Here is a 243,793-nt window from a genome sequence, read left to right on the forward strand (position 1 = left end):
CAATATCCCCCCGTTTACTATCCTTGCAAAAAATGTTCAAATGTGTGTGAAATCTTATGGGACTTAACTGCTAAGGTCATCAGTCTCTAAGCTTACCTAACCTAAATTAGCCTAAGGAGAAACACACACACCCATGCCCAAGGGAAGACTCGAACCTTCGCCAGGACCAGCTGCACAGTCCATGACTGCAGCGCCTCAGACCGCTCGGCTAATCCCGACCGGCTACTTCCCTTTCCAACTGCGCGGTGAAATTGCGCGACAGCATCACACATTCATACATCGACTTCCGAAGTTTACGATCTTGCATTTTCCGTCAATATCTGTACGAAAATCAGTTTGTGACCAATTTGTATAAGTCCTTCATGGTGCGTTCTTTTGTTTTTATTTTTTTTTTTTTTTGTCTTAGAGTGTATTTCCCTCAAATAGGCAGAAACTGCACTACATTTGTTGCCCAATTACTCTGAGAATTTACAGCATTGTGGATGCAATAAATACTGTCTGAACCATCAGATGCTCGTCATTTAATAGCACGAGGTGCATTCAAGTTCTAAGGCCTCCGATTTTTTTTCTCCAAACTGCGCATTGTTTTAAAATGAGGCCACGTTCATTGTCAGTACGTCCCAGAGATGGCAGCACCGTACGGCAGATGGGATTTTACCGCCAGCGGCGAGAATGAGAACTATTTTAAATACTTAAAATGGCGACGTTTTCCTTACTTGAGCAGCGTGCAATCATTCGTTTTCTGAATTTGCGTGGTGTGAAACCAATTGAAATTCATCGACAGTTGAAGGAGACATGTGGTGATGGAGTTATGGATGTGTCGAAAGTGCGTTCGTGGCTGCGACAGTTTAATGAAGGCAGAACACCATGTGACAACAAACCGAAACAACCTCGGGCTCGCACAAGCCGGTCTGACGACATGATCGAGAAAGTGGAGAGAATTGTTTTGGAGGATCGCCGAATGACTGTTGAACAGATCGCCTCCAGTGTTGGCATTTCTGTGGGTTCTGTGCACACAGTCCTGCATGACGACCTGAAAATCCGAAAAGTGTCATCCAGGTGGATGCCACGAATGCTGACGGACGACCACATGGCTGCCCGTGTGGCATGTTGCCAAGCAATGTTGACACGCAACAGCAGCATGAATGGGACTTTCTTTTCGTCGGTTGTGACAATGGATGAGACGTGGATGCCATTTTTCAATTCAGAAACAAAGCGTCAGTCAGCTCAATGGAAGCACACAGATTCACCGACACCAAAAAAATTTCGGGTAACCGCCAGTGCTGAAAAAATGGTGGTGTCCATGTTCTGGGACAGCGAGGGCGTAATCCTTACCCATTGCGTTCCAAAGGGCACTACGGTAACAGGTGCATCCTACGAAAATGTTTTGAAGAACAAATTCCTTCCTGCACCGCAACAAAAACGTCCAGGAAGGGCTGCGCGTGTGCTGTTTCACCGAGACAACGCACCCGCACATCGAGCTAACGTTACGCAACAGTTTCTTCGTGATAACAACTTTGAAGTGATTCCTCATGCTCCCTACTCACCTGACCTGGCTCCTAGTGACTTTTGGCTTTTTCCAACAATGAAAGACACTCTCTGTGGCCGCACATTCACCAGCTGTGCTGCTATTGCCTCAGCGATTTTCCAGTGGTCAAAACAGACTCCTAAAGAAGCCTTCGCCGCTGCCATGGAATCATGGCGTCAGCATTGTGAAAAAGTGTACGTCTGCAGGGCGATTACGTCGAGAAGTAACGCCAGTTTCATCGAGTTCGGGTGAGTAGTTAATTAGAAAAAAAATCGGAGGCCTTACAACTTGAATGCACCTCGTATTACCATAAATACTTGTACAGAGTGCACATTAGATTCTATCAGATCTTTCTCTATATTATAGCCATTAGCATACATTAAACGTGAGCATCATTCATTACACCCAGAGGGAGCTTTGTCTTCAGTTCCCCGCAGTTCCTTACAGTTGGTGAAAAACTCTCGGATTTCCATGCGTGTGCCAGTGTTAGAATACTGACAAAGAACCCCTTGAATGCAAGGTCGCAAGTTCAGTCTTTAGTAAGGCTCATCTGAAAGTGTTGTGTCAACAATTATGACAGGAAAAACATTAGCTGCTAATGATTCTCCCTGTGCATCAGGGGTGCGATAGAAAATGTATGTCCTGGAGGTGCAGAGATCAACGTTTTATGGGATGTGTGTATTACACCCCTCAAAATTTACGTCGACATTCAAGAAATGTTCAAAACAAACCATTAGCTAGCATCATGAAAACCGAATGATAATGCCGCACCGCAGTGATTACAAAGGTTCGCACCATCAAGATCGAAGGCGGACTCTTTGGGAGCTACAAACCGCGCAGGACGTTTAGCTAGGTGCTCATTCTTAAAGAGTGCATAGAGAAACACGTTAGTGTGTAATATGATGAAATGAAAAGCAATGGGAAACAGTATGTCGTGAAACTGGCTATCCTTCAAGGCTTACCTGCAGACAGAGTGAAAATATGTTTTACAGGCACGGAAAAAGCAAACATTCAGATGCTGGATTTGTCCAGTGGTTCCAGATGGTACGAACTGGGATGTCACACTCTTTTCAGGAAGAATAATTTTTTTCTAAATGAGTATGATTTTCATAAGCAGATCAGGAATCAAGCAAAGAAAGTTACTGCGACCATTTATTGGCCAACAGAAATGCTCACACCATAGTTGCAGTGCAGTGCTTGTTGTGACGTAAACATTCCCTACTGCCCTTGCAATATCACGTACACGAGAAACAGTTGTAGGGGGGTGGAGCACCTCCAGCTTCTCGCAGTACAGCCAATTTAGCATCCAAATTAAGAATCAGATTAATTGTAAACGATTGCGTTAAGGCATTGATGTTACTTGATCTTGATACAACTCTCTTTCATACCTATAATTTGCAGGGTTCCTTTCATACGCATTTCATCTTCAAACACCGGCTGGACGGTGTTGAAAACAAATTCCTTACTGAACGATGGGAGAAGTTTATTTATCGCATTTACAAATTTTCGGATCGATTCCGCAGTTTGCTGTGCACTGTCAAATTGAAGCTTTCTTTGAAATTTCGTTATCTTACGTCTTCCAATTCTGTAGCACTGTTCGAAGTTATTCAGTCATCACTGCTTTACTTGAAACCACAGTAATCTAGGTCACACGCATTACGTAGTAGGTCACAATCATGCACATCCAGTAAACTGTGTCGAGCATTTTTGAAAAGTACAAAAATCAGTTTTTGCAATAAGTGTGCCTTGTCCTCCCTTGAATATGCATTACACGGTCGAATTACTGAGGATTTTTCGAAATTTGTACACAGTTTTTCCTTCTTTATCTTTTAGTATGCTGCGAATGATCTAAGTACGTAATTATGTCTAGTACCTGCTCCCTGGGCGACGACTGTCCTTTACTACGTTTCATTGGAGACGGGATTTGTGGCTCCCTGTCCGACAAGCATGATAAACTACATGGCTCTACAACCATTTCAGTATTACTCTCACTTGTTAAGCACGTATTGTCATCGTTGAACTCCTTGTGTACATTGTCCTCACATTCGAACTTATACGACATCACATTGACTCATCTTGCAGAAAGGCTAATATTGCATCTGCCACTGCTTTCTGCGGAATTCCTTGGGTTTCATTCTGGCGAAATGTCAACTTCGGCAACTGTTGTTATAGATATAACGCAATATTTCTTTTGTTTATCATTGTCATTCCTCTGATTTATAGCAACATCACTAGCAATGTAGCACTATTGAGAGTTACTACGCTCGGTAACCTCATGCTGTGCTCACCATTGAATGCTTCCAGTCCCACACCCTGTTCCCATTAGCATCCAATATTGTGGCTGGGTGGCAGACAATAAGTGGGGTGTCGAATACAGTAAACATCGTGGGCCTTTTACGACATCGCACTCAAGGGGTCCCTTGCGACATGTTCCTACGAATAATCAGCTTCTGGCGAAGTATCGAGGTATGTGGATGCTGTAATGTTTAGGGTAACGTTGTGGGCCCCCTCCACCTGGCTATGGGCCGTCGGACACTGTCCTGTGAAGAAGTGAGGCTTCAGTGTTGGGGGTAGCGGGTGCGCCGATCGTATCTCTGTGGGGGCAGTCCGGCCGCGTCTTGCGAGTTGGACGGTGCTGGTCGTGCTAATGTCGTATTACTGCTTACACGGGATTCCATGTCGCACTTCGCTGGTATACTTCGTCTCTGTTGACCAGACTATCGTGAACCCATATTTCAGTGCACTACTTTATAATGCTGTCCCAGTAGCAGGTTACTCGGCAAATCACCTTGGCGTTCTGAAAGTCAAAGATGGGGTCTTCCTTGATGCTATGCTCTGCTATCGTTGGTTTTTCTCTGTGTACCGGTCACAAGTGCCTGATGTGTTCCTCACAGCATTTCGAAATACAGCGCTGCGTTTCCCCAATGTTCTGCTGAACACATACGCAATAGGGATGGAAAAAACCGACAGGTTAAAACCCAATACGGTATTTTAGTTCTGAATGACCGGTGTTTTTCAGTATTTGGTTGGTCTCGGCTATAACAGGCATTTATTGGTGAAATATGTATTATTTTCAAATGCTACGTTATTATACTCTTAAAAATGGATAAAGCAATCAGTGCTAGTGTAACAATAATGCCGACAGAGAGGAGCAACAAACACATGGCAGTAGAACTGGTATAACATTGTTGAGGCAGTAATGACCCTGTCATCATGTGGCGTTGCCTATTACATGGGACACGTGTGCATGCAATGTTCAAGACTTGCCCCATATGTTCCATATGGTCACACGTCAGATGTATTACAGAATGACACCATACCCAGTCTGTAAGTATTTTAACGAAGTGCGGTATCAGTGAAGTACAATGCTCCATTTGCTTTTAAGGGGACCACATACTGCCTATCTAACCCATGTTAATTTAGGCAAGTATTTGACCCATTTCTGAAAAAACTATTTAATGCAGGACGTCAAATTTTTCTGTATGTTACATGATGCTAATAGAGTCAACTATACTAAAATCTACTTTATCCATGTAATAGTTTTTAAGAAAAACTTTTTTAATCTTATTAACAAAAAATATTAAGTTTTTCTGCAGAAAATATTTTCACGAACTTCTTAATGGGGGAATATTAATGAATGTAGTACCAGAGGTGGCTTTTTATGTTGTGCAGAGTCTCTGAAAATTTCATTCATTTATCTATGATAGTTTCTGATATAATGGGGCATATGTACTGAAAATTTTAGTTTGTGGGAAATTGACTTTAAAGAAAAAACTTTTGAAATTTGTTACTTACACTTAATTAAAACTGTTCTGCTGCATATGATGGCCCTTCTTTGGCTTCTAGCAGGTCTTCCAGCTTCTTTTTCACCTTCCTGGATATTTGTCTTGCTTCCTTGGCCATATTAGATGCAGACCCATCTGCATCGGGTATACTTATTTTATCGCAATGTTGCAGTCCAGTGATCATATTTTCACCAGTATTGATTCCCAGCTTTTTCAGTACCCAACACTTTTCAATATTACCACCATTGAATGTAATAACAGCATCATGAACTCCTAGTTTCATTGTATGCATGCCTACAAATACAGTTTTAGAAAGGCGGTTCCAAAGTATGCTGTTGAAACATTCATTTGGGTGCTGTGTCTGCCCATGCAGACATTTCCTTAGAAGGTCAGGATGAGCCAAGTCTCTGAAAATAGGTTTAATTGCTGCAATAACAGCAGCAGGAAGAGAATGCTGGTGAGAATAAGATTATCCAGTTGCCTGAGCCCTATTGTATTTGCACCACGAATTTTCTCCTGAAGGACACAATCCATCACATGGCTTATCATCAGTAGAGGAATTATGGAAGAATATGGTCCATATCTCTCTTCATTGCCTCCAGATTTTCCTTATATCTCCTAATTGCCTACCCATAGTATACCTGCAAGTTCTCTGTTTCAGTTTTAGTTAACTGACCCTGTCCGGTCAACAATTTTCCATCTTCTAATTTTTTTCCTCTCATATCAATAGTTAGTTTTCTCAGCCGTGTTCTCAAACGTTTTTGAACAGGACCTACACATTCTATTTTGCTAATAATGGCATCTCCATATGGCTTAGAGTTCACCATATTGTTGTATGCCTTACTGTCACCATCGTCCAAATACTTGGTGTACCGAACGCCTCGTATTTGTATGGAGCAATGACATATCTGTTGTACTCCAAGAACTTCCATACCACCACTTGTTCCTCTAAAATTAGCCACACAGTTGTGTTCTTTATCTTCACTGACTTTACAACATTTGCAATATTTAGACATTATCTCCACATCTAACACTTTACCAGTGACTACACTCATGGCAGTCACTACTCCATTCAGAGAAGTATGTCCTCTTTTCTGCCAACTTCCACCAAGTGCAACTGCAATATCCGAACATCCATCATTTTCTCCCACTGCTTCTCTAACAGCCAGTTTTATGCTTTCCTCACTCGCCTCACATACAGCTTTCTCTAATATTGCAGTCAGTTTTGCAAATTTATTTGGTGGTTGATGTAAGTTCATCACTGAACAAAATGTTCTCCCTGCAGCCATGCCCTTGCCAATGGATCACAAGGCATAAGCCAATCTAGTATTGATTTCATAAGGGCCACTTGCATCTAGTTTTGAAGAACTCATAAATGATCACAGCTGAGAATTTAAAGCAAATTAAAACCAAATCAATTGCTAGACCTTTTCTCCCACTAGCATTCTCACAAATTTTCACACTCTGTAACTCACCACACTGTCTACATTGTAAAAATTTAGAAATTACATCTGATAATATTCTCAGACTTATAATAATGTTACTGCACCCCTTGTCACTTACAGTAAATTCGTTGTAACTCTCTCGAAATGGTGAGAGCTTCTTTGATGATGCACTTGTTGAAGAATTACAATTAGAAACATCGTTGCCAGGTGACATAACTTATTGTAAAGAAAGCTTTCTAAACTTGTTTCCTCTAAATTGTCGTTTCTTGAAAATGCCTTTACGTTTCGTCATCTTCAATAAACGCAACAAAACACACGTAAAAAGCACTACAAACGTAAGTATAACATCTACTCGCAATCACACTTCAGCAAAACTAACAGCGTGTTGGAAAGTGTGTTGTTTACAAACAGCAGAAACAAAAGAATACCGACCGTTGCATTCCAAGGACAGCCAACACACACGGGAGTAAAAAAAAATCCCTAACGTGCAATGTAGGGGATATAAACATCTAAAATATATGCAGAAAAGTGGGTGACAAGAAAGTGGATGTGGCACATAAACACACGTCTTAGGAAAATGCTCTTTAAATGCTCGAAAAAACAGGAAAAGCCACAACAAACTTGTCATATAATAAAAAGCAGAAAACTTAAAAGTTAACAGTTCATTAGTAGTTACAATAAAAATAGGTAGCTGTTGATTTCCTGCCTGTCTGCGTAACATGACTTTTTTCTGCTTGTAGTTCTTGATAACGTACAAATAGAATTATCCATCCTCAGTTTTCACCCTTTGACACTGACTATTCCTCATGTATGATTCCCAATTACGACAAGACTTTTGAGCGGAGTGCCAAAAAATTAGAATCTATAGGAGAATACTGGTGATATTTTTGTAGTAGCCAACCTTTTATGACTTTTCGAGAAAAACATCGAATGGTAGACAGATTAAGTTATCGTTTATTTGCCTGTTTAATTTAATTTTTTGATTCCATGTATCTTGAAACTGACTGAGCTAATATATTTCAGTCTTCGTTCGATTTCTAAAACATGAAAATAACTTGAAAATCGGTTATTTCAGAAACCGGTTATTCTGAGTAGTTTTAACAGCGTGGTTAAACTGGTGTTGAAAAAACAGGTATAACCGAAAAAAGGCTGTTTCAGCGATAACCGCCATCCCCAATTTGCAGGCGATGCTGTATATTCCAGATACGTCAATTTTTAGTTAACCTTACGAAGAGCCAATTCACTCTTTTGTTTTCGGCGGTGGTCGGATGACGGTTTTTATGTTGGATTTTTTCAGCGAGTCTCTTATCTTCTTCTCTTCCCAGTTGAAACGTCCCCTTTGAACAATTGTACAAGACTGTGCTTATATGAAACTTCCTGGCAGATTAAAACTGTGTGCCCGACCGAGACTCGAACTCGGGACCTTTGCCTTTCGCGGGCAAGCTGTGAGTACCGGACGTGAGTCGTGCTTCGGTAGCTCAGTTGGTAGAGCACTTGCCCGCGAAAGGCAAAGGTTCCGAGTTCGAGTCTCGGTCGGGCACACAGTTTTAATCTGCCAGGAAGTTTCATATCAGCGCACACTCCGCTGCAGAGTGAAAATCTCATTCTGGAAGACTGTGCTTAACCTGACAGACTGTGCTTCACCTGACACACAATATTATTTAGCGCAACGCAATCTGACTTTCAAAAAATACCTACAAAAGAATGGCCCTGACTAACATTAGCCTATACCTTTCACAAATCACTTACCTCACAAAAATCTTCATTACTCGAACTACTGCAATACAGCGAGCGCCACTACTGCCAGCTAAATAAAAGATTCAAACTACTGAAGGCACTAACTACTGATAGGGATAGTTAGCAAATGAAAGATTTTAATAGAGAATAAACAATGTATTTACCTTAATATTCATAATTGACATCCAGTATTACAAATTATCAAAACTCCGCCATCTTTCTCCCCACATCCACCACTGCTGGCGGCTCACCTCCAACTGCGCAACGCTACGCGCTGTTCACATCCAGCTGCCCCTCTACAATGGCAGACAACAATGCAAACTAGCCACAGACTGCACAGCACAGCCAGTGATTTCATTTTCATACAGAGACCGCTACGTGGCGGCGGCGTTACCAATATAAAAATCTAAACAGCCTACTTACACGGTTTCCAGCACCTTGTCTCCTCTTGCACGGCCTACAAATATGGCTTCACTGTACCCATTTTGGCGGAGTACTTCCTTCAGGTGTTGGAGTTCTTCTGACAGGCCTCCCCTGTGGCAGATGATGCGCTCCCTATTTACCGGCGTGGTCAGCAGTGTCTGCCGTTGAGCTGGATGAGGGCAGCTCGTTGCATGCAGATGCAGTTGTATGCATATATCTTCTTCCTATACATAGTGAATCACCTAAAACTTGCACCGCAAATATTGTGTAAATCGGAAGTGCAGTTAATGTGTGGTTTTCGCAGAGTGGACTGGCAGTCAGACGCCCATACTTTTAGCCAATACACAGATGGTAATAACACTTAAAAAGTGAATTTCTTGCGTAAAATACATTTTTTTAAATATAACAATGCCTATTGACATTAACAAGCTGAAAGTAGCGTAAATTACAATGTCAGCGGTGTTTGTTGCAGGAGTCTAGTGCGAGTCGTTTACGAGATATCATATTGTACAAGGTTTCCACGCTGACACTTATTTAGAGGTATACTATTCAACATGCGTAGTTGCTAGGTACGATGTTGTTCTGTTTGCTTACAGTGTGCTTGTGAGTTCCTTGAGTGCACTGCGACTTTCTGGTCAGTGAATGACAGTCCAAGCTGTAGGTCGTGGGTGGACGATGCGGAAAAAGTCAACATACTCATCGTGTGTGGAGAGTATAGGAAGAATGAAGTTCGTTCTTCTACGGTGTGTGCAGCAAGACATCCCAATAGACGTCTACCATAGCGGCAGTTAATTACCAACCTCTTCAACCAGTTACGTGAAAGTGGTAGTATAATACACTACGTGATCAAAAGTATCTGGACAGCCCCAACAACATACGTTTTTCATATTAGGTGCATTGTGCTGCCACCTACTGCCAGGTACTCCATATGAGCGACCTCTGTAGTCACTATACATCGTGAGAGAGCAGAATAGGGCGCTCCGCGAAACTCGATCGTGGTCAGTTGATTGGGTGTCACTTGTGTCATACGTCAGTACGCGAGATTTCCACACTCCTAAACATCCATAGGTGCACTGTTTCCGACGTGATAGTGAAGTGGGAACGTAAAGGGACACATACAGCGCAAAAGCTTACAGGCCGGAACTCGTCTGTTGACTGACAGAGACCGCCGACAGTTGAAGAGGGTCATAATGTGTAAAAGGCAGACATCTATACAGACGATCACACAGGTCAGGAATTTTCAAACTGCATCAGGATCCATTGCAGGTACTATGACAGTTAGGAGCGAGGTGAGAAAACGTGGATCTCATTGTCGAGCAGCTGCTCATAAGCCACACATCACGCCGGTAACTGCCAAACGACGCCTCTCTTGCTGAAGGAGCCTAAACATTGAACGATTGTACAGTGGAAAAATGTGTGGAGTGACGAATCACGGTGCGCAATGTGGCGGTCCGATGGCAGCCAAATGCCTGGTGAAGGTCATCTGCCAGAGTGTATAGTGCCAACAGTAAAATTCGGAGGCAGTGGTATTGTGGTGTGGTCGTGTTTTTCGTGGAAGGGGCTTGCACCCATTGTTGTTTTGCGTGGCACTATCACGGCACAGGCCTACACGGATGTTTCCAGCACCTTCTTGTTTCCCACTGTTGATGAGGAATTCTGGGATGGCGATTGCATCTTTCCATACGATCGGGAACTTGTTCATAATGCACGGCCTGTGGCGGAGTGGTTACACGACAATAACATCCCTGTAATGGACTGGCCTGCGCAGAGTCCTGATCTGAATCCTACAGAACACCTCTGGAATGTTTTGGAGCGCCGACTTCGTGCCAGACCTCACCGACCGACATCGATACCTCTCCTCAGGGCAGCACTCTGAAGAATGGGCTGCCATTCCCCAAGAAACCTTCCAGCACCTGACTGAACATTTTCCTGCGAAAGTGGAAGCTGCCATCAAGACTAAGGGTGGGCCAACACCATACTGAATTCCAGCATTACTGATGGAAGGCGCCACGAACTTGTAAGTAATTTTCAGCCAAGTGTCCAGATACTTTTGATCACACAGTGTACCTAGAAAACGTAACCAAGTGACGACAGAAGAGAGAGAAATTAATATTCTTGCTGCTGTTGCAGTTGATGTGCACATTAGTCACACAATGAATTGGCATGTGTCAGGCAAGTGTCCTCCACATTATCCATTGACATTGGTTCAATTCCTATCACATCTCTGTTTATCAAGAGCTGGATGGTAACGATTATGAGAACTGGGTCAAGTTGTGTACATGGGCATAATGACAGGATACTCCTTATGTATCATGTATCTTGTTCAGTGATGATGCCACATTTATCAGTCGTGGCCAGGTAAACCACCGAAACATGCGCTATTGGCCTGTTGGCAATCACAGTTGGCTTCGACAAGTAGAGCGCCCATTGTGTGTGGACGCGTAGTGTGGGACACTGAACCTTTGGTTCAGAGGCCACTTTTTGATAGGAGCACTGAACGCACACAATTAACAAACCATCTTCCATGGTAGAAGATATTCTTCTGCAGTCTAAGAGGAACCAGTGGTACGAACATGATGGCTGTACAGCCCATAGTGCACGAAGTACTACAGCATGTTTTAACGAATTGTTTCCAAACAATTGAATTTGATGAAGAGAACCTGTACCTTGGCCGGCCCGTACCCAGATTTGACGCCTGTAGACTTCTTGTATGGGGAAAGCTGAAGGACACTGTGTACAAAGACGTACCAACTACACCCGATGATATGCAACGATGCAGTACTGTGGCTTCCTTGAACTTCTCTGAAATGCTAGCATATGTGTAGCAATCGTTCCATACCAGACTGGAAATGTGTACTGAAGCTGCCAGTGGTTATTTTGAAACAACATTTGATGATCAACAGGGAATTGGGCCGTTTCCTGGAAATCGTATTAAACGGTTAGTTCTGTCATTTTAACTTGTACCATGCCTTTTTTGTCTCTTTAATTCGGAATTCTTTTGTTGTGGATGGGTGCCAGGAGGTGCCGTATTAAAACTCGGCGAGAACTTTCCAAATGATTTATTTGTTTCCACTACAGTGCTCCATTCACCTTGGTCCAACTCACAGGGTTCCGAAATGCTGAGGCCACCGCCCCAGCGACCCACTGCAATGCACTGTGTCGAGCCGGCCTTGTACGCCAGCTGCAGAGTTCCGATTACCTCAGAATGGCTGTGCCAGCAGGTGACTCAGCAGCCACCATCCCCGTTTTCCCGCACTGCTCTGCTGAGAGCTGTAGGCCAGCCCCACTGTTGCTTCTTCCTCACTGGCACAGCTGAGAACATGGCGGCAACGAGCGCCTGTGATCCGACGTCCGAATCTGCGGTCCTCGCCTCAGAAGACTTCATCATGCGTTTGGAGCCGAGACGACTGCCAACAGTAGCGAGCTGAAGAGTGGCCCGCTGCTGGATGGTCGCGGACCCCACGTCGACCACGTCGAACCAACGACCTGCCATGGACTGGGATGCTGGCGCCCTACCTGTTGTTGTGTGTGTAGCTGGTGGTGTGACACGCCCCACCGTCCAGGGGAGCTGCCATGCTTGAATGAATGTTGTGAGAAAATGGCACGTATTTATACTCGGCTGTGAGTCTCTGTTTTGCCAAGTGCAGTGCTTCGTGTCACGTATGCATAACACTTAGGTTGGCGAATGGCCCTCTTTTGCCTCTGACTTGCGCCATGGAAACTGCTGTGTGTGCCCTCTCCAGCAGTTCTACGCCCCTGTGGCCTGTATTTGCCTTCGCAACTGCTGGTATGCGTAACTGGCTGCAATCTGGCCCGCACCTGGCTGTGACCTGCACTCTGAATATCGCACAAAACTAACTTTTCATATCCTAAACAGAGGTGCTGCTACACTTTTATAGAAAAGGAAATGAAATGAAAATAATTTGAAAGCTCACCAAAACGTTCCATTTGACTTACGTGACACCAGTATTGGGGCAAGGGTGTTTCTGCTCCAAAGTACTGTTTTGCAAGATGGCGGCGATGACGTCATGCAAGATGCCGGCAATGACATCATCCAAGATGGCAACTGTGGCATCATTGAAGATGGCGGATTATGGCAGGAAGTTTTAATTTTGGCAGGAAGATGGGACAATTGGGCAACCTCCACTAACCTAATCCCTTCTCCCCTCCCCTCCCCTCCTCCAGAAAATTCAAATTCCAACAGGATAATACATCACACCTCTACTAACCTAAGAAAATCGCAGGAAGATAAGTCACTTGGGCTACCTTCACTAACCTAAGTCACCTGACTGCCACCTCTTCCTAGGAACTAGCACCAAATTTGAATTTTGGCACTAAACAAAGGTCAATTCGCATATCTCTACTAAGCTAAGAAAATGGAGAAAAAGAAAGGACACTTGGACTACCCCCAATAACCTAAGTCACCCGACTGCCACCTCCTCCTAGGGAAGTCCACATGCTAAAACCTTTTTATTGGTCTTTTTCATTGACGCACATGTAGATTACCATGAGGGGTGAGGTACACGTACACACGTGGTTTCCGTTTTCATTTACGGAGTGGAATAGAGTGTGTCCTGACATGTCAGGCCAATAGATGTTCAATGTGGTGGCCATCATTTGCTGCACACAATTGCAATACCTGGCGTAATGAATGTCGTACACGCCACAGTACATATGGTGTAATGTCGCCGCAGGCTGCCACAATACGTTGTTTCATATCCTCTGGGGTTGTAGGAACATCACGGTACACATTCTCCTTTAACGTACCACACAGAAAGAAGTCCAGAGGTGTAAGATCAGGAGAACGGGCTGGCCAATTTATGCGTCCTCCACGTCCTATGAAACGCCCGTCGAACGTGTACCTCACCCCTCGTGGTAATGTACATGTGCGTCAGTGAAAAAGACCAATAAAAAGGTGTTAGCATGTGTACGTAATGTGCCAATCCAGACTCTTCTGTACCTAAGGTCCATCACCGTTCCCTTTGGATCCCTACGTAATTCGGTGCTCTCCGATACACATGATCCAACAGCGGAGGAGTGGTACTCAAGCGTCAAATTTAGGCTACAATATCTCCGGATGTAATTAACATTTTACAATGCAACAAACGGCACTGATTACGTATTTGTTTATATGTTCAGATGTGCTAATAAAACTAACGGGGTTCCATTTAAAAAACGTAGGTTTGTGTTAAAAAACATACTTCCGTGCATTTTTTGATGGTTTGTATTAACCAATTACACTAGCCCCTCTCCTCACGTTCGGCCTGTGGAATCGATTCGCCAGTATTTGATGTGGTTTACCAAATATATCCAGCGGTAATGTTAGGTGACTCACCCTGTATATACACTCCTGGAAATTGAAATAAGAACACCGTGAATTCATTGTCCCAGGAAGGGCAAACTTTATTGACACATTCCTGGGGTCAGATACATCACATGATCACACTGACAGAACCACAGGCACATAGACACAGGCAACAGAGCATGCACAATGTCGGCACTAGTACAGTGTATATCCACCTTTCGCAGCAATGCAGGCTGCTATTCTCCCATGGAGACGATCGTAGAGATGCTGGATGTAGTCCTGTGGAACGGCTTGCCATGCCATTTCCACCTGGCGCCTCAGTTGGACCAGCGTTCGTGCTGGACGTGCAGACCGCGTGAGACGACGCTTCATCCAGTCCCAAACATGCTCAATGGGGGACAGATCCGGAGATCTTGCTGGCCAGGGTAGTTGACTTACACCTTCTAGAGCACGTTGGGTGGCACGGGATACATGCGGACGTGCATTGTCCTGTTGGAACAGCAAGTTCCCTTGCCGGTCTAGGAATGGTAGAACGATGGGTTCGATGACGGTTTGGATGTACCGTGCACTATTCAGTGTCCCCTCGACGATCACCAGTGGTGTACGGCCAGTGTAGGAGATCGCTCCCCACACCATGATGCCGGGTGTTGGCCCTGTGTGCCTCGGTCGTATGCAGTCCTGATTGTGGCGCTCACCTGCACGGCGCCAAACACGCATACGACCATCATTGGCACCAAGGCAGAAGCGACTCTCATCGCTGAAGACGACACGTCTCCATTCGTCCCTCCATTCACGCCTGTCGCGACACCACTGGAGGCGGGCTGCACGATGTTGGGGCGTGAGCGGAACCGTAGCCCAGCTTCATGGAGACGGTTGCGAATGGTCCTCGCCGATACCCCAGGAGCAACAGTGTCCCTAATTTGCTGGGAAGTGGCAGTGCGGTCCCCTACGGCACTGCGTAGGATCCTACGGTCTTGGCGTGCATCCGTGCGTCGCTGCGGTCCGGTCCCAGGTCGACGGGCACGTGCACCTTCCGCCGACCACTGGCGAAAACATCGATGTACTGTGGAGACCTCACGCCCCACGTGTTGAGCAATTTGGCGGTACGTCCACCCGGCCTCCCCCATGCCCACTATACGCCCTCGCTCAAAGTCCGTCAACTGCACATACGGTTCAGTCCATGCTGTCGCGGCATGCTACCAGTGTTAAAGACTGCGATGGAGCTCCGTATGCCACGGCAAACTGGCTGACACTGACGGCGGCGGTGCACAAATGCTGCGCAGCTAGCGCCATTCAACGGCCAACACCGCAGTTCCTGGTGTGTCCGCTGTGCTGTGCGTGTGATCATTGCTTGTACAGCCCTCTCGCAGTGTCCGGAGCAAGTATGGTGGGTCTGACACACCGGTGTCAATGTGTTCTTTTTTCCATTTCCAGGCGTATATATATATATATATATATATATATATATATATATATATATATATATACAAATCAGTTGGTTTTACTGAGAAATTCATCAATGTAGTATAAGGAGTTGGCCCCCAATAAATCCTTTAGGCTTCTCTTGAACTGAATTTCATTGGTTGATAAGTTTTTATGGGTGCTAGCAAGCTATTGAAAATGTGTGTTCCTGAATAATGCACACCTTTTTGTACAAGCCTAAGTGACTTTAAATCCTTGTGAAGATTATTCTAGTATTGATTCTGTGAATTGAGCTGTCAGTTTGAAAAAGTGATATATGTTTAATGACAAATTTCATTAAGGAACAAATATATTGGGAAGCAGTAGTTAGTATCCCTAGGTCCCTAAACAGGATTCTGCAGGATGTTCTTGAGTTCACACCACATATAACTCTTACTGCTCGTTTTTGCACCCGGAAAACTTTAGCTTGGCTTGATGAATTACCCCAAAAATAATCCCATATGACATTATGGAATGAAAGTAGGCATAGTATGCCAACTTTTTCATTTTTACATCCCCTATGTGTGACACTATTTGCATTGCAAATAGAGATCTGTTAAGTCGCTTCACCAGTTCTGTGGTGTACTCCTCCCAGTTGAATTTATTATCAAGCTGTAATCCCAAGAATGTAACACTGTCCACTTCTTCTATCTGCTTGTCATTGTATGTTAGGCATATACTGTGGGACACCCCTTACAAGTTCTGAACTGCATGTAGTGTGTTTTTTCAAAGTTTAGTGAAAAAGAATTGGCTAGGAACCAGTGATTAATGTCCATAAATATTTTATTACCTGATCTTTCTAAGACTACACTTGATTTGATATTTATTGCAATGTTTGTATCATCGGCAAACGAAACGAACTTGGCATCTGGTGATGTAACTGATGAAAGGTCATTGATATAAACAAGAAAAAGTAAGAGCCCTAAAATGGAACCTTGTGAGACCCCGCACGTAATTAGTTCCCAGTTGGATGATGCCTGATAGCTTCATATATGTCTCTTTTCTAATAACACCCATTGTTTCCTGCCAGAGATAAAAGATTTGAACCATTTTGCAGCATTTCCAGTTACACTACAATATTGTAATTTATTTAAAAGGATATCGTGATTTACACAGTCAAATGCCTTTGACAGATCATTTTTTGTCTAATGAATGAAGCACAGTTTCACTGTAAGTGTAGATAGCCTTCTCAATATCAGAACCCTTTAGAAATCCAAACTGTGACTTTGACAGTATGTTATTTGAGATAAGCTGGTTATAAAGCCAATTGTACATTACTTTTTCTAAAATTTTTGAGAATGCTGGCAACAGTGAAATTGGACGGAAATTTGATGCTATTTCTTTATCTCCCTTCTTAAACAGTCGCTTAACTTCAGCATATTTCAACCATTCAGGAAATATTCCACTGATAAACGACTGGTTGCAAAGATACCTTAATATCTTACTTAGCTCAGAATCACATTCTTTAATTAACTTTGTTGATATTTCATCATAACAACTAGATGTTTTTGATTTTAAAGATTTTATGATGGACATTATTTCTGCTGGGGTAGTGAGGGTCAAATTCATATTAAGAAAGTGACTTGAAATGTCTGGTCTCAGGTATTCCATAGCAGCAGCTACCAAACTTGACAACCCCATCTTTTCAGTAACAGTTATAAAATGTTTGTTAAAAAGTTCTGCAACACTATACACATCTGCCACCAAAGTATCATTTACTCTTAATGCTGTTTGTTCTATTAATGTCTGGTTCTACAGGTCTCCTCCTTCACTATATCCCACATTGTCTTTATTTTGTTATCTGTTAATACTGTCTTTTTCTTGTAATATAATTGCTTTGATGTCCGTATTACAGTCTTTAATATTTTGCTATATTTCTTGTAATGTGCTATAGCATCAACATTGGAACTGTTTCGGATTGACCGATACAGTTTCCTTTTTGTTTTACAAGATACTCCTACTCCTTGAGTAATCCATGGCTTCTTTGTAGACTTTGCTCTAACCTTGGTACATGTTGGGGGAAAACAGTGTTCGAATAAGGTAAGCACTTTATTAGCAAATGTGTTATATTTTCCATTCATGCCATGAGCACTGTAAACATCAGTCCACTGAATGTCTCTGAGGAGTGTCCTAAAATAATCTATTTTTGGCTTATTGATTACCCTCTTGAGCTCACATTTAACTGATTTTATATCCTGTTCAGTATTAACATTTAACAGAAGAAACTGCATGTCATGGTCTGAGAGGCCATTGACTATTGGTTTTGTAATATAATTTTGTTCATTGGACTTTTCTATAAAGATATTATCAATGGCTGTTTGTGAGCAATTGGCTACCCTAGTGGGGAACTTTACAGTGGGAATTAAGTTGAATGATAGTGTTACTAACTCAAATAAGTTCTTATTGGGGAAGTCTTTAAGGAAATCTACATTGAAATCACCAGCAACCACTATTTCTTTGTTTCTGGTTGTTAAATAGGCCAGTACAGATTCAAGGTGGTTTACGAACAGATTCAAGCTACCTGCAAGTGCTCAGTATACACTTAGTATTATTAAGGATTTTTTGTGAAATTCTACTTCTGTTGTACATGCTTCCATATGCTGTTCTAGGCAAAATTTATGAATGTCTATGTTCTTAAATTTATGACAGTTCCTGATGAATGTGGCAAATCCTCCTTTCTCCATTCCTGATCTACAAAAGTGAGATGCTAACCTAAACCCTGTAACACTTAAAAGTTCTATGCCAGTGGTCACATGATGTTCAGAGAGCCAGATTATGTCAGCTGGGTTTGAAGACTCTAATTCATTTATGCAGATAGTTAATTCATTAATTTTATTTCTCAGTCCTCGAATATTTTTATGAAATAAAGATATCTGACATTACACATTGACTGAGCTAAAATTGGGTAGAGTTAAAATATCTGCTGACTGTTGAAAATTCTTAACCAATAACTGTTTATGCTGATGTAATAAGCTAGAATGATGTTTTTTGGTTTCTTTCTCAAACTGAAGGATTGTCTCAGTTCTAACCTCTCTTAAAATTTGGTTTCTTTATCTCCTCCCTACCCTAAAAAAGGCTATTTTCTGAACCTATAACCACTGGTATTTTACCACTCATGACAGTGCCTCCCCCCTTTAACTGTCCTGCTATTTTCCCAGCCAATTTACCCTACCCGTTCCTATTGACGTGAAGGCCATGCCTAGTATAATCCCACCACCAGAGATCGCTGTCATTCATTCAGTGACGTAATCCAAGATGGTGGGGGAAATGACGTGAAAACGACTCTGTTTGTGTTGGACATACGTTTTTAGATTCCAGGCAATGTCTCCACCAGGAGGTATAGACTCCAATGGACCTAGTACACAAGGGTGCAGTCATTCCTCCTGTGATGTAATCCCAGATGGTGGTCTGGAGGGGGAACATGGTGCGAAAATGACTCAGACTTCACTGAGCTTTTGGATAGAGTAAGGAAGGAGTGTACTTTATTTATTTTGGAGCAATTTATTTAGGGATGAAGTATATTTATCACACTGGTACAAAACACATGCTGGGGTCACGCCACACAGCCCATAGACCTGTACACCACTCCTAAACAACGCCCTGCAGACATGCAAATACCTCCTAATTTACCAAAATAATTTCAGTACAGGCCTGAAAATTGTTCCTAAATAATGGAGTACACTGATGTGCAGGCAAGAAATCGTGAGCCGTCCAAATAAGGCATAGCACAGCCCGCAGATCTGATTGCAAAATAATGCAACAGACACGCAATCAACAAGTGCAAGCACAGTCCACCACACCTAGTTCACTGGACCGCACAGGAGGTAAGCAGCAGCCCCCGTGGAGTGACACATCTGTCAGCTGTCAAACCACGCACAGATGCCCCCATGAATGAGACTGTGATATCTGTTTCATAATTGATACCTGAGAAATTCCTCTCGAAATACGTATTCACCCGGTCACCGCTGCTGACGTGACTGGGTGGGGGCGCAGACGCTAATGCGATGCGCGCGCCGTCACAACTGCGAGCCACCACTGGACGCAGGTGCAAGTTGCCTTGGTGTTCAGGTATACAGTCAGTGTTGTACTGACGTCACAGAACACCAAGGCGCATTCACACTGCTCCATATGTGAGACACCTCCAAGCAACACGAGTCTTTACCATTGATGACTAGCATAGGGCACATTGTTCCTAGCGCGACGTGAGAGATCATCTAACGGTGCTTAACTGCAAAAAGTGCAGAATAACATCGTAAGCACTCTTCCCAGTGGTCATAAAGTGGTACTCCAGTCCATAACGTGTTACCCATCCCCGCTTTCAAGACACACAAACGTTCCCACCGCTATGTAGGGAATTCGATATCCCAGCACAAGGGATTTGAATCAGTTCCTACACTCCAACAGGTCTCTCCATTCTGACAGTTCCTACTGTTAAAGGGAAACCTTAATCACCCCCGCACAGGTCACAGGGGCTGAAGGCCATGCACGCAAGGTATAACCAATCATCCTAAGAAATTGGTCACATATTTATTTCATCCCTGTACTTACAACTAAATATTACGATCGCGGTCTCAGTTGAACGACATTCGACAATGAGCGAAGTATCCGAAATACACTCTATTGACGACTGCGACTCTGGAAATAGAAATATTAGTACCACTGTTATGACTTGACATACTCTTCCCTTGCTATCACAGTACGCCAAGTCAAATCCATGTCTTCTGTATTCCTCTGCACAAACACATACTTTGTAAGCCTGATGCACCCCCTACTACTAAGTATAATACTTTATCAATAACTGATCTCTCGGTATACGAAATAATACTGAGAGAAATTCGACCATGGGTGGTGAGTGCTATCACTTTGTCCTAGAAAGGGAGACATAACCAACCAGATGTTAAAAAAATTTGATCCCAACAACTACTGCATGTTACTGTCATGGTTCTACAGGTGCACACAAGTATCCATATTAAAAGCTACACTGGCTTTATAAATCAAGGTACCACATTCCCTCTGAATGGGGTGTTTTTTTCTGTCCGGACAAATATCGAGACGGAGATCGCTGGAGTGTAGATCATCAGACCAGCAGCACGCTTACACGCAGCCCACGATGCAACCTCGTGATAAAATCACTGAATTTTGAAAGTTATTCGGCTGAGGAACGTAGTATAAAACTGGTGTTTGCGACGTCCTCATACCGCTATATACACTCCTGGAAATGGAAAAAAGAACACATTGACACCGGTGTGTCAGACCCACCATACTTGCTCCGGACACTGCGAGAGGGCTGTACAAGCAATGATCACACGCACGGCACAGCGGACACACCAGGAACCGCGGTGTTGGCCGTCGAATGGCGCTAGCTGCGCAGCATTTGTGCACCGCCGCCGTCAGTGTCAGCCAGTTTGCCGTGGCATACGGAGCTCCATCGCAGTCTTTAACACTGGTAGCGTGCCGCGACAGCGTGGACGTGAACCGTATGTGCAGTTGACGGACTTTGAGCGAGGGCGTATAGTGGGCATGTGGGAGGCCGGGTGGACGTACCGCCGAATTGCTCAACACGTGGGGCGTGAGGTCTCCACAGTACATCGATGTTGTCGCCAGTGGTCGGCGGAAGGTGCACGTGCCCGTCGACCTGGGACTGGACCGCAGCGACGCACGGATGCACGCCAAGACCGTAGGATCCTACGCAGTGCCGTAGGGGACCGCACCGCCACTTCCCAGCAAATTAGGGACACTGTTGCTCCTGGGGTATCGGCGAGGACCATTCGAAACCGTCTCCATGAAGCTGGGCTACGGTCCCGCACACCGTTAGGCCGTCTTCCGCTCACGCCCCAACATCGTGCAGCCCGCCTCCAGTGGTGTCGCGACAGGCGTGAATGGAGGGACGAATGGAGACGTGTCGTCTTCAGCGATGAGAGTCGCTTCTGCCTTGGTGCCAATGATGGTCGTATGCGTGTTTGGCGCCGTGCAGGTGAGCGCCACAATCAGGACTGCATACGACCGAGGCACACAGGGCCAACACCCGGCATCATGGTGTGGGGAGCGATCTCCTACACTGGCCGTACACCACTGGTGATCGTCGAGGGGACACTGAATAGTGCACGGTACATCCAAACCGTCATCGAACCCATCGTTCTGCCATTCCTAGACCGGCAAGGGAACTTGCTGTTCCAACAGGACAATGCACGTCCGCATGTATCCCGTGCCACCCAACGTGCTCTAGAAGGTGTAAGTCAACTACCCTGGCCAGCAAGATCTCCGGATCTGTCCCCCATTGAGCATGTTTGGGACTGGATGAAGCGTCGTCTCACGCGGTCTGCACGTCCAGCACGAACGCTGGTCCAACTGAGGCGCCAGGTGGAAATGGCATGGCAAGCCGTTCCACAGGACTACATCCAGCATCTCTACGATCGTCTCCATGGGAGAATAGCAGCCTGCATTGCTGCGAAAGGTGGATACACACTGTACTAGTGCCGACATTGTGCATGCTCTGTTGTCTGTGTCTATGTGCCTGTGGTTCTGTCAGTGTGATCATGTGATGTATCTGACCCCAGGAATGTGTCAATCAAGTTTCCCCTTCCTGGAACAATGAATTCACGGTGTTCTTATTTCAATTTCCAGGAGTGTATTTATCCAGTATGTGTAACGTAATCTGTCTCAATACCATATCAGAGGTTCTGCAATATATCCACTGAGATATAGGCGGAACCTGATTGAGAAGGAACACAAACAGTAGTAGTAGATGATGTGCTGATTGAGGTCATAAGAAAATGTACCCTAGCTTTTCAGCTCTCTAGTGTTACACTATCCGCTAGAAATGCTGTTTGCGACTTTGAATCAAGTCCTCCCATTCAACCACATACCTGTGCTGGATCACAGCCACAAGTGAATCATATTTCTGGCACTCTCATATCTTGCAACGAGTCACCTTCTGCGAACCTGTCTCCTACAGTAAAATTACAACCTTGTTTTAGTCAGTCCCTAAGCATCTTGCAACTGCACCCATTTTTACAGCTTTGTGTATGTGATAGTTCCATTTTAAGTCGGATTGGAGCAGAAGTCGGAGAAAACCATAACCACCACATTCTGCAACCAGTATAGAAACAGTGCGACCCGAGTTACTGCGAGAGGAGCATGTTTTGACCATTTAGTGGAAATTCGCGCGTTGTGGTGCATCCCCAAACTACATACAAGTACTACAGATCCGCGTCCATTCAAATCTACTAGCCCAACATGCTATTATCGTCATTCTCTACCCCTAAACAGAGAAAAATTAAGAAATACAGAAGCTCCAGTAATTTCAACCAGTATAGAAGTCACCTACGCACCAGTGCTCGTGCTATAACGCAAAACTGTGGTGGGGCTCCAACACGGAGATGGAGATTTCCCAAGGCTCCCCAGAATAGCACAGCGCAGCGCGCAGCCCTCACGGAACTCACACCTAAACTGCTGCTGCTACTGCTGCCTGTGTGGCACTGCAGAGGCCACTTTAAAGATGATCAACCTCACTCTGGGCGAATTATCGCATCCCACAGACTATACTAAGTCACAATAGATGCTCGCTCTGATCCTGTTTAGTTGTTTTAAACGCTGTTTTCTAACGCGCTTTTGCACAATGCCAAACATTTCGTTTTTCTGACACTACTTCGAGGCCTGTGCCAGTTTCTAAACTGACAATAAGAAGTTCTGGTCCACAGTCTTTCGCAGAAAACTAGACATTGCACAGTGTAAATTATGTTCTAATGGCAGATACCACAACACCCCACACATCGGCTGATTATAAAGAAAATACAAGTACAACATCAGGGAAGAGTTTGCTCGCATTGTGTAGAGTTTCCAAACTACAGTCCGAAGGTGATTCACGAACTCTACATTTAGACTCGTTTCTCACACTGATGGAATAGCTGATAGCTCTACGTTCCATTTCCACTGATTCCTCATATTGCAGTCACGTACGCATTCACATCAGTGGACCATTATGGAGTAAGGGGAGTAGCTTACAATTGGTTCGCCTCTTACTTTAAGAACAGAAAGCAGAGGGTAATTCTCCGCAATATTGAGAGTGGTAGTGATGTTCAGTCCCAATGGGGCACTGTTAAGTGGGGCGTTCCCCAAGGGTCGGTGCTGGGGCCACTGCTGTTTCTTATTTATATAAATGATATGCCTTCTAGTATTACAGGTGATTCAAAAATATTTATGTTTGCTGATGACACCAGCTTGATAGTGAAGGATCTTGTGTGTAATATTGAAACAGTAACAAATAATGTAGTTCATGAAATAAGTTTGTGGCTTGTGGAAAATAATTTGATGCTAAATCACAGTAAGACTCAGTTTTTACAGTTTCTAACTCACAATTCAACAAGAACCGATTTTTTGATGAGACAGAATGGGCATATTATAAGCGAGACGGAACAGTTCAAATTCCTAGGCGTTCGGATAGATAGTAAGCTGTTGTGGAAAGCCCATGTCCAGGATCTTGTTCAGAAGCTAAATGCTGCTTTATTTACCATTAGAACAGTATCTGAAATAAGTGACAGTTCAACACGAAAAGTAGTCTACTTCGCATAATTTCATACGCTTATGTCGTATGGTATTATTTTTTGGGGTAATTCTTCTGATTCAAAAAGGGTATTTTTGGCTCAAAACTGGGCTGTTCGAGCTTTATGTGGTGTAAGTTCGAGAACCTCTTGTCGACCCCTATTCAAAAATCTGGGAATTCTGACATTGCCCTCACAGTATATATTTTCTTTAATGTCGTTTGTTGTTAGCAATATTAGGCTATTCCCAAGAGTTAGCAGCTTTCACTCAGTTAATACTAGGCTGAAATCAAATCTGCATGTAGAATGCACTTCCTTGACTCTTGTGCAGAAAGGATTGCAGTATTCTGCTGCATCCATTTTCAATAAGCTACCACAAGAACTCAAAAATCTTAGCAGTAGCCCAAACTCTTTTAAGTCGAAACTGAAGAGTTTCCTCATGGCTCACTCCTTCTATTCTGTCGAGGAGCTCCTGGAAGAGCTAAAAAATTAAGCAAATTCCAGTGTTACATTGTTGATTGTCTTCATTTAAACTTACGACTTGTCACCTGAATATGTTTTTTTTTTTTATATTTCATTTTATCTGTTTCTAATATCGTGTTATAATTTCATGTATTGACTCGTTCCATGACCATGGAGACTTCTCCTTAATTTGGTCCCACGGAACAATAAATAAATAAATAAATAAATCACAGTTTTGTTGCTATCCACCCCAGAAGGTATAGCGCAGAAGCCAAAACTCTCTCTCCATCTCAAACAAGCGATGTCAGTCAATCATTATGTGGTAACCAATCGATGTAAACATCGATGTACTCTAATAATAAACATCACAGTTGATAGTGCGAACAATTTTGGCAATTTTACACTAATTTTAACACCGACCAATGATGTGACACACATATTTCACAGTTTCAGTATCATAGCTAAAGGACCCCTTCTCCACTTTACGAGTATCATTGCTAATGTAGATATATGATTGTGCAGTACGTCCATTCAATGTTAATTGTCGAGCACAAACATCATCAAAGTATATCAGACTACGCTTACATATTTCTAACATCCCGAGCATAGTTCATAATTTATCCTGATGAGAGTCACAGAGCATTCTCGCTCTCTTAGGGTAAAGTTAGATGGTGAAAGACCCTCTCGCACTGCCATTGACCACTCATCCTGCAGCACCGCTACCAATTTAGTCTGCATCCGGCCAGAAATAGGCCGCTGCATTCCACCTCTCGTGAATGAGTGGAGCTCACCGAGTCCTCACCCATCCAAGTGCACAAGACTTCTCGAGGTGGGCCCTAGTCGAGGAGCTTAGCACTCCTTATCGATGTACAGTAAAAAATTCAGAGTGTCGTGATGTAATAGCAGACGGTTAAGAAGAACAAGAAATGAATGATTTTATGCGTGATGGAGCTCCAGATGAATGGAGTTCGACGCATTTTTACGTAAATCAACCAAACTATTAACTCTAAAGCATTGTTCTAGAGTCTAGCAACGGTACCTGGAAAGTATTGGTAAGAGAGAAAATAAAGGCAAATACTCCTAAGACTACAACGTTCTGCACTTAAAAAGGTTTTGTCCTCTAGACTACCGAGTAGCGAAATAATACTTAGTGTGTGTTGGATAGCTTTCGTGATCGCATGGAAATTTGAAAATAAATATGGAGTTGCATTTGCGCTGGACCATTATTCCCTCCAATGTAAATTGTTTGGTTGACTGCTTCTGCACATTTCGCGCCTTTATTTAGTTGAGAGAAGATCGATTGTGGGGTGTGCATCTAGCATGTGGAAGACACATTGCCTGGTTCTCTAGACATGAGAAACACCTTAGTTGACCTTGTAAATTATAGGGGTAATTTCTAATCTGTTGCAACACCGAGATCGCTATTCGGAGATGGAAATATCGCATTTCGTCTGTTTGTTTCTAGTTACTCAGTGGTCTGTAGCATGCCCCACCTAGCTTAAGTTTCGGGTTTGTACAGAAATAATTCACAGTCTATATCTTCAGAATTACGTTGCGTGAGCAATCGGTAGGATACTGCTGTGTGCGAACCATGCAAAATTAGGTATGTTGCCGGCGGGTGTGGATGAGCGGTTCTAGGCTCTACAGTCTGGAACCGCACGACTGCTACGGTCGCAGGTTCCAATCCTGCCTTGGGCATGGATGTGTGTGATATCCTTAGGTTAGTTAGGTTTAAGTAGTTCTAAGTTCTAGGGGAATGATGACCTCAGCAGTTAAGTCCCATAGTGCTCAGAGCCATTTGAACCATTTTTAGGTATGTTCTTGTAATCCCAGAGTCTGGGGATGGGTGTAAAAATCCGAGTAAGCTGGAGGTCCGGACCGGAAACAGTAACACGTTTTAATTGAGGAGGAGAAACGAGCCAGTATTTGCACAACTGTTCTGAGAGTGACTTCGATCCACTGACGGTTATCGGATGTAAAAGAGATGATTTTGTATTGTGTAGGATACGAATTGCATGTTTACTACATCAATACAGTACGCGGTGATATATTGCTGTTCTGGAGATCGGTTTCTCACTCTAAAATTCAAGCTCGTGTCCTTAGTGAGAGAGCAGTGTAATTGAGTAAGAGTCTTTCTGTATTTGGCGATATGTATGGCACTTTGCGAGGTTAAGTTGTCGCTACAATATGGCGATTAGTGTAAAATAGTACTTCTGCCAGTGAATGTCACGTCTGTAGAAAGAAAGAAAAGAAGGAAAGTGCTTCCCTCGGACTGAGGAACATCATAACATATAGCTGGTGTGAGTGTAGGCATACCATAATTTTTCCGGGTGCTGTAAAGATATAAAAGGTAACTGCACTGTTTGTGTAAATCATGTATATATTGCATTGTTTATGTTGTGTAAAATGTGTATATATTACATTGTAAAGCTACTAGCGAGGATGATTGTGTGTCCTATTGTGAGGGACGTATAGATTCAGCACATTGATAACTGCGAGCCTGTGAGTGAGATTTTTTACTTGGAAAATTATGTGCGTTATATATACAGAGAATCGTTCCAGAAGCACAGCTGTCAAGAGGAGACTTTAGCTGTACGTCAGTGTTGGACAGTAGCAGCATTTGTAATATTTAATTTTAGTTACAGTGGTAAATATGTTCCTGGCTTCCAATATTCTTGTTAGTCCGGTATGTATTTGATGATCTGTAGACAACTTTGTGGGTTTAACTATCAATGCACTTTAGCGATCTGTGCAAAATCGCTGAGAAGAGTGCATTCAATGCTATTCTGCGCTATTTGCAGTTAAGCACTGTTAGACGTGTCTGTCATGTCGCGCTAGGAAGAATGTTCCCTGTGCCACTCTGTCATCAATGGTAAAGACACATGCTGCCTGGAGGTGTCTCGCATATGGGAGCAGCGTGAGTGCGCCTTGGAGTCCTGTGACGTCAGTATAACACTGACTGTGTACCCAAATACAGAGGTGACTTTCACCTGCACTGGCGGCAGCTTCTGGCTGTGACGGCGCGCGCCTCTCTGGAGCGCCTGCGCCCCCGCCTGGTCGTGTCAGCAGCAGCGCCCGGGTGAACGCGTACTTCGACAGGAACTTCCTCAGGCGATGCCGCCGCTTAATGCATATGGGCATCTGTGCGTGGTTTGACAGCTAACAAACACGTCACTTTGCGGGGGTGGCGCTAACCTCCTGTGCGGTCCAGCGGACAGGGTGTGGTGGGCTGTGCTTGCGCGTGTTGATTGCATGTCTGTTGCATTATTTTGCAAGCAGATCTGCAGGCTGTGCTATGTGTTATTTGGACAGCTTACGATTTCGAGCCTACACATCAGTATACTGCATTATTTAGGAGCAGTTTGCAGGTCTGTACTGAAATTATTTTGGTAAATTAGGAGGTGTTTACGTGTCTGCAGAGCGTTATTTAGGAGTAGTGTACAGGTCTGTGGGCTGTGTGGCGTGACCCCAGCATGTATTTTGTACCAGTGTGATAAATATACTCCACCCCTAAATAAATTGCTCCAAAATGAATAAAGTACACTCCTTCCTTACTATATCCAAAAGCTCAGTGCAGTTTGAGTCACATTCGCGCCATTTTCCCCCTCCAGACCACCATCTGGGATTACATCACAGGAGAGATGACTGTACCCTCTGGTGGCAGTATTGTCAGTATTGTGTACTAGGTCCATTGGAGTCTACACCTCCTGGTGGAGGCATTGCCTGCAATATACAATCCTGGAAATGGAAAAAAGAACACATTGACACCGGTGTGTCAGACCCACCATACTTGCTCCGGACACTGCGAGAGGGCTGTACAAGCAATGATCACACGCACGGCACAGCGGACACAGCAGGAACCGCGGTGTTGGCCGTCGAATGGCGCTAGCTGCGCAGCATTTGTGAACCGCTGCCATCAGTGTCAGCCAGTTGCCGTGGCATACGGAGCTCCATCGCAGTCTTTAACACTGGTAGCATGCCGCAACAGCATGGACATGAACCGTATGTGCAGATGACGGACTTTGAGCGAGAGCGTATAGTGGGCATGTGGGAGGCCGGGTGGACGTACCGCCGAATTGCTCAACACGTGGGGCGTGAGGTCTCCACAGTACATCGATGTTGTCGCCAGTGGTCGGCGGAAGGTGCACGTGCCCATCGACCTGGGACCGGACTGCAGCGACGCACGGATGCACGCCAAGACCGTAGGATCCTACGCAGTGCCGTAGGGGACCGCACCGCCACTTCCCAGCAAATTAGGGACACTGTTGCTCCTGGGGTATCGGCGAGGACCATTCGAAACCGTCTCCATGAAGCTGGGCTACGGTCCCGCACACCGTTAGGCCGTCTTCCGCTCACGCCCCAACATCGTGCAGCCCTCCTCCAGTGGTGTCGCGACAGGCGTGAATGGAGGGACGAATGGAGACGTGTCGTCTTCAGCGATGAGAGTCGCTTCTGCCTGGGTGCCAATGATGGTCGTATGCGTGTTTGGCGCCGTGCAGGTGAGCGCCACAATCAGGACTGCATACGACCGAGGCACACAGGGCCAACACCCGGCATCATGGTGTGGGGAGCGATCTCCTACATTGGCCGTACACCACTGGTGATCATCGAGGGGACACTGAATAGTGCACGGTACATCCAAACCGTCATCGAACCCATCGTTCTACCATTCCTAGACCGGCAAGGGAACTTGCTGTTCCAACAGGACAATGCACGTCCGCATGTATCCCGTGCCACCCAACGTGCTCTAGAAGTTGTAAGTCAACTACCCTGGCCAACAAGATCTCCGGATCTGTCCCCCATTGAGCATGTTTGTGACTGGATGAAGCGTCGTCTCACGCGGTCTGCACGTCCAGCACGAACGCTGGTCCAACTGAGGTGCCAGGTGGAAATGGCATGGCAAGCCGTTCCACAGAACTACATCCAGCATCTCTATGATCGTCTCCATGGGAGAATAGCAGCCTGCATTGCTGCGAAAGGTGGATATACACTGTACTAGCGCCGACATTGTGCATGCTCTGTTGCCTGTGTCTATGTGTTTGTGGTTCTGTCAGTGTGATCATGTGATGTATCTGACCCCAGGGATGTGTCAATAAAGTTTCCCCTTCCTGGGACAATGAATTCACGGTGTTCTTATTTCAATTTCCAGGAGTGTAAAAACATATGTCCAGCACAGACAGTCGTTTTCGAGGCATTTCCCCCACCATCTTGGATTATGTCACTGAATGGACGACAGCGCTCTCTGGTGGTGTTACTGTGTACTAGGTCTAGACTTCGTGGTGCACACACTGTTTGCCGCCATCTTCGACAACGGTACATGCGGCATCAGCTGACATCATGGCTGCCATCTTGGATTATGTCACGGAACGGACGACAGCGCCTTTTGATGGTAGTACTGTGTGCTAGGTTATTGGGGAGCGGACCTCCTGGCGAACACACTGGAAGCTGGTGGTGTCTTTTATTTTATTTTATTTATTTATTGTTCTGTGGAACCAAATTAAGGAGACATCTCCATGGTCATGGAAAGAGCCAATACATGAAATTATAACACGAGAGCAGAGACAGATAAAATGAAATATAAGAAACGTATTCAGGCGACAAGTCGTAAGTTTAAATAAAGAAAATCAACAATGTAACACTGCATTTTGTTTAATTTTTCAGCTCTTCCAGGAGCTCCTCGACAGAATAGAAGGAGTGAGCCATGAGGAAAATCTTTAATTTAGACTTAAAAGTGTTTGGGCTACTGCTAAGGTTTTTGACTTCTTGTGGTAGCCTATTGAAAATGGATGCAGCAGAATACTGCACTCCTTTCTGCACAAGAGCCAAGCAAGTTAATTCCACATGCAGTTTTGATTTCTGCCTAGTATTAATTGAGTGAAAGCTGCTAACTCGCGGGAATAAGCTAATATTGCTAACAACAAACGACATTAAAGAAAATATATACTGTGAGGGCAATGTCAGAATTCCCAGACTATTGAATAGCTGTCAACAAGAGGTTCTCGAACTTACACCACATATAGCTCAAACTGCCCGTTTTTGAGCCAAAAATACCCTTTTTGAATCAGAAGAATTACCCCAAAAAATAATACCTTACGACATAAGCCTATGGAACTATGCGAAGTAGACTACTTTTCATGTTAAACTGTCACATAGTTCAGATACTGTTCTAATGGTAAATAAAGCAGCATTTAGTTTCTGAACAAGATCCTGAACATGGGCTTTCCACAACAGCTTACTATCTATCCCAACGCCTAGGAACTTGAACTGTTCCATCTCGCTTATAATATGCCCATTCTGTCCAATCAAAATATCGGTTCTTGTAGAATTGTGAGTTAGAAACTCTAAAAACTGAGTCTTACTGTGATTTAGCGTCAAATTATTTTCCACAAGCCACGAACTTATTTCATGGACTACATTATTTGATACTGTTTCAATATTACACATAAGATCCTTCATTACCAAGCTGGTGTCATCAGCAAACAGAAATATTTTTGAATCACCTGTAATACTAGAAGGCACATCATTTAGATAAATAAGAAACAGCAGTGGCCCCAGCACCGACTCTTGGGGAACGCCCCACTTAAGAGTGCCCCATTGGGACTGAACATCACTACCACTCTCAATATTACGGAGAATTACCTTCTGCTTTCTGTTATTAAAGCAAGAAGCGAACCAATTGTAAGCTACTCCCCTTACTCCAAAGTGGTCCAACTTATGCAATAATATTTTGTGGTCAACACAGTCAAAAGCCTTCGTTAAATCAAAGAAAACACCTAGCGGTCGCAACCTTTTATTTAATCCGTCCAGAACCTCACAGAGAAAAGAGAATATAGCATTTTCAGTTGTTAAATCATTTCTAAAAGCAAACTGTACATTTGACAGCAAATTATGTGAATTTAAATGCTCCAGTGACCTTATATATACAACCCTCTCGATAACTTTAGCAAACACCGATGGCATAGAAATAGGTCTAAAATTGTCAACATTATCCCTGTCTCCCTTTTTATAAAGTGGCTTCACTACCGAGTAGTTTAACCGGTCAGGAAACCGACCACTTCTAAAGGAAAAGTTACAGATATGGCTAAGTACTGGGCTAACATACATAGAACAATACTTCAGTATTCTGCTAGATACCCCGTCATATCCATGAGAATTCTTGGTCTTTAGTGATTTAATTATTAACTCAATCTCCCTCTTGTCAGTATCATGGAGGAGCATTTCAGGTAACAGTCTCGGAACACTTTTTTCTAAGAGCGCTATATGATTCCCTGTTGGGACTAGATTTCTATTGAGTTCACCTGCTATATTCAGAAATTGATTATTAAATACTGTACATATATGTCACTTATTAGTAACACGGACATTCCCACTACGCACTGATTCTTCCTGTCTCTGCAGACCAGCCACTTCCTTTATGACCGACCATATGGTTTTAATTTTATTCTGAGACTTAGCTATTCTATCTGCATACCACATACTTTCTGCCTTCCTAATAATATTTTGAAGCACCTTACAATACTGATTGTAATGGGCTGCTGCATTTAGATTTTGACTGTTTCTAACGTTTTGATATAACTGCCACTTTGTTCTACAAGATATTCTTATCCCTCTAGTCAGTCACCCAGGCTAGTACCCTGTTTTGAACGTTCTAACGGAAAGCAACTTTCAAAGAGCACGAGAAAAGTCTTGAGGAAAGCATTATATTTATCGTCTACTGTATCAGCACTATAAACATCTTGCCACTCTTGTTCCTTGATAAGGTTTACAAAGGTCTCTAAAGCAACTGGATTTAACATGTGTTGCAGCACAAAAATCTTTTAGAGTTAAAATTTGAGCCTCATGATCTGAAAGGCCATTCACCTTTTTGTTAACAGAATGCCCTTCTAGTAATGAGAGGAATGAACAAAAATGTCGTCTATGGATGTTCTACTGTTCCCTTGCACTTTCGTTGGAAAGAATACGGTTTGCATAAGATTATATGAATTAAGGAGGTCTACCAGCATCCTTTTCCTTGCACAATTACTTATACAATTAATATTGATGTCACCACATATAACTAACTTTTTGTATTTCCTATAAAGTGAACCAAGTATCTACTCTAGCTTTTCCAAAAATGTTGTGAAATCGGAGTCTGGGGATCTATAAATAACAACAGTTAGAAGTTTAGCTCCAATAAATTTAACCACACCTGCACAACATTCAAACACCTTTTCATTGCAGTACTTTGAAACATCAATTGACTCAAATGGGATGCCGTTTTTCTCATACGTGGCTACTCCCCCACACCGCAAAGAGCTCCTGGAAAGGCTGCCAGCCAACCCGTGTTCTGGTAAAGGAAGCCTCTGAATTATCTCCTTATTTAAGAAGTGTTCAGATATACCAATAATTTCAGAGTCAACATCTACAAGCAGTTCACTAACTTCATCTCTAGTATCTTGTATATTTTGATGAAATATACTAGTTCCCTCATTACTCGAATACCTAAGCTTTGTCGAAAGTGGTTCCTTTGTTAGAGAGACTTCCCTTAAGCAGGAATACCTATCAGCTGACTTCAGTCTAAAAAAGATGCAGCTCTAACACCCACTACTTCAGGAATTTTCCCATGAGTGATCCCACCACCCCCACCTATGCTGTCTCCTATAAGCTTTGCCAACCTCCCCTTCCCATTGCTGTTGAGGTGCAGACCATGTCTAGTGAAACCCGTCCTGGTGATAGATTCCACCGACACCACTGATATGTGATCCATGCCTTCCGTCATCAGTGCACCCTCAAGTCTCATGTTATTACACCTGTTGAGGCCGATCGTGATGCTGAAACAGTTCCCCAAAATGCACATTCGTGTTGCCAGTCTGAGTGGCTATCTTTTACAGGTCACCATCTATGTCATACTCCCCATCCCTATCAATACTATTACCAGACCCACCCACAATCACTACCTGATCCTCTTTAGTAAAATCCCTACATAACCCCCCTATGTTAACAGTCACCCGAGGCAATCCTGCATTAGGCTTCACAATGCTGGTGACCAGGTACTCAGTCCCAAACACTTCCTGCAACTGCTGGCCTACACCTCTGCCATGAGAACTACCTAACAGCAGAACCTTATTCTTTCCCTTCGACTTTGCAACTGTCCTAGCCACCGTAACTGCTGAGGTCCGCTGCATACTTCCTATATCTACAGCTCTAATTGTTTAATAAACTCTGTTGCAATGGTTTTGACAGTTGACAATTAGCAAGCATGTTTGCAGAGTATTTGAGATGGATTATTATTTTGACAATTTTCGAGTTGCGTGGGTTTCTGGAAGTAAATGTAATGCATTATTTACGAGTGATTTGCATGTCTGTAGGCTGTACAATGCATTATTTTGACAGTTTACAATTAATATTCACGTGTGTAGAGCATTATTCATGAGTTATTTAGGAGTAGTTTCCAGGTCCGTATGCTGTGTGGCACGTCAGTGCGTGTGTTCTGTATCATTGTAATAGATATACTCCATCCCTAAGTAAATTGTCACAAAATAAATAAAGTACACTCCTTCCTGTCTCCAGCAGCCCAGTGCAGGCTGAGTCCTTTTCCCACGAATCCCTAGGAGGAGGTGGCGGTTAGGTGACTTAGGTTAGTGGAAGTAGCCCAAGTGACTTATCTTCCTGCGATTTTCTTAGGTTAGCAGAGGTGTGATGCATTATCCTGTTGGAATTTGAATTTCCCACCAAGTTTCTGGGAGAGTGGGGGGAGGGGTTCGGTTGTTGGAGGTTGCTCAATTGCTCTATATTCTGGCCAAAATTCAAACTTCCCGGCAAAATCTGTCATCTTGAATGACGTCACGGTCGCCATCTTGGATGTCTTCATCGCCGCCTACTTGGATGACGTCATCGCCGCCATCTTGGATAACAGTATTTCGGGGCAGAATCCCCCTTGTCCCAATACTGACGCCTATGGCGTCACTAGCTAGCTTGTGGCTCCCATTGTCATAAAGTTGATTCACAGTGATGTCTTGTTCTGGAATTTGCGTGCCGGAAAGTGGGTTGCATACTTTACAAATACGTCTGTAAAAAATTCCTGAAAAATTGCTTATGAGTGTTCCAAAGAATGAGAAAATGCATAGAATGTGGTTGCACTGTACCAGTAAAATGCCACCACGTCGACGCACAAGTTCCCTAATTTAATTACAAATGTCTTGCATTCTAAGTTAAGATTGCTTTACCTCTGAGGTGTACTTTCCCAGTGTTACAAGGAGGTATTGCGTCATTGAACGAAATTACACTCTTGGTGAAAATTGTCGTTTTACCCAATTCAAGTTGGTTGGTTTGTGGGTGTTGAAGGGACCAAACTACCCAATTCAAGTACACTGTTCGGAAGCTTGGTTGTCTGAGCGACATACCATCGAATTGTGGATTATATCCATCCATCGCTGGTTCGAATCGACCCCAAAACAATTTTTAACTTATTTGTGAATCGACTCGACAGCCGTCTCATATGAAAACCAAATCCCAATTACAAAACTTCACCACCCCGATCAGAAACAGAATACGATTTTGTTTACCTTGCCGTTCAGATGTGCTTCCATAGCTGTTCACACACGTCACGTTAAAAAAAGATATTTTTTAGTTAATGTAACAACGCACGTTTTACTTTGTTAGGAACAATGTTTTTTTTCGTACAGTCTAGCTAGGATCCTTATTGCTTAAACTTTTGAATTTCCATCACCTTAAGTGAAGAGAGGAGGTAAGTCTGCTTCAGACACTGGCTTTAATTTACACTTACAAACATCACAGTCCTTACGTTTCTGTTTCTTGCATGTTGTACATGCTTTATGTCTCTCTGTACACCAAACATCAGCATCCAACACCTAACTGTACGGTGGGGGTATGGTGATATCTTCACCCGTAGCAATGTTTTCGAAAAAAATGAATTGTTTGTACGCAAAGTAAATACATTTATCCTCAGCTATCCACTGGCCGGACTAAGATTAATTTGAATCTATATTTAATACATCTCACCATTTAAACAACTGCCAGAATGAGTTCTTGGTAATGCTGCTTTCGTATTTTGTGTAAAACATAAAAATGTGTGACCCTACCAGCATTTCAACCTCTGTCCACTTGATGTGTAGTGTAACGCACTTCACATTGCTCCACAGAAAGCCTGCTGGGGGGTTTTCTTCTTGCCGAATATCTTACACAGGGAAAATTAGAACTAAGATTTGCCAAGGATAATTTTATTGTGCGTTGGGTCGTAGTTCATGACTGACAGTCGACAATATAGTTATAAGACAGGGATCGGTATGCGAAAGGTGAACAATTCCTTAGTTTTGAGGGAGTCTATTAATGTTGCAGGGAGCAGAGAAAAGAATGTCCGTCGTTGCATATATCACCGCTCAAAATGGGTAGAGCATAAACGGATTAACTTTCGGAAGGTTTCCACCATCAGCGTTCACAAAATTCCTTTTTATCGTTACTTAAAAGTTTTAATTGCGTTTACTGTCGCTAAATAGCTAATCTGGTTGCAGAAAAACTACGTAAAAACCTAAGAACTTCAGCTAACACTCCTGCAACACACGTATAGCTTCGTCTTATTCCTATCTGTGACATCACTAGAGCTTCAGCCAATAACAGAGCGTTTTCGATCACGTGACCAAATATTGATATTTAATGAGATTTGAGTCTTAATTAAATAAAAATAAAGATATTTTGTGAGAATATTGACCGTAAATAATACTTGAATGTTATGATCAATCAGAATATTAACAATGCGAAACATATTTTTAACATTGTAAAATAGCCGATTGTCTCGTTACTGGCCAGAATCTACGTAACTAGTGTACGCGGTTGTGCTATTCTTTAGAGTGTGCTACCGCAGGTATTGCAGAAGTGTCACTGTGAGAACTTTTGTAAATATAAGATACCTCGTAAACGATTTGCGCTAAAATCCTCCAACAAACACCACTGACATTCTAATTTCTCCTGCCTTTAGCTTGTAAATGTCTACAGGTATTGTCCCATTTAAAGAAGTGTACGTTTGCACTAATTTCACTTTCTAAGTATTATTAAAATCCGTTTACTGGCTAAAATTACGAATCCCTGACTACCAATTCATTCTCTGGAAACTGCACATGAGTAGCACTGTCCGTTATATTTGCGGTGCAAGTGTTAGATGATTCAACCTGTGCACCGAATGAATAGTGTACAATGTGCCTCCTTCGTTATTAGTATGTCCAGTCGCTGCACGGTTGTCCAACGATGACGCTTTCTTTTACGCAGCAGCATCGTCACCGAACATTCTGATACTTATGCTTATCCCGTTTGGTAAATCGTTTGGTTCTTTCAGTCTACACCATAAGATTTTTCAGTCATAGGTTTTTCTGCTCAGGATTCCATTCCGTTGTCAAAATGACAATCGCTCTCACGTCTATAACGATGGTACACGAGGACTGTTAGTCTAACGAACGGTAGCACATCCCCAGTTCGACCACACACATCACACATCCATAGACAGAAGACGTCCTCATCAGCCGTTCGCTCTTCGACACAAAGCGTAGCTGGTCGCTCTGACGTGCAGGCCTTGAGGTTTTCCCATGGCATACTCACACCTCGATGGGCATCATCGATCTGCTACCTCAAAATAACATAGCTGCAGCCTGCTGTGATGCTTCTGAATGGGCATATGGCGCTGCCTTACATTTTCGATGGTAAACCTGCGACACTTGTCATCGTTCATCTACTATGCCGCAATGCAAAACTTCCGCCAACGAAAAGGATTTTCTCTAACGCGACCACAACCATCTGCAGCACTCGTAGGCACAAGGCTTACATGCTACTTTTGTCAAGCAACAAACTGCGGCCTTAGAAATGCGGCTTGGTGGTCCCATTCAGCGACTGCTTTAGGTAGGATATAGAGCGATCCAAATCGCTGGAAACATTTGTCCTGAACCGAGTGACCGAAATCATGAACACCACATCTCCATCTGAATGGTTCCACTGTCCTAACGAAGACAATCCTGCATACCTAGTATTACGAAGTCTATTCGTAAAGTGGTTATGCTGATCTCCCTTAGAGTGACCCAGAGCTTCTTGGCTTATAGGTCCTCCTGATGTTCGACCTCAGAAGACAGTACTGTTCTCCAAACATTCAGAAACTCGAAAGTTTCATCACCAAGTACTTTTTGCAAGCACTAAGTACAGCCTTTGTATGGAAATAATATGCACCACAAGAAGGATCCTACGTCAACTGGCGAATTCGGTTCGTTGCAGTACGATCAGCGATGACATTACTGCAACATTCTTGTCTTTTCTGCAACTGCCAGTTTCAACGCAGACCATTGATACTCTTGAAATGTGCACTCTGGCCTTGACTGCATGTTAATCAGCCACACTTCCATATTATTTAACTACCTCGAAAAGCATATGACTATGGAACAAAGTAATGTTTACCCATAAGCGTCCTGTAGATTTTAAATATCATCACCTCGCTAGTTCAGGCAGCAAGTATCATAGATTTTGTTCCTGCTATTCGTAGGAAATATTTCGCTAAAGATGTAATAACTACTACATATGTTGCTCAAGTCTGATGAGATAGTCCGCAGCTCGTGGTCGTGCGGTAGGGTACTCGCTTCCCGCGCCCGAGTTCCCGGGTTCGATTGCCGATAGGGTCAGGGATTTTCTCTGCCTCGTGATGACTGGGAGTTGTGTGGTGTCCTTAGGTTAGTTAGGTTTAAGTAGTTCTAAGTTCTAGGGGACTGATGACCATAGATGTTAAGCCCCATAGTGCTCAGAGCCATTTGATGAGATAGTAAAGTTACCATAGTGATGCATTAACATGACTGTAGATGTAAAAACTATTGTCTGCTAATTCACTCCTTTTTTGCTAAGAATTTTCAGTGTAAATTTTTTTAAAACCATTATATCACCTCAAGCAGCGGTGTGTATGTCATATAACTTAGTCTATATCTCCCTGAATGATACACTGTGAGACAAATAACGCCCCCACAATGATATATTCTAAGACAAACAGTGTAAAGCACTGGAATGACGTAGTCTAAGTTCCCAGAATGATACTTGGGAAAGTAACAAATCACACAGTTGATGAATATAAGGCTGAAACCTTGCTTCCCACAAGGTACTGCATTAAGATATTTGATATCTCAGTGGTTGCAAATATGAACAGGAAGATCTATCACAAATTTGAAGGCAAATAAACCTAATAATGAGGATATGATTTTAAAACAAAAAGGGTTTGCTGTTCTACCTTTAAAACCCTAGTATTGTGTTCCACTATTAAATCCCTATCACGAAGACCTAAACCCAGTCGACCTGATTTGGAACGTAACTCTAAGATATTATCAAGGTCTACAATATTCTGTCGAAAATTTTAAGTGACTGATAGAAAGGTGTAACTATAGATGACAGAGTGAAAGTTGGGCGCAAGTTAAGACATTTAAAAGGAACATTGGCAAGGTAATTCTTTATTGAACAGGAACTTGCACGGGTGCTAATGGATTTGTACATAAGAGTAGTGATCGCTGATGGAAATTAAGTTCTACCGATATTGTAACAAACTCTGATACAGTCGATGAAATAAATACGGGACTTAAGATGTAGTACACACTGCTCTACATACTGGTAAGTGATATGTATGTTTTTATTACTTAAGAGTACGAAATATATGCACTAATACTTCCCCAGTGTCTACAGTACTTCGGAACTGAGTTATCTGCAGCCGCCTCCCTCCCACAAAGGCTGTGCTACGAACACCAGCGCCTTCACTTCCTCACAGTAAAGTAATGATATGAGAAATATCCTTATTTTATTTTCATCTCTTGTACTATATCCACCAAATGAAAAGCCATGGTACACAACTGTGAGCATGAATGTAACGCTGTATTACAGCTCCTTATTTTTATGTGTAACTTCATTGCTATTTGACCAGTGTTGTTCGAATGGATTACTGTACTGTCTTATGATATGTGTAATTATTTTTAATGAAAATGTCAGTTCATTTATGTTGTGTCAAAATTTGGTGGCACACTTCATTCATTTTATTTTCTTAGAACTGTTTCAATAGAGCAATACCAGTAATGCCAATGTAATAATCGAACAGCCACCATGATCAGGAATGAATTTTTTATTTGTGCATTGTTTTATGAGATATCGAAAAGATCTTCTTTCCACTTTCACTATATCCGACCAGCACAGAGGCTATTTTTCACGCTGCAGTTCAATAGAAAATGAGTTACAGATAATGATAATAACAATACTGAATATAGTTATGGTAATGAGTGTCTCAGTTCTCTTGACATGTCTGACAATATACCATTCCTGTGAAATAAGAATAATTATAAGTACTAAGGGAGAGGCATCACACCAATGCATAGAGAGAAACACTGCAAAACATGCTGATTACAGTTAGATACAGAGATAAATAACAGGGAAAAGTTCGTGAACGAGATGCAAAACTAAAGCTGTTCGCAGTACAAATACTTTTATCGCCACATTGCTTTACTACACACAGTTCTATTGGAGGCAGTATGCCATCGATTTACCTTCGAAATGATTTACATAGCCAGTTAGTGGGAGACCATCAGTGTAATGGAGCCTCTAAACTACGGTACCGCTTAGCGTTCTTCACACGTAAAAATCATTGCTGCAGGTGATGGAAGTGATAGTAAATTAGTAAATAGGAAAGGGAAGCTATACCGATGATAACCTTGTGCGTGAATCTTGTGTGTGTGTGTGTGTGTGTGTGTGTGTGTGTGTGTGTGGGTTCAACGGCGAGAGTATCAGCGATCCAGAAGTGAAAGCGAATGGGATAAAAATGTGAAAAATGTTAAAAGGAGAAAAAAGACAATCTTCTCCCAACTGCTCTCATGGTCACACACTATTAAGCATCCTTTAACGTGCTGAAAATTTAGTCAAATATTTTATAATGTTCTGTTAAGACAAGTATAATACAAAATACGCTAAAATAACTGTAAAGAGTTACTGGCTGCCTGATCACTTACAAAAAACGTAGATGAGCCAGCCACCATGATGATAACACACTGAAAACTGTCCCCTAATATTTTATGCAGCAAGCCAGATACTACACAGAATCTAAAAAATCGTGCCACATTCGTCTCATTGTCATCTAAAATAGTGCACAAATCGGCTGGTATATCCTGTGCAGTATGAAACACAGTCAACTAAAATGTGTTGTACCACACATTTGAGAGTTCTCTCGCTGGAGCCAATAGTCATGTGTCGCAGAGGAGTCTCTTACGCAAAGACGCGTATAGTTAAAAATCTGTATTGTCCTAATTATAAAAGAGCAGGAAATTCAAAATCCTAGGCCATGGACATAGCCCACGTGTCTTACTGAACTCAGTGCCACAGCATACATGTTTTCCAGGTGACCTGTGCTAAGTTTAGAACCCAAGTTGGCCATATGTCAAATCCGAGGTGGCCACTTGTCATAGGTTAAAATGACGGTAAATTGAAAACTCATTGGTTTTCCTCAATCTTATAACGGCACAGCAGAAGTAGGCCACTTGTGATAAGTACAGAATAAAAGACAAAGGATCCAGCCCACTTGCTCCAAGTTCAAAATGGAGGGATATTCAAAAGTCCTCTCGTCCTTAGTTTAAAATGTTGGAAAACTCAATAATCCATTTGTCTTGAATTTTCAATGACGAGAAATTCCGAAACTGCACTGTCATTGTATTTTTTCAATACGGAAAAGCAAATAGATACACTCCTGGAAATGGAAAAAAGAACACATTGACACCGGTGTGGCAGACCCACCATACTTGCTCCGGACACTGCGAGAGGGCTGTACAAGCAATGATCACACGCACGGCACAGCGGACACACCAGGAACCGCGGTGTTGGCCGTCGAATGGCGCTAGCTGCGCAGCATTTGTGCACCGCCGCCGTCAGTGTCAGCCAGTTTGCCGTGGCATACGGAGCTCCATCGCAGTCTTTAACACTGGTAGCATGCCGCGACAGCGTGGACGTGAACAGTATGTGCAGTTGACGGACTTTGAGCGAGGGCGTATAGTGGGCATGCGGGAGGCCGGGTGGACGTACCGCCGAATTGCTCAACACGTGGGGCGTGAGGTCTCCACAGTACATCGATGTTGTCGCCAGTGGTCGGCGGAAGGTGCACGTGCCCGTCGACCTGGGACCGGACCGCAGCGACGCACGGATGCACGCCAAGACCGTAGGATCCTACACAGTGCCGTAGGGGACCGCACCGCCACTTCCCAGCAAATTAGGGACACTGTTGCTCCTGGGGTATCGGCGAGGACCATTCGCAACCGTCTCCATGAAGCTGGGCTACGGTCCCGCACACCGTTAGGCCGTCTTCCGCTCACGCCCCAACATCGTGCAGCCCGCCTCCAGTGGTGTCGCGACAGGCGTGAATGGAGGGACGAATGGAGACTTGTCGTCTTCAGCGATGAGAGTCGCTTCTGCCTTGGTGCCAATGATGGTCGTATGCGTGTTTGGCGCCGTGCAGGTGAGCGCCACAATCAGGACTGCATACGACCGAGGCACACAGGGCCAACACCCGGCATCATGGTGTGGGGAGCGATCTCCTACACTGGCCGTACACCACTGGTGATCGTCGAGGGGACACTGAATAGTGCACGGTACATCCAAACCGTCATCGAACCCATCGTTCTACCATTCCTAGACCGGCAAGGGAACTTGCTGTTCCAACAGGACAATGCACGTCCGCATGTATCCCGTGCCACCCAACGTGCTCTAGAAGGTGTAAGTCAACTACCCTGGCCAGCAAGATCTCCGGATCTGTCCCCCATTGAGCATGTTTGGGACTGGATGAAGCGTCGTCTCACGCGGTCTGCACGTCCAGCACGAACGCTGGTCCAACTGAGGCGCCAGGTGGAAATGGCATGGCAAGCCGTTCCACAGCACTACATCCAGCATCTCTACGATCGTCTCCATGGGAGAATAGCAGCCTGCATTGCTGCGAAAGGTGGATATACACTGTACTAGTTCCGACATTGTGCATGCTCTGTTGCCTGTGTCTATGTGCCTGTGGTTCTGTCAGTGTGATCATGTGATGTATCTGACCCCAGGAATGTGTCAATAAAGTTTCCCCTTCCTGGGACAATGAATTCACGGTGTTCTTATTTCAATTTCCAGGAGTGTACTTTGAAAATACGAAGCACGAATTGTTACCAATATTGCATCGGCCACAGCTCCATTCGGTTCAGTGAGCGGACGCATGGGTATCTGTATTGTCCTAATTGTAAAAGAGCAGGAAATTCAAAATCCCTGGCGATGGACATAGCCCACGTGTCTTACTGAACTCAGTGCCACAGCATACATGTTTTCCAGGTGACCTGTGTTAAGTTTAGAACCCAAGTTGGCCATATGTCAAATCCAAGGTGGCCACTTGTCACAGGTTAAAATGACGGTAAATTAAAAACTCATTGGTTTTCCTCAATCTTATAACGGCACAGCAGAAGTAGGCCACTTGTGATAAGTACAGAATAAAAGACAAAGGAGTTTCGGAGCGTTTTTCTCGTGAGTGGCTGGCCATCCGGCCGTGTGGCTGGGGCATTGCAACACTATGGGGTAGTGCTGCGAACACGCGCCGTCCCACTCCGAACTTCATTTCCCAACCCTGGCACTCCCCTTGTAAGAGCTACCTGCTCTGCTACCAACGAACTAGGCAGATTCGTTTAGCTAACATTGATTTTTGTAGTTGGTAGCTTTTTCGTGGAACTGAAATAAAGAACAGTTACTTAGTGGTTCGATAAAAAATCTGCATACTCGAATAATCCTAAATGCTTAATAGTGTGCTTCTGTGTGTGACCAAGAGAGCGGCTGGGAGAATATTGTCTTTTACTTCATTTTAATATTTTAGACATTTTTATCCCATTCCCGGAAGGCGTTCGATACAGTTCCGCACTGTCACCTGATAAACAAAGACCCTACGGAATATCATACCAGCTGTGTGGCTGGATTGAAGAGTTTTTAGCAAACAGAACACAGCAAGTTGTTCTCAGTGGAGAGACGTCTACAGACGTTAAAGTAACCTCTGGCGTGCCACAGGGGAGTGTTATGGGACCATTGCTTTTCACAATATATATGAATGACCTAGTAGATAGTGTCGGAAGTTCCATGCGGCTTTTTGCGGATGATGCTGCAGTATACAGAGAAGTTGCAGCATTAGAAAATTAGAGCGAAATGGAGGAAGATATGCAGCGGATAGCCACTTGGTGCAGAAAGTGCAACTGTCCCTTAATATAGACAAATTTAATGTATTGCGAATACATAGAAAGAAGGATCCTTTATTGTATGATTATATGATAGCGGAACAAACACTGGTAGCAGTTACTTCTGTAAAATATCTGGGACTATGCGTGCGGAACGATTTGAAGTAGAATGATCATATAAAACTAAATGTTGGTAAGGCGGGTGCCAGGTTGAGATTCATTTGGAGAGTCCTTAGAAGATGCAGTCCATCAACAAAGGAGGTGGCTTACAAAATACTCGTTCGACCTATACTTGAGTATTGCTCATCAGAGTGGGATCCGTACCAGGTCGGGTTGACAGATGAGACAGAAAAGGTCCAAAGAAGAGCGGCGCGTTTCGTCACAGGGTTATTTGGTAATCATGATAGCGTTACGGAGCAAACTCAAGTGGCAGACTTTGCAAGAGAGGCGCTCTGCATCGCGGTGTAGCTTGCTGTCCAGGTTTCGAGAGGGTGCGTTTTTGGATGAGGTATCGAATATATTGCTTCCCCCTACTTATACCTCCCGAGGAGATCACGAATGTAAAATTAGAGAGATTCGTGCGCGCACGGAAGCTTTCCGGCAGTCGTTCTTCCCGTGAAGCATACGCGACTGGAACAGGAAAGGGAGGTAATAACAGTGGCACGTAAAGTGCCCTCCGCCACACGCCGTTGGGTGGCTTGCGGACTATAAATGTAGATGTAGATGTAGACTTATTTTAGTAAGGGCGCTGATACTCTCGTCGTTGAACGTCTAAAGACCACACCCACAAGTACACACACACACGCGCACACACACTCGCACACACACACACACACACACACACACACACACACACACACACACATCATCGGCATTGCTTCCCTTTCCTACCTACTATCACTTCCATCACCTGCGGCAATGGTGTTTAGGTGTGAAGTTCAAAATGGTTCAAACGGCTCTGAGCACTATGGGACTTAACATCTGAGGTCATCAGTCCCCTAGAACTTAGAACTACTTACACCTAACTAACCTAAGGACATCACACACATCCATGCCCGAGCAGGATTCGAACCTGCGACTGTAGCGGTCGCGCAGATCCAGACTGAAGCGCCTAGAACCGCTCGGCCACACCGGCCGGCCTATGTGTGAAGAATCCTAAGCAGTACCACTGTTTAGAGTCTCCATTACACTGATGGTCCCCCACTAACTGGCTATGTAAATCATTTCAGAGGTAAATCGAGGGCACACTGCCTCCAATAGAACTGTGTGTAGTAAAGCAATGTAGCGATAAAAATGTCATCACTTCTGCATCTAACTAAGCTGGTCGTAGATTGAGTTCCAAAAATGAACAGGATAGAGTAAGAAGTGTTGACACATTCTGCAGGACCTGACCATCATTTTGCAGGACAATACTCAAGCATATACAGTGCAAGCTGTTACTGATTTGTTTGACTGATAGGGCTGCTAAGTGCTATACCACCTATTGCACTCACCTGACTTAAGCCCTCGTGTGTTCAAATCGATTTCTAAACTGAAGGAAACACTTCAAGGCATTCGCTTCAGAATTGCTGCAAATTCGTCGGGCAATAGACCGCGCCGCTCGAACTGTCAACTCAACTGGCACTGCTAGGATTATCCTACGACTTCCACATCTCTGGCAATGGGTTATACACAATGCTGGTGACTACTTTGAAGGTCATTAAAACTTCGAAACACCCATCTATGTTGTATGAGCTGTAAATAAATAGTTGCCACTATTAGAGTCCCAACTCTCGTATCTACAAATCCATTAGAACCCTCGGAAATTCTTTGTTCAATAAAGGATTACCTGTCAATGTTCCTTTTAAATGTCCTGACATGTGCCCACACTTTCAAATGGTTCAAATGGCTCTGAGCACTATGGGACTTAACATCTATGGTCATCAGTCCCCTAGAACTTAGAACTACCTAAACCTAACTAACCTAAGGACATCACACAACACCCAGTCCAACACTTTCACTATATCATCTATAGTTATATCTTTTGTACACCTTTGTATCAGTAACTTAAAATTTTCGACAGAATACTCTAGACCTTATTAATATCTTAGAGTTATGTTCCAAATCAGGTTGACTGGGCTTAGATCTTCTTGATAGGGATTTAATAGTAGAACAGAAAACCCTTTTTGTTTTAAAATCATGTCCTCATTGTCAGGTTTATTGGCCTTAAAATTTGTGAAAGATCTCCCTGGTCATGTGTGCAACCACTGAGATATCAAACATCTTAATGCAGTTCCTTTGCGGGAAGCAAGGTTTCAGGCTTATATTCATCAACTATGTGATTTGATACTTTCCCAAGAATCAGTCTGGGAGACTTAGACTACGTCATTTCAGTACTTTATACTGTTTGTCTCACAATGTATCATTGTCGACATATAGTTTGTCTCACAATGTATCATTCAGGGAGATATACGATAAGTTAATCCAGTACTTCATGCTGTTTGTCTCACAACATATCATGCTTGGATATTTAGACCATGTCGTACCAGTACATCATACTGTTTGTCTCGTAATGTACAGGCTGTTTGAAAAAGAACTCCCTTGTTTAAAAAAAATTACAGCAATGAGTACACATCATGAAAGAGAAATCCTTGAAGTTTTGTTTGATGACAGTAGACTGCAAAGTGGGATCCATTAGCTGCCCTGCACACGTCGAGACGATATTCCACTTCTCACCACGTATTCACCAACATTTCAGGTGTAACTGACCGATCCGCCGCAACGATTCTTTCCTATAAATATTGACGTCTCTGATCTTTTCAATGCACACACCGGCACTTATGTGGTCCCGAAAGAAAAAGTCCAGTGGGGTTAAGTCTGGGCTTCGTGGTGGCCAAGGTATTGGTCCCCTAGCTGGAAAGTGATTGGCAAGAGCCGCACGCACATGGTTACTGTAATGAGGTGGGGCGCTATCTTTTTGGAAAAACACAAACCCCATTTTCGCCTCAGTATCGTACTCTGTTAACACGTCACAGTAAATGTCCCCATTTATTGTTTTTTCTACAAAACTGGAAGGACCAATCACACGATTTTCCATCAAACTGCACTGGACAATAACTTTGGGAGAGTCATGGTTCAAATGGTTCAAATGGCTCTGAGCACTATGGGACTCAACTGCTGAGGTCATCAGTCCCCTAGAACTTAGAACTACTTAAACCTAACTAACCTAAGGACATCACACACATACATGCCCTAGGCAAGATTCGAACCTGCGACCGTAGCGGTCGTGCGGTTCCAGACTGTAGCGCCTAGAAACGCTCGGCCACCCCGGCCGGCTGGGAGAGTCATGTTGGCGCTGAATAACTTCATGTGGATGGTCTGTCACTGCACCCAAATTCTGCGTTTATGACGATTAAGTGTTTCACTGACATGAAATGTAGCCTCATCATTGAAAAGAGAATCATTTTTTTAAAAATTGACATCGTCATCAATTCTGTGTAAAGGTCAACAGAAAAGTCGTACCTTTAGATTTTATCAGCAGGTTTTATTTCGTGTAACAATTGCAGTTTGTAGGCATGTAAGTTAAGTTTTTTACACACAACATCATACACAGTAGCTTTAGGCACCCCTAATTGTAGACTATGTCTGGCCAATGACTTCTTCGGTCTCCGAACACACGAAACACAGATTTGTTCAACAATATCTTCAGAAGCTCTTGGTCTACCAGGTGATTTTGCTTTTAAAACCCTACAGGTTTCCTTTAGCCAATGACGGATAGTATGGTTCACCACCACACCGATGTATAAAATTACACTCCACCGTACTCCACAGTACTTCATACTGTTTATCTCACAGTGTATCATTCTGAGAGATTTATACTGAGTCGTCCCAGTATTTTGTACTGTTTGTCTCACAAGCTTCTGGTAGTGGACTGCTGATGTATATTTCTTTCTATTCTGTACAGAATATGTGGACATTGTATATGAGTCTTCTACTCCAGTATCGTGGCACTTATTGTGATTTCTCTGGACTTGTCTTCATTCTACTTGTCTAAATACAGTAATTTTAGAGGACCTTCAAAATACATAGGCAAACTCCTTTCAACTCAGGGACAGGAAGGATCTATTGCTCGAGCAAAGGGATGTGGTTGCCCCATACACTTGCCCCTGACAAATTCACACGATAAGATCCAATGTTACCCAGCAGTGGTTAGCACACTAGACCCGCATTTGGCAGGACGACAGTTCAAACCTACGTCCAGTAATCCTGATTTAGACATTCCATGATTTCCCGAAATCGCTTAAGGCAAATGCCTTCAAAGGGCATGGCCGCTTCCCTTCCCCAGCCTTCCCTAATACGAGCTTGTGCTTCATCTTGAAACGTCCCCTTTGAACATTTATACAGGACTGAGCTTAAACTGACACACAATATTTTTAGCGCAACGCAATCTGACTTTCAGAAATCCATACAAAGGAATGGCCCTGACTAACATTAACCTGTACCTTTCACAAATCACTTACCTCACCAAAAATCTTCGTTACTCGAAATACTGCAATACAGCGAGCGCCACTACTGCCAGCTAAATAAAAGATTCAAACTACTGAAGGCACTAACTACTGATAGGCATAGTTAGCAAATGAAAGATTTTAATAGAGAACAAACAATGTATTTACCTTAATAATCATAATATATATGCCATCCAGTCTTACAAATTTCAAGTCTCCGCCATTTCTCTCCCCACATCCACCACTGCTGGCGGCTCACCTCCAACTGCGCAACGCTACGCGCTGTTCACGTCCAGCTGCCCAACACTACAATGGCAGACAACAATGCAAACTAGCCACAGACTGCACACAGCACAGCCAGTGATTTTCATATAGAGAGCGCTACGTGGCGGTGGCGTTACTAATATAAGAACCTAAACAGCCTACATATAAGAACCTAACCAGCCTACTTACAATCTCTAATGACCTCGTTGCCGACGTGTCGTTAAACTCTACTCTTCTCCTCCTCCTACAGGTCCAATATTTGCTGCCGGTAAAGATACGTAAAAAAGGTAAGGTTGTACATGATTGTTAGTCACAGCAGTGCAATGTTGCTGAATTATTAGTTAAATTGAAGTACGTAGCAGGCAAGTCGTCATCATTTAAAAAAAATCTATTAAGAAGAATAACAATAAAACCAGTGGCAATTTTTGGAGGGATGTAGTGAACTTATTGTTTGTTATACACTCCTGGAAATTGAAATAAGAACACCGTGAATTCATTGTCCCAGGAAGGGGAAACTTTATTGACACATTCCTGGGGTCAGATACATCACATGATCACACTGACAGAACCACAGGCACATAGACACAGGCAACAGAGCATGCACAATGTCGTCACTAGTACAGTGTATATCCACCTTTCGCAGCAATGCAGGCTGCTATTCTCCCATGGAGACGATCATAGAGATGCTGGATGTAGTCCTGTGGAACGGCTTGCCATGCCATTTCCACCTGGCGCCTCAGTTGGACCAGCGTTCGTGCTGGACGTGCAGACCGCGTGAGACGACGCTTCATCCAGTCCAAAACATGCTCAATGGGGGACAGATCCGGAGATCTTGCTGGCCAGGGTAGTTGACTTACACCTTCTAGAGCACGTTGGGTGGCACGGGATACATGCGGACGTGCATTGTCCTGTTGGAACAGCAAGTTCCCTTGCCGGTCTAGGAATGGTAGAACTATGGGTTCGATGACGGTTTGGATGTACCGTGCACTATTCAGTGTCCCCTCGACGATCACCAGTGGTGTACGGCCAGTGTAGGAGATCGCTCCCCACGCCATGATGCCGGGTGTTGGCCCTGTGTGCCTCGGTCGTATGCAGTCCTGATTGTGGCGCTCACCTGCACGGCGCCAAACACGCATACGACCATCATTGGCACCAAGGCAGAAGCGACTCTCATCGCTGAAGACGACACGTCTCCATTCGTCCCTCCATTCACGCCTGTCGCGACACCACTGGAGGTGGGCTGGACGATGTTGGGGCGTGAGCGGAAGACGGCCTAACGGTGTGCGGGACCGTAGCCCAGCTTCATGGAGACGGTTGCGAATGGTCCTCGCCGATACCCCAGGAGCAACAGTGTCCCTAATTTGCTGGGAAGTGGCGGTGCGGTTCCCTACGGCACTGCGTAGGATCCTACGGTCTTGGCGTGCATCCGTGCGTCGCTGCGGTCGGGTCCCAGGTCGACGGGCACGTGCACCTTCCGCCGACCACTGGCGACAACATCGATGTACTGTGGAGACCTCACGCCCCACGTGTTGAGCAATTCGGCGGTACGTCCACCCGGCCTCCCGCATGCCCACTATACGCCCTCGCTCAAAGTCCGTCAACTGCACATACGGTTCACGTCCACGCTGTCGCGGCATGCTACCAGTGTTAAAGACTGCGATGGAGCTCCGTATGCCACGGCAAACTGGCTGACACTGACGGCGGCGGTGCACAAATGTTGCGAAGCTAGCGCCATTCGACGGCCAACACCGCGGTTCCTGGTGTGTCCGCTGTGCCGTGCGTGTGATCATTGCTTGTACAGCCCTCTCGCAGTGTCCGGAGCAAGTATGGTGGGTCTGACACACCGGTGTCAATGTGTTCTTTTTTCCATTTCCAGGAGTGTATTTGTTACAAAAGCTATAGTTTCAACATACTACTAAAAATTCCAATTCCAGCGTTAATCAAACTAAACTCCATCCAAACAGGCCTTGGAAGGCCCAGTGGTAACTACCGGCCACCGTGTCATCCTGAGCCCACAGGCGTCACTGGATGCGGATATGAAGGGCATGTGGTCAGCATACCGCTCTACAGGGCGTATGTCAGTTTACGAGACCGGAGCCGCTACTTCTCAATCATGTAGCTCCTCAGTTTGCCTCACAAGCGCTGAGTGCACCCCGCTTGTCAACAGCGCTCAACAGACCGGATGGTCACTCAGCCAAGCGCCAGCCCAGTCCAGTCTGGCGGGAACCGGTGTTACCACTGCGCCAAGGCCGTTGGCGCCAGCGATAGTTACGACTGGCAAATGAATGTGAGATAATAACATGACGAACTCAATGAATCACTCCTCTTCACTCATATAGGCCTGTATCTCTACAATAAAGTGAGTCCCAGCTGTGTTCTCCTTGCTTAATGCTTTTAAGTGGCCAAACAGTGATGCAGTGATTTCGTCTAGTGTCGTTGTAGAGGAGTGAGGAGTCACTGATTCCCTTCATCAGGTTGTTAATCGATTCAATTTCAGCATGGACACACCATGTAACTGCCAACCAGTGAACATACCTCCATTTAAAGTTCTATGTGACCACCGTTCCACCTTGATACAGAATGCAGCTGTCTTCCAAAAGCAGCGGGTACAGAAGGTGACCCCTGCTTCATTTGGCAAGAGAACCCTGACGTCTAGAAGAGCAGCTGCTACCATTCGATTGTGAAATGCAAAAGGAATCTGTCATACAAGAAAGGTATACATTGGTATGTTAATGCTCTAGCTGCCCCTTTACACACAGTCACTATCACACACATACACTAAAATAACTTCTCTCCCCTCACAAAAAACTGTAAAGTCCACAAATGTAACGTATGAAAGAATGAGTGGCTACTCATCCAATAATGTGAAACGCAAAAATTAGAGTAAGTTTTGAAAAGTGTAAATACTGTAATGTCTTGAAAGAAATGACTTGTTGTTCTAAACCAATAAGGTAAACAAACTTCGCAACTTAACACGCTCTGTAACAGGCAGGCATTCGAACAGCCAATCCGAACGCTGTGTCATTAGACTTGTTTGTAACTTTACTGTAAGCGATTTTAGTGTTTTAAGTGAAGCTATGAACTTTAGTTTCTGACAGTGAGAATCTCGCCATGTTGCATAGCATCCATAATCACGCGGTGACTCGGTTACGGGGAAATTCCCGTTACAACTTCCAGGATTAGTTGAGTACATAATATTCTGAAGAGGAACCCATGTCTGGAAACGTACCGTTTCCATTCTACAACTGTCTCAATTCATATGTGTAACACGTCAAAGTCTCCTGAGGGAAAGAGAAAAGTCTCAGAGTTGCTTGTTGTGCAATGCAATAGTGTAGACAGGATGACGTGTAGTCAGACGGTCACCTGATGTCACTTAACGAACGCCTTGCTGCGAGACGTTTTCAGTGCCAGTACGTTTCTGCCACAGTAAACATGATTCGGTATACGTTTTCGGAATACACAGACATACTTCTTGTGCATGGCGAAGCTCGAAGCAACGGAAGAACTGCCAGTCGGCTGTATCTTGAACGTTTCACGAAACTTAGCACGCCATCGCGCAAACTTCTTGGCCAGGGGCGGGCAAACGTTGCACGTGTGCTGCTCGCGTGCGATCGTCGACCGGGGCAGTGGCGACAGCCGGCAGGTTGCGGCAGCGTAGTACCAGGCTAAGCTGCGGACGTTGATGCGTAGCGACCACTACGTAGTCAACGTTGTATTTCAAGAACCAGAAAATGCAGAGTGAAACAAGGAAACGGAGAAGTGGAGATTTGCTATCTTTTAAAAAGTAATGGGAGAATCATTTTTTCTTTGTGCAAAAACGTGAAAATTCAAAATGTTTAATATGTGGCAGTATTCTCGCTGGTCAGCAGAAGTTTAGTATTGAAGGCCATTATAACAAATTTCACAAGGACGTGTACAATTTATTGTCGGATTCTGAGCGGATGGGGAAATTGACTGAGCTTAAGAAGAGCGATCTGACGATACTAGATGAATCTCTCGTAGTTGCTGTGGTCACGAGAGATCTGCGACTTCCTTTCGTCATGTCTCTCACGTAACTGATTTAACATTTTATGGAGCACCGTTTTCAGTTTTTCAGGACGACAACAATAATAGCCCAGCGGTACGAGCTTAATATACCGAGAGCTGGAAAACCATTTGCTGAATTAGTAAGTGTCGGTTAAGAGCAAACTTCAGTGATGAAAATTTAAGTAACTGCTTGCGTTTGTCTGTATGTAGAAATTTTGTTCCACTCCACCTGTGATAATTAAATGAAACGTATCGTAGGTAATAGGTACTCTTTCAAACCACGATATATTTCAAGCACTACTACTACTAATCTTATTCCTACATTCAATAAAGCAAGCTAGGAAACAAAACGCATTGCAGAGAAAGGAACGGACAGAGGGTATGGTGGGGAGGGGAGATAGGCGGGTGGCCAGCTTGCCCCTGTGTGCACGCAGAACACCTGTTAACTGCACGCGTGCAAATGCACCGCACACGTGCAGGATTCCTGCCCGCCCCTGTTCTTGGCCAAGTTACGCAGCCGCTCCGAACAGGCACCTTCAGCATGAGGAGGCAGGGCTGCGGTGCTCCACGGCAGCGCCGCACGCCCGAATTTAAACGTGCACTACATCGCGCTGTAGAGGACCCGTCAACGAGTACACGAAGAGTTGCGCGTGCAATAGGTGTTGGTCACAGTATCGTCTAGGACGTTCTGCGGGAGCAACAGCTGCATACGTACCGCGTAACTAAGGGCAAACGCTGTGGGGCCGCGCGGGATTAGCCGAGCGGTCTGGGGCGCTGCAGTCATGGACTGTGCGGCTGGTCCCGGCGGAGGTTCGAGTCCTCCCTCGGGCATGGGTGTGTGTGTTTGTCCTAAGGATAATTTAGGTTAAGTCGTGTGTAAGCTTAGGGACTGATGACCTTAGCAGTCAAGTCCCACAAGATTTCACACACTTTTGAACATTTTGAAACGCTGTGGGTCCAGCCGATTTTCCGCAACGCTTTGCCTACTGCACGTGGCTCTTGTACGGCAGCATCGACACTCCCCTGTTTCCACATCGAGTTATGCTCGCTGATGAATGTAAGTCCACTAAAGACTCTGTTCTGAATTCGCGAAACAGCGATGTTTGGGCATATAAAAACCCTGGTGCCGCCCATGTTCAGGGATTTCAGCATCGGTTTGGTATTAACGCTTGTGCAGGTATTCGGAATGGTCACGTGAGTTGCCCATACGTCCTGCTACTGGGTGGACTGGTCCTGCGTACTACGCAACGTATTGGACCCGTGCTTGCAAACTGTACCACTAAATGTTCGTCAGGGAAAGTGGTTTAAGCATGGTGCACAACCTCACATCTCACGTGCGATTCGGAGACATTTCAGCAGGCAACGTGGAAAAGATGGATAGGCGGAGGTGGTCCAACCGTCGAGCCACCGCGATCGTCGGATTAAACTCCTATGGACTACTTCTACTGGGGTAGCATGCAAAGTTTAATTTACGACACTCCTGTAGAGTCAGAAGGAGATCTACCGGCATGAGTTCTGGCCGCTGCACTAGAAACTGAAGAGACACCAGATGGGATACAGAGAGTGTACCAGAACATGCTTCCTAGGTACAACGTTTATGATGACGTTGGTGGTCGCCACATCGAGCCGCTGTTGTAATGCATCGGTGCTGTTCTGTGCGTACAATATGCTGGGTTCTTTTTTCTTTTGGAATAGCGTAAACACGTAATGTTTAAGTGCTAATAGAAACAAATGTGTTTAAGTGAAAATGGATGTTTCAAAAATGGTTCAAATGGCCCCGAGCACTATGGGACTTAACATCTATGGTCATCAGTCGCCTAGAACTTAGAACTACTTAAACCTAACTAACCTAAGGACATCACACAACACCCAGTCATCACGAAAATGGATGTTTCGCAATGTCTCCTTTCGAATGGTTACCTAATAACTGTACTATGTCATGCCTAATTTAGTTCCTCAAACTGAAGTGGAAGAGGTAAACATTTGAACTGAAACTGTCATAGAACCGAAACGTAACGTTTTTGGACATGGGTTCCAATTCATTGTTATTATGTACTCACTCCCCTCTACAAGACCTAGTACTTTCAAACGGGAATTTTCGAAAACCCTGAATAGCCTCACTTCCCTTCCGGAAATCCGGTGGCTTCCGCTTAGTGGCTCACTAGAGACATTCCCACCTCCTCGCTCGCTTCACTGTGGCCCCTTTGGACCACTGGACAGCTCCACCCTAACTACCGGCCACTGCACCGCGACAGCCAAATCTTCCATTCTTTGAAAAGGTAATGTATAATACCCACTGATTGTAACGTCACCACTCCTCCACTATGTGTCATAGTAACTGCTACATGTTCAAAAATGGTTCAAATGGCTCTGAGCACTATGGGACTAAACATCTGTGGTCATCAGTCCCCTAGAACTTAGAACTACTTAAACCTAACTAACCTAAGGACAGCACACACATCCATGCCCGAGGCAGGATTCGAACCTGCGACCGTAGCGGTCGCGCGGTTCCGGACTGAGCGCCTAGAACCGCTAGACCACCGCGGCCGGCGATTGCTACATGTCACTCAGCCAATAAGTACATGTCGTTTCTTTAAGATGCCCTATCTCTCTCTCTCTCTCTCTCTCTCTTTTTTTTTTTTTTTTTTTACTGTGCCGATACATCTGTAGTAATTATGATAGTGGATTAGGTAGGATGCTTATTACTTACAAAAATCACCCCGCTACCCAGAACTCCTGAACACAGATGTTGACTGTGGATATTGCATCACAGACACAGCATCTTTAACTGTTCAGAGCTGTCACTAAACCCGCCCAAAGATGTAAACAACCATGCACAACCAGCACCTATTAGGTTGGGGGTGGGGGGGGGGGGGGCGTCCGACAGCCGATCAGTTCAAGTCATTCCACCAGAAAAGAGGTACAAGGCTCGTGTTGTCTTTACTTCAACCATGCCTACATGGTCAATACAGCGGTTCGATCGCGTCCGCATTGTTACTTTGTGCCAGGAAGGATTCTCAACCAGGGAAGTGTCCAGGTGTCTCAGAGTGATCCAAATCGATGTTGTTCGGACATGGAGGAGATACAGAGAGACAGGAACTGTAGACGACATGCTTTGCTCAAGCTGCCCAAGGGCACTACTGCAATGGATGACCGCTACCTTCCAATTATGGCTGGGAGGAACGCTGACAGCAACGCCACCATGTTCAATAAAGCTTTTCGCCCAGCCGTGTTACGACTCAAACTGAGTGCAGTAGGCTGCATGATGCGCAACTTCTCTCCCGGCGTCCATCTTTGCAACCACAACACCAAGCAGCGCAGTACAGATGGGCCCTACAACATGCCGAATGGACCGCTCAGGATTGGCATCACGTCCTTTACACCGGTGGGTGTCATGTATGCCTTCAACCAGACAATCGTCGGAGACGTGGTTGGAGGCAACCCGGTCAGGATGAACGCCTTAGACACACTGTCCAGAGAGTGTAGCAAGGTGGAGGTTACCAGCTGTTTTTGGGTGGGATTATTTGGGGCCGACGTACGCCGCTGGTGGTCATTGAAGGTGCTTTTACCGGCTGTACGATACGTAAATTCCATCCTCCGACCGATAGCGCAACCATATCGGCAGCATTTTGGCGAGGCATTCCTCTTCATTGACGACAATTCGCGCCTCCGTCGTGCGCATCTTGTGAATGTCTTCCTTCAGGATAACGACATTGTTCGACTAGAGTGGCCAGCATGTTCTCCAGACATGAACCCTATCGAACACGCCTGGGATAGACTGAAAATGGCTGTGACCCACCAACCACTCTGAGGGATCTACGCCGAATCGCCGTTGAGGAGTGGGACAATCTGGACCAACAGTGCCTTGATGAACTTGTGGATAGTATGCTACGACGAATGGAGGCATGCATCAATGCAAGAGGACGTGCTAGTAGGTAATAGAGGTATCGGTGTGTACAGCAATCTGGATAACCACCTCTGAAGGTCGCGCTGTATGGTGATACAACATGTGTGGTTTTCATGAGCAATAAAAAGAGCGGAGATGATGTTTATATTGATTTCTATTCCAGTTTTCTGTACGGGTTCCGGAACTCTCGGAACCGAGGTGATGCAAAACGTTTTCTGATGTGTATATGTTACTTTCTTCGAGTAGAGACAGCCATGTACTTGCCCAGTTGTACAGCAGTCACTGTTCCAACTATACAGGATGAATAACCTAAAATTTACTTCGCAAATACTGAGGAAATAGAAAGTGCTGTTGACGTAGTTTCACAGAGTGGACTGGTAGTCAGGAGCTCCTATTGTCAGCCAATCTACAGATTGTAACAGTATTTAGAATGTGTATTTTTTGTGCAAAATACATACCTTTAAATGGAACAGTGACCTTTGACATTAAAAAACTAAAAGTAGGTTAAATTAGAATGTCACAGGTGTTTATTGCAGGACTCTAGTGCGAGCCATTTACGAGATATCGTACTTTCAAAAGTTGGCACACTGACACTTTTACAATACCTGTGTTGGCACACTCAAAAGAACAACAGAAGTGAATACATTAGTTAAATTGATTCTGTCCAGTAATGAGACAACTGACCGTCATAATTATGTCCAAGATGGCCATTGGTGGCTTCAGTACTCACTTCCAGTCTGGTATGGAACGACTGCTGCACGCATACTAGCATTTTAGAGAAGATGTCCGAGCAGGCTGCGGTAATACATCGATGCGTGTCATCGGGTATAGTTGGTACGTCCTTGTACACAGCGTCTTTCAGCTTGCCCCATACAAAAGTCTACAGGTGTCAAATCCTAGTATGGGGCCAGCCAAGGTGCAGGTCCTCTGGGTCCTATCCAACTATTTGGAGACAATTCGTGAAGACATGCTGTAGTATTTGGTGCACTATAAATTGGAGAGCCCTCAGTTGGTACCATAGGTTCCTCCTAGTCTGCAGAGGAACTTTGTCTAGGATCTGTGGAAGATGGTCTGTTAGGAGGCTGCAATACTTGCGCACATTCAATGTTACATCTATGAAAAATTAGCCTATGAGCTGATGGTTCATTATCCCACACCACACGTTTACACTCCATGGACGCCACGGTCCACATGACGAAACCAACGTGGATTTTCAGCAGTCCAGTAGTGCCTGTTTCGGCGGTTTACCTGTCCGTGGTTGGTAAATGTCTCTTCATCACTAAACAAGATACACGCTACATCTGGAGTATCCTGTCGTAATGCCCATGTACAGAACCTGACCCAATTCTCGCAATCGTTTCCGTCCAACTTTTGTTGGAGATAGAAGTGATAGGGATGGAACCATTGTCGATGAAAAATGTGTAGGACACTTGCCTGAGTCATTCCACTTCCTTGTGCGATTGCACGGTAGCTAAAGTGCGCATCAACTGAAATAGCAGCAAGAACAATAATTACCCTTTCTTCTGCTGCCAGTTTTTTCCTTCTGTCACGCTGCTATATATTACCGCTTTCATGTAACTGGTTGAAGAGGTCGATAAACAACTGTCGATATTACAGACTTCTATTGGGTATCTTGCCTGCCGGCCAGGGTGGCCGAGCGGTTTTAGGAGCTACAGTCTGGAACCGCGTGACGGCTATGGTCGCAGGTTCGAATCCTGCCTCGGGCATGGATGTTAGTGATGTCCTTAGGTTAGTTAGGTTTAAGTAGTTCTACTTTCTAGGGGACTGATGACCTAAGAAGCTGAGTCCCATAGTGCTCAGAGCCATTTGAACCATTTTTGATATCTTGCCGCATATACTGGACAAGAACGAATTGAATTCTTCCTGCACTCTCCATACACCATGAGCTGGTCGGCTTTTTCCATGTTTGTAAATCCCACACCCACTCACGACCCACTGCTTGAACTGTCACGTGCTAACTGCCAAGCAAGCTGCAGTGCCCTTAAGAAACACACAAGCACACTTTAAATGAACATAACAACGTGAAATCAGCAACTACACATTTTGAATGGCAGAAACAGTTATTGAGGTGGAAACTTTTCAAAACATGATATCTCTTAAATGACTCCCACTAGAGTTCTGCAACATACACCACCAATATTCTAATTTACCCTACTTCTAATCTCTTAATATCAACAGGCACTTTTCCATTTAAACAAGTGTATGTTTGCGCAAAAATACACTTTATAAGTGCTATTACAATCTGTTTATTAATTAAGAATACAGGGGTTCTGTGAAAACCGCATATCAATTGCGCTTTCCATTTCGGCAAAATATATGGTAGAAATTTTATGTGATTCACCCTGCATATGTATAGACTGCTAGCAGTGCAGAGCATCTATCGCCACCCAAACCATTTGATAAAATACATTAAATTTTGTAAATAAATCAATTGCTAGATAAGCAGATTTATGATTCCCAGTAATCAGGCCATATGAACCCTTCCTTAAATACTGACATGTTCACTATTCATTGTTTTCAATTGCTGCTAATTAAGACTACAAGTATAAATGCACACATGCAAGGCCACTACTCTATCAAACATATTTATATCCACAATTAAGCTTTTATTTATGAATGTAATGTTCAGTATACAATCAGCTTCTCAATTTATTCTTTACTAAACACAATTCATATTAGAAACCTCACTAACAATGGCACTTAAAAGTGTCAGACTGAGCTGCAGGTCCCACAGATACATTTACCAAAATAAATAAGCCAGTGAGCTAATTTCTACCCACAAAAACAATTTTAATCAAGCTAGACATACACGTTTTCACCCACTTCTGTTTTTAACTCCTTCAAAAACTCGCTTGCATGACAGTATGCACACACCCAGATTTACAAAGCGTCATTCAACTTGCCTCTGCCTCCACTTTCATTCAGATAACTTGAGAGTTTACTCTCATTCCAGCTATGTACGTTGTATTACACAAACAGCATATTAGATCAGGTTTACATAATAAGGAACTGCAAAATTTTTGAACTACCAAATGTGAGAAATACATAAACAGTCTACAGTTATGCCCAAGAGTTTTCATACTGCAAAATTTCTTAGCTCAAGTGGTTTGTAGATACAGGATATACTTACCTACACACGTTTGGATGGACATTAGTACTGGGACAACCTATATTCTGGCACACTCTGCATTGTTTCCAAATGTATCCAAGATGGCGGCCATGACGTCATCCAAGATGGCGGCGTGTAGACTTGGCAACAGCAGCTGACGTCACCAAGAGGGCATCAATAGCGGATTTTGACAGGAAGTTTGAATTTTGGTGGGAAGATGGGGTAATTGGGCTACCTCCACTAACCTAACGCCCTCTCCCCAGAAAAACGGCGGGAAGTTCAAATTCCATCTGGATAATGCATCACACCACGGTTATCTCTAATAACCTAAGAAAATCGCGGGAAGATAGGTCACTTGGGCTACCTCCACTTACCTAAGTCATCCGACTGCCACTTCTTCTTAGGAAATGGTGCCAAGTTTGAATTTTGGTGGTAAAGAAAGGTCATTTCGCGTATCTCTACTAAGCTAAGAAAACAGTGGGAAAGAAAGGTTGCCTCCATTAACCTAAGTCACCCAACTGCCACCTCTTCCTAAGGATTCATGGGAAAATGACTCCACCAGTGCTGGACATAAGCCTCTATTATTTCGCAATCACCAGTCTTTATTTAAACAATCAGAGGTACTACCACCACCCAGTGTGGTCGAAAAAGGTTCTGGAATCCAACTGACCTAGTACACAGTACCACCAGAGGGCGCTTTCATCTGTGACGTAATCTAAGATGGCGGGAAAAATGATGACAGACAGTGTCTCCACCAAAAGATCTAGAGTCCAACTGACCTAGTACACAGTACTGCTACCAGAGGGCGCTGTAGTCTGTTCTGTGATGTAACCCAAGATTGTGGTCTGAGGTGGGGGAAAATGGCAGGAAAAGGAATCTGCTGTGCTTCACATGAGTCTTTATTTTGCAAGCAGTCTCTCCACCATGAGATCTAGAGTCCAACTGATCTAGTACACAGTACTGCCATCAGAAGGCGCTGTCATCCTCCTGTGACATAATCCAAGATGGTGGCCTGGAGGGGGAAAATGGCGCGAAAATGACTCAGCCTGCGCTGGGCTGCTAGGGAGAGTGAGGAAGGAATGTACTCTATTTATTTTGAAACATTTTATTTAGGGATGGACTATATTTATCACACTGATATAAATACATGCTAGGGGTCAAAAAACATAGTCTGCAGACCTGTAAACTACCTCTAAACAAAGCTCTCCAGACACGTAAACAACTCTTAATTTACCGAAATAATTGAAGTACAGTCATGCAGACTCCTCCTACATAATGCAGTACACTGATGTTTAAACACAAAATCGCAAACTGTCCAAGTAACACATAGCGTAGACTACACAGGAGGCTACAGGCAGCCCCAGCGAACTGATGTGGCCATCAGCTGTCAAACCATGCACAGATCCCTGCATGCATCAGGCGGCGACATCCCTTTCATACTTGATACCTGAGAAATTCCGCTCGAAATACGTGTTCACCACCGTTGCAGACACTTCAGGGGTGCACGCCCTCACAGCCGCTAGCTGCCACCAGACATAGGTGAAACTTGCCTCTATATTAGGATATACAGTCAGTGTTATACTGACGTCACAGAATTCCAAGATACGCTCAGGTCGGTCTCACATGTGAGACACTTGCAAGGAGACCATGTCTTTATCATTGATGATAGAGTAGCGATTCTAATGGACCGTGCATGATGCGTGGCTGACGCATCGTCACGCATAGCTACGAGGGTATCTCACAATATTCTCAATGTTATACTAAAGCCACATGGCTATCTAAAATAAGAACCAAGTAGAACTCTAGTAAATTGCTTAGTATCCCAGAAATACTTAACATGCCCCTTTCGTGATGTCTCAGCTTGCATACATGAAAATTCTTGCCCTAACGGAACCTGTTTACAAAAATCGCATATAATAACCCCGTCCATCACATGTTACCCTTCCTGCTCTCAACATATGCAAACGTCCTCACCGCTATGTAGAGACTCCTCTATTGCAGAAAAAAGAATGTGAATGAATCGAGTATTATGATTGGCTCTTATCGAATCTACCCGCCGAATTACTGATGCCGTTGAAGCATTATGCACCTTTTCTTTCTTTCTGCAGACGAGACTTTCAGTGGTAAAATTATTTTGCACAGATCGCTAAATTGCAGTGATAGTTAAACCCACAAAGTTGTCTACAGATCATCGAATACATATGAGACTCACAATGAGAATATTGGAAGCCAGGAACAAATTTACCAGTGTAACTAGAATTAAATATTACGATTGCTGCTACAGTCTGACACCAATCGATGTACAGGTAATGTCTCCTCGTGACGGCCGTGCTTCTGGAACGAATCTGAGCATATGTAGCGCACATAATTTTCCATGTAAAAAATCTCCCTCACACCCTAGTGGTTATCGGTGTGCTCAATCTGTATGTCCCTCACTGTAGGACACACAGTCATCTTCTCTAGTCACGACACAACATAAACCTAAGTAATGTTACAATGATAATATATACACATTTTACACAGCATAAGCCACACTAACTGTACAACGCAATATATACACATTTTACACGAACAGTGCAGTTATCTTTTATATCTGCACAGCACCCGAAAAAATTATGGTATGCCACATTCACACCAGCTATATTTCACGATTCTCCTCAGTCCTAGGGAAACACTGTCTGCCTTTTATTTCTTTCTACAGACATTACTTTCAGTGGCAAAAAAACTATTTTACAATGATCACCATATTCTACTGACAACTAAATCTCGCAAAGTACCGTACATATCGTCAAATACGGAACGACTGTTACTCAATTACACTGCTCTCCCACTGAGGACACGAGCTTGAATATTGGAGCGTGAAGCCGATCTCCAACACAGCAATAAATCACCATGTACCATGTGGATGTAGTTAACATACAATTCATATCATCCGCTATACACAATCATCCCTTCTGAATCAGAAAGCGGTCAGTGGATCACTGTTATGCAAAGACTGGCTCATTTCCCCACTCGGTACAAGCATGTTACTGTTTCTGGTCCATACCTGCCTCCAGACTCTGGCATTAGAAAAACATATCTAACACACAGCAATATCCTAGTGATGGCTCAGGCAACATAATTCTGAAGATATAGTCTGGGAATTATTTCTATACAAACCCGAAACTTTAGCTAGGTGGGGATTGCAGTAAACCACTGACTAACTAAAAACCTGTCACGAATGCAAAGAAATTTTCTCGGTAACTCGAAACAAATAGAGGAAACTGATATTTCCACTCTTGAATACCAGTGTCGGTGATGTAAAATATTCTAAATCATTCCTATAATATACAAGGTGAACCAAAGTGTTTCTCATGTCTAGAGAACCGGCAAACGTGTCTTCCACATACTAGATGCACACACCACAATCGATATTCCCTCAGCTAAATAAAGGTGCGAAATGTGCAGATGCAGTCAACCAAACAATTTACATGGGAGGGAATAACAATCCAGCACAAACGCACCTCCATATTCAATATTCTCGGATTTCAACGCAATCACGAAAGCTATCCAACACATAGGGCTACTAAGTATTAGTTCGCTATTTGGTCGTCTAGAGGACAACACGGTTAATTCATCTACATTCCTACACTCCAACAGGCATCTCCAGTCTAACAGCTCCTACTGTTAATGGGAAACGTGAATCACACATGCACAGGTCAACAGCTCTGCACGCCGCGCATGCACAGGTAGAATGTTTATCCTAAGAAATCGGTCACACACACACACACATATATATATATATATATATATATATATATATATATATATATATATTATCTCTCTACTTACAACTAATTGTTACGATCGCGGTCTCAGTTGAACGACATTCGTCAATGAGCAAAGTATCGAAAATACACTCTGTTGACAGCTGTGGATCTGGAAATAGAAATATCAGTACCATTCTTATTACTTGACATACTCTTCCCATGCTATCACGGTACTCCAAGTCAAATGCATACCTTCCTTACTACTGGACATAGCCATTTCCTTTGCACAAGTTGGAACACAAACACATACTTTATAAGCGTGATGCTCAAGGCGAACCTATCACGCAGCCCCTACTACTAAGCATAATACTTCGTCAGTAACTGAGAGCTGGCGATACGAAATAATACTGAGAGAAAATCAACCATGGGTGGTGAGTGCTACCGCCGTGTCCTAGAAAGAGAAACATAATAGGCCAGATGTTAAAAAGACCCGATCCCAACAACTACTGTATGTTACTGCCACAAGCAGTCATGGCTCTACAGGTGCACACAAGTATCCATGTTAAAAGCTATACTCGATTGATAAATCGAGGTACGACATTACCTCTGAATGAGGTGGTTTTTCTGTCCAGTCTAATACCTTGACGGTGATCGCTGGAGTGTATGTTATCAGACCAGAACTCCAGTTGCACGTAGCCCACGATGCAATCTCGTTCTAAAATCGCTGAAATTTGAAAGTGATTCTGCTAAGGGACGTGGTATGTAAGAAGTATTTGCAACTCCCTCACAACACCCCATCTAGATATTTCTATAGTACTAGTAACGTATTCTGTCTCGATACAATATCAGAGGTTGTAATATTATTGGATTTCAGCTTCTTTGCCAGCCGGAGCGGCCGTGGCGGTTCTAGGCGCTACAGTCTGCAACCGAGTGACCGCTACGGTCGCATGTTCATATCCTGCCTCGGGCATGGATGTGTGTGATGTCCTTAGGTTAGTTAGGTTTAATTAGTTGTAAGTTCTAGGCGACTGATGACCTCAGCAGTTAAGTCCCATAGTGCTCAGAGCCATTTGAACCATTTTTTCAGCTACTTTGCATGTGACATATTTGTCACTAAAGAAAAGGACAGACAACGAGCTGGAAGTTGAACACATTAGTGGTCTCTCAGATACAATCGAGACACCGCAGTAAAGAGCGAACCTGTAACAAAGCTCATATACAATTTGAACATCATTTTTGGTTAGTGAAAGAAAAGAATAAGAAGAAAATTACTGCATCATACAATATAAATGTATTTTGAACAAATTGGCTTTAAATTACTAGACATTGACAAATACACAATAAATGCCTGACTTACATCTTTCTTTTGTGAATGGCGCAGTCGAATAATCGCTGCTCGTCGTTTCACATAGTTTTTACACAAAATAAAAATACAATTTGTAGCAGTGCTATGCAGTAGGTCTTAACATGTCGGCGATGTTCCCAATATTCACAAGATGGTTCACCAACTATTAAGAAATTGTTCCATTTGTCAAAAGGCAAAACCTTTCAACCTATCAAATGCCTTACCTTTAAACCCGATACGTACAGAAAGACCAAACCAAATCATCAGTTTGGATTAGGCAGGTCCACTTCCTCAGGGAAGAGGGGGTGTGATATATCTGGTTGTATTGTTAGATCTTTTTACCAAACATGTAAGACTCTATGCAATGATAATATACTTCCACTCATCAGGCGAATTGAGAAGGACTATTTTCCTCGCTTTGGCAAACCTGAAGCCATATTATCTGATAACGCATAAACTTTTGTAGGGAAACGGTGGATAAATTTTCTTGCAACCAACAACATAAGACAAATTTTGATATCCCAGTACCGACCACAGAATAATCCCACAGGATGAGTATTCAAAGAGTTCAATCGTTTTATACGAACTTATATTCCAAACCAGCACACACCGTGGATTGATTTCGTCACACCCTTTGAAGAGATTGTTAATAATTTACCTCACGCATCAACTGGTTTCACACCATCAGAACTAGTTTCTAAACGACTAGAAAGAAATGAATGGGTAGATCCCATTCCGAAATTACTGCAGCCTGAAGTAACCTTAGACGACAAGTTAAGACAAGCTCTCATGTCTTAAACCACTCATTCCAACCTAAGAAAAAAGGCGCATGACAAAGACATTAGCAAAGTCTTATCGTATCGTATAAATCAACGAGTGCTATTAAAGACCCACTTCAAACCGTCTTTGATTCATCACAAGAATCGCAAGTGGCAGCACTTGCATGAAGGACCATTTATTATACTAATAAAACCGTACATTGGTTGCTACCTATTAGCTGACCCTGTATCTGGACGAATAACAGGATTGTTTCATCACGCAGACTTAAAGAAATACCGAGTTAACCAGTGAATATATCTGCTAAGTTGAGCTCATATATATATATATATATATATGTTGTCATACTATGTGTGAAGTATAAGCGTACATAAGATTAATGCACAGGACTAACAAGATTAATGCACAGGACTAACACCCTGTCGACCTGCCTCCACAAGAGAAGTAATTTATGTGAGCACCTGAGATAAAATACATTTATTGTAGGAGAGCAAGGTTTGCTTTAGATTTAAGTTAATTGAGGCATGAATGGCCACAGCCAAAGAGCTGACAAATAAATAATATAGTAGGGACGTGTTACGTGCCACCTGCTACTCCTAGTTTTAAGTATAGCAAAACTCTCTCCTCTTGAATGAAATAAATTAAAATGATCATTCGGACCAGAATGAGTGCTCGTAAATAAAAGATGATTAAGGTCGCTTACTCTTACGAGGTAAATGTTACGTATAAGGAGTGTTTGACAACAATTTTCATGAGACCACCTGTGAAAAGCAGCAGACAAAGGCAGCAGCTTAGCATATAAGAATCAAGCAAACCAATAACGAGACAGTTTGCAGGAAAGAAGTGCGCAGCTCAATTATTATTATTGCAGTACGGAGAAAACCGTATGTGTTCATAAGCATTTTACGGTACAGTGCAGCTGAAATACAAAGATCATTTATAAGTAAACTAATTTAGTACCAGAAGCATCTATTTCAGGTCCTCGAGACACGACGACTGTTTCCCTTTTTTTTTTTCAGAACAGAACATAGCTATCAGACTGTGTTCACTGCTAACGCATGGTGTAAGCAATTTTAGATATGTATAGAGAAATGTTGGAGAGCTGGATCAGACGATACTGAGGCTACTATATCGACTTAAGTACGCTAACTACTTATCATGAAAAACTAGGGTGATAATGCGCAATTTATGTAAGGCTCATCATTTAATACGGCATTAACATTGTATTTCATATCTCTTCACTCCAAAAAAGTCTATTGTGTTTTCCTCTAATCCGTATCCTTACCTCCCTACCCTACCCACTAGAGGACTGAAATTTACGGACTGATTGCATGCTTGATACGTACAGACTGTACCTGTGGATGGTCGTGACACGTTGATTGTTGATAGGCTATACTTATTTTTCGCGAACTGCGAATTCAATTACGGTATGTTATGTGCAATTGCGCGACAGAGAACACCAAGCTTCCCATTTTCCCTAATGGAAACTTGAACACGAAATTTTCATCACGTAAAAGAAGCCACATTGACTATCTCTTCAAATTAACGACGTAACTAACAGAGAGAAAATAAAAGGGATGAACTTGAGAAAAGAGTGTTTATTGCAAAAGAAAAGAATAACAGGATTTCGAACAAGATGCAAACCTAAAGTGCCTTGGAAGCACGAAATATGAATAAGAGACACCAGAATGAGATTTTCACTCTGCAGCGGAGTGTGCGCTGATATAAAACTTCCTGGTAGATGAAAACTGTGTGCCTGACCGAGACTCGCTCAGGACCTTTGCCTTTCGCGGGCAAGTGCTCTACCATCTGAGCTACCGAAGCACGACTCACGCCCGGTACTCACAGCTTTACTTCTGCCAGTAACTCGTCTCCTACCTTCCAAATTCTGCAGAAGTTCTCCTGCGAACCTTGCAGAATTAGAACTCCTGAAAAAAAGGATATTGCGGAGACATGGCTCAGCCACAGCCTGGGGGAGGTTTCCAGAATGAGATTTTCACTCTGCAGCGGAGTGTGCGCTGATATGAAACTTCCCGGCAGATTAAAACTGAGTGCCCGACCGAGTCTCGAACTCGGGACCTTTGCCTTTCGCGGGCAAGTGCTCTACCATTTTCTTATTACGCTCCATGCATCTTTTTTTTTTTAGTCCGAAGCCTTATCCATTTTTTTTCTTTTTTTTCCGAGCAAGTGCTCTACCATCTTTTTTTATTTTATTTCATTTTATTTTTTAACCTGACCTCTTCCACTTCAGGCGTTGGCTCCTATACACCTTATCACCCCCAAAATCCTATCTAACATAAAAAAAAACAATCTGTTGCCACCGCCACTTTCACCCTAACTTAACCTACTCTCTTTTATTTTTTATTTTTTATTGTTTTTGTAATTGTTTTTAAATAATATATAAAGAAACTGAATAAATCGTCTTTCCGTGACAAACTGTCCAGTACCCGTAAAACAGAAGAACACGAAATCAAGCAAGCAGTTCTGATTTCGTTTATGTTACTGCTTCTGGCAAAATTAGTTTTCCTGAGACACTTTGATTGCCATACTACAAAAATAAATAAATAAATAAATGCCAACTTAATTATAATGAAGCAAAATTAGTATCGACTCGCTGTGGTGTTGTGCATCAACCAATATTGCCGCTTCATTATGGCAAAGTATGAAGTAAGAAATTTTGAAACAAAACTTTGTATTTTCGACTCGTTTTAAGGTTGTGGTGCTCGTCCATTATATACTGTATGTACTCCTCTATACTCATATGCGTATTCGTAACAGCAAAATATGCAAACTGACCGATGATCCAAGTGTAGCTATTGTGCTTTGTTGCAGGAAAGAAATGCCATTCTGGTTGAAGTACATCTTTAAGTGTTATAGTAGAGGCTGTAGTTCTAGTAATTATTGCGAGTTTTTTCCTAGTCCAGTTCCATATGTGGTATTGGTCTCGGCAAATGAGAATGTGTGCCAAGGTATCTACAGTATGGCAATGATCGCAGTACGGACTGTGCTTCATTTTGATATTGTGCAGCTTTTCACCTGTGGGGACCTTCTCGTTTACTATGTCATACCATGTGGACACTACTTTGGAGTGGAGGATGGGATTGTTAATGTTTTTCCAGACGTTACTCCAGTTGGCCGCTGGATATTTCTCTTCCATTGGGTTTTGCCTATGGTGTCTCGTGAGGTGGTAATAGGTCCTTCTGGTGTTAAGCAGCTGTGAAGTATCTTGAATATAGCTCATTTCCAGGTAGTAAGTCCGGACGTGATCGAGTTGAGCGCTGATGCGACCAACATCGACTGGGGCCTGTTTGCTCGTTGGGGCTAACCTGTTGAATAACGTTTTCGTAATTGTCGGGTGGGGTGTCTGCAGTATTTTGCGGATTCGGTCCATATATATGGCAATGCATTGTTTCTTGATGTCTTTGACGCCCAAACCACCAGCGGCGCGGGTTAACACAATGGTTGGCATGGTGACTTTAAAGATGTTTCCGCTCCATATGAACCAATACGCTGCAGCTAAAAGCTTTTGCGCTGTATCCTGGGGTACTGGTAACACTGCTGCGATGTGATATATTTTGCTTAGCGCATAGCTGTTAATCAAGAGAGCTCTCTGTATCCGATTGAGCGTTCTGGTTTTGTGTTCACGGAGAGTAGCCCTGAATATATTTAGTTTATGGTCCCAGTTGGCTACTGTCATCTCTCTTGGGTTTGCCATTAGAATCATACCTAAGTGGTTCGTCTTCTCTGTCCTTTGTAGCCATGTTCTTTGAATTGTCTCCATATGGGGTCCGATAGGTAAAATTTTCGATTTGTGTTCATTGAGTTTGGCTCCGGAAGAAGTGGTGTAAGCGTGGATTATTTGTTGAACGACTTCCATTTCTGAGTGCGTGTTAACTACTACACTGATGTCATCAGCATAAGCGTGACACACGGTTTTTGTACCCAACACCTGTAGACCTTGTAACCTGTGATGCAGGGTTAACAGTAACGGTTCTACGGCGATTGCGTATAGTGCCATAGAAAGGGGGCAGCCTTGTCTCACTGATTGCTTGATCGGGACTGGTGAACTTAGCTGACCATTAATTTTGATTCGAGAGGAAGTTCCGACTATATATTTGCGTATGATCTGAATAAAATGAGCACTGAATCCCATCCGTTGCATTACAGTTAGTAGAAAGTGGTGGCTGATGCGGTCAAAAGCCTTATCGAAGTCTAAAAACATGAGACCAACATTGCACTTACATAGCCACGACAAATATATTATGTCCCTATACTCACATAACGCATTCGACATTGATCGCCCTGGGACAGCACTCATTTGATAAGGGCCAAGTACTTTCGGCAGTACCGTCTTCAGTCTACAATTGATGAGTCGGGTGAAGATTTTATAGTCGGAATTGAGCAGTGTTAGTGGTCGAAAATCCTTCAGCGTAGTGCTACGTGGTTTCTTGGGAATCAGGACAATCAGTCCTTCGGTAAACTGAGATGGCATCTGCACGTCTCCCAATAATTCATTGCATATTTTGGTGAATTCCGGTCCTATGATGTGCCAAAAACAAGCATAAAATTCTATGGGTAGGCCATCTGGACCAGCAGATTTCTTTGTGGGCGAATCTTTGATTACGGCACATACTTCTTCCTCTGTGATGTGGGCTACAAGGTCGGCGTTGTCAGTCGGATGGACCGTGGATTGAATGTTGGATAAAAGCGGCTCACTTGCGGTCGCATCAGTCGCCGACGCGGCGCAAAAATCTGTATAATGTTGCACCACGTAGTTTTTCACTGTGACTTGTTGATCGTATTCGTTCCCCTGTTCATCACTGAGAGTGTGGATTACGTCGCTTGGCTTCCCGTATCATGTGATATACGGACGTATTCTCCTGCGTCAGTTCAATCGGAGGACGTGATCGAACTTTTTTCCCCTCCAGTGATTGTCGTACCAACGCCGTTATTGTTGCTTTAGTGCGTTTTATTCGAGAGCTGTTTGCTACTAATCCCATGGGATCATCATACAGTTCACGGACGCAAAGAAAGTGATACTCCAAGGTGCGTTTTCGCCAGTACGCTTTCATGCGACCATATCGTGCGATGCATTTTTTTATCTGTGGTTTCGCAGACTGTAGCCACCACATGATGCGTGTTGGATATCTGGATTGCGTCCGTAGACAACGCTGCCATGTATCATGGATCTCCTGTTTCAGTACTGCATCCTCCAAAAGTGACACGTTTAGCTGCCATACGCCCCTTCCCAGGAATGTTTTTTGTTTAATGTGCTGCGCGGTTATATGAAATGCGCAGTGATCCGAGAAGTTAAGAGGCCAAATTTCGCAGTCAGTTACATTATGGATAAAACCTTTCGTTGCATACAGCCTGTCTAGTCTGCTTGCCGAAGTACTGGATACGTACGTGTATCCTCGGGTGTGCGGGCGAAGATGGCACCAAGCATCTATCATGTCTAGTCCGTTAGTTAACATCAGCAGCTCCTCACAAAAGTTGAAGTTCGGGACTTGATCTTCTGGAGGCAATACGCAGTTAAAATCTCCACCCAAAATTATGTGCAGTCGAGGATACGTTATTAATGGGACTATTTCGTCCCGGAACAGGTTGCCCCTTGCTCATTTTCCGCTGGATCCAGAGGGAGCATATATATTAACAAGAAGCAGATCATATATTTGTGCAGTGATGCCTCGTCCAGATTCAAGAATTGCTTTTGCTGTACATGGTATGCCGTGTTTGAACAATATTCCCGTTCCACATTCATTGCCTATGTTTAAGATCGCCTCATATCCGTACACATCCGCTATTTTGGTCGTAACTACCTCTTGTAACATCGCTATGTCAATGTCGGCGGCATATAAGTAGTCCTTCACAGATTGTAACTTTACTTCCGAAACTATTCTGTGTACATTGAGCGTAGCGATTTTATACGCCTGCGCCATTCGGTAGTCCAACTAAGCGCATTCAGTGTTGTCAGATCATGCTGTCCCCGTATCAGGTCCACAGCGGTCAACTGTGTCCATTGGTTCTTCAATTGGAGGGGCGATGTTCATCTGTACGTCCTCATTCGGGTTGGAGATGTCTGGTTTTCCGATGTCTGCCACGCCTTGCTTTCCGCTTCGATCTGTTTTAAGAATTTTTTTTTGTACGGGAGAGTTTTTTTTCCAGTTCTTGAATCTCTTCAGGGCTCTGTTTGCGTGTTTGCCGTTTGGGTTTCACCGGCTGCTGTCTGATGTTGTCTTCCTCAGCATGCTTCACATCTTCTAAGCGTGTGGTGTTTCGAACCAAATTGTCGACCGTGCTCTTGGTGGATGATGGTGTCAATAGAGAAACCGGTTCACTATGAGATTGCTCATTCCGGGATGGTTTATGCATGTCATTCTCAACGGCGGAGGATTCGGAGAATTTGCTGTGGCTCCCAATATCTTTCGGTGTCTGTTGTGTTGAAACCGTTACAGCTGTCACGATTTCCGTAGGTTCGGGTGGTCTAGCTTCTGCTGTTTCAGTAGTGGCAGTCGGGGCTTCTTCTCGGGTTGGATGGTTCTCCGTGTTCACATCAGGGCTTGGGGTCAGGACTTGGCCGCGGGCAGCGCAGCCATAGCCGGCGGTCGCGGCGCCTCGCCAGCCGGCAGCTGCGCCACTCGCCGCTGTAAACACTCAGCGCGGACGCGGCCGGGAGAGTTGCACGCCGCGCACGTCCTCGGCTGGCCGTCGTATATAACGATACCACGGTATCCACATACGCTGATGTATGACGGTACATGCTTGTGCAAATCGACCTTTAATTGTCTCACTCCTTTGAGAACTTGGAATTTGCGTGCGTTGGACCACCGTTCGGCAACAGTGCTGAGAACTTTACCGTACGGCGCTATCGCTGCGTCTATTTGTTCCGCCGGTACTTCGAATGGTAGTTCGAATATCCTGATAGTTCGTATTCCAAACCCTGCATGTGTTACGGTGACTTCGCCTACGTTCCCATCGCAATGATTAAACTTCATAATTCCTCCGCAAGACTCAACTATTTTGTCACATAAGTTAGCATTCCTCAATTTCACAAATACAACGCTGCTCACTATCGAAAGATGCATTCCAATGTCATCCTCTGAATCAACTTTCACTTCGTATTCCAACCAATCTTCGATTTCGTGTAGTTTAGGTCGGGCGTAATTACGATCAAACGTGAATTTCAACGTATCTTGTCTGTTCAAGTGGGCCATCACGAATTCATATTTCAAATTTCAATATGCGTAGACTTTCTCCAACGATGCAAGAACACTGCGACTTACCACGCCGAAGCACAGCAGACCGCGGCGCACGAAACTCAGCACACGTCCGCACAGCGCGGCTGACGCGGCGAGACTGCGTGAGCTACCGATGCACGACTCAGGCAGGTACTCACAGCTTTACTTCTGCCAGTATCTCGTCTCCTACCTTCCAAACTTTACAGAAGCTCTCCTGCGAACCTTGCAGAACTAGCACTCCTGAAAGAATGGATATTGAGAAGACATGGATTAGCCACAGCTTGGGGGAGGTTTCCGGAATGATATTTTCACTCTGCAGCGGAGTGTGCGCTGATATGAAACTTCCTGGCAGATAAAAACTCTGTGCCCGACCGAGACTCGAACTCGGGACCTTTGCCTTTCGCGGGCAAGTGTTCTAACATCTGAGCTACCGAAGCACGACTCACGCCCGGTACTCACAGCTTCACTTCTGCCAGTATCTCGTCTCCTACCTTCCAAACTTTACAGAAGCTCTCCTGCGAACCTTGCAGAACTATCACTCCTGAAAGAAAGGATATTGAGGAGACATGGCTTAGCCACAGCCTGGGGGAGGTTTCCAGAATGAGATTTTCACTCTGCAGCAGAGTGTGCGCTGATATGAAACTTCCTGGCAGATTAAAACTGTGTGCCCGACCCAGGCTCGAACTCGGGACTTCTGCCTTTCGCGGGCAAGTGCTCTACCATCTTTCTTTTTTTTTTGTTTTTTTTTTTAATTTTTTTTACCATTATTTTGATGAGGATGAAATGATGATGAGGGCAACGGAACGCCCAGTCCACGAGTGGAGAAAAATCTCCAACCCGGCGGGGAATCGAACCCGGGCCCGCTTGCTTGGGAGGCGTGCACGTTACCACCCAGCATTTTTTTTTCCGACCCAGCCGGGATTCGAACCCGGGCCTTTTTTTTTTTTTTAATTACCTCTTCCACTTCAGGCGTTGGCCCCTATCACCCATACTACCCCCAAAAACCTATCTAGCCTTAAAACAAAAACAAAGCTAGTGCCACCGCCACTTTCATCCTAAAGCTAACTAGGACGGCCGTTCGCCACCACTTCAGGTTCCGCCAACGAACAAAAATTAAATATGCCTCTGAACTTCGTATAAAAAAATAAAATAAAAGGAAAAGGTAAGGGTATAATACTTTATTATATTTTATTTGTTGTTCATTTTGTTCTTATTTTGTTCTTGTGTATTTATTTGGATACGAACGCCGGTCTCCTGTCCACTTTGTTTAATCTTTTTTTTATTTATATAGATATCAATGTGCGAACAGTCATAGTTAATGAAGCCTGGAAAACTAAAACAGAATGAAGACGCCATCGAAGATATGAAACATAAATAACATATAACATGAAAAGAAAGCTACCACGTCGTAGTGAGGCTTCCCAGCGACTGCGCCCACTGATAAGGATTGTTCAATATATGCTCGTTTGCGGTTCGTTCTGACCTCATCTGCCACTGCCTGGAACATTCCAGCTGCACGGCGGGCTGTGAAAGGCACTCCATAGGTAGTTCGCGAAGCACTGTCGATATCTGGTATGCCCGGAAATAGCATGATGTCTCTCTTGCAAATAGAGCCAGAAGTGTCCGTCACGACAGAGGTAATGGACTGCATGTCCACGTATCCAGGTGACAGAGTTGGTTCGAGTCTTGGGGTAAAATGTCTCATCCGGAAACAATAACGTGCGTGCAGATATATGCTCCGGCCGAACTCGCAAGAGATAAGCCAGCATCTGCTGCACTAGGTGCCAAACCGCTTCCGCCTCTCTACAGCTGAGGCGGTGCTCGTCAGAATCTACTGTATTACAACCCACACAATTGGGAGATTCTGCCATGTGGATATTGTAGAGACGTTCTTGCGTCACCAGCTTCCCATTAACGACTACGTACCATTGGGAAACAACGTCGGAATCAAGCATGGCGTCGTGGACAGTCTTCCACACCACGCGCCATCGTACGTCAGGATATTTTAGTTCGACCACATTAAGGGGGCGGCGTTGCAGCATGTCATAATAGAGGCGTCGAGTCGTGGCCATTTGTGGTGTCGTGAGCGCGACACTGCAATAACTTTGTTCTAAATAGAAACGTCCTATATAAAAGAGGGGCGCTGGGATATCCTGCAGTGGCACCGGCGCTCTTAGTGAAGCAGGTCGTAGCGCCGTCAGAAGCAGACTCGTGAGGCTCGTAGGACAACAGCGCAGCAAACATAAATGTGAGCTAACATAGAGGGCAACGGCCCTGTCATGGACGGTAACTAGGCCGAGACCACCTTTTTCCTTGGGGAGGGTAAGAGATACGTATCTGATTTTCAGTAACATACCAGCGGTGACGAAGTATCCCAGCGCTGCCATAATGCTACGAGCCAAGGGCTTCGGAATGGGTAGCGTTTGGGCGACATGCGGTATGCGGGACGCAAGGTATACATTGGCATAATACGCCCGCTGAACGATGTTGAGGGATCGCAAGCGCTGATTTGCAATTCCGGCCCTAATTTGGTTAAGAAGGCGTCGATAATTGAGCGTCGTCACGCGTCGCATGTCGTTCATGAAATCTAAGCCCAAGCAGCGTACAGTATCACTGAAGCGTAAGGGGGCAAGGTGTTCCTGCGGTAGCCCAATTCCGATGCTCAAGGCGACGGACTTGTCAACGTTGATTTGGCTACCAGAAGCTGTACCGTAGGTTGCAATCCAGTCCAATGCCGCGGCCATGTCGTCAGCTCCACGTATGACGATCATCAAATCATCCGCATATGCGGTGCAACGATAGATGGAGCCGCCGAACTGTATCCCAGTGAGTCTGTCTCGGAGACCACACAACAAAGGTTCTAAGGCCAAAGCAAATAACAATGTTGATAATGGACATCCCTGTCGTACTGATCGGCGGATCGGCATGGGTGCCGTCAGTCTTCTATTGACAAGAACTCGAGAAGTTGCACCATGTAGTAGGCGTGTCAACACAGTGATAAAGGGGTCGGGGTATTCCATGCGCCGTAGAACGGCCGTGAGGAAAGCGTGGCCTACACGGTCAAAAGCCTGGCTAAAGTCGATAGACGCGAGGGCTGCCGGCAAACGTCTCACCCGTGCAAGGGAGATGAGATCTATGTAACGACATAACGCAGTTCTGATGTTGTTGGGTCCCCCCAAGGACGTCTGATCGCCGGACAGGATGTGCAATAGTGTGCCGCGAATACGTTCTGATAGCAGCCTCGAAAAGATCTTGAAGTCGCTGTTCAATAACGTTAAGGGACGATAATCACGGACATGATTCCGTCCCTTCGGCTTATGGATGGGGACAATCAGACCTTCCAAGAATGGTGCAGGCAATGTTATACCCGGGGACATCAATTCCTGGCAAATTTCAATCAAACACGGTAGCAACAGTTGTTTAAAGGTTCGATAGAACTCTAATGGTAATCCATCGATTCCTGGTGATTTATGGGGATCACCTTTACCAATGGCGTCGAGCACTTCCTCTTCTGTCACTTCTCCCAGTAAAGTCGGTACCATGTCTGGTGGAACTGTACCGTGGACATGTGTTGAAACGGTGTCTACCGTTGCCATATCAGGGAGCACTGCTGAATAAAGTTGAGCGTAATGCCCATAGAAGGCTTCTGCTATATCTGCTTGTTCCACCACGTGTCGACCGTCGTCGGTTATCATGTCGGTTACCAGTGCCCTACGGCGCCTCCTGCGTTCTAGGAGCACGTGGTGCATAGATGGCCTTTCTGATTGTATCATGTCTGGAGCACGCGACCGTATAACAGCGCCTTGTAAATGACGGCGTGCTAAGGAGACGAGCTGCGCTTTCGCGCGATTGACTATGATCTGCCTGTCAGGTGAGGGCTCCATAGCAAGACTTTCCCGTAGGACGGTGTAATAAAAGTTTTCCGTGCTCCTCCTCCATGCCGCTGCTTCCCGGCCGTAAGCCATGGAGGTGCGCCTAAGAGCAGGCTTCGCACATTCAATCCACCAACTGAGGGTCGATCGGTAACGACCACGACGCTGTAAGGACGCGTTCCACGACTCTTCGACAGCACCTTTACATGCCGGCTCGTCCAGATGGCTGACGTTCAGTTTCCAGGGGGGCCTACTGCGCCACACACGTGCAGGTTGGAGGGCAATGGTGCAAATATAGGCTGTGTGGTCGGTGAATGCAGTGGGCCAGAGCTCTGCTCCTCTCGTCGCCGTCGAAAGGGTGCTTGTGACGTAAATCCTGTCCAACCGACTTGATGAATGGCTTGTATAATGGGTGTAACCAGGAGCTGGGCCATGGATGTGGCGCCACGTGTCAATCAGGTGGAGGTCACGCACTAGCATTTCCAATTCCGCACACGGGACGTGATGTGGCTGCTGATCAGACGGAGATAATGTACAGTTAAAATCTCCTCCGATCACCATATCGTCAATGCGACCCATAAATAGACGCGTAATATCTTCCGAAAAAAAGCAGGCCCGATCTCTCCGTCTCCCTGATCCTGAAGGGGCATATATATTGATGAGTCGTACACCGTTGACAGTTATTGCCATGACTCTTGCACTCGGTAAGTACAGTACGTCCGTAGCCGCCAAACCGTCCCGTAGCAGAACAGCCACACCACAATCGGTAGAAGAGGCGTGGGAGATGTGGGCGGTATATCCGTAGAAGTCAGGGAAACTAGCGACACATACTTCCTGTAAGAGGGCCACGTCGATGCCCGCCGCATCAAGCATGCGTTGTAGCATTGTTAGTTTGTGTGGTGCCCTTATCGCGTTGATATTGATTGTGGCAAGGCGAAAGGTGTGCTGCCTAGCCTCTTCACCTAGGGTAGACGCCATGGCAATCAAAGCTAACCGCAAGAGATGCCGGACCCACCAAACCCGTCACAAATTATGAGTCTTTCAAGCTAGGAGTGGCATCCTCAATGCCGCCCCCTCCCCTGTCACCCGTGCCCTCTTCAGGAAGTTCCTCAACATCGTCCGACCACAGTGGGTGCAACACGACGCTGTGTAGCTGATCGGCACCTAAATCTCTCTCACGTACGTCGTCTTTGGTAGAGGTAGCCTGAGCGCCATCCATCGACGCGACCTGCCGCGTTTGTGGTGCAAGAAGTAACTGGGCACTCGTAGTATGGTCAAGTGAACCGTCTACACCACTTAGATCCTCAGCAGGCGCAGCATCCATGCCGTCTGATGAGATGTCACCTTCTTGACCGGCCGTGTGTAGGAGGCAATCGTCAGAAGGGGTTCGCCGACGTCGCTTGCGTCGTCGAGGCGAACGTTGCTTTCGAACGCTGACATCCGTATCCGAATGTGGGAGGCAATCCAGCGTCGTATCACCTTCCGCTAGGAAAGCCGCGGTCGGGGCAATGTTCGCGTCCACGTCCATCTCGTTCTGATTGTTATGTTGCGTCTGGATTCCGTGGGACTGTTGCTGCTGTTGTTGCTGCAGATGAGGCGACATATGGGTTGGCACCAAGGGTCCTTCCTCTTCCTCCCTTGGTACTTCTGGCGTCGATGGATGTGTCTGCTCGCCCGTTTCGTCCTCAACTACGGTGCGCATCGTCGTCTGTGCGTACGTGAGGGGCAGGATTGTCGTCCCCGTCGGGGAAACGGATTCTCCCACTGGTATCTGCGTAATTCTACGTTCTAAGCAGCTCGATCGAACATGGCCTTCCTGCCCACATCCGGAACAGGTACGCGGTTGACCGTCGTACATGATGATTGCACGGCAGCCACCGATGTTCAAATAGGACGGCACATGTTTCTTGAGCTCAAGTTTAATTTGGCGCACACCATTGTAGACCTTATACGTCGAGAAAGTTTGCCACTTTTCTGCAACGTGGCTGATAACATTGCCATATGGTCGGAAGGCGTCCTTGACAACTTCCTCTGGGACCTCGAAGGGGAGCTCAAAAACCATTACAGTCCTTCGGCCCATGCCTGCATGATCCACCGTCAATGCACCGATATGCCCATCAGAATGTTTGAATCTGAGACAGTTCGAGTATTTAGAAACCACTGTCGCGCAGACCTCTGCACTGGTCATTTTAACATAAACCACGCTCGCCGTTATAGAAAAATGTATTCCGGCGACAGTCGCCGGATCTAAACGTAGATCGTCGCGTATGAACTGTTCTATTTCATAGGCTCGAGGACGCGCGTGATCTGGTTGGAAAGTAATTTTGATCGTATCGTGGCGCCATGGGTGTGCCATAGTCGCACTGAAATTGGAACAAATACAACTCGCGCCGCGGGAAGGTAAACACAAGCAAGCGCTCACGGTCGCGCACGGCGGGGCGCAGCGGACGTCCTCACCCCACCGCAGCCGAAAGCAGACTGACCAACTGAGCTACCGAAGCACGACTCACGCCTGGTACTCACAGCTTTACTTCTGCCAGTATCTCATCTCTTACATTCCAAACTTTACAAAAGCTCTCCTGCGAACCTTGCAGAACTAGCACACCTGAGAGAAAGGGTATTGCGGAGACATGGCTTAGCCACAGCCTGGGGGAGGTTTCCAGAATGAGATTTTCACTCTGCAGCGGAGTGTGCGCTGATATAAAACTTCCTGACAGATTAAAACTGTGTGCCCGACCCAGACTCGAACTCGGGACCTTTGCCTTTCGCGGGCAAGTGCTCTACCATTTGAGCTACCGAAACACGACTCACGCCCGGTACTCACAGCTTTACTTCTGCCAGTATCTCGTCTCCTACCTTCCAAACTTTACAGAAGCTCTCCTGCGAACCTTGCAGAACTAGCACTCCTGAAAGAAAGGATATTGCGGAGACATGGCTTAGCCACAGCCTGGGGGATGTTTCCAGAATGAGATTTTCACTCTGCAGCGGAGTGTGCGCTGACATGAAACTGCCTGACAGATTAAAACTGTGTGCCCGACGGAGACTCGAAATCGGGATCTTTGCCTTTCGCGGGCAAGTGCTCTACCATCTGAGCTACCGATGCACGACTCACGCCCGGTACTCACAGCTTTACTTCTGCCAGCATCTCATCTCTTACCTTCCAAACTTTACAAAAGCTGTCCTGCGAACCTTGCAGAACTAGCACTCGTGAGAGAAAGGGTATTGCGGAGACATGGGTTAGCCACAGCCTGGGGGAGGTTTCCAGATTGAGATTTTCACTCTGCAGCGGAGTGTGCGCTGATATGAAACTTCCTGGCAGATTAAAACTGTGTGACCGACCGAGACTCGAACTCGGGACCTTTGCCTTTCGCGGGCAAGTGCTCTACCATCTGAGCTACCGAAACACGACTCACGCCCGGTACTCACAGCTTTACTTCTGCCAGTATCTCGTCTCCTACCTTCCAAACTTTAAAGAAGCTGTCCTGCGAACCTTGCAGAACTAGCACTCCTGAAAGGAAGGATATTGCGGAGACATGGCTTAGCCACAGCCTGGGTGAGGTTTCCAGAATGCGATTTTCACTCTGCAGTGGAGTGTGCGCTGATATGAAACTTCCTGGCAGACTAAAACTGTGTACTGGACCGAGACTCGAACTCGGGACCTTTGCCATTCGCGGGCAAGTGATCTACCATCTGAGCTACCGAAGCACGATTCACGCCCGGTACTCACAGCTTTACTTCTGCCAGTATCTCGTCTCCTACCTTCCTAAATTTACACAAGCTCTCCTGCGAACCTTGCAGAACTAGCACTCCTGAAAGAAAGTATATTGAGGAGACATGGCTTAGCCACAGCCTGGGGGAGGTTTCCAGAGTGAGATTTTCACTCTGCAGCAGAGTGTGCGCTGATATCAAACTTCCTGGCAGATTTAAACTGTGTGCCCGACCGAGACTCGAAATCGGGACCTTTGCCTTTCGCGGGCAAGTGCTCTACCATCTGAGCTACCGATGGACGACTCACGCCCGGTACTCACAGCTTTACTTCTGCCAGCATCTCCTCTCTTACCTTCCAAACTTTACAAAAGCTGTCCTGCGAACCTTGCAGAACTAGCACTCGTGAGAGAAAGGGTATTGCGGAGACATGGGTTAGCCACAGCCTGGGGGAGGTTTCCAGAATGAGATTTTCACTCTGCAGCGGAGTGTCCGCTGATATAAAACTCCTGACAGATTAAAACTGTGTGCCCGACCGAGACTCGAACTCGGGACCTTTGCCTTTCGCGGGCAAGTGCTCTACCATCTGAGCTACCGAAATACGACTCACGCCCGGTACTCAGAGCTTTACTTCTGTCAGTATCTCGTCTCCTACCTTCCAAACTTTACAGTCGGTGCCTCGATTGTCTTTGGGAGACCAATAATGTGTTCAACTTCCGATCTGTTAAACTTTCTCTTACAAAATTCCACTAATTAGCTTTCATTTCTATTTTTATATTCAAATAGGTCCCTTAGCTATTTTCATCGAAAATTCTGATTGCGTGAAGGCAATCCGGGTCTAAAGGCCAATTATTCGCATAATCAATCCGTACGACACCTGAACTCAATCAAGAAGCGACGCATCGGTGATCAATTGATACTCTCTCTCTCTCTTTTAAAGTCGTACTAAAAAACGGCCACACAGCATAGCCGTAAGTACGCACTCTAGCGTTAGGTTGTATTTTGTCAGTAAATATTACCAACCAACGCTTACAGCATCACTATTATTATTTACTACTACTTCCTATACAGAATAAGCAAGTTCCTAACGCCAGAAGGTGCTGTGTTATATCCAATGAGTTATAGGTGATGCCTGATTGAGAAGAAACACAAATAATACTAGTAGATGATGTGCTGATTGAGGTTGTAAGAAAATGTACACTAGCTTTGCAAATCTCTAGTGTTATGCTGTCCACTAGAAATGCTGTCTGCGATTTGGAATCAAGTCCTCCCATTCAACCACATACCTGCGCTGGATCAGAGCCAAAAGTGAATCAAGTACAAGTACTATAGAGATATCTAGATGTGGCAGTGTGAGGGAGTTGCAAATACTGCTTACATACCACGTCCCTTAACCGAATCACTTTCAAATTTCAGCGATTTTAGAACGAGATTGCATCGTGGGCTACGTGTACTGGAGTGCTGGTCTGATAATATACACTCCAGCAATCGCTGTCAGGTATTAGTTGGGACACAAAAACCACCTCATTCAGAGGTATTGTCTTACCTTCCATTTCTGAATTGTGCAGTTGGGAACTATCCCTGCAATACATCCTACATTCTGTAACCCTCCTGGATTCATCCTTTGTCAGTTGCTGTCCTCACCCATCCAGTCCCTTCCCTGCTCCCATTCCAGCACTACACAGCCATCATTTCAACACCACACCCAGTCTTTCTTTTTTTCCCCCTCCCCTACTACTCCACTCCCCCCTCCCCATCTCACCCCTGCCTGCCATTGGCCGAAAGCTGTAAGTGTGAAAATCTTTTTGTTGTGCCTATCTGTGACTCGACATCTCTGCTATATGGTGAGAAGCAACTTTCCTTCTCATAGTATTGTCAATTAACAAAATCAAATTTTTAAAAATTGCTTAAACGCGCATCTCATAAAGAAATGTATTTACATATGAGTACTTAAAATGAAACTACATGTTATGTGTTACATTGCAACAGGAAATATATAATAAGATTTTATGTGCCTGTAAAGTGTAATTTTGCTTACTTTTATTGTATACAGAGTGCTTCACAATGCACTTCCTAGTGGTTGCAGAGGGACCTCAGTAGATCCAGTCCAGTAGGAACCCACGTCCAGAAACATCACCCAACAACAAGTATCAGAGTTATAGGTGCCAGTGCCTATAATTGTACATGTAAATGCAGGGTGATTCTGAGATGATGTTACAAATGTTCTAGCATGATGGAGAAGGATAAGGTTCATTGTGCTGGAAACAAACATGTCAGAAATTATAAGAAATGTTCAAATGTGTGTGAAATCTTATGGGACTTAACTGCTAAGGTCATCAGTCCCTAAGCTTACACACTACTTAACCTAAATTATCCTAAGGACAAACACACACACCCATGCCTGAGGGAGGACTTGAACCTCCGCCGGGACCAGCCACAAAGTTATAAGAGAAAACCATTGTGATACCTGTGACAGTGAAATATGTACATGTACTGGTACTGTTGTTGCTAAGATTTGAAGGGTAGGTAACATTAAAAGAGATAGTATGGAACAAAACAAGGCAAAAATATGCAGTAAACTTGGGCTCTAAAGTGCATGCCATAGGAGCTATGAATGGTTGTTCATCTTCACTGCTTTGAAACATGTCTTCTGTATTGAACAAGTGCTCATAGCTCCTCAGGTATGCATTTTAGAGCCCATATTTACAGGACATTTTGCCTTGTTTTGATCTGTGCTTCCACCTCTGAAAGTTGCCTACCACACAGTCCTAGCAACAACAGTGCTAGCACATGTATTCCACTGTCAGAGCTATCAGATCGGTTTTCATTTATAATTTTTTGAACTTAGTTGTTACTGGTACAGGGACCCTTACCTCAAATTGATATGTTTATCCATCTCCATCATCCTTGAAATTTGTAGCGTCAACAAGGGACACACTGTATATATAAATGCATTGACAGGCACCAGGGCCTATAACTTCGACGCTTGTTGAATGATGTTACCTGACTAGGGTTCCTAAGTAAAACTTGGTCTACCAAGTCCTCTCTACAGCCTCTAGAAGTGTGTAACATGGATTGTTAAACACACTGTATATGCTGTAATGTAGTGTAACAAACATGGTAACTGCAGCCAGAAGACAGATTTTACATCTCTCTTACTCTGTCTGCATAGAAAAATTGTGAAACACACCCGTTACTCCCAGCTGAAAATCGTCAGCTTGAGACCACAGGCAAAGACTAAATAAATAAATAGATGTTACTTTTACTGAAACGAGTTTGTCACATATTTTCCCCTCGCACAGTAATTTTTCACAATTACTCTGGCTGCTTGATAATTGAGCTGGAAGAGATAATTAGACTTCATGCAACTTTATTTTGTTCACCCAATAGCAAGTAATTAATTCTTTCATTACCAATATCTGCAAACCTATTTTTTACAGTAAGTGTTCTATTTTAGGATCTACAAATATTTATGGACACTGCGACAGATGGTGTCATATACTTCAGCATGGGGAGCAATATCAAAAGCACAGACATGAGGAATATGTTATTTCTCCAAGTTGAAACAAAAAGTTCTGTGGAAACTTGAGACAGAATCTCTGCCAAATCAACCTGCTAATGTGAAGATTAGCAAATGGTTGCCACAGAGTGACATTCTCGGTAAGTAGCCCGCAGACAAAGCCTATTCACTTTTGTCTGGCTTCCTGCCTGCCTGCATTAATTCACTGACCCAAAGTCTTCAGCTACTGACAATGAATTCTTATGTTATCTGGTGGATTTTATTCCCCTTTGGTTATACGTTTGTATGAAATGGTGTGAGGCCTGCAAACCATTTAGAGTTTGAGTTGGTCCATGGCATGTACTCTAGTAACAGCACTGGTAGTGCATGGCCCACAAATGGGCTGATATGTAGGTTTAATACCTGCTCACAAACTCAGTTTTAATTGCATTAACTGACTGTCCCATTGGTTCTATGTAGAATATTTTATACATTAGGGATGAAAAAATGTGCAGCACTGGGGTGATATTCTTCAGTATTTATCATTTTACAAACTGGTTTTCAGCTGTTACATCATCGTGAGGTACAAAGATTTCTCAGCCAGATACATTTGTCTTTGTTCCTGGCAATAGTGTAACAGCTGAGAAGTGGTTTGGGGAAAAATAAATATCATAGAATATTACACCAATGTTGGGTGTTTTTTCATGCTTATCAGTTTTAATTCTTTTGCATTTAAGAGGATCCAGTTGTGAGCAAATATCCTATGGTTGACCATGCTAATGGTGGTACACTTTCCTGAAAAATTATTGGTTCTAATCAAACCAAATTTGTTACATTCGTAAGTTGTCATATTTTCTTTGAAGTGTATAACTTATATGACAATAGTTTTGTTATCACAGTGCAAATGCTACTAAAGGTAGTGACCTAAAAAATTGGCATTTAAAAAATAACATCTAAATATTTGTCAAACCTTTTATTTGATTGCCATACTTCTAGTACATTTAAATGAAAGTGATGTAATTAATTTCTGTACCAAGTTTCATTGACATACCTGTATTAGTTTCAGAGAAAATTATGTCTAAAGCTAAAAAGGTCATACTTTTGGGAAAATCCATTTCAAATTTTTGATACACTCTTTTCAAACTATATTCAACGTTAAATCTCACGGGGTCTGTAGATATCATTGCTGTAGGTTTCTATATCCTCCAGCTTATGTTTGGAAGTCCTCTTTTGAATTCTGGTCTCTTTCATTATTTGTAGGGCACTTTTCATAGCCTCACACATTCTCAGCATGTCAACTGGACAATAGGGCTTTCTTCATGTGCACCTCAGGTTCTGTGGCCATATCTATGAAAAGTTTCAGCCTGCTGGCTGATCCATGATTGAAACAGGACACTGCATCCAGACACCAGTTTTTAGAAGGTTTGAGGACCACAAATACTCTTTTAGGCAATCATTCCCACACACACAGTTATTGAAACTTTCTTTGGGATTTTGGGTTTTCCCATGAATGCATTTAGCAAGCACGTTTTTGCTAGTTAAGTCTCTATAGATAGGTCTTACAACATCTGCTATTGACACTGGTAGGGATTGGTTATGTCTATATTCATCACCAGTTACACTTGCTGTCTGACACTTACACCAGACTCAGGGCTCACTGGACAGAGAGAATGATAGGGGTCCTCTCTTACCTTCAAACTTATTCCTACTGTTAAATTTCCTTATTCTGTCCATATTCATGATCTGCACAGATAAAATGTAACTATAAATATTACATGATTAGTTCCTAAAATCGAGTACTACTTCAAATCACTATGATGAGTAAAACAAAAACAGCGTGTTGCTTGATGTTCAGCTGTTACACTGTCCTAGCATGAGGTTGACCAACAAGTGAAGCAGTGGTCAAAGAATTTTAGAGTAAAGAGAAAGGGAGTCTGCTGCAGCCAGAATAAACACAGCTCGAGCAGACAGAAGGGGACATGTCATTGCTTAGAAAATGCTCTTTCTTTCTTATTACTATGCACCAAACATACAAAAACCATACTCATATTCTGGTTCATGAAGAAGTAGTGTAATGTAACACAATAAAAAATAGTGGTTTTTGCTGCCTGGTTCCCTTAAAAGTTTCTTGATATGTTAGAACTGGGTACCAGGCACCCAGTCCTCTGCCTCCTGCAGATGACGCTCATACCTGCTCAGCTACTCAGACATGCCTCCTGACCCATCTGACACAGGTTCAGTCTGTAAGAAGCCCCCTCCAACTTTGGGAATCCCACATAAGGTCCTGTGCAAACTTTGCTACAGTAGCATCCTTAATAGAAATGTTTTGGCATAAAAGTGACTGCCTGTGGATTGTTTCCAGTGTGAATCTTCCAGCCTGCTACAAAGTGTGCCCTGCCAGTAGTGTGCTGGTGGGTAGGGATTGTGTGCCACGCGGGGACTCAAATCGAGGCCCTTGCCTTCCACAGAAAGTGATGCAGTGACCACACATAGATTGTGACTAAGCCATTCCTCTGCCATACCCTTTCTCCCAAGAATGCTAATCCTGCAAGACATTTAGGAGACCTTATGTAGCATATGGAAAGTAGGGAAGTGGCACAGAGAGGATGAAGCTGTGACATGGCTGGTGAGGAATGCCTGTAAATTGTGGGGCTTTAAATTAGAGTCCTGGTCTGAAGCTCAGTTTTAGTCCATCACACAATTCATAACAGTAGCTACTCCACTGCAGAGTGTGAGATTCATTCCCGTTGCATACAATCATTAACTGGTCTTGGTTACAATTACTTAAAGGAAGCTTTTTCACTGATTTATTTTGTGTGGCTTTTAATAAATTTATAGCCATAAAAATAGAAGGGTTAAATTTTTGTTTATAAAATTATGAGAGAGGTCTGCTAGCCAGTACTTAACATCAAGAGGTGAAATATTTAGTGCTGCCAATAGCCGTACAAGTTAAAGTGATGACACTATCCTACCTTTCAGAACTATTAGTTCCTTCCTCCATGAGAGAGGAGGGTCAGTTTGGGGATGCAGAAGGAAGAGCTGGATACTTAAAGTGGATCACCCAGAAGGGGGAGGCTGGGAGGGTGTGATGCTATTTCAGTGTTTACAATATAAGAGTCAAATTGACAGAGAAAGTTGCAGTATGCGCTCACTTATCAGTATGATGTTGCCTGGATGCATGCTCTTATTTGATTGGGGAGCATGTCATAAGGACATTGTATCCTATCCTGATGGAAGCTGGCCAACAACCGTTGTAACTAAGCCCACGATACCCTGGATGCTGATACTGGGACAGAGTTTACATCCGAGCTGGCACCACACATGTTCAGCTAGGGATAGGCCTGGGAATCCTGCTGGTCACAGAAGGAACTCAATGTCACACAAACAGTTCACAGAGACATGTCACATGAAAGGTAGCCTAAAACATGAGGACATAAGATATCCATGACATACCACTGCGCTGCCAGAGTTCCCTCAGTCACTAGCAGCCATGATCTTAATCGTACCATATGGTCCCTCCAACCGAGATACCAGAATTAACTCTGCCATGCCTCTCAAAAATATTCGAAGAATGAGGCTTCAAATCTGCCTCAGCTACTGATTTTTACCCAGGTTTCAACTACAGTAATCTAGCCTTCTTCAAAGGCATAAAATAGAATACTATAGAATAGAATATTTTTATTAGCCTTTCAGTATTTTTCATACAATTGGCTTCGTCAAAGTTTACAGAGGGTTTTAGTTTCAGTATGATATTCAAATAGTTACAGAAAGGGGAGAAAAGGAACTACAGACCTTTTGTTCAGCATTATGTAAAACAATGTTTTAAACAGTAACTAAATACACACATAAAAAAAAGAATCACAGTAAATAACTAGCTTATATAATATCAAAGCATTTTCTTCATAACTTAGGTAAAACATATATTTTGATGATTAGTTTCTAGGAATTCTTCAGTCGTATAGAATTCGTTGTTTTTTAGCCAGGTTTGCAATGTATTCTTATATTTATTTAGTGGTACTGTATGAACTGAGCATGGTAACTTATTGAAAAATTTTATGCTTAAGTACTTATAGTTATTATGGACTACAGCAAGTCTTGTGGTAGGTAAGTCCAGCAAGTGACTGTTTCTTGTACTGTGTGCATACACATCACATCTCATGTTCAATTTTTTGAGATTTTCTGTGGCATATATTAGACAGTTATATATGTACATGCTTGGCACTGTCATTGCGCCAAGAGATTTAAAATAATTTCTGCAGGACTCTCTGGGTGCTAACCATTCCATGCACCTGATTGCTTTCTTCTGCCATCTGAAAATACATTCAGCCCCTGGGGAGTTACCCCAAAGCAATATTCCATATTGCAGTTGGGAATGAAAAAAAGCATAGTATGAGTGGAGTAGCAATTGCTTGCTCACACTGTTTCTTAATTTATACAATAAGAAAAGTACTCGTGCTAGTTTACTACATACACTCCTGGAAATTGAAATAAGAACACCATGAATTCATTGTCCCAGGAAGGGGAAACTTTATTGACACATTCCTGGGGTCAGATACATCACATGATCACACTGACAGAACCACAGGCACATAGACACAGTCAACAGAGCATGCACAATGTTGGCACTAGTACAGTGTATATCCACCTTTCGCAGCAATGCAGGCTGCTATTCTCCCATGGAGACGATCGTAGAGATGCTGGATGTAGTCCTGTGGAACGGCTTGCCATGCCATTTCCACCTGGCGCCTCAGTTGGACCAGCGTTCGTGCTGGACGTGCAGACCGCGTGAGACGACGCTTCATCCAGTCCCAAACATGCTCAATGGGGGACAGATCCGGAGATCTTGCTGGTCAGGGTAGTTGACTTACACCTTCTAGAGCACGTTGGGTGGCACGGGATACATGCGGACGTGCATTGTCCTGTTGGAACAGCAAGTTCCCTTGCCGGTCTAGGAATGGTAGAACGATGAGTTTGATGACGGTTTGGATGTACCGTGCACTATTCAGTGTCCCCTCGACGATCACCAGTGGTGTACGGCCAGTGTAGGAGATCGCTCCCCACACCATGATGCCGGGTGTTGGCCCTGTGTGCCTCGGTCGTATGCAGTCCTGATTGTGGCGCTCACCTGCACGGCGCCAAACACGCATACGACCACCATTGGCACCAAGGCAGAAGCGACTCTCATCGCTGAAGACGACACGTCTCCATTCGTCCCTCCATTCACGCCTGTCGCGACACCACTGGAGGCGGGCTGCACGATGTTGGGGCGTGAGCGGAAGACGGCCTAACGGTGTGCGGGACCGTAGCCCAGCTTCATGGAGACGGTTGCGAATGGTCCTCGCCGATACCCCAGGAGCAACAGTGTCCCTAATTTGCTGGGAAGTGGCGGTGCGGTCCCCTACGGCACTGCGTAGGATCCTACAGTCTTGGCGTGCATCCGTGCGTCGCTGCGGTCCGGTCCCAGGTCGACGTGCACCTTCCGCCGACCACTGGCGACAACATCGATGTACTGCGGAGACCTCACACCCCACGTGTTGAGCAATTCGGCGGTATGTCCACCCGGCCTCCCGCATGCCCACTATACGCCCTCGCTCAAAGTCTGTCAACTGCACATACGGTTCACGTCCACGCTGTCGCAGCATGCTACCAGTGTAAAAGACTGCGATGGAGCTCCGTATGCCACTGCAAACTGGCTGACACTGACGGCGGCGGTGCACAAATGCTGCGCAGCTAGCGCCATTCGACGGCCAACACCGCGGTTCCTGGTGTGTCCGCTGTGCCGTGCGTGTGATCATTGCTTGTATAGCCCTCTCGCAGTGTCCGGAGCAAGTATGGTGGGTCTGACACACCGGTGTCAATGTGTTCTTTTTTCCGTTTCCAGGAGTGTAGATAATTGATGTGTCCTTCCCATGAGAGCTTTTGGTCTATAATTATTCCAAGTAATTTCACTGTTTTGTTTTCATTTTTAGTTACTTTGAGATTAAATATTATTTCTTCTGTTTTTGTTTGATTTATGCACAGTTGGTTAGCCTGACACCAGTAATTAGCCATTTGCATCATTTCTCTATTTTTGTCCAGTACACTATATAAGTTCCCTCTTTTACTTATTAATGTCATATTGTCAGCATATAGAATGTTCTTACACGGTATGTAATTCGAGAAGTCATTAACATAGACAATGAACAGAAAAGGTCCAAGAACAGAGCCTTGGGGTATTCCTCTTTCTATAGGGAGTATTTCTGACCTATGCTTATTTGCATATGCAAGTTGTAACCTATTTCTTAGATAAGATCTGAATAGTCAGAGTGTGTCATCTTCAATGCCATAGTATTTTAACTTTTTGATGAGTATGTCATGTGACACCGAGTCAAAAGCTTTACTTAGGTCAATAAGTGTTCCAGACATTGATACCCTTTTTTCATACCCTTCATAAACATTACTTACCAAAGCTTCTACTCCTTTTACAGTTGACAGGTGTGACCTGAAGCCAAACTGTTGTTCATTTAAAATTTTGTTGGTTTCAAAATACCTGTATATCTGCTTATTCACACAATTTTCTACTAACTTGGATATGCTTGGTACTATTGAAATGGGTCTGTAGTTATTTGGGAGGTTTCTTTCACCTTTTTATACAGAGGCAATGTAAGTGTGAGCTTAAGACAGTCAGGGAATATTCCTTCATCAAGTACTCTGTTTGATAGTGAAAGAAGTGGCATTTCAATTTCTTTTGCTATACATTTAATGATGAGATTTCTGAGTCCATAATAATCTTCTGTTTTGGAATTACTTAATTTGTTTATTGACTTATGAATATCATTTAATGTGGTTCGGGTACAAGTGAACGTCTCACTTCTTGTCTGTTTTGCACAAGTGAGCAATGCTTCTGCATCAGAGGCAGAATTGATGGGTGGGGTGGTGATGCTATTTACAAAATATTCATTGAGAATATTGTAGTCAATAGGGATACTCCTTTCTTTATTGGTATTATTAATTTCCCTTTTGATGACAGTCCAGGCAGCTTTACATTTATTTTTAGAATTTAAAATATATTCATCATTTGCACAGCACTTAGCATTTTTTATTTCTAATCTGTAAAGGTTTCTCATCTTAGTGTAATTTTCCTTGTCCCTATCACCGTTATGAGATTTGTCTTTCAAAATCATCAGTAGTATTCTGAGTTTGTTAAGTTGTGGGGTGTACCACTTGTTAGTATTTTGTTGCTTATGAGTAATATTACTCTTGTACCTTTTGGTTACCAAGGACATGTCATTTCTACTATATGCTTGATCTCTGTCAGGAAAATGGGAAAACATTTATTAATTATTTTCTTGTTATCCATTACATGAGTCCAATACATTTCTTTTAACTGGTTTATCAATTTGTTTACATTGCATTCGCCTAGAATTCTATATGTCACTTCTCTCTCTGTATAACTAAAGGCTGACTTTTCTATTTGAAGCCATAGCCTTGCGTGATCTGATATTCGTAATTCTATTACATCACATTGTATGGAGTCTCTTTGTACATTGCTAATTATGTTATCAAGGCATGTGTTCAGTCTAGTGGGTTTTTCATTGAGACAGTAATAGTTTAATGACTTCAGAGTGTTAATCATATGAATTACATTTTTTCTCTTTGCTCTTATATCTATGTTAATATCACCTACAATTACAATTCTATGCTGTTTATATTTTGACAACAGCAGTATTAAAGTATTAATTTTTTCTATAAATACTATCTCATCAGAGCCTGGGATTCGATAGGTTGAGACAATTACAGTTTTCTGTTCGTGCATTACCACACCAGCTACTTCTATTGTAGCTTCAAGGCATATTCTACTAAGGTCTATAACTGAGTAATGCAATTCAAGGTTACTTTTGACATATATTGAGACCCCACCATGTGTAATACTTTTTCTGTAGTAGCTTGTAACTAACGAATATCCAAGAGGAACACACAAGTCCATTTCAGTGTCTTTCACTCAGTGTTCATTGATGCATAGTACACTGCAGTTGATTTTATCGAGCCAGTATTGTAATTCATTGATTTTACACCTAAGAGATTGTACATTTATATGGAGGAGGAGGAAACTGTCACTGCTACATAATGGTATTCTACTTTCACAGAACTTTCTGTATTCATTTATTTTCGCTACATGATCTAGGGTTGCACAATTATCTAAATGAATTAGACTTCTGCAGTTTCCACTTAAAGTCGTTTCTAACTTTCCTTCGTCTGTAATGCCTTTTTCTCTAAAAAAGGAGGTGTACAGTCACATATTGTGTAAGATGGCGGCAAGTGTACACGTAACTTTAAAACGCTCTACAGTTTTTGAGGACTTAATTTCAATCAAGTGTATTGTTTGTGACGAAACAGTGCTAAATGGAATTAGAATATGCGTGTTTAAACATAAATGGTGCCATTCACACTGCTTTGCTCAAGAAGATTTACAAATACAGTGTAAATGTGACAGAGTCTAACGGCCGCGAGATCGCGAGTGGAAAGTACTACGCGGGAATAGAAGACAGCGTGCATGACGAACTTCAAAAAGAACTTGACATTATAAAAAAATATATAAAAACAATGGAAAATTTGGTACTAACCATACGGGAACTGTCTGAATCGTCAAGGCAACAAGATCTCATTAATGCTAGCCATAAAATTCGTAGGTCTGCACAACCAAATGTACAAAGTGTAAACAGTACGACTGTAACTAGATATATGAACGAACTGAGCACTCAAAAAGGCACAAGTGAATCAAACGCAAGAAAAGAAAGTGTTAATAGTGCATCTATGGATAAAAATATGAACAAACAATCCACACAAAAATATACAAGTGGATTAAACAGAGAAAAACACAAGGTAAATATTCGTAAAGAAAAAAAAGTAAACAACCACGTTATGAATAAGCAAGGACACAAGCAACAGACATATATTTTTGCAGATAGTCATGGGAGAGGAATTACGGAAATTATGAGAAGAAATCACCCAGACCTTAATCTAACAGGCATCATCAAACCAGGCGCGCCATTACGCGAAATTCTGAAAAACAGTGACAACATATTAACGACCGGTAACAGCTGCATCATAATAGGAGGCGCAAATGATGTTTACTGTAATGAAACTTTGCGTGCAACGAGAATCCTAAAGGAAACAGTCAAAAGGATGCCTCGAGTGCATTTCTACATTGTTAGTATCCCCAGGAGACACGATCTGATGGAAAACTCGTGTGTAAACATCGAGATTGTTACAGCAAACAGGCTATTTGAGAAAATATGTAGAGCTTTCCAGAATACGACTTTCGTAGAGATAAACAGTGTTCACAGAGAGCACTTCACAAGACATGGTCTCCACATGAACGTAAAAGGGAAAAAGATTATTAGTGCCGAAATACTTAAATTTGTTAATGAGCCATCTGTAATGGAAGTGTCTCCAATCCCAATTCCGCCAAAACAAGAGTTGTCTGTAACAGTGAAACCATCATTATCTGCAGTAGAGCTACAACAAACACCAGTAGCAGCAGCAAAGGCTCAGATATTCTCAGCAGCAATGTCAGACAAACCAGTAGCAGCAGAATCACCACATTCATCAGCAGAGCTGTCGTCATCAGCAACAGCATCCAGAACAGCAGACCCCGTAATACTACCTCAAGGCAATGAAAATGCATGTGAAGAAAACATACAAGGTTCATTAGCCACAGCAGCTAACAAAGAAGGGCAGTCACCAAGTCGGGGCGTGCAGGAGCCACCAGCAACAGCAAACACACAGAAGAGCTACCTGAGGCCTGGGAGATCAACAGCAGAAGCAGCTTCCAATCAAGACAGATGCCTGAGAACTAGGAGACCTGCTACACTAAGTGAGGATTTTTTATGGTACCGAGTAAGCAGAAAGAGAACATGGAAAAAGATGTAAGTAAAACTGTCCATCTTAAATACCAGTGTGACAATAGTGAGAGGGACATAAACACCGGACAAAGATACGATCCAGGTTTAATGACACAAACTGCAAAAAAAACATTGCATAGTACCAGAAGCAAAGGGAGCAAGCGAAGTGCTTAGTATATTACAGGAAGGGGAACTATTACATTTAAAGCCAACTGTTAGAATACTTCACCAAAATGTTCAATACATAAACAATAAAACAGAGGAACTAGAGGTAATATTACAGGAGTATAGGCCAAACATTCTAGTAGTTACAGAACATGGGCTAAAAGAAAATCACATAGGAATGTACAACTTTAAGAATTATGTGAAAGTAGCCAGTTTTTGCAGAACTTCCTATAAAGGTGGTGGGGTTGCCATTTTTTCTAACTATAAATCAACTAAAGCCATAAATATAACAAAATATGCTATAGAATTGAGCCTTGAAGCTACAGCACTGGAAACTAAAATTGTTGGGAATTTATGTTGTGTATTAGGATTGTATCGATCACCAAATGGTATAATCAAAACCTTCTTTGAACAGCTGGAAGATATAATCCAACACCTCTCAAAAACATATGCTTATTTGATAATTATAGGAGATCTGAACATAGACACAAGTAAAAATACAGACAATACTAAGACCCTATTGGACATATTGTGCATATACAACCTAAAAATAAAAATAGATAAACCAACCAGAGTAACAAAGCATAGTGAAACTATAATTGATCATGTAATAACAAATATTCCTACATGCTATTGTGACACACAGGTAATAAACTGCACATTAGCAGACCATTTTGCAATCATGATAGACATAAATATAAAGACTAGTGATTCAGTGCAGAAGATATGGGAGATGAGAAGACAGAACTACCCACGTAACATAAAGCTGCTAAAAAAGATGTTAGAGGCAGAAAACTGGGAAACAATATATGCAGCTAAAGATGCAAACACCAAATGGAACCAGGTTTTTTCTTTATTCAGTTATTATTATGATGTTACATGTCCTGTTAGTAAAAGGCTTGTCAGACAGCAACAAAAAAAGAAAAGCTGGGTGACTGGAGAAGTAATCCATGCCAGAAATAATCTGAGAGTGTATTATGACCTCTCTAAACAAAAAAATACTGAGGCCTACAACACACTGTATAAAATAAAAAAGAAAGAGTACTGTAGTTTTATCAGAAAAACTAAAGCATCATTCATCAGTATGTCTATAGATAAGGGGAAGAACCACTCAATAGGTTTATGGTCGTTCATTAATGAAGAGAGAGGAAAAGTAACAAATCGGGCGGAGGACATCTGCCCACTGATGAGTGGGAGAAGCAACGCAAACCCTCTAGAAGTAGCCAATACTTTTAACAGATATTATATTACTGTAGCAGACGAATTAATAAGTCAAAATAAAACAAATGCAGCAAGTAAATTGTTAAACCCCCCACATACAAATCATACTATGGTTTTCATACCTACAACGGATGCAGAAGTGTCAAACCTAATAAAACAACTTAAAATTAAACATTCATCTGGCTTGGATGGTGTCACATCACATCTCATAAAAGAATGCAGAGAATGTATATTAAAACCATTGACACACATGCTGAATGCTGCAATAGAAGAAGGTATATTTCCAGATTCACTGAAAGTAAGTAAAGTGAAGCCAATATTTAAGAAAGGGAACAGGGATGAATTAGGAAATTACAGGCCAATATCATTGATCTCAACATTTGCTAAAATCTATGAAATGATAATAAAGAATAGAATTGTAAGTTTTATAACAAAGTACAGTATACTGCATTCATCACAACATGGTTTCAGAGAAGGGAAGTCGACAAAAACAGCATCAACAGATATAATTGAGCACATTCTTAATTTACTTGACAGGCAACAAAAGACTTGTGCGATTTTTATGGACCTATCTAAGGCATTTGATTGTGTGAACCACTCAAAATTAATGATGAAATTATATCAGTATGGAATTAGAGGAAAATGCTATGACATACTTAAATCATACATTACAAATAGGAAACAATGTACAGAAATCAGACATACTAGTGGGGGAAATATAACAAACTACAGATCAGAATTACAAACAGTTAAACACGGTGTGCCGCAAGGGTTTGTGCTTGGGCCAATACTATTTATACTTTACGTAAATGACTTCCCTAGCTATATAAATCAGAAACTTATAATGTATGCTGATGACACAACAATCATTTGCACAGCTGACACAAAGGAGGAGCTTGAGAAGGAAGCACTCCTGACTATCGAAAATGCAAATAAATATTTAACACAAAACAACCTGTTTATGAATCAGTCTAAAACAATGAATGTAGTATTTCAGACCAAGCATAGTGAAAATTATAATATAAATGTTAATATAAATGGAAAGACTATTAAAGAAGTAACCAGCACAAATTTTCTAGGAACTATAATAGACAAACATTTGGCATGGAGGGAGCACATAGATGCATTGTGTAATAAGATAAACAAACAGATCTTCATCAAGCATTAAACAGCTAAGACTGTGGATGATAAAGTCCTCAGATCAATGTATTATGGACTTGTCTTCCCACATTTGTCTTATTCAGTTCATGTAAGGGGAAATGCACAAGCTGGCTACCTAAAAAGGATATTCACAATTCAGGAAAAGGCAGTGAGATGCATTGCAAAAATACCACCAAGACAGACCTGTAGGCAAGCTTTTGTACACTATAATATGACAGTATATTCACTGTACATATACCAAAGCATAATGGCGGTAAGGTCAAGTGGTAAACACCTCCTAAATAAAGATGTACACAAACACGGTACAAGAGGAAATTAAAATTACTACATGATAAACAGAAATCTAAAACTGTCTATGACTGCCCCAGAAGAAGCAGGCAAAAGGTTTTTTAATAAACTCCCCAAAATCAGTAAAAAAGAAACAGATCCGAAATGTTTTAAAAATCATTTGAAACTATATCTCACAGAGAAATGTATATACAGTTTGAGTGAATACTAAGATGGTGTTTAAATATATCATTACTGAAATGTACCTTTAAAAATTATCATTTCTGTATGTTGTTTGGATTTGTGTGTACGTATAATGTGAAACATGTAAAACCTTTGTATGATTATGGACTATTTCTGTTTAATTATTTGTTTCATTTATATATATATTGAAATCAAGTTTGATGTTAGTAGGATATTGTATGACACACCCAATACTCTCAGCTGGATTTTCAGCTGGAGTCCAAGGGCAAAGAATAAATAAATAAAAGGCCTTTCAGAACTCACTGTGCTATGCTGAATAACTACCTGGCGGAATTCCTCTGGCGTCAACGTTTTGAGGAAAATCCATTCCACATTTTTGTTATTAATTCCACCTTTCTTGAAAAAAAAATATTTTAATTCCGTGCATACATATGCAATATGTCATTTTTGATAAAAAAAATTTTTTGAGACAGTTAACTGATTTTTTTTTTTTGCATCCAAATGAAAAATAAGTACTTTTTTGGTGAAGAGTGCGTCAGATATGACTGTAACACTCAAGTTTTGAAATAAAAATTTTTTTGGTATTCCGCGCATATATATGCTTATATCTTCAGAAAGACGTGTTTCCTTCAAAAATAGGTACTTTTCTCGTGATCAGCGCATGTACTCCCTAGACTGCATAAGTGCCACGAAAAGCAGAATCAGATGTTTCCCTCGACCTATACAGTTGAAAGGAAGCCCAGATAGCAAGGAACCAATACAGCTGAAAGGAAGCCCAGATACCAAGGAACCAATAGCTACAACTCCGAAGAGTGGAATCAGACATTTCCCTTGACCTATGTAGCTCAAATGCAGCTCTCAATACCTACCAGCAATAATAATAATAATAATAATAATAATAATAATAATAATAATAATAATGAAAACAATGTAAACTTCACACACCAACATAACTCAAAAAACACCACAAAAACCAAAACCTTCAACAACTCGAAAACGCAAAAACTTGTATATACACCAGATCAATTAAAACCAATCAAAGTACGATAAATGTAGAACAGACAGAACATCAGAATTACTACAGATTAAAACCAAAATAAAAGTTTATTACCAACAAAAGCATGCAATAAAATCACCTAGGTTGACCGCTGCTACCAGTACACACACACACACACACACACACACACACACACAAACTAATCAAACCTAACAAAATGCCACACACATAAAAACCTTCACTGAAAAATGAAGATTTCCAAATCCACATTGCAGCACTGTCTACCCAGACTCAAATAAACCCATGTTACCATAGTGATAATGAACCCAATATCATATGTTAAACTCAACAAACACAAACCAATTCAAAAACACACACACAACACCATTATGTCATGGGTCAAAGGAGACAGGTGGAATAGAAGACTTCCAATGGCCCCTTAACTTAGTTCCTACTTCACGCAGATAGACAGGATGTGAGGACAAGAATGAATAGTTCTGAAAAATAACATTAGTGTTTCACTTTTAAAAGTGTTAATCAGCAGTAGGGCCTCCTGGGATCTTGCTTCCTTGCCTATCAGTAGTGACCAGCCATACTGTTTCATTATAAAACAATTCCTTAATAACTTCATTGTTTAATATTTGGCTTCTTGCACTGATGTCACCTCACGTGTAAGATTGTTCCCCCTATTGTTATCTAGACAACAAACTTCAAGTCTAAGACATGATATCACGGTACATAAAAAGATTTTTACATGTTAGTCTGAGAACGTGGACAGTGACTAAGAAGGCATACCCTAAAATCGCACTTACTTTCAGTTTTCAAAATGTCACAACCCCTTTCTTCTGTCATTTATCACATATTTAACCTCTGGCAACAATCTGTTAATATAAAAACTGCACTGTTTTTACAGTTCATGTTAAACCACAGACTGGTTGGAGAAAGGCAAGACAAAGAACTGGTTATGAACTGTTGTGTCCAAATCAATCTTTGAAATGCCAACAACAGGATTAGTTAAAAATGTGATACCAAGCTTATGAACGACAACACCCTTAACGTGGTGGAGATATAAGACACAGAACTGATCAACTGCTCACATCACTAATAACACGAAAACGTTAGCGAAATAAAATGCTAGAGATTAACAGGATCTCTGTAAGAAAAGGTAGTTTTGGGCCCAGGATGTTCTTTCTATTAATCCTTCAAATATATTAAAAAATTGAAAATACCAGACCACAATTCGAAAATGGAGCCTCACATAGGTACTTAAATGTATCTATGGAATGACCTACCAACCCAACCTACCCTAGATATATGTTTACACTAGTCTACAGATCAGCCTGTCAATGTAAATGAACACATATATGCATCTTGTATGCCACAAGCATTTCCCCAGTCGAACACCATCTCCAGTAGGCCTAGACTTACAGTACACCTAGCAAACAATACAGTCTAAGCTACCAGCCACAAAAAATAAACTTCGTATCATGATCAAAACACACACTCAAAATATTTCACTGAAACAAAATATCCTAGATGCCATATGACATCACACTTCATATAGGCTACCTATGGCTCATGTTGTTCACTGGACTCCAAACACGTTTATTTTTTTCACACACAAGCATTTATTGCTTAGTCCAGTTTCTTGAATAAGTATCATGAGGTTATCATGGTTAAGTTTGTCAAATTAACTCCCAAAAACATATTTTTGATAGCAATATTCTTGAATACTGGTTGTTTCTCAGATTCCACACCCCCTTCAGAATACCATCTTGGTGCTTTCTGGGTTTAGATATTAGCTACACAGTCATAGTTACGCTGCCAAGACCTTACCAATGATTTACGCTACAATTAAAACAAAACTTATTCACAATTCCAATTACAATAGCTACACATTTCATGTACCGGTATTCGTAAATACAGATCTTTACATACTTGGTTTAGGTGAAATAATGCCAATGCGTCACAATTATTTCAATGTGAGCTATGAAGCTTCACGTAAAACATGACTGCGATAAAATGTGTAATAAAATAAATATACCGAGGTCTAGAAATAAGCATGATTACACATAAAAGGGATGATTAATACAGTTCAATATTAAAAATGTGTATTCAACAAAACCGTAGTCCTACAGAACTGGAGGGGTGCGACGGTAATGGTTTTATTTTATCAGTGAAATTACATACCGGTACTGGATGTTACTAATGCTCCTGAAACCATCAAATAAATGATTACAAAGTTAATTTACCGGTTTTTCTCCCCCAGAATCCAAAACATCAGACAGTGTATATAATAATCGTATGAGACAACAAAGGGAGATTTTACGATGTATTTTCATCAATTTTGAGACGTTATGACTCGTAATAGCCCTGAAGACGTCTTTTACAACAATCTAATAACTTGTAGCAGTACACCGATAAAAATAACTGCTTGCAACTTGCAAGTAATCGCGCAACCAAACTTCGAACACACAAATAACTTCTTAACACGATACGATTACATGACAATGGACACCATACGCATACTCAAAATAACAAACCTAGATAAACACAGCACCGGATTTCGGGGTCTAGTGCAGCAGGGAATACAACCACCACCACCTAAAGAGAAGGCCGTGGCGCGCTCTTGTGACGTCACGCAAAGCGGGCCAGGGTTGGCTTGGCGCTGCGCTTAAGGATTCGAGACGCACGGTCTGCAAATCTTTGTCAAACGGTTTTACAGAACCTGTTCCGTAAAAAATAATTAATTTCTGAAATACTTCTAGCTTTATATGGCAGCTTCATGATGAAGTGCCAATCATTTCGATAATGGTCATAACTATTGTGGTATTTCACAGATGAGTATCAAATTTGAGAACGTTGCCATCAAAAATAGGGGGCGCTATGAATTTGTGTTTGATACGTATTATACATTCTATTGCTGAGTGTGAAATACAGATGAGGTTAGGAAATTTTCGTAAAACTTTGGATCAATATCTGCTTCCAATCTTGAAAAAATTGAGCATCTGCAGCAACTTCACTTCCGATCGCAACGCGCAGGAATGAAATATTCATAACGCCTCTCATATCTCGTAAACCGCTGGAGATAACGAAACGAGATCTTGGCAAATGATAGCACGCAAAGAGGAGAGTACTTTGCCATATGTTTAAAATACGTAACTTTATCAATCGCGATATAGCAGAAGCTATAGTTTATAATTCTTTTTTACTGGTAATGTAATTGCTTAAGACTTATCAATAGCCAGTGAAAACGTACGAGTGTGGGATGTAAATAATATTGTGATATACATGATAAAACAAGGTACATTTGTGAAAAATGCACTGTGATTTTCTGGACCAGACGACTATTATTTACACTCACTTGAAAAATTCTGCACTAATACAGTGTATAATATTAAATTCCTCTGCCTTCAGTAACCTAAATAAGTATTCTGTAACTGTTTATAGAGCACCCTCAGGAAAGCTGAGTACATTCCCCAAGCAAACAATCACTTTTAACTCACCTTTTCTCTGAAACAAAAACAATTATGCGTTGTTATTGTAATGTAAATTGTCTTTCCTGTAAAAATATGGCAGATTTTGAGCATTTAATGAGCTGTGTGCAGGTGTTGACTTTCTCACATGAGTTGCAAAGAACTTTATAAGCCTGATTGACAATACTCTGCAGATAAAAGAATTAGCAACATATGTTTAAGTGAAATTTTAGATTTATTTCTGACCATAATGGTCAGCTGTTCAAAATGCATGCTGTAAGCCCTGCAAACAACAGTAGTTTTATCAACAGGACCTTTATATAAGTCAACAGTGAGAATCTACAAACCTTCAGCAGCAGTTGGAATGAGACAATGTGTCACGCTAAAAATGTCAATAATAAATTTACCCTACTTCTAGATTAATTTGTTCCATTGTTTGAAGCTGTATTTCGTAATAGAATTTCATTAAGTGTCTACCTACGTGACTGCAGGAGACAGTGACTCATTAAGCGAATCAAGTTACCCTGTAAAAAAAAAAGGGGGGGATGCTGTATACAATACTAAGAATTGTATTAAACTTCAGAACAAGGGACACTACAATTCACATTTGCACTTTAGTAACTCCAGGGATAGATCAGAAATCACTGCTGGTGACTACAGCAAGTTAAATTCTTTGTAATATGTAGACAGATTACTGTAACATGAGAACAGTAGTACTTAGCATGCTTAAAATAATGTAATTATTAATAGTTTATGTTAATGTACGATTATAAAACACTAGAAGTAATGAACTATAATTTATTTAAGCCAGTCATATATACATCTACTTCCTGAAAATGCTGTTACAAAATCCAGGGCATAACATGGTTCCATTACAGAAATAGATCACGATTTCCATCTTAAAAGGCAGCAAGCCTTTTCTACTTTCAGAATGATTGATTAGTTGTACACATTTCATATATTGTATTTTGTGAAAAATGACAGTTGCAAAACATGTCAGAGGCATATAACAGGTTACATTACCAGTCTTACTGTCTATAAAATTTAATAATTGTGACTAACAATGACTTATGTTACTCAGACAGAGTAATAGAGCAACAAACATTTGTTGGAATGTATGCACCCTGATATAAAGGTGTACTAGGACGAGGCACTACTGAAGGACATTCACCAAAGTGAAAATTTAGCTAGTCGTTGGAAACTAATAAGTAATGGTAATACTGAGTACGAAAACTTATCAGACCAACCTCACATTGCAGTTGAATACCTGATCCACAACTGAAAGAACTCTTTTATATTGTTACTGCACAGCTATGCAACATTTGTTGAAAACCCTGCCATAAGCTAGAAGTAGGCCAATTTCCTTGTAATGAACTTAAGTGTAAACAAATAAATCAGACAAACTAACTCTGGGATTAACTAAAGATGTACAACATAAATCAAAACTGTAACAATTTTACACTGATTCCAAATTAAACTGAATGGTGTAGGATATAATGTCCTACACATTCAAATAAAATGCAGCAACATGATACTCCTTAATGTTTGTAAGGGTACTCTCACTCTATATAGGTGGGAAGAACTTTTCCTTAATTACTATATAAACACCACCTTTCACATTATTCCTTTTAGAATAAACTGTTTCAATTAAACTGACTGTATGGAACACCGAAGCTGTATTTTAATGCTGTGAAGTGATTTTCTGTAACACAAGATTCTACAGCTACTGGCAGAAACAGTTCAAGAACACACTTTTCACTCAGTACCAAAGCGTGTGCTGTTATGAAATTTTCCAGCATATTAAACACACTTGCGGTCCAAGTCTGACACACAGCGTCACGCTACCAAGGGGTTTCATAAGTTAAAAAAAAAATCACAATAAGATTAGTAACAAATTAAGGGTCACAGTCTGGATGAGATGCAAATTTGGGAATGGAGACCAACTACTGTGTCTGATATTAAACTATTCCAAACTGTGAGTGGAATAAGCAACTACTAGAATGTAACTATGGCTCAGTAAAATAATATATGCAAAGCAATAACTAATTGTTACTCATATGCAACAATACTGACAGCTTGTATCAAAATTTAGATGAAAACAGCTGTTATGAGAAGTAACTACATTAGGAAACACCCTGGTGTCATTCTGATTCAGGGAAATGGGAGAAATCCACTGTAATATTCTACTGTAAGTTTTATATGCCAGCATGCCAAAATAATAGCCTCTAATTACATACATAGTTATAATAAATTACATGAGGTTTAATACAGAATTACTTTAACAGATTTCTTCTTGTTGGGCAGCACAGGCTCAACAAAGTGAAAGGAAGATGTAAATATTTCTGCACAGAATAGCTGAAAGACATAAAAACTTTACTAGGAAAAACTGGTCCAGTTTCAACCTTAGGCCAGTATCAGGTGCACAGATGGACGTGTACACAAACTGATAAAATTTTACAATGATGAGATTGAAACTAGCCATTAGTGCTGGACAAAGTATTTACTTCAGCTGAGTAGTCTGCATGGAAACAGTTGTGACCTTCTGACATTTGAAACTGTTGGAAGCAAATTATCCAAAACTTACAGGCTATATGGACCAAATGACTATTAGTGTGCATTCAGTTGAAGGTACTACACCAATATGGATTATGGAACCTGCCTCTGCTTTCAGTGGACCAAATACAGTGTAACTGAATGTGCGAGACATAACAGAAATTTCCTGTGACACCTGATAAATATCCTAACATGTAAACTGTACGCAAATTGAAATGTGCTAAGCTTCCATTTCTTAAAAGAAGCAGTAAAGGGGTCATTCTTTTTCTTAATGTAATTATTTAACAATGCAATTATTTAACCTTTGACTAACAACTTCAGTATTTTATCTGCTGAATGACCATTACTGCAAATAAAGTCTGTTAAGAAGAAACTTTTCTTCTGAACAGCATTTATGGTTACATTTTGAACAAGCTCCCTTTGACTGTTGAATGACAATTTTTTTTTTCATTAGGGGGCAGATATTAATTTCTGTACAGTAATGTAATTGTAAATAACAACATTCACAACATCAGGCTGAGGGAAAAACAGACCACCCCTGTCCAAATTTTTGATTAAACTAAGATGTTATTCACCATGCAGACACATTTCTTTGTCTAAGAGAAGGTATTTGCTGCACACCTCACACTGCTGTTCTTCAGTACACTGCGAACACAATACCCTGCTAAATATGTTAATACTGGAAGGTATGTTTCTGCCTGCCTGAAATCTTCCTCCAAATAAATAATGTCAACCATAAACTCAGAGTGTGTTTGTATAGTCTCTTTTGTGTCATCATTACAATTAAAGATGAACCCTTCTGCAACAGGCAGTTTACCAAAAGTATGCATATCAGTAGCATAACAACTGACACTTGAGTGGCAAGATGGCGCCGAATGAAATTCGCGAGTGTGTTAGTTCCAGTAATAAATGTAAATTTAATGAAGAAAAGTGTGCATTTTGCAGAAATGTCGGTTGGTATTGTGACCAGTTATGTATTACGTGTTATATTGTGTTAAAAGTATCTGAAAAAAACTGTGATGCATCTATAAACTGTGAAAAAGAAACCATGTTGACGATCGGTAAACAGAACAGCATGAGTTCCGCAAATAAAAGCAAACAATCCGAAGTCTGTGTGAAGTGTAAGAAGTTCGACGTATTTAGTGATGGGAAGTGCATCTCTTGTTATTTAATTATGAAGGTGGTAGTAAAAAATGAGAAACTCAGTGTTTGCTTAGCATCAACTTCATCATACAGCCACGAAATTGCGCTTCAAGAAATAACAAACAGCAAACTATGCTTATGCAGAAAGAAAGTCGTTACAGGTATTATGTGCTTTAAGTGTAAAATTGTTTATCATTATAACTGTGCAAAGGTGGACTCAAAACAAGAGATATGGAAATGTGATAATTGCGTAAAAGTGGGCACTATAGACAGCAAGGAAGAAATAATTTCTGTGTTGTTAGAAGAACTGCAAAGACTGAAAGCTGAAAATGTCACATTGTCTGCCAGAAGTCAACAGAACAAAAGTGAATCCCAAGACGAGAGCACAAATTGTCACCAGCCCAAGAAGATACCAAAACATCTCGTTTCTCAGCAGTTATATCATCTGAATACAAGCAACCGTTTTAGTGCCTCAAGTGATAAAATTGATGAAACAGAGAAATCTACTCAGGTGGTAGGACGAGACAATGTTCCTAAAAATTCGACAAAAAGACCAATTGAGAGTCAGCCAACGAATAAGATTTTATTACTATCGGACAGTCATGGGCGAAACTGTGCATCATTGCTAAATGAATTTTTGAAACCCAAGTACTACACATCATCTGTTGTTAAACCAAATGCATGCCTCAGTGGTGTAGTTGAAGGGGCATCAGATCTTACTAGTGATTTCAATTTGGACGATGCAGTTATTATCCTTGCAGGAATAAATGACATTCGTAAGAAAAACAACTTTATTCCAGACTTAGAAAAGTTGACTGCAGCACTTGATCATACAAAGCTATTGTTATGTACCGTTCCCTACTGTTATGACAAGCCAGAAGTCAACGAAACAGTGTACAGATTTAATGAATATATAATGAATTTGTCATCTAATTTTGTTAATGTGAAAGTAATTGATGTCAATTTATTCTTGCAAAGGCCTGATTACACTAATCATGGACTACACCTGAACAAAACAGGAAAGCTCAGACTGTGCAGGAACATTGCTTCATCAGTATCAAACCCATGGAAACGGTGTGATGTAGTAAAAACACTTACAACCAGCTCTGCAAGAAAGGTCAGATTTTGTACCGGTACTGTAGAAACCAATTCATGCCAAGATAGACAGGGAACCAATGTGAATACAAGAAACAGATGTATAGCTGTGTCTCACCCTGTCACTGCCAATGACATATTAATACCATATGATGAAGTTCCACCCAAAGAACCTCAAGGACTGGAAAATAATTCCGATGCAGTATCTCCAAGGATAAAAGGTAATCCCCGATTTTCTACGAGAGAAAGAAGAATTCCAAAAAGAAACAGTGATTTTTTATGGCCAGCACCCACCCGACCTCACCAACGACATCTAGTGAACAAATCTCCAGCTGCGACATAGGTCTTAATGTATCCAACACAGTTTTGAGTGCAACGGGGACTAACGGTGTTAATGGACAAGCAGACCAGCAGAAGGACAGTAGAGGTAGCTATAAGAATCTTATTATTCTTCATCAAAATATCAGAAGTCTCAAAAGTAAATTAGAGTTTTTATCTGTAAATTTAGGGGACATGGACACTGTTGACCGTCCTCATGTTTTATGCCTTACTGAGCATCATGTAACAGTTGGAATTGATGGGCTGCAGCTTGATGGGTATGATCTAGCTACTCATTATTGCAGAACAAGTAAGGAGAAAGGTGGTGCTGTAATTTATATAGACAGTAAAATCATTTATAAATCTTTAGATCTAAGTAAGTATTGTGTAGATCAACATTTTGAAGTTTGCGGGACTGAAATTTCTGCAAAGGACATGTTACTTACTGTGCTTGCAATTTACAGAGCTCCAGCAGGGAAGTTTTGCATCTTTATGAATAAGTTAGAATCTCTTTTGACCAAATTGTTCTCTAAAACTAGAAATTTAATAATTGTAGGTGACTTTAATGTCAACTTCTTAACTGATAACAACCTCAAAACTGACCTGGACCACTTAATGAATTCTTACAACTTGGCTGCGATGGTTACCTGGCCCACTAGAGTTACAGAAAATTGCAAGAGCCTTCTAGATAATATTTTCATTGACAAGAATAGAGTCAACAGTGCTAGTGTGAGCAAAGTAATTTATGGCCTGTCTGACCATGATGGACAACTTCTGAAAGTAAATAACATCAGTTTGTGCAATAAAATCTCCCACACCTATAGGTCCTATAGATGTATAAACACTGAAACTGTGTCTGCCTTTAACGACTATTTGTCACAGATAGATTGGGAGCCAGTGTACAGCACATCAGATGTTAATGATAAATTTAACCTTTTTTAAAATGAATTTATATCTGTATTTGAAATGGCTTTCCCAAAAAAAACTGTCAGAAAGAACAATGAGGTTTCTTCCAGTAAACCATGGATTACTGGAGGTATAAAAATTTCTTGCAGGAATAAGAGGGAGTTACATGCCTCACTAAGAGTATCAAATGATCCCCTTGAAAGGTCTCATTTTAAGTTATATTGTAAAATTTTAAAAAGGGTGATAAACAAATCCAAGAGCCTGTATATTAAGTCTGAAATTGATAAATCTGAGAACAAAATAAAAGCAGTTTGGAATGTTATAAAGAGAGAGTGTGGCAAGAGTAACAAGAATGTTATTACCACAGAGATAAGCTATAAGGATGAGGTTATTCATAATCCTGTAACAGTTTCCAACATATTCAACAATCACTTCATAACTGCAGCAGAACAAGTAGGTTGTAACGGTTCCTTAAATGCTGCTAAGCATTTATTACACAGAGCTAACCCTAACACGTATGACCCAATTTGTATTGCCCCAGTTACTATTACTGAAGTTAAAAATACCATCAAGGCCTTAAAAAATAAAAATTCCACTGGTATTGACAACATTTCACCAAAAATACTGAAGCATTGTAGTGACCACATATGTCAAGTCCTGTGTCACATTTTTAATGAGTCTATCCAGCAAGGTGTTGTCCCAGAGAGATTAAAGCTTGCCGTTGTGAAACCACTTTTCAAGAAGGGTGACAAAACTAATTTATCTAACTACCGTCCAATATCACTACTAAGTAGTTTCTCAAAAGTATTAGAGAAACTAATGTATACAAGAATTGTAGAACATCTTAACAGCCACAACATACTCAACAGAAACCAGTTTGGTTTCCAAAAAGGTAGATCAACTGAGCAGGCTATTTTTTCTCTCACAAATGAAATTTTAGAGTCAATAAATAATAAAATGTCACCTATTGGAATTTTTTGTGACTTGTCTAAAGCCTTTGACTGTGTGGACCACAACATTCTCTTACATAAGGCTAATTTTTATGGCTTGCGAGGTAGCATTGGTAGATGGATAGAATCATATCTGCAAAACAGAAAACAGAAGGTGATAATTAATGGTGCCAATGATAGTCCCATTTCTTCTGATTGGGGCACATTAAAGTGTGGTGTGCCTCAGGGGTCCATCCTAGGACCTTTGCTTTTCCTTATCTTCATCAATGATCTCCCACTTTGCACAGACACCGAGTGTAAATTTACTCTTTTTGCCGATGACACCACTATTCTGCTTGAAAGTCGAACTAACAGTGACCTAGAAAATAAATGTAATGCTGTACTCGTTGACATCCTACACTGGTTTAAGTGCAACGGACTAACTCTAAACATTCAGAAAACTCAGTATATGCAATTTCACACATCTCAACAAGAAAATGAAGTATGCCTCTTAAACTGTGGTAACCAAAATATACTACACTGTGAATCATCTAAGTTCTTGGGCATTCTAATTGATGGCAAGCTGAACTGGTCTGAGCATATCTTAGACCTACATAGAAGGCTCAGTGTGGCAACTTATGCTCTGCGTGTAATCACCCCCATTGGTGATGAGGACGCTACTAAAGCTGCCTACTTTGGTTATTTTCATTCTATCATGTCGTATGGCATAATATTTTGGGGCAACAAGCCTTTAGCCAAAAAAATATTTACTGCACAGAAGAGAGCTGTTAGAATCATGAGTGGTGTTCATCCAAGATATTCTTGCAGAAGTCTGTTTCATAAGTTACAAATATTAACACTTACCTCTCAATTCATATTTTCTTTGATGATTTTTGTTTCTAACAACCTATCTCTTTTTAAAACTAATAGTGAATGTCATGATCATAATACTAGGTCTAAAAATGATCTACACAGGAATCTGAAACATTTAAGTCTTGTTCAGAAAGGTGTTCATTATTCAGCCACAAAAATTTTCAACTCCCTTCCATCAGGTATTAAAGATCACATTAATGTCTTACCTACTTTTAAATGTAAATTGAGAGAATACCTAATGGTAAATTCCTTCTATTCTCTTGATGAGTATCTACAGATAAAGCAATGATTTTTTATACTGATAAAAATTTGTTTGCTATAGATCACATTAACTGTTTAATTTGGAAAATGTACTATATTTCCTTTTTAGGTATTGTTTTATATTACTTGAGCTATACCTTTGATTTGATTTTAACCTACAAACTTATTCATAATCTTATGGTACATTTTTGTCATTTTATATATGTGTATTATTTGTTTAATTTGGAAAATGTACTATATTTCCTTTTTAGGTATTGTTTTATATTACTTGAGCTATACCTTTGATTTGATTTTAACCTACAAACTTATTCATAATCTTATGGTACATTTTTGTCATTTTATATATGTGTATTATATCTGTTGTATGTAATCATGACTCATTCCACATCCTTGTGATTTATCACAATACGGATTAATGGAATACGAAATAAATAAATAAATAAAAAAATAACTTGAATTCAACATGAGTGGTAACATGTTCTGCATCCTCATCTTTGCTTCCACTTCAAAAATCTGTCTCACAGATATGAGACACTGAGAGCCAGCCATTGATTGGTAACTGCTAAACCTTGCTTCCAGAGAATCAGTTTGAATTTTTCCAGGCAAAAAATAAGTGAAACCAAGCTCATTAGTACAGTACCTTGCCATCTCAATCAAACCATAGGTTGTGTGTGTCAGAGCTGTATGTGTATCTTTTGAAAGAGTATTATTTTTCAGGCCTAAGTCCTTCCACTTATCGAGCCACACAAGAAACTTTTCCAAGAAAACTAATTTTTCATCAATATTACTTAAAGATAGAGGGCACTGGAAGAGATCATTTAGTCGAACACCTTTGTGAACTGTCTTAACATTTACAATTTTCCACCATGTAAGTATAATTTTAATAAATTATGCAGTGGTCTGGTAATGTAACAAGTTTTTCTGTTCTCCTACAGTTGAAATGGCTTCAGCTGTATATTCATTGAATACTTGCAAAACAAGGCTCACATTCTGTTTCTCAAGTGAAGATGGATAAAGAGACTGCAAAGAAAGACCATAAGAGTGCTTAAGTAAACCATTACATTCAATCTTATGAAGCTGCCTCAATGCTTCAAAAGATGCCATTAACACCTGACAATCATCACTGCTTCCATCAAATTGTGGATATTTGAGCAAAACTTGTGAGTCCTTTTGATTAACCCTATTATTACATATACACTTGAGGATGTGGACAGAATCAATTATAAAAAATAGTGGCTTAGTTGGATTAGCTGGATGTGGGTAAACTATACTGAGTTTTGGAGGTGAGCTAAAAAGTGCCATAGATTTCCTATTTATAGCATTGTTGTCACTAACTACACAAATAACTTTGAAACCAATATCATAAAGGCCACATAATATTTTCTTCACATACAAAAGTAACTGTTCAGCTACAAGGTTTCTCACTGGAAGGACATGCACTACTTCTTTAAAAGAAGACAGCAATGATTGTATCATAAAGACATATGCTGTAGTAGCAGCCTCGTCACTATCAAATGCTGCCCCCACAATGTTTCCTCCCTTGTAATCAAAATAAGGCTTAATATGAATTTCATCCATCATTAAAGAAATGGTACAATCACTTTCCTGCAAAGATTTAAATCTTTCCTTAATATACAGGAGCATAGCACCTTCATTTTGTTCATTATGAGGACCATTAGTATATGAGGAACATATTTTCTGTAAAGTTCTTGGATGAGGAAGAATAAGATTGCCAGATGACCTCAAAAATTTATAGGCATGAGGGGAGATAGAATGCAGGATACAACAAAATACAGAAAAGTGAGGATTAAACCTATAGTTTTCCTCACAGCTACATAGCAACTTAACTTGCTCACTTAAGAATTGAATTTGTTTCTGTTTTTCTTCATCTACAGAACTGCACATGTCATTTAAAATGTCCTGTATAAGAAGGCACTGGCTTTTTAATGAATTTTCTTTTGCACTGACTAATTCTTTCACTTTGTCTAATACTGTAAACAAATCATTCATATTTGAAAGTTTGTGTGATGTTTTTCTACTGCCTATCTTTCTTATCTCAGTGTTACTTTGATAGGCAGACAACTGCAAATCATTTGTCATTACAACAGATACAGATGGAGCAGGCAATACAGTAAGCAATAGAAATAGGACGGAGTCACTTCTCCTAACAATGGTCCATTCACTGGGAATGGTTTCTCTTTCTAGGCACTGCAGAAATGCTTCAAAAGTAGAAAATAACTTCCTCCAATCATACTCTGTTTTGGTTACTATACTGTCTTTAATTGCTTGTAGAAGATGTTCATTGTCCAATCTAGCTCTCCTTTCCTCTGCACTTTCTCGAGAACTGGTGGATGGAGTAGACAAATAGCTTGGGCAGCCTGGTAACACTGATGGGACAGCACCCTCTCTAAGCCTTGGTCTTGAAAGCTTGACAGTAAGCTTTGTGCCTTTCACTTCATCATAACATTCAGTATGCCGGCAGATGTCAGATTCGGTGAAGTGAAGTTCACAAACCTAAAACAAAGTAGTGTGAGTCAGTACAATATACAGCATGATCTAAAGATGTGTATCTGTATGCGAAAGTAAAAAACACTGGATACTCATTAATTTTCCACCAATATCAGCTTGACAGGTCACACCTTAGTGGAAGTACACAAATTATTTGGGCCTAACAGTAATATACCATGTTCTACAACAACATGCATATTCCATTATAATACTCTTTTATTAATTAGTACTATAAGCACTAGGAGCATACCTCACCAGACATCAGTATAGGATGAATATACCTGTGAACAGCTTGTGTTACAGCAGTACTATGATATTTATGGAACTATAAGAGTGAAGTTCCTATTATGGATTAAGTGGCACCAAATTTCAGAAATCTGTTTGATTCTGCATGTTAACATAGCAATTATGGAAATACGGAAGCGTCTGATCCCACCCGTCTGCTTTGACCCATGACGTCACAAATATGGCGGAAACAAAAACACACTTTCCACAAGAAGCCTAATGACACTAGCGGGACAAGCGCCGGAAATGGGGTGTTTTGGGTGGGGGGGGGGCAAACTAAATATAAACAAATTTAGACGCCTTATGTAGCTACAACGTGTAAGTGAAGACAGCCATGCATGAATACCCGCCCACCTCCCCAGGGGTCGTAACCCCTGCAACCCATAGAAGATAAAGATGCTTCAGTAGCTGATTAGTGTTTTTTGTCTTTAAAAAAAAAATCTCACGGGATAGAACGAACAGATCAGAAAAGTAAATAAAGTAAGATAAAACAGAACTGGAGACAGCCACACTCAAACCAAAGTCCGCGCCGTCATGACGTCACACACGACAACACCCTTACGTCACGGGTCAAAGCCAACGTGTGGGATCGGACGCTTCTGTCGACCCGCAATTATTTTATAATTTTGACTTTACAGTTTCTTCATTGTCATGGTATAAGAGATATCAACAGCTGCAGAATACTATTTCACTGTGGGTGTTTTTATGCCAGCACATATTAAAACTGTGTCACTGCAGGTAACACTGAATGAGGGTCTTGATATATGCCTAGCAAATATTTCATGTTTGGATAGAACAACAACTCCAAAACAAACGCATGCCAAACACAAAATAAAGTTGAACAGATGCCAACATAAATGACACACCTCAGTAAGACAGTCATGACCATCCAACTGGAAGTATGTTAAGAAGATATCAACAAAACATTCCGTGCCAAGCTGTGCTGTATGAACTAAATGGCACTTGTCATTTCAATTAACCATCTGAAACATTTAAAATACCGGACAGATTAAGTAACTGTATGCGTTATTAACGAGAATGTCGTTATATGAGGCGGCTCAAGTGATACAGAACGCCATTGAAATCTGTTTGTGAAGACACCTATTCTGCATCGTAACCTGAAGTTAGGTTAGGTTGAAAGATAATTATTTGATCGTGGGTTGGCGAATGTCTAACAGGAAAAACTAACACACAGAAAAACAACACAGTTATGCTTCATACAGAGAGATCGCTTTTTAAAAATCGAAACAGCAGTTTCAACATTCGTTAGCACTCATGCTAACTAATGCGAGAGTGAAAAACAACACCCACTCACAAATAGAGAATAAAACGTATCGGTAATGCGCAACAAAATACGAACTGCAGGGAAATTTAAACACGAATAAAAAGTAACACGAGCCACAAATTTATATTTCGTTTTCAAAATCAAAATAAAGCCACTTGAAAACGAATACTAGGCCTATTTACTGCGAAATTCTGCTCACAATTTTAGTCAAATATATCCAAAATGCAAAATATTCCACCAGAAAAATAATAATTTTACTAGGTATATAGTTTTTACATACCTTCGTCCAACGCAGATCCGCATCTTTCGGAAAGGAAAACAACATTACTTTCGGTCCAGTTCCGTAATTCCCACGACACCTTGGCGCACACACAATTAGTAAACCATGTTCACAGTAGCTTCACTACACGTAAACTCTGTACACGCTAGTTTAACAGGCGTCTAAAGCTAGCGAAATGAGGGATGCTCAACTACCGGAACTGGTGGGTTCGTTTGAGCAGTTACCAGAAAGCGCCAGACAACAGGCTGTAGTGCGCATGCGCAGCTACGATGACGTAGGCAGTCCGTGCTTGGTGCTTGCTCTGCTCATACGCTTTTCGTCGTATTTCTGGTGGGGCATCACGTGACCATGTGCGTGACCTTGCGGCCCATGCGGCATGTTGTTGAGAGGACATACTGAATTGTACTTAGAGCAATTGTTTTATCATATCCCACACAGATAAAGGATGCAAATAAGGAAGCAGTTCTTGCCAAAATATAATTTCAAAATTAGACTCCACAGCTCGAAGTACCATAAAATTTTGCTAAGGGGTGACTTTGACAGATTTTTTTTAAATTCGTACTCTGCAATATTGTTATGTAGCATTTCCAACTGGTTTACATCCACACAGCACCGCAAAAAGCTACTAGGATGGAATACAAATTACTTGCAACAAAAAAAGAGACAGTTTCTTGTGTAGCTTACACCGGAATAAAGGACAATAAATTTCATGACTATTTCAAAATGTGAAAAAATTAACATGGTGGTCTGTGAGGCAAAGAAACTGTACAACTGACAGTTTATATTCTATTCTACCAATAAATATGAAGCCATGTGGGGAGTTAAAACGATAAAACATGGTATGATGCGAGTCTAAAAATTTAGCACGGAATGGCATTCTATAAATTTAAGACGTAAACACAAATTAAGAAATAACTTCAGGCCCAGAAGTAGTACTAGACAAGTGCCTTGTGATCGAAAAACACTTTCACAGAAGGCAGATCTATAAAATTCTGCTACAGCTGTCAAAATATTTAGTTCAAAACTATTGAGCAAATTTGCCTACTTAGCTTCAAGTCAATGTTTACGTATGTTCGTACGTACATAGAATTAAGAGATCTTACAGTGTCATAAAAGGAACAGGACATCAGACTACTCCAGCAGCATCGGAATTTCATGTTGTTGTTTGGTCTTCAGTCCTGAGACTGGTTTGATGCAGCTCTCCATGCTACTCTATCCTGTGCAAGCTTCTTCATCTCCCAGTACCGACTGCAACCTACATCCTTCTGAATCTGCTTAGTGTATTCATCTCTTGGTCTCCCCCTACGATTTTTACCCTCCACGCTGCTCTCCAATACTAAATTGGTGATCCCTTGATGCCTCAGAACATGTCCTACCAAACGATCCCTTCTTCTGGTCAAGTTGTGCCACAAACTCCTCTTCTCCCCAATTCTATTCAGTACCTCCTCATTAGTTATGTGATCTACCCATTTAATCTTCAGCATTCTTCTGTAGCACCACATTTCGAAAGCTTCTATTCTCTTCTTGTCCAAACTATTTACCGTCCATGTTTCACTTCCATACATGGCTACACTCCATACAAATACTTTCAGAAATGACTTCCTAACACTTAAATCTATACTCGATGTTAACAAATTTCTCTTCTTCAGAAACGCTTTCCTTGCCATTGCCAGTCTACATTTTATATCCTCTCTACTTCGATCATCATCAGTTATTTTGCTCCCCAAATAGCAAAACACCTTTACTACTTTAAGTGTCTCATTTCCTAATCTAATACCCTCAACATCACCCGACTTAATTCGACTACATTCCATTATCCTCGTTTTGCTTTTGTTGATGTTCATCTTATATCCTCCCTTCAAGACACCATCCATTCCGTTCAACTGCTCTTCCAAGTCCTTCGCTGTCTCTGACAGAATTACAATGTCATCGGCGAACCTCAAAGTTTTTATTTCTTCTCCATGGATTTTAATACCTACTCCGAATTTTTCTTTTGTTTCCTTTACTGCTTGCTCAATATACAGATTGAATAACATCGGGGAGAGGCTACAACCCTGTCTTAGTCCCTTCCCAACCACTGCTTCCCTTTCATGTCCCTCGACTCTTATAACTGCCATCTGCTTTCTGTACAAATTGTAAATAGCCTTTCGCTCCCTGTATTTTACCCCTGCCACCTTCAGAATTTGAAAGAGAGTATTCCAGTCAACATTGTCAAAAGCTTTCTCTAAGTCTACAAATGCTAGAAACGTAGGTTTGCCTTTCCTTAATCTTTCTTCTAAGATAAGTCGTAAGGTCAGTATTGCCTCACGTGTTCCAGTATTTCTACGGAATCCAAACTGATCTTCCCCGAGGTCGGCTTCTACTAGTTTTTCCATTCATCTGTAAAGAATTCGTGTTAGTATTTTGCAGCTGTGGCTTATTAAACTGATTGTTCGGTAATTCTCACATCTTGTCAACACCTGCCTTCTTTGGGATTGGAATTATTATATTCTTCTTGAAGTCTGAGGGTATTTCGCCTGTTTCATACGTCTTGCTCACCAGGTGGTAGAGTTTTGTCAGGACTGGCACTCCCAAGGCCGTCATTAGTTCTACTGGAATGTTGTCTACTCCGGGGGCCTTGTTTCGACTCAGGTCTTTCAGTGCTCTGTCAAACTCTTCACGCAGTATCGTATCTCTCATATCATCTTCATCTACATCCTCTTCCATTTCCATAATATTGTCCTCAAGTACATCGCCCTTGTATAGACCCTCTATATACTTCTTCCACCTTTCGGCTTTCCCTTCTTTGCTTAGAACTGGGTTTCCATCTGAGCTCTTGATGTTCATACAAGTGGTTCTCTTTTCTCCAAAGGTCTCTTTAATTTTCCTGTAGGCAGTATCTATCTTACCCCTAGTGAGATAAGCCTCTACATCCTTACATTTGTCCTCTAGCCATCCCTGTTTAGCCATTTTGCACTTCCTGTCGATCTCATTTTTGAGACGTTTGTATTCCTTTTTGCCTGCTTCATTTACTGCATTTTTATATTTTCTCCTTTCATCAATTAAATTCAGTATTTCTTCTGTTACCCAAGGATTTCTACTAGCCCTCGTCTTTTTACCTACTTGATCCTCTGCTGCCTTCACTACTTCATACCTCAAAGCTACCCATTCTTCTTCTACTGTATTTCTTTCCCCCATTCCTGTCAATTGTTCCTTTATGCTCTCCCTGAAACTCTGTACAACCTCTGGTTCTTTCAGTTTATCCAGGTCCCATCTCCTTAAATTCACACCTTTTTGCAGTTTCTTCAGTTTTAATCTACAGGTCATAACCAATAGATTGTGGTCAGAGTCCACATCTGCCCCTGGAAATGTCTTACAATTTAAAACCTGGTTCCTAAATCTCTGTCTTACCATTATATAATCTATCTGATACCTTTTAGTATCTCCAGGGTTCTTCCATGTATACAACCTTCTATCATGATTCTTAAACCAAGTGTTAGCTATGATTAAGTTGTGCTCTGTGCAAAATTCTACCAGGCGGCTTCCTCTTTCATTTCTTAGCCCCAATCCATATTCACCTACTACGTTTCCTTCTCTCCCTTTTCCTACACTCGAATTCCAGTCACCCATGACTATCAAATTTTCGTCTCCCTTCACTATCTGAATAATTTCTTTTATTTCATCATACATTTCTTCAATTTCTTCGTCATCTGCAGAGCTAGTTGGCATATAAACTTGTACTACTGTAGTAGGTGTGGGCTTCGTATCTATCTTGGCCACAATAATGCGTTCACTATGCTGTTTGTAGTAGCTTACCCGTGTTCCTATTTTCCTACTCATTATTAAACCTACTCCTGCATTACCCCTATTTGACTTTGTGTTTCTAACCCTGTAGTCACCTGACCAGAAGTCTTGTTCCTCCTGCCACCGAACTTCACTAATTCCCACTATATCTAACTTTAACCTATCCATTTCCCTTTTCAAATTTTCTAACCTACCTGCCCGATTAAGGGATCTGACATTCCACGCTCCGATCCGTAGAACGCCAGTTTTCTTTCTCCTGATAACGACATCCTCTTGAGTAGTCCCCACCCGGAGATCCGAATGGGGGACTATTTTACCTCCGGAATATTTTACCCAAGAGGACGCCATCATCATGCCCTCGGGAAAAATTACGGCCGTAGTTTCCCCTTGCTTTCAGCCGTTCGCAGTACCAGCACAGCAAGGCCGTTTTGGTTATTGTTACAAGGCCAGATCAGTCAATCATCCAGACTGTTGCCCTTGCAACTACTGAAAAGGCTGCTGCCCCTCTTCAGGAACCACACGTTTGTCTGGCCTCTCAACAGATACCCCTCCGTTGTGGTTGTACCTACGGTACAGCTATCTGTATCGCTGAGGCACGCAAGCCTCCCCACCAACGGCAAGGTCCATGGTTCATTTCATAAACCATACTAAAATGCTTCATTCCGCTCTAGTTGCACATTTCTATGTCCAGATGGACTCTGAAGTACCTGATATTCAGCGTTTCATATGGTTCTCGTGATACTAATTTTCTTGGAGGTCCAGTACTGTATTCTCATGTTTGGTTCTTTATTATGGAATAACGTCATTCGTCCCAGAAGATGAAAATTTGCACTTTAAACTGAACGAGGCTGAAAGAAGCCAACAGTGCGGAAAGAAACACTTCGTTTCAACTAAACTAACTAACTGCCTCAGCGGAAAAAAAATTAACTGAAGCAAATTTCTCTATAAAACGGACAGAAATAGCTTCATTAAGACATTAATGGTTGATTGCTAATAATGTGGAAATAATATAAAAACAGAAAATTGAAACTACTAACTTATTTTGGTCTTTCATGGTTATCAGAATGTATATTAATTCACTTGATGGCTCCCAGCCACAGAAATCTATTTTGTTTTCATTTGACGTGGGAGCTGTAAACGAAGACACCACCATGGGTCACGTGGGGAAGGACCCCCCCCCCCCCCCCCACTATAATTCAGCTTGCTCTGTGAATGCGCGGATCTGGCAGCTTGGGCGCGCCAGGAAAATTTCTCCGGGTAGCTTCTGGCTGCTTGCTTCTACTGCTCATACACCAAACAGCCACACTCCAAGTAGCCAGAAGCGGGAGGAAGGCACTGCTCATACGCGAATTCAGCTCTGCGCATGCGCACGAGCCCGCTGGCAACTGCTCATACAAACACACCGATAGATGGCTCTAGCGCGTACCGGCCAAAGATCATATCATTGAGTGTCCACCAGAGATCACTGGTGTGCGCCATATCTGAATTTGGCAAAAAACCAAGTGTCAAAACACGGATGAAAATGTTTTTTGTTCTGCGCCCTCATAAGTCTTTTGTATTGGATGTTCTAGATATCTACACATCAACATAATGAAGTGTCTCTAATCTAGCGAGAAAAAACAGTGACAGTTCTGCTATGAAATTCCTAAACTCGAGTGTGTTTTGGAAGTTTAACAAGCTGACCTATAAATCGTTTAATATTAATTTTATGAGTGCTTTACTTATTTCCCCGTTTTAAAACACTATTTAAGATTCAATGGAGGTCAACAAATTACCTTACTTGCCAAAGCTTTTAACTACAGGTATAATTTGGAAAATCAAGTGTGGAAAACAGTGAAGACGTCTCTTGAAAAAAAAAAAAAGTTGACATCGTTTGCGGTTGCTTAGGGGTATCTTTACTGACAACAGAAATTACAACTGAACTGTTAAAGTATTACTTACGTATAAACGGAAAAATTTATTATTTTTCTTTATCTGAAGTGATGCATTACCGATCTGCATATATGCTGACACTGGAAATGCAACATGCACTTACGAATTTGGCTCTATCTTTGATCAGAAACTTAAATGCTATGATTTTATTAACGGCTGTACGTGCATGGTGTATTTTAACTGAGTAATAAGGTAGAAGCACCAGTTTTTGACAGTGCTTCAGTCTTTGATACGAGACAAGAAATAGATTTAAATGAGACAAACACAAAGGCCAACTTTTTTGGTAAACATTTTTGGAAAGCAGTGATCAATTAATTGTTATATTTTGACTAAAGTTCAGTCTTGATCACTCATGTACGTTTTAATGATATAGGTAACCGGTTTCAGTTCTTTCTACAGAACCATCATCAGACCTGTGGATAAATTTTAAGAAATACTAGATACCAATCTTTAAATAAAATGAAAGTGTCTAATGATGTCTAAATTTAACAAGATAAGATAAAATTAATTATACCCATGGCTCCCTTAGGATGGTAGGCGGAGCTCTCCTCGCTGCTACGCAGTCAACTGATGGTTTGAGATTTTTTTTTTCCTTTATTGTAATTTTACAATAAAGGAAAAAAAATTGTAATTTTAAGAAGGGATCGGTTGGTAGGACATGTTCTGAGGCATCGAGGGATCACAAATTTAGCATTGGAGGGCAGCGTGGAGGGTAAAAATCGTAGAGGGAGACCAAGAGATCAATACACTAAGCAGATTCAGAAGGATGTAGGTTGCAGTAGGTACTGGGAGATGAAGAAGCTTGCACAGGATAGAGTAGCATGGAGAGCTGCCTCAAACCAGTCTCAGGACTGAAGACCACAACAACAACATTGTAATTTTAAACACCTATACAGGCGGGCTGTCAGCAGCATAGTACGCTGCTCTTCTGCCTTAAGTGGAACAATAAACATGATAGAGAGGTGATATATACAATACAAAAAACGGCGGGCAAAAAATGGAGATACAAAAAAACAAGAAACAAGAAGCCGTTCACGTTGGACGAAAAAAAAACACTAACACTTGGAGACACGGCGGACAAAACACGGAGAACGGCGACGGCACATGTGAACAGTTGAGTTGTAACTGCACGAAACACAAAACGATGCACACACACTAAACACTGATGGCGATGATCTCTGGGGCGCAAATGTTCACTGAGCGTGTACGAGTCCGGCGACCTGCCAAGAGAGGAGGTGGAGGAGGAGGAAGGGGAAATGGGAGAGGGGAGAGCAGAGATGCCATGGGCAAAGGAGAGAGGGTGGGAGGAAGGGGGGGAAGCCCAGGGGAGAGGGTAGGAGGGAGGGGGGAAAGGAAAGAGAAGTGAAGGGAAAGGGGGGAGGGAGGGTGCCTAAAGGAAAGGACACAGGAGGTGGGGGGAGGATCAAAGTTGATAGGAGGGGTAGATGCAGGGGAGGAGGACATCATCAGGGAGGGGGAGCTGGTGGAAGCCATCTTGGGAGAGGGTAAGGAGGGTTGAGAGATGGAGACCGGGTGGGACATGGGAATACAGGTGCGGCAGCGGGCGGGGGTGGGTGAGGATCGGGGAGACGAGCGGGTGAGGAGGGTCGAGTTTACGGGAGGTGTACAGGATCCGTATCCTTTCAAGGAACAGGAGAAGGTGGTTGAAGGGGATGAGATCGTAGAGGATCCGCGTGGGGGAGGGGAGACGGATGCAATAGGCAAGGCGGAGAGCATGGCGTTCAAGGATTTGGAGGGATTTGTAAATGGTAGGGGGGGGCGGAGATCCAAGCCGGATGGGCATAACAAAGGATAGGGCGGATGAGGGATTTATAGGTGTGGAGGATGGTGAAGGGGTCCAGACCCCACGTACGGCCGGAGAGGAGCTTGAGTAGACTGAGGCGGGAGCGTGCCTTGGCTTGGATTGTCCGGAGATGGGGAGTCCAGGAGAGGCGACAGTCGAGGGTGACGCCAAGGTACTTAAGGGTTGGAGTGAGGGCGATAGGACGGCCATAGATGGTGAGATAGAAATCAAGGAGGCGGAAGGAAGGGGTGGTTTTGACTACAATGATCGCCTGGGTTTTGGAGGGATTGACCTTGAGCAACCACTGGTTGCACCAAGCGGTGAACCGGTCAAGATGGGATTGGAGAATGTGTTGGGAGCGCTGCAGGGTGGGGGCAAGGGCAAGGAAGGTGGTGTCATCGGCAAACTGGAGAAGGTGGAGGGGTGGTGACGGTTGCGGCATGTCCGCCGTGTACAAAAGGTACAGAAGGGGGGAGAGGACGGAGCCTTGGGGCACACCGGCAGAGGGGAAAAAGGTGTAGGAATCTGTGTTATGGACAGTGACATAGGAAGGACGGCGGGAGAGAAAGGAGCCCATCAGACGGACGTAGTTAATGGGAAGGGCGAAGGTTTGGAACTTGAAGAGGAGGCCGGAATGCCATACGCGGTCATAGGCACGTTCGAGGTCCAGGGAGAGGAAAATCGCGGAGCGACGGGAATTAAGCTGTTTGGAATGGAGATGAGTGAGGTGAAGGAGAAGGTCGTCAGAAGAGAAGGACGGCCGAAAGCCACACTGGGTAACGGGAAGGAGGCAGTGCTGGCGGAGATGCTGGTGGATGCGTCGGGTGAGGATAGATTCCAGGACATTGCTGAAGACTGAGGTAAGGCTGATGGGACGGTAGGAGGAGACGGCGCACGGCGGTTTGCCAGGTTTAAGGAACATGAGGATACGGGAGGTTTTCCACAGGTCGGGGTAGTAACCGGTGGACAGGACTACATTGTAGAGCCTGGCCAGGGTGGAGAGGAAAGAGACAGGAGCTTCATGAAGGTGACGGTAGGTGGCACGATCGTGACCAGGAGCGGTGTTGCGTTTTGTGCGGAGTGTATCAATGAGATCCTGTGTAGTGATAGGGGCATTGAGTTCCGTGTGTGTAATGTTGTCCAAGTACTGGAAACCAGGAGCGAGGGGAGGGACAGAGGTGTCAGTTCGATCGCGGATATCCGGGAAGAGGGAGTAATCGAACTGGGGATCATCAGGGACGGAAAAAACATCGGAGAGGTAGGAGGCAAAGTGGTTGGCCTTACTAAGGGTGTCAGGGAAGGGGTGATCATCGTGGAGAAGAGGATAGTAGGGGGAGGGTTTAGTTCCGGTAAGGCGACAGAAGGCTGACCAGAACTTGGACGAGTTGATTGGTAGGGTAGCATTTAAACGGGTGCATATCTGTCGCCAGTCCAGGTGTTTCTTAGCCGCGAGCAAATTATGAATGTGTCGGAGTTGCCGGTGGCGTCGTAGTGTGTTCGGGTCACGCGTGTGGAGGAAGGTACGGTAGAGACGGCGGGATTCAGGGAGGAGGACGGCCTGGGGGGGGGGGTAAGGTAGGACGGTGGGGGTGGATGGCGACAGTAGGGACGTGGGCCTCCACGGCCTCAGACAAGGTCTGCTGGAGAAAGGAGGCAGCATAGGTGACATCATCGGGGTGGTGGTAGGTGAAAGGGTGGCTATCGACCTGGGTGGAGAGGGTATCCCGGTAGGCATTCCAGTCGGCACAGGAATAGTCATGGCCGTACTTAGGGGGAGGGTCATTACGAGGGTTGGGTTGGGGGTGACGTCCGTCTCAAATGGTGAGGAGGACAGGGAGATGGTCACTACCAATAGGCTCCAGGACATCCACCGTTATGCGACCAAGGAGGTTGGGGGAGGAGAGAATAACATCGGGAGTGGAGTTGGATTCGGGATGGGTGTACTGTGGGATGGGGATGAGGTCGCTTGAAGGGTGGAGAGGAACCGATGCCACCACCGTAGATGGTTTGTGTGTTTTTTTTTTTTTTTTTTTTTTTACTTTATTGTTATTTTAAAACCTGTACAACTCAGGTTGGCTGGCAGCGGCACACAAACGCCGCTCTTCAGCCATAGCGATTTACAAGAGTATAAAAACAAGGTGAAGAACAATGAACAAAGTGACGGGCAAAAGAGAGAGGTCACATAGACATAAAAAACACGGTGTCGTTCACATGTGACGATAACAACACTGAAAAGACGTGGGCACGGCGCACAAATCACTGATGAGTTCGACGACACAAGTGAACTTAGGAGTGGGACGGCGGACACCAAAAACACTATACGACGTCACACACACGAGACACAAAAGGCGACGATCTCCGGCGCGCGAAAGTTCACTAGACATGTGCGAGTCCGGGGACCTGCCAAGAGAGGAGGAGGAGGAAGGGGAGTGGGAGAGCGAGAGGGGAGAGCAGAGATGCCACGGGCAGGGGAGATAGGGGGGAGGGAGGAAGGGGGAGAGGAAGCCCGGGGGAAGAGGAGGAAGGGAGGGGACAGGGAGATGGAAAAAGAAGGGAAGAGAAGAGAAGGGAGGGAGGGTGCCGAAAGGAAAGGACACGGGGAGTGGGGGGCGGGGCAGGGTCAAAGTTGATAGGAGGGGTAGATGGAGGGGGCGAGGACATCATCAGGGAGAGGGAGCTGGCGGAAGCCACCTTGGGAGAGGGTATGGAGGGTGGAGAGATGGAGACCGGGTGGGACATGGGAATACAGGCGCGGCAGCGGGCGGGGGTGGGAGAGGATCGGGGAGACGAGCGGGTGAGGAGGATCGAGTTTACGGGAGGTGTATAGGATTCGTATCCTTTCGAGGAAGAGGAGGAGGTGGGGGAAGGGGATAAGGTCATACAGGATCCGCGTGGGGGAAAGGAGACGGATGCGATAGGCAAGGCGGAGAGCATGGCGTTCAAGGATTTGGAGGGATTTATAAAAGGAAGGGGGGGCGGAGATCCAGGCGGGATGGGCGTGATGGTTTGAGTGCTGAGCACGAGCTTAAATATGCAGAGGCTCCGCCTACTTCCTGTCACACTACTTCACAACTGCCAATCAGCGTTCATAATATGACGCCATCGTCAAAGTATAAAAGTAGGAAATACACTAATAACATAAAATTAATTCATTTAAATGTCTGATTAAAAGATAGTTAGTATGTCTACAGCTTATTTATATTTTGGATAAAAACAGTGAACTACGATGTGTAATAGTTGTGCCCTCTATGGGCAACCTTAGTACTATTACAGTGCCGGTTACATCAAAGATGTGAAAGTCTTTGGCGTTGTGGTATATATCGATTATACCGAGTCGCCTGCATCATAATTGCATCTTTGTTGGATGCTGCATAATCGTCTTACTTTAACTGCAGTTTTTGTAGCAATATTCTTTATAGTTGTAGGGTAGCAGCCAAGAGTACGTTCCACATTATGTACATCTGAATAACTAATGAGACTGCTGATTAAATTTTTTAATCATCGATCTAAAAGTTCTTATAATCAATGTCAATTTAATATTTTTTTTTATGTTGTGCTGTATATTTTACATACATTGCTTTTGCCATGGGTATAACTAGTCTTATATTTTATAAAAAACAAAAGAGTAGATGCTTTTACTATAAAATTTCGTCAAATCATATATCATTAAAACATACATGAGTGATCAAGACTGAACTTTAGTCAAAATATAACAATTAATTGATCACTGCTTTCCAAAAATGTTTACCAAAATAGTGCAAAATTTGTCTAGTCAGGCAATTGGAAATTACAAAAGGTTTAGAAATATTAGAACCAAAATTATGAAACTTGGTATGAAAATTAAATTTAATAAAACTTGCCTCATGGAACATATACCAAAATATGCTAGAATCAATATCCAATCCAAATCTAGTAATGTAACATAAGTACAACAAAAGAGTAGTATTTTATGGATTAAATCTGTAATTAGAGAAGCTTTTAAGATAAAAGATTTTTTAAATGTCGAAATGTATAGTCTGCATTTATTGCTAAGTAATGAACTCTCACCTTTGATTTTTTCTATTTTACTAAGCAGCATTGATGAGAAAATAGATTTTTTACATAAAGCAAATACCCAAAGACATCAGAGAAAAATTGATTTACTCGTAGCTAAACAACAAAATAAGGTTTTAGAAAAGGTCAACAATATACATCAATTTTATCCAAGGACAATGAATCTTACAGATATTCAGTTCACAAAGTCCGAAATGTCGCTACTTGACAAAGGCTTAAAATATAACTTAACTCCCCCACTAAATAATACGAATGTTAAACACATAATTGCTGATGTTATAGCAACAAGCAAAATATCGAAAATAAATAAACCCGAAGCACGTAAGATAGCCCTAAAAACGAAGGATTTAATTTTAAAAGAGAAAAATAAACTGCATAGAAAAACTGAAGATAAAACACTTAAAAATATCAATAATAAACTATTAGCAGAGAAAGCAATTGTGGTAAAGGCCGATAAAGGAAGTACCCTTGTTATTATTAAAGAAGATGATTATATATTTAAAACACTCTCATTTTTTAATGAAAATGGGATTGTTGAAGTAACTAAAGACCCCACTCCAAAGTTCCAGTTAAAGATCAAGAAATTAGTCGATGAAAATAATCACCTCTTGACCCCTGAAGAAAAGAATGTGATGAAAAATATGAATCCCCAAATACCTAAATTAAGATCACAGATTAAACTGCATAAAAAAGAGAAATCTATACGACCTATTGTCAACTACAAAAGCAGTCCTTCATATAAACTAAATATGAAACTTAATAAAACTTTGAAAGCATTCTATACATATGACAGCAATTTCAGTATCAAAACCAGTTATGAACTAGCGCAACAAATCCACAATATAGACATTCCAACTAGTGCAAGTTTCGCCTCATTAGATATTAAAAATTTATACACAAATATACCCATTAATGAGACAATTAATATAATTAGGGATAACTTAATACAATACAAAAATATGACTAAAGACGAAATAATAGAATTTATAGAACTGCTTGAATGCACTTTAGATTACAATTATTTCTCTTTTAATACTAAAAATCTATTGTCAGAAAGATGGCTTAGCAATGGGAAATTCTTTGGCTGGGACAGTTGCAGTCATTTTCATGAACCACATTGAGACGCAGTTCCTTAAAAATAACCCTGATATCGCAAATAAAATCATATATTACAAGCGATATGTAGACGATACATTATTGCTTTATAATGGCTCAAAAGATGAAATTGAGAAACTTACTATAAAATTAAACTCTATGCATCCGAAGTTACAATTTACAGTTGAGCATGAAAATCGAAAATCTATCAACTACCTAGATCTCACTATAACTAATAACAATGGGAAACATTTATTTGCCATATACAGGAAACCTACAACCACTGATGTTATTATTAATGCCACATCATGTCATCCTGACAAGTATAAAAAAGCATTTTTTAAGTCTATGATACACCGAATACTAAAATTACCGCTAGAAGCTAATGAAATCAAAAAAGAAATGACCATCTTAAAACAAATTGGAAAAACCAACTCCTTCGACACACGACAGGTAGATATCATTTTTAATAAAGTACAACAATCACAAAGCACTCCACTAATAGGTAATCCAAAATATATGAAGATGACATATATGGGAAACATATCAGATAGAATTACTAATTTATTCAAAAATTCTGGAATAACAATAGCATTTACAACTGACAATACTTTACAACAAAAATTAAGACATACAGTAAGTAAAGACAATGGAAAATCTACCAGATCAGGAGTGTACAAGATCCAATGTAGAGACTGTGAGAAAATATATATCGGCCAAACAGGTCGAAATTTTTGCAGTAAGGTACAAAGAACATACGTCGGGTACCTCACGAACAAAGTCTGTACTTGGCCATCATATAGCATTCAACAATCATGCTGAGGGGCCAGTAGAACAGAATTTACAAGTTCTGCATTATGCAAATAAAGGCTTAGTTGTGAATATCCTAGAATAAATCGAGATATATGCTCATTTGAAAACCAAATCATCAGTGCTGCTCAATGAACAATTAGATTTTCGCGAAAAATATTATTACGACCTTTTTGACGAAATTTTATAGTAAAAGCATCTACTCTTTTGTTTTTTATAAAATATAAGACTAGTTATACCCATGGCAAAAGCAATATATGTAAAATATACAGCACAACATAAAAAAAATATTAAATTGACATTGATTATAAGAACTTTTAGATCGATGATTAAAAAATTTAATCAGCAGTCTCATTAGTTATTCAGATATACATAATGTGGAACGTACTCTTGGCTGCTACCCTACAACTATAAAGAATATTGCTATAAAAACTACAGTTAAAGTATGCATCAAACAAAGATGCAATTATGATGCGGGCGACTCGGTATAATCGATATATACCACAACGCCAAAGACTTTCACATCTTTGATGTAACTGGCACTGTAATAGTACTAAGGTTGCCCATAGAGGGCACAACTATTACACATCGTAGTTCACTGTTTTTATCCAAAATATAAATAAGCTGTAGACATACTAACTATCTTTTAATCAGACATTTAAATGAATTAATTTTATGTTATTAGTGTATTTTCTACTTTTATACTTTGACGATGGCGTCATATTATGAACGCTGATTGGCAGTTGTGAAGTAGTGTGACAGGAAGTAGGCGGAGCCTCTGCATATTTAAGCTCGTGCTCAGCACTCAAACCATCAGTTGCCTGCGTAGCAGCGAGGAGAGCTCCGCCTACTATCCTAAAGGAGCCATGGGTATAATTAATTTTATCTTATCTTCTTAAATTTTGACGTCATTAGACACTTTCATTTTATTTAAAGATTGGTATCTAGTATTTCTTAAAATTTATCCACAGGTCTGATGATGCTTCTGTAGAAAGAAACGAAACCGTTTACCTATATCATTAAAACATACATGAGCGATCAAGACTGAACTTTAGTCAAAATATAACAAAGTCCAATGTTAAGGCTCCTCTTAAATGCATGTCTTGTATAATTTAGAAGTTAAGTCTAGTACTAATATTATATTGGACTGATCCATGATGATGTAGGAAGTGAAGAAACTTGCTGAAAATAACATCGATCACAGCTGTTAATTTTATGGTTGGGGTGTCTTAAAACTGTAATTTTCCAGTCTGACACCCAAACAATGACTGGTACCATGGTTTTATTTTAAAATTGAATTCAAAACATGTCAGTGTGCAAAATTAATTACACTATGAATTATAACCATGGAGTTTTATTTCTGTGAACCTTGGTTCCAGTCTTTGAGATGGTGTCTGTCACTGGAATGACTGGCTGTCAGTATAGGGCCCAAGCAAAAACCAAACCTCACACTGAAAGCTGCAGCAGCTGGCCAGACAGGCACCCCAATGGCTGCTACAATCTGTGTGAGACAAGGGTGTCATTATATTGCAAATTTAATGTAAAAAGTTCCATATTTTCTGAATTTGTTCTATACTGACACGACATTCTAGTCCAGCCGAGTTTATCTGCAAAAGTACACTAGCCAATACCAGTGGCACAAAGGTAATGCCAAATTACAAACTATCCTGTAACAACAGAAGTATTGCTGGACAATGTACAGTAAATAATATGTAATAACCTGGGGAATTCAGAATTGGTTTGAAGAAATAGAATAGTATTTGGAAAGAGAGTAACATTCTCTCCCTCCCTCCTCCATGTTTAGAGTATTCCTGTAATAAATAGCTAATAGCATACCAAGAACATAAGGGTGTCACAGTGGAGATTTGTTTTCTGGTACAGACATCTGATACAGCTATTCCACAGCAAAACTTACTTTCAATAGGTGTGGTACCAGTGCACTTACATAGGATAACAGAATATTCTATCCTCCAGGAATCACATTGGGTACACCACTTACAGCATGAACTGTACAGCAACTACAATGTTCTGTGAGCAAGTAATACCAGTCACTATCTTTAATTTTAACATAACTCTTTAATCCCATAATTACCTGCTTCTATGTGTGCTTGTACTACAGGTTATTGGTAAAGCAAATACTAATTGAATAGGTCTTCACACTTTTAATACTCACCAAAAATTCTGAAAAAGTAAATTGTTTTATTACTGTATCACCTGTGTGGTGAATTAAGAGGTGCTGACTGGTTTCTTTGAACACTTAATAGAAACCTTCTTTTTACCTGCTATTGATAAAGAGCCATTCCAAGTTCTGTACAGAACAATCTCTCCCATTTTTCACGAGGTTTGTTATTCTGTATACTAATATTGCTTCTTCTAAATGGTAAATAATGCATTCAGACATTGTTGGTATTAAAGGTAATTCATGAAATAAATTATATTTAAACCAGAAAATTAAAGGTTCCACATGGCACATGAAAAGTACTTTGCTACACACACATGTATGTACAGATTCCAAATTGTCTGTGAATTTGAGTAACAAACTTTTTTAAATAGAAATATGAAGAGCACAATACTTTGGGCCTGCAACAACTCAAACGTAAAATACTTTAGTTCCCTATGGGTAACTTTGTTCTACACGTGACTCGTGCAACTTCTTTCACTCTGTAACCATTGTTACATAATTTCTGTGAAGTAAGATTCCTTAATGTTAATTCCTTCCTTTGTCGTCATAACTTCAGTTCCATGTGGGACATATGAACTAACAAAATGAAATGCTTTTATTACTATGAACAACAAAATATTTTTAACATTTAGTACACAGTTCAAATCAGCAAAAAGTGCAACCGTATAATTAAGGTAAATGATGGAAAATTAGGCATGTAACAAGTACTGAAATTTCCTAAATTGCCAAGTGCAACTGCAATCACTGTATTCTGTTCTTTGTAGTGCTAGGATAATTCTATATGATTATTTGCATTCTCCCCCCCCCCTCCAACACAGGAAAAATAATAGAAAGCCCTCCTAGCAAAATAAAGACGAAATTCAGAGAATTAGGTTTCGCCTGACTCAGGCTCCCTTATTCTAGAATGGTTCTAAAGTAAAAAGAATGCTTACAATCAATTGGAACATTGTGTTCATTCTAGAAAGTATTAAAACAAAAATTGACAGAGTAACAATTTTATTCCTCTTATGTTGCAGAGTATCAACAAACATTAATGTTTGAAACATAGGGCCACTGCATACTTCATTAGATCACACCCATCCTGTGATTAAACTGTTTCCTTAAAGTGAAAAATTCAAGTTAACATAGTTATTGAGGGACATATTTTCTCACACTGAAAGCTGTCTGTCAAATAAGTCTCAGAACTTTTTTCCATTAATTTCACACAAATCACCTGTTTTTAATGCAAGTGCATATTTTGTAACACCAAACATCTTAAAATAAGCTTATATAATAAACAATTAGAATTTTGTTCCAATATCTACACAGGATGTAAAGAGTTAATTTTACTTCAATGTGATTCGTTCTTTGAAGTTCATCATTACACAACAACAAATCTATGGACAAAGTAGTTTTAAAAAAGCTGTCAAAATGTCACACCCATCTGCATGGAATGTTCCATTACATAATCTTTTCCAATTTGAGCACTATACGTGATTAAACAATATGAGTTTATTTAACTTCTGCCTTATACTTGATTTGTTGTTTAAAATTTTCTCAGCAGACATTTTTTCCCATGTTTTTAAGCGTATGCAGGAGTACAGGGATGCAATCTTACAAACAAGTTGAGTCTGATGTACGTCCTCAATCCCAATTTCATAATGGTAATCATGACCAAGGGCAGGAAATGGGTAATCTCCAAAATGATTTTTAACAATGCAAAATCTTGGCCTGTATATATTTCCGTCACATATCCCCAGCAATCACAAACATCTGAAACAGTTTATCTGAGTATTCTACAACAGAGTATACGCAGCCACTTGTTTTAACCAGTTCTCCCTGGTTAACAAAATTTACAAATGCATTTTTACTGGCCATATTGGGAAAAGCATAGAGAGCATCACATTCTAATGCAGATTTAACTATTGGTGGCTTCAGTATGTGAAGGCAGTCTTTGCATGTGATCTGCCTTGGTAACAGCAATGACACATACCCTGCTGTATAATAGACTGTGTTTTGCTTGTAAAATGAGAACTTAATCTTATCATCAAGAAGTGCACACCACTTCTCTTTCATTTTCTGCAGCACTTTCATCACTTTCTACTACATGCTTTCTTGCATGAAAATCATAAACAGGTGGCAAACAACACACATTAAAATTTGAGCAATTCTCATTCATTACAGTGACTCTGTTACCCAAGAGCAACTTTCTCATGGCACATTTGAACTGGTATGCATTTGGATTGTTGTTCCAACCACCTCTGGACTGAATGCAGGAAAAAAGCCCTAAGTGATCTTGTGACAGTTTATATGTCAGCAAATACTTCAGAGGAGATTCAACATGAAGCATACTTGACAGAGCTATGTGCCTGACTGACTGCATATCGAAAATTATCCCAAAAGCAAAAGTACTTCTTGCATGGAGCAGCAACGGAACACCAATAATTTTTAAGCTTTTGATGTAATTTTTAGTGTCTGAAAATACCAAGCCAATAAGATTTGTCAAGTCTCAGGGGGCTCTTATACCGTTTACCTAATGGATTTCTGGAGTTCAGAATATCAAAAATCCTATAAATATAATACAAAAATTCTACTGTTGCTTCACTTCCTTTAAAATTTGGATCACCAACCCTCCTCAAAAACTCTATACTATCTGCCACACTAGATTTCAGTCTGTGCAGCTAATGAAACATTCATTTTTCTATTTACATAACTTATATGTTGTCCTGATAGTTTGTTGGCAAATGTCATACCTTGTTCTTGTTGTACCTTCCTCAATTGCTCAATGAAATGCCATCTAATAATGCCAGTTGGAGACTCGATAGATACTTCTGCTACAGCATTTATGGCTAACTTAATCATATGACACATATCAAAGATACAATAAACATTGTATTTTTCCACAGGATGAGGAAAGTGGCTTTTAAAATCACCCTTGGAAAAATTTAAAGTACAGCCAAGTGCTTATATTTACCTTGCAGCCATCACATGTAACACACCAAACCCTAATGCCAGAACTATGCAGCCTCTCAAAGCAGATTTTATCAGTGTGTCCTGATTATTTGCCTGTACACCGTTGATAAAGAAATATGCAATTGGGTATTTAAATTTGCCTTTAATAGAGACAAGCATGAAAGTCCGAGCCTCAGATGCCTCTATTACTTCTTTTGGCTGAGAAACTTCCCCATCAAAGTCAAAAAAATAAATAAAAAATTACCTGTGTATTGCTTAGTTCCTCGGTCCCAAACTACTTGCTTCCTAATTGCCATACTGTCTACAATTAGACATGAATCGCTGAACTGGTCCCTTACAATTGGGTTCAAATCAATGTACTTAAAAAATCTTTTAAGAAGCCAGGTTCAGTGTACACTTACCACACATTTGGAAATCAATGATTTATGGGGCAGAGGCATTAATTTTTGCTGGTGAATAAAAGTACAGTCATCACAAACATTTTCACATTTGTTCTGTATCTATTACCCTTTGACGAGAGAGTTGTTCACTAAATTGCACACTAATTCCACTTGTGTTCCTTTCTGATAATTGAGATTATGTAACTTCTTAGGAAGATGCTTCTCCTTCAATGAACTTATGTCATCCATGAAAAATACTTTCTTCTCTCTTCTTCGAAGTTTTTTCACAGGCACACTTCAGTTTACGTTTTAATTCGTGCACAATGTCTGAGAAAAAATTGCAAGTTTCGGTCGCCTTGTCTTCCATTTCTACTTTCAACTGTATACCACAATCAATTACTGAAGAACCAACTGTACTCTGAAACAAAGAAATAATTTCGTTATATATGATTGAAATAACTCAAGGCCTGATGGAAAAAATATAAGAAAACTTCGGGCGTGTGAAAACATCCTTATACTAACGTTTTTGACACAATTCGCAGCTTCTGCATTGGATAATTGGGACATGCTTTTCATGGAAGAATTCTCATTGACAACATTCTCCACGCAATCAGTAGGTTCTGCAGCGGGCAAATCGAGCAGATTCTATGACAGAACGCTAAAAACAAAAATATGGACCTGTATTACAACATTGCTTAGACCTATGTAGCCCATTTGTGTTCGTACGAAATAAATTCACAAAAGTAAAAAGCACGCACATAGCAACGAAATTAATTAGCTACCTCAAATGGAGAAGCATTCGTTGTCACTCAAAATCCTAACATGTCTTTGTGGCTGTTTATTTGGTGGCATCAAATGAGTCGGAAAGTCAAAAACTGATGGCACTGCTTCGGGTTTGAAACGTTTCTTCCACGTTCCAGGGCTCACTATGTAATCATCTTGTCGGAAATGGTTTCTGCAAAGAGAACTGCAAGACGTAGGATTAAAACCTTTCCGCTTCACGGAAGTAATACACTTCTTTAGCAGCTCTGGGTGCTTTAGAAGAAACCTGTTCAAAACCATCGAATTAGCAAACGCACTAAGTCTGTATTTTTATCGTATTGTATCGGTAGTCCTATTACCTGTGAAATAAGTCACTTTCCTTACTCCATCGCTTCGTACAATTGAAAGCGGAACAAGAAATCACCATTTCGATAATACTTAATTCCTTACACACCGTACAGACAAACTTCTTGCCAAATTCGAATATGGCGGTCAATACAGTAATCAGCTGGTAGAACCATCTATCGGTAACTCCGGTAGTTGAGCATCCCTCATTTCGCAAGCTTTAGACTAGTGATGGGGAGCTCGTGAATGAGTCGTTTAAATGAACGCTTCACTCCAGTGAAGTGTGAACTAACCACTCAATTTCAATGAACTGGTACTTCAAACTCTTCGCAGATAACACACTCAACACATTTTTCTAGTTCACTCACTCTCTTCCCCTCTCCCTCATCCCATTACATCGGCGCTACGTCACTTATTCTCCCTTCACTTCAGTTCCCCCTCTACTGCCTGTCGACCAATCGCGCGGCGTTTGTGGTAAACGATAGATTTGCGTGGGGTTTTGGCGGTGAGGGGCGAGGGGAAGGCAGCGTCAGCTGCTTCCTGCAGTGCTGACATCATTACCCGTGACTATTTGTGCAGTTCGGTTATACTTCGCGCCTACCGGTAGCCTACCGATGGCAGCGCTTGCGGACAAATGAATATTACAGATACAAACGATGAGGCTGGCTCTGTGAGCACGCACAGCCAACATGTTAATAACACTGAAATCGTACCAATGACTATAGGTGACAGTTTACGTTTTGAATCTGGAGGGTTATTATTCTCAACAAAAATAAATCTACAGGAAAACTTCTGAATTATTACTTAAAGTAGATATATAGACTTTGTGACAGTGGTAAACATACACATTCTATTTTGGATTAAATTTTAAAAGGACCATAAAATTGGACTGCATTTCGTTGGTAGCCCTAGTTTTCAGTCCATGAATACAACAAATAATCTTTCACTTGGCAGATAAAGACTTTTTTGGGCGCTTCATGAGAATGTCGAGCAAGATTAAATGTAATACCTTCTTTATACGTGACAGGCTTCTCTGTTTATCTTTCCTTTGTCCCCTTCGACCATACTCTATTTAAGTTAGCTCAGACGTTGTAAGAGCGTAAAACGTTGCGTGCACATTACTGCATAGTTCGGCCATCTGTTGGTAAAATTATGAAGTATTACGAAGCTTTATTGTACGAGCGAGGCGAAGCGAGTATAGCCGCGGCTGAGGGGCGAACTGGGCAACTTCGCCAGGCTTCCGTACTTCATGAATGAACTACTTCATTTGAACGCTTCACGGCAAAGAGTGAAATGAATGAAGCAGTTCACGGGAATGAACGAGTTCGACCCATCTCTACTTTAGACGCCTGTGCTAGTTTAAAGCACGAATATAGCACTCGATCCAACAAGCGTGTAGCTAAAATATCATTACGAAAAATGTTAAGTACCGGCCGAATAAAAAACAATTAAGTTAATTAAATCACACGTTTAATGATGTACCGAATATCAAGCGATTGCTTTTAGATTAACATTCAATTATTTTAATGATAGTGCATATTAGAACACAGAACTGCTTTATTATCTATGCCTCGAAGTAAATACATTACTATCTATGACTAAGGAATGACGTCATTGTTCAAAGCCGACGTATTGTATACCCTGCTGCACTAGACCGGAGGCACAGTTGACAGTTCGCTGAGTGGTTGCGAGTTTTATAATTGACGCTATATATTTTATGATTGACGCTACGAATTCTTTGCAAGTAAACAGTGTGTTGTATCTGTATTCCTCAAAAAATACGTGGAGACATGTTACTACATTGTCTAATTCTGATTGAATGAATGTTATTACAGATATTGACAAATATGCTTCGCGAGTTATTGTTTCCTTATGACTGACTGTTTTGTGCTGCGCAGGCGAACTGAAGTTTCCCCCCTGCGGGTCTGGGGTAAGAATAGGCCCGAGGTATTCCTGCCTGTCGTACGAGGCGACTAAAAGGAGTTTCAACTGTTTCGGCCTTCCATGTGATGGTCCCCCTTGGGGTTTGACCTCCATTTTTCTAAATTTCTACAGAAGTACGAGCCTTTTGGGGAAGGACACCTTACGTGGTGTACCACTGGTCCTAAGTGCACTCAGACCTTGGCACTCAGCATTGCACCGGCGTTGTAACCATACCCACTATTACTCAAATTGGGCCTAAACGCCTTTTGGGTTGTCCCAGTTACGCCCATAGTGTGTCTCCATCTGCACCAGCGATCATGATGGACTTTCCATGGCACCAGAAATCCAGCATGGTAGCCAGCCCGTTGTGGTGGGGTCGTCATGTACCCTCTAGGTTGTAGCCCCCTGACAACACAGGGATCGTACTGCCGATACCTGAGCTGCACCCTCCCCACGTCGGCCAAGGAGTAGATGCCCGTCTCCTTGGGGCATCAGGACTCCCGGCAATGGTCATCCTGCCAGGTGGCCCTTGCTGCGGCTGGGTGGCGCCCGTGGGGAGAGCCCCTGGTCGGAGTGGGTGGTATCGGGGCGGACGTTTCGCAGATGAAACGTCACCACGTATCGGGTCGCTCTGCGGCCGAGTCTTTCAAAAGAAAAAGTACAGTTTCTGGTTCTGGTTCTCCTGCCCCTTCCCCTTGGCCACTCCATGGGAGGAGGGACAGGCCCGCCGGCTTGGAGCGAAGTACTTCCCCCGCTATTTGGTCTGTTCTCAAACCGATGGGGGGACATTCGCCACCTCCAAGCCCATGTTCTTTGTTCAGCACATTGAGGACATCTTCGGGGAAATCGAGGCTCTCAGCGAGATGCGTTCAGGGTCCGTACTTAAGACCACGTCCGCCACACAGTCGGCGGCGCTCCAGGCGTGCGACCGCCTAGGGGACATCCCAGTCTCCATTGTCCCACATCTGGCACTCAATAGGATGCAGGGGGTTATTTTTCATCGTGACCTCCTGCTACAATCTGATGAGGAGCTCAGGGCCAACCTGGAGCGCCGAGGCGTGCATTTCGTCCGGCGAGTCCAGCGCGGCCCCAAAGACCGTCGCATCGACACTGGGGCCTTTATCCTCGCCTTCGAGGGGGACCTTCTCCCGGAGAAGGTAAAGGTAATGTGCTACCGGTGTGACGTGCGACCCTATGTTTCGCCTCCTATGCGCTGTTTTAGGTGTTTGCGCTTTGGGCACATGTCGTCACGGTGTGAGGCTGAGCCCCTCTGTGGCGATTGTGGCCGTCCTCTTCGTGAGGAACATACATGCACCCCACCACCTCGGTGCGTTAATTGTCCTGGCGTCCACTCGCCTAGATCCTCAGACTGCCCCGCATATCAGAAGGAGAAGAAGATACAAGAAATCATAACTTTGGATCGGCTGTCTTATTATGAGGCCAGGAAGAAGTACGACCGCCTCCATCCCGTGCCATTGACCACTTCATTTGCCTCAGTTGTGTCCACTCCTTCCGTGGTATCCTCACCCCTCTCCTGTCCCCCCTCCGCCTCCTCCGCCCATCAGGGGGCTCTGCCTCCGCCTCCCAAATCCCTCCCTTCCAAATCCTCCTCCCCCGTGGCCCCACCCCCTCTGCCCCAGGGGCCATCCTTCCTCCTCCTTCTCCCCACACAACACCTGAGAAGCGATCCTCTTCTCAGGCGTCCATCGGGGAAACGTTCCGGACCCCGGCTTCCGAGGTCCGGCGTTCCAAAACGGACCCCGCGCGTGAGGACCTTCTTCGGGTCCAGCCCACCATCCCTGTGCCTCCTCGGCCTTCCAAGAAGGTCTCCAAGAAGTAGTCTCTATCCCCCTCTCCACCCCGGCGCGTTTCGACTGACGCTCCATCCGTGAGTCGCCGCTTCCGGCCGTCCTCAGTTTCGCCGGGACGCTCTGCTGCCAGGCGCTCAGCTGGCCTTTCGTCGGCAAATGATGCCCCTCCTACACAACCAGGGACAGCGGCCGCAGCTGGCGACCAGTCGATGGAACCGGATCTGCCTCCCGTCGGTTGTAGCATTGTTCCCTCGCAACCTGGCCCTCCGCGGCCGTCGAGGTGACCAGCTCTTCCCCCGTCTCGTTCCCCCAACTTTTTGACTAGCGATGGCGTTGTTTCATTGGAACATAAGAGGTATTCGATCTCATCGGGAGGAATTACAACTGCTCCTCCGCCTGCACTGTCCGCTCGTCCTTGGACTCCAGGAAACCAAGTTGCGCCCGACTGACCGTATTGCCTTTACCCACTATACCTCGGAGCGGTATGACCTTACCCCTGTGGACGGTGTCCCAGCTCATGGTGGGGTCATGTTGCTCATTCGGGACGACGTCTATTACCATCCCATCCCATTGACCACCCCACTCCAAGCAATAGCTGTCCGCATTACTCTTTCTGCTTTTACTTTTTCAGTTTGTACCATCTACACTCCACCGTCGTCTGCCGTTAGTCGGGCTGACATGATGCACCTGATCGTTCAGCTTCCCCCGCCGTTTTTATTGTTGGGCGACTTCAATGCCCATCATCCCCTTTGGGGCTCTCCTGCATCCTGTCCAAGAGGCTCACTCTTGGCAGACGTCTTCAACCATCTCAATCTTGTCTGCCTGAATACTGGCACCCTGACTTTCCTCTCGGACTCCACTCATACCTACTCCCACTTGGACCTCTCGATATGTTCTACCACTCTTGCCCGTCGGTTCGAGTGGTATGTTCTTTCTGACACTTATTCGAGCGACAACTTCCCCTGTGTCGTTCGTCTCCTGCAACACACCCCATCCCCACGTCCTTCGAGCTGGAACATACTGAAAGCTGACTGGGGACTTTACTCATCCCTGGCGACCTTTCCGGACCACGATTTTCCCAGTTGTGACAGTCAGGTCGAATACCTCACGGCTGTTATCATCCATGCTGCCGAACGTTCCATTCCTCGTACTACTTCTTCACGTCGCGTTTCCGTCCCCTGGTGGAACGAGGCTTGTAGGGACGCTATCCGTGCTCGACGACGTGCTTTACGCACCTTTCGCCGCCATCGTACGTTGGCGAATTGTATTGAATACAAACGACTCCGAGTGCAATGCCGTAGAGTCATCAAAGACAGCAAAAAAGCTTGTTGGGCCTCTTTCACCGGCTCCTTTAACAGTTTTACTCCATCTTCCGTCGTTTGGGGTAGCCTGCGCCGGCTGTCGGGTATTAAGGCCCACTCCTCGGTACCTGGCCTGACCTCAGGTAATGCGGTCCTTGTTGATCCGGTGGCTGTCGCCAACGCCTTTGGCCGCTTTTTCGAGGAGGTTTCAAGCTCCGCCCATTACCATCCTGCCTTCCTTCCCAGGAAAGAGGCAGAAGAGGCTCGGCGACCTTCCTTCCACTCGCTGAATCTGGAAACCTATAATGCCCCCTTTACTATGCGGGAACTCGAACGTGCGCTTGCACTGTCCCGGTCCTCTGCTCCGGGGCCGGATGCCATTCACGTTCAGATGCTGGCACACCTTTCTCCGGCGGGCAAAAGCTTCCTTCTCCGTACCTACAATCGCGTCTGGGCCGAAGGTAAAGTCCCCATGCGTTGGTGTGACGCCGTTGTTGTTCCTATACCCAAACCCGGGAAGGATAGACACCTTCCTTCTAGTTACCACCCCATTTCTCTTACAAGCTGTGTCTGTAAGGTGATGGAGCGCATGGTTAATGCTCGGTTAGTCTGGATTCTTGAATCTCGACGGCTACTTACTAATGTCCAATGCGGCTTTCGTCGCCGCCGCTCCGCTGTTGACCACCTCGTGACCTTGTCGACATTCATCATGAACGCCTTTTTGCGAAGGCGCCAAACGGTAGCCGTGTTCTTCGACTTGGAGAAGGCTTATGACACCTGTTGGAGAGGAGGTATCCTCCGCACTATGCACAGGTGGGGCCTACGCGGTCGCCTGCCCCTTTTTATTGATTCCTTTTTAACGGATCGAAAGTTTAGGGTACGTGTGGGCTCCGTATTGTCCGACGTCTTCCTCCAGGAGAACGGAGTGCCTCAGGGCTCCGTCTTGAGCGTAGCCCTTTTTGCCATCGCAATCAATCCCATTATGGATTGCATTCCACCTAATGTCTCAGGCTCTCTCTTTGTCGATGACTTCGCGATCTACTGCAGTGCCCAGAGAACATGCCTCCTGGAGCGCTGCCTTCAGCGTTGTCTAGACAGCCTCTACTCATGGAGCGTGGCAAATGGCTTCCGGTTCTCTGAAGAAAAGACGGTTTGTATCAACTTTTGGCGATATAAAGCGTTCCTTCCGCCATCCTTACATCTCGGTCCCGTTGTTCTCCCATTCGTGGACACAACTAAGTTTCTAGGGCTCACGTTGGACAGGAAACTGTGTTGGTCTCCACACGTCTCTTATTTGGTGGCCCGTTGTACACGTTCCCTTAACGTCCTCAGAGTTCTTAGCGGTTCATCTTGGGGAGCGGATCGCACTGTCCTGCTTCGCTTGTATCGGTCCATAGTCCGATCGAAGCTGGATTATGTGAGCTTCGTCTACTCGTCCGCTCGGCCGTCCCTCTTACGCCGGCTCAACTCCATCCACCATCGGGGGTTACGTCTTGCGACCGGAGCCTTCTACACTAGTCCTGTCGAGAGTCTTTATGCTGAAGCTGCCGAGTTACCGTTGACCTACCGGCGCGACGTACTGCTGTGTCGGTATGCCTGCTGGCTGTCGTCTATGCCCGACCATCCCTCTTACAAGTCCTTCTTCGCCGATTCTCTCGACCGTCAGTACGGGTTGTATGTGTCTGCCCTGCTGCCCCCCGGAGTCCGCTTCCGTCGCCTGCTTCGACAATTGGATTTTGCCCTCCCTACCACCTTCAGAGAGGGTGAGAGCCTGACACCACCTTGGCTCCAGGCTCCGGTTCATATTTATCTCGACCTCAGCTCACTCCCGAAGGATGGTACTCCGGCTGCAATGTATTGCTCACGGTTTGCCGAACTTCGTGCTCGACTTGCCGGTCACACCTTTATTTACACCGATGGCTCCAAAACTGACGATGGTGTCGGCTGTGCCTTTGTCGTCGGGGCCGCCACATTTAAATACAGGCTCCTCGACCAATGTTCCAGCTTTACGGCCGAGCTTTTTGCTCTCCATCAGGCCGTTCAGTATGCCCGCCGCCACCACCATTCATCATATGTACTCTGCTCTGACTCACTCAGTGCTCTTCAGAGCCTTGGAGCTCCCTATCCGGTCCATCCCTTGATACAACGGATACAGCAGTCCCTCCATTCTTTGGCTGATAACGGTGGTTCTGTCAGCTTTCTGTGGGTTCCCGGACATGTGGGAGTGCCTGGGAATGAGGCTGCGGATGCTGCAGCCAAGGCTGCAGTCCTCCTGCCTCGGCCAGCCTCCCATTGTGTCACGTCATCCGACGTTCGTGGGGATGTCTGTAAGAGGCTTGTGTCGTTGTGGTGGGATGCTTGGTCATCCCTCCAAGGAAACAAGCTCCGGGCAGTAAAACCGCTACAAACTGCTTGGACAACATCCTCCCGACCATCTCGGCGCGAGGAGGTCCTTCTGACCAGGTTGCGGATTGGGCATTGCCGGTTTAGCCACCGCTACCTGCTCTCCGGTGACCCAGCCCCGCAGTGCCCTTGTGGTCAGGCATTAACAGTGCGCCATGTTTTATTGTCGTGTCCCATATATATATATATATATATATATATATATCTTTGGAAGTTGCATTACAGTGTTTTTTTTATACCATGGAGGTACCCTCCTGTTGCGAACTGTTCTACTGAGTACATATCTATCCAGTGGGTCATCAACTGTTCTTTTAAAACTTGAGCCACAGTTTCTCCATATGCTCCTGACCTGTGCAAAAAGTTTGAAGTTCCTCGTTGAGATAAGCATTACTAGATTTTTTATCTAGTTTACTGAACATATGTATCATTGTTGGCACAACCGCATCTTAGTCACTGATACTAGTTTCAATGTGGACATCCTCAGAGGTCAGGTCTATTTGTTGCCACGAGATCCAATATGCTTCCATCATGAACACGGCCCGTAACGATCAGTTTCACAGGATCTCTTATCGCATCCATCACTAACAAAGTTGTCATTTTCCCAATTGTTGGATTGTTAAATTCTCCACTGATGATTACAGAGTGACTGAGGAACTTACGTACAAGTGAACTGAGGTTGCCTCTGAAGCTTTTGTCTACGTCAGGAGATGGAGTCTGGTGGGCGATAGAAGGATCGAGTTATCATTTTATGCCCACCCCTTGCCCAAACAGTGTCACATGCAGCTTCAATTTCTATCTTGGTGGATTTGAGTTTGTCTACTGCAACAAATACACCACCTCCATTTCTCATGAGCCTATCATTTCAAAATACATCTAAATTATCCCCAAAAATATCACTGCTATCAATTTTAGGTTTCAGCCAGCTTTCTGTACCTAATATTGTGTGAACTTAACTTCTTTTCATGAATGCTTCACCCTCTGACACTTTGTTACAAATGCTTTGCCAGTTTTCCATTAGGATTTTAATACTCTCACCTTTGGGAGCATTTCTTTTGGTCTTACACTGATACTTCTGGGTTTCCTGCAGCCATTATCTGGATTGGATGGAGAGTATAAATTAAAAAAAATAATTAAAAAACTGTGCACCCCCACATACAGTCAGCTACCTGAGTAGCAGCCTCTGATGTGTAGTGCACAGCTGACCTTTTTAGGGGGACCCTATAGTTCTCAACCCTATGGCGCAAGTCCAGGAAGTCACAGCCTAGCTTCCCCCCAGGGGGTCCACAACTCTTTTGTGGATACGTGCGTAGCGAGCACGGGACCCCGAGCTAATGTGGCCTTCCTTCCTTTCCGGGCTGCATACCTTCCCATTCCGCATCCTTCCCCATCCCTATCTTCGCCCCTCCTCCCCTCACCTCTGGCTCTTTCCTTCCCTTTCTCCCCATCTGGGAGTATGGTTTGTGCCTACATCCAGAGACGGACGCTCGTAAATGTACTGCATTCTTTGCCTTCCTTGCTTTTATGTCTTCTTCCTACCTTTGTCCTTCTGTCTTCTTCCTACCTTTGTCCTTCTGTTTCTCTTTTTTCCGCTGCGGCGTTTGAGACCTCTCTTCCTTCCTTTCCCTTTCTCTTTCTTCCTCCCTGTGCGTGTCTGAAGGCCGACCCACGCCCTTCGTGCGTAGCCGGTGACGGGGTAACGCGTAATTCCCCGCCCCGGGTAGACAGGTAGGACACGTACGTACCCCCTGGTAACGGCCAGGCCCAGGGAGGGGTGATTACCCGAGCTGATACCTTCCGAAAATGCCGATTGGTCCCTCCGTCCGTTTGTCGGGAGGTGTGACCTGAGGTGTGAACAATCACCTAAGGCGGGAGTGCCCTCAGTGAGGGCCCCCACAAGGGAGGAGCGCGCCATCGGAGACGCCGGTAATCATGGGGGATTCTTCCGCAATGGTTTCCTCACCTTCCACTAAGTCTGCTCACAAACGTAAGTATACCGAGTCTCAGCCACAGACGATTCTTCCATCGTTGCCACAGTTCCTTGTTGTTTCTCGGTCTGATGAAGGTCACGGCTTCTCCACGGTCAACCCTTTCATTATTCAGAAAGGAGTCGACGCAATAGCAGGTCCTGTAAAGTCTTGTTCCAGATTACGGAATGGCACCCTGTTGTTAGAAACACACAGTGCCCTCCAGGCACAAAAATTGCTGCGTACTTCTCTGCTCCACACTTTCCCTGTCCGGGTGGAACCGCACCGTACCTTGAATTCCTCGCGTGGAGTCGTTTATACACGCTCCCTCGATGGATTGTCTGACGAAGAAATTCAGCACTATCTGTCTGACCAGGGCGTAACGGCAGTTCATAGAGTAATGAAACGGGTTGACACGAACATCATTCCAACCCGCACTGTCTTCTTGACATTTGACACAGTTCAACTCCCATCGAAAATCAAAGCAGGCTATGAGATAATTTCCGTTCGCCCTTACGTCCCAAACCCTACGCGTTGCTATCGGTGTCAGCGGCTCAATCACACCAGCCAGTCCTGTTCCAATCCAGCCAAATGTGTTACGTGTGGCAAGGATGCCCATGAGGGTGCTTGTCCACCTCCATCCCCTCGCTGCATCAACTGTATGGGTGACCACGCTGCTTCCTCTCGAGATTGCCCCGTTTTTAAGGACGAGAAGCTCATCCAGGAAATAAGGGTGAAGGAAAAGGTGTCGACCTTTGCTGCTCGAAAATTATTCGCCAGTCGCAAGCCCACCGTGCCTCAGACAGGAAAATACAGCACTGTCCTTGCTTCTCCTCGGCCAACAAAGGAGGCGGCCACGCAGACTTGTGACCTCACCTTTAGTACCACGGTCGTCAGATGGGCCAGCGCAAAGATCGCTCGTTCAACCTCACCACTTTCGCCTGCCCACTCTATGGCTCACCCTTCGTCGGGTTCTGCTACATCTCGAGCCCAAAAGTCGGACGCCAAGTCTTCGAAAAAAGAGCATACTAGTGAAGAGTTTTTTACGTACCGCAACTTCACAACCATCGGTTCCTCCTTCATCTAAACAACCTTCTTCCAAGAAGGCTACAAAGAAACCCACTTCCTCTCCTTCTCCGCCAAGGCGTGCCCCCTCTACAGCACCACCTGGCGGAAATCGCCCTCGGCCATCTTCTGTGTCGCCGAGGCGCACTGCTGGTGGCCGGTCAACCGGCCGATCGCTGGTGGCAGGGACTGCTCCTGACCAACCTATGGATCAGTATCTTCTGCCTTCGGCTGAATGCCATTCCATGCTGTCGGTTGCTAGCTCCGAGCAGTCTTTGAGTTGACAGCAACTTTGGTCACATTCCTCCATTTTCTGTTCACCCCATGTCCATTATCCACTGGAATATCCGCGGCATTCGGGCCAATAGGGATGAATTGTCGATCCTCTTACGATCCTACTCGCCGGTCATCTTCTGTCTTCAGGAAACAAAGCTGCGTCCCCATGACCGCTTTGTTCTCCCTCACTTTCAGTCCGTCCGATATGACCTCCCCTCTGTTGAAGGTACTCCAGCCCATGGAGCACTAATGATTCTTCTCCATGATACTCTCCATTATCACCCAATCCCCTTAAACACTTCCTTCCAAGCTGCCGCCGTCCGTCTTTCCCTTTCTGGATACACGTTCTCTCTTTGTACTGTATACATTCCATCATCCACACCAATGGCACGAGCTGATCTCCTTCATCTTCTTGGTCAGCTTCCACCCCCCTATTTGCTGGTTGGGGACTTCAATGCCCACCACCCACTTTGGGGATCTCCTCATCCTTGTCCACGTGGCTCACTATTGCTAGACATCTTCCACCAAGCGGATCTAGTTTGCCTCAACACTGGGATCCCTACTTTTTATCTGCCTCCACGACAAATTTATCTCATTTGGACCTTGCGGTCGGTACTGTTTCCCTAGCTCGGCGCATGGAATGGTTCGCCCTTGATGATACACACTCGAGTGACCACTTTCCATGTGTCCTTAGACTGCAGTCTCCACTGCCATATATGCGCTCGCGACGCTGGAAATTTGCCCAAGCCGATTGGACACTTTTTTCGTCTCTCGCGACATTCGATGACCGTCGCTTTCCCAGCGTCGACGATGAGGTCACACATATTACCGACGTTATTCTTACAGCTGCGAAACGTTCAATACCACGCACCTCCGAATTGCCCCGGCGCCCCCCAGTTCCTTGGTGGAACGAGGCATGCCGTGATGCAATACGTGAGCGGCGACGTGCTCTCCGCGTTTTCCGCCACCATCCTACTTTGGCCAACTGTATCCGCTATAAGCAGTTCCGTGCGCAATGCCGTCGCGTCATCCGCGATAGCAAGAAGGCAAGCTGGAAATTCTTTATTAGCTCATTTAACACCTTCACTCCCTCCTCGGAAGTTTGGAGTCGGCTTCGACGGTTCTCAGGCGCGCCTAGTTTCTCCACGGTCTCTGGGCTCACTGTCGCGCATGATACATTCGTGGACCCCGTCGCAATTTCTAACTCGTTGGGTCAGCACTTTGCTGAGATTTCGAGCTCTTCCAATTACCCGCCAGCGTTTCTCCCGAAGAAACGTGCAGCAGAAGTGTGACATCTTGCTTTCTCCTCTCCAAATCACGAAAGCTATAATACTGTTTTCTCCATGCGGGAACTCCAACATGCCCTCTCTTCTTCTCGCTCCTCCGCCCCAGGACCGGATGGAATCCATGTCCAGATGTTGCTGCATTTATCAACCCATAGTCTGCGTTACCTCCTTCGGCTTTATAATCGAATTTGGACCGACAGTACTTTTCGCAGACGATGGCGGGAAGCTATCGTCGTTCCCGTTCCGAAACCTGGAAAGGACAAACATCTCCCCTCTAGCTATCGCCCCATTTCTCTCACGAGTAGTGTCTGTAAGGTTTTGGAGCGTATGGTGAATTACCGTCTAGCGTGGTGGCTGGAGTCCCACAGTCTTTTAACACCTGCCCAATGCGGCTTCCGAAAGCATCGTTCTGCAGTTGACCATCTTGTTGCTCTCTCCACTTTTATAATGAACAATTTTCTCCGGAAACGCCAAACAGTAGCAATATTTTTTGATCTGGAGAGAGCATACGATACCTGTTGGAGGACAGGTATCCTCCGCACACTGTTCTCTTGGGGCTTTCGAGGCCGGCTGCCCCTTTTTCTTCGCGAATTTATGGCAGAGCGCACATTTAGGGTGCGGGTGAACACTACTCTCTCCCGTACTTTCTCCCAAGAAAACGGGGTACCCCAGGGTTCCGTGCTGAGTGTTGTACTGTTTGCCATTGCCATCAATCCAATTATGGATTGTCTCCCTCATGATGTCTCGGGCTCCCTCTTTGTGGACGATTTTGCGATCTACTACAGCGCTCAACGGACCAGCCTTCTTGAACGACGTCTTCAAGGATGTCTCGATCGCCTCCACTCGTGGAGCATCGAAACTGGCTTCAGTTTCTCACCCAGTAAGACCGTTTGTGTCAATTTTTGGCGACGTAAGGAGTTTCTTCCGCCCTCCTTACATCTAGGTCCTGTCAACCTTCCGTTTTCAGACGTCGCTAAATTCTTGGGTCTTATGTTTGACAGAAAACTATGCTGGTCCTCCCACGTTTCCTATCTTTCGGCTTGCTGTCTGCGATCGCTTAACACCCTCCGTGTCCTGAATGGTACCTCCTGGGGAGCGGACAGAGTGGTCCTTCTCCGCCTCTATCGCGCCTTAGTGCGCTCGAAATTGGATTATGGAAGCATAGTCTACTCCTCTGCTCGGCCGTCTATTCTTCGGCGTCTCGATTCTATCCACCACCGTGGATTACGTTTAGTGTCTGGAGCTTTTTACACTAGCCCTGTGGAAAGCCTTTATGCTGAGACTGCTGAACCTCCGCTGTCCAATCGGCGAGCAGTCCTCCTGAGTCATTATGCTAGCCATCTGTCTTCCATGCCTGCTAATCCAGCCCACAACCTTTTTTTCGACGCCTCCTTTGATGTAGGGTATGCAGGCCGCTCCTCCTCCCTACTGCCCCCCGGGAGTCCGCTTCCGTCAACTGCTCCATTCTCTTTCCTTCCGCTTTCCTAAAACCACCTTGACAACTTGGGGTACAGCACCGCCTTGGCTCCGTCCCCGGATCTGCCTGCTCCGTGACCTTTGTCAATTTCCCAAGGATGGTACCCCTACACTTATTTATCGTCGGGCATTTGCTGCTCTATGTGCACAAATGACGGACGCCACATTTATTTACACCGACGGCTCGAAAACATCGTTAGGTGTAGGGAGTGCCTATATTGTTGGCGACACCCCAAATCGCTTTCGGCTTCCCGACCAATGTTCGGTTTATACTGCGGAGCTTTACACTGTTCTCCAGGCTGTCCACTACATCCGCCGCCATCAGCGGCTACAGTACGTTATCTGCTCAGATTCTCTCAGCTCTCTCCTCAGTCTCCAAGCTCTTTACCCTGTGCACCCTCTGGTCCACCGGATTCAGGACTGTCTGCGCTTGCTCCACCTGGGGGGCGTCTCGGTGGCTTCCTCTCGCTCCCGGGACACGCTGGTATCTGTGGGAATGAGGCGGCCGATATAGCGGCCAAGGCTGCAGTCTCTCTTCCTCGGCCAGCTATTCATTCGCTTCCCTTCACCGATCTACGGAGCGGTTTATGTCGCCAAGTTGCTCATTTATGGCATGCGCATTGGTCGGCACTTCCCCGTAATAAATTGCGGGAAGTGAAAGCCCTTCCTTGCGCTTGGACCTCTTCCTCCCGAACGCGTCGTCGGGAGGAGGTAATTTTAGCTAGACTCCGGATAGGGCACTGTCGTTTTAGCCATCGACATCTTTTAAGCGGCGATCCTCCCCCACTCTGTCCCCACTGCTCTCAGCTGTGGACGGTAAGACACCTTTTAATTGAATGCCCCTATTTTAATCCGTTACGCTCCCGTCTACAGCTATCGCCTGATTTATCGTCGATTTTAGCAGATGACACGCGCTCATCCAACCGCGTTCTCCAGTTTATTAGTGACAGTGAAATGACGTCAGTCATTTGAAGCTTTTTTTGGGGACAACCACCCCCTTTCTGTAGCAGATTTTTAAGCATTCTTCTATTTTTAGTTTCTCCGATTTTCTGACTTTGTTCCCATTGCTGCTGGTTTTCAATTTCGGTTTTTTACTGTCTTAAGTCACGGGCTGGGCGCTAATGACCATAGAAGTTTTGCGCCCTAAAACCACAAACCAAAAAAAAAAAACAGCCTAGCTTGTCATAGAACCTTCAAAATCTCCGTTTCAGTCCTTCCACTTGAGTCAGAAACAAAGGCCATGATCAGTCCTGGGGACAATGTTGCAAATTGTGAGCTTAGTTGACACTTTATGTGCAAGGCTGGTCTTCTCAACCTTCTCTGCCAGTCGCTGGAATGACTCAAGAATGGCTTCAGAGCCCAGATGACAGCTGCATTTGTTCCAGTTTGTGCCACAAGTTGCTGTTGGTTGCACCCTGTTCCCTCAATGGCTGCTGGAATAGCCTCTTCAGCATGTTGAATGAGGCCTCCAGGCATACACACTGAATGCACCTGGTGTCCTTTGCTTGCTACAATTTTCCTTTCGAGTACTGTCATTCACTGTACGTTTGAAATGCCAATGATTAATAGAACCATACCCTCCTCCTGACACCAGACAAAACAGTTTTCCCCAAAACAGGTGAGGTGAATCCCACTGGCTCAGTTTCAGTGAAAGACAGCGCCTCAAACTTGATAGTTAGGGGCATTGGCCCAATAGCTTGGTCCCCATCCACCCTGTACAGGACATCTAGATCACTGATGTGCCACTCACAGTCAAGTGGACAGGCAATGAAAGACCCTGTACTTTCTGCAGAGGAGACAGAATCCACAGAAGAGGATAGTACTTGAGGTAACTCTGGTACAGATATCGCAGGTATATGATTCTTGGGAGCTCTTCCAACACACCGATTCACAGCACCTGAGCAGCTGTCAATCATTTGACCATAGTCAGGGGATTTCCAGCTGTTTACAAATGTCAACCAACTCTTCCCATGTTTGAGAACAGCATTCACAGTAGGGCTGCATTTTGGCTGGTGAAGCGTATGACAAGGCAGTGAACAAAGGGCTGTAAATTACGCCTGCTGATTATCTTTTAATCTGTGGTGCTTAAAAGTTGCTAATTCCATATAAGAACTGAAGCAGATAAACAAAACGAGATTTCTACTAATGCAACACAAAAACCTGTTGTAGAAATTACTAGTTTCCTAAAACGTTGTGATATTAATTATAGTTGTTAGCAAACTCTAAAATGGAGTTAATGTACGATAAATGCAGATAATATATAGAGCTGCCACTCTTTAAGGGAAAGCTGTATATAACACGAAACATTAGTTGGAAAATCTGCTAAGTAACTAAAACACTAACCCTGATTGCTCATAGATTAAGGACAATGGTAGCGTCTGAAAATTCTCAAAAATGCACTTATATTTGCATTGATATACAGTGAAATTTAGGGGTGATGTATACCTTCCTTGAGCTGTGAAATGTGAAAGTAGTCATTCAGTTTAATACTGTTTGAAACTGGCTGTGACATGAATATGAAATCTTTGTAAACATTGTAAATTTATTTATTTATACTTTGCTCATGGACTGTAGCTTAAAATTTTCAGCTGATAGTATAGGCTACAGTTTTATATGCACAATAAATGTGCATACAATAAAGAAACAAGGATTACATTTTATTGGGAAATGTGTGGTTATTACATATTTATTTAATTTGATATTTAATTCTCCCTTAAACTATATACACATTTATCTGTAAGAAACATTGTTAAAAGATGAAATTTAGTATCTGTACTTCCTTGATTGATTTTAATAGCTTGTTGTAAAAAATTTTGTGTGCTTCATTGGGAACACTCATTGTGTGTGAGATTTCACTGTCTTGTGTACAATTTTCCTTTCCTCTTGTTGTGTGGCCATGCAAGTCTATATTTAGGTGTTTATCACCTGCACTGTCATAATATTATGGTGTTCAAAAGCTTGTCTACAAGTTTGTGCGGGTGGTGTTTTGGCTGTAGGCTGCATCTCACTGCCGTTTTCTGAATTTTAAATATTATTTTTAAATAGCTACCTTGTGCATTTCCCGATATATGAATTTTGTACAGGAAATGTAGGAGCCCATGTCCATAGTAGTGTCCTGGAGAACTTCATCATCCAAAACTTTTGTCATTTTGCGTATGTGTATGTGCTCTTCCCGTGCCAAGTGCTTATCTATAATAGTTCCAGATTAGATTAGTACTTGTTCCATAGATCATGAATATGACACTTCGTCATGATGTGCAACGTGTCAGATTAATAAAAGATGTCTACCCAAGATATTACATTACATGACACTTAATATATTTCTTTTTTCTTTTTTCTTTTTTGTTTATTGGGGGCGGGGAAATTACCCACTTACTATATCCAAAAATTCATCTAATGAGTAGAAGTTGCCATTCAGAAATTCTTTTAATTTCCTTTTAAATGCTATATGGCTATCTGTCAGACTTTTGATGCTATTAATTTTGAAAGCGAGGTTGGGCAGGTAAATTAGCGAGTAGCTTGTTTCTAGAGTTGTGGTGGCAGGTAACCGGAGTGTGGGACTGGAAATGTTGCCTTTTTGTCCCATTCATTTGCGATACCTGACCCTGTAGCTCTATGCTGGGTTTGCTGAATATCCTCGACTGTAGCAGGAGACACTTCCTGCTGTCGGTTTTGGTACGTAGTACAGCCAGTGTGACCCTACGTAATGAAAAAATTGCCTTTTACTAGTAACAGGTCATTGTTGCAGTTGGTCAAACTCTTTGTAGTGAAATGGAATATACTTGCATCACTCGGACACGGATTATATTCGATTTGTGGGGCAAAGCTTGGAGCTGCAGTGACTCCTTGTTGGAGAGTAGTACTTTCTCAAATCATTCACCATATTAAATGGCTGAATTGATGTAGAAAACATCAGTTATAAAGAATCTCCAACTTTAAAGTACATGCCAAAATGTGTCACACAAACATGTACTCATTCACTCTCACTTATTACCAACTCACTTCTTTCTGTCTACTTATCTACTAATACTTCTATACAAACAATATATAAAACAAAACAATTGATTTTGATCACACTTGCTAATTTCTATTAATAATTCTCTAACTCACTACATATAGGCACATGTTCGCTGTGATCCGTTTTCATAGAAATAACACAACATAAATATAATCAAAATACCCTATACTTAATAAGTAATTACAAATATTCAGCTCGTGAGAACAACTTGTGGTCTTAACATGTATGGATGTATTGGAACAATCTACCTTTCTTTCCCAATTCCCTTCCCTCTTCAGAAGAAGCTGCTGGCAATTGAGCCAGTGCTTATGGTTCATCCAGAAACAGGTGGATTATACTCATATGGACAATTGTTTGGGTTGGGAATAGTATTTTAACATTAACTGAGGATGTTATTTTGGCTACCTGAGACAGTCTTTGGTACCGCTGAATGGACTTCTTTGTTTTCCCCTTCAGAACATGGGCATTACATAACATAACACAGTGCCCATTGTGATACTTGTGTAATTTCACTTTTTGATTGAGTTTTTTCGTATCTTTCTAGAGGCTTCACATTCTTTTTCTTCCACTTGACACCATATCCCTTTTACTCTTTTCTAAAAGTCCGAAACTGAAGATACATCCTCTGCTGGTGAGGGTATTTTCACACCAATAACATCCTCGTAGGGTGAAAGTCATGTTTTCACGGCCTTTCGAATTGTACATGCTTAAGACACACTCTTAATAAGGTGTCCCAATTATTGGGGCTACTATTCACATAATATCATTAGCATTTTTCTCAGTGTCCTTTGCACTCTTTGTGCAAATGATGTAGGTGAAGAATGTTAGTTGATAACTTGTTAACCCACAGTAGTCAACATAGCTGCTTAAACAATTCAGACCAAGTTTGTACTTTGGTCTGTTTTTATTGCTTCTGGTGTGCCAAATTTCAGTAACCAACAATTGACAAAAGTGTGACCAACTGTCTCACCTCCTTTCCTCGTGATTTTTGTGTAAAAAAAAAAAAAAACAAAAAAAAAAGCCAAGCACATGTAGGCTAATTAATTGAAAAGTTTTCTCTGCTTCAGCCAGTCTCTGCAACAGAACTTGCTGTCGACTCAGCATGGCTGTTTGAGCACAAGGGATGCAGCTCTTCATGTAGAGCTCAACGTATTTTTTCTTCTGTGGTCATTAATGATTTTCTGCAAGATGGCAGTCTGTGACTTGTCGTGTGCTGTTCTGTTGTGCCCAGCTAAGATGGAATCGTGACCTTGCCTCAACATTTCGCTGCATAAACAGGCTGGCACATCGTTTACTTCTAAAGCACTGTCGTCAGAGCTGAACTCTGTGTTTCGCGTATCACTGACGATTGGGTTTGGCAGTGCGAGTCTGTGCCACTCTTCTGTGCTTACTCCAATGCAACCTATGCACTTACTTTGCGGCTTAATCTGTTAACATTGTCATGAGACTTCCCTGGACGATGAACTACCTCAAAATCGAATTCTCTAAACCTTAAGTTCCACTGGGTTAGCCTATTAGCCTACTGGTTGGAGCCTTTAACCTGAGAAGGATATAACAACAAATTCAGACCAAATGGAACACTTTTTTTTTTCGCACAGTGTATGTGATAGATACATGAAAATTCTAGCTTCATTGCCAGGCCTAGCTCAATGTAACTGTATTAGTCAAATCATTCATCTGATTATTCTGAATCCATTAGTACAATTGGTTTGGCTAGGGAACACAGTAATTACAAAGTATCATTGCATGAAAATAAATAAAGTAGGAAAAGATAGATTGCTACTTACCATAAAGATGACACATTAAATTGTAGACAGGTACAATCAAAAAACATTTGCACGTAAGTTTTTGGCCACAGCCTTCATTAGAAAACGAAAATCACACACCATTTATTCGCACAAGCTAGCATACCTTGTGCATACGTGACTGTCAACTCAGGCAGCTTGTGACCATCAACTCGGGCAGTTCTGGCCAGAATGCCATTGGCATTGCCGGAGTGATGTGAGTGAATGGTGTGTTTTTTCTCCTTTTCTGACAAAGATCGTGGCTGGAAGCTTATGTGTAAGTGTTTTAGTTGCACCTGTCTGCAACTTAACTGTCATTTTTACAGTTAGTAGCAATATATCTTTTCCTACATCATTGATGTTTCTACATGGAGTTTCCATGGTTTGATTACTTGAAAATATTCATACACGACTACTCTGTAGATGTCGTATGTTGTAATATACGTATTAGTGTCTTTACCTGTACTATTCTTTACCTGTACTATTCTTTAGTACAATACTCCAGCTTTATAGTAACACATTTTATTTTTCTAGAAATTAATTTCCCCCATGTTAATTGAATTTGAAGTTCAAAGAGGCTGCCAATTTTCATTGCAAATTGTCATAACTACTGAGAGATTCTAGACTTCGATTATGTACCTTAGTTGCATGAATATAATTCACCATATTTTTCAGTACAGCACAGATCCATCTCAACAAGGGGACTCACATCACTTAAGCACAAATAGTTCCAGGTACTAATCAAAATAGCCTGCTCGTTGTATTTTTCATAAACCAAAGCCCAGTTGTGGTTTGTTGCTCATTTAAAACTGATAAATTTAGTCTAGCTGATTTATAAAATACTGACAAACCCCACATTGCTTGGTTATTCATTTTGCCAATTTTCTATTAAAACAAAAACAAAAATGAATTCTGTTGGTAGTGAAGCATCCAAAAAATTTCATTTTCATGTATTTGTGAAAACACGAAGTCCCCCCAGGGGGTTCACAACTCTTTCGTGGACACGTGCGTAGCGAGCACGGGACCCCGAGCTAATGTGGCCCTCCGTCCTTTCCGGGCTGCATACCTTCCCTTTCCTCATCCTTCCCCCTCCCCCATTTTCGCCATCCCTCACCTCTGCCTCTTTCCTTCCCTTTCTCCCCCTCTGGGAGTATGGTATGTGCCCACATCCGGAGACGGACGCTCTAAACTGTTACACATTCCTTGCTTTCTATACTTGCAAGTCTTCGTCCTTCCTCTGTCCTTCTCTTTTCCTTCCCCGCTTTGTCTCTGCACTTTTCTCCGCTGCGGCGTTTGAGACCCCTCTCCTTTCCCTTTCTCTTTTTTCCTCCCTGTGCGTGTCTGAAGGCCGACCCACGCACTTCCATGCGTAGCCGGTGACGGAGTAACGCGTAATTCCCCACCCCGGGTAGACAGGTAGGACACGTACGTACCCCTGGTAACGGCTAGGCCCAGGGAGGGGTGATTACCTGAGCTGATAACTTCCGAAAGTGCCGATTGGTCCCTCCGTCCGTTTGTCGGGAGGTGTGACCTGAGGTGTGAACAATCACCTAAGGCGGGAGTGCCCTCAGTGAGGGCCCCCACAAGGGAGGAGCGCGCCATCGGAGACGCCGGTAATCATGGGGATTCTTCCGCAATGGTTTCCTCACCTTCCACTAAGTCTGCTCACAAACGTAAGTATACCGAGTCTCAGCCACAGACGATTCTTCCATCGTTGCCACAGTTCCTTGTTGTTTCTCGGTCTGATGAAGGTCACGGCTTCTCCACGGTCAACCCTTTCATTATTCAGAAAGGAGTCGACGCAATAGCAGGTCCTGTAAAGTCTTGTTCCAGATTACGGAATGGCACCCTGTTGTTAGAAACACACAGTGCCCTCCAGGCACAAAAATTGCTGCGTACTTCTCTGCTCCACACTTTCCCTGTCCGGGTGGAACCGCACCGTACCTTGAATTCCTCGCGTGGAGTCGTTTATACACGCTCCCTCGATGGATTGTCTGACGAAGAAATTCAGCACTATCTGTCTGACCAGGGCGTAACGGCAGTTCATAGAGTAATGAAACGGGTTGACACGAACATCATTCCAACCCGCACTGTCTTCTTGACATTTGACACAGTTCAACTCCCATCGAAAATCAAAGCAGGCTATGAGATAATTTCCGTTCGCCCTTACGTCCCAAACCCTACGCGTTGCTATCGGTGTCAGCGGCTCAATCACACCAGCCAGTCCTGTTCCAATCCAGCCAAATGTGTTACGTGTGGCAAGGATGCCCATGAGGGTGCTTGTCCACCTCCATCCCCTCGCTGCATCAACTGTATGGGTGACCACGCTGCTTCCTCTCGAGATTGCCCCGTTTTTAAGGACGAGAAGCTCATCCAGGAAATAAGGGTGAAGGAAAAGGTGTCGACCTTTGCTGCTCGAAAATTATTCGCCAGTCGCAAGCCCACCGTGCCTCAGACAGGAAAATACAGCACTGTCCTTGCTTCTCCTCGGCCAACAAAGGAGGCGGCCACGCAGACTTGCGACCTCACCTTTAGTGCCACGGTCGTCAGATCGGCCAGCGCAAAGATCGCCCGTTCAACCTCACCACTTTCGCCTGCCCACTCTATGGCTCACCCTTCATCGGGTTCTGCTACATCTCGAGCCCAAAAGTCAGACACCAAGCCTTCCAAAAAAGAGCATACTCGTGAAGAGTTTTTACGTACCGCAATTTCCCAACCATCGGTTCCTCCTTCATCTAAACATCATACTTCGAACAAGGCTACAAAGAAACCCAGTTCCTCTCCTTCTCCGCGAAGGCGTGTCCCATCTACAGCACCACCTGGCGGAAATCGCCCTCGGCCGTCTTCTGTGTCGCCAAGGCGCACTGTTGTTGGCCGGTCAACCGGCCGATCGTTGGTGGCAGAAGCTGCTCCTGACCAACCTATGGATCAGTATCTTCTGCCTTCGGCTGAATGCCATTCCATGCTGTCGGTTGCTAGCTCCGAGCAGTCTTTGAGTTGACAGCAACTTTGGTCACATTCCTCCATTTTCTGTTCACCCCATGTCCATTATCCACTGGAATATCCGCGGCATTCGAGCCAATAGGGATGAATTGTCGATCCTCTTACGATCCTACTCGCCGGTCATCTTCTGTCTTCAGGAAACAAAGCTGCGTCCCCATGACCGCTTTGTTCTCCCTCACTTTCAGTCCATCCGATATGACCTCCCCTCTGTTCAAGGCACTCCAGCACATGGAGGACTCATTCTTCTCCATGATACTCTCCATTATCACCCAATCCCCTTAAACACTTCCTTCCAAGTTGTCGCTGTCCGTCTTTCCCTTTCCGGATACACGTTCTTTCTTTGTACTGTATACATTCCATCGTCCACATCAATGGCACGAGCTGATCTCCTTCATCTTCTTGGTCAGCTTCCACCCCCCCTATTTGCTTGTTGGGGACTTCAATGACCACCACCCGCTTTGGGGATCTCCACATCCTTGTCCACGTGGCTCACTATTGCTAGACATCTTCCACCAAGCGGATCTAGTTTGCCTCAACACTGGGATCCCTACTTTTTATCTGCCTCCACGACAAATTTATCTCATTTGGACCTTGCGGTCGGTACTGTTTCCCTAGCTCGGCGCATGGAATGGTTCGCCCTTGATGATACACACTCGAGTGACCACTTTCCATGTGTCCTTAGACTGCAGCCTCAACTGCCATACATGCGCCCGCGACGATGGAAGATTGCCCAAGCTGATTGGACACTTTTTTCGTCTCTAGCGACATTCGATGACCGTCACCTTCCCAGTGTCGACGATGAGGTCACACATATTACCGACGTTATTTTTACGGCTGCGGAACATTCAATACCAAGCACCTCCGAATTGCCCCGGCGCCCCCCACTTCCTTGGTGGAACGAGGCATGCCGTGATGCAATACGTGAGCGGCGACGTGCTCTCCGCGTTTTCCGCCACCATCCTACTTTGGCCAACTGTATCCGCTATAAGCAGTTCCGTGCGCAATGCCGTCGCGTCATCCGCGATAGCAAGAAGGCAAGCTGGAAATTCTTTATTAGCTCATTTAACACCTTCACTCCCTCCTCGGAAGTTTGGAGTCGGCTTCGACGGTTCTCAGGCGCGCCTAGTTTCTCCACGGTCTCTGGGCTCACTGTCGCGCATGATACATTCGTGGACCCCGTCGCAATTTCTAACTCGTTGGGTCAGCACTTTGCTGAGATTTCGAGCTCTTCCAATTACCCGCCAGCGTTTCTCCCGAAGAAACGTGCAGCAGAAGTGTGACATCTTGCTTTCTCCTCTCAAAATCGCGAAAGCTATAATACTGTGTTCTCCATGCGGGAACTCCAACATGCACTCTCTTCTTCTCGCTCCTCCGCCCCAGGACCGGATGGAATCCATGTCCAGATGTTGCTGCATTTATCAACCCATAGTCTGCGTTACCTCCTTCGCCTTTATAATCGAATTTGGACCGACAGTACTTTTCCCAGACGATGGCGGGAAGCTATCGTCGTTCCCGTTCCGAAACCTGGAAAGGACAAACATCTCCCCTCTAGCTATCGCCCCATTTCTCTCACGAGTAGTGTCTGTAAGGTTTTGGAGCGTATGGTGAATTACCGTCTAGCGTGGTGGCTGGAGTCCCACAGTCTTTTAACACCTGCCCAATGCGGCTTCCGAAAGCATCGTTCTGCAGTTGACCATCTTGTTGCTCTCTCCACTTTTATAATGAACAATTTTCTCCGGAAACGCCAAACAGTAGCAATATTTTTTGATCTGGAGAGAGCATACGATACCTGTTGGAGGACAGGTATCCTCCGCACACTGTTCTCTTGGGGCTTTCGAGGCCGGCTGCCCCTTTTTCTTCGCGAATTTATGGCAGAGCGCACATTTAGGGTGCGGGTGAACACTACTCTCTCCCGTACTTTCTCCCAAGAAAACGGGGTACCCCAGGGTTCCGTGCTGAGTGTTGTACTGTTTGCCATTGCCATCAATCCAATTATGGATTGTCTCCTTCCTGATGTCTCGGGCTCCCTCTTTGTGGACGATTTTGTGATCTACTACAGCTCTCAACGGACCAGCCTTCTTGAACGGCGTCTTCAAGGATGTCTCGATCGCCTCCACTCTTGGAGCATCGAAACCGGCTTCCGTTTCTCTCCCAGTAAGACCGTGTGTGTTAATTTTTGGCGACATAAGGAGTTTCTTCCACCCTCCTTACATCTGGGACCTGTCAACCTTTCGTTTTCAGACGTCGCTAAATTCTTAGGTCTTATGTTTGACAGAAAACTATGCTGGTCCTCCCACATTTCGTATCTTTCGGCTCGCTGTCTGCGATCCCTCAACACCCTCCGTGTCCTGAATGGTACCTCCTGGGGAGCGGACAGAGTGGTCCTTCTCCGCCTCTATCGCGCCTTAGTGCGCTCGAAATTGGACTATGGAAGCATAGTCTACTCCTCTGCTCGGCCGTCTCTTCTTCGGCGTCTCGACTCTCTCCACCACCGTGGATTACGTTTAGTGTCTGGAGCTTTTTACACCAGCCCTGTGGAAAGCCTTTATGCTGAGACTGCTGAACCTCCGCTGTCCAATCGGCTAGCAGTCCTGAGTCATTATGCTAGCCATCTGTCTTCCATGCCTGCTAATCCAGCCCATGATATATTTTTCGATGCCTCCTTTGATGTAGGGTATGCAGGCCGCTCCTCCTCCCTACTACCACCGGGAGTCCTCTTCCGTCAACTGCTCCATTCTCTTTCCTTCCGCTTTCCTAAAACCTTCTTGACAACTTGGGGTACAGCACCGCCTTGGCTCCGGCTCCGGATCTGCCTGCTCCATGACCTTTGTCGATTTCCCAAGGTTGGTACCCCTTCACTTGTTTATCGTCGGGCATTTGCTGCTCTATGTGCACAAATGACGGAAGCCACATTTATTTACACCGATGGCTCGAAAACATAGTTAGGTGTAGGGAGTGCCTATGTTGTTGGCGACGCCCCAAATCACTTTCGGCTTCCCGACCAGTGTTCGGTCTATACTGCGGAGCTTTACACTGTTCTCCAGGCTGTCCACTACATCCGCCGCCATCAGCGGCTACAGTACGTTATCTGCTCCGATTCTCTCAGCTCTCTCCTCAGTCTCTAAGCTCTTTACCCTGTGCACCCTCTGGTCCACCGGATTCAGGACTGTCTGCACTTGCTCCTCCTGGGGGGCGTCTCGGTGGCGTTCCTCTGGCTCCCGGGACACGTTGGTATCTGCGGAAATGAGGCGGCCGATATTGCAGCCAAGGCTGCAGTCTCTCTTCTTCGGCCAGCAATTCAATCGATTCCCGTCGCCGATCTCCGGAGCGTTTTATGTCGTCGTGTTGTTCATTTATGGCGCGCGCACTGGTCGACACTTCCCCAAAATAAATTGCGGGACGTAAAAACTCTTCCTTGTGCTTGGACCTCTTCCTCCTGAACGCGTCGTCGTGAGGAGGTAATTTTAACTAGACTCCGGATAGGGCACTGTCGTTTTAGCCATCGACATCTTTTAAGCGGCGATCCTCCCCCACTCTGTCCCCACTGCTCTCAGCTGTGGACGGTTAGACACCTTTTAATTGAGTGCCCCTATTTTCATCCGTTACACGCCCGTCTACAGCTGTCGCCTGATATATCGTCAATTTTAGCAGATGACACGCGATCGGCCGATCGCGTTCTAGAGTTCATTCGTGCCAGTGAAATGACGTCAGTCATTTGAAGTTTTTTTTTTTTTTTTGGGACAACCTACCCCCTTCTGTAGTGAATTTTTAAGCCTTCCTTCTGCTTTTAGTTTCTCCAATTTTATGACTTTCGTTCCCATTGCTGCTGGTTTCCGTTTTCGGTTTTTTACTGCTTCCTAAGTCTCAGACCGGGCGCTAATGACCATAGCAGTTTTGCGCCCTAAAACCAAAACAAAACAAAAAAACTGCCCTGGTGACGAAAATCCAGCTGATCTAACCTCCAGAAGTACCACAGCAGATAAACTTCACCATGCTTCTGTATGGTTCCATGGACCTGCTTGGTTAGGAAAGAACAGAACACAGTGGCCTCGAATTTTACAGACGGAAGAGCACTCCTTGCAAGAAAAGAAGAAATTAACAGACCAAGTCTTCATAGTACAAACAACGATTCCTATTTTAACAGCTACACGGTACGGTAGCTACTTCAAGCTGTTAAGAGTTACAGGATGGGTACTTCGCTTTAAACGGCACTTATTGAAAGAAAACAGAACATCTGGAGAACTAACAGCATCAGATTTGGGCGAAGCATGCAGTTACTGGATTCAAGATGTTCAACAGCAACATTTTGTGCTCGAACTGCATGCACTACACAACAATATGCCTCTACCACGTAATTCTCAGATAGCTCGCTACAACCCATTCTTGGATAATGGTCTCATTTGTCTTGGTGGACGGCTGCAGTTTGCAGAATTACCCAGAGATCAACGCCACCCGATTCTTCTTGAAGGACATCATCATTTCACACGTTTACTAATCCAGCAGACTCACATTCATTTGCATCACCTTGGAGTAAACGTAATGTTATCTGAACTGAGAACAGAATTCTTTATCCTTAGAGCTCGACAGGCAATTAAACATGTTCTACACCGTTGCCTACCTTGTAAAATGGTGAAAGCTGACGTGGTTCAACAAACTGAGGCTCCATTACCAGCTGAACAAGTCTCACCACTGAAACCATTTACAGTAACAGGTATTGACTTTGCTGGTCCATTATGTGTCAGACAAGGACATATTACGAAGAAAGCGTATATTGCTCTATTCACATGCACAACAACACAAGCCATACACCTGGAACTATGCTCAGATATGTCAACTGACAGATTTCTTCAAGCCCTACAAAGGTTTGTCGGAAGACGAGGAGTGCCCAGCACAATTTGCACTGATAATGCTACTACATTCCATGCCACCCACTTAGAGCTGAAGGAGCTCTGGCAGGCTCTCATGGCAAGCAAGACGCACAAGTACCTCACCCAGCAAGCCATCACTTGAATATTCATCGCCCCACATGTGCCTTGGTGGGGAGGATTCTGGGAACGGATGGTGGTATCTGTCAAACGCTGCCTGAGAAAAGTTTTACGACAGTCACAGTTGGACGAAGAAGGTCTCAACACAATCCTGGTCAGCATAGAAGCAGCACTAAACTCTAGACCAATTATGCAAGCGGGAGTGGAATCTGAGCCAATGATGCCCACACATTTCCTTGTAGGTGATCGACTCACAACACTGCCTACTGGTCCAGAATCGCAAGTTAGAAAGGACTTGTCCAAGGAATTTCAACCACTGCAGGAGATGGTAGAACACTTCTGGAACAGGTGGGAGAAAGAATATCTGATCCTGCTCAAAAACTTCCATGAAACTCGTCAACCGAGGCCAGGTTCAGGAAGACTCCAGCTGGGTGATGTCGTTCTTCAAGAGGATGTTCGTCCACGACACATGTGGAGGAAGACGTGGATAGAAGATCTTCATGAAGAAAAAGATGGGAAAATATGAACTGTAACCTTACGAACTTCAGAAGGATCCGTAATCTCACGTCCTGGTCATTCCTCTAGAAGTTGACCAGGGTGAGGAGGGTCTTGTAATTATAGACACTCTGGAAATATTGATTATCCATGAATTAATGTTTTATATTCCACGATGTACGTTCATTGGGGAAAATAAATTAATGTTGTATTGGAATCACGGTGTTGTGTATCCGTAATAACAGGGATGTAGTCTTTCAGCCCTAATGTTCAATCTGTACATCGAAGAAGCAGTGATGGAAATAAAACAGAGATTCAGGAATGGAATTAAAATTCAAGGTGAAAGGATATCAATGACATTGCATTCCTGAGTGAAATTGAAGAATAATTACACCATCTCCTGAATGGAATGAACAGTCGAATGATAAAGAATATGGATTGAGAGTAAATCAAAGAAAGATGAAAGTAATGAGAAGTAGCAGAAATGAGAACAGCAAGAAACTTAACATCAGGATTGGAGGTCACAAAGTAGACGAAGTTAAGGAATTCTACTACCTAGGCAGCAAAATAACCAATGATGGACGGAGCAAGGAGGACATCAAAAGCAGACAAGCAACGGCAATAAGGGCATTCCTCATCAGAAGTCTACTAGTATCAAACATAGGCCTTAGTTTGAGGAATAAATTTCTGATAATATACATTTGGAGAACAGCATTGTAGGGTAGTGAAACATGTTGTTGTTGTGGTCTTCAGTCCTGAGACTGGTTTGATGCAGCTCTCCATGCTACTCTATACTGTGCAAGCTTCATCTCCCAGTATCTACTGCAACCTACATCCTTCTGAATCTGCTTAGTGTATTCATCTCTTGGTCTCCCTCTACGATTTTTACCCTCCACACTGCCCTCCAATGCTAAATTTGTGATCCCTTGATGCCTCAAAACATGTCCTACCAACCGATCCCTTCTTCTAGTCAAGTCGTGCCACAAACTTCTCTTCTCCCCAATCCTATTCAATACCTCCTCATTAGTTACGTGATATACCCACCTTATCTTCAGCATTCTTCTGTAGCACCACATTTCGAAAGCTTCTATTCTCTTCTTGTCCAAACTATTTACTGTCCATGTTTCACTTCCATACAGGGCTACACTCCATACAAATACTTTCAGAAACGACTTCCTGACACTTAAATCTATACTCGATGTTAACAAATTCCTCTTCTTGAGAAACGCTTTCCTTGCCATTGCCAGTCTACATTTTATATCCTCTCTACTTCGACCATCATCGGTTATTTTACTCCCTAAATAGCAAAACTCCTTTACTACTTTAAGTGTCTCATTTCCTAATCTAATACCCTCAGCATCACCCGACTTAATTTGACTACATGCCATTATCCTCGTTTTGCTTTTGTTGATGTTCATCTTATATCCTCCTTTCAAGACACTGTCCATTCCGTTCAACTGCTCTTCCAAGTCCTTTGCTGTCTCTGACAGAATTACAATGTCATCGGCGAACCTCAAAGTTTTTACTTCTTCTCCATGAATTTTAATACCTACTCCGAATTTTTCTTTTGTTTCCTTTACTGCTTGCTCAATACACAGATTGAATAACATTGGGGAGAGGCTACAACCCTGTCTTACTCCTTTCCCAACCACTGCTTCCCTTTCATGCCCCTCGACTCTTATAACTGCCATCTGGTTTCGGTACAAACTGTAAATAGCCTTTCGCTCCCTGTATTTTACCCCTGCCACCTTTAGAATTTGAAAGAGAGTATTCCAGTTAACATTGTCAAAAGCTTTTTCTAAGTCTACAAATGCTAGAAACGTAGGTTTGCCTTTTCTTAATCTTTCTTCTAAGATAAGTCGTAAGGTCAGTATTGCCTCACGTGTTCCAACATTTCTACGGAATCCAAACTGATCTTCCCTGAGGTCGGCTTCTACCAGTTTTTCCATTCGTCTGTAAAGAATTCGCGTTAGTATTTTGCAGCTGTGACTTATTAAACTGATAGTTCGGTAATTTTCACATCTGTCAACACCTGCTTTCTTTGGGATTGGAATTATATTCTTCTTGAAGTCTGAGGGTATTTCGCCTGTCTCATACATCGTGCTCACCAGATGGTAGTTTTGTCATGACTGGCTCTCCCGAGGCTATCAGTAGTTCAAATGGAATGTTGTCTACTCCCGGGGCCTTGTTTCGACTCAGGTCTTTCAGTGCTCTGTCAAACTCTTCACGCAGTATCTTATCTCCCATTTCATCTTCATCTACATCCTCTTCCATTTCCATAATATTGTCCTCAAGTACATCGCCCTTGTATAAACCCTCTATATACTCCTTCCACCTTTCTGCCTTCCCCTCTTTGCTTAGAACTGGGTTGCCATCTGAGCTCTTGATATTCATACAAGTGGTTCTCTTCTCTCCAAAGGTCTCTTTAATTTTCCTGTAGGCACTATCTATTTTACCCCTAGTGAGACAAGCCTCTACATCCTTACATTTGTCCTCTAGCCATCCCTGCTTAGCCATTTTGCACTTCCTGTCGATCTCATTTTTGAGACGTTTGTATTCCTTTTTGCCTGCTTCGTTTACTGCATTTTTATATTTTCTCCTTTCATCAATTAAATTCAATATTTCTTCTGTTACCCAAGGATTTCTATTAGCCCTCGTCTTTTTACCTACTTGATCCTCTGCTGCCTTCACTACTTCATCCCTCAGAGCTACCCATTCTTCTTCTACTGTATTTCTTTCCCCCATTCCTGTCAATTGTTCCCTTATGCTCTTCCTGAAACTCTCTACAACCTCTGGTTCTTTCAGTTTAGCCAGGTCCCATCTCCTTAAATTCCCACCTTTTTGCAGTTTCTTCAGTTTCAATCTGCAGTTCATAACCAATAGATTGTGGTCAGAATCCACATCTGCCCCAGGAAATGTCTTACAATTTAAAACCTGGTTCCTAAATCTCTGTCTTACCATTATATAATCTCTGATACCTACTAGTATCTCCAGGATTCTTCCAGGTATACAACCTTCTTTTATGATTCTTGAACCAAATATTAGCTATGATTAAGTTATGCTCTGTGCAAAATTCTACAAGGCGGCTTCCTCTTTCATTCCTTCCCCCCAGTCCATATTCACCTACTATGTTTCCTTCTCTCCCTTTTCCTACTGACGAATTCCAGTCACCCATGACTATTAAATTTTCGTCTCCTTTCACTACCTGAATAATTTCTTTTATCTCGTCATACATTTCATCTATTTCTTCATAATCTGCAGAGGTAGTTGGCATATAAACTTGTATTACTGTAGTAGGCATGGGCTTTGTGTCTATCTTGGCCACAATAATGCGTTCACTATGCTGTTTGTAGTAGCTAACCCGCACTCCTATTTTTTTATTCATTATTAAACCTACTCCTGCATTACCCCTATTTGATTTTGTATTTATAACCCTGTAATCACCTGACCAAAAGTCTTTTTCCTCCTGCCACCGAACTTCACTAATTCCCACTATATCTAACTTTAACCTATCCATTTCCCTTTTTAAATTTTCTAACCTACCTGCCCGATTAAGGGATCTGACATTCCACGCTCCGATCCGTAGAATGCCAGTTTTCTTTCTCCTGATAACGACGTCCTCCTGAGTAGTCCCCGCCCGGAGATCTGAATGGGGGACTATTTTACCTCCGGAATATTTTATCCAAGAGGACGCCATCATCATTTAATCATACAGTAGAGCTGCATTTCCTCGGGAAAAATTACGGCTGTAGTTTCCCCTTGCTTTCAGCCGTTCGCAGTACCAGCACAGCAAGGCCGTTTTGTTTAATGTTACAAGGCCAGATCAGTCAATCATCCAGACTGTTGCCCCTGCAACTACTGTAATGGCTGCTGCCCCTCTTCAGGAACCACATGTTTGTCTGGCCTCTCAACAGATACCCCTCCGTTGTGGTTGCACCTACGGTACGGCCATCTGTATCGCTGAGGCACGCAAGCCTCCCCACCAGCGGCAAGGTCCATGGTTCATGGGGGGTAGTGAAACATGAACGGTGACAATACTGGAACAGAAGAGAATGGAAGCATTTGAGATGTGGTGCTGCAGACAAATATTGAAAATAAGGTAAACTGATAAGGTGCAAATTAACTACAAACACAGTTGCAACAATCCATGGAGAAACAATAGCTTGGGTAGCACAGATAGTAGTAGTCATTAGAGAGTCACATAAATTGAACAGATGCAAGTATGTAGTTAAATCTTACTATCACAATACTGTGGATGTAGTATGAGAAGAGGGGACTGCACAAAAAGGCCATACACCCGAATGCACTTTACAGTGAACAGTTCTTAGTCATCTTCTTTATTAATAGACGTGGAAACATAAAAGATAGCAGTTCTGACAGTTTGCAGGCCCCCCCTAACAGGAAATATTTAAAACTCTTCAGCCAGTTACAGTGGGTAATAATAAGACCTAGTAGAAATAATTGGAAAATAACTATATGTGGAGATGTCCATATTGATTTCATCTCACATAGCTGTGATAAAGGGCACTTAGTGTTGCTGATGTTCAAGTTTTATTTGATCCCACACTTATGTTCCCAACTAGAATGTAATTCGTTTCTAAATCAAGCCCCCTTTCGTGAAACACATGCAAGTTTCGTAATAAATGGTTTATCTGACTGTGACTGTCATGTGACAGCAATAAAGTGTTGCTGTCAATTGGGTTTTACTATGAAGACAGTGGGAGAGAATTGTAAAGACTGACTCGGTTACATTATTCAAGGAATTTACAGAATGAAATGGGAAGAAGCTTATCAAGAACACACAATAAACAGCAGTTTCATTCTTTTACAACTAAAAGTGCTGTTGCATAAATCTTGCCATTTTTATCTGAATGGCCGAAATGATTTATCAACTATGTTTTTGAAGTTTGGAATATTTTGTGCAAAGGTATTTCGGAGTAGAATGAGATTTTCACTCTGCAGCGGAGTGTGCACTGATATGAAACTTCCTCGCAGATTAAAAGTGTATGCCCGTCCGAGACTCGAATTTGGGACCTTTGCCTTTCGCGGGCAAGTGCTCTACCATCTAAGCTACCAAAGCACGACTCACGCCTGGTACTCACAGCTACCTTTCTTTCAGGAGTGCTAGTTGTGCAAGTTTCGCAGGAGAGCTTCTGTAAAGTTTGGAAGGTAGGAGACGAGATACTGGCAGAAGTAAAGCTGTGAGTACCGGGCATGAGTCGTCCTTCGGTAGCTCAGATGGTAGACCACTTGCCCGCGAAAGGCAGAGGTCCCGAGTTCGAGTCACGGTCGGGCACACAGTTTTAATCTGCCAGGAAGTTTCGTAATTTGGAGTATTTTTAACCATGGACAGAATAAACTAGGTAACATTACATTCAAATAATTGAATTCATTTAATTCTTCCTAATAATACCTGAAAGCAAAAGTTAAAAAATAAACTATTGAAAGCAGGTGCATAACACTTAGGTAATGCATATCACCAGACATCAGTTTGCTAAATCATCTATTAGAAATATCACAAAAAGCATTAGTTATTAATTTCATGATTCTAGTGTTTGATAGAAATAGCAGCTGAATAGTAGAAGAGGAGCAGCAGATACTACTCCTTCTCAAAATACATTTTACTCTTACATACACAGCCATAAATAGTGTTTCGGAAGTAACTACAATAATTACCATAGGGGTAGATTAGCACCGGGCATAGTTTGATATAATTCCAAGTACATCGTAAACTGTAGGTTCCCCCTTCTAGCTACTCAGTTATGACCACGAGAGGTAGAGTAGGGGAAGAAATGTGTGTAGTCGCCAATTTTTGCATAGTGGAGGGGGAGGCGGAGAGATAGAATATAGATGTACGATGGTAGGTCTGTTGCTGGATTGTGGTCATGCACTTCCCACTTCCCTGTTGTAGGTCTGCAAACTGAGGAGTGAGCAGGTTGTTCCTCACTCACCCTACCCCACTGCGTCACAAGAAGCAGCAATAGGGTATTTTATGAAGTTGTACCAACTCTTCCACAGCACGCATTTTGAGTTACTGGCAATGCAATGTGCAGTCATGCTGTGTTTATTTGGTCAAACTGCTTTAACAGTACACGCAAAACAGGTACGAATTGCTAATAATACTAAGGAAACAAACACACATGAATGGAACTGATGTGTGTGTTTGCACCCTGAGGGAAAACTGATTCTTAGCCATACTGTATGCAATTGAAGCATTTTTCCAGGAAAGGCACTGTAACTTTTAAGTTTACAGGCTCACTGTGCCTCGTTTCCAGTACTTTTATGTGAATAGACAAAATAATTTGACTGAATTTGGGTTCATGTAGTGGCGTTATTTTTAGTTTGAGTACTTAATAGCAGATGTTAAGTGATGTTTTATGTAAAATTCATTCTTATAAACAATAACAGTTTTTGTTGAAACTGCCGTGAGCAGCATACAGAAAATCCTGACCAGGGAGGTAAGAGTGTAGCAGTGGGTGCAGTGAAGGAGGAGGGGGTGTTGGGGCACTCCCTCATACCCCTCTGCCCCCTGCCCACCAGTCAGTCTGCCCCTCCTGAATGCAATTTATCTAATACCATGGCAATACTTCACTTAGACATGGTACGCACCTCGCCTCTGCACTACATCACGTGTGTGTGTGTGTGTGTGTGTGTGTGTGTGTGTGTGTGTGTGTGTGTGTGTGTTTTGTCTAATTCAGAAGGCCTTTTGGCTGAAATCTTACAGGTTTAGCAGTCTTTTGCCTGTCCACTATAGATTAGATTAGATTAACTTTCATTCCAATTGATCTGTAGTGAGGAGATCCTCCAGAATGTAGAACATGTCAGAAAAACAATACATGACAAATATTTACAACTCAAACATCATTTTTTAATGAACACTATATGAAACAATTATTTTACAAATACTAATGCATTGAATTTAAAAAAAATTCTTTTTATTTATTTATAAGGTAGTAAATGTGTAATACAACTACTATAATACTTATGAATATAATAGAGGGAAACATTCCAAGAGGGGGAAAATATATCTAAAAACAAAGATGTTGTAACTTACCAAACGAAAGCGTTGGTATGTTGATAGACAAAAAACACACACACAAATTACAAACTTTCGCAACCCACAGTTGCTTCATCAGGAAAGAGGGAAGGAGAGGGAAAGAAGAAAGGATGTGGGTTTTAAGGGAGAGGGTAAGGAGTCATTCCAATCCTGGGAGTGAAAAGACTTAACAGACATATGTAAAGACAAAGAGGTTGGGCAGAGGTGTCAGTCAAGGTGGAAGAACAGAGGCAAAGATATTGTTGAATGACAAGTGATGTACGAGGGGTAGCAACTTGAAATTTGCAGAGGCCTCAACCTCAGCCAATTTCAAGTTGCTGCCCCTCGTACATCACTTGTCATTCAACAATATCTTTGCCTCTGTTCTTCCACCTCGACTGACATCTCTGCCAAACCTCTTTGTCTTCCCATCTGCCTGTGTCTGTATATGTGCGGTCCCACAGGGCTCTGTATTGAGTGTTCCACTTTTTTTAGTCGCTGTAAGTGGCCTAGCATCAGCTGTAGGGCTTATATGCTGACGATTTCTGCATTTGCTTCAGTTCCTTCACCATTGGTGTTGCTGAATACCGACTGCAGGGAGCCGTTCGGAATGCGCAGTCATGGGCTCTCTCGCACAGGTTTCATTTCTCTGCCGACAAGACCTGCGTTTTGTATTCCTATCGACAACGGGCAGTCCATCCTGACCCTGCACTTTTTCTTGATGGCCATCCACTACAGGTAGTCGAAACGTATCGCTTTTTAGGACTGGTTTTTGACGCCCGGCTAACATGGCTCCCCCACATTCGTCAGTTTAAACAAAAATGCTGGCGGCATCTTAATGCCCTCTACTGCCCTAGCTACACCACCTTGGGGGCAGATTGCTCTACATTGCTGCGGCTCTACAAAGCCCTACTTCAGTCACAATTTGCCTATGGGAGTGTAGCGTATGGTTCGTCAGCGCCCTCAGCATTCAAGTTGCTTGATCCTGTGCACCATGCGGAGTCTGCCTAGCGACGGGCACTTTTCGAACGAGTCCAGGAGGCTGGAATCCCTCCATTGTACATCAGGCGCCACCAACTGCTCGCCCACTATGCAGCGCATGTCCATAGCTTGCCTCAGCATCCGAATTACTGTCTTTTGTTCCCAAACACAGTGGTTCATCTCCCGGAATGGCGCCGTCAGTCAGGGATGACGATCGCTGTTCGTGTCCGTTCCCTGTTGTCTGAACTCGAGTCATTTTCTTTACAGCGTTTCGTGCAGGTCCATACACATATGCCTCTGTGGTGAATGCCTCGGCCGATACTACGGCTGGACCTCTCGCAATTCCATAAGGACTCCGTTCCTCCTGAGGCACTCCGCAGTCAATTTTTATAGATCCGTGACGCATCCTAGGGTTCTGAAGTCATCTACACCAACGGCTCACTGGTTGATGGTTGCATAGGCTATGCCTGTGCTCACTCGGTGCATATCGAACAGTGCTCCTTGCTGGATGGCTGCAGTGTCTTCACTGCGGAGCTGGTGGCCATCTCTCATGCCCTTGAGCATATTTGTTGCTGCCCCGGTGTGTCATACCTGGTCTGCAGTGATTTGCTCAGTGGTTTACAGGCCATTGATCAGTGCTACCCATGCCATCCTCTGGTAGCAACTATCCGGGAGTCGGTCCATGCCCTCGAACGATCTGATCGATCAGTAGTCTTTGTATGGACCCCAGGGCATGTTGGAATCCCAGGAAATGAGCTCGTTGACAGGCTGGCCAAACAGGCCACATGTAAGCTGCTTCTGGTGATCGGAATACCCAAACCTGACCTCCGATCAGTGTTACGCCACAAGGGTCGTGGGATTTGGGATGCTGAATGGTGTTGATTAGTTATGCTCAGTAAACACCGCGTCATCAGGGAGAGCACAATTCAGTGGAAGTCTTCTCTGCAGGCCCCCCCCCTGCGGGTTCGGGGGTTAGAATAGGCCCGCGGTATTCCTGCCTGTCGTAAGAGGCGACTAAAAGGAGTCTCACATGTTTCGGCCTTATGTGATGGTCCCCTCTCGGGTTTGACCACCATCTTTCTAAATTATTCCGAAGAGCGAGCCAATTGGGGAAGGGCGCCTTACGTGGCCAGGTGGCCTTTGCTGTGGCTGGGTGGCGCCCGTGGGGAGGGCCCTTGGTCGGAGTAGGTGGCATCAGGGCGGATGACCCGCAATGAAGCGTGGTACATCATCTCTCGCTGGTGGGCCACCACCAGCAGTCTCTAAGCGATCGAGGTCTAACCTCAACGGCAGGAAATACGATCCACGATCATTTCCCTCCCTGGCCACTCCATGGGAGGAACGTATGGCAAAAGAGGGCAGTGGAGACTATTCACCCCGGTTCCTTGTGTGTACGCGAGTTGATGGGGAATCGTTTATGTCAACCAAGCCCCAGTTTTTTGTGGAGCATTTAGAGGACAAGTTCGGGGAGGTGGAGGGCTTGTCCAAGATGCGCTCTGGTTCTGTGCTCATCAAAACGGCGTCCTCTGCCCAGTCACGGAGGTTGCTCAATTGTGACAAGTTGGGGGATGTTTCAGTTAACATCAAGCCACATAAGAGTCTCAACATGGTCCAGGGTATTATATTCCACAGGGATCTTCTTCTGCAGTCCGACGATGAATTACGCGCCAACCTCGAACGACGAGGTGTTCACTTCGTCCGGCGCGTCCATCGGGGTCCGAGGGATAATCAGGTAGCCACCGGTGCCTTCATCTTGGCCTTTGAGGGTGATGTCTTACCCGAAAAGGTTAAGGTGATGGTTTACCGTTGTGATGTGAAGCCATATATCCCTCCTCCGATGCGGTGTTTTAAATGCTGGAAGTTCGGGCACATGTCATCTCGCTGTACTTCCAGCATCACGTGTCGGGATTGTGGACGTCCTTCGCATCCTGATACTCCATGTGCCCCGCCTCCTATCTGTGTTAACTGCGGAGAACACCATTCCCCCTGCTCGCCGGACTGTAGGATCTTCCAGAAAGAAAGGAAGATAATGGAATATAAGACCCTGGACCGCCTGTCCTACACCAAGGCAAGGCGGAAATTTGAGCGGCTACATCCTGTGCCAATGCCAACTAGTTATGCCGCTGCTGCAACACCAGTTCGATCTCAGCTCGGTCAGCATTCACCGGCCCCCTTGGTTGTGGGGGGCACTTCACTCCCTGTTGCTCCTGCTCCATCTACTTCAGGAGCAACACCACCCCAACCACCGGGGACATCTGTTCCCCCTTCACAGCCGGAGAAGCGTGAGCCTTCTTCGGCTCCTCTCGCTCGGAAGGGGTCCCTTGGGGCCCTCCCATCCCAGGCTTTGCCCAGTGCCAAAGCGGACACCCGCAAGTTTGTCAAACAACCACCGGTCGCTGGTCGTAGGGCGTCACGGTCGTCTTCAGTCCCAGAGACTGACCCAGTGAGGCCCTCCCAGCCAGAACCACCTAAGGCTCAGCGCGCAAAGCAGTCGAAGAAAAAGGCTCCCAAGCATCCTGAAATTGCGGTGGCACCTGTCCCACCGCAACCTTCTCCCTCTGCGTCCGAAGATGAGGTGGAGATCCTGGCGTCCGCTGAGGACATGGATCTCGCCAGTCCCTCGGATGCAATAGATAGCTGTTGTCCAGGTGGTGACTCAGTCGCAGCAGGGGCCTCGGAGGCGTAATCTGCCTCCCCAGTCCCTTCACGCCTTTCCCATCCATGGCTAATACCATCCTCCAGTGGAACTGCAGCGGTTTCTTCCACCATCTAGCTGAGCTCCGCCAACTTCTCAGCCGTCATCCTTTCCTTTGCATTGCTCTGCAGGAAACTGGGTTTCCAGCAATGCGAACCCCCGCCCTCCGTAGCTATCGGGGTTATTTTAAGAACCGAGCAGCTTATGAAAGGGTGTCTGGTGGCGTCTGCATCTATGTCCTTAACTCTCTTCACAGCGAGTTTGTACCTCTACAAACAGCTTTAGAGGCTGTCGCTGTTCGGGTGTGGACGCCACAGGCTATCACCGTCTGCAGTATTTACCTTCCACCTGATGGTGTTGTCGCACAGCATGTCCTGGCTGCTCTGATAGCCGAACTGCCGCCACCTTTTTTGCTGCTGGGTGATTTCAATGCCCACAACCCTCTATGGGGTGGGACTGTCTCCGATGTTCGCGGTCGGGCCGTGGAGCATGTGTTGGCTCAGCTCGACCTTAGCCTCTTGAACACCGGTGCTCCCACGCATTTCAGTGTGGCCCATGGCTCGTTCTCGGCCATCGATCTCTCTATTTGCAGCCCTGGCCTTGTCCCATCCCTCTGCTGGAGAGTGCACCCTGACCTGTGTGGTAGTGACCATTTTCCCATCTATTTGTCACTGCCCCAGTGTCATTCTTCTGGGAGCTTGCCCCGCTGGGCTCTCCACAGGGCTGACTGGCCAGCTTTTACTTCCGCTGCAACCATTGAGTCTCCCCCACAGGGTGACATTGACGAGGTGGTTCGTGTTTTAACCACGTCCATCATTTCAGAGGCCGAGGCTTCCATCCCCCATTCTTCTGGCCTCCCTCGGAGGAAAGCTGTCCCCTGGTGGTCGCCGGAGATTGCTGAGGCTATTCGCGACCGTAGGCGGGCTCTCCAGCGTCATAGGCGGCACCCGTCTCTGGAGACCCTCATCGCCTTTAAGAGGCTCCGTGCCTTCGCTCGCCGTCTTATTGCACGGCGTAAGCAGGAGTGCTGGGAGCGGTATGTTTCCTCCTTGGGCTCCCGTGTTTCCCCCTCGCTCGTGTGGTCCCGGATACAGCGGATTTATGGACACCAGACCCCTACGGGTGTCCCTGGGATCTCTTTGGACGGCGCTGTGTGCACGGACGCTGCCGCCATTGCTGAACATCTTGCTGCGCACTTCGCTACGAGCTCTGCGACTGCAACTTATCCCCCCGCCTTTCGCTTTCTCAAGGAGCGGGCCGAGCAGACGCCATTATCGTTCCACACGCGTCGTTCTGAAACTTACAATGCTCCTTTCAGCGAGAGGGAATTCCTCGCTGCCCTCGGCGATTGCCCTGATACAGCACCAGGACCGGACTGCATCCACGCACGGATGCTGAAGCATCTCTCCAGGGACTGCCAGAGACACATTCTCGCGATATTTAATCGCATTTGGAGCGAAGGCGTGTTCCCGTCGCAATGGCGGGAGGGTGTTATTGTCCCCATCTTGAAGCCCGGTGCGGACCCACTGGCGGTGGACAGCTATCGTCCCATTACCCTCACCAACGTTTTGTGCAAATTGCTCGAACGTATGGTGGGGCGGCGTTTGTGTTGGGTCCTTGAGTCGCGCGGTCTCCTCGCTCCATCCCAGGGTGGCTTCCGTCGGGGCCGGTCTGCAGTGGACAATTTGGTGCGGCTGGAATCTGCTGTCCGTACGGCCTTTGCCCGACGTCAGCATCTCGTTGCTGTGTTTTTCGATCTGCGGAAGGCATATGACACCACATGGAGGCATCACATCCTCGCCACATTGCATGAGTGGGGTCTTCGTGGTCGGCTCCCGACTTTTATTCAAAGCTTTTTATTGCGCCGCTCTTTCCGGGTGCAAGTCGGTGCCACCTCTAGTTCCTCTTACATACAGGAAAATGGGGTCCCGCAGGGCTCGGTGTTGAGCGTCTCCTTATTTTTAGTGGCCATTAATGGTCTGGCTGCAGCAGTGGGGTCGTTGGTGTCTCCTTCTTTGTATGCCGACGACTTCTGCATCTCATTTAGCTCCACGACTACGGGAGTCGCCGAACGCAGGCTGCAAGTCGCCGTTCGCAAGGCAGCATCATGGGCTCTGACTCATGGTTTTCAGTTCTCTGCACCCAAGACTCGAGTTATGCACTTCTGCAGGCGTCGGACGGTCCACCCTCATCCTGAACTTTACCTCGACGGCCACCTGCTTGAAGTGGTGGACACTTGCCGCTTCTTGGGACTCGTGTTTGATGCCCGGCTCACATGGGTTCCTCATGTTACTCAGCTGAAGCAAAAATGCTGGCGGCACCTCAACGCCCTCCGCTGCCTTAGCCACACGTCTTGGGGTGCAGATCGCTGCACGCTGCTGCGGTTGTACCGAGCCCTTGTGCAGTCCCGGCTTGATTATGGGAGCCTGGCCTATGGGTCTGCGTCCCTCTCAGTGTTGAAGTTGTTAGACCCCATACACCACTGTGGGGTTAGGCTTGCCACTGGCGCATTTCGCACCAGCCCCGTGGATAGTCTATTGGTGGAGGCCGGGGTTCCCCTGCTGCGGATTCGCCGCCATCGTCTGCTCGTCGACTATGCTGTCCACGTTCATTGCTTGCCAGATCATCCCAATCGTCGCCTGCTTTTCCCTGCCATGGTCCTCCATCTGCCCGAACGGCGACCTAGGTCTGGGCTTTCCGTCGCTGTCCGTGTCCAGTCCCTGCTGTCGGAATTGGGTTCATTCCCTCTTCCGCCTCCCTTCCGGGTCCGTGCACCTACGCCTCCCTGGTGTTTGTCCCGGCCGTCCGTCCGTCTGGACTTGGCACAGGGACCCAAGGACTCGGTTCCGCCTGTGGCCCTCCGTCGCCGTTTTCTTGCTCTCCTCGCCTCATTTTCGGACTGTGAGACTGTCTACACTGATGGTTCCCTGGTTGATGGTCGCACTGCCTACTCTTTCGCTCATGCTGCTCATGTTGAGCAGCGCTCCTTGCCGGCTGGCTGCAGTGTTTTTACTGCAGAGCTGGTGGCCATATTGCGCGCTCTTGAGCATATGCGTTTCTGCTCAGGTAGGTCCGTCGTCATCTGCAGTGACTCCCTGAGCAGCCTTCAGGCCATCGACCGCTGCTATCCCTCCTCTCCTCTGGTGTCCTCCATTCAGGAGACTGTTTCCGCCATTGCCCGTTCTGGTCGTTCGGTGGTCCTGGTTTGGACGCCCGGTCATGTTGGCATCCCAGGGAACGAACGTGTAGACAGGCTGGCCAAAGGGGCGATCGACACCCCGGCTTTGGAGGTCGGCCTTACGGCTCGCGACCAGCAGATGGTGTTGCGCCGTAAGCTGATTGGGGTGTGGGCTGCTGAGTGGCGTGGCATGACAGCCCCAAATAAACTGCGGGCTGTCAAGGGGACGACCGATGTGTGGCGTTCCTCCCTGCGGGCTTCTCGCAGGGACTCGGTAGTCCTGTGTCGGCTGCGCATCGGCCATACATACCTGACGCACGGCCATCTGTTGCGTCAGGAGGATCCCCCCCTGTGTCAGTGTGGGTCCCGGCTGACGGTCGGCCACATTTTGCTGGAGTGTCCTCGACTGCGCACACTCCGGCAATCTTTTAATCTCCCGGGCACTTTGGCTTTGGTTTTATCCGACGATGCCTCCATGGCTGATGACGTTTTAAATTTTATCCGTGGTAGTCCGTTTTATGGTTCGATTTAGGGAGGTCCTGCACCTTTCCCTTTCTGTGTATTTTGTCCTTGTGTCTGTTGCTGTTCTTGTCTGTAATGTTTGTTGCTCCATTTGTGTTCTTTTAGCGCCTGGGGGGACGTCTCCTCCCCCCTTGGTTTTTACCTGCTCCGTAGATTTTCGGCTCGCCTGATTTTGGAATGGGGGACTGATGACCTTCGCTGTTTAGTCCCCCTTAAACATCCCAACAACCACCACCACCACCACCTTCTCTGCAGGCTTCTCGCAGAGACTCTGTGGTCCTCTGCTGCCTTTGCATCCGCCGCACTTGACTGACGCATGGCTATCTTCTCTGGCGTGAGGCCCCACCGTGTTGTTGCTGCGGCTCCCGTTTGACAGTGGTCCACCTTTTGGTGGACTGTCCACATCTAGCCACTCTAAGACGAAATTTTAATCTCCCTGACTCCCTTCCTTCGATTTTCGGAGACGATGCCTCCACGGCTAACTTGGTTTTACATTTTCTACATGACACTGGTTCTTATTCTTCGGTTTAAGTTTTAGTTCCTGTCCTTTGTCTCCCTGTGCTCTCTACCCTAGTACTTTTAGGTTAGAGATTTTAAAGTGTTGCAGAGAGGCTGGCTCATCCTTTCCAATCCTTGTGATCAGCCGTCCCAGGACATCTGCTCTATTGTTTTAAGCCCTTCTGCCTGTTTCTTGTATGTCTGTGCTTTTCTTGTGTTCTGTTGTCCCTAGTGTGTTCAGCGTTGTGTTTTCTTTTTGGTTTGTCCATCTAGAACTCCTGTGGTGTGTCCTGTTAGTTTTCCGTTTCATCCCATGGATTTAGTTAAATGGAACAAGAGACCGATGACGACAGTTTGGTCCCTTTAAACACCAAACCAACCAACCAACCAGCCAGCTGGAGACTGTTCAAAATATAAATCCAAAGCAGAAAAAGGTGTTAATGCTTTTGCAATCCTCCTTTCTCCGCCCTCCTGTGGTGTGAGCATGGGATATTCATTCGGCAAAACCCTCCGTGGCACCCATGCATCTTTTTTGGACACCTTAAACATTTCCTTGCACAGAAACTGGCCATTCACTGCTCCATAAGAGCCACCGGGATAAGCAACTGTCCCGACACCACTCGGGCTTAGCATGCTGCCAGCAGTGCTGATGCAGCAGCAGTTTTGGCGTTACACTGCTACTTTGTTTTGTTGCACAAATCAATTTCAGGACAAAGAAAGGAAAAAAGTTCAAATTTTAAGAATATTGTTATTGATTTAAATGAATTCTTAATAACAGATGATTCGAGCTCCAAAATTAATGACGTTGTGGTATCAACGACTAAAGCTACAGATACGAAATTGATGTAGGCCTGAGCGATGTTGTTCCAGATGTTTTGTAATGAATCGGGCAGTTTCTCAATTTCGACCCATGAAATCTCACACACTTTCATTTCAGTTGGGTTTAAGTCAGAGCTGTTGGCAGGCCATTCCACAACTGAGATATCCGGTGTATTGAGACAATCGTGGATGAGCCAGGTGATGTGAGCCTGGACATTGCCCTGTATCAGTGTTAAGCACGGTCCAAACACTGCAGCCTCCAGAATGACGCACAGCTCCACTATCTTGTCCCAGTAGCATTGGCCGTTTAATTGTGGAGGCGTCACTATGATGAGAGGTGTTTGCCTGTTTAATCTAATGCCCATCCAAACCATTGCACATTAGCCTCTGAATGCGGACTGTGGGGAAATGACATCCCACTGTGCTAACAAATACAACCTGGCATCAAAAGTGCACATGTCAAATTAGGCATCTTCATTGATGTATACACGTGAATGTGTTTCCCGCAACCATTTTTAAACTGTTTGCCCTGATACCTCTTGACCAGTAGCAGCAGCATTGCAGTTGGCTAGAACTGTGCTGTTACCGTCAGTCTCGGATTGCCTGCCACCCAATAGCTTGAACCTCCTATAGTGTGGTCACATTGTATTGTATTGTATTGTATTGTATTGTAAGGCACCCTCCTTACCATCCTCTGTCACACAAGCACATTCCCAATGTGTTGCTGTGATGAGCCATCTCGAGACAGAGTAGTGGTCTGCCTAACCTCTGTGGAAGATGGCTATCAGCTAGGAAGGTTATTATGGATGAGGTGTATCCCTTCTTAGTTCTTCTGAGTAACTAATCTTTTCCCCAAGTCTTGGCCACCTTTTTCCCATGGAGTACAACTGCTTAAACTATTATTAATGTATGTATATTCTCAAAAGAATTTCAGTGAGAGTGATGGTAAACAAGGAAAAGGGTGATTCAAATCGGTGTTTAGAAAACAGGGTCTTTTGGTTAGCTGCATAGAATAACAGCTCCCTCCTCCTCCCACGACCACCACCACGTTATTTATGTATTTTTAAAAGAATGTTTTGCCTTACTATTTATTAATATGTCTAAGGTTTGGACCAAGATGAACTACATATATTCACAAGGTCAAAGATGAGTTTTTTACTTCTGTCATGATTATGATATCATGATGATAGTGACGTTCACTCTTTACTTTTTTTTTTAGCACGTCAGAGGTGGAAGCAGCTTTTGGAAGACAGTTCAGTCCCAGAATTTCCTCACAAATACGACTAGAGTTGACGAAACAGCACCCTTTTCAGAGAAATATCTTGAGGTGTCAAATTCTGGTAATAGTCATCAGCTCAAAAGCAGTTGTAAGAGAGGTCAACTTTCAAATTCAAATAGTGTAGATCCAGAAATCACCAAGAGTTGTGACCAACCAAAAATGTTTGAACAACTTCAAGTGCAGACTCTATTTTGAATGTGAGACCAAAAACTGCATTGGCTGCATTGAGGAAGAAGGTGCCAAGGCCTCATGGGAAAAATCCGTATGAGTCTTTGATGCTTACCAGCAATAGCGTTGATCCTATAGCTGAATTAGAAAATAAAACTGGAAGTGTTTATTCAGGATAAAGTAGTAGCATTTCTCCAGTACCTAAAAATGTCAGATTCAATTTTAGGAAGAGACATCTGAAGAGTGGTTTATTTGACTCGGTATTTGAGGATTCTGTTCGGAACATGCAGGCGAATGTAGATGACCCATGTACCAGTGAGCAACAGAATAAAGATATTTCTGCTGAAATGGATGTTCGAAAAGCTCCTGCGTTTGCCAAAATTGTTGACAAAAGAAACAAAAAACATCTTCAGCCCAACTACTCTGTATTAGCTGCCAATCCATTTTGGGCATAATTCTCATCCAAAGCAATATCACTGTGCTGTTTCTCAACAGTGGGCTCAGCACTTTTGTCATTATTTCCAACAGCTAATTCAAAGCAACGTGTAGAAGTTTCTGCCACAAATTTACTTGGAAAGAAAATTGATCCAGTGTCACCACACACATTCCTGCTTTCAGGAATGCAGGGGGATTCACATAAATATCATAACTTAGAAGGTAGTAGACAAACAAATGATGGGGACTATAACCACTCAGTTGATATATTTGAAAAGAAAAAAATGGGATGTACATGTATACAGTGTACAGGAGTTACTCAAAAAATACTTACCAGTAAACACTATTGTACTCTTCCTTACATTTGGGGAAAATTATTTACCGGAAGAGTTTCTTTTAAAGATGGCTGTGACATATAAAAAGGTTTACAACGATAAATAAGAATAATTACATTTGTTGATATATAATAGAAAAAAGAAAAGCCTCCCATGGCCTCAAACGTACCTCTGAATATGACTGTCACACCTTATCTGAATTTGGCAGCCCAGTGGAGTCACCTAGTTGTTCTCTTACAATCTCTAAATTCGAACCAAAATTGACATCTTCTATGATTGTTTTGGATAAAGATGAGATTATAGAACAGTGTCCTACTCTGGCTGCACTTCAGCAAGAGGCAACACCTAAAGAGAAACAAACGTATCAGTCAGATAACCCCATTGCTCACCAGCCAAGAGTTTCAGATCATGAGAGTGAGGAAACTAACTGTAAGGAAGGAAAGAAATGTTAGTGTTTATGACAACACTCTGTCATCAGATTTAACATTTGATCCAGACAATGTATCACATTCAACAATGGTGAAATCAAGCAGTAAGAAGGAACATCCACCTTCTGCCAGTTTTATCTGGTCTGTCTAACACAGCGCCTCTGGAGGAAGGTAAATGTATTATTCACCAGAAAAAATTGGATCTCAATTGTGAACCATATCACAAACCTGAACTGGCATGTCCAACAGGAGTTACTCAAATACTTACCAGTAAACACTATTAGTCTATTATATATCAACAAATCTAATTATTCTCATTTATCGTAAACCTTTTTATGTCACAGCCATCTTTAAAAGAAACTCATTCAGTAAATAATTTTCGCCAAATGTAAGGAAGAGTACAATAGTGTTTACTCGTAAGTATTTTTTGAGTAACACCTGTACACTGTATACATGTCCATCCCAATTTTTTCTTGCATTAATGCAAGCCGTAACTTCGGTACAAAGTACTTTTACAAACTCTTCACACTTTACACTACCATTGCAACCAAATTTTCTGGTAAAATCTGATTATAAAATCTCTGATTAATCCAAGGCGTTGGACATGCCAGTTCAGGTTTGTGATACGGTTCACAATTGAGATAAAAATTTTTTCTGGTGAATAATACATTTACCTTCCTCCAGAGGCGCTGGACCAGATAAAACTGAGTGAATTATTTTAGCATTCAAGAGAGGGCTAACTATTGAATTTTTGTTGTTTTCTTCACTTCTCACTTTACTGCTGTTTTCAGTGTTCGGCGAGAAGGTTTCCTTGTGAGATGTTTTATTTATATGAGATGCTGACAGAGAAGATAATTCTATTAATTCTGGTGTTCCTTTCGAGACATCTGTCTCAATCAATTTACTAGATGAAACTGCCACATAAGAATAATCTGAAGACTTTCTCCTCTCAGCTCTCAAATTCAGGAACTACTTAAACACTGTAGGTTCTGTGCCATGGCAACAGGAGTGTGTTGATGCAGGAAGGTGGTAGATAAATGTTAAAGCTCAATAACAGCTCATGGGTTGTAAATCAGTTTAATAAGCCACAGCTGCAAAAATACTAACACGAATTCTTTACAGACAAATGGAAAAACTAGTAGAAGCCGACCTCGGGGAAGATCAGTTTGGATTCCGTAGAAATACTGGAACACGTGAGGCAATACTGACCTTACGACTTATCTTAGAAGAAAGATTAAGGAAAGGCAAACCTACGTTCCTAGCATTTGTAGACTTAGAGAAAGCTTTTGACAATGTTAACTGGAATACTCTCTTTCAAATTCTAAAGGTGGCAGGGGTAAAATACAGGGAGCGAAAGGCTATTTACAATTTGTACAGAAACCAGATAGCAGTTATAAGAGTCGAGGGGCATGAAAGGGAAGCAGTGGTTGGGAAGGGAGTAAGACAGGGTTGTAGCCTCTACCCAATGTTATTCAATCTGTATATTGAGCAAGCAGTAAAGGAAACAAAAGAAAAATTCGGAGTAGGTATTAAAATCCATGGAGAAGAAATAAAAAAACATTGAGGTTTGCCGATGACATTGTAATTCTGTCAGAGACAGCAAAGGACTTGGAACAGCAGTTGAACGGAATGGATAGTGTCTTGAAGGGAGGATATAAGATGAACATCAACAAAAGCAAAAAGAGGATAATGGAATGTAGTCGAATTAAGTCGGCTGATGCTGAGGGAATTAGATTAGGAAATGAGACACTTAAAGTAGTAAAGGAGTTTTGCTATTTAGGGAGCAAAATAACCGATGATGGTCGAAGTAGAGAGGATATAAAATGTAGACTGGCAATGGCAAGGAAAGAGTTTCTGAAGAAGAGAAATTTGTTAACATCGAGTATAGATTTAAGTGTCCAGAAGTCATTTCTGAAAGTATTTGTATGGAGTGTAGCCATGTATGGAAGTGAAACATGGACAGTAAATAGTTTGGACAAGAAGAGAATAGAAGCTTTCGAAATGTGGTGCTACAGAAGAATGCTGAAGATTAGATGGGTAGATCACATAACTAATGAGGAAGTATTGAATAGGATTGGGGAGAAGAGAAGTTTGTGGCACAACTTGACCAGAAGAAGGGATCGTTTGGTAGGACATGTTCTGAGGCTTCAAGGGATCACCAATTTAATATTGGAGGGCAGCGTGGAGGGTAAAAATCGTAGGGGGAGACCAAGAGATGAATACACTAAGCAGATTCAGAAGGATGTAGGTTGCAGTAGGTACTGGGAGATGAAGAAGCTTGCCGTCGGCACACGGGCCGTGCATTCCAGCGTTGAGTGTGCCGCGTCGACCATGCTGCTGAACGCTCAGGAACGATGCAATTTGTGCATACGGTACAGGAGCGTTGCATATGCTCCACAATGAGCTGAGGTATGTAAACATAGCTGGTTTGTTCGTAGTTCTGTTTCAATGTCCCAACTTATTTTCGATTTAATAGGTTTACTGAATATTCTTAAAGCATTTCATATACTGTAGTTTTAGATTATGTAATTTACATACAATATTCTTGATACTGAATTTTGTTGCTCTGAAGTAATAGACTTTGTCATGTTGTAGGTTTCAAGATCCAGTTTCACTTAGGAATTTCACGCGAATGGATGCTGAAGTTTTCACAAAATTGCTGACTATAATTGAAAATGATATCCGTAGGCAAGATACGAACATGCGGGAGTCGATAAAACCAAGAGATAGGTATGTGTCTTACACACTGAGTATTATAGCAGCAAAAAGTTTGCATATGTAACTTCTACTTACTTCTTTTATAGACTCGCTGTCACCTTAAGATTTCTTGCCATTGGTGAAACTTTCCAGTTGCTGGCGTATGCTAACAGAATAGCACCAAATACTCTATCACAGATAATTCTGGACGCCCTTCAAGCAATATTAAGCAATTTGGAGGATACTTGTATAAAGGTATGTGTACCTATTAGGTATTTATACATCCACATATTTAGACTAGCTGTGTAATCTTATTATGCAGCTTTCACTAACAGCTGGAGGTGTCACGAAATAGGATATACTACAACCAGATATCCACTATCGCACTCTAGCACCATCATGATTTAAGTGAAACAGCATTCGTAATATTTAGTTTAAGCAAAAATCACTCTACAAATCTGAGCAATATGATACTCACATTGCATTTCATGTGTAACTGATTTTGCACTCTTTGCAATAAGATGCTGAGTAGCAACACAGAATCTTTCTTTTGCACAGTGTAGTGCTCAGAAATATTTCCTTCATGCTGAGAATTATAAATTTGAATGAGAGTACCTCTCATATGATCCAAACCTTTAGTTTTGTGACATAACATTGGTTATAGACTATTTCAAGAAAAACATTGTTTAACAGAAACTGTTCCAAATACATCTCATTGTATTCAAATATGAAAGTTAGCAACTGCATTTGTACTGCCATTTTAATAAAAAAAAATCTTGTTTCATGTTCCAGCCTCTGCTAGCGAATGGAAAACTATTGCTCATTCATTTAATGTGTCCTGGCAATTCTCTCATTGCATTGGTGCTATTGATGGAAAAAAGTTACTTTCAGAGCACCAAGATCTGAAGGTGCATACTTCAGAGACTACAAAGGAAACAACAGCATTGTTCTTCTCGCAATTGTTGATGCACGCTATAAATATGTATATGTAAATATTGGTGCAAATGGGAGGGTGAATGATGGGGCAATTTTAAATAACAGTAAATTGGCTGAAGCCTTGAATAATAGAAAACTGAATTTGCCAGCACCAGAGAAGATAGTGTTTCAGTGATGTGGAACTGCCTTATGTGTTTGTTGCCGATGATGCATTTGCATTGAAAGAGTATATGATGAAGGGGTATCCCGAAAGAGACCTCTCAAAGGAAAAAAGGGTGTTCAATTATAGACTGAGCAGGGCTCGAAGAGTCGTTGAAAATGCATTTGGCATGATGCCCTATAAATTTGGGTTTCTGCTCAGTCCTATTCGACTTTCAGCAAAGAAGGTGGATATTGTTATAAGAGTTTGTTGTGTGCTGCACAATTTTATTTTAGAACAGAAATCCCAATGCTATATTCCACCTGAAATTGGCAACAGCACATATGCATCTACTATGGAAGGCATTCAGCAGCAAAATGGACGGAATCCTACAGTAAATGCATTGAGGATTAGGGACCAATTCAGGAACTACTTCAACACTGTAGGTTCTGTGCCATGGCAACAGGAGTGTGTTGATGCAGGAAGGTGGTAGATAAATGTTAAAGCTCAATAACAGCTCATGGGTTGTAATGAAATACTTGTTACAATAAAATGATGGTATACCAAATTAATTTTTTTAATTACATTATCTATATCCTTTTGAGACCAGATGTACCTAAGTTCTAACCCAAACATATATATGTTGTATTATGTATGTCACTGCTTATTACGAACCATTTTATTTATCTGTAAAGAAATCTTATTGGACTGCACAGCGACTGCTAACCGGTGCTACTGTTTTCATGTACATTGCTTTTATTGTACAGCTGAGTGGAAAACCTAATATTTGTCTCTCAAACATTCAAACTTTCAAACATTTACAAATGTAATTTACACTGACTCTCGAAAATTGCTGCTCTCTAGGTTATGTTTAATAACATAGGTTAAGTTAATTAGCTGTGTGTCCTATAAATAACATTTACAACAAACATTATGATGCGGAACTTTTTAATTGAGCAAACATCAGACATATTTAAAAACAAAGTAAAAAAACAGATGGGTACATGCTGGTTGTTTATAGGCCTCTTTTTCAGTATGAATACCTGTTTCTGTTCAATAATTTCTCTAAGTTTAGGTGGCTTTATTACGGGGAGACATCTCGAGCTTACATTTGAAAACACTTAGGACATTGCCAGACATTGCCAGACATTTTAATGCCAAGAGTAGATTGTCGGAGTCTTATAGTTCCACATTACATTCATTTCTGTGCAACATATTCATTGAAGAGTAACGGAGATAATTTTTCCTTCTACTGTGATCCTTTTGAACATCTCTATTACTTTCAAACTCAAGTTGTTGAGAGCAAACTATGTAAGTGAATGAAATAATGCACCTTGAGGCTGTGGTTAATAATTCCAGCTGTTTAAAGATATGTCCACAAGATGTATGTGCATGAACCCCATACACAGCCCTAATTATTTTCTTTTGTCCAAGAGACGGGATACCCTAAAGTATTATCCTGTAATACATCAATGAATGAAAATATATTAACTTACTGAATTTTATATCCCCATTTTTGACAGTTATTATTATGATGAAAGTAGGTAGACCTGAATGTTTCTAAAATAGGGTTAGCCAACTGATAACAGCTTACATGTGATTTTATATCCTTTTGATTGTAAGGCATTTGGGCAGACAACTGACATCAGTTCCTTTCCAACTACTAGGATCTTCCAGATCAAATTAGCTGCCCACTTATTTTGATGTGTATCCCCTAATATTCTGGTGGAGGAAGTTAATTCCCCTTTCCCTCTATTCTTGTTGTATGAACTGCGAGTCTGTCAACTTAATTTCCTTTAACAATATAAGTCTAAATTTGACCTAAAGAAAGTATAGCACTTTGTAACAGTAACCACATAATGTACTAGGGGACCACCTGATGTTTTCTGTTGCATTTGGTAACTACACTGGTGTAATTTACCGAAAGACCTCTAGTTAAAGGAGTACAACATACACTCACACTGTGCTTGTTGACTCACATCAGTAACCTTTTGGGGTCTCATTGGCTAGAACTGTACAGGGAGCTCTCACCTTGAAATGTATATTGCTAACACCTGTCACAAATTATAATGGTGAGTTTCATATGGCAAACAGCTAGATCCAGAGAGACAGTGAATAGTGTAATGATGTGGAGGATGAAGTTTAGGAATGGTATTTTTACCTGCAGTAGTGCAGGACTGAAATGAAAACCAAGATGTATGTTCTCTGTCAGATACCTTTCAATACCATGATTTGGTAACAAGTTAGTTGTTTTAATTACATTATCAACACCATTTTGAGGCCTCATGCACCTCAGTTATATTTCAAAATAATTGTTATATTTGTTGCTGCTTATGTATAATCAGTTTATTTAAATGTACATAAATCTTGGGGTCCACAGCAATTATCAATGAATGCCAGCTTTTTATGTGAATTGCATTCATTGAACAATCTTATTGGGAATTTAGCTTTTGTGTGTGTACCAAGCATCCAAATTTAGATGACATAATTGCCATAGTGCTAAAGAATACTAACAAATTACACCATAAGACCTTCCTTGTACATTAACCTCCTCCCACTTAAAACCCCTGGGCAGTTATCTTGGACTTTTGTTTATAATTTCAAAAAAAAAAATCTGCTAGCAAGTGAATGATTTGTAGAGTATAATGAAAAACCAAGCCTCGTCTATTCATTTGTGTCTGGATTATGCTCCTACAAGAGCAGCTGGCCCAATACTATCATCTATTGAACTATTTTTTTTTCTCTCTTCCTCCCTACAATTCTGAAGTTTTACCAGAAAACACAGCATGTCAATACCAATGAAAAATCATTTCCATAGAAGCAAATTTTATTACTTTGTTCAGTATACATTTGAGAAATTATATAATGTACTTGTACCTCTTCATCCAAAATTCATTATTTATTCTGTATATTACTGGCTCAATGTTTTTACTACTTGGTGAGTTTTCTTTACTCCTACATTATTTAGAAACTGACAAAACTTTCTATGCCAGTTTGTGTACTGGAACATGTAATAAATCTTTGCAAACACAACACATAAGCTTACTTCAGTAAACTGCTGCCCTTAACATTGTAATTATCATTTGCAAACTGACATAACATGACTATACCACTGAAGGAAGCATTAAGTTCAACAAGAATACTGGGGAACAGGGTGCATAATTTGGAAAAAAATAGATATTAAGAAAAGGTTTAGTACACTGATTCTAAATTACAAAGAAAGTAATAACAGATAAAGTGAAATTAAACATACTGCAAAAAAAGTGACTGGAGAATTGGTTAGGTGGGAAAGATTATAGCACTATAGCTCCAAAATGGTGAAATAAACATGGATCAATATGTGAACTTACACACTAGTTAATAGCAACAGGAGGATAGGGAATGTGACAATACCAGTTAAAAAAACTGAAAATGTCCAGTATATTATATGTATGTAGTACTCACTACCAAATTCCCTTTTATTTAGCTGAATAGAGAACTGCACTTATATTTTTGCCAAAGTTACACAGAATGTTGGATTCACATAAACAATGACATTTTAAATGGAAATACATGAAATGTTACCCTTTAACCACGTAGATGATTAAACTTATCATTTCACACTGACAGTGAAATAGGCACTAAAAAAAGAACAGGTAAATTTCACCTCACTGAAAGCATGTTATCATACAAAACATGGAAACTACCTGTATTATATAATGTTGCTATTAACCTTGAATTTAATTCTACCCAAATTAGGTTCTTATAATGTGATGTTTCACATGCTCCTATAATATGGTTCACATTGGATGGCTGAATTACTTAAACTGATCATTGTGCACAAGAATAGTGATACAGCAGTCTGTTCTCCATTTGATCAGATTTAGAGAGATTTGCTGCACACTTAATTATTTACAACTTGCGACCGAACCGCTGAATCTTTCCATCAGTAAATGGGGTATGTTCTCAACTGACTCGGTTGTTTTAACCCCCTCCACTGACGGAATGACCCACTTCCCTATTCCGTATGTATAAAACCAATACGGACTTGGAGCTGTCACGCCTTTGCGCTTACTGCTACGTATTTTAACTGTAAATAGCTCAATCCCAATGGTAAGAGGCAGTAGTGAATTCACGTAGTTAATATTTGAATCCAGCACAGCTGCCACAAGCTCAGCTCACTTTTACTCCACTCCTACCCTCGCCATTGCACCGCATTAACTAGGTGCTACGTGGACCTTGCTAAATTCACTTGCGTATACATTTTTGACCGTTACTCGCCAGTATTTACCTAATGATTAGTACACTCCTAACCGGACTATTTCCCTAAGAGCTGTGATGATTGAACAGGTTCGATCCACGGCCTACAGTGCCCTACAGTTCACACGGTAACACTGCCTACCTGACCCACTTAACTTGGTAGTGAGCTTATGTATCAAATCACCACTGCTAGCAGCAGTGGATAATCCTATCAGCACGACGAGAGCAGCAGACTTACCGTTGAATCCTGAAAATACTTGTAACTATGGTCGCCAGCTCTGAAGGAGCAAAAGAATAAATCAATTTTGGGCTCGTTTCAAAGTGAAATGGCTTGAGTTGAATTTAAACTTAATTCTGAATATTACTGTTTCTGATCATTCTAGATGATTCTACAAAGCAAATACTCTCTCAATTTCTGTGAGTTGGCTTGGTAATTACTACCAAGACAGGTTATGCAACTTCGGTTAACAAAATTCTATCCTTAAACTTATTTAATGATTTTGGATATTACTCTTTGGGCCATTGATACAGAATTAGTTAAGTGACTTTACTTGAAAGGTTACTCAGAAAAATTTAAGTAACTGTAAATAGGCGACTCATTCTGGTGTGACCATTGCTCTTTTCAACATTCTTATACGCTAAAATATTCTACAACCAAAAGAATTGTAAATGAAAGAGGCGATGGAGGCCTCAGTCTGATTTCACTATACTATGTTTGAGGTTACTACACTTTACAATGAACAACATGCGTCGTAATTTTACTCATTACTATATTCTGTCCTCTGCACTTGCATAAAAGAAAACTGGTATTCTCCTTTTACATGTATACAAAGTTCGACTTAACAATTGCAAGCAGTCTTGCCTTGGGTAGACGTGTCGGTGCTGGTGGTGAGATGCATGTGGCTAACGCAGCTCTTCACGCCTCATGCCCTTAATGGCGGCTGGAACTATGAGCTGTAGCACTCGCGCTGTTGCACAATCACTTTTGCGTGAGCACAGTTACGCACGTCCGATCACGTCAACACTCCCCAGGCCATTCCATTGTTCAGTCCCTGTGTCTCCAGCTACCCCTAGCTACGCTCGTATCACCGAGAGTGGAGGCGTTCCCCTACCACCTTTTTACCGAAATCATTTAGTATTTAAGAATATTTATATTTACTACCCTGGAGTTCATACCAGTCATAATAATTTACTACTAGCGCTTTACAACATTAAATTATACAGTAATAACTTATAATTACCAAGAAAAAGAATACATTTGACTCTGAGAGCTTAGTGCATTGTCTGACAGGCAGCGCTAATTCCCAGTTTCGCCAATAGATGGCATCAGGGTGCACTCCCTGGCAGTCTCACACAAGCGCGCCCGTTTCCGACGCGCGGGCTCCAAATTACTGTCAGCCCACCATCATTTCAGTTCCGTTACAAACTGCTTGTGAATAAATGCAGTCAGGTTGATCATATGAAGGAACATTGCCTGGAGACACACATGGTCCCATATGTCTCTCTCTCTCTCTCTCTCTCTCGGTAATGTTAGGATACAGGTAGTGGGACAGGCACAGAATAGTCTAGAAGCATATTACATTTCAAAATTAAATTTATTCGTCTAATGCTTCATACAATACTCTCATCAGCTCCAATCTTACACATCTTTTCTTTTTGTCGCATTTAATTTTTTAATTTCTGCTCCTAGAAATTTTGCAAACAGATCTGTTTCATCACTCTCATCATCTTCCTGTAGAGCCTTTGCAATTAGGATAACTGCAGACCCATAGTCTTCATTTCCCTTTCTTTTCTTGGTTGAGGATGTAGGTGTGGACATATCTACTGACTCCTGAATTGTCTGAGAGGATGCCTGATCATTTGGTGCAAACATACTGATGCTGCTGTTACTGGTACTGCAGACATCCTCAATGTTGGTAGTTGCAGAGTCCACCTCCAGTTCACTATCTGCAGGAGCTGGATCACTTTGTTTGTAGGTGCCACAATCATCTACCTGAAACATAAAGTTGTACACAAAACACCCAGGTTGATTTTAGTGAAGACTGTATAGAAATTATTCACTAAAAATTGCAATGAACAGAAATAAAACTTTGACAGTTAACTTTTGTTTGTTTGAGCTGGCTGTCTGACCAACATCAACTGTAGTTTCTTCTGCACTTATTCATTACATTACAAAAGTACCACAAGCAATAATTGGAAAATAGACATTAATATACATTTATGCTATCTGAACTGCCTCAATAAAATTAACGTGAAATGTCGTTAAAATAAGGGCTTTACATATAAAACCAACAAACACATCTCTCTCCAAAAATATAATCAAAGTAACAGGACCAGCACAGAAAAAGGGGGGGCGGGGGGTTGCGTGGGGACAAACTAAATATAAATACATACGCACACCACGATCCCAAATTCCGCTACACTTACAATATCGACAGGAATCGATCACTTCCCTTCACATACATAGCTCAACAGCATTTCTCCATACCACGAAGTAAAAACCAACTACTCCAAAAATTATAATCACGCCGCAACTATCGATACCACAAAACCAACACCTAAAACAACAAAATCTGGAATGTGACACTTCCATTGACCTATATGAGTCAACTGCAGCTACGACGACACATTGGAATCGGACACTTCCCTTGACCTATATAGGTAAACAACAGCTCACGATACCAAAACACATATAGCTACGACGACAAATTTGAATCTCTTTCCATACTACTGACTATACAAAAAAAAAAAATTGAAATCGAGTACTTCCCCTTAGATACACAAATGAACCACAAGACCTGATACCAAAACATCAAGCACCAACACATGCAGTAAATAACACTGACCCAACAACACACAAAAACCCCACCGAACATCATAACACGTGAACAATAGACACAAAAAAAGCGACTACTTACCACAAAATAGTTCCGGCGCTACACACACACACACACACACACACACACACACACACACACACACACACCATTGTGCAGGTGGCAGGATACATAAATATATATAGCCTAACTGCAACTAGAGTTTCTTCCCAAATGACAGTACCCCATAGTCGTAATTTCTTTCAAACAAGTACATTCTAGCAATAAATTAACAGTAGTTTGTCGATTCCAAAATGTGGAGCAACATTTATACATATAAGTACTTATGCAAACCTGAAAATCGTGGGCAATTGCCGTGAATGGCAACTCAGTTGCCTTCGTTTTTCATGGCACATAATGCTCCTCCAGGAAGAGCAGATTTTTAAAATACCATAAACTTGGTATGTATACCTAAAACAAACGTGCAGCGATTTATTTATTTCGCTACTAAATACTATAAAAACACACAGCGATTTATATCACTAGTAAATGCTATAAAAACAATGTGCTGCAATTTACTTAGATCACTAGTAACTACAATATCACTATAACAGACAAATCTAAGGAAAATAAATACTTACATCATCTGTTCCTGATCCGGTTTTCATACTCTCTTTCCTCTTGTTGTTTTCCACGCTAAACATGTTTCTCATATTGGAGAACTTGATTTGGCATTCCTTTGGATTCTGTAAATGCGACCGAAGACTTTTAACTTTCTGGAACACTCTATTTAGAGCTTCCGACCGGAAATGTTTATTATGATAGTTCTTCGATTTAACGTTATACAAGCACTGTTCTTCCTTGAACGCGTCTATTAACACACACAATTCATCGCGTGTCCAGGCGGCCATATTTCTCCTTCGAAAGTTCTGAATCAGAACTTCTGATACTACTGAATGCCGAGTGGAGAGACGACCTGGCTGTGACGTAGGTGGCGTTCTTCCATCTCATTGGTCAACGTTCAAACGCAAGTTCAGAATATCTGGCATGCTAAACGTTGCTCTGCACGTTCGGAAAGACTCCCCAACGTGCTTTTTCCACGCTGTGACGTCAGAAACTCGGCACGCTCAACGCTCGAGTGCACGGACCGTGTGCCGACGGCTTAAGGATCTTCCAAACATATTTGTTTCAAACTTTCAGTAAATGTTACACAGTACCTTCTGCATAATTTAACACAGCCTTTTTCCAAAAAACTGTATATTTTTGAATATATAAATAAAAAATTGCAAAAAAATGTTGTGAATTTTCATTACAATTGGAAAAAAATCGTCTTTAATAACTGAACTAAAATTTTGTAAAATCCCTGTGTTAAGTTGTAGCCCATATTCCAATAAATAACCTGTAAAAAGTTCAACTCCCTACCTCAAATACTTTGTGAGGAAAGATGTAATTTATAAGCGTTATTTTAACATTGCAAGTATAGGGCGTTCCGGAGCCCCTTAAGAGGAAAATTGTGTCCTGGTATCATTCTTGGGTCTAATTTGTTAATAACAATTCTAAACTGTACATTATTTAGCATATTTTATGTTATTTAATCATAACAGTAAGTATATAATACCTCATTGGTTCTATATGTATGTAAATAGTCATAAAAATATTTATTTACATTGTACATTTATAACAATTGTTAATACATTTGACACTGTCTGTGCCCATTCACTTGAATTAAAAATTACTGTAGTTCTGTAGTTATTTATATTGTATACAAATATTGTTTCAGATGCATTGTATAGTGCAAGATTTTGTGATGTATTATATTATGAATACTAATACTAAGCTGTCACGTTGTACATGACAAGGGAGTGGACAATCCTGTGTTGAAATTTATGTTAGTAAATTTTCCAGAAAAATCCATGTGCAATATTTCAGTTGTTGGCTTGCACTGGAAGCTGCTAAAAAATTATGAAAAATGACTTTTCACATGTGGGTTCTGCACCTGAAACTTTCTAAGCATACATCCCTGAAATCCATGGAACCCACAGAAAGTGGTCTCTGGGATTTGGAAAGAGGTTACATATGCATTGCACATAATTAAATTGTGATACAGTGAAATGACTTTACTATTTCAGTGCCAATTTTAACTATAAACTTAACATTATAAACTAAAATATTAAATTTGAGTTTCTCTGCAGGTATTCTTCAGTGGAGTAGAAACAGTTGCCTAACAGAAAGTTCTTTCACTCTTCAGCTCCACCAGCTGATTAGATGACATTCAATGTGCTCTGGTTGTTGACAGTGTATGTACCCAAGTACCTGTAAATTAAGTCTGTGATCTATGTCAGGGTGTCTACGTGGACAAGGAAAAAAAAATTCCCGGATTTCCCGGTTAAAAACACACTTTCTCCCGGATGACAGTATATTTTCCCCTATCACTCCTTTGAATGGTTATGGTTTTGTACACGGGCGTACAATTTCCCGGCACTTTAGAAAACGAAACTCGGAGAAGAAGACACGTTTTGGAAATATCTTTGATGTGCAGCAACATGTACGCTGCGTATTTTCGTATTACGAAAACATACATTAGAAAATCCACCAAACACCGCATGTTACTTTCCGAACCATTGAAACCGATATTTCGAAGCACTTTTGTAAGCCGTTCGTAACTCATGTCACGTGATCTTGCCAGCCGATGACAGAGGATATTCAGAGCATAGGACACGTGATGTAGTCAGCCAATAGCAACATCAGTGTTAAGTAGCGCGCCAAACAGGGAAAGTTAATAGTTTAAATTAATATACATAGTGTTGTTACAAGAAAAGCAAAGCTTTCACATAAAATATTGGTCTCAAGACGCAAGAGAAGCTAAGCTTTCGCATATACTGTTGATCTTCTTTGCGCGTGTTACACTTTAAGAGATATCATGCAAATGTGCCTGTAAAATTTTTAATAATGACATAAATGTCTGATCTTCAGGGTTCGAGGGTTCAAAATGCTTCTAAATGGCTCGTCATCAGACGCCTGATTTTTAAATGAGAGTCAAACGCTTTGTGATTTAATAAATTCACGGTCCATTCTTGTACGTAGTTCAACTTACGTAAAAGGATATTTACTTTGAAAGTAACGCTTTTCAAACCACCAATCGTATTATTTTCCCGCGACCTGTTACAAATAGGTTCGTTTCAGCAGTTGCCAGAGAGCTCAGGTAACAGGCGACACTGCGCTTGGGTAGATATCATGACTTAGGAAGCCCGTATGTACGTAGGTGTAAAAGATCATCAATGAAAGATGATACTGCAAGAGCATCGGAATTTCGTGAACCATATTAAAATGTGCACATTTAAAGTGCATACTTAAAGGCTACACTCGTATGTCCAGATTCCCAATGAAGTACCGTAGACCCCGACCTGATATTAAGCTTTTAAGTGTGGTTTTCAGGATGTAAATTTTCTTGGAGCACCAGTACTGTATTATATCATGTTTGGTTCTTTATTATGGCATAACGCCATACGTGCTAGAAAATGAAAACGTGCACTTGATATGCAGCGAACAGTTGAAACTACCCAGTACTGTGGAATTAAACATTTCGTTTCAGATACACTGACTGCCTCTGCGGAAAAGATTAGCAAAAGTCAAATTTCTTTAGCAAACAGACAAAAATAACTTCATTGTTCCGCAAGGCGATTAATGCTTGACTGTCAGAAAGGTGGAAATCAAATAAAATCTGAAACTAATGACATATTTCAGCCTTTAGTAATTATGTGAATGTGTTTTAATTCACTTGATAGCTCCCGGCCATGTATATCCGTTTTGTTTTCATTTGACGTGAGAGTAAACGAAGAGGAAACAGCAAAATCACTGAACGTAAACACGGGTCACGTGGAGACTACCCACTATAGCTCAGATTGTTCTGCGCATCAGCCCCGGATCTACGACATTTGCGAACCGGATCAATACTAAAAAAAAAATCGAATTTTCAAAATATGTTCATCTTGTAGCGCACATCTTTCTGAAAAGTCTGAAACCTAAAACGTATGTATTCGAGGAAATGTAAGACATATTATTTGGTCTTAAGTATGCCCAAGTGCAGTTCCATGTCTTTTTCTACTGCACGTCCAAACTATATTCAGGGGAGTGGAAATTGAAATGTCCTGTGGTGCCTCTCCTGCTCTCAGTCGGCCGGTTTGGCAGCCTGCCTCTCTTTAAAAAAAAATCTCGCAATTAATAGCGGATGGGATTATTTGTAATCGAGAGAACAAGAACTCTTCGGAAAATCTGAACTCTTCATTGCCCATTAGTTAATAACTTGCTGTTTTGTGTGTCATAAAATTAAATATAGGATATATAAAACCAGTACTGACAAGAGATAAGCAAGAAATTACACACTTCTTCAAACCTTAGCTCCTAGCATTTTTTTCTCTCTAATCTTGCTACAGCTTTACATGGTGTGTTTTCCTTTCTGTGAAAGAATCTTTTGCCTCATCAAAGTTTGCCAACCTTTTTCTACATGGAAAATCGAAATGTAGTTATCTAATACTGAAAAAGCTGTTAATACAAATAATACCCAAGACTGGTGTAGTTTCTCGTTCTGATTACGTCTATTTTGTCACTGTCTGCTAGATAAAACAAAATAGGCCTTTCTAATACGGCAGTAATTTTATAACACACCAAATAAACGAGACTGTTTTGGCACAAATGGTCATTTTTATAACACGACAGAATATAATGCAATAAGTATCAATATCAAATGCCTATTAGGCCTACTACAAGCAAAAAGCTTTATGTTAGTAAATAGTTTCACGTTTCATTCATATGCACCAGCTTCTCTAGCATGGCATCGAAAACTAGTATTACGAAATTTGTATATAAATTTGGAATCGTCTTATTCTTCCATAATTTGTGTGATGTCCTCGTTTCTTCTCCGTCCTCGTTCTAACAAACAATCCTGTCATCACCAATTCTTTAGCTATTGCTGCCACTGTCAAAATTTGTTCGCCGATTAACTTCACTAACCCTGCCAGAATCACTGGTTTAGTTCTCCCGCAATTATTCTCCGGTTAGGCGTTGTTACGTGTTCGTACAACACGTTTTCCGCGTTACTTCCATAATAGAACTTAAGCGGCTGGTAGCCTGGGACTGTACTACTGGTCCTTACTAGTGTAGCGATCTGGCCAAACATTTTCTGTCAAAACTTCATTTTCTTGGACACACCGAGAAGATAATACATAATCTTTCCCACCTGTTATTCCTGTCAGTCGTTTATTTCCATTCTGATAGTATGAATCTATGGATTTCGCTAGTAATTATAACAACGCTGAGCCGGCCGCGGTGGTCTAGCGGTTCTAGGCGCGCAGTCCGGAACCGCGCGACTGCTACGGTCGCAGGTTCGAATCCTGCCTCAGGCATGGATGTGTGTGATGTCCTTAGGTTAGTTAGGTTTAAGTAGTTCTAAGCTCTAGGGGACTGATGACCACGGATGTTAAGTCCCATAGTGCTCAGAGCCATTTGAACCATTTTATAACAATGCTGATCATTCCCACACTCAATTAGCCACATAATCAGACAGCGATTGCCATTCATCCATTCGGCTTTACTCCACTCAGCTCGTATAGCCCTGTCCTCTTTTGTCTGTAGAAAGTTTATTTCTAGATGCAACGAGGATTCTTCTGACAGACACATCACGTACACTATGCATGCATTCAAAAGTCAGCTTATGATTCATTCAGAAATCAACTTAAAATGTGAGAAGCGTTTCAAAATCATATGACTAATTGATAGGCAAATGTGCACTGGATGCTAGGTGCTTTGTGAAACAAGTTTTTTTCCCCTCAAGAATATGAATTAGGCGCCCCCTTTCCCCGGAAGTATCTAGCTGCTTGCTGCGACTGCTTGCACAGCCAACAGCCACATTCCTGTTTACAGAAGCGGGAGAATCTACTACTCAAACGTGATACTACTGCGCATGCGCATGAGCCCGCGCGTTAACTGCTAAAACAAATCGAATGTAAACAGTTGTGACTTCACACTCATTGGAGGCAATTTGTTGTTATGAAGCACTGCATAGTCTTCCTAAAGCCTTTGACACATTTTCAATCGGCAGACGCTTGCATGAGCACTTGTGTCGTCGTTTTATATGGCGCATTTCCTTTGCAATTTAAGTTATTTTCGTTTTTTTCTCTCGTTTATGTTTTATTGTTGAAGTATTACTCTGCAGTAGCGGGATACAGTAATATCCTTTGTTAGTGCGTCGGTTCTTACTAGTCAAAATTACAAAAATGTAACTGAAAACTAAAACAATGAAAAATTCCCGGAATTCTAAAAATATCCCGGGTTTTTCCCGGTTTTCTCCCGGATGAAAAAAATCCCGGGTTTTTCCCGGATCTCCCGGGTCGTAGACACCCTGTATGTGTAGTTCTAAAATGTAACAATACATTCTGCTTCTTGGATTTCATTGTTTGAGAGCCCTATTTTCATAGCTTGTGGAGTTCTACAAGCACTGAAGTGTATGTACTGGGTCTGCCATTTAGCTGTGAACCATTTTCTGCTGTTTTTTGAATATGGGGACTGGACTACTTTTCATTCCTATACTTGTATCATTTGTAAAAAGGACAAAATCTGCATCTTATGAAACAACAAGTAGAAGATCATTTATATATGTCAGAAACAAGAGAGGACCGCAAATTGAACCTTGTGGTAAACTGTTCCCTTAAAATTATGAGTGCCTGTTGTCATCTGATTGACATGGAACTGCAGCTCATTGCTTTCTGTCATTCAGATAGGGAAAAAAAACACAAACCTGCCATCTCTGACTTTCCATAATATTTTAACTTTTGTGTTAGGATATTGTGGTTCACACAGTCAAAAGCTGTGACTAGGAGGTTGCACCTGGCTATCTAAGGTATTTCCAGACACATCTTGGGCCTGGAATCTCATTGACTGGAATAGAATTATTTTGATGAGTCCCACTTTGAATTAAACCCCAATGATCAGCAAAGCAGTGTCTGGGGACACCACAGACAGCAGCAGTGACTTTTCGCCTGCCATATGGCCTGACAGCCAGGAGGGGTGGTCTGTTGTGCCATATTTTTTCCCCCCATAGCAGAATCCCTTTGGGTACCATCTGCAGCACCCTTACAGCACAGCAGTTTGTCAAAAATACTCTATGCCCTGTTTTGTGACCCTACAAGACAAGCCTTCTTGGGCTTTCCTTTCAGCAAGATAATTCCCTACCGCACATGGCAGCAAGGTCACTGTGTCTCCCCAATCGAGAACATTTAGAGTAGGGGTTGGCAAGTAATTTTAGATGGAGTCTGGATACTTTTAAAATTTTTATCAAGGTCCAGAAGAGAAACCTCATATTCCTTACTAACCTTTTATTTTAATTTTCACTCACAAAAAATATGAAATACATTAAATAGGCATATTTGTATAAAAATCAATGAGAGAAATTACATTTGTGGTCTTGAGCCAGTTTAAACAAAGGTTGAGGTGGGGAGCAGCTTATGCGGGTAGTATCTTCAAGGTGGGCAGCTGTTAATCTGGAGCAGCATTTGTTCATCAAAATAATCATTTCTGAAAGTGAAATTTCATATGGGAAACATTCCACGTGGGAAAAATATATATAAAAAACAAAGATTCTGTAACTTACCAAACGAGAAAGTGCTGGTATGTTGATAGACACAATAAAACACACACACACACACACACACACACACACACACACACACACACAAATATTCAAGCTTTCGCAACTGAAGGTTGCTTCATCAGGAAAGAGAGAAGGAGAGGGAAAGATGAAAGGATGTGATTTTAAGGGAGAGGGTAAGGAGTCATTCCAATCCCGGGAGCGGAAAGACTTTCCTTAGGAGGAAAAATATATATACTCAATAATACGTAACTTACTTCCAAACCATAACCAAAAAATTTTTTTACTGCTTTCAACACTATCGCTGCTATAAAAGCACCCGTTCACAGTTTACAAACATTTCTCGTGTAACCTCGTGAATACTACTTCACAGCTTCAGTTCCTTTCACATAATAAACAACCATTTCGGGTAATTCTAACAACTTTTGCTTTATTTCTATTCCCGTTTTTCCCACATCACCGATCATTTTTTAGCAGCTTCCCACAGGTTTTAACGTTATTATTCCTTCATCTGACAATTGTTAGTCTCATTTTCATAATCTGCCACCACATAACCAGCCCTTTTAATACATTTACACGCAGTTTTTTCTGAAATTTTCCCTAATTTCTTCACCCTTTAACGTGTTTTGGAGGCAATACAACTACCTAACCTTTGTGCACATCATTGTTTACCAACCTAAGGTCACCACAGGATCAACATAGCTCAACTTTAACCAACACTTTTTTGACCTTTTTCACACCAGAACTCCAGTTGCTGTCTAGTTCACCTTTATCTCTCCCCATATATTTTTATTTTCATTTTCATTTTAGCCTTATGTTACACTTTCCACCTTCTAAATACCATGTCACCCTCACAACATCCCCACAACGACCCCATTAAGTTTTATTTACATTCCCTCCACAAACATGCCTTCGCCCTAGCCAGATTACGCTCCCATATTTTATTTACTCAGGCTTTTCTGACATTTGGCATTACCCCCAAAGGCCTCACACTTAAAGTTCCCATCTCTGGCTGTAACCCTTCTTTCCATCAGTCCCTATACCAGTTCCAAACCGAACAATCCATAGCAGTCACCCGCCTAATCCTTCACCTACACATCAACTCAGCCAATGAAAACACCTGTCAACTCTTATCCCTAATCAAAGTCCTCAATCTTTCCTCTCCCACATCCACACCCGCTGTTCAGAACATCCTCCTACAGGCCAATCACAAATTGGAACAGCATGCCACCCTCCACCTCAAAAAACTATCCAATCTCCTGGTTTCCCACCTCTGGAAAGGCAACTCATTCACCCTCCATAACCTTTCCAACAAACTTCAACCTCCTCTCATTGCACACAGACCCAGTCTCTCCCATTTACTCAATCTCCCACTTCCAGCTCCACTCCCTCCAAAACCTCAAAATTCCAATCAACACAATCTGGAACCACAACACCCCAATTCAGTAGTTAACCTTTCGTCCAAACCTCTCTCCCAATCCGAAACCTCTGTCCTATCCAAAGGCCTCACCTTCAGCCCTACTCTCAGATTCAACCAAACAGCCCTCGTCAAAGATTTACTGTCCTACACTCGTAGTCTCAGCTGGAAATATCACTTTGCCATTAAGACAAATGATCCTAATCCTACTCCTAATGATCCAACTCCCCAAGACACTATCCAAATTGAACCCTGCCTGGAACAGTTCCGTCCTCCATCACAGCGGGACCCATCTCCTCTTCCTCAAAATCACCCTCTCCAAATCTTCCAGGAATTTCTCACTTCCAGCCTTGCCTCTCAGTCTTTCTTAAAAAACCTTAATCCCACTCCCAACATCAACGCAGCTGAAGCCCAGGCTATCCATGATCTGAAGGCTGACCGATCCATCGTCATTCTTCTGGCTGACAAGGGTTCCATGACCGTGGTACTTGATTGTCAGGAGTATGTGGCTGAGGGACTGCGTCAGCTTGCAGACAACACTACATACAAAGTTTGCCAAGGTAATCCCATTCCTGATGTCTAGGTGGAGCTTCAAGGAATCCTCAGAATCTTAGGCCCCCTACAAAACCTTTCACCCAACTCCGTCAACCTCCTGACCCCACCGACACCACACATCCCTACCTTCTACCTACTTCCTAAAATTCACAAACCCAAACATCCTGGCCACCCATTGTAGCTGGTTACCAAGCCCCACAAAACATATCACTGCCTACATAGATCAACACTTTCAACCCATTACATGCAGTCTCCCATCCTTCATCAAAGACACCAACCACTTTCTCAAACGCCTGGAATCCTTACCCAGTCTGTTACCTCCGGAAACCATCCTTGTAACCATTGATGCCACTTCCTTGTACACAAATATGCTGCACGTCCAGGGCCTCGCTGCGATGGAGCACTTCCTTCCACTGCTACCCTACCTAAAACCTCTTTCTTCATTACCTTAGCCAGCTTCATCCTAACCCACAACTTCTTCACTTTTGAAGGCCAGGCATACCGGCAATTAAAGGGAACAGCCATGGGTACCAGGATGGCCCCCTCATAAGCCAACCTATTTATGGGTCGCTTAGAGGAAGCCTTCTTGGTTACCCAAGCCTGCCAACCCAAAGTTTGGTACAGATTTATTGATGACAGCTTCATGATGTAGACTTACAGTGAAGAAGAACTCCAGAATTTCCTCTCCTACCTCAACTCCTTTGGTTCCATCAGATTCACCTGGTCCTACTCCAAATCCCATGCCACTTTTCTCTATGTTGACCTCCATCTGTCCAATGGCCAGCTTCACACATCCGTCCACATCAAACCCACTAACAAGCAACAGTACCTCCATTATGACAGCTGCCACCCATTCCATATCAAACGGTCCCTTCCCTACAGCTTAGGTCTTCATGGCAAACGAATCTGCTCCAGTCCGGATTCCCTGAACCATTACACCAATAACATGAAAACAGCTTTCGCATCCCGCAACTACCCTCCCGATCTGGTACAGAAGCAAATAGCTAGAGACACTTCCTCAAACCCAGAATCTCCCACAAACCCCCCCCCCCCCCCCCCAAGTGCCCCACTTGTGACAGGATACTTTCCGGGACTGGATCAGACTCTGAATGTGACTCTCCAGCAGGGATACGACTTCCTCAAATCCTGCCCTGAAATGAGATCCATCCTTCATGAAATCCTGCCCACTCCAACAAGAGTGTCTTTCCGCCATCCACCTAACCTTCGTAACCTGTCGGTTCATCCCTATGAAATCCCCAAACCACCTTCCCTACCCTCTGGCTCCTACCCTTGTAATTGCCCCCAGTGTAAAACCTGTTCCATGCACCCTCCCACCACCACCTACTCCAGTCCTGTAACCCGGAAGGTGTACACGATCAAAGGCAGAGCCACGTGTGAAAGCACCCATGTGATTTACTGACATGCCTACACTGTGAAGCCTTCTATGTGGGAATGATCAGCAACAAACTGTTCATTCGCATGAGCAGACAATGTTTGTTGGTAATGAGGATCACCCTGTGGCTAAACATGCCTTGGTGCACGGCCAGCACATCTTGGCACAGTGTTACAATGTCCAGGTTATTTGGATACTTCCCACTGACACCAACCTATCAGAACTCCAGAGATGGGAACTTGCCCTTCAATATATTCTCTCTTCCCGTTACCCACCAGGCCTCAACCTCCGCTAACTTCAAGTTGCCGCTCCTCGTACCTCACCTATCATTCAACAACATCTTTGCCTCTGTACTTCCGCCTCGACTGACATCTCTGCCCAACCTCTTTGCATTTACATATGTCTGCCTGTGTCTGTATATGTGTGGATGGATATGGATGTGTGTGTATACCTGTCCTTTTTTCCACCTAAGGTAAGTCTTTCCGCTCCCGGGATTGGAATGACTCCTTACCTTCTCCCTTAAAACCCACATCCTTTTGTCTTTCCCTCTCCTTCCCTCTTTGCTGATGAAGGAACCTTGGATTGCAAAGGCTTGAATATTTGTGTGTGTGTTTGTGTTTTTAATTGTGTCTATCAGCATACCAGCACTTTCTCGTTTGCTAAGTTAGAGCATCTTTGTTTTATATGAGAGAGAGAGAGAGAGAGAGAGAGAGCCAAATGTAGTAGCCAGGTACAAGACCCCCTCCCCTTTTTTTCTTCTTCTTCTTCTGGTTCTTCCCCACTCCAGATTCTTGAATGGATGCAGTTTTATACATTTGCAAGGAAATGTCTTCCTGCAAGTCTTTTATCTCCATTGGAGTAAAGGCTTTGGAAGGCAGAACTACTTCACAGCTACCCCATCCATCCTGCCACTGGAGAAACTTCTAAAGACAATTTTAAGAATTGGAATAGCTTCTCTATCTCTGAATCTTGCTGCAAATTCCTTCTTAAGATATGACATAAAATTTAAGAATACTGAAATTTTCAGAATTATTTTTATATTAAAAGTTGCTGGAAAGTGAAAAAATTCTTGAGTTGCAATGTATTCCTGTTACAAGGTATTGATGAAATTTAAATGTTTCAAGTAGTGTACTGTGTTTTGTTTGCTAGGAATTCCAGATGGTTTCTTGCTTAGAACTGTTGTGGTCAAGAGCAGAACGAGACCTCATAAAATTAATCAGCTTGATCAACCTGTCCATTACCTTTTTTCAGAGCCACATTCAGTTTTTCACGAAGGGCTGTCTGGTGAATTGTGCACTGATAAGATGGTAGACCAGCATTGTTAATTTTAATTATATTTTCTAGTCCTTTTTCTTTGCCGATCAATGCTGAGTCCCCATCACTTGAAAGAGAAACCATATTATCGTAACTATTGTTTGATTTTGTCATGAAGTCATCAGGAGTCTGGAATAATCTGCAGGTCTCGCACTTCTTCCCTATATTCTTTATGTTCAATATCCAAAATTTGCATGAGAATGGACATTTGTTCTTCATTAACAACATTGCACGAATCATCTAGTGCCATGGCGTAGCAAGGTGCCATTTTCAGAAGTTTGAGCAAATTGTCTTTCTTGTCAGGAGCGAAAATTTTGCTCCTTCTTGTATTACTACTCGCTGACAATGGAATATCTTAAATTGCAGCAACAACATCCTTTTTCTCTTCAAAAAGTGCCACGGCCACTTCCAGCATAGTAAAAGAATTATCTCAGAGTCAGAAAATGGCTTCTGGTGTTTATAAAAGTCCAATACACACACATTGCTGCTTTTTCTCATGGAGCGAACCAGGAAGGCCATACTTTTTTTTGTAAGAATCTGCATAGGCCTGGAGTTTTTCTTGTTGAACTTCACTACCCAGAGGAAAATTTTTATGGAACTGTTTATGAGTTGTTTTGTAGTGTCACTTTAAATTGGCACTTTTAATAAGAGCGACAGTTTTCTTTTTTTTTTTTTTTTTTTTGCGTATGAGGCAAACTGGAACAGCTCCAGAGCCATCAGGCAGCATAAAGCAGTATTGGTCAGTCCAATCAGTCAAAAACTTTGTATTTTTACAATCAACTTTATCCATATCAATCCAAAAGAAATGTTATAAGCCTTGGCAATAATAGAATGCTCCATTCAGGATCACCTTTGGGGTTGGTAAGCATGAGTATTCGAAGTAGCGTGTAATAAATTTCAACAATGTACAGCATAAAATTTGTTGTTGACATACATCTGAATTGGTCAGTGTGTGAACTGCAATAGAAAATCGAGAAAACAGTGTTTCATGCTGTTATTAAAGGTTTCATCGCCACACAAATTGGAAGAGAATTGGATGAAGTTCTCACAGACTCTGCACCATCACTGAAGATTACTTTTCGATTCATGAATTTAAATGTAGTCGGACAAGCACTGAATATAAAGCATGCTCCAGTTCTCCAATTGAGGGCATCACAAAGGAAACATTTGACAAAATCCATGATACGGTAATGCAGAAATACCAAATTAAGATTCATGGTACTCCTGAGACTTTACGCATCTCAACTAGGTGAGTGCATACTATCCCTCACTGAGAACAGGCTATAAAAAGGGTGGGTGCCATGATTGCTAACAGTCAACCAAAAGTGCATCTGGCACAACATTTCAGCACAATGTCTGGTGATTTTTAATCACAATTTCCAAGACTCAAGGAATAATCCTCATAGAATACTTAGATAGAGGCAGAAACATAACTGAACCTTATTATGCCTCATTGTTGGGTCATTTGAAACTTGTGTTGGCTGAAAAAAAATATAAGGTTGACACAGAAAAAAGTGCTCTTCTTGTGATGTTCGCCTGCATTATTTCCTCATTGATCGTCCTCGGCGTTGATGTACTGTGTTGCTACACTGGCTGAGAAATGGGTGTTGGAAGTTCAACACCGACTACTTTAAATATTGTAGGTGACAGGTGCACATTTGTGTTTCACAGTTCGTTACTTTAACTGTTCACAAACCCCTAATAATACACAGTTATGTGGCCAGTCTACTATTGTTTAACTTTCAATAAGTCTTACTAATAGGTTGCAAGCAAATATCAACATACTGCTACAGTAGTTTACTGTTGAACATATATGAGCAGTAAAAACCGAACCCCACAGTTCTTGCTGCATAATATGGTACGTATTGAACAGACACTATCATTGTTTTAGCACATGGCCTATTACATGTATTTCACAGTTGAGTGGATGCATTGTTGTTGATCTAACCAATACGGGTTCCTCGTCTGAAACTCAGCCGTGGACTGACTGTCTCAGGGCCAAAAATCGAGCCCTTATATATCATCACAATAATAATTACTGAAACTACACATTGTGTTTGATGTTTAACGTACAGAAATTACAATTGAAACTTAACTCCTTCAATTAACTGCATATTTAGAAAAATTCCATCTTTCTAACAGTTTCTTCCATTAAAAGGGTTTAAACAGGCAACTTGGAACAAAAAACAAAGGAATCATGATTAAGTGTTTAGCATTTGCTGATGACATGGCACTACTTGCAGGAACGTGGGAGGAAGCTTTTAGAACAAATCACCGAGTTACAAGAGCCGGCAGGGAAGATAGGATTTAAGATTTCCTACAAAAAAAAAAAAAAAAAAAATATTATGACAAATATACTAGATACTCCTAAGAGAATGAAAGAAGGAGCTCAAAAAATAAAGGTGGTTAGGAGTTTCAAGTACCTAAAGGAATGGATCGAATGGAACAACCTTGAAGGGAAAGCAATAGAAGCAAGGACCAAATTGGAACTAGCTTTCCAGAAAACCAAAAACACATACAATAATAAAGCCTGCTGTTGGAACACCAAAATATGGCATTATAACACAGTAATTAAGCCAGAGACTATGCAGCAGGCAGACTAGTCATGAGGAGGAAAGGGAAAATGGAGAAATTGGAAATCAAGAAGAGGAAAATTTTGAGCAAGATCATGGGTCCCAAATTCCAAAATAACAGACAAGTTTTCTATAAAAACGGAGCCCTCCAATGCAAAGTCGGAGATATTCACAAGAAAAGGAGGACTGATTTGTATTGACACATACTCCGAATGAATCCTGACAGACTGGTACAGCCAAGACCGTGACCAAAGACAAAACAAAGAGGTTCCAAGTTAAGATCAACACCAGGAAACCAATTCAGATATCAGAGGAGGAAAGAAATAAGAGATCAGATAGAATGAAGAACTATTGGGAGAAAAAGAGAGCATCTAAGAAGTGATTGATGTGACATACCCCATAGATGGGTGATTTGAAGTGGGGAAAAAACTACATCTTACAAATATCTAGAAAGGAAATTCCTGGAAGGTTGTTCGATAGAGATCGGAAAAGATGAAAATCGGAGGGTGCAAGATCAGGTGAATGAGGGAGGTGCAGAATGATTTCCAACCCAGCTCCTGTATAGAGTTTTTTGTCAGTCTAGCAGAACACGGGTGAGTGTTATTGTGGAGTAGCATCACTTCATGCAGTCTTCTTGGTCATCATTCTTGGACTGTGCCTGCAAGACATCTCAGTTGTTGACAGTAAATGTCAGCAGAGACGGCTACAAATTGGGGAAGCAGTTTGTAGTACATTACACCATCGCTGTTTCACCAGACGAATAACAATATCTTTTGTCGATGTGCCCATGTCTTTGTATGGGGAATTGCCGCTTTGTTTGGGCATAACCATTCCTTTCTTTTGCCTTATGCTGGCATAAAGATACCATTTCTCACCACCAGTAACAGTGCAGGATAGAAATGCTGGTGTGGTTCACGAGCCAATTGATGACGAGCAAGCGGAGATGCACATATGGCCACTTGCTGATTTTTGTGATTTTGGTGTAGGGCATGCAGTACCCATATGCTTGATGGCTGACTTTTCCTCATTGCATGCAAATGTCGCATGATGATGGAATAATCACAGTTTATCAAATCTCTCAGTTTTCGAATACACTGACAGGATCATTGTGGATTAATGCATTTAGACAATCTTTATCAAATACTGAAGGTCTTCTTGAACATGGAAAGTAACTAATCTCAAAATGATCCTCCTTAACACAAGAAAACCATTTCTTGGCGTTATCCCCAAACACAGCGCAAATTTTTCTGTCTGCCTTCGCTACTGTCACTACTCTATTGAACTCAGACGGAAGGATATGTCAGAAATGTTCTGATTTCTCCACTTGGCACTCCATTTTCTAGCATCCACAGCTCCACTCTATCCCAAAATGGCAATATACTTACCCAAATAGCAACATTGAACTACAAACAGAAAATCACAATTGGTAAAAAACCCATAGCAGCCAGAATACCAACGTGCAAAACAAAAACACTGTGAGCTTATGCACAAACCTAACACAACAGAAGAAGTCAAATGGATTTAAAAAAGTTTTGCGTCCTATGACATCATGAGAAAAAGGAACATGTCGTAAGTATAAAAATATACAATCTGAAAAACTGGTAATATACTTCAGCTAGAGTTATATTGTGACGTGTTTCAGAATAACAATTCCACACTTTTCAAATAAAAGCTGAAAGTAATTATTTGAAATTAATAAAAGCTGAATAGGTTTGACAAAAGGTTAAATCAACTCGTGAAGTTATTGTGTTTAAGTACAGTGAAAAATTTCACTATAAATTATGAAAGATGTTCACTTAGTTTTAGGATAACTTTCTTTCTTGTTATTTATATGAGGGTAAGTCAATTATTACTGCAATTTAGTTGTATTTTTGTTTATTTTGGTAGTACTGTCATTTTACATTGATGACGCATGCTTTGTTTATTTGTTGTTATATCTTTGCAATTTTCAAGGTGCTAGGTTAGTTTCATTATTGCTGCCCTGCTGTTAATCATGGCTGCTCCGCTGTGTTTTATATCTACTTTGCAGGTAATAATTGACTTACCCTCATATGTGTGTAAATAGAAATATGACAAGTCATTATTTATTTTAGATTTTGTTACCTGACAAAAGGAAATAATTAATAAGCTAAATTTAATCACCATCACGCAAATTCACTACTTAAATATATACACCTTCCAACCACAAATTAATAAATCTGGTGGGGAGAAATAAGTGGTGTAGCGCTATGAACAGAGGCAACGCATGAGTACAGTAGAGATTTGCAATGCAGGATAATGATCTTGGGGCATGCGTTCTAATGACTTAAAGTGCGAGTGTGAATCTGGGTTACAGCGGTTTATTCTTCCAACCACCTTCCACTTCTTTATGAGATGACTTACTTGGAATTTGCAGCCACTCTTCTTTACTGTCTATCCGACTCCTGGAAACACTCGACTTCTGCATCAAGTAATGCTAGGTACAGGAATTTTTAGACTCATTCTACTTAAGAAATAAGTAGACATACAAACTTTACTTTTCGTCCATTAACGATGTATTTGCCCTCCATACACAATAAAACTGTCAGTTTCCTCATAAATATGTAACTTCCTTTAAGTCTCTTGTACAGCCAAACGTCAGAAACAAATTGATTACAGTTAAAAGATAGTTGGCTTGGATACCGTTACTTTTCTTAACAGGAATCAGAAAAAGTCTTGCCTATAGCAAGGTCACGTCAAGAGTTCTTTATCAACTGTCTTTGTTTTAATAACAATAGTCAATGACAAGCACAGAGCTGCATATAAACTCCATGGTTCTTCCTTACTCACTCGGTAAAACATCTATGGATTACCTGGCAGGTACTTGTCGCTGCCGTTCATCCACTGCGTCTGCTTTCATCTGCAACTGATTTTAAACCTGCATACACAAACATGTTACGCGCAGTAGTTAGGATTCTACCATCCCACACTCGTGTCCAGAATATTGTGTGTTCAAGATGGTAGAAGGCTGAGTGGTTCTATAATTTACACAGAAATTCTCATGTCACTACAGCGTGAAGGAAAAATGAGCCCAACACGCTGCTTAACGTGCCAGATGCTAAGCTAATATTAGTATCTGTACATCAAGTGGAATATACCCAAAAGATTATAAATATAAATTGATTACTAAAATAAATGCCAGGATATACACTGTAAGAATAAAACTAATATAAGAAAAGAGAATTAAGATCAGGAAATATTTACATGAAAGGAATGAAAATGAATTAACTACAGAAAGATATCTACACACTAGGCCACTATATACAATATACACTCAAAGATCCACATTATGGCTATATGAAAAATAAACTAGGCACTATAGTGTAAGAAATCTGCACATACCATGAATGAATAATTCTAGGGATATGCTCATGTTCTGAATAAGTTATGAGAAGGAGTAACGACACTGCCTAGTCTAGAAAGATACCTGTTAGTTTCACGTGCGCTCATTGTACGAATATGGAAGAGATGGAAAAGGTAAATTGAAGAGAGAGACATGCTGTTAATATTTGCACTCATAAAAAAAAGGTTGAATTCTGAGAATCAGTCAGAAAATAATGAAATAAAACATTATATGTTGGCTGGTCTTGGAGCAACGATGTACTTCATTCATAAGGTAATATTAAGTCTTTTTAAAGGGAATGATTCAAAGACACGTCCCAATAGTGAGAATAAGGATGATTTAGGTAGCCGGTACCAAAAGAAATGGGCCACACCACAATATGAGTAATTATTTATATATATAAAAATATGTGTATGAATGTAATGTGTGAATATAAAAAATTTATAGTACATAAAACGCTGTGAAATGCAGTTGAGGTTCGGTACTACCCTAAGGATTTTTTTTTAAAGGTGTAGGGGGGGGGGGGGGGGAGGGGGGGGGAGCCCTCATGCCATGTATTGAAGAACACAACTATCAGATATGAATGATGAATACAAGTATTCAAGACAGTTACACATGATCACGGCTTATCTGACTGCCCTTCCATGAACATTTCTTAGCAAAGATTTACATACATACATATTATAGTATACAGAAGCTGTACCCTGCAGTGAGAAAAGTATAAATTAAGTACACTGAAGTACAATCATTACAGGTGTTTTTAAGAAAATGACATTAATAAACTTGTATGACACAATTATTTACAATTTTATCTATAATGCTACAAACATTGAGTAAATAGTTTGTCACACAATGCAAGGAAGCATTCACAGCGAATTTGATCAATTATTGTGTGATGTATAAACAACGGATTTCAGCAGGAGGTGATGAATGCTTCTTTCCGTTCCTTTTCATAACTCCCTGTATATTTGTAGACCACCTCCTGGTAGATTTGAGAGAAGTGTGGCTAAGCACAGTTTTGCTTGCTTCTGTTGGAAACACGAGAGTGAAGTTCTTTGTTCCTTTCATTAGCAATTTGGAATTACAATTGCTTCAGTTAAATAAGATGGTAGCGGTAGTCCATGCATATTATCAGATTGCATATGTGTATATTGCTTTTTCAATCCTGACATGTAACATGTTTTGCAGATTATTCATGTAAACAAAGATTATGTCATGAGGTTAAAAGTTAAAGGGAGTACCAGCTTACTATAAAAGTTGTAAACATAAATGATTTAGTAATGATAATTAATATTAAATAAATTGTCATGTAAATGTTGCCTTATGAATTTTGAAGCCAAAAATCACTTCTTGTTATTCACTTGTATGTAAATATTGTTACGCAAGTATCAAAAATGATGGGACAAATTCATGTATAAATTTGTATATAAGTAAAAGTATTAGACATTGCATAGCAACTAACATTAAAATGATATTTATGCAGTCGTGGATATACTTTATTTCCGAACTGGGGCAAAAACTTGATAGTGGTGGCACCCACCACTGCCCACACCCTCGAGTGTTTCAGATAGGACCTTTAAAAAAAATAGTTTTTCAAAAGTATGTTCATTTTGTAGCGTACATCTTTCTACATCTTTCTGAAGAGGTTGATATACAAAGTGTACATGTTCGAGGAAATGCAGGACATGTTATTTGGTCTTAAGTATGCCAAAGTGCAGTCCCACGCTCCATCACACGTCATTCTTCTATTGCATAGTATCCAAGATTGGTATGATTTCTTAATTTGATCACATCTATTTTCTCACTGTCTGCTAGATAAAACAAAATAGCTCTTTCTAATATTGCAGCAATTGTAACACACATCACAAAAGCAAGACTGTTTTGGTACAGATGGTCATTTTTATGTATCTTGTTTACATAAATAACACAACAGAATGTAATTCATGAAGTGCCAATATCAAATGCCTATTAAGCCTACTACAAGCAAAAAGCTTTATGTTAGGAAATAGCTTCACATTTCATTTATACACTCCAGTTTCTCAAGCACGAGATCGAAAAGCAGTAGTATGAGATTTCTATCTTAATTTGGAATACTCATATTCCTCCATATAATTTGTGTGATGGCCCCATTTCTTCTCCTGCCATCGTCAAAACTTATTCTCTGGTTAGGCATTATTACATGTTCGAGCGGGTTGGGTTGGGTTGGGTTAGGTTAGGTTAGGTTAGGTTGGGTTAGGTTGGGTTAGGTTAGGATTAGGGTTAGGTTAGGATTAGGATTAGGATTAGGATTAGGGTTAGGTTAGTGTTAGGTTATTGTTAGGTTAGTGTTAGGGTAGTGTTAGGTTAGTGTTAGGTTAGGTTAGGATTAGGGTTGGGATTAGGGTTAGGATTAGGGTTGGGATTAGGGTTGGGTTAGGTTAGGGTTACGTTAGGTTAGGTTAGGTTAGGTTGGGCTTGTCTGACATTTGGCATCACCCCCAAAGGCCTCACACTTAAAGTTCCCATCTCTGGCTGCAACCCTTCTTTCCATCAGTCCCTATACCAGTTCCAAACTGAACAATCCATTGCCCTCACCCACCTAATCTTTCACCTACACGTCCACTCAGCCAATCAACACACCCATCAACTCCTATCCTTAATAAAAGTCCTCAATTTTTCCTCTCCCACATCCACACTGGCTGTTCAGAGCATCCTCCTACAGACCAACCGTAAATTAGAACAGCATGCCACCCTCCACCTCAAAAAACTATCCAATCTCCCGGTTTCCCACCTCCGGAAAGGCAACTCACTCATCCTTCACAACCTTTCCAGCAAACCTCAACCTCCTCTCATTGCACACAATCCCAGTCTCTCCCATCTATTCAATCTTCCACTTCCAGCTCCACTCCCTCCAAAACCTCAAAATTCCAATCAACACAATCTGGAACCACAACACCCCAATTCAGTAGTTAACCTTTCCTCCAAACCTCTCTCCCAATCCGAAACCTCTGTCCTATCCAAAGGCCTCACCTTCAGCCCCACTCCCAGATTTAACCAAACAGCCCTCGTCAAACATTTACTGTCCTACACCCGTACTCTCTGCTGGAAATATCAATTTGCCACAAAGAAAAATGATCCTAATCCTACTCCTAATGATCCAACTCCCCAAGACACTATCCAGATTGAACCATGCCTGGAACAGTTCCGTCCTCCGTCACAGCGGGACCCACCTCCTCTTCCTCAAAATCCCCCTCTCCTAACCTTCCAGGAATTTCTGACTTCCAGCCTTGCCTCTCAATCCTTCTTAAAAAACCTTAATCCTACTCCCAACATCACTACTGCTGAAGCCCAGGCTATCCATGATCTGAAGGCAGACCAATCCATCGTCATTCTTCCGGCGGACAAGGGTTCCACAACTGTGGTACTTGATCGTTGGGAGTATGTGGCTGAGGGACTGCTTCAGCTTTCAGACAACACTACTTACAAAGTTTGCCAAGGTAATCCCATTCCTGATGTCTAGGCGGAGCTTCAAGGAATCCTCAGAACCTTAGGCCTCCTACAAAACCTTTCACCTGACTCCATCAACCTCCTGACCCCACCAACACCCCGCACCCGTACCTTCTTCCTAAAATTCACAAACCCAATCATCCCGGCCGTCCCATTGTAGCTGGTTACCAAGCCCCCACAGAACGCATCTCTGCCTACGTAGATCAACACCTTCAACCCATTACATGCAGTCTCCCATCCTTCATCAAAGACACCAACCACTTTCTCGAACGCCTGGAATCCCTACCCAGTCTGTTACCCCCGGAAACCATCCTTGTAACCATTGATGCCACTTCCTTATACACAAATATTCCGCATGTCCAGGGCCTCGCTGCGATGGAGCACTTCCTTTCACGCCGGTCACCTGCCACCCTACCAAAAACCTCTTTCCTCATTACCTTAGCCAGCTTCATCCTGACCCACAACTTCTTCACTTTCGAAGGCCAGACATACCAACAATTAAAGGGAACAGCCATGGGTACCAGGATGGCCCCTCGTACGCCAACCTATTCATGGGTCGCTTAGAGGAAGCCTTCTTGGTTACCCAGGCCTGCCAACCCAAAGTTTGGTACAGATTTATTGATGACATTTTCATGATCTGGACTCACAGTGAAGAAGAACTCCTCTCCAACCTCAACTCCTTTGGTTCCATCAGATTCACCTGGTCCTACTCTAAATCCCATGCCACTTTCCTTGACGTTGACCTCCACCTGTCCAATGGCCAGCTTCACACGTCCATCCACATCAAACCCACCAACAAGCAACAGTACCTCCATTATGACAGCTGCCACCCATTCCATATCAAACGGTCCCTTCCCTACGGCCTAGGTCATCGTGGCAAACGAATCTGCTCCAGTCCTGAATCCCTGAACCGTTACACCAACAACCTGAAAACAGCTTTCGCATCCCGCAATACCCTCCCATCCTGGTACAGAAGCAAATAACCAGAGCCACTTCCTCATCCCCTCTAACCCAGAACCTCCCACAGAAGAACCAGAAGAACCACAAGTGCCCCACTTGTAACAGGATACTTTCTGGGACTGGATCAGACTCTGAATGTGGCTCTCCAGCAGGGATATGACTTCCTCAAATCCTGCCCTGAAATGAGATCCATCCTTCAGGAAATCCTCCCCATTCCACCAAGAGTGTCTTTCCGCCATCGACCTAACCTTCGTAACCTTTTAGTTCATCCCTATGAAATCCCCAAACCGCCTTCCCTACCCTCTGGCTGCTACCCTTGTAACTGCCCCCGGTGTAAAACCTGTCCCATGCACCCTCCCACCACCACCTACTCCAGTCCTGTACCCCGGAAGGTGTACACGATCAAAGGCAGAGCCATGTGTGAAAGCACCCACGTGATTTACCAACGAAACTGTCCATTCACATGAATGGACACAGGCAGACAGTGTTTGTTGGTAATGAGAATCACCCTGTGGCTAAACATGCCTTGGTGCACAGCCAGCACATCTTGGCACAGTGTTACACCGTCTGGGTTATCTGGATACTTCCCACTAACACCAACCTGTCAGAACTCCGGAGATGGGAACTTGCCCTTCAGTATATCCTCTCTTCTCGTTATCCGCCAGGCCTCAACCTCCGCTAATTTCAAGTTGCCGCCGCTCGTACCTCACCTGTCTTTCAACATCATTTTTGCCTCTGTACTTCTGCCTCGACTGACATCTCTGCCGAATCTCTTTGCCTTTACAAATGTCTGCTTGTGTCTGTGTATGTGTGGTTGGATATGGGTGTGTGTGCAAGTGTATACCTGTTCTTTTTTCCCCATAAGGTAAGTCTTTCCGCTCCCGGGATTGGAATGACTCCTTACCCTCTCCCTTAAAACCCACATCCTTTCGTCTTTCCCTCTCCTTCCCTCTTTCCTGATGAGGCAACAGTTTGTTGCGAAAGCTTGAATTTTGTGTGTATGTTTGTGTGTCTATCGACCTGCCAGGGTTTTCGTTCGGTAAGTCACATCATCATATATATATATATATATATATATATATATATATATATATATTTAAAAAGAAAGATGATGAGACTTACCCAACAAAAGCGCTGGCAGGTCGATAGACACACAAATAAACACAAACATACACACAAAACTCAAGCTTTCGCAACAAACTGTTGCCTCATCAGGAAAGAGGGAAGGAGAGGGAAAGACGAAAGGATATGGGTTTTAAGGGAGAGGGTAAGGAGTCATTCCAATCCCGGGAGCGGAAAGACTTACCTTAGGGGGAAAAAAGGACAGGTATACACTCGCACACACACACATATCCATCCATACATACAAGACACAAGCAGACATGTCTGCTTGTGTCTTGTATGTATGGATGGATATGTGTGTGTGTGCGAGTGTATACCTGTCCTTTTTTCCCCCTAAGGTAAGTCTTTCCGCTCCCGGGATTGGAATGACTCCTTACCCTCTCCCTTAAAACCCATATCCTTTCGTCTTTCCCTCTCCTTCCCTCTTTCCTGATGAGGCAACAGTTTGTTGCGAAAGCTTGAGTTTTGTGTGTATGTTTGTGTTTATTTGTGTGTCTATCGACCTGCCAGCGCTTTTGTTGGGTAAGTCTCATCATCTTTCTTTTTAAATATATTTTTCCCACGTGGAATGTTTCCCTCTATTATATTCATATATATATATATATATATATATATATGAGAGATAGAGAGAGAGAGAGAGAGAGAGAGAGAGAGAGGGAAACATTCCACGTGAGAAAAATATATCTAAAAACAAAAATGATGTGACTTACCGAACGAAAGCACTGGCAGGTCGATAGACACACAAACAAACACAAACACACACACAAAATTCAAGCTTTTGCAACAAACTGTTGCCTCATCAGGAAAGAGGGAAGGAGTGGGAAAGACGAAAGGATGTGGGTTTTAGGGGACAGGGTAAGGTTTTCCCTCTCCTTCCCTCTTTCCTGATGAGGCAACAGTTTGTTGCGAACCCACGTGGAATGTTTCCCTCTATTATATATACATAATCATACTATCATTTATTGTTGATGTGCCCTATTCTTGTATACACATAATATACAGAGAAGAATTGCATTTTATGTTCTTTATATCTGCTTTTTTCATATTCTATTCGAATTTTACGATTCCGACAGGATAAAAACATGCCGCGTGAACTTACATTTGAAGAAATTCTAGCAGAACTAGAGAACCATCAAGAGAGTGACGATGAAGATGATATATAGAATTGGCGATTATTCCACCCGATGCAGATGTAATAACACATGAAGAAGACACTGACGAAAATGTACTGTTGTACAAGATGACGCCGGTACTTTAGAGCTCATAACCAGCTGAGATGAAGTTAATGCTACAGTTGTACCTCCAGAAGCTAAAAGAAGGAAAGCGTTGGGAGGTGGAGGAGAAAGTAGTATGTTATCTACAAAAAAATATAAATGTAAGTGGTATAAATGTCAACCAACGTACACAAACAATAGTGAACCAGGAAAGAGCAACAAACATTATGATGTGGAATGTCTAGCAAATAACACAGTGCCCCAAGTGTTTGAGGATTTTTTTTTCCTGAGAAATTAATGGATACTATTATTGAACAAAGCGAAATTTATGCTTGCCAACATAACAGAATAAATTTTCTGCTAACCAAAGAAGAACTAAAAATTTCAAGTCTCAAATTTCAGGTGTGGCTTAGATTTGGGAAAATTTTTTTTCCTGGATTTCGAGTCTCATTTTTCAGGTGCGTCTTAGATTCGAGTAAATGTGGTACTAAGCAAAACAGGGTCCACTCAGGTCTCTAAAAATTGGTTTTATTTCATTCATAACAGGCTCAAGAAGATAATGCTTATGATATTTTGATAGTATATTTGACCACTTTCTTTTGCTTTTTGGTAACCACACCTAAGAATCTGCTCCTTTAGGGCAAAGTCCACGAACAGGGTGGTCATCTGTGGACAACTTATGAAAGTTTTTCTCATTGCTGTATCATCATTCAGAGGTGCAGTTTGTCTAATGGCCAGTCCTTAATACCTCTGAAGGAGGTCTATTTCAGTTTCTGTCAATCTGTCTCAGCCAGACAGAGATTTTCCATCAGATAGCAATTTTCCTTTCATTTCTCTTCTTAGCTTCCTCAATCTAGCACCCATCCTCTTTTGCACATGTCCACAACACTCTAGTTTTGTTACGAAGCTATCACCATAAACATTGAACTCATTAATTTTATTGAAAGCCTTAGAGTCCCCATCACCTAGGTACTTTGTATATCTAACGTTATAAACGGGCACTGACCTCTGAAATAATTTTAGAGCTCCATCACACTCCATACCTCTACTGTAACCATCATAATTATTATAACACTGATGTTCAATATGTCCTTCAGTGTTACTATGGCAGGTGTGGCAATAATTAGATAAGCACTCAACATCAACAACTTTTCCATTCTCCACAGAAGTAGCACTTAAAACACCATTCAAGGAATGATGTCCTCGATGTTGCCATGTCCCATCAAGTGCAACAGCAATGTCCCTTGTTTCACTAATATTAACAGTTTTTTCCACTGCACATTTCATAGATGCTTTAGACACAACCGTCAAGGCACCTAAAAGTATTCTTATGTACTTGCTGAACCTACTGGGAGGAGGAAGGTCAATCAAATGACAAAACGTTTGTGCAGCCTTTTTTTCCTTTTCCTATTGCACGCATTGCGTACACTAACCTCAAATTCACATCATATGAATTATGCACAATGTTCGAAGTCATTTTTGAGGTAGATTTATTGCAGGATCTACACAGACCAACTAATTTTGACGCTAAACCCTTCCTGCTACTTTGTTGTTCAGTTATTTCCAGACAGCCTACACCATCACATTGTTTACATTTTTCCACTTCCTTTATCAAAGAAGATAAGATACCCACACCAACAACAACAAATCCACTACAAACAGCGTCATTGTTAACACAAAAATTTGAATCACCAGGAGGCGTGCCATGTGCGAATTTCTTCACTGAAGAACTGACACGTAGGTTACTTTCAACAGTGTGGCTTGTTTTGTTTGTGAACTGGTTACCACAGAATTTCCTTTTATTGAATTTCTTGATGTGTGGCACACCAAAAAATATGTATTTTCACAAATATATGTAGCACTTGGGAAACAAACGTTTATTAACATGTGAACAAACTGCTTCAGAACACAAAAGTAAATACTTGCAAAGATAATCATTTACAGACGCTAGAAACCTGCACTGTTACCAACATATACAATGTATCATACATATAATCGCTGGAAACAGAAAGAAAGTGCACAGTTCTTTTCAAAATAATACTGGTTTCTGTAACAGAAATAAAGGGGGCATGGCAGTATACACGGTACGAATGTAAAGTAATGACACTGATGTGAAAAAAAATGTTGCTTACAGTTTTAGTCAATTTTAGTGTTGTCTCCTTCAAAGTAGTTCCCTTCTGATTGCACACACTTTTTTTAGCACTTCTGCCATTGATGGTAACATTTCTGGAACTCATCTTCTGTAATATCCTCCAAGACCTTCGTCACAGCTTTTGGGACATCTTGTGTTGTTTGAAAATGGTGTCCTTGACCGCCATTTTGACTCTTGGACAGAGAAAAAAGTTGCACGGAGCAATATTTGGTGAATAAGGTGGCTCTGGTAGTACTGAAATTTGTTTTGAGGTAAAAAATTACTGTACTGACAGAGCAGTATGGGATGGTGCATTATCGTGATGCAGAATCCAATTATCAGCAATGTTATTATTAGACGAACCGTTCCTCGATTGATGTGCAGTTCTCCTGCAATCATTTTCATGGATAACCTTCTATCAGATTTTATGAGTTCATGCACCCCGGCCAAGTTGACATCCATCCGTGAGGTTGACAGTTGTCCACTGCAGTCTTCATCTTCAATATTTGTTCTGCCTTCACTAAACATTTTATGCCAATCAAAAACTTGAACTTTTGACATAACCTCCTCTCCAAAAGCCTTCTTAAGCTTACCGTCAGTTGTCGTCGCGTTTTCACTCAATTTAACCCAAAAAGAAATGGCATAGTGTTGCGCAATATTATGCAGTTCCGTTTCTGTGATGAGAGACACTAACACGTGTTAACTTATTACAGCACAACTCATGACTGAGCAGTTGCTTCAACATGCCGCTTGGACTAGAAGCGGCTTATAGACCAAGGTCACTGATATTGTGCCTACGCAAGCCTGCAGGGGTGCCACATCTTGCAAAGAAAATCAGTCTCATTACTTTATTGTCGCACCTCGTACATGACCGTAACTTTAAAATGTGGTATGTATAGGTCATTTTTCATTTCAAACCCTACAGTGTATATATCATTTCATGCGATTTCGCCAGCCGATCACAGCAGGTATTCAGAGCTTAGGACACGTGATGTAGTCAACCAACAGCAACATCACTGTTAAGTAGCTCGAACACACAAACAGAAAAAGTTAATGGTTCAAATTAATGTAAATAGTGTTGCTAAACGAAATGCAAAGCTTTCACATATAATATTGGTCTATAAGATTAATACGCTGCAAGAGAAGCTAAGCTTTCACATAAAATGTTGGTCTTTTATGCGCGTATTACAATTTAAGATGTATCACACAAAGGTGCCAGTAAAATTTTTAATAATGACATAAATGTCTGATCTTCCAGGCTCACAATTCATCTAAATGGCTCATCATCAAAGAGTTGATTTTTAAATGAGAGTCAAACACTTTGTGATTTAAGAAATTCATCATACTTTATCTCATGTAGTTCTGGTGTAACCGCTAGAATGGTACTTTGATGGTAACGATTTTCAAACCACCATTCGAAATATTTTCCCTCGACCTGTTAGAAATAGGTTCGTTTCTGCAGTTGCCAGAGAGCGCCAGATGACAGGCGTCACCGCGCAAGCGCAGCTACGATGTCGTAGGGAGCCCGCATGTTCATACGTGTGAAACATTAAAAGATCTTACATTATGTAAGAAACAAGACATCAGAGGATACTCCAAGAGAATCGGAATTTCGTGACCCATAGTAAAATGTTCACATTTAAAGTGCAAATTTGTATGTCCAGAATCCCACGACCTGTTATTAAGCTTTTTTATGTGGTTTTTGGGATGTAAATTTTCTTAGAGTACCAGTACTGTCCTATCTAATGTTTGGTTCTTTATTATGGCGTAATGCCAAATGTGCTAGAAGTTGAAAATGTGCACTTGAAATGCAGCAAACACAGTGTGTGGAATTAAACACTTTGTCTCGAATATATTGTCTGCCTTAGTGGAAAAGATTAATGAAAGAAAATTTCTTTGGCAAACCAACAAAAATAACTTCATTGTTCTGCAAGGCAATTAACGCTTGACTGTCAGAAAGATGGCAATAAAATAAAATCTGCAACTAATAACACAGTTCAGCCTTCCATAATTATGTGAATGTATTTTAATTCTCTTGATAGCTCCCGGCCACAGAAATCTGTTTTGTTTTCATTGACGTGGGAGCAGTAAATAAGAGGAAACAGCAAAAACACTAAATGTAAAAATGTGTCACGTGGAGATTACCCACTTCCCCACTGTAATTCAGACTGCTCTGCGCATCAGTCCCGGATCTCTAATATTTCCGAACCGGGGCAATACCCCGCCATTCCCTCGAGCGTTTGAGATAGGACGTAAAAAAAAAATTATAATTTCCAAAAATATGTTCATTTTGTAGTGCACGTCTTTCTGAAGGGTCTGATGCATGCAACACGTGTGTTCGAGGAAATGTAAGACATGTCATAAGTGTGCCAAAGTGCAGTGTCTCGTCTCCTCACACAGCATTCTTCTATCGCACGTCACTGTACTTCACTCTGTGGAATTGAAATGTGTATATTTTGTAATGGATGCCATCAAACCATATTCAGGACAGTGGAAATTAAAATGTCCTGTGGTGCCTCTCCTGTTTACAGTTGGCCGGTTTGACATTCTGTCCCTCTTTTTGTTAAAAAAGAACTCTTCAGAAAATCTGCACTCTTTGTTCCCTATCAGCTAACAACGTGCTGCTTTGTGTGACATAAAATTAAATATAGGATATATAAACCCAGTAAAGACATGAGACAAGCAAGACAATACATGTTTCTTCAATCCTTAGCTCCTAGAATTTTTTACCCTCTAATCTTGGTACAGCTTTACATGGAGTGCTTTCCTTCTGTGAAAGAATCTATTACCTCATCAAAGTTCGACAAACATTTTGCTACACAAAAAGTCGAAATGTCGTTGTCTAATACTGAAAAAGCTGTTAATACAAATAGGACCCAAGACTGGTGTTGTTTCCCGATCTGATTACGTCTATTTTGTCACTGTCTGCTGGATAAAACAAAATAGGCCTTTCTAATACTACAACAATTGTAATACACACAAAATAAATGAGACTGTTTTGGCACAAACGGTCTTTTTTGTAAGGACAGAAAATAATTCACAAAGTACCAATATTAAATGCCTATTAGGCCTACTGCAAGCAAAAAGATTTACGTTAGGAAATAGTTTCACACTTCATTCATACACTCCAGTTTCTGAAGCACGAAATCGAAAAGTAGTAGTATGAAATTTTTATACAAACTTGGAATCGTCATATTGTTCCATAATTTGTGTAATGCCCCCGTTTCTTCTCCTTCATCATTCTAACAAACAGTCTTGTTATCACTAATTCTGTAACTATTCCTACCAATGCCAAAGCTTATTTGCAGGTTAACTTCATTAACTCTACCAGAATCACCGGTTTAGCTATCCCGTGATTATTCTCCGGTTAGGCGTTGTTACATGGTCGTACAACACATTTTCCGTGCTTCTTCCAGAACAGAACTTAAAGTAGCTGCTAGCTGGGGACTGTACAACTCGCCCTTACTAGTATAGCGATCTGCCCAAAAATTTTTTGTCAAAATTTCATTTTCTTGTATACACCGAGAAGGTAATACGTAATCATTCTTACCTGTTATTCATTTATTTCCACTCCTGTAGTCTGAATCTATGGATTCCGCTAGTAATTACAACAATGCTCATCATTCACAAACACAATCAACCACACAATCAGACAGCGGTTGGCATTCATCCGTTCAGCCTTACTTCGCTCAGCTCTGTCAGATTCCACTGACAGAGGAAACATGTACACTACGCACGCATTCACAAATCAACTTACGATTCATTCAAAAACGACTTAGAATGTGTTAAAAATGTTCAAAAACTGACAGGGATGAGTTTCAAAGTAATATGAATAATCGATAAACTAACGAACTAACGTGCGCTGGATGCTAGTCGCTTTGTGAAACAAGGTTTCCTCCCCCCCCCCCTCACGAATATGAATTTGCCCCCCCCCCCCCTAGATTTGGACCTCCTGCGCATGTATAAATCTGGCAGCTTGGGCGCTCCAGCTGCTTGCTGCAACTGCTTACACAGCCAACAATTTCTGTAGCCAGAAGCGGGAGAAGGTACTACTCAACTGTGCATGCGCATGATCGAGCTCGTAACTGCTAAAATGAATTTAATGTAAACAGTTGTGACGTCACGCTCAGTGGAGGCAATTTGCTGTTATGAAGCATTGCACAGTCTTCCTAAAGCCTTTGACACATTTTACTGTTGGCGGACACTTGTATGAGCACTGTTTTGTTGCTGTATATGGTGCATTTCCCTTGAAATTTAAGTTTCATTTTCGTTTTTTCTCTTGTTCATGTTTTATTGCTGCAGTATTGAGACACAGTAATATCCTTTGTTAGAGTATTGGTTCTTACCAATCAAAATTACAAAAATTTAACTGAAAACAAAAACAATGAAAAATTTCCCGGGTTTTTCCCCGGATCTTCCGGGTCGTATACACCCTGCATGTCCATGCCGCACTCCCCCTTCTTAGCAATAAAACAACATAAGTTGCTCTTCTTTGAATGCTTTTTCATGTCCTCTGTCAACACTATCTGGCAAAGATACCATAGCACACAGAACCATAACTGTAGTTCAACAGTGTTTCAGTGAAAATCTTTTGTGTGTTTTCAGTTGTATCGCCATCCACCATCTCACTTCCAATTTAACAGTAAACACTGAAACACTATGTTATGCAGATAACAACCAACCTTAGCCTACAATTCCCCATTGCAAGTCATCGACATCAAAAGAAAAATTCAACTGAGAAAATTGAAAAATGATGCTAAGGACTGTCTCTCAAATAATAATGTATCACAAAGTTGACCAAATATTAGTTTACCAGTTACTGACCACTAATTTGCTCGGTTCTTTGCCATCAGGACCCTCTGGATCAAAGACACGTATTAGAACATACTTAAGTGTTCCTTCTGGATCGATATCCACATCAGGAACAGCGGCAAGCTTCTCTGCTGCTGTCATTAGTGTCCTGTTAAACAGATGTTAAAATTATTCCAGAAATATTTATATACAACAGGTGAGAGAAGAATAGTGCTGCAGTCACAATGTAAACAATACAATTCTGCATCTAGGATTTATACTGGAAACAATGTTTCCTTCAGAGAAATAATAATCTAATATTTGGATTTTGAAACGTGTGCCTATTAAGTAAGTACAAGCATGCCGTGGAAGATCGTACACCATCCAAACCATAAAACTATCAATTAATTGTATCCAAAGGGAAACATACTTGAGAAAGCCATAAAATTACAAAGGGAGACAACTGCATTCTCGTGGAAAGAATTCGCTGGGTGAATTCCTTCATGTTTGGTGGACTCAAAAATATTTTTTAAAAACATTTATTGGTTATCGTTTAGAAAGAGCAGCCATTTTTGTTTCAGGCTGCAAGCATTCTTACACTTTTATAAGCGTCTGTGGTTTTTTAAATTATTCAGTAATGGATTGCCCCAGACCTTTCATATAAGAGGTATTTATTTCAGCAGACACTGGACTATAAATTAAAACCATGATCACCCTGCTGAATGTATTAAGGAATACACTTTTAATGTCTCAAAGTTGTTGGTTGTAAATTTAAAAAACCCATTTTTAATACTATCTTTCCAAAGAGTAGTTTCTTAGCCTTAATACATTTTGTGGTATTACACTACTCAGTACAGATACATTTTTTTTTTAGGGAAACAATTATGACAAGCTTATACTTAAAAACACTTTAAAAACAAATGTTTTGAATTTTTTCATTCTTTGGTCTGCAAATCTTTGTTAATAGACCAGATATAAATCTGAAAATTACACATTTAATAGACCTTTATGATATCAAACTTCTGTATAAATTTCAACCTTGAGATTCCATGGACAAAAAAAATTTCAAATATGAGTCAAAAATATGTTTCTTACTGTTTGCAATATCTGGGCTGATGGAAACAGTGTATAAATTACATAATTTAAAAATATCTAGGATAACTCTTTAAAAAATGAGACAATTCATTACATTATCCCATTCTCAACTTATTTGTTTTTACTACATTGTTTATTGAACAACAGAGATATTTCTTCACTCATGTTGGGCACAGGGTTAAATGTTCACCTAGTCACAGTCATAAATTCCAGGGGAGAAGACAACTCCTTTAATGCATTTTTAAACGGGCCTCTCGAATTGATCCTTTTCAAATTTTTTAAATGGGGTTCTTGGTGCTGGTAAAATGTAACATCCACATCTTGGTTTTGACGAGCAATGTTACCAACTTTGGCAATCCACCGCTGTTCGCCATAGACACAAGCCACTATGTCCTTACTTTGAAGTGTCAGTGGTACAAGTTTTCCACAGTGATGACGTTCACTATCAGAGGATGTTGATGTGAACTTACAGTTGAGCAAGTTGTATGACTGAGGTATAAAACAATGAAAAGATGGGGTGCCTTTAATCTTCTGACAAGTTTTGAATCTTTCCTCCAAGACATTGGCATAGAGTTCTCGTATTTCCTCACATTTAATGAAACATACGTAATCCCTTTTACCTATTCTTTACAGAATTTGAACATTTCTTGACGTGTCCAGATTTGGTTCTCATAGGTCCGTTGTGGAATAGCTTTTTATACAGCTCGCTTTGTTGTACCCTTTATGCCATCACACTCATTCTTCCCAGGGCATGATGCAAAAAAGTGCTATTCTGCACAGAGCCAACAGTCTTTTTTTCTCTGAGAAAGGAGATATTAATATTTGTTTGCTTTTATATTGGCTTGCAGCACCATCAGAGAAGTTCATCAGTTTGTTTATGGAACTGTCGTGCTGTTTTACGTAGTTTGTTAAGTGCAGGTGAAAAGCATGCACTGCTGTAGCTTTGTGTTCAAGGTAATCATTTGCAACACAAAAACTATGACTCTAGTTTATCTGGATCTTTATAACAGAACACAAATGGACAAACTGTGGCCTGTTTGTTTACCCAGTGGCGCCCTTGTATTTCACTTGAACAACAAAGAAATAGTTTTCAGAAAAGTCAGCAAGAACTATACATTCATCAACTGCCAAGGTTTGCTTTTGTCCTTCAGAAATTTATCCTGACTTTGGCAATTAAATGACACACTATTGAGTTTTCAAGGTTAGTAACCAACACTTAAAAAAACTATTCTCGTTATTTTGAGACGCCATTGTTCAACTGCACACTTCAAGGGCTCATTATTAACTAAGTGTGAGTGAACATATGTTGGTGGAAGGGGGATGACAACACACAGATTTGTACAGGCTTGTCTACATCTACATGGATACTCTGCAAATCACATTTAAGTGCCTAGCAGAGGGTTCATTGAACCACCTTCGCAGTTCTCTATTATTCCAATCTCGTATAGTGCGCAGAAAGAAGGAACACCTATATCTTTCCGTTTGAGCTCTGATTTCCCTTATTCTATCATGGTGATCGTTTCTCCCTATGTAGGTTAGTGTCAACAAAATATTTTCACATTCAGAGGAGAAAGTTGGTGATTGGAATTTTATGAGAAGATTCCGTTGCAACAAAAAACGCCTTTCTTTTAATGATGTCCAGCCCAAATCCATTATCATTTCTGTGACACTCTCTCTCATATTTCGCAATAATACAAAATGTGCTGCCCTTCTTTGAACTTTTTCAATGTAAAATGTACTCTGTCAGTCCTATGTGGCAAGGATCCCACACCGCGCAGCAGAATTCTAAAAGAGGACGGCCAAGCGTAATGTAGGCAATCTCCTTAGTACTGCCAATAAATTGCAGTCTTTGGTTAGCCATCCCCACAATATTTTCTGTTTGTTACTTCCAATTTAAGTTTGATATCATGAAGATCCATTAAGGGTGTAATTTTCAGACTTTTATCTGCTCTCCTTACAAAGATATTGTAGGTCAAAGAATGAAAAAATTAAAAAAAAATCAATTTTTTAAAATAGTGTACATTTTGTGTAAGCTTCTCACTATAAGAAGTAGTTATACTGTATAGTGTAATAGCACAATAAATATTAAGGCTGAGAAATTACTCTTACTTTGGAAAAATACAATTAGGATAGATAAAAAATCTACTCACCAAGTGGCAGCAGAACTCGCACATAAAAGACGGAAGAGGGGTGAAGGAAGAGAACTGGAGAGGTCTAGGAAAATTGGTAGATATCGGGAAAGTCACCCAGAACAGCGGGTCAGAGGAGACTTACCGTAAGTAATGTCTTTCCTTCTCATCCCGTACGGTAAGTCTCCTCCGACCCGCGGTTCTGGGTGACTTAACCAATGTCTACCCCTTTTCCTAGACCTCTCCAGTCTTTCTCCTTCACTCGATTACTTCCCCTTCCACCCTTCTGCCTGAAGAAGGAGCCACTGGCTCCAAAAGCTTGCCAATTACAGCTGTCTTTTATGTATGTGTTCTGCCGCTGCTTGATGAGTAGAATTTTTATCTATCCAATTAAATAGTTTAAAGAATGAGCTTTTTTAGCTTGCAATCAACAAGTTTGAGCCATTAAAAGTAGGGCCTATATTAAGGAATACATTCAGCATGGTTATCATGGTTTTAATTTATAGTCCAGTTAATGATTCTTATTTGAAATTTCTGGGGCAACTCAGTATGCCTGTAAAAGCAAAAAATAGCCACTGTTTCTAAATGTTAAGAATATTTTTTTTTAAAAAAATGTCTTTAAACCCATTAAACATTCGGGAATTCATCCAGCAAATATCAATTTTTTTCTAAAATGACCGAGCGACTAGTTAGTTTTTTCCCTGGCCCACTAGTCCCAGCTTACATAACAGAAATTTTGATTTTTATCAATACCAACTGTCTGCTTTCACATATCACATCATCAAAATGCTGGACATAAATCACTCATCGAAATCAACCACACACTGCAACGACAATTTTATCTATTCTCAAAACGAAACAATCATAGGCTTCCCAACTTGCATTTAAAAATAATGCAGAAGCAATATAAATATGGAAAAAAATATCATACTGTTTTAGAGATAAGGGATCTAAAATTCTTTTATATATTTTTTGACATAATCTCACAAGCATTTCACAACACTGTATCCAATTTTGACAAGCCAGCTATCGCCTTTAGGGTAAAGGCACATACTGGTTTCCATTCTGTTCTCAACAACATTGAACACAACAGAAACAGATCTCTGTCTACCGTCAGCTTCAGCATATGCCTTTCGACTGAAGACTACCACTGGCTGGTTGAAACTAATTACGGCATTGTGAAACGACCCATGTGTTTGTGTGGAAGTTTTGTGCATGGATATCACACACACACCACATCATCAGTAGCATGCTACCAGTCAAAGGCAGTGTCAGTAGGTTCAATTAAACCTTTGGAACTTGGCATTAGGGAAGCATCCCATTTAATCCATCTGCTTTGACCCATGACGTCATCAATATGACAGAAACGCCTACGTCCAGAGTATACAAAATGTCAACAATATAGTCACTATGTACACATGCCAACAAACCTGCAGGAAAATAGAAACAGTGAAAGTAATCTTACTTCAATTATAAAATGAAACTACAGAACAACTGCAGGAAATAGGGGGTCTAGGGCAAGGACAACCTAATTTTAACAATACAAAACATCACATCACCCCTAAAAAAGTCTCAACCTACGACATAATGCTACAGCCACAAAGCCAGCAGGAATCATACAGTTCACTCGACCTATATAGCTCAAACCAAGCCCACAATACCAAAAAACCAACATCTGCAATAACGAAAATGGCACTTACGCAGTTTAGGGGGTACATGCGCTGATCATGAGAAAAATACCTATTTTTGAAGCAAACACATATTTCTGAAGATATAAGCATATATATGCACGGAATACCAAAAAAGGACTTATTTTCATATGGAGGTGGGGGAAAAAATTAATTAACTGTCTGCTTTCACCAGCTTATTCATGTTGCTATGCCAATACGCTGCAGACGCTTTAATATATGTCTTCACAGAGTTCTTTACCCATAGGTAATGCTTACAGTTTCATACATCCTAACCATGATAGCTATTGTTGGCTATGCATATTGTTGCATGTGGTATATGTCCCTGTTGCTCACAGTTATGCATCTTGATCAGTGCACCCAACAACCTATATTTTTCTGTTGAGGCTGTCCATTTTGAAGTATCTTATATTACTGCGTGTGCCAAAACGGCGAGAAATTTTCCAGATTTGAGCGACTTTGTAATGGAAGATTTATACCATGTTATGGAGAACACCCGAAGATCAATACAATGGGCTAGGCAACAAGGTCTTATGAAGAACGATATGGTGTGTGAAAATGGGTATTGTGTTGGATACAACGAGATGAAGCTGGAGAAAACTACAGGGAAAGATGGCGAAATTTGGAGCTGCTCCATTGGCAGGGACTGTAGAAAGAAATGTTCAATCAGGAAAATGTCATTTTTTGCTGGCAGTCATTTAGACATTTCTAAAATTTTGCAACTGTCTTACATGTGGGTTTTCGAACCCAATAGGCAAAAGTTTTTAATGAGGGAGCTCAAAATTGGCAGTGAGCACACTGTGGTCGATTGGTGCCAATTTTGTAGGGATATCTGCCATGAATATTTCTTAATTGAGCCAATAGTTTTGGGCGGCCCTGGCCATACTGTTGAAATAGACGAGAGCTGCTTCGTCAGCACCATCGAGGTCATAGTTGCGAGAGCAATGGGTCTTTGGTGGTTATGACGTTGAGACAAAGCAAAGCTTTATGGTTGCTGTGCCAATTTTGCAAGAGTATGTTTTGCTACTGGAACCACAGCAGTTTCTGATTTGTGGCAACTTACAACACCATAGGTAACTTGGGCTACAATCATCTGGCTGTTAATCATTCGCTTTATTTTCTCGATCCCTTTACAAACGCAACCACAAATCACATGGAGTCAGTCTGGCAAAAAGCTGAAGAAAAAAATCCTATAATCCTATAATAAACTCCACATTAGCAGACCATTTTGCAATCATGATAGACATAAATATAAAGACTAGTGATTCAGTGCAGAAGATATGGGAGATGAGAAGACAGAACTACCCACATAACATAAATCAGCTAAAAAAGATGTTAGAGGCAGAAAACTGGGAAACAATATATGCAGTTAAAGATGCAAACACCAAATGGAACCAGTTTTATTCTTTATTCAATTATTATTATGTTGTTACATGCCCTGTTAGTAAAAGGCTTGTCAAACAGCAACAAAAAAAGAAAAGCTGGGTGACTGGAGAAGTAATCCATGTCAGAAATAATCTGAGAGTGTATTATGACCTCTCCAAACAAAAAAATACTGAGGCCTACAACACACTGTATAAAATAAAAAAGAAAGAGTACTGTAGTTTTATCAGAGAAACTAAAGCATCACTCATCGGGATGTCTATAGATAAGGGAAAGAACTACTCAAAAGGTTTATGGTCGTTCATTAATGGAGAGAGAGAGAGGAAAAGTAACAAATCGGGCAGAGGACGTCTGCCCACTGACAAGTGGGAAAAGCAATGCAAACCCTCTAGAAGTAGCCAATACTTTTAACAGATATTATATTACTGTAGCAGACGAATTAATAAGTCAAAATAAAACAAATGAAGTAAGTAAATTGTTAAACCCCCCCACATACAAATCATACTATGGTTTTCATACCTACAACAGATGCAGAAGTGTCAAACCTAATAAAACAACTTAAAATTAAACATTCATCTGGCTTGGATGGTGTCACATCACATCCCATAAAGGAATGCAGAGAATATATATTAAAACCACTGACACACATGCTGAATGCTGCGATAGAAGAAGGTATATTTCCAAGATTCACTGAAAGTAAGTAAAGTGAAGCCAATATTTAAGAAAGGGAACAGGGATGAATTAGGAAATTACAGGCCAATATCATTGATCTCAGTATTTGCTAAAATCTATGAAATGATAATAAAGAATAGAATTGTAAGTTTTATAACAAAGTACAGTATACTGCATTCATCACAGCATGGTTTCAGAGAAGGGAAGTCAACAAAAACAGCATCAACAGATATAATTGAGCACATTCTTAATTTACTTGACAGACAACAAAAGACTTGTGGGATTTTTATGGACCTATCTAAGGCATTTGATTGAGTGAACCACTCAAAATTAATGATGAAATTATATCAGTATGGACTTAGAGGAAAATGCTATGACATACTTAAATCATACATTACAAATAGGAAACAATGCACAGAAATCAGACATACTAGTGGGGGAAATATAACAAACTACAGATCAGAATTACAAACAGTTAAACACGGTGTGCCACAAGGGTCTGTGCTTGGGCCAATACTATTTATACTGTACGTAAATGACTTCCCTAGCTATATAAATCAGAAACTTATAATGTATGCTGATGAAACAACAATCATTTGCACAGCTGACACAAAGGAGGAGCTTGAGAAGGAAGCACTCCTGACTATCGAAAATGCAAATAAATATTTAACACAAAACAACCTGTTTATGAATCAGTCTAAAACAATGAATGTAGTATCTCAGACCAAGCATAGTGAAAATTATAATATAAATGTTAATATAAATGGAAAGACTATTAAAGAAGTAACCAGCACAAATTTTCTAGGAACTATAATAGACAAACATTTGGCATGGGGGGAGCACATCGATGCACTGTGTAAAAAGATAAACAAACAGATCTTCATCATGCATAAAACAGCTAAGACTGTGGATGATAAAGTCCTCAGATCAATGTATTATGGACTTGTCTTCCCACATTTGTCTTATTCAGTTCATATATGGGGAAGTGCACAAGCTGGCTACCTAAAAAGAATATTCACAATTCAGAAAAGGGCAGTGAGATGCATTGCTAAAATACCACCAAGACAGACCTGTAGGCAAGCTTTTGTATACTATAATATTATGACAGTATATTCACTGTACATATACCAAAGCATAATGGCGGTAGGGTCAAGTGATAAACACCTCCTAAATAAAGATGTACACAAACACGGTACAAGAGGAAATGAAAATTACTACATGATAAACAGAAATCTAAAACTGTCTATGACTGCCCCAGAAGAAGCAGGCAAAAGGTTTTTTAATAAACTCCCCAAAATCATTAAAAAAGAAACAGACCTAAAATGTTTTAAAAATCATTTGAAACTATATCTCACAGAGAAATGTATATACAGTCTGAGTGAATACTAAGATGGTGTTTAATATGTTATATCATTACTGAAATGTATCTTTTAAAATTATCATGTATGTTGTTTGGATTTGTGTGTACATATATGTGAAACATGTAATACCTTTGTATGATTATGGACTATTTCCGTTTAATCAATTGTTTCATTTATATATAATGAAATCAAGTTTGATGTTAATAGCCTATTGTATGACACACCCAATACTCTCAGCTGGATTTTCAGCTGGAGTCCATGGGCAAAGAATAAATATATAAATAAATAAATAAAATGCTCTGTGGGACTGTCTTTTAAGACAAGGCTGCTGCGTGATCGTATTTCACTTAGAACATTGTTTATCTCCTGACACAAAAATGTTTTCTGATGTTAATTTAGATGCTCACCATGTTCAGTGTGCACATTTCTTTCAAGTCTGCTAATATCCACTACATTGCATTTAGCATAAATGGAACATAGTTGTTTGATTTTAATATTTGTTTTGCGAATCTCTTTGTTAACACATGAATTATAGATCAAGTCATGTCTATGAGGTATCATCACAACAATGGTGTTTTCCATCTTACATGTAAAAAAATTTTCAAACCTGTTATACATGTTTTGGCTTCATTATGTGCTGCATCATTTGCATCAGTCACACAAACAACAAAGTCACTGTCCCTTGTATTCTTGTGTTCTGAGATGTCTTCAACAATATTTTCTGTCCTTGCACCAGGTTTTACGATGCCAGTTGCACGAAGATCCGTATTCACATCCTGTAGAATATTTGCTAGCTTTCTTCCGTAGCTGTCTGCTAGAAAAAGCACATTATGTTTCTTTGTTCATGTTTTATGGCTATTGGCAATGTTTTTGCAGCTTCTTACAATGTTTTTATCTTCACGTTGGGTGGCTTGTTCACTTTCACTGTTTATGGAGTTGCTGCTGCTTTCTGATAACACACTGAACTTATTTGTGCACCCGAGCTTAGGTTTATTCCATGTATTTCATTGTGAGCAAGGCACTTTTTTAGTCACTTTGTTTGGCATTACACGATAAATAGTTTTTGAATTGTTTACACACTTTACGCCACTGTTTTCACTCTGAAGGGCATTTGAGTTAGGCCTATTTACGCAGTTTTGACCGTTACTTTCACTGGCATTTGAGTTCGGCCTATTTGCACAATTTTGACCATTACTTTCACTGGAATGCGTGTTTAAGTTGTGTATGCTCTTTGGCGTTTACTGCTCGCAACCAGTGTTTTTAACTCACGGTTTTCGTTCTCAAGTTTAGTGATATCTCATCTCAGTATATCAGCAACTAGCTGAATACTTTTTAATCGTTCATTTAACTTTATGATTTTGCCTTTACCATTATTACAAACACTATTTTTTACAATGTGGCTGTAGCTTTTTGTCTCGTTAATATTACTCACTTCTGCATTTCACGTGCTTTCCCTTAAATATTGTACAGCTTCCCAATCCGTTGTAGTTCCTACCTCTTTTGACAACTGAACATGTAAGCCATACTTGCATGCTTCACAACAAAACTTAATTCGCTCTTTCTAATTTCTCACGAGACGTATTTCATTGTTGCTTAGACCAGCACAATCACTATGAAACTGTTTTCTAACCATAATCCACAAATCACAAATATTTCCGTGGTTTTTATTAATTTATTGCACTTAAGACATGATTTACTCTTGTCACTAGCCACCATCTTAAATAAACTAATACATGCCAGAATAAGGCACGGTCAAACATAAAAAGCTAAAGTATCATGTTTTAGCAACTGAGGCGGATTATTGACATATTAATTTATCACACTTGCTGACAAGGCTGCAACATGTTAAAAATTCTTAAATGAGGCTTCTCACCAGGTCACCATCATATTCTCCAACAAAGGTCATCTGGGATTGTGCAGAACTGCCATTCATCACTGAACGCATTGTGACTTCATTCATCAGCTTCCCAGTCATGGCACCACTCCAAATGCACCCATTTGTTTTGTGCTTTTAACAGCACTGTATGCGTGGAATGATAATTCCCTAGTCCGGCTCTGCTAGTCTCTGATCAATGGTGTGTGATGACACAGAATGTTACAGAGAGTTTATTACTTGTTCTCAGGTGGCATACACAGTTGTGAAGGGGTTACAATGTGCTCAGTGTAGAATATGGTGATCCTCACTTGTGATGATCAGGGGTGGTGAACTGGAACCTTGACAGTGAGAATGCCTGCCCTCACATTCCCGTGCAGCTGAACATTGGGGCACTGTCACATCTGAATGCCCCTCAAATCTGGATACTACATGATCCAACCAGCCAGCCAAATGGAGACTCACAATGAGGCTACTTTCAAGCTCGGTCACATGCTGAGGGCACTGCCTCATGCAAGACTGTGGCACCTCCTTTACTATATTTTTACTGCTCAAAAGAAGAAATTAATCTTTTAAGCTGCTGGTAATATTAAACTCATTGTTACTGAACTAGTTTGTGTAGTCTCTCTCTCTATATGTCTGTGAAGAGAACTGTCTCGATCAGCGGCGACTACTCCCACAGCATACATAATTTCGTACACGTAAACAAGTTAATCTCATGGTGGAGAAGCAGCTGCCGACTCTGACGGTTGCCTGTAAAAGTCTTGAAATGTAAGAGAAAGAAAACTTCTATAGGATCTTCTCGAACTCCAACACTGCCATTCACATTTAGTCATTCGATGATTGTCTGCGAATGAAATAAGTTCTTTTTAGCAGAGAAAACTTTATCTATTCTTTTACCATGTTATTGAAGCAGATTCTACAGCAAACATCAACCACCAAATGTTCGAAGTCCTATACAGGCTTGTAGTACATGATAGTTCATCACAGAATCATTTGATCAAAACTAAATACCCGCATTTAGCTTTGAAATGATACAAACTGTATTATGAACGTTACTAAACTCCACATTAACATCACATATCACTTATGAGTCCCAAAAAAAAAAAAAAAAACAAAAAACAAAAAAAATATAATATGGGGGCTAACAATGACTGTTTCATTGTGTTTCATTGCACACACTCTCTACATGTCCTCTCATTATCCTATCTCATAAATAAGTCCAGTCACATTCCGATTTTCTTACTTTTCTTGGCTCGCCATGGAGCAACATGGAGTTAAGGAATAAACATTTCGTTCATGCAGGCGAATCGCGCTACCTTGTGATATATCTTCACTTTAAACCAATAACAATAGAAAGGTCGTTGAACCAATCACTCTCTTCCGGCAGCTAGCATGGGCCAAGGGATATTATACTCCGTGTCCTCCACAGTGATCACTCAACATCTCATACTGTTCCTGCCCCATACATAGCCTCACAAACCTGGTAAGCAACTATTAATCATTTACATGCTCACCAATGGTGAGTACGCATACAAAATTACTTTGACACCTGACTGTGTCTCCTGATTGCTGAATTTTTTTGTCAGGTACTGCATTTCACCTCCTGAGCATAAGTACCACTCAGCAATCCTGTCTGTCAATTTTTTAGTTTTCTCGAGTGAATTTTCCTTTTGATGCAATTTACCTTTCCATCTATACATATATGTGGTTAAAATGTAGCATTTAACTGACTTAAATCCACCACTCATATCTTGCATATCAGTACATAGGAGGGTTCTGACAGAATAATTTAAAAAATATATTTAATCAATATACTTCATGAATGAAGTGACTAGAACACATCATTTCTTTAAAACCTTACAAAAGCTGGTATTCCTCATGAGAGCACAAAAAATATCATGTTATGACTCTTTTGATACTATAAATAATTCAGTCTACAACTTCAGTTATCCATTTAAGGATGGTAAGTAAATGTGGAATGCTTCTGGCACTTCACACATTTATGTGATCAGTATGTTGCCCTTCAGTTAGGTTACATTTTTTGCACGTCCTTCAATGAGTCAACTACAAGGCTAATTACATGCCCAGTTTTCTGAGGGATTCGTTGTGAATAGGGCACTGGCTGTCCACTCCAAGTGATATCTATTTTTTACATTCAGACCTTTCTGTAGTAAATGTTTCCATATGAAATTTGATTTTTACTGATTCCGAAAATCCTGTTGTGCATTTTTACACACAGATATACCAAAAGTCACAGTCAGGTTTTGTGTAGCCTATATATTATAATTAACTTACAAAAAGAAAAAACAGCAGTTACTTCTGTATAATGAAATAAATCGGCTAAAAGCTTGTGGTGTTGAAGAAAACATTTGACTTGGTTATTTTATGCTGACAATAAGCAAAGTAACAGTAACATATGTACAGTGAGTTGATCAGCTGTAAACTATTGGTACAGAAGAAAATATTTAACTTGGTTACTTTAGATTGGTATTCATAAATTCTTCTACAGCATAGAAGCAACTCTTCTGACATAACATTTTCACCTATGCTTATTATCCCTCTTTACTCAACTAAGCTTTTGGGTTTCTTGCTGTATAAAAGAACATCAGTGTCCAAATGTGTCTTTTACATAACTCAGACAAAATATTTTAGCACAATGGATGTAATTTAAATTATTTGGTGCTTTCCACACCAAGCAGCAGACTGGCACTTCCTACAATTTGTAATAGTGGATAATGGGAATAAAATTAGGATATGGCAAAGAAGCCATAAAATGAAAGTATTTTCAGCATAATTAGCTCCATAATTCAGAAGCATCGTGCATGACACATATTTCATCTGCTTGCCAATATTATATTGTTTCTGGGCTGTAAGAAATGTGATATTGGTCTCTTCAAGTTTGGAGTCTTAATATAGACCTCAAACTTATGGGACTGAGTCGAGGAAGACTTGTTTCAAATTAAAATTATATAAAATACTACCAAGCACTTTAAGCAAGGCCACAGTCGCTCACTACCTTTTGGTAAAGAATGGTGCAAGGTATGACAGCAGAATTCAATAAATAATTGGCAATAAAAATGCAAAGGATGAATTACAAGACGTCTGTGAATTTGGGCATGCTGAGAAGGTGACAGGGTGTCATATTCAGCCCTGGGATATGAACCTCATGCAGAAATTCTAGTCCAATCCCATAATTTACTAAAGTAGTACCAAAAGCCTATTACTATACTGTGTGTACACTCTAGTCTCTAACTATCAATGCTGTTTGTCCACTAGTGGTAGCTTAATATTTACTTGATTACACTGGTACTTTTCAAAAACTTGTTTTAAGAACTCATTGCGCATAAATAAAGCTTTGATTTAGAAACTACTGTGTTCAAAAAATATTTTGCATTTAATTTTCTTTGATGCATGACATTAAGAAGACTAAGTGAATTTTCTCTCATTAGAATACAACAGTTCTCCAAAAATTTTGTTTTGTTGTTGCAGACACATATATCACTAATTACTCTGCTTTTTAGATTCCATGGATATGACACTCATTCTTTAGATTAGATTGGATTAGATTAGCTTTTCATTCCATAGATCCGTGCTGAGGAGATCCTCGTGGATGTAGAACATGTCAATTCTTTTTATTATTATTATTATTATTATTATTATTTTCATTTCCTCAGTTTTCACAATTTCACTTCTACACATTTCCCCCTCCTACCAAACTGAAAGACTAATAGTAAGAGTTTGTACTTATGAGCTACATGGAAATATTTGCTTAATAAAAGAAACAAGAAGAACAAGAGAAACATTCATACATAAGATGCTATTTGCCACTGTGATTTACATGTTTCTGTTAACATAGATCAAAGATAATTGCAGAAATATTGTCTGGTTAATGTACAACATATGACATTAATTGAGAGCAGGGGAGAAATTTGCACCTAGGAACAAACAATGTTTTTTGTCAGTACTTCAGTCTAGTGACTGGTTTTAGAATCAGAAGTAATGCACACTGGAGACTACCCTAAGCAGTTTCAGTCATTTTCTACAGTTTTTGTTGTTGTTAGGTATGAGGTTATGTGTTGCACAGCATTTGTAAATATTTTGCATTCTAGACATTTAAGTGCTGTACAATGAACTAAAACTGTCTGAAATATATTGCAAATTTCTTCAGGTGTAGAATTTCATGGTGAGTAAAATGTTATATAGTTTTAAAACCTTTTATGTAACATGTGGAAAGTTAAGCTGTACTTTGGTCATGCATCATCTTGTACTTTGAAATAGAAGAAAATCTTTTACAGTGGAACATGTGTTACTTACAAATGATCTGAGTTTCTTTAATGTCTTAATAATTTTACTTGTCTTGAAAATGGAAATTTGTGTTAATTTGCAATAGCGTCTATTTGAAATTGTGTATAACATGTAATTCATTTTTTATAATACTTCTGCTCAATTTTATTTCACTTAGTGACTGTTGGTGTGTAGTAGAGTATAACACAACAGATAGACTGTTAAACACAGTATCGCCAAGATTTTTTTTTATTGCAGAGCTTTCAAATTTCAAGTGAATGTTTGTTTGTAGGCACATGCTCATGTTGCGTTTTGGATCATGTTTTTGCTTTTAAAAAAATAACACAATTTTTTGAAGTAACTGTTGTAAGTTCAGGAAAAGATTATACCACATAAAAAGTGAATGGCATCATTGAAAAGTGGAGCAAGGGAATATATTAAACTTCCATTAAAGAGCTGGCTAGAAACGAAGTTTGAAAAGTTACCAAGATACAACACCTTCCCCTACACAAAAGTACATATTTAAAATTGATTGTTTTGCAGCCCATTGAAATAACTGTCAAAATATACGAAGTATGACATCCAAGTTCTAGAATATGTGATTCTCTTGTGTTTGTAGAAGTGAGATAATATTTGAAGTAAAAGGTGAAAGAAAATGTCATTTGCTCTGAGCCTTAAAAAATATTTTAAACTGCCTTGTTCTTAAGAAGTAGTCACATGAAGTATACTGAGGTGACAAAAATAAGGGGACACCTCCTAATATTGTGTCAGACCTCCTTTTCCTCACCAGAGTGCAGTGCTCGACATGGCACTCACTCAAAAAGTTGTCGGAAGTCCCCTGCAGAAATATCGAGCCATGCTGCCTCTATAACCATTCATAATTGCAAAAGTGTTGTCAGCAGAGGATTATGTGCATGAACTGACCTCTCGATTAGTTCCATAAATGTTTGACGGTATTCATGCCAGGCGATCTGGATGGCCAAATCATTCGCTTGAATTATCCAGAATGTTCTTCAAACCAGTCCTGAACAATTGTGGCCTGGTTACATGTTTGGGAACATTAAGTCCATCAGTGACTGCAAATTGTCTACAAGTAGTCAAATATAATCATTTTCAGTCAATGGTTGGTTCATTTGGACCATAGGATCCAGTCCATTCCAAGTAAACACAACCCATAACATTACGGAGTCACCACCAGTTTGCACAGTGCCTTGTTAACAAGTTGGGACCATGGCTTTGTGGGGTCTGCACCACAGCCAGACCCTGCCAGGCCACACTTTTCCAGTAGTCTACGGTTCAACTGATATGATCAGGAGGGGCACTGCAGGCAATGTCTTGCTGTTAGCAAAGGCACTCGTGTCAGTCGCCGACTGGCATAGCCCATTAATGCCAAATTTCACTGCACTGTCCTAATGAATACATTCATCATATGGCCCATGTCAATTCATGCAGTTATTTCACACAGTGTTGCTTGTCTCTTAGCACTGACAACCCTATGCAAATGCTGCTGCTCTCAGTCGTTAAATGAAGACTATCTGCTGCTGCATTGTCCGTGGTGAGAGGTATTGCCTGAAATGTGGTATTCTTGTCTCATACTTGACACCATGGATATCTTAAGTCCCTAATAATTACCAAAATGGAATATCCCATGTGTCTAGCTCTGACTACCATTCTGGATTCAAAGTCTATTAATTCACATTGTGAACCCATAATCACACTGAAAACCTTTTCACAAGAATCGGCTGAGTGCAAATGACACCTCTCCCAATGTGTTGTCCTTTTATACCTTGTGTATGTGACTACCATCATCTGTATATCTTCATCTCTCTATCAAATGACTTTTGTCACCTCAGTGTATGGTCCTAATGTTTGGTGAGCAGGCCTTAAAACCAATTTGTAATGTGTCTGGTGAACCAATGTAATGTTCAACAAAACTTTAATTTTCTTTTTTATAACTTTATTTTTCAGCTGTTTACAATTAGTTTTGAAGATCCTGAATGTATTTCTTAGATAATCATTTGCTTGGAGTATTTTGATAAGAAACAGATTATTACCCTCAGCCATTCACTTCACAGTGATTTGCAGAATATGGATGTAACAGATGTAAATTATAAATGAACAGCACAAAATTGTGGGTATTCTATAGTATTAATTATTTAGTTAACCTGTTTTTGGGTTGGAAGGCCATGTAAGCAATAAATAAGTTATCTAACTAAATTAATACTAAGGAGCAGTTACAGTTTTATGCTTTTCATTTGCAATCATGAAATTGTTCTGCCTAGCAGTGAATCTGTCATATTATTAATGTAATACTTTATTTCCCTGCAACTGATATCCATTTATGCATGTCATTTCTAGTTGCTCTTCATATATTGTACTGTCAGAGAGAGAGAGAGAGAGAGAGAGAGAGAGAGAGAGAGAGAGAGAGAGAGCAGAGAATAGGATGGTGGAATGATGAGCAGGCATAAACTTAAAGCTGTATTTGTGGAATCACTGGCTTCATATGGATACATGCCTTTCCAGGTTATAATAATCATTTTTTTCCCTTGTAGCTCACAAAAATCTGAAGTTCTTTATCACTCATGGAGGAATGATGAGTATTCAAGAAGCCCTTCACTTTGCTGTCCCACTTCTTAGAGTTCCTATACATGGTGATCAAGAACCAAACTTGTTGAAAGTGCAAAGTCTTGGATATGGAATTATGCTTCTGCTTAATAACATCACTGAAAAATCATTTCAATGGGCAGTAAATGAGCTACTTCTGAATCCAAGGTAAGAACCACATGTGAATTGCAAAGCAGTGCAAAATGCAACATAATTAAAATTTCTATAAGTTAAAGCTTTAAAACTTGGGTGAGGATTATTCCACTGAGAGAAATTTATGCCCTTGAGGAAAGGTTGTAATTTTCAGGGAGAAAATGAGGAAGGTAATTTTATAAGCCTGCTTCTTCAACAACATGAGTGTTAATTAACACCAGTTAAGTAAAACTAAATCACAGAAAATAAATAAATCCTGATTCTCTTCAGCCAAACAAAGACTTTTCAGGGTTTTTATTTATTTTGTGTCAGAAGCAAACTAAAACATTATTGCATACATTTCTGCATTACTTTACTACATACATTATGGTTTATAAATTAAGCCAGTCAAAGAATGAAACAGATATTTATTCACATCGATTATATTAAGAAACATTGATTAATTTAACTATACAATGGATGCCCAAAATTAGCAACGCCCAGTACACTTTGTGTAGCATTTACAAGATCTCCCACAGCGCACACAGTTGGAGGTAATGTGCATTGTAGCAGATGTGATGATGTCTGCGTGGCGGCTCCACAGTCACCCTCGAGAGAGTCCATCTGGAAGCCCCTCCTTGCAGGTTGGTCTTCGATCTTGTGACACACGAACGCAGGCAGTTAAGTGATTTGCATGTGGACCCTGTAGATTTACTAAATAACTCAAACATTAGTGCTGGAGACCATTGTCACTTCATTGGGCTGGGAAGCTGCCTGATGTGAATCATTTTCTAAGCACTAGCACACACCATTAGTGCAGTCATGTTATGCACAACATGTAGTCAAATTGAGACTGCCCACATTATTAAAATAGACATGCATCTGTGCAAGCCAAACATTGGTGGCAGGAAATAATGGAGTCCAAATTAATGTCTAGAAATAGTCAAGTATTGCCGAGTGGTCATAAATAATCCTGCCAGACAGCAGAAAGTGGACAGTGTGGCAGATCAGACATCTGTGGCTGTCCTTAAACTTGTCACCATTGTTTACCATCATGACCTGGTGCCAGCATATGTATTGCCCTTCACCACACCTAGTGACCTTGCTGGAGATATGCACAATTATATCACCTGATACATACACACATCCAGTGGGATTGCAAGATTCAACAGCCTTATGGTCCAAAAGCTTTATTTGATACAAAATGTGCAGATGTAACAAGGGAAGACAAGAGCCACTTAAGACTCCAGGGTCATTTTTTATTCCAATGTGACACTCTAGAGTTGTTAGAAACAAACCAGCACCCAAGAAACCTCTATTATATGTCTAACCGTTCTACATTATTGGTTTGTTTATTTTTAACTCTGAAAGAATTGGACTTCCCTTATTGCAAAACATTGATTCTCAAGATTTTTCATTCACTAAAATTGACTGCAGTATCACTACCAAGAGATGAGGAAGTACAGTTGTTTCAAGTGTCTCTTTTCATTTGTGTTTTATTTTTACTGTCATGCGCAAAGTTTACACTATCCTATAGTTCAGACAGATTGCTTGCTGTATGTATGGTGTAAAAGAGGACATTCGCTAACTAGGATTTGATTTTATGGTGATATTTAGTGAAGAGCACATATTATGCTATGTGGAAATGGCTGGAAATTAAAAGTTCATTTAGAACATTTTTTTTTTAACAACTGCTGTCTCTGACACCTAATAAACAATGACTGACTTATAGTGTTAAGAGAAAAACTTCCAGGAAGACTGCTGAGAAATCTTTTGTAAAGTAGATAGTTTTTATGAAAAATTTTACTATTTTTCAAACATATTTCTTTAGCATTTAAGTCCTGATTTCCACTAAACAAAATGGACTACAACTGCATAGAATCAGGACTAAATAATGGCTAGCATGGAGTTTTTTACTACCAGAAAGAGAAGACTCTAACTACTTAAGAGCACAATTCGTAACACCTAGTTAAAACATTATTTTATTATTATTGTGATTATTATTTTCTTTTCCTAGCATTGTATCATAAAAACAAACATCGTCTGAAAAGGTCTTGAAGACCAAATGGTACTGACCGGCTGCCATGTTGTCCTCAGTTCTTAGGCATCACTGGATCCAGGTACAGAGCGGTGTGTGGTTAGCACACCACTCTCCCGGTCGTTATCAGTTTTCGTGACGGCTGCCGCTACTTCTCAGTCAATTACCTCCTCAACTGGTCTCACAAGGGCTGACTGCACCCCACTTGCCAACAGCACTTGGCAGACCCAGACGGTGACCCATCAAAGTGTTAGCCAAGCCCGAGAGTGCTTGACTTTGGTGATTTGACAGGAACTGATGTTGCCACTGCAGCAAGGCCGTTGGCCAGCATTGTGTCATAGTCTATATCAATTTACCATTGCTTCAACAATGATCAATCATGCTTCTGCAGTACTTTACTATACTTATGTAGTGTCCTGCCCACTTGGAAATATGGGGTGCCTAGGGAACCTGCTTTCTCGGATCGCTAGACAACAATTGAGGCAAATTGCATTAATTAATTTTTATTACAGTAAGATAAATGACAACACTTAACTCTGTGGATTTACAATGATCTTCAACTGGGTCACAGCCAGGCAATGTTCTCTTTGCTTAGAGGCCACTGCTATGTCGGTGTCATCCTAGAGAGGGCTTGGTCAGTGTACTATTGTCTGACGTCTTCTTCACAGCCCTCTCCTCTTTAACGTTCTTGACCAGCATGCCGGCACATGACTTACACTGGAACAACGTAAACTAACATTAATTTTAATTTTAACTTTCCAATACAACTGACTTGAAACTCATTTTCATAACAGTAGACAAACTCAATTTCAATATCTCTGATATTGTTCACCTCCATAGTGTATGTCATAATGTAAGTGTGGTGTGTTTCAATTGTTTCAGATATGTAGAGAATGCGAGAAAGTATTCAAAACTGTTTCATGACCGTCCACAAAAACCCCTGGATACAGCTGTCTACTGGACAGAATATGTTTTACGTCACAAGGGAGCCTACCACATGAGGTCTGGGGCACTGGATCTGACATGGTACCAATACTTCCTACTAGATGTCATCTTCTTCCTACTGGTTTGCATTTTAAGTGCATTACTGGTAATGACAATAACAATAAAATATGTTGTTAAGTACATCTTTGGTACCAAACATTCAGCTTCTGAGAAGAAGAAAAGTGCAAAAAATGACTAGGTTTTTGACATTTAAAGAAAAATATTGATGATTTTTTGGCAGTAAGACAGTACATATAAAATAATTTATGTTTGACTGGCATTTTCAATGATCAACAAGATCACATATCTAACAAAATTTACAAAGCTGTGATTATTTGAATGAAAAATGTGTACACATGTGCTAACTACTGAACATTGTGCTTTACATATTACTATGATAGCATTCTATCACTTGGTATAAAATTTTGAATTTCATAACATGAACTGCAGAAGGCATATGTAATTACCTAGTTATGATTGTCTGATTATTTACAAAGGCTTTAATACATTTATTACACTTTCCTGTGTATTTTATATGTCCAGTCATGCCACACTGATTGCCCACATGTAAGGTATAATTAACAGCAGTATGAGAAGAATAGATTTTAGCTTATGACACTGAGGAGGTGTTGACAGCTGCCAAAGAAAGAAAGACTGCTGGATGTTATTAACTATTATATTGAGATGTAGACCAAACAAAACATGCATACATTCACACACCCATAACACACATGCATGGCTGCAGTCATCTCCAGGCACTAAGGCCCGACAGTCAATGTGTCTATG

The 243,793-nt window shown here is 42.1% G+C and overlaps 3 protein-coding genes across 4 annotated transcripts; 1 reads left to right on the plus strand and 2 right to left on the minus strand.

Moving 5' to 3' along the window:
- Positions 1–83,961: 83,961 nt before the first annotated feature.
- LOC126100620 (UDP-glycosyltransferase UGT5-like) lies at positions 83,962–243,528 on the plus strand. The gene is made up of 3 exons (XM_049911246.1): positions 83,962–84,063; positions 239,802–240,021; positions 242,906–243,528. The coding sequence occupies exons 2-3, from the start codon at positions 239,840–239,842 to the stop codon at positions 243,204–243,206; spliced, it is 483 nt and encodes a 160-aa protein (XP_049767203.1). The 5' UTR covers positions 83,962–84,063; positions 239,802–239,839; the 3' UTR covers positions 243,207–243,528.
- LOC126100618 (uncharacterized) lies at positions 109,813–113,924 on the minus strand. Its single transcript, XM_049911244.1, has 2 exons — positions 113,714–113,924; positions 109,813–111,869 (listed from the first exon to the last, which is right to left on the minus strand). Exons 1-2 carry the CDS (start codon positions 113,756–113,758, stop codon positions 110,244–110,246), a joined length of 1,671 nt encoding a protein of 556 aa, XP_049767201.1. The 5' UTR covers positions 113,759–113,924; the 3' UTR covers positions 109,813–110,243.
- Positions 189,596–191,754, minus strand: LOC126100619 (uncharacterized). Of its 2 annotated transcripts, none has more exons than XR_007522191.1 (2): positions 191,157–191,260; positions 189,596–189,979 (listed from the first exon to the last, which is right to left on the minus strand). XR_007522191.1 is itself a non-coding variant. In XM_049911245.1 (2 exons), the coding sequence occupies exons 1-2, from the start codon at positions 191,711–191,713 to the stop codon at positions 189,626–189,628; spliced, it is 624 nt and encodes a 207-aa protein (XP_049767202.1). In that variant the 5' UTR covers positions 191,714–191,754; the 3' UTR covers positions 189,596–189,625. The 2 variants fall into 2 exon arrangements, 1 of the variants encoding a protein (XP_049767202.1); XM_049911245.1 differs by lacking the exon at positions 191,157–191,260 and adding an exon at positions 191,444–191,754.
- Positions 243,529–243,793: the final 265 nt, after the last annotated feature.

This window comes from Schistocerca cancellata, chromosome 9 (genome assembly GCF_023864275.1).
Source record: "Schistocerca cancellata isolate TAMUIC-IGC-003103 chromosome 9, iqSchCanc2.1, whole genome shotgun sequence".
Classification (NCBI taxonomy): domain Eukaryota; kingdom Metazoa; phylum Arthropoda; class Insecta; order Orthoptera; family Acrididae; genus Schistocerca; species Schistocerca cancellata.

What these genes read in the sequence shown, in the direction of transcription:
- LOC126100619 (XM_049911245.1), bottom strand. Translation starts at nt 191,713, where the DNA reads ATGGCCGCCTGGACACGCGATGAATTGTGTGTGTTAATAGACGCGTTC. An exon ending in CCGGATCAGGAACAGATGAT is followed by an intron (nt 189,980 to 191,443) that starts GTAAGTATTTAT and finishes TTTATGTTTCAG; the next exon opens with GTAGATGATTGTGGCACCTA.
- LOC126100620 (XM_049911246.1), top strand. Translation starts at nt 239,840, where the DNA reads ATGATGAGTATTCAAGAAGCCCTTCACTTTGCTGTCCCACTTCTTAGA. An exon ending in GAGCTACTTCTGAATCCAAG is followed by an intron (nt 240,022 to 242,905) that starts GTAAGAACCACA and finishes CAATTGTTTCAG; the next exon opens with ATATGTAGAGAATGCGAGAA.
- LOC126100618 (XM_049911244.1), bottom strand. Translation starts at nt 113,758, where the DNA reads ATGTTGTTTTCCTTTCCGAAAGATGCGGATCTGCGTTGGACGAAG. An exon ending in CGGATCTGCGTTGGACGAAG is followed by an intron (nt 111,870 to 113,713) that starts GTATGTAAAAAC and finishes ACTTTGTTTTAG; the next exon opens with GTTTGTGAACTTCACTTCAC.